A 244036-nucleotide genomic window follows, 5' to 3' on the forward strand; every position below is an offset into this window, starting at 1 on the left:
TCTGTACCAGTTTGCCTTACAAAAGGTGCTATCTGTATCTGTAATGTTCACCTTGTCACCTTGCTTTGGGAATAAATTGCTTTATGAGAATGATTGCTTTGTGCAATAACATAGGGAACCATGGAAAACAGGACTGGAGAGGTCCTTTTGTCCAAGGAAAGATTAAACACATCTGTCTCAGTCCTGTGCTCTTCTGAAATGATCTTAAGAACCTGTGGTAATGGAGACCCTGCAGACTTCCCAGGCTGCCTGTTCCAGTGCATCATTATCCTTCCCCATAGATAGTGTCTCCTAACATGTAACCTATATTTCCCCTGCAGTAGTTTAAGCCCATTACAGATTTTTGTATGGAACCCTCCCACGTACGTACTTAACACACTATTTATGCTTTTTTTGCTAGAGCATAATGTATGTCTTAACAGCTTGATTGTTCTTAAGTCTGGTTCTCCCTTTCGTCCCTGGAAGATGTCATTAAACATCTGTAAATGCATCGTGCAGCCAGCGTGAAGTAGCCTTTGAGCCCCAGCAGAGTTAAATATGCAATGAGTTGTTTCACCAGTCAGACAAAAATGAAAGCTAAAGCAGATTCCGCTTCCATGTACCAGCCATGGCAGAGAGAGCTGTCATCTGAGTCTTCGTGCTCCAAAGGCAGTTGGTTGAAATGCTGATGGATGAACTTAAAATGTACATACATCAATCGTTACTAAGGTTAAGAGCTCAGGAAAACAAAACACCAGAAAATTTCTGAAAGAAAAAAAAGATTTCTCCTACCCTAAGGAAAGAAGGAAAGAAGGGAAAGAAAGAGGAAGAAAGAGAGTGAGAAAAAGAGAAAGAAAGAAAGGAGAGGAAAAAAGAGAATGAAAGAAGAGAAAGAAAAAAGAAAGAAAGAGAAATAGAAGGAGAGAAAGAAAGAAGAGCGAAAGAAGAGAGAGAGAGGAAGGGAAGGCAAGGCAAAGCAAGGGACAGTTTTTCTTGTTTTCTTTTGGATTTCAGCACTCAGGAAGAGCATCAGCCTGGCAGCATGGAGCCTGGCTTGCTCGTTTGCAAACTGAAACCCTCAAGTTTGGTGGTGCCAAATTTCATGGCCCAGAGCGGGGCTGGGGCATCCAGGCAGGGAGGTAGCGAAGAGTATCGCTGTGTCTCAGACCCAGCTTGAGACATTCTGGGTAGCAGTTCTGGCAGATGAGGAGGTTTGAACACAACATCAGTCTCTGCATTTCACAAAAATCAGGCGCGTGCTTGTGGACAAGGCCTGAAGTGAAGATGGGATTAGTCACATGTCTGTGCTGCAGAGAGTCACCTGCAGCTCCCTCTACGGTCAATGGGGAGAGAAACGAGCCCTTCCAGGAGAAACAACACAGTCCTTGTTTCACAGGCCATCTGCTTCTAGGCTAAAGATGGCATAAACCACAGGCAGATGTTTAAGAAAAAACCCTTTTCAGCATTGCGTGCTGCAGCGGGTGCCTTCTCCCTTGTGTAATGGCACAACCACACTGATGCGGCTTCCCACTCCTATAACCAGGTCAGACAGCCAACACACATGCACAAGAGATTGTCCTAAATTGGATGCTCAGCTCCTTCCAGCAGAAAAAAGAAAAAAAAGGTGCTTTTCTAGCTATATGCAAAACATCTGGTACCCTGGAGCCCTTTCTTAACAGCCTCTCCTCTTCGCCTCCCTCAAAAACTAATATTGTGGGAACCTAGCTTTTATTTGACAAATAAAGTCCCATCAGTGAGATCTTTCACAGGTGACTCCTCTTAACCTCATCTCTGTAAAACCTGAAGGCTGCCAACCCAAGGGGAATAATTCATAGCACTACTTTTCATGGAAACAAAGTAGTTTTACACAAAGTTTTTCCGAAGTGGAAGCACAGCTTCATAAAAAGTCCTTACAAAGGTCCTTCTTTCTCTGATATGTTCCCTGGTGTGAAATTTGATACCACAGGGGCTGAGACAGCAGAAGGAGTTGCTCTGTGTTCACTCCTTTTTCCTTCCTGCTCTCTCCTAGCCCCCTCTCCTATTTGACAGAGATGTTTGGTTGCTCAGATTTCCCAGGCCAGGTCCATCTAGGCCACCAAACTCTGCTCAAGGAGTCCAGCTCACACAAGGTGGCTGAGGCCAGACAGGGTTCTTACCCCTGTAGAAAGCCCTCATAGAATCATAGAATCAGTAAGGTTGGAAGGGACCTCTGGAGATCATCTAGTGAGACCCCCTCCAAATAATATGTTCAGTTTAAGTCTCTGCAATTCAAGCTGCAACAGGTACAAAGGAGGGTGAACAGAGAAATTTCTTTAGCCTTCTGTAACTAATGCACGCTGAAACATCTAGAGACACCCAGAAGGCTACATCCAGAAGTGTTTTCTTCTGAAGGAAAAAAATCAAACTGGTTCCGATTTGGAAGGTGAAAAACGTATGGTAGTTAGTTTAATGGCACGTGGAATTAATAATTTACTCCAGCGATTTAGGACGTGAAGCCTTTACGCACCAGGACTGCAGTAAGGAGTGAAAGGGGGCTGTGCAAGCCATGTGTGACGCACTGGGGCCCCTGGACAGTGCTCTGCCGGGATCAGAAATGGAGATGATTTACAGCTGCTTCGAGCTGGAATACCACAAAGCCTTGAGGGAGGGGGAAACCTTGCTAGCTCCGATCACTCATCTCCTGTCTCTCCTGTTAGTCTCTAATTTTAAAACTCAGCTTCTTTTAAGAGCCATCATTATCTTTTCAGTCTTGAAATCTTTCAGTTTCTCTGGAGAAACAAATTAGGAGAAACTTTTCAAGGCTCAGAAGGAAATAATGGGTTTACTCTGACAGCTTCCTTCTAGGAGATGAACCCGTAAAGGATTTCCAAGAATGGACTCAACCCAGTGGCGTGTGCTTTGTATTCAGCAGCGTTCCTGGGGATTTTACGCACCTGTCAGCTAATTGCAGCTTCCTTTGTAAAACCAAAATGACAAACCCAAGTCATTTGCTTTTATTGTCATTTCTAATAGCAAAGTGCTTGACGCCTCTGTGAAAGGAAATAGCAGCTTCACTCTGCTCTTCGGGATTCGGCAGAGGCTGCACTCTTCAAGGCCTAAGCAGAGTAGGTTTCCTTTGAGTCATCCTGGTGTCAGATGGTTCAATGTATTATTAAAATCCAATTTAAACTTCCTAATCTCATAGGTACCAGCCGGCCAAACTATGTTTTTCCAGTGACGTACAGCCCTGCAGTGGAACTAGGATGGACTTGTTACAGGATCCTGTCATCGGGGCATCTATCTAATTAGAAGTTTATGATGTTGTTTATGTTTTTACCTAGTTGGAACACTGTTGGCCATTTCAGTCCTAGCACGTTTAAGTGCTTTCCGGGTTTCTATTACAATGCAGGAACATTCCTGCAATTTTAGACTAATTCTTGCAAAGCTAAAGTCACCCTCAGCTGAGCTACAGAAACAGAATTGGGCTGAGACCTTAATATTCAGCTCTTGTTCTTCTGCACTAATCACAAAGCCATGAGAAAACAAACAGAGAAGCAACGTTCCCAAGGCCTTTGCAGACTTTTCAGTTAGAGGCCGAAAATGAGTTTTGGAATAGTATGTTCAACAAAGATTGTCTGTCAGGAAACAGTTCTTAATTTTTTTCATGCGTATGTATTTTTCACTGGTGTTTTCTATGCTCCATTACAACTTCCTGCTGCTTTGTTACTGAGGATTTCAGAAGATGGGGTAACTCTTGAGTTGGCAGGGTAACAAGGACTAGAAAATTATATAGAGTGTGGTTTGGACAGAATTTAGCCCAGTGACATAATGGCTATGTTACAATACATTCTGAAAAAAAGTGGTCTCCAGAGAACCTACTGGTCACGATATCCTCCCCGGAGAACTGTCCTGAGGCTGTGCCAGGGGCAACTGGGATGAGACACATGCGGCCGCAACATGATGGTGGGGGAGCAAGCCACATACGTGACTCCTGTCCCATGTGCTAGAGCTCATACGCTGAGCTCAGCAGCAGTGTCCACCAGGGACGGATGAGTTGCTCTTCTTTGTGTGCAGAAAGAGACCCAAGCACTTCTTAAACCTAATACCACGTGGAGAGATTAATTGCAAACAAACCGCGACAGTAACGGGCTCGTTGACATGCAAGGAGAGCCCAAGAGGAACAGAGTGACCCCGACCACACTAAAATATCCCTCGCTCCTACCCTCTGGGGCTTCAGTTTCTGCTGCTGATAAAGTTGGCACTGCCCAGCCCCACGTGGCAGGGAAAAGTCCCCTCTTACGTGGCACTTGTCAACAGCTCCTCGCCTCACCCACAGTGATCCTTAGGAGGTGTCACCCAATTTGCCACCCCCTCGTGTCAGCACCTCCAGCTGCAGCATGCCCAGGAAGTGTCATAAGAGTGTTGTGAGATAGCAGGATGACGGCAGGAAAGTCCTCACGTTGCTACAAATTTGGGCAGGAAGGAGAAAATGGGGACAGGGGGCTATGAAGCTAGGAACGGGAGGCAAACTAAGACAAAATTCCCAGCAGGGCTTCCTGGAAGAGCCATATGGACAGGTGAGAGGGGGTTTACAGCACCTCCTCTACCCCTCGGCCCCCCAGAATAAGTCAAGCAAGGCATCAGCTGTTTCTATTTTAGGAGCAACCAGGCAGGCTGGCAACTACAAAATGAAAATGAGGGGAGGGAAGAAGTTGTCTAGCAAAATTAGCCACACATTTTCCTGCTCGCCTTCCAGGGAGCACACCCCCTCCCAGCAAATCAGAGGCTGCGCAGCATAAATTACTCCTGTCTAAATTTCAGCCTGTGCTGTTGTTCCTGCCAAGTGTTTACTTCTGAATGCCATATTTTTTCAGGCACGGATGACATTGGATGACACGTGTCATCACAGTACGTGTCCTTGAAAAATATGTACTGTGAAATCGCACTGACGTTTTCCAGGATGTGCTGCACTCATGTACGCGGAAAGCCGTCTGAAGGTTTTGGTCAAGAGACTACTCATCAGTTCCATTAGTTGGATTAAAAACTGGTGACGCTTTCTGTTACCAAATGTCACTGAGGTCACAGAACATTGCTGAATTGTGCATGCATTTGACTTGTACAGATAGGACCTCTTGGCACCTTTTCCCTCAGATAATCCTGCATCATTGCTTCCCCCACGAATGAGAAATAACTTCTCACTACAACACGTAAAGCCATACGCCACCTCCCAGCACCTGGCCTGCAGCTCTTTGAAAAGTTGGACGACCTTTGGTTATTTTCAGCTTGCTGAAAGCCCAGATCCACGCAACATGGTTGACTGAACCCAATCATTCGATTACTGTGCAAGTCTAGTTTGGTTGTGCCAAGTAATAATATTTTACAACTGCGGAGGTAGCAGCCCTGCTCTGCCATAGAAACAAAGATCTCCAAGTTGGGCAAGCTCACCTAGCTCTTAATCCCTCTTGGCCTTTATCCACTTGTAGGTCTCATAAAGCACACATTAAAATAAACAGTACATTTAAAGAGAAGACTTTGTACCCCTAAATGCAGAGAAATATTTTAGGTTACTATCTTAAGCCTTGGAGGCTCAAGGTTAGAAACATTTTCTTTTCATTGTTCTGACTCCATATGGCCAAAGTCAACAACAGGCTGATGTAAATGTTTGATATACGACAGCCCAGCATGATCTCATCGTTGGAAGGTCAGGGATTCAGCACATAAAACCGTCAGATATGATTAACATTAGGCAGTATATCTATGTGGAGATGTACAGATCTGTCACTGGGACTGCAGAGGGAAAGCAGGAGTCGAATGAAGGTCAGACAGAGCATCGTGTCTCTCAGGGCAGTCAACACCAGCGACATCTTCGCCCATGTGGTGCTACAGGTAGAGGGAAGCCACTTGTCCCAAAACGTCTTTCACTGCCGTCGGCGTAGGCTCGCCCAGCACACCTGTCTGCTCCAGCAGCACATGATGGGTACATCTGTGCTGGGGAATTGGTTTCTGCTGCCTTCGGCTATTTTTACACAGTGACTGTGAAGGCTTCCAAAACGAGACTCATTGCCACAATTAAGCTGAATGCATTTAATAGCAAACTATATCACAAATTGCAGAGTGAAACCACTTCATATTTCCATGGGGCTTGCTAGAAAAATAGCTTCAATTAATGAGGCACATTGTAGGCTTGTTTGTATTCAGCCAACTGCGTTAGAGCAACCAATTATCTCTGTGAGATGATGAGGCCAAATTCACCCTATAATTTTTCATTTAGCCTCATTTCACTGCTTGGCCTGTTTCACTGAGCTGAGAAGCTCTTCACTAAATGAAAGCTCTCTGGGGACTCCCCTGTCCTCCCTCCCAGACTTCAAAGAACTTCACATACGTTGCACAAAGTTAACAACATACAGTGCATGGCCACCACCTGGAAGTCCCAGCTTCCAGCTTCAGAGATAACAGGTAGTGGCTTTGCTGCCCTTCTGACCTCATTTGGCTCTTCCTGGTCTCATTAACCAGAACCTAAGCAGAGCAGGTATCCTGGAGCCAGCTTGCAACAGAAAATTCACACATTTCACAAGTGTGCGCCAACCCCAAAAGAAATTGAGGTCTTGGTTTGATGAGGAAGACAGTGCTCCGCTTTCCCACCTGCCTCGCAGGGAAGCAGCATCTCCAGCAGTCCCACATCAGCTGTTCAAAAAGTCCCAGCGCTGTAACTGAAGCCAGATAATGCTCCGGAGCTGCACCACGAGAAGCGATGGAGGCTGCATTTCATTGCTAAGCTTGCGGTTTTGCTCGCAGCTACAAGCAGCATTCCCAGCAAAGCAGGCGCTAGCAAATCTTGGTGTGTTCGTCATTCAGCCGCATGAGAGGGTCTCTGGGCCGTGGAGGCAAAAGGGTATAAATGAGTTTGGGGGTAACTCAGACACTGTCATGATGTTTCAGAAGAAGCCGGATGTCTCCCCCAAGCATTCATTGCTCTGGGCACTCAGGGATTTCAGTGTAAGCCACAATGGGGTAGGGATCAAAGACAGGCAGAATAGCCATATGATACAGTCCTGAGTTAGGACAAATGACCCCATCGCTTATATAGTGTCTTCATGGTGCCACATAAGCAATATCAACCTTGTATCCTATGTCGAGTTTTTCTTTTCCCTTCCCTAAACTGCCAAAAAGAGCTTCCCAGGAAAACCAGCACTGACTTCTGGTGCATAACCTGGCCTCAGCCACAAGCAAAAGGACATAGAAGAGATTCATTTCCACAGTAAGGATGCACAGACCCTGTATAAATGTGTTTATAGCCTCCCACAAATATCCTGAAGAGCAAAAGGTAATATAAAACCATGAAGCGAGAAAAAAAGAAAGAGCAGCAGTGTGTCTGTGGAGTTCCACTTGTTGCTCAGATGCCTTTTATTTTTGGTGTCTGTCCCAGCAGTTTCCAAGAAATCTCCACCTCTCCTATTCCTTTGCAGAGGTATAGCATTACACTTGAACCCTTAAAGCGTGAACATCTGAGGATGCAGAGAGGCCACAAGGTCAAGCCTATATTTATTTTTAATATGAGCTGTGAGCGGGGCCAAGTCAACGAAGCTGGCTGCACATTCCTGAAAAAATAAAAGAGTCTCCAAAGGCCCAGGGGACTAACACAAAGTACCAGCCTAGGCTTGCTGGGCTGTGCCTACCTCGGTCACAAGGCAGGTTTACACCATGCAGAAAAGCCCAGCGTGGAGAGAGGTGTGCTTGCTCTCAGCGGGCACGTGCGCCCCTTGCCCGAGCAAGGACGTGCCGTGGGAGCACGTCCCAGAGGGGCAGAGCTGCCCCGTGCTGAACTCGAGCTCGGTGCCGAGCCTTTGCTGTTTCACCGTCTTAGTGGGAAGCCACTCGTTTTATTATACTAATAAAAGCACGTCAGGTAACAGTTTTTCTTTTAAGTATGTCTTAAAGACATTTTAATGTGGGGAGAGAAACCACCTCTTAGCTCCTTGAGTTCCAGTGCTCCCGTTCATCTCTCACCTGGTGTCCTAATCCTTTCCAGTGGTAACTAGCTGGGACGCTGCAAACGGAGGATTATACCTTCTGGTGAGGCAGAGCTCCTTATGAGCTTGCTGCTTAATGATGATAGATCCTGTTTTCATGCAAAAATTGCACACGCATAGGGAGGTTTGCACTATTTAAGATGGAGCAGCAAGCCTGCATACAGACGGGTTGCTCTCCTAGCACGGGAAAAGTAAGAATACTAATTACTGTACTTCCTGTGCTGAGCACATCATCCGATGTTGAGCAGGAGAAAACGATCTGTGCAGCGTTATTTGATCTTGCAGGTGTACTTTTTAAAAATACCATTTAGCAGGGGATCAAAGATTATTGCCAGAGGCGTTTTCTTATAGACAAGCGACCAACACTAGACTGGGTTCGAGGTTGAGGCAATCTGAGGTTGTCAGTCCAGCATCCAGATTTTGCCATTTGAATTTGTCTGACTTCACATTAAAAATTTCAAAAATAAAGTGCACTTACATTTTTAATGGCCGTCCTGCTGACACACAGCCTTTCCCTGTGGGATAATCAGTGCTTGAGGAGGAAAAAAACAGGTAAGAAGATAATTCTCAGTGTAATAAACTAATTGATTTTATATGCACAAGATAAAAAAAAGGAAGTCCTCATTGTATGGTGCTTATTATTTGAATACTGGACAAAATGTCATTTCTAAAAATAAAGTCAGCCTACCATGGGAAGCCTAATAATTTCTAGCATGATAATTGATAAATCAGACCTTTATGTAATGTTCCTCCTCATAGAAAATTCCATCTTTGGAGAAAAATCCGTTATTTCAAAGAAACTCAACGTGAGCACTGAAGAGCTGACACCTCTGGCTGGAAAGAGAAGTTGCTTTTCACTGAAAATGCAAGGTCTTACCACTAAACCACCCTGGATCATATGGCAATCAAAGTAACAGCTTTTGGGGAGTTTAAGCTGCTCAAGGACCTAAAACACTGCTACAGTGATTGCCCTTTCTTGCAGCATTTAGCATCAAAATGTGTAATGTATTTAAAAACACCATCTTGGAGGAATTCTCAAACAACTGTGTGTTTTCTGTCGCTGCACCTCAGGAGGAGAAGAATACGCAGCTCCGACACCAGAGGAAGCAATTCTTTGGATCTGTTTTCTAACGGAGCCCGCGCAGAAACGGCAGCTGCGGCTGCCCGTCCGCAGTCGCTTGAGGCAGCCTCGGTCGTCGTTCCCCTCTTGAATTTCCTCTTCTCCAGAAAGGAATCCAGGCAGCTGTTTAAGAAGCTTTAAAAAATGTTGTCAAGAATTAAAAAAAAAATAATAAAAAAAAAAGAATGTGTGTGTGCGCACATCGTCAGGTTGTGGCCCGTCTCCAGCTGGCTGATGGTGCTGACTTTCTTCTTTGTCTCCAAGCTGTGCAAGAAACATAAAAAAAAGAAAAAGAAAAAAGAAAACTCAAAACCTAAATAACATATTAGTTGCCTAATTCCACTTTTTCCACGTATTCGAGTACTCTTGCAGCCCCAGAGATATTCAGCTGGGTAACGATAAATAAAAGAGAGGGAAATGGCCCACAAGGCAGCCTGCAAAGACACAGTGCGCACTGTGGAAAAGGTGAGAGAGAGAAGCTGGAGCGAGCTTGCAGATGGTAAATAACACTCAGCTGCTTCACATCTACAGCTTTTTTTTTTTTTTTTTTTTTTTTAATGCTTTTCATTTCAGGCAGAATTAAGTGTTCTCTGAAATTTTCCATGAGCATCCTAGAGCAAGATGCAATACAAACAAGCATTTCTAGGAAAACTATAAGAAGATCGGTACATGTTGCCTTGGATGCGGAGGGAAATTTCCTTTCCTTCACACTCCTCTGACCCTGCAGTTTGGTAGCAGAGCGCGCAGGTAGGTCGCTGTTCAGGGGAGCACCAGAGCTGCTCCAGGTCCTGTGCAAGAGGCCTTATCTCTGAAGACCTTGCCACAAAGGACAGTGTTAATTGTGCCTGGGAGGAGCAATCAGTCAAAGTGATTTAATCAGCTTCTTTGCTGGAGGGAGCTGGAGTGCATCTAGGCTCTCAGCTTCAGCTAGCTGCCTACGTGTTTTCACTGTCTGGACACAATTCTGGGCAACAGGCTCTAGGTGACCCTGCTTGAGCAAGGGTGTTAGACTAGACGATCTCCAGAGGTCCCTTCCAACTTCAACCACTCCATGATTCTGTGTTTTAGGCCCCGTGGCTTTATGCCTTTGACCTCCCCAGACCTGCTCCTTTTTTCCTGGTGTCTTTCTTTTATATGTGCACAGTTTCTTTTAACTTTGATGTTCATCTGCAAACTTTCAGTTCTTGGTAAACGTCTGTATTTGTACTGTTTCTAGCGACCGTTGGATGGTCGTTCTGAAGGCAGGGTCTGCTATTTAGCAAGTCTTCTCTTAAGAAAACAAGTTGTAAGAAAGTCAAAGAAATGGTTTTTGTTCTGCTTCATTACTTATCTGAATTCTGGTTAATACTTAAAAGAAATCAATCTTGAATCACTCAGAATTAATCTCACTATTCAGATCTTCACAAGTCAGTGTAAACAACTGTATCTTGCCCTTGACCTCTTACTCTGCAAATTCCTCAGAAATAAGTTGCAGTCATTTGAGGTTTTAGCTCTATATTCCACCAGAACACATACAAAAACACACTCCGTTTTAGTATCTGCATTGCAAAATGCACAAGCAACCAACATGATTATGTAGAAACTTCAGACAAATATCTTTTAATGACACTTTAATGACATCTTCTAAAGATGTTTCATCTTGCAGTTATTCATTCTCATGGTGCTCTCCTCAAATATTACTCATTTTCTGTCACTGAGTTGCAAGTAATCATCTGTCTTCTTCGAGAAAAAAATGATCAAAGACAAGCAAGTAAAATCCTGTCTCTGGTCTTTCTACAGAGAGAGATCTAGTTAAGAAAATTAGTTTTGAAGGAGCCTACTGTCCAGCTGTACTTTCTGCCTTGCTGGGTTTTTAGGAGCTCTCATTGAGGAAAATCTGCATAAATTCAAAGGACTCTCCTGATCTTTTTATTTGTTCTGGTCTAAGTTCTTGCTCTTGTGGAAGACCAAATGCAGAGCAATACTAGCTAAACTACTCAGTCTTTCCTGAGACATATCACTAGCATACCCAGCTTTAGAGTCCACGAACGTGGCACAATGTCCATGTTTTTTCATTAGCCTCAGCCAGGGGAAGCGAAGATCTGAGCTCTCTGTCCATATCAAGAGACCAAGAGCTGAGGCAGAGTTGCTCCCATGTGCTGTGTCCCCAGCCATCAACTTTCTATCAGTGCAAAAATTAATGTGTTTCTTTTCCCATCAGTGGGAAAAATCAAAGCCCTCATGCAATTTCCATCAACAATTACTTGATCACCCTGTTTTGGTGGAGCTCTGATGATTGCAGCACAGCATCAGTCAGGGGGCTGATGAGAAGCTGAAAGGGTTCGACCTATTGTTTAAAAACAGAGTACAACAGCTAAGAAAAGAGGTGAATAAAAGCATGTCAGACGTGCATGCTCTGTGGGGCTTTTTTATTCCTGTCCTAAAATCTCGTCACTTTGAACAAGCTACGTTAATAGAAACGGCAAATTAAATGCTAAGTTAGGCCCGCCTCGGACCATTGCTGCAGCTGTTAATCTGCGTTTTGAAGGCATCGGCTCGCTGGGCAGTAGGAACACGGTTAGCTGGCTGCTCTCGTGGCCGGGGGTGCAATGTAAGCACCAGACTTGGAACACAATCTGCCAGTGTCCCTACGCCAGATCCCATAACCTACTTCCTAGGCCTGCTGCCAGTGTTGTGCTATGAGTCACGAAGAGAAACAAACACAAGGAATGTCAAATTAAATAGGACACAACGCTTTCGCTGCATTTAAAAGCAGAGCAATTGTGCTGCAGCATACAAACCTCCCTGGACTCCTCTTAGACTGATTCTCATCTTAGTAATAAGAAACATCCCTTTAATTAGTTCCACCTAATGAAATTCATAAAACAAGGAGTGGGAGTTTTGCTCCTGGGTAGAAACTAAAAACTTTTCTCCACTCAATCTGCCCATTTTCTGCAGCGGTCATTAGCAAATTTTATCAAATCTCTGTGTTAAACAGTAACAACTATTGTTTGCCTAGAACACAAGTCCATTTATGAGCTGCAATACGACACATCTTGGAAATCACAGACTGAAAAGCACTTGTTGAAAAAAAATAGGACTGGCAAGAAAAAGTAGTTTCAAATTGTCAAGAATAAACAATAGAGAAACTTCTACCTGATCTTCTAAGTTGCAGTGATCAGAGATGTTCATTTTTCTTTCTGGGCCTGGGCAAAATAATTTATGAAAGTTTTTCCATCTTTCCCTATAGTTAAGGACATCAGTTACATCACTAGTGGAGAGCTCGGGGTTGTTCATAGTCCTTGCATCAGGGACACATACAAGAATTCAAGGAAGCATCAAGATGTGCATTTGCTCCTATGGAAATATTGACCCGTAAGGGTCTGTTTAAATCCATTTTAGTTATGTGTCTCTAAAGACAAAGCAATATCCATGGCAACAAACAATTTCACTGCAGAAGAGAGAACAAATCCAGAACCAAGTGTGTAATCATCCTGTTTGTAGATGACTAAAAGCCCAAAAGCACGGAGCCTGGAAGCTCGGATGCAGCACCTGTGCTCTGCACTACAGCAGAGCCTGGGAGCACAATGCTGTTTTGCAAATGCGCGTTGTCAAAGGCAAGGAGAGAAATCAAAGTCTTGCCTACTATTTTAATTTCCAAACCCTTTTGCAGAGACAGGGTTCACAGTGCATTTACGGTTGCCCTTCACAAAGCTAGCAGAGGCGGCTGGGAAGGAGGGACCGGATCCCAAGCTGCATTTGGGAACAGCAGAAGCACAAACCACCACAAAGACAAACCGTTAAGACAATCTGGACTACAGCACCCTCAGCACATCTGCACGTTCCCTCAAAGCAGCTGCTGACCAATGTGTTCATCCTGTTATTCCGCAGCGGGGCCTATAATTGCATAGCCTGATTTACAGGCTCGGTCAGAGCTGCTCTTATGGGAAGCTCCATCGCTGGCTGTGGCTGTGGCGCTAATAGGAGAAGGAGGGAGGAAGATCGCATACTGCAGCCTTGCTGCTGTTGCATGGACGTGTGCCACCCTGGGACACGTTAACACAGGGGAAGGAGGAAGCCACAGCTCCCCTGGTGTCTTTCCCTAACACCTTGCTGCTGATAAAGTCATCTCTGATGTGGGCTGTGAACTGTAACGTCCTAGTTTAGTACTCAGGTCAGTTTTTCAGAGCTTTCAGCAATAGCTCAACCCAGTCCTGCTCTCAGGGCCTGCTAGAGAAAGGTACTGATATGCATCACATCTAATTGTGGTCCCACTGAAGCTAAAGGATGGTTTTGCAAGTGAGCTTGGTGAATTTAAACCCAGGAATCTCTTACCACGACTTGCATCCTCTTCCCCTCCAAGTCTGGGCACCTACTAGGATCTGCTCTACTCTCCAACCTCCGTGTTCTTGTTTCTGTATCAACAAGATTAAAAGCTCCCAACAGCATGGCTCCAGTCTTCCAGGACCACTTGCTGAGCAAATGGGATCCTCCTAGCTTCAAAAACACCCCAGCACTTGTTTCTAGCCTTGGAGATCTGCACAGGGTGGCTACAGGGCTACCAGGCAGGCAGATGCTGCTAAGGGGGAAACATAGGAGACTCCCAAGGCTGAATTTTTTAATCTATGTTCTGATGCAATGAGCTGCCTAAATGCTATACAGCCAGTGGCAAATGATGTGACTGATGACAACTGATGTCAATATGGCCCTGTGGCTCCCTCTTGCCAGCAGTGGCACTGCTGGAGCACACTTCGGCTTGATTTTTGAGAACCCACAGATGCCAAGCTGGAAGGTCTTCACTCCATCGGGCAAAAGAAGGGAGTCTTCAGCTCTAAAAGCCCAAGTGGCTCTGTCAGGAATTCAACATCAAGGAAATCAGATGTGATGCATCCATCCCTGAGATGCATCCAGGGTGAGCACACATCCCACAAAGAACTCTAAGAGCGTGAGAGGTTTGCTTTGCCATGGAGAAAGGCCAGGAAACAGGTTTCTTTCTTGGATTTGGCTTTTTACATCGGGGCTTCCTGTCCCAACGAGGAATAGGTTCTACTTCTGGAGGCAAACACTTATCCATGCAGGAGAGCAAATTACTTAAAGATTAATACTCAGTTAAGCATCTCTGGTTGCAAATGGCCAAACTTCTGGTTTGCTCAAATTGAGCAGTGATTTTAGAGATTAGAGTCACTCATCTGGGTGAAAAAAACAGAGACACTCCTTCCTTGACCTGTGCACCACAACTCCCCATCCCTTCCTTATCTCTTGTCTTCCTCATCCCACCATGACCTATTTGAGAAAACCCCACCTCCATTACTGCAGGACTTTCTATTTTAGCAGCACTACAGCGTGGCCTCTCGCTATGCAGCGGCAGTGATATATTACCCACCCAGGTACTGACCGTGCATCAGCTTATCTGCCAAGGTCTACTCCAATGACCCTTTGTCCCTGTTAGCCTGCTGAATTTATACTTCTTCTCTGACGTAGTGCTACATACTGAAGCCAATGCTGACGTTTTTACTACTGATGCAGTTAAAAACATTAAAAAATGTTATGAGAAAAAACTATCTCGCTTTCCTAAAATCAGGTGGAAAGCAACTAAGGTTATCCCTAGTCTGGAAAGTATCGGTTGATCAAAATGGCTTTGGAAGCAACATTTTTAATACAGAATTGAAAGAACTGGAAGAAAAAGTCAGTGCAGTCTCAGGGGGATGCTGGCCTGAATTTAAAGAGGCCTTCAAGTGATTGGAGATCCACTACAAAAGTCAGAATGAAAATCTCTACTTGAGTGATTCTCAGTGAAAAGCCACAATGATAAGCTAGCTTTTTATTGTGGTTAACACTTTCGATGCTTACTGCTGGAGTTACATTATATATATATTTATATATATATAACGTATGTTTAGATACTGTCATTAGCTACTGGTAAAAACAGCGTCTTCTGAGTGAGTCCAGAAACCAACGGCTGATTGCTTGTTTGTCTCTTTGGTCTTTTCTCCCAGGAAAGCATGGGTATTTATAAGTCAGCACCCTCTTATTTGCTTGCCTTTAATAGGGGAATACGTTCCCAAAGCCATGGGTCAGAACTTGGCTGGTAAGGGAAATAATTGGACCTCCTCCCCCTCCTCTCCCACATCTTGCGCTGAAAACCCTCCCTTCCTAGCGGTGACCAAGTTCCCGCTGAAGTAGCCCAGTTTTCAGCAATTCCAGCTCTCAGGGGAGTGAGCAAAGGAGGCTGGAGAAGCCTTTTCTGCTATCACTCGGTTGGGCAGATGCCAGCCAAGAAGTGGTTTTGCTGGATCGCTGCTCCTCTCTGGTTACATTCCCCCACCATCCTTGACCTTGAGCAGAAATCCTAGGCCTGTAAACTTAAATAAGCCATTAGATGAGTCACCCTCAAGCTCAGTGCTGGGATGTGGTCAGCGGAAGAAGGGAGACGCAGGACTGCCCAGTGAGGAGGGCAGAATAAGCAGTGTATCAATGTAGGCACCATGTGCACGTGATTCTCTGATCCCAGTTTTCTCACAGCTGCAAGTCAAGTACTGGACATGGACATAGCACAGTAACCTATTGAACCAGATCTCATTAGCTAACTACAGACCAATCTAGCAGACCACTAAAAATTAAACTAAATCTAGGCAAACATCAAAAAATGGCCATTCTTAAAGATATGAGCCTAATTCATCAGACAGCAGAAATTCATGCAGGACGTTTTCTAGATGACATGGCTGTATCTCCATTGAACTGGAACTCTTGAACCAGAGTTCTCCAGGACCACAGAGGGGAGTGCTTCTACTCTACCACCAAAATACTCTCCAGCATGCTTGGCTCTCTGCCACCCTGCGGCACGCGTGAGCTCACACAGCATTTCAGGGATGCACTACTCATCCCAGCCTCCTGGGGCTCACTCCTGCTTTCAGGTCTGGCTTCATAGGTCAGAAGACACTGCAGGTGTTACTGCCCCTGAGACCAGGGGCACGAAAGCCCTCCACATGGGCTGGCCTGGTGGGCTCTCTGCACCTGAGCCAGCAACAGATGTGGACTCAAGTGCTCTGTGGTTTCATCTCTCACTGAACTGCTGGATAAACAGGGTGCAAGAAGCACCATGCAGTCCAGGTCAGCAGGATACCTAAACAACTCTCCTGGCAGACTGCAACCCCGGGGACAGTTTTGAAACACTGTGTAACCATCCCTGGGACCTCCTAGACCAACCCCACAAAGCCACTGTTGTTGCACCTGCCTTTGGCTCATACCTGAGCAGCAAGGACACAAAGTGAACAGTGCTGGGAATTGTATGCCATCAAGCGGCAGGAAAATACGCTTTAATGGAGAGTTGGGTATTGCAGAGTGGTTTGAGCACAGGGCTTGGAAATAAGAGCTACAGACCAAGGCACCGAGAAGAAGCACATTTGTAGACGCAAAGCCCCTTGGCTATGCCTGCAGGCTGCCGAGCAAGGTATTTCCAGTGCAATCCAAGTGACTGATGGGAGGAGCCCAAGACACCGCTAGGCACCAGTACAAGAGCAGCACCAGTAAAAGAAACTCAGGGACGTCAGGCCACAGATTAGGGAGATTGTGATCCCCCAGGACCATCCCTCGGGAGGGCACATGGGCACTGAGAGGGCGCTTCTCCGGCCATAGCGTGGTGATGGTGACAGCTGCAGCAGGCGGCCTGTTTTGTGCCGAGCTAAATCTGCACCCCTCTTAATCTATCCAAAAAGAGATGGGGGAAACGGGGATATTGAAAGACTTTCTCCCTTTTTCATTTCTCCAGCTCCAAATGAAGTTTCCATCGTATAATACTGAACCTTTGCAGTGGTCCCCTGAAGCTAAATTAGTTTGTGCAATGACTTTGAGATCTAAAGTAGTCTTCTGATACGAAAATACAACATTATATGCAGCACGTTCCTTTGATAAGGACTGAATTATTCCAGGCAACTTCAAAGCCATCAGAGAACTTTTGTTTGTTGACATTTGTGTGTGCAGCACGTTGAGTGAATTTTCCCTGCCTTTCCTAGTCACTATGCAACAGTCAATTAAAAAGCATTGCTCGCTTTGTAGCCTTTGCTACAGAACGAGGTTTATTGCCCTATTTATCACCACTGAACTGCCGTCGGCTGAATTATTTATAGCGCTGAAAAAGATGAATTAAGTGGTAAATTCAAACTGGGTCACACAAACATCTTCCTGGCCTTGCGACTCAGACGTGTGAGCGGGCAAAAGTCCTGGCCTTGTTAGGTTAACTAGACGGAGCACAACATACACTCGCACTGAAATCTGTAGCTGCTTGTACTCAGTGCGCACCACCCTTTCCTCCCTCCCTTCCTTCTGTGTCAGGTGTGTAGGAGGTAGGTACCAGCACCCTACATCATCTTCCACAGGTGACTTGTCTCTGCATTTTAATTTGTGCATATTAACATATTTCAATTAATGAGATCACTGGAACATCCTCATCAAGAAATTCCAACTGAAGAACATTTCTAGCACAGCAGATGTGCTACATGTCATGTTAGTATGGCAGCGGATCTGTTTGACATGGGTTGGACATGGAAATGTTGGAAATTTCTAGCTGCTTGAGCAGCGCTGGGTTTGGCAGGAAGAGACCAAGCTGCCAGTGGGCCGAGCACTCATTGCACTAATTTTGTAATCAATGTTTCTGGCATTTCTGTTTCTCAACTAACATCAGCCCAATGACAAGGCTGTCCACGCCAAGTGGAGGCCACCAGCCTCGTGCCACCAGGTGGAGCAGGTCTCCAGGACCACGGGCACAAGGACAAGTCTGAAACCACGCAGGGTTTTGGGACCTTTGGGTGCTGGGGCCCAAGGGGAGATGCCAAAATTGTGATCAGCACCAGCTGGTGTGCCCTGGGGCTGGGGCACGTCGCAGTGACAGGGAGGCATGGGCCGAGTTGTCCAGTCAGGCACCTTCCCGAAGAGCAAAGTTTCCTGCTAAGGGCAAGGGTTCGCCCTCATGTCAAGCATGCAAAAAGCACCAAAATACAGAAAACTCACAGACCCACCGCGGCACCCAGCCCCTCTCTCCGAGAGGTCCAGCTCCTCGCCCCGGGACATCCTCAAGGGCTTCTGGTCAAACGGGAGCCAGGGAGCCGCTGTGTACCAAAACCCAGCTGGGGATTAACGCTCTCTCCCTGGCTTGCAAAGATGCAATGTTAACCAGGGGTGTCGAATAAGAGCATTAAATAACTTCAGGGTCAGCGTGCACTTGGGGCGTTCGTCACTCCCACTTCACCGCTATTGCTGAAACTGGAAATTTAAAGTAAAGCCTCCTGACATAAAAGGTGATGAATGACCCGTTTGTAATGCCAAAAAACATTTTATTTTAATTAAACCTGTAAGTACTGGAGATTTACATTATTGTACCCATATCTATGTTCAAATGTAATGCAAAGGCATTTTTAAAATTGCGTTTAAAAATAAATAGATGCACAGACTGGAACGGTGTTCCCTCCATGCCGCGTTCGCTCCTTAGGAAGCGCCAGGCGTGTCGATTCTGGTCGCCTTCAGGTTTGCTTGGAGGGTGTCGCAGCCTCCGATACCAGCTCAGCACTGCCATGCACGGGTGGACGTCTCCAGTTGACAAACATCGGGTTCTCAGGAACGCCTGTTGCAAACCGAAATGGAAAACACGTGTGGCTCGCTGCAAAACCAAAAGGCATTAAAAAAGACTCTTTCAGCCACACGCTATTGATATTTTCTCTCCACACTACAAGGGCAGATGATTTTCATTATCTTTTGTGAGTTGATTTGTTGCAACAGTGTTGCCTAATAGCACAAAAGACATGCATCAAAAATTGGATTAATAGGCAAGTTGGGATGCAGCCTCTGCTTTTGGAGGGCTACAATAACTCTGCAATCGCCTTTACGCCAACATTGCCTGGTACAGTACTGACATCTTGCCCAGGAAGCCAAAACCTTTTGGCTAAGAGACCAAAAGAAAACGAGGAAAAGGGTTCATAATTAAGTACAGCAGGATGGAGAGTTTTAGCGACACCGTACTCACCGAGAAACGTGGTTTCAGTAATCCCACTGCTATTTCAAATTCAGGTCGAGTGTACTTAATAGCTCTGGGGAAGCAAAGCGCGCGTGGACCAGATTCGGCAACCCTGGTGCGGGAGGAGGAAGCGGGCGGCTTCAACTAGGAGGCCGACGAGCGAAATCTCTGGCTCCGGAGGCGACAACGTGAGTGCCCGTCCCTCTCCCCAAGAGCCACCCCGAGCAGCACGCTGCCGGGACGCGCTCGCTCATCTCCCCAGCCTGAACAACGCAGCGGCAACACGAGGTGCCCTCTGCTCGCAAGGGTGGTGGGTCAGCACACGCAAATACCAACCACGCTGTTTTTTTTTTTTTTTTTTTCCTATCCTGTCCAAAACTGAGGTTGTATTTCCACCATTTAGGCAGATCTTATGCAGCCACAAGCCCAGATGTATACGCACAGTGATCCCTGTACTTCACTCCTGGCCTGAGCAACGCAGAACCGACTGCTCACAAATACCCTGTTTGCCCACCTAACAGCACGCATGTCCAAAAACACTACTTCTGTATTGTTTTTTTTTTTTTTTTTTTTTTTGTAACAGAGCCAGACACAAGTTGCATCAGAGTCTGGGAACGCTGGTTTAGCCTAGTCCGTACCTTCCTATAACATATAGAAAACAAGTCTGCTGTTTTCATCTGACTACGTATTGCATTTATTCCAATTTATTGTCTCCTTTTCATCAAGAAATGCATAGCTCAGTTTCTTCATGGTGATGTTGGTTAACCCAAAGGAAATTTTAGGATGAAATCCACTCCCCTCTCAGCAAAACCACCACCTACTCCTGTTACCACTAAGAGGTTTCAGCATGTTAGATGCTGCTCCTCAATGTTAGCTTTAGTTTACTGGGCTCATGTTTCCTTTATGCAAGAGCCCATATGCAGTCTATAAAAATATACATATACAATAAAGAAAAGATGGAAAAGTTATATTATGCCAAGAAAGCTATCTTATTAGACAAGAGCCACTGCCTGAAGGGTGTATTTAGAAGTTAGAGGACAACTTAAGAGTAGAGTCACACAACATGAGCCAGAGTAATGAAAAAGAGGAAGAGTGGGAGTTTCTTCTAGGTATTCCAGACTGCATCAATAAATAAACACCAAGAGTGAAACAACTCTTTTTCACCTCACCAAGTAATAGTAATACTTTACACTTGCATAGCATTTTTCATTCATCTGTCTCAAATTACATCGCAAGGAGAGTTAAAAGTGTTACATTCAGCTTCTCTGTAAACCGATGCACAGAGCTGAAGCCCAAGGTGATACAAAAGCAGGCCCTTGAAACAAATCTAGATCATTGACTCAGAGTTTGGGTGCTGGCATCTTCCCTTTCAACATTTCACTTCTAACTTTAATCCTTTAGCTCTGTGTGGGCTATCCAAAGGGTCTGCCTACTCTGTCCTTTCAGTAGGAGCAGAATTCCAGTTGTCTACATAAAGAAATCATATCAAAGAAATCATATCTGGAGAACGGTTGAGGCTTGAAGACACCTCTGGAGACCAGCTGCTCCATCCCCCTGCTACAGCTATAGCAGGTTACCCAGGGCCATGTCCACTTGCATGTTGAAGATCTCTAGGGAATGGAGACTCCGCAACCTCTCTGGGCAACCTGTGCCAGTGCTCAAGTCATCCTCACAGTAAAAAGCTTTTTTTCTATGTTGGAGTTTCCTGTGTTTTGGTTTGTGCCCATTGACTCTCAGCCTGTCACTGCACACCACTGAGAAGAGTCTGGCTCTGGCTCTGCTTCAGGTATTTGTATATACTTGTAAGATCTCTCCTCAGCCTTCCCTTATCCAGGTTGAGGAGTTCCAGCTCTCTCTACCTCTCCTCATACGAGAGATGTTCCTTAATCATCTTCATGACCCTTCACTGGACTCACTCCAGTAGCTCCATGAGTTTCTTATCCTGGGGAGCCAAGGACTGGACACAGAATTTCAGATGAGGCCATGCTAGGCCTGAGTAGAGGGGGAAGATCACCTCCTTCAACCTACTGGCAATGCTCTGCCTAATGCAGCCCAGGATACTTACTGCTGGCCACCTCTGCCACAAGGGTGCATTGCTGGCTTGTTTGACCACTCATCCTCCAGAACCTCAGGGCCATTTCTGCAAAGTTTTCTCCAGGCAGTCAGCCCCCAGCCTGCACTTGTACATGGAGGCATTACTCAGCCAGTGAATTTCCCCTTTATTGAATTCCATGAAAGCCCCATAGACCCAGTTTATCAGACAGTATTGAAAGCCTTGCTAAAGTCAAACTAAACATCCACCGAGCTAGTTATCTCATCCTAGGCCTTTCGGTTCAAAGATGATTTTCTCCTCATAAATGCTATAGATGCCTGATCATCTTCTTGTTCTTCATATGTTTGGAAATGTTTTCCAAACATATTTGTTCCATCATTTCCCAGGGATTAAGCCTGTATCTTTCCAAATCCTGCTTCTTGCACTTTTTTTTTTTTTTAAATCCACAGGAACCTTCCCCCAAAGCCACATGCCTTTAAAGATAACCAGAGTGGCTTCACGCTGGCATAAATCAGCCCATGGTAAGCCGGACTGTTACTTTCAGATCGTCTGGGGAATGCAATAGTCCAAGCTGAATTTCTATTTTAGACAGAATGATCTGTCAGAATAGTTTGCATTTGTTCCTCAAAAATTTTTTAAATCATTTAAGATCTGCATTTTTCTCCCTCAAACATATACATATATATAAAATTATTCTTATACCTAGATAGTGACTGTACAGCTCCATTTGGATTAGCGGTCATACAAATAAATGAAGCACAGAAATAAACCCAGTTGTAAAGAGTGGACATAGGGGATCAGAGCAGTGATAGCAAAATCAGCACCTTCCTTCTAAACAAGGTCAAATCAACACATCTGTGTCTCTGATGTGCTCAGTGTAAAGATTGAGACATCAAAGTTTAAAAATCAGATGCTCACTAACCAAGTGGTCTTTAAGGAAATGCTCACTGATTAGAAAATATAAAACACTTGCTCCAGCATGGCTGAATGTTATGGTTGAGGATGAAGAAACAAAAGTGACTTTGTTCACAGTGAAGTACGGATGTCTAAGTTGCATCACCAGTTTAAAAAAAAAAAAAAGTGTAGGTTAAAAAGGTATGAAATCAGATTTTCTCCTCAACTGTTCTGGCTCAGTGAGATAGATTTAAAACAAAACAAAAAAGAGCCTAAGAATACTGAATTTAAACTAGACACCCACAATTACATTTTCAGTAGCTATGTTATCAAAGAAGAAAGGTAAAAATAAAATTTCAGAAGCATGAAGGTTGCCACTGACATTTTTATCTAAAGTGAGTCACAAAGCCTGAGAAATAGGGCATTTTAATAGTCTTGTAAACATTTTTTTTAAAAAAACCACACACAATAAATCAAGATGACAGTTCCTGCAGCATATCAAAAACATTAAGTTCCTTCTTACACAGCCAAGGAGGCATCTTTATATAAAGAAGGAGCAAACAAAACCCACCTCTCAATTTAGATTAAAATGCACACGTCGTAGGGAGAGGAGAAGCCTGTAGGCATTTGACAGTATCAACGAAAGGTTATAATGGCAGCCACGTTCCTAGCCAAAGGCTGGATTAGAAGTACTAAGAAAGCACATTCTGCAATATCAGGAAGGAAGATGCAATGCCTGAGCATGGTTTAGAAGAATAGAAAAAAGTGGGGGAGAAGAAGAGATAGAGAACTTTAAAGCGTAACTTGCAGTCTTGGTCAACAAGTTAATGTAACAGCACCATGTCTTCGTGTATCTGCTACGCGTGCCTCAGGAATAGTTCACCCCTAAAACTTCCACTGCAATTTTGCATTATGCAGTACAAGCCCTAGCAAGTCATTCAAATGTTGATCGATGACATGCTGGCCTTGTCTACATCTTCCCCACAAGAAACCTGTATCTTCAAATCTATGTGAGAAAGACTTTCAAAAGATCTCCTTCTGACATAGCATTTTTTTTTTTTTTTTTGGGGGGGGGGGGGGGTATGTGAAAGTTAGTATTCTTAAATCCAGAATGGCAAGAATATAATGAATTCAGATTAAAGTTTTGCTAGCACAGGGCCAGGGCCTGCGGCCAAAGAAAGGTCTGCCATCAACTCACTAGGGACAGAGGCACATTAAATGTAACTTCAAAGGAAAAACAAATCCATTTCTGTTCACTGCACATGTGCAGTTGCTGCCCTTATGTTCAACAGCATTGGCGCCAACCCACTCAGAAATCAGGTTCTGCCCAAGTGCCAAATATCCCTGATCAGGATTCTTTTGCTGATATTTTCATTGCAGTAAAACTGTAAAAGCCATACACAAGTTAGTAAGAACAAGATGGCTTGCAGGACCATCACGGTAGGAATGAATCATCTGCCTTGGAAGAATAAATGTTTATGATCACTACTTCAATCTATTCTACACATGTATTCTTACGACACACAACTTTTACAAGGGTGTTTATATTTATATAATTCCATAAATTTAGACAGTGCATTACAAACACAATGTGCAGTTATAACTATAAATAGCAGAGTAGTGGGACAATTTCCAGTTATTCCTTGTTTTCTGCACTCCACAAGTGAGATGCATCATCACATAAATGGCACAAGTTAAAGAACAAATACGGTAAATACAGTTATTAGGCAACTAAAAACCCCATGTGAGTCTTTATTTTAGGCAGTGGTATGGACAGCTAGACTTCTATCAAAGAAGAAAACAAACAAAAAAAATCAATCCCTGAGAAGGCAATTTAATTCCAACATTTAACCATGACTAAAAGAGGAACTGTGGAGAATTACTCTTCAGTGGAGATTTTGACTATAGATTACTTTCATGACATGTTTTCAGTGTCAGTGTGACAAACTCACACCTGCACGTTACAAGAAGGATTCTGACAAACAAATGCACAATGTAATCAAAAGACAACTTGTTTCTAAACCTTGGCTGATGCTTTTTCAGTGTTCAAAAACAACTCACTCATGTGCAACCATACAGAAGAATGAATGAATGCACAATTCTAGGAAGAAAAGCACTAGATGCGGTACGATCAAAAGAACGTACCAAAGACGACATTTTTCCAGAAGGCCAAATCTAATTCCAATGCATATTAAAAAAAAAAAAAAAAAGAAAGGGACAAACAAGTAACTAAATTTAGAAAATTTGGTAAATTGAATCTATTATTCTCAATAGTAAGTTTGCTTCAAGAGTTAAATCTGTCAGGCAAAGCCTATGACAGCAGTTAAGGCCTATGTTTGCCTGAAGTCAAAAAAAAAAAAAAAAAAAAAAAAAAAAAAAAAAAAGTTTAGCGCTGACACAGGTAGGTGGTAGCTATTGACTCTATACATACTCCATCCTTTTTTTTTTTTTTTAATTTCTTATATCACTTCACATCCTTACTATCTTTCCATTTCTTCACTTTATTAACAGATTAAAGATGAGTTCAGGGAAGTGCAATATGTTTAGAGTCAGGTCAGTTATTTCTTCCATTTCGTTTCTTTGTTTTATACTTCAGATCAGTAACAGCTGAAACAAAATGACACCAAATTATCTTTTCAAAACTACATTCACATACTTCCAGAAACTCAAGATAATTCTAGACACTCTAGGTTAATGACTTCAGATGGGGGAGAACCATTTTACCTGAACACTACTTTGCTCTGGCAATGGATTTAAATTCTGACTTGTTTCCTGTTAAGAAGGCGAGGGGCTCGAAGTTCTGAAAGCTCAAAAGCAGGGATCAGAAGATATTCTAGTGAAGACTGTTCTGTGCCACTGCCGTATTTCATTCATGGGGGAAAAGCAATTACTCAACACAGATGCTGTTTTTACAAGGAAAAGGTCACCTCACACAGGAGAGATTAGAAAAGTGATTTTAACAGTTCAATATACATTTTTTTTAATTATTATTTGGTTATACTAATGTCTTTGAAAAAAAGTCAGTCCAGTAAAAAAGCTAAGCCTTTGCTGTACTTTCTACAACATTTTCTACAGTGCTTCTTCACACTGAGTTGGTGGCATTTCCCATGTCTCCTCATCTGCCGAGTGAGGTACCTGTGACGTCTGATCTATGGGTGCTTTCTCACTCTGAGCTGTTAATAATGCATTTTGTTCTCCTCCTGTTAACTGGAGGTCAGAGCTACAAGAGCAATTAGATTCATTGAGCTTGTCCGTCAAAAACTCCGCTGTAGTTTTAGAGGCCTGACCAGCCTCTGTTTCAGCTGCTGGTTCTGTCTTTAAATGAAGTCCAAACACATCATTTCGGACGATGTATCGAACACACTGCAAAATGATATTCCTTTCGTGTCGGATGTCCTGGGCTAGTAACTGGAAGGGAAGAAGACAAAGTGATACACATTCTCCTCCACTGACCCACAGTGGATGCAAGTCAAGCAACATGTACTGCTTTACTTGGCAATTTTAAACAACTTCAAATACATAAAGAGATACACATCTCTCTCTCAAGGCCTGGAAACAGAGATGAGACTGCCTTACCAGACAAAGTACATGAAAGCCATGTATTTCTACACTCAGTGCTCTGCCACCAATTTGGTAGTTGTTTCAGAAAAGTCAACACACACATTTCAGAGGAGCACTACACAGCCTGTTGGACTACAACTTAACAGTACAGCTAGAGAGATCTAAAGGCTCACTGGTCCCTTCTCTTGAGCCAGCTCTTGTGCTGATCAGGCACCTTTCTGTATCAGTTGAACTCATTAATTAGTAGAAAATGAACCTAACAGAAACGACTATTTTGGGGGGGGGGGGAGGGGGATGGGGGGGGCAGTGAAAGCTGAGCTGAGTCAACAGGCTCAACATAGCACAAAAAAGTGAGATCAGATATCCAGAAAGCATGAGGCAGGGTGAGACCTGCCTCTCAGGCAGCAGCAAGGTGCTGAAGTGCAGTTTGATGGTCAAACACCACCTTCACAACGGTGCTCTGCAGACGCAGCCAGCAGAGCCTCAAGGGGCTGCGGTTGAGTACAGTACTCGCACGTGACTGTCCTGCTGCACCAATGGAAAACACTCGCATGCCCAACATGCACATGTTTAAGGATCACTCTTTCAGCCCCATTAATGCACTAAGGCAGGTTGAACAAGCTGACAAATCTGATGGTTTCTTTGGGACTAAGCCACCATTCCCAGTTTGCTCAGGTGGCCAAAGTCAGTGAATATATCTAAATACTAGGAACTTCCTCCCCAATTATTTCCCAGTGTAGACTCAGCTTATCAGGATAATAATGAACACCTGAAATAAAGAATGCATTCTGGGCCATGATCCTGGGCCATCAGGATGCAAGTCCATTAGCACCATACAGACTTATGAGGTTACCGTACCTGTAATTTAATACTCCATTTATTAAAAACACTTATGAGCCAAAGGTACTTTCATCAGAATTTGGCTTTAAGTATCAATAACTGTTTTGGGATATAATCCAAAGAAAGTCTTCTAATAGCTCACTCAATGCTAGAGACCTCCTTCATTTCCTTTAGCCTCACTGAAGTTCATTTTAGTATTAGGAAAAATAGAAAATACACAAAACAACCAGAAACTGAAGGACATTGTCACTGAGAATATCAGTAGAACTAACACTCTGAAAGAGCTATGGATTTAAAGCAAGTAGCTAAATCTATGGCTAAAAGATCTCTTGCACATAATCAAGCAAGCATCTTGGCTAGATTTGGCCTACAATGCCACGGAGAAGCTTTTTTGCTGTTTTAAGTTTAAACAACGAATCTAGCCAGCCACTGATGTGTGCATATTTCTATTTAGACCAGTTACTAAGGCATGTTACAGACAGTTGGCCTAAAAAATGCAAACATTTTGCCTTCAATATTTACCTGTACTGGCAGCTAAAACAGCCTTCAGAAACCTCTAACTGAGCTAACAGATGCCCATTAGGGTGGAGAAGAGGCAGTGTAATGATGTTCTCTTGGTAGGAGTTGGGGAAGCTGCTGAATTCCCAAATGGCCTCACAAAGGCACAGATGGGATTCCTAGCAAAAAGTTTGTCATACATCTGCCATGGTTTATTTGGAACGGAAAAGTAACACCTCTGTATTCTATTTTTTCATACAGTGACAGATATCTGCAGAGCAATGCTACGCAAGGCTCATCATCCTGTCAGCACATGGCACAGCTAAACACACATTATGTGGATGGCCCTGATAAATGCAATTTTAGTAGTGCCCAAGATCACTGCCCAATGAATGTCAAAGATCTCTGCAGCTATTCTGCTACCTCCTACCTTTCTTTTAAGTCTCATTTCACTATAAAATATATTTTATAGTGGAAGTAGGCTTTAATATATTTTTATATCTATATATATATAGATATATATATACACTGACACACACACATACATATACATATATATATATATATATATATAAAATAAAATTAAAGCCTACTTTACTTTCTGGAGAAGTTCTCAGCAGTGATCCACTGTAAAACTTCAACCCTGTTTCTTCAACATTTTCATACAGTGTTTCTGACAGTAGAAGCCCATCTGTGAATCTCAGGCACTCCTATGTGATTCACAGCCACAGTACATGTCCTTTAACAACGGTTTTGAACAGTAAAGGGGGGGGGGGGGAAGGGGGCAAAAATGCAATTTTGAAAAAAGCCTATATTGCCAAGCTACAATTTAGGCTTCTAACATTCTTTTGGCATCTATGCCGCTTCTCTCAGCATGTGGGACTTCATATGACTTTTTTCAGAGTCCTCACAGCTTTGATCACCAACAGCTTTAAAGAGCAAGAGATAGAGATGACTGGAGGCTTAGGGAGCTGTACAAAGGGCAAACACTTCCTTTTCAGTCACTAGCAGCTTTAATTCTTGGCAGTAAAGATAGTATGTGCTAAAAGGACTATCAATGGATTTCTCCCACATCTGCAGCTTGGGATGTGGCCTGCCAGGACCATTCAGGTATCTCTTGCCTAAGCGCCCTCCACTGTTTCCAAGCACTGATATCAGCAGCACCCGCCTTTCCCCCACACTCTGCCTGCAGTAAATTGTGCTGGCTAGTTACAGAAGCGCAAGGGTAGCCTACCTCATCCGACCTCCTAGCTCATGTTGCTTTTGGGTATTAAATGCAACAAAATCTTAAAGCTCTGTCTATACCAAAGAAAGTCACCAAGCTCCCAGATAGGAGGCTTAAAACTGTTACTCAGAACAGAATCACACCACCTTGGATTCTACAACCCTATAAACCTTGTTACTCTTCTGAGACACCAGTACTGTTACTTCTGCAGGCTACTCTAAACATGGCTACAGGGAAGAGACCCACACGTGTCGTTGCAACTCAACAGCACTCTACAGTTTAAGTCATCAATATGACACCCTTATCCAGAATGCCTCTGACTGCATCTGAAACAAAACTGTGCACTCCTCAATTAGGAGGAGGCAGCTAAAAAGCAAAGCTATGGGCAAAGGGAGGAAGATCAGAATAGCGCACACAAACACACAAGCTACAGGATATTATCACAGAAAGAGTAGAGGGAGGAATAAAGGTTTGTCCTTTGTGCAGCTCACTTTAGGCACATAATTAAGTTGCCATCTTTGCTCAAAGTCAGTCATTACCTGAATGCACACCAAGGTATTTCTATTTGTCTATTTAAATAACTGTATTTGCTGAGCAAAACACTCACTTAACTATTTTAAGACAGGGCTTTTGCTAACAGACCACTGTAACTTTCTGTTGAGAACCATTCATAAATACTGCTACTTTTGCAGAGTACGTATTATTTTAGCAGTAAAATCATTACCATTTCCAGCAGAGTTGGACGCCGCTTTGGTAGGAGAGGTAATGGTTTCTTCCCACGTTTATCAGGGCCTCTGGGGGGACCTGCATTCGAATTTGAGCTTCTTAATGTTGTATTTGTAGATTCTGCAGGTTCTTGATTCAGATTTGGATTTTGAGGAATACTTGTAGTTTGAGACTTATTTTGGAGCACAGCCTGGTTTTCTTCAGGTTTTGCTACGATCTTGACAGGGACTTCTTAAAAGAAAAAGAACACATTTTCAGCTCTCAAATTTAAAGGCCTCTTTAAGACGCTTATATCTCCACTCACTAAGTTCATTAGTACTATTCTTACTCACCTGCCCATCTTTATGGCCAAGGCTTTTTGGAGGAAGGGAGGGCTTTGGATTTTTTTGTTTCGTATTAAATATAAAAAAATAGTCTCTGAATATTCACAGAAAGGAAAGCAAGATGTTTCAAATCAGCTATATAGGGGAGTGGGGGAAAGCATCAAGAGTTGAACAGACTCTAAGTCTCTGCCTGTGATCCCTTTGAAAGTGTGCTGCTTCCTGTTCAAAGTATCTTCATGCAAATTTGACTAAAGAGAAAAGAAGCATCCTGTAGTTAGGGCATGGGATGCCCAAGCTCAATTCCCTTCCCTGCCAGATGCTGTCTAATTTTTAAGCCATCTAGGGAGATGAGGCACAGTGACTGTCTATGAAACAAGGCACAGCTGAGTTCTTTACCTTATACTGATACTGCAGAGATCGCCCTAAAGCAAAATTTGAGGCAAGCATAAATACTACAGAAATGGGATGCAGAAGAGACTCTCCTCTGCAAGCTACAGTATACACTTGGAAAAGCACCAAATCCAAGCACGACAGAGTTCAGGTTTTACTGCAACATCCAGCAGCCTTCTATGGAAAAAGCCCTTAAGGACATGGAAATTAGTTCACAGGGTGAGCATAACAGCATTTTCCTGGCACTCCTCAAATATGATCTGAAGTGAGACTGAAGACAGGCTGCTTTTTTTCCAACCGCTTGACTCCAAAAGGCTTGGGAAGTTCAATGATACACACCCTAAGCAAATAAATTTTATCTCCACCCTTCAACTCAGGTCACAGTGGTGGGAAAAGGCAAAACAACAAAGGGGGGAAAAAAACCCACCCAATCTTTCAGGAAACCTTGTTCTGGACTTTCTAACATATGCTGTAGGGCTAGAAAAAGACCAGGAATTAGATGCAGCACAGTTCAAGTGGACAAGGCCACTCCAGTGCAGTACACTGGCTGACTGTACAAATGCTGTATTCTGGGAGCTTCTTCAAGATCAGCAGTTATCATTGTATTTGGAAAAAAGCAATGGCTTAACAGTTTAGTGCTCAAAACTGGGGGGTCAAAATGGAGAAACAGACCAGGAACAAAATAATGTAATATCCTTTTAATCATCCTAGTCTCTTTCTGCATGACTTATACCAGTACTAGCACACATTGCCACTGCAAGCAAACTGGAGAGTATTTTTGAGATACTGCCCCTGAACCAACACTACATTAACATCTTTGCTTAGTGTAAGCCTCAGCTCATATGCTGTATTTTTTTTCTGCAACACCTATGATTTCTCACTACAGTACTTACAATTTCTTGAGAAAAGACTTTTACAGGTTGACCGAAATTGTGATAACCCACAGAATGAAGGAGTTAGGGGCATGCACATCAGGTGCTGCCACTGGGCTACTGCATTCATAAATGCTGCCTTTATAAATATATAGGGCCTGGACAAAGGAATGGGAGAGGGCAGAAAGCCAAATGTGAAGCCTTCCAACTCCCCCTCCTTCAGAGGGAAAGATTATTTCTAACCATGTTTTATCTGCATTTGCAGTTCACAGCACTGGGGTGAAGGAAGAGAGAAGGGGAAAAAAAAAAAAAAAAAAAGACAAATTTCACCGAGCTCCTTCGCACCTTCCGGCTCACTCTCAGACGCGCTGCCATAGTTGGCCGACAACGAACTCAGGGCCGAGGTGACCTGCTTGGGAACAACAGTTGTTCCCAGCTTCCCATCTTCAGCAGCTGCTTCATCCTTGTCGGATTCTGCACGGAAAGAAAAAAGCGAGAGAGATTTTTCCCAAGCACTCCCGCACATTAACAGCCATTTTTGCTATTAAGTCTTCATTTGAGTAAGACGTAGGACTGGTGCTAGGCACCACCGCTCAGCGTCGTGGATGCACACACTTGCCTACCCTCCACATTCAGCAGCGAAACTGTTTAAGCGCTGGCTGCAGTTCTGCAGGGGAAGCTACAGGAGCAAAAAAAGTTTGATTTCTCTGAACAAAGCTTGGGCTTTGGGGGCCTATCTCACATAGAGAATTTAATTATAGGTTTAATCATCAACCGCGAGTAAAGAAAAAGCAAGGATTTCATAATATGTTTTGAAGTCTTCCTGGATTTAATCCAGTGGGGGTGACTTCAAAAGCCAATAATGTAAGAAGGAGAATTTCCTCATTTAAAGTGAGGATTAAGGACAAAAATTTTTGGATGATTAAAAATCCTTCTAAAGGACACTCAGCCTATAAGTTAGGCAATCAGTTTTCAGCAGTATTTCAGATAGTTGAACACCTAAATTCCTACAGAGTATGATGGATATGCATGAGTAAATGAGATGTTACAGTCTAAAACTGCCCTTTAGAAAGAATACCAGAAAGATAAGACAGAAGGCAAACAAACCAAACACACCTAATTTGAGGATATTAGGAAAACAGAAAGAACCTACCAGAAAAAGCTTCTCAGAAATAAACTTACAAAATTATGATAATTTTAATTCAATTCACTGTTCACTATCTTATAAATAGTTATATCAATAGAGTTTATATTGCTGTCAGCATGTAGAAACAAAAATATGCTTACCAGAAGAATTAAAGCAGTAATATTTTAAAGTTACACAAAGAAAGCATCAAGATCAAGTTCAATAACATATCAAAAACTGGTATTAAAAGAGAAAAAAATGCTGACATTTTAAATAATTCACTTGTGTAAGTGAATCAGTTTAGTTTTCACATTCTCAGTACTGTTCTATTTCAAAACAGAAAAGGATAGTTAATAGTCTTTAAAAATAAATCTATTGTGGAAATACTTTATTTCTCTTTTGACTTTAGCAAAAATTTCTTTATTTTACAAGTTAGTAACTTAAGTTGGTGCTAATTCTTTAGGCTATTGTGCAATATTTATGGCAGAACAAGTAATGCTGCACACAAGCTTTTTGGCAGCACTTCCAAAACCCTGACTAGCCAGGAAAAGTTTCAGTATCTAAATTTAAAACAACTGATGCTATTTTTCTCCTCTCTCATTACACTCTGCTGCCAGACTCCTCATAATCCCTAAAACGCAGGTAGGCAGCTGCCCTCGTTACTGCTATCGTATCCCCTTCGCTTGCCAGCAAAAGGGTGGCGTAAATTTTACCTGCGTTTCTTCCTACGGCAGCTACCTCAGTCCAAGGATGAGCACCACCGATGAACGCAAGCATTTCTATACAGTGCCTCGAATACAAAATTCCATTTTTTAATACCAACCCCTACTCTGTTTCCTAAAATCCTAAAATGATGGCACTATTTCCCTATGGCTCAAATCACTCCCCTGCCCAATTAAGCATGCTGAACGAAAAAAAAAAATCATTCCTTATCTCTGGAGACAACAGGTAGAATAAGATTATTTTAGCAAAAACTTAACCTTAATAAAGATAGAATTGAGCTGTGCTCTGTTAGAAGGCCCCCAAAACTTCAGTTTTTTAGTTCAGTATTGACTTAGTTTAGTAACACACTTTAAAATATATATAGATAAGAGAATTACTCAACACAGATGTTTTTCAAATCCAAGACATGCCTATATCCTGTCTTCTAACTGTCTCTCCTCCTTAGAGGAAAGATTTCTTGATGATAGAGCATAGGAGTCAGTGTTCCCTAGTTCATACAGGGGAATCAAACACGTAAGAGGTATCCACCAGATTTTTCTCATTGTATTCATATCATGATCAACTTGGCTCACAAGTAAATTTAAGTGCCTAATTGTTGACAGTGTCTAAAGCGTTCTTCTAAAGCAAAATTATCTCCCTCTTCAATGACTTTATATTTTAGTTTCTTTTCAAATCACATCAGCCAAGCCTACTGGTCTTAGCTCTTCCTAACAACATATATGTACACACATCAGTAGGACACACACATACAGGAGAAAGATCCCTCACTCTGAATGACTACGAGATACTGTTTCCTCTCTAACAGGTCAAGCCTTCTAGGGCAGAAGCTCCTTGAAATGCAAGAGTTGCCCCTCTCCTTTTTTTCTTTAGACAAAGCACTGAGCCAGTTTTCACAATAATCAGTGTCTTCTCTTACAAGACCATGTCCTAAATCAAGATACATCTACATAGCAATTTCTATTTAAAAGGAAGCTCTAAAAGCAAGTTTTAGACACAGGGATGTTCGACTACATTCAAAGTTACAAGTTTATGACCCTGATGAGCCTGGAACTACTCTAGCCACAGCACAGCAATCCCAATGATAAAGAGGGGACAGCAGGCTCCTAAGCATTTTTCTCCAAACACACTGTTAAGACTTCCATCAATTTTCTACTAACAGAATTTTCCATTATAAACACATCCAATTAGCCTACTTCCAATCAAGGACATAGTTTACAAGCTTCAGTAAGTACCCAGCTCTCCCTAGAAGTTGCTAGCAAATAGCTTGTTCTAGTAGAACTACTTTAAAATAAAACTTCTCCAAGCGCCTTTATCTTACCAACATCACTGTTTGCCAGTAGACTGAGAGGGTCCATGTCCTTCATGCACGCCTGAGACTCCAAAGCTGGTTGTTTTTCATCATCTCTTTCACACGCATGGTTTTCTGGTCCATTAGCTACATTTTGGTTTTTTTGTGATGGCACATTATCACCTCCACCATTTTTCTTAAACTTCTTCCAGAACTGGCGTTTTTGCTTTTTCTTTTGTCTTCCTTGCTGCCCAGACCTCTCTTCATCTTCTGGAGCTTTCCACATTCCCTTCATCTTGCTGTAGAAGAGAAACGTAAAATTTACAGAAATGACAACCTACCATTCAACTGAAATAACCAAAAGGCTCAGGCCCACAATCAAGGTACAGCAGTGTAATGTGCTGCCAGAAGTTACTCCAGCTCAGCTAACACGTGGTACCAGACCACATGTGCAGTCACAGAATCTCTCATTGACAGGGTAATGGGACAAAACTGAAACCTAAGGGAAAAGTTTGAAGTTCACAGGTTTTAATCACAAAACAAGGGTATGAGGGCTAAGCAATTTCATTTATCATCATCTAAAGTGTGAGGACCTAGCATTTTCATTGTACATGATAAAGCTAACATTCCTATCACTTAAGCAAGGAGGGGATACAAAACAGGAGAGCATATGTGGAGTTAAAAGGGAAGCATCTCTTATTAGCATAGTTCCATTTCTGCGATCTTCTTTTTCCAGTTACAGCTCAGCGAAGGATCCTGTTGCATTAAATCCACCCGGCCGCCTGACACAGCCAAGTGCAATGATTACCTATCCTTGACTCCAGCTAACAAATGCCTTTTCATCTTTTTCACTTTGATGCAGAAGGAGAAAGAAAAAAAGAAACTTATATCAAGAAAATATTAAAAAAAAATCCTCACAACTCCTAAATTACAGAAAAAGCACAGCATGCTAGTTCTATCAATATTTCAGATTATTCTATCCACACAGAAAGTGGTTAAGGAAGGTACCTAAACAGCCTAACAAACTGTCCTCCAAAATCCATGGCTACAGGAGTAGAGTGTATTAGATTAGTCAGAAACACAAATGTAAGTGGCAACTTCATCTTCCTGAAAATATTTCTTTACAAGCAACAGAAACTTTGTTCAGCAAAACAAGGCTGCAAACAATCATCAGCACATTTTAACCATAAAAGACATGCAAAAATCTCACAGTCCTGTTTCGCTCAGTACTTTCTCTCCAGCAGTCTCACCTACAGCATGGCAGAGGTCCTGTAATCCCTAGGCAAGGCTGTAACACCACACTTGGGCAAGAGCTTCCTGAAACCTCTCCCTGCTTCTAGAGTCTGCATCTGCAAGCACAGTTCCAAAGGCAGATTTCTAACCTGGTACCTTGCAACAGCCAGGAGTATACATATGGAAACAAAAGAGTAAAGAGCACAAAAAAGGGCAGTCACATTTCTAGTTTATTTTTCCAGTTTTCAGCGACTATCTCTAGTCAGATATGGTCTAAAATACTAACAGTTTTGCACCCCATGTTATAGGATGCTGTATAAACTTACAGTATCCTGGAAGTCTTGCAGCAAGATGCTGACATTATGTGAAAAAGGACCTCCTTTGGTTTGTTTTCGTTCTGATGCTTGAAGTTGTCATTTGATAACCCAGACTATCCGGGGTTACAAGAAATAGCAAACGATTATTATATTCACCTCTTCCCCCTGTGCAATTTTCTAGACCTCTGTTGGAGAACCCTTCCAAACCACCCCTTTGCTTGTACAGAAGCCTTCCCATTACTAAAGTTCCTCTCTTCCAAAACTTCGCAGTTTTATTAAATCCTTCTTGTAAAGAACCACATATAGGATACAAAATGGCTTTACAGCCATTTAGTGACAAAGCATATTCTGTTTCACTCTCCAGTCCTTTCATAATAGTTTCTAACACTGATTACTCAGCTCTCACAGACCCATCTACTGTAGTTCTCCTGTGGTGCAAGACACAAATCACCACATTCCTGGGTGCAAGTCTCATTCACATTAGTTGACTAGCGTTTTCCTGCATAACTCACCTCTGTCCAAGACAAAGGACTTTACTATTGTGAATTTGTACAGTATCTTGCACAAAAGGGCTCTAAATTCAGCATATTGCTGTACAGTCTACGAAATATTGAGCAAGTACAGACTCAAAAGACATGCTGTCCTTGACCATGGGATAAAAATCAACATTCTGATTTCCCTGTGAACACATTTCCCACTGAACACACAAAAAGAAACTCCAAGGTCATGAAGACATCCCAACAAATGCCAGCCTGTCTTCTGCCTTCCTCTGCTGAAAGATGTATTCTTCACATCCTGTTCAAAGGGAGTAAAGGGCTATGTGCTATTAATCAGCTGTTGCAAGACACCGCACAGATTGCCAAAGTGGTCCTCTGTATCTCTAATCTCATATGCAGGGATGCCGAGAATTAATAGCTGTAAAGCACTTCAGAGAACCACAAATGGAAAGTGCTGGAGAAGTGTTAAGTATCTAATCCTTTCTAAATCTTACTGAGCTATTTGCTTTAATAGTACAGCTTGCTGAGAACAAGCTGTATGCTATTTTTGCCTCATGCATCAGTAATTTTGCCAGATAAGCACCAATTCCAGAATCTGTATTGATGATATACAAAGCACAAATGACAGCTTTTGGACAGCATATCAGATCTGTAGCAGTAGTAGTTCAGAAAGGAGGAGGGGAAAAAGAAAAAAGGGAAGAAAAAAGGAGAAAAGTTTCTAAACTCAGAGTTAAAAGTCACCAAGTGAAAGCAAACAACCAGTAACTTTGAGGTGGTTTTTCCAAACAGTTTTCCAGCTGTAAAGTTACTGATACGTGTAATAGATAAGTCAGGAACTGCTGACTGACATATACTGCGTCTGACTCAGTTCACTAGCAGAACCACAAAAGAAAAAAGAAAAAAAAAGAAAAAAGAAAAACACCACACTGTGGACATCAAAGAGTTTGTTACCATAACAAGCATAACTCATTTTTGTTTATGAGACTCTCCAGACACAATTCCTTATATTCAGGATGAAGTTACTAAGTTTCAATGCCCTTGATTTGATTCCTTGCATTCAAAGTTCTTCTGGACTTTATATTCTTTAGACAAGGAAAATTTACTTCAGTCTTTTGTAAGCCCTTCCTAGAGGCCTTCAAAAGTTAAAGGCAACCAGTTGGAGGGGGTGAGTAGAAGTCTTGAATTCAGAAACATACTCTGCACCAAGGCAATTTACACCATCATTATTTAAAAAGTTATGCTAGCCTGGCATAAACCCTATCCTACATTGGTGCAAGTCGCTTATCTTTAAGGATTTACCACAGTGAAAGGCTTTTCTTTCTCTTCTCCCTTTCTTAATGTAGACAAAGTCCAACTTCCCCTCTACACAACAGCAAATAAGATTTAACAAGATTTAACCAAATTCAGTCTACTCTTGCCTTCCAGTTCAGCTTTTCTATTTGAAGAGATGATATTCTTGGGACAAGGATCATTATACCAATATTTGAAAAAAAGTGGTGCTACGGTAAAGCTAATGAAGAAGCAGTGGCAGAAAGAGAAAAGAGCAGAGATGACACTGGAAAAATGATTTATGTTATGAGAGATAGAACACATAAAAATCAAAGAAGGGTAAGTATAAGGCCCAGAACAAAGGTAACAAATAAAGATAGATGATGGACAGTAGAAGAAAGAAGCAACAGTGGCGCTAATTCAGCTACAAAAATGAAAATAAAGTCACATCTTCCTTCCCCTGCTGATCAATGCTTTGATTTATCATCTGAAGAAGGGAGAAAGAAGCCAAATCCAGTCATAAAGTCTCTCTTGGCCACTTTCAGGTATTAGAGGATTAGACCATGTAGATTCATTATGTCGTGTGAATTCTAGCTCCACTATTTCTTACTCAGAGCCCAAGGTTATGGTGTTCTAATGAATATATTTTTTAAAAAAATAAATAAAAAAACACACCAGAGTACAGAATTCAGTGAGAACATCAAGTTTCTAATAATTATTGTTTAATTTGATGAAAACATACTATGAAGCACTGCAAACAAAAGAACATTACATCTGCAATATGGCAATGACCTGTACTCTGTCAAAGGACAGCTAGCATGTACAGTGAAAGCAGTAAGTGTTCAGAGACCACAGTGAAGGAGTGTACTTCTGAACTCACTAGGAGCAAAGTGGAAAAGCTTGCCTCAAAATGCTTACCCAAACTGTGGAGTAGTCAGCACTTCTCCTCTTTCTTCCTTTTCCTTCTGCATCACCTTCTTCTTTTCAATGTTTGCCAAAGTAGGAAAATTTCTAGAAGAAAACAAATGCACCTGCTCTTAGAAGGTTTACTGTACATCTCGGTTAATTCAACCTCTACCAAAGTAGCATCACACACGTGATATTTTTAAAGAGCTTCCTGGAAGTGTAACAAACTGTTTCCTTCTTAAAAAGGCATTGGTGAGGAAAAGAAATCAGAACATATTTATGCTTACTTACATGGATGTCAATTAAAAAAGAAAAAAAAGGGGGGGGTGGAAAACACCAAAAGAGGTGTTATTAGATTCACCTAACAATCAAACATGTTGTAGGCAAAGTTTTCTCATGCCTATGGACCCCCTGTTAGTCCATATGCATAACAGCACATTATTTAGTATTGCAATTTTATTTTCGTGATGCTTCACCTGGAGTATATGAAAGGTCTCAAAAGGTACTACCTACCTTTAGCAAATCAGTTGAGTTAATACCAAAAAAAAAAAAATTTATAAGAACAGCTTCTGGAGGATTCCGCTACAGAAAAGTGCACAAATTTCCTCTTGAGCAATATTTAGTATTGTGCTTGCACACTGACCTCTATCTCACCAACATTACTATACTTTTTTTTCCCCTGGCTTCAAGAAAAATTGCTAAGTCATGCACATCGAAACAAATCTACTGTTATAATCATCTCACAAACCATCCCTCTCTTTCATTCCCCACCTCCCTCCTCGTTCTTCCCTGCAGACGAACATCACACTGGTTCCAACACGTAAGGCCTGCTGTAAATTACTGCCAAAGCCCTAAAATGGTTATGCTGGCTGCTTTGTAAACACTAATTAGCTAAATTCCAGTGCTTTTATATCAAAGTGGTAAATGAGAAACACACTAAGCAACTTCTTATGGACAGTAACATGAGGTATAAATATTTTAAGTCTAGTAAAACGGAGTAATAAGAAACACAAAACAGCTAGTCACTACATAAAGTTATCAAAAAGAACACCCATCTGTCTTTAAATATTTAATCTTATCACATGCATCCTCCTCATTTTACAAGAAGGTCAAGCTTCAGACCAACATATGACAGCTTCAACCACATACCAAGAGAGAAAGATGAGAAGCATTTTCTAAAAGACACACCTTAGTACATTAAGCCCCCTTAAAGAAGACAAGTTCTGTAAACGTGACCTGTCAAAATCTATTTTCATTGGATTTCTCCCAGAAATCCAGACGTACAGCTTTCAAGAGAGCATGAGGATGTGATGTTTTATCTCAGCACTTCCTCATTAGCTACATTTCTTCATCCATGTCGTAACACTTCCAGCCGACAGTAAGCATGCAGTGAATTATGTAATTTGAAGAGCTTCACATTCACAAAGACCCTTGTGCTTGGCAGCTCCCCGTACTTTTAGGATAAAGTGCTTTCCTTCACATAAGTAATGTCCACAGGAGGAGAGAGCCATAAATAAATAAATAGTTATGGTCAAAACAACCCCAAGATTGTCTTAATCACTTTTTTTTCCCCTCTCTTTACAAGACATAAAGGAAGACCCTTAATCCTGGAGCAAACAAGTCTTCAAAATGCTTCCATAGTTACGCTGATTAAGGACACATTCAGACACGTTCTCACAACATGATTTGAGAAATGACTGCCTCCCACTCTCATTCCTGAGTTACCACTCCCTCCACGGAGCCACAGCAATGGACTCCATGAATGCTTTTAGTTCAGTTCAGTGCCAACACAGGCAGGTTTCTCTTAAATCACCCATTCAGTTGACACAGGCGATAACTAACAGCTATAGGGAGCTCATGTGTTAAACTTGAGTATGCCTGCACATGACAGCACCTGCATGAATTGCATTTATTTCTCCAAGTTCCCTTAACATAAACGTTAAATAGCATTTTACTTGCTGCTTCTACCTCTTTCAAGGAATGTATCTGTTTTGAAAGCATTGAGCATTTTGCTTCAGTCACAATGAAGCAGTGGCTGCTGGTTTATTTTTCAGTCTAAGGATTTTCTAGCCAGCAAGATCTAGACTTTCAAGTCTTCAGGTCATCAGTCTCTGTAGACCATGGATGGTAGACCATGTCCCACCTGCCCAGGCGCTCTGCTGTGTGATGAGTCACCCTGGCTCCCAGGGTGACTGGGACAAGTCAACCCCAGTAGCCTCAGTAGCCTTCTGGACACATAGAGTAGAGTATGGACCAAAGTTGTCCACCCACCTCAGCGTCCCAGCATCAGGGCAACTGCACATCTCATGACACAGCACAGGAAGTACATGGACTTGTTTGAAAGTTGTATTTGGTTTAAGAAGCACAGGTTGGTTGTCTCTAGCTTATACTGGTAAATTCAGGAAAACCTTAAGAAAAAATAAGAAAAAAAAATAATAAAAGAACCCAACAATAACATCAGTTCAGCTTTCTGTATCTTCTACACTAGTTAAGTTTCATTGCTTGAACTCTTCTGCAAGAGACTGTCTATACAAAAAAAAAATCCCACTATCTATCAATATTTGACTGGTGCATAGCCACTGAAATCAGGGTGGTTCCTTCCAAGTCAGGTAATAGGTTGAGCTTATGCTGTATTCCTGTATGGGTGCACAAATAGTGCAGTAACAAACCTTGCTGACAAACACAGAGCTTCACCAACATCTAATAGAAAAGAGAGTGTTTCTACAGCACTCTAGACAACGAAATTCTGGGTCCAGAGCAATACAAGTTTATCAGCTTCATAGGAACAGCACTGTGACCAAATTGCTTCTTGAGCTAAGCTTCACTATGTACGCACAACCAACAGCAAGGCGAACATGGATGGCCCTCAGGGGACAGGGATGACCCAGACGACTGAAAGATAGTGTTGTGAGACTCCTAGGCATTTTATTGCTAATTCATTATAGCACTATAAAACAGCAATTCACAGTAAACCTAGCTATTCTATCTGTGTCTACATCAATCTACAAATACAATCAAGCCACTTTGTTTTGTCTTCTCCACTTTTACTAAGTGTTTAGAAATTATTTTCCTTTATTACATAGATTACTACTATGAACATACCGTGAAGGAGGAAATCAAGCTACTCTAGAGTTATTATTCAACTACAGGACTACAAATCAGCAAAAAGTAGTTTTGTTGACAGCATTGGCCTTTGTTCATTACATACATACTCAGCACATGAAACACTCCAAAAGTAATGTAGCAGACAGTCCTTAACTGTACCAGAAAACAATAGATTAAAAGAAAGAGGGAGGTGGGAAGCAAGCATCACATAAGATCAAGAAAATCCTCTAACGTTACATCAAGACTGACGCAAAACTAAGTTTGAGGATTTAGCTTCACATGGGAACAGCCTTGCTGCATTCCTTCTAAACCTTTGCTCAAGAACAGTTGGTGTACACTGGCTAGCAGGGTCCAAATTTCATTTGGAAAGAATGGAAGACAGCAATAACACATTGTGACACATTACGGAAATGCATCAGTACATCCACTCTAAATAACTCCCTTTGAGCTTGTGTATAAGAAATGCTGAGAATATACAAAGCAAAGCAATTTTAATCACTAAAGTTGATGTCAAAGTTCACAACCATCAGCCCACAAAACATACAAAAGTCCTAAGATTTTGTGGAACTTCACTTCTATCACTCTACTTAACTCTAAATTGCCTAGCTTTGCACACATAGTAGGCCATAAACCATTAAAAAGTCTTTTAGGTAAACAGAGACACAAAGGCTGCAGTGATGAACACGACATTGTATGGAGTCTGAATGACAACAAAACTTTAAGCAAAGATACTCACCTGTTACCTGCTTTCCCCTTTCCCTTCCTTTTCCTTCTAAAAAAGCAATGCTGCAGTTTAACAGATTTCTTGTAATAGATTTTAGCGGGATACACAATTGAGCAACAGAGCAGCTAATTAAAAAAAAATCGCAACCTGATATGTAAGTAATTATTTGTTCTGGCAGAAGGAACAAGCAAGGCAAAAGTGTTAAGGGTGCAGCATGGAAATAAACACATTAAATCACTGTGACCTGATTAGAAACATATCCCTCATGACCTAAAAAAGATTCATTCTTAGCTCCAACTGGACCTTCTAGAAAGGAGAGAGGCTTTTCCTGTCACTATAAACCCACACTGCCTAATAGTTCAGACTCCCTCTGGTGTTCTCTTCCTCTTTACAATGCAAAGTTTACTGTGAGTCAGCAGCAGACCTTCAGCACTAAACAGTTTATTTGCTGAAGACCCAATTTTTGCTTCATAAAAGCTTCAAAAAGTTCTGTTGTTGTTTTTTTTTTCTTAAGAGGATGTTAGTACAGCTCCTTCACTGTACCGAGAGTAACGCAATACTCACATAGGCATTCTCCTTCCATCCATGATAGCCACATAAGATGCCCGCAGAGCAACAGAAGTAATAAATTAAGTCACAGCATGGCTCCATCTAGTGGGCTTGGTTTAGAAGATCCTAACTCCATATTGCCTCCCCTTTTTTTTGTAGTGACTACAAGATTTCATTTCCACTTATTTCACCATGTCACAGGAAGCAAAAATTTTCAGCAATACTATACTTCAGGCAAATTACATTAACCTGCAAAAAAGTGGTATCTAGCAATTTTTTCCCCCCAAAACTCAAGCTAAGAAAAAGGATCCAGAATCATCCTTACAATTCATTGTACACGTTTTGCTTTGACTCAGAGCATCACTTCTCCCATCCCAAGTAAATAGTACCCCAAAACATGACTGTACATTCATGTTTCCCTAACACTTTAGCATGCAGTATAGCATATATTTACACACACAGCCCTAAGCATCTTTCAGCACTTAAACCTTAGCATCAGTCTAGACAGGAACAACTCCACAAACATCCCAAAATAGAAATCTCTGTATACAAAACTGAAAGTGAGTGGTGAAAACACTGCATGCAAATACTTCACATACTTGTCTTCGCAAGACAGAAAAATCTAAGAACATGTTTTTTACTAACACTCTAAACACTTTGCATTGTAAGTAATTTGTAAACACCAGTGTTGAAAAAAGTCGGTATCATCTATATTGGAAGTAAGTAAAAATAAATCTTCATTTCTAACATCTTTTATTTAAAAGAAATTGTTGTAACTAAAACTAAACTGAGCATGTAATCACACAAATCACAAGCAATTTTTGTTCACTACAACATTTTAAACGTAGGACAAAGCTAAAAGAAGAAAAAGTTCTTTTGTATCAACAAAAGCTGAGCTTTTTGGTTTTTTAAATGAACTTACAAAATACCTTCAGCTGTAAAAAAGAACAACAGATATAACAGTAACATGGACTGCTCTGATGTGCTGACAATGTGAAAAGTTTCCTTTGCACAAAAACATTAAATACTTTGCTTACAGGGATTCGCTCCTTCCCATTAGAAGAGGAGGAATTTTGCTTCTGAATACAGTAGAAAGTGAATGGAGGTAATATGATGTTCCCTTCCTTTTGCCTACCCCCACACCCCACACCACTCCATTACAAAGCTACTACACAATAGTGCGTCAAGGGAAGTCAAGTTCAAAATCAGAAAGCATTAGCATTGCTTTCTGACATATATGCACACCAGGTTCACCAGTAAGACTTCACTGAAGATAACTGGTTTTACATTCAGTAACAAAGGTGACTGGTATACTGGGAAAGTATCCAAGTGGTTTTGCAATTAAAATTTATGTCAGTTTTCACTCTGCATAAAGGACTCGCTCTCATGTGGACAAAAGCCTTAGACTGACCACTCACAAGACTGGAATCCAAGTCAGGAGCACAAGTGAGGGAAATCTACAGTATCTTTCTTTCATCTGCTGAAAAAAAGAGCAGATTTTTATCCTGTTTACCTCTGGAAAAGTCAACAGGATTAGGTCTAAGGAGGAACAGTGCTAATTTTTAAATACTCCAATGCTGATAAACAGATGGAAGTTAAACATCACAGAAGGAGAATTACTACTTCCAAACAAACTTTACCTCGCACCCCAGATACATGAGTTAGACTATTTGAGAAACAGTCACTCAGATTCAGTTCTCATTCAGTAGAAGGGTGTCACTTAACGCAGAAAATTTTTTTAAACTAAGAAACTTCCTTGTGGCCTCTACTGAGGCAACTAAAACTATGGGAATTTGCATACAGTGGGAAGTATTACAGTCACTATACAAGACTATAGTCAGCATAACATTTTCAGATGTTCTTAGCTCTTTTACTTCTGACTTAAAGCATCTCAGTGATCAGGCTACAAGGAATGACTACATCATATGACCTGGGGTATCTAAATCAAAGATTTCACCTCCTACTATAAACACCCAATTAACCTAGCACCTAGCATACTCATCACATTAGTTAAGCATATGCTGCTACTGCCTTTCAAGTGCCACCCAATTACCATGTAGGGAAAATACAGTTAAGAAATTCACAGGCTGCAAGTCCTACTTACTTTTTTCTTTCTTCTCTCCATCTAGCAATCTCTTCTGGAGTATCTAACTTTATTTTTTTAGCCCCAGGACCATGCACCTAAAGAAAAAGCATTTCATATACATTAAAATAAGTAAAATTCACCTACTACATTTACATAACACTGCTTGCCCAATACTGCTGAGATTAGGAATAGCAATGAGAAAAGTGAAACTATTAAAAAACATAGTAGTCAATGTATTATCATTTACATGATTTTGTTGCACACACTTTCAGCTCTTAGAGTGAGGTGGTTCTTTTTCATTACAGAAGAATGAAGAAAGTTTTTAAATGTGTAAGAAAAAGAGACCAATCTAAAGATTGCAGAGACTCATATTTTGGGCTCAGCTGAGATACACTGGAAGAATGTAGGTATCTGAACTAGCTTCTCATGTGCATTGAAATTGCAACCTTCTTCTGTGCACTGTAAGACAAAGGTAAAGGGGTGACATATTACAAATTAACATATTTTTCTATTAAGTTATACAAACTACAATATGCATTCAAGTACCTTAGTAACGCTTTGTAAGAGAGCAATTAAAAATACTACTGAGCGCTCCCCTACGCACAGCATTCAGAAGACATGATAACATTTCTTGTAGTTCATGAATCACTTTGACAGGTCTCTCATTCAGTGAGTGACTAAAGCTAAATACGTATCAAGTATGAAATTAAAAATCAAACTGTAAATAAAAAAGATAGATCAACTAACCTGTGTATGTTGTGAAACATGTTCATCATACTTCTCCTGGTTTTTATAGCCACGGTCACAGGTATCACAATAATGAGAGAAAACTGGCTCTTTTTTCTTTTTGTTCTGCTAAATAAAGGGAAAAAAAGATAGATCAATTAACCTGTGTATGTTGTGAAACATGTTCATCATACTTCTCCTGGTTTTTATAGTCACGGTCACAGGTATCACAATAATGAGAGAAAACTGGCTCTTTTTTCTTTTTGTTCTGCTAAGTAAAGGAAAAAAAAAGACATTTATACTTGCAAGATAGCAGTTACAAAATTACAAGGCATCTCTAGGCTTAGTTGTGAAACATTATCAAAATGCCCATGAAAATAAAATTTTTGAAGCACCTTTTAATTTATGAAGTTAAAGATAACCTAAGGTGTCATGAAAATAAAATTCAAATCATTCAGCTCCCAAACAAATCACACAATACTTGATTCTTTCTGCTACCATCTATCGACTATTGCTGCCGCGAACCCACACCAAGCAGGTACAGATTGGTACAGGTAGGAGAGCTAGGGCCAGATCCCTGAGTCTCCTCTCCATCAGTCTGTGCCTGTTGTTACATTACCCACAACTGCTGCAGAAATCCCAGTCCCCCCAGTATCCCCATGCAGGTGATCTGACTGTCTGGCATTAGAAACTTAATGAATCTATTTGGACATCTGGGCACCAGCAAGACAGAAGTCTTTCTAAAGTCAGCCTGTTTTAACGTGGGGCATAACCACGTCATTCCTCCGTGGGCTCAGGTTGTACAGTCAGACTGTTGCACGCTTTCTCTCACGACAGCAGCGACAAGAGAAGCGCACGCACCTCCGCGGCGCCACTCGGGCACGAGTCCCGCGGGACAGACGCGCTCCGTACCTTTTGCTTGTGATTTCCACCTGGGGAGCGTTTATAAAACCCCGGCGCTGGCTCGCCTTGCCATTCCTGCGGGAAACTGCCATTGCCACCTTCAGCAGAGCGCGTCGCCAAAACAGAAAGAGCCAGTTACGCGCACGGCGGGCAAAACACGCCTCCCGAGCCGGGGCTGCAGGGCCCGCAGCCACCGCGGCGCCGCGCACGGCGGAGCCCCCAGGACTAGGGGCGCGGGCAGCCCCCCTTACCGGCGGGCGGGCCCCGCGGGCGCTCCCCGTACGCCGGCGGGTACCAGGCGCCGGGCGGCGCGTAGCTCTCCGGCGGCGCCCAGAAGCCGGGCTCCCAGGCGGGCGGCGGGCAGAAGACGGGCGGGCGGAGCCCCGGCGGCGGCGGGTACCAGGGGAAGGGGTTCATGTCGGGCCCGACGGCGCCGCCCGGGTGCATCCGCCGCGCCGCGCTCCCTCCGGCGGCCGCCGACACGTGCCGACAACGCTGGCGGCCACCACCAAATGCGTCGCTTCCGGGGCCGGCCGGCAGCACGACGTAAAACCCGCCCCGCCGCCGTTCGCGCTGCGTCATCGGGACGCGCCGGAAGAGGCGAGAGAGGAGCGGCTCGGAACGGGGCGCCCGGCGCGCATGCGCGCTGCCCGCCGCCCGGCCATGGCGCGCGAGCTCATCGGCCCCGCGCTGCCGCCGGGCTTCCCGCGCCGCGGCGAGGCGGACCCGGATGAGGACTTCAGCGAGGGTGAGGGCGCGCGGCTGCGGCGGCGCGCGGGGCTAACGCCCCCGCTAACGGCTCTCCGCGCCGGCCCCGCCCCCGCCAACGGCTGTTCGCGGCCGTGCGGCCGCCGCCGCCTAACGGACAGCGGGGCCATCCCTCGGGGAGGGCGAGGGGAGAGGGGGACGCAATCCCCGGCGGCGCCGCTGTGGCGAGAGAGCGGGTGGTGCGGCGGAAAGCTTCGCCGCGGGCTCGGGAGCGGTTTGTGGCCGCCGGAGAGGACGGTGTGACAGCTGCGGCACGGCCGCAGTGAGCTGTTCAAAGCTGTTTACGGCACCGCTGTGACTCCTAGAGGAAGCTAACCTGTGCGGCTGGTTCTTACAGTGACTCCTTTAGGAAAGAATTCGTGTGACTGGATAGTGCAGATGTGAAACCGATTCAAGTCTGTTTTAAAAAGTAGTTGAGCCAATTCGTTTTTCATTTTTACTTTTCAATTCCCAGATGTGCTTTTTGCTGATGTGTTCTACAGTAGCTTCAGGTTGTAAAGTTAGTGGGGAGCAAAAAGGGTACTGGCCATTAGATTTTGCAGCATCTTTTCCTCTATCAAGCTAAAATATTTCCTGAAAATTCAGTCAGCCTTTTTCAGGACATAGGACTGTTCACTTGTGATCAGAAGCAGTGAGTTTGTGGTGCCTGATGTGCTGAGGTTTCTAATGTTAAGAGCAGTTACATAGGAAGTAATTTTCTATCCCACCTGAGACCAGCCACGCTATTCTGCTGTGGAGCTGTTTCTCTCACTGACACTCCTTATTTTCTGTATCTACACAATATCTATAGCGGTAGTAGTTTGAGCCTGAAGAGTGTCTATCCTCGATTGGAGCTCTGACCACTGTTGTGTATGCTCGGTTTCTGGCTATGTTTCAGGGGTCATTTCGTTATTCAGAACACAGCAGCGTTGGTGGGTAAAGCTTCACTGTTTTCATCTGCTCTTCTCAATTTCCAATCCAGTAGAGGGAGCAATGGGAGGAGAGAGCCAAGCTGCTTGCCCTAACTGATACCATAGCGGCACCGGGCTCCAGGTGCTCACTGCTTGTCTGTAGCTTGGATGTGTGCTGAACACGACTGTCGGACGACACGATTATTAGAGCTGATGCAGTCTTTCCCACTCGTGACATATTTGTGCTGATCATCTATTTCCCATCTCTTAACGAACATACTGATACGTGTTACAAATTGTATTTGAGTCTGTTTAACAAAATAATTCAAAACTGTCATTTGGACGTGGCTTTGTGGTGTTTTGGCAATATCTGATCTAAGACATTAAGCCTATTTAGTCCATGTTTTGTCCTGTGAACGTTAGTGTCATAGTTGTGCTGGCACAGCTGCTTGAGTGTTTCTTTGTGAAGTGAGCAAAGGAACTGATTTGCCTTAAAAAAATTAAACAACTAAAAACAGAAAAAGTTGTGTAACTATTAAGTTTGACCAGTTCCTGGATCCCACTTGCAGTATGTCTCCATAAATAGTTGTATCTGTTCAACACAGGAGGCAGATTGCTGCAGTGCAGAGAGGGAAGAAGAGGTGTGGGTGCTTGGATGTGACACACTTTGTTATGTAGAAGCACAGCTTCTGATGAAGTCCTGCAAATGGAGGTTTTGAGCAGCCAAATCACCTGGCAAGGCTGCCATGTAACTAAGCATCTTCTGTACAGTGTGATGCTTAGTGGGTCTTGAGACAGAGCTGGCCTAAAGCATGTTCAATAAATATTGCCTCTTGTGTTCTAAGAGATACTTGATCTTTTGACTCTTTTAACCAGAGCTAAGAAGTATTTTCCTGAGTTTTTTTTCTTACAGTCTCACTGATATTCGAGCTGCTCTTTGTTTGTGTCTAAAACCATGTCTGTTTTAGGCTTCTATCTTAGTATTCATCTCCCAACAACAAAGTGGAACTTTGGGCATGTTCTGAGTACTGCATCAAAAAGTTTTCTTTCATTACTATAAATCTGAGACTAAAGATAGCCATTTGTTAATGTCATCTATCTTTGACATGACATCACCATATTAGATGTATGAAATGAAAGAAAATGTGTGTGTTAATCTGCTCTTAACCTAACACTTTTGTCATCTTTATATGAGTGAGATATGGTTGTAATTTTTAGCATGTAATTTCTTGCATTTTTCTTATTTTAAAAAAATGAAGATATAGTAGTTTCAGCTTGTGGCATCGCGTTGTTGTTTGCATGTGGTGGTTCGAGCTGTGAATCTTAGGCAGAGTTAGAATCTGGGTTGGTTCATCTTGTGCATCTCAGCAACTAAGGATAGTGGAATAACTAAGGGAAAAGGCCAGTTGCTGTCCTGCCCGTAGATCAGCACTAGAGGGAGCTCAAACAGACCCTGTCAGGGACTATCAACATCCATTGCTAGCATGAGAAAACTGATGGTACTCAACCCCTGGGATCTTTTTCAGGACCTGGAGGGAAGCGAATGTTAATGGGACAGTCTCGAAAGCCTCTTCAGTTTGTCGTTGTCCTGTCTGAGGGATGCAGTCATCACCTCATTCTTCATCTCATGATGATTCTTTGAAGCTGGCCTAAATCAATGCTGCCAACAAGAGTCATACTCGCTTTGACCTATTCATTCCTGCCTCCATACTGTCCTCTCTCTTGTACAAGCATAAGAGAAATGCCAGGAAATAGCTACAAATAATGAGAGGAGGTCAGGAAGGCAGAAGGCAGTTTTGTCTCTCAGTGGTGAGAGCAAGTTTGTTAAAGCAGAAATGCATGTGTGTGATATGTCTGAGCTGATCTGAGCTGCTGCTGAAGGTAAAAGCCTTGTTTCTAATTTTTTGCTCTGTCCTTGAGAGATTTCCAGTGCCTGTCTGGTGGCATGACAAGTTGCTTGAACTCAGTAAATACAACAGAAATTAACCTAGCAAAAAAAAAAAAAAAAAAATCTCCACTGGCTTGTGAATTTTAAGTTGGATAGGTACCAGAGCCAGCTCAATGAAGAAGCAAGTTGGAGCAATTGTAATAGCAGCCCCTTCTAGCAGCTGTTGAAACATTCACTTTAGTCTGACCTGTAATGTGTGTTGGCTCTGTTTCCTTTATATCTCCATCCCCAGGGTTTTCCTCTCGCATTTTCTTATCCCATTCTCCTGCCCAGAGGTTGCTCTAAGTTCTAGTTATTTCTTCATTTTCCTCTTAACTCTGTCATTGTTGCTTCTGTGCCTCTTCCTCACTCCTTGGTTTTATTTTCCTGGCACTTTGAGCCCTTCTCACTTCCCCCTTTGATCTGTATCTTTACACTCTCCTGTGGCTTCCAGGGAATTTCATTCACAGACTTTTCATTAAATCTCAGTCTCTCTCCTTACTGTTCGCTTTCTTTGTTCCCTCCATCTGTGCTCAGCAGTTCCCATCCCTTCCCCTCCCATTCCTTTTTTGCAAATCTGTATCTCCATCCTTGCTCTTGCTGATTATTAGACTCAGTCAGTCTCCATTTCCACGTTTATTTTCAATCCCCGTTCTCTTTAAGTGGCTAGCTCTCAGTCTCTACTCCATTTCTTTCATGGTGTCCAAATGACCATTCCCCAATCCTCAGGCTCTAAATGCCAGTTTCCTTGCTGAAACAGTCCCTGTCTGTCTTTTGTTTCTGGCTGTCCTGCTTAGGCTGTAATTCCATGAACAAACAGTTCTTTCAGGGGAGTGCTGGTTTTTTGCAGTATTATTTTTATGCCTGCTAAGTTCACTGATCCAATTTATTGCACAGTCAACACAAACAATTGTACCAGCATAATGGAGGGAGTAGTATAGAAGAATCATGAGATAGAAAACGTGTACACTGGCTTTGATGCTAGAGAAAGTGTCTGTGGGACCAGCTTCCTTTCTTAAATACTTTATCTTTTTAGCTTACATAGCCACTCCCAATTTCTCTATTCCTTTGCAGTATCAGATCCATCAGACTGCATTTCAGGTTGCTTCTTTCACCCCAAATCCTTTTCTCTTATCCTCTCTCCATTCAGGGCAAATGAAGTTCCTCTTTTACGTATCAGAGTACCAGTGAGTGAGAGAAAGCGGTTGATTTAAAAATGAATAAATAACTTTATGTGTAATAGTGTTTTTTCAGACCAAAATGAGAGGCTTCTTAATAGTAGCCTGTACTTCTGTTTATCATTCATCTGTTGATTCCCTCTCATCTTGAACTTACTGTTACAGATTTTTTTTTTCCTTTTTTCCTTCCTTGGTACGGAATTGGATTTGCATGTCCTGGTTAAAGTCATTGCCATTAAAACAGAACCAAAATAAGTGGCAGATCTGCCTGTGATGCTGCACAATTTACCTAGTTCTGTGTCTTGCATTAAAGACAGATCAAAGCTTCATAAAGCTCATTTGAAGGTCTCAATTTCTGACTAGCCTTTGTCAGCTAAAAATGGAACCTTAATCTAAATTTAGTTTATTTTGCACTGTCAAAAAGGTTGCAATTCTTTAACTGGAGATGTAATTTTCATTGATGCGATTTTATTGCACCTCATCTTTTCATCTAACCCTTGACTATTCATAAGTTAGCAATGCTGTTTCCCCACCAAACATCTTTCTGCCCTGTCACTCTTGGAATCAGTGTTTGAAGTCTTAAAAGGAGGTGTGGCATCTGTCTAGCAGAAAGTTAAATTACTAGTACAATCAAATTAATCTATGGGTAAGTTATTCATGCTTTGTATGACCTCTACCTGCTCTAACCTGGATCTGGGAAGGCTTCTTAGCTTGAGATCATTGCAAGACTTTCCTTACTCCAGCTGGCTCTGTGCTGCGCTGATGAGGGTATCTGTATCAAGTTTCTTGTTTGGGGGGCAGTCATTATTAGTTCCAGTGCCAGATGAATATGGCTAAACTACTTCTGGACTCAATATACATGGTCCTATATCCTACAGTGTGAGTTGTACCATAACTGTGCTTGCTAATGAAGGCAACGCCAGCGACAGCTCACACTCATTAGCAGTGTTAGTCTCTGAATTTCTCCTTTGCTAGGATATCCCATCATTCCAGAGAGGGAAAGGTTGATTGCATATGAGGAGAGCTCCATCCACCACCTAGGTCTTCTGACAGCAGTGATTCTTTGAAGTCTGAATGCCTAAATCATCCCTTATTCAGTAGAGTACTTAAGTCTGTGCCTGCTATTCATGCTTAGCTGAACTGGGAATAACCCTAATTGGTAAATCATTCCTAGAGCAGGATGGCAATTAGGTTACAGTAATCTGTGGCCTCCTATTCTGTGTATGTATAAGTGATGTGATTCTTCTGTAATAAGCTCCAAATGCTTAATTAATGTAATTGTTTCTTTTTAATATACCAGTTTAGACCACATACATTTTAAGTCCGTTGTTAGACAAGTAGACCTTTCTATTTCTGCACCAAAAGATAACTAATATACAAAAGGTAACTGATGTGATAATTTATTAGTAATGTACTACAGTATTGTACAGAGGTTGTTCATTGCAGTATGGTGCTGAATAAAATCATTTAATAACTGGGAGTTTGTTGAGATATTTTCTCTAAATGCTATACATTCTAATGATTGAATTAGCAGTAGGTTTATGTTTTGGGAAAAACAAGATGGATAATATTCATTTGAAACGTTTAATAAAGTGTCTCAAATAATTCTTGGTGTTCAGTTGCAGGACCAGCGCTGCCTCCAGGCTATAAAAGCAGCTGTAGCTCAGAAGCATCTGAGAGTGATGATGACTCAGAGTCTCTTCCTCTACCCAGAGAGGCAGATAAAGATTCTGAGGAGTCAGAAGGAGTTCCAACACCCAAGTTAGTATGTTTTTAGGTCTTTCATGTATGTACATCAGTTCCAATTTCTTCCTAATTTTATGAAGTGTATTCCTATAAAATATGAGAAAGAGACAATATCATACAAATAAAAAGGCAAACCTCGTACCTGAGTAAGACATGATGATGTGTTCCCCCATGCTCTTCTAGGCCAAGAATGCTACGTTGATCTGTGTGACTCCTTAAGGTGGAATTAGTTTATGTAGGACGATCCAATTTGTGTATGTTTATCTTTCAGTTTAGTGCTCCAATTAGAGTAAAAAGAATCCTTAATATTTTGATTGTGTATACTGAGGACAGACACCATTTATAATACATATAATTATTTGTTACTTGAATTTGGCCCTATGTATGGCATACTACTTTGCACTGAGGTCATAAGAACTGTTCATGGGCATGAGTTTATATGTTTGGTTAAGTCAATTGTGGTGAAAGAATTGAGCTGTCTGGCAAGTAACAGGAGTCTTTACATATCCTAATTTAGTGGAATTGATAACTCACAATTGCTGCGCTAAGAACTTCTGCGTGTTTGTATCAGGTCTTACATAAGGATCTTGAAGGACACTATGCTGTCTTAATGAATGTTGGAGTACATATTAATGACTTTTCTCCTGTTCTCTTATCCACCAATTTTTCAGTCTTAGTAAAACTGATTAGGAAAACTAGTCAAAATGCAGGCAGTGTACAAAAGTGTAGAAAGTGTGCTGAATATGAAATTTGTGAATAGAAAATGGTTCTCAATATTATACTACTCTTCTTTCTACAGCAAAAGCACTCTTAATATTTTTTTTAAATGTCAAAGTGTTTTTGGAGTGAGGTTTATGCTACCAAATTTTTAATTGCTCCAAATTATTTTGGATCCTTTTTCACTGTTTCCTTGGAAACAGCAAGATATTTAGTACCTAAGACTGTCTGAAATCATTTTATGTTTTTTTTCTTTCCTTTTTAAAATGTAGATAATTGCCTTGTGTGTCAAAATAATTATTAACCGAAATCTTTGTGTGTGCAGAAAGCCAAAAAGAATTCAGGAAGATGATAATGATGATGATGATGGATTTTTTGGACCTGCTCTTCCTCCTGGTTTCAAAAAACAGGATGATTCTCCAGAGAGGTAATTAAAATGGAGGAATACTCAGGATTCTTTCCTTAAAACACAGTTATTTTAGATAAAATATTTTGTGGCACTATTACAGAACAGTTCAATTGTGCACTTGAGATTTAGGTGATTAGAATTCCTTCCTGCACGTTTTGAGAACAAGAGCAGCACTCCCTTGAAACAGAACACAAATACCTCCTTATACTGTTTAGAAGGTTGGAGAATAAAAGAAAAAATGATGTGAATTGTCTGCTTTATATTTTGAATGTCAAACTTTTTCAGTTTCTTAAGATATCTCAAAAAAAGTGCAAGAAAAATGAACTATGTGCAAGGACCCATATCTGTGTAGTTCATTCTGGCTAGGGAGGGAGTAGGGCATTTAGCTTTTGTGTGACATAGTACAATGAATGGAGAGTGTTGGAGTTGTTGCTTCACTAATGCACTGAGGATTATTGTTTACGTGTCTACAGGTAAAAAACTAATCTTTGTCCTGTAGATTTTTAGAAAGCAAGTTGTCATGTCTAAACAAGTAAGTGTTATTTATAGCCCCTATCAGAAAGCTTTCCATTTGATTGCACACAATTATAAAATACATATAGAAGAAAACTCATTATGAATTCAATTCATAATTTAAACCATGTCTGTCAGCCTCCTAGTCTTTGCATCAATCTTTACATGTGCATGTGTAAGATGAAATGGTAATCCATACTGAAATCACTACTTCCAAGGGAAGGCTCATTAATGAAAGGTAATTGAGTCTCTTGATCTCTGTTCCCTTCCTCAGTACAATAGGAAGCTGATAGATAAAATAAATCAGTACCAACCTGTCAGTTATGTGTTGTCAGTTCTAGGAAGGTGAGTCAATTTGTTGTTAAGCTGTGCTCAGTATTTTCCCTAAATATGGGAAATCACTTTATAATCTCTAATAAAGCAACATAAATAAGTGTTCGCTGCTTTTGGTATTAGATGAGGGAGCCTTCTTACCTTCTTGATTTTGACATGAATACTGCTGTGATAAATTGTGAATTCAAAGTGTGCAAAGGGAAAGAAGAAGAGAAAAGGTAACTTGTAGTCCTAAGGTTAGAGAGATGAGCAATAATACATACCAGTGCTCTTGCATCGTGAAATCTTAGTCTTTTGAACGTTCATCCAACTCCTATGTAGCAGTTTATTTCCAAAATGTTGGATAACTTGCACTTAAATTCAGAGGGCAATAGGCTGTCTGGTGTTGTGTGCGGGTATGAGGGATTCAAGCAATAAAAAGTTCCTGATAGTTCCTTTGTCTTAGCTCATCGTACAACTGTGCCTGGCACGCACTGAAAAAGCGGATTGCACAGAGCTGTTTTGCACACAGCCCATATCCCTGAATAGGTGGGAAAGGTGCAATGTGTGGGAAGAGCCTTGTCTATCTTCCACCCCCGTACACCTGGCAGTCTAGTTACACTGACACACTGAGGAGCATAAGCTGTGCAGGGCGTAGACACAATGTCTCCCCCACTGCATAGCCCGTATCATTGAGCTTGCCAGCTGACAATCTAGCCATAAATAATTGAAACAAATGTAAGGCTGTTTGTTTCAGTGTATGGACATAATGTTTGTGAGCTCTGTGTGACATACTTGTTCTCTTAGAAAAGCTTTTGTTTTCAGTTGCATCCTTTCCAGGCTTGTCAAAGCAAATATTCATAATTAAGAGCAGCTCACGTGGCAATTTGCAGCTTTTTAAAAATTGTTTAAATCATTCCAGCATAAAATGTCTAGGTGAACAGATTTCGTTCAACTTCAGAAAGAATATTGCTTTTTAGCAAAGTTAGGCAGAAGTGGAGTATTCATAAGTTTTCCATCAAGGTAAAGAACAAACATTACCTTAAAATCCTGAAGTTAAACATCAGAAGAATGCTGAAATGCACATCCTGTATTAGTGAAGACTTACAGTCCAACAACAAGAAAGCTTTCTTTGCCCTATTTGAAATCTAGTATGCATTAAATGAAAGCTTAATTGCTGAAAGTTTTTTTTTTTTTTTTTTTTTTTTTTTTCCCCTAAGTGTATATAGACTCATAGAATCAGTAAGGTTGGAAGGGACCTCTGGAGATCATCTAGTCCAACCTCCCTGCTCAGCAGGGTCACCTACAGCATGTTAGACAGGGTTGCATCCAGGCGGGCTTTGAAGATCTCCAGAGAAGGAGACTCCACAGCCTCTCTGGGCAACCTGCCCCAGTGCTCCGTCACTCTCACAGGGAAGAAATTCCCCCTCACCTTCAGGCGGAACTTCCTGTGCTTCAATTTCTGCCCATTGCCTCTTGTCCTGTCACACGGGGCAACTATATATGCGGATACTGAAGCTTGCCAACAGCAGCAAAATGCATTTAGCAGCATTTCAGTTAGATTCACTTTGTCTGGTCACAGAGCCTTCGGACATCCAAGAAACTGTCAAGAACCATGTTAGCTGTGCACTGCTGAGGAAAGACCTGAGCAACAGGGTTATTCATGTGGAGGAAAAGCACAGAAACAAAGAATGTGGGAAGGATGAGTATAGGAGCCATTTTCCTGTTGCTTCGAAGAGCCTTTGAGCTGTGACAGAAGTAAGGCAGGGTATTTAATACCCGCTCTTTTTCACAAGTTAAACAGATATAGCCCACAGTGTAGATGTTCTGATAGGTTTCAGCAGAAAGCTCTATTTATAGTTTACTTTAAATCTCTCTGCCCACAAAATAAAGGTGCATATGTAGTAAAATAAAGGATTCTTTTTACTGTATCTGTATGGGTTTACATTCAAACTCTTTATATTGGGAATCTAAAATGTGGTTTTAACAAGAAAGTAGTTGGAAAGGAAAGGACAGTAAAGGCTGTTTCTCTCTGCCAGCAGCTAGGTGGAGGTGAAGTTTCAGATATATCCCAGACTTCTTGCCTGGGTTTGAAACCTCCCCAGTACCCATCTTCTGCCCTTAGCTCACATGTATTGCTTGTGCCTGTCTGTGGTTAGCTGAATTCTCTCTACCAGAGTCTTTCTGGCAAGACTTCCTTCTTTTTTGTTTCCCCTCTTTAAATCCTGACAAACACATCACTACTGCAGGGCTGTGCTGATTAGATTATACTGGATTTAATAGAAGAACATAATTAGAATAATTCAATTAATGTTGTGTTACATTTGATTGCCCAAAAGCTCAGAGACTAGCGATCATAATAAATAAAGTCTCTGCTACGCTCTAAGGATGCTGTCACTTGGATATTCTTCAGGTGATGACTTTTTCAGGTATGTATTAGCTTTTATTAGCCTTTAATGAATATGATGGACTGTTAAAAGAGGCTCTTATATACGAGAGTTTTTTCAATACTGTAAATGCAATTCAATGTACATTTAAACTGTCTTTACCACTGAAAAGAAATCCTTGCCTTTTTCTGTCCCTGGAACCAAATGATTTGTGTTATTCCTTGCAGAGTTGCTGTGTAAACCAAATCAGTAAAGTTACCTGGGATATCAAAACCTGCCTCTTTCCTCTTCTATCTTCCCTGTACTAAGGAAAAACAAACATTTTAAATCAGAGCAGTTCACTGATTTTGTTTACTGAAGGGCATTGAAACTGTGGTGCAGGGCAAGAATAGCAAAATCAGCTTTATTGTTAAACAGAGCAAGGTGTATTTGACCTTACACCTTTCCTTGCTTTTGAATCTGATAAATAAAGCTCAAGAAGAAATAAGTTGGTTTTTTTGATCACATGCACCAGTTTTACCAGTTTCTTGCTTCCCAGCTATCGACAGAGATTCTCCTTGAAAATGGGATAGATTGTTCTTATGAATTCAGTGATTTCTATGATGTGCACATAGGGAGTACACTTGGCACAGGGATAGAAGGAAATCACACTTCTCATATTTAAAAAAAAAAAAAAAAAAGTTAATCTGTTTACTTATTGTTCCTACCAAGCAAGAAAAGGCTGTGATTTAATGTACTGTCCATGTTGGTTATTTTACGTCTTTTCTTTCACTTAAAACTTTTTTTTTTTTTCCCTTGAGGCCCATTATAGGTCCTGCATTACCACCTGGCTTTAGGAAACCTTCAGGGAACACTGGGAATAACAAATATTCCATAGGACCTTCTGTTTCATCAGAATCCTGTACCCAGGTTTGTAGAAACAGACTTCTCTTGTTTTAGAACAAACTATCTGAAATGCTTAAGCAAGGAGAAGCTTGAAAAAGTCTACTAGACATACTTTTTAGCATGGCAGTCTAATTTTAGACCAGAAAGTGTCTGGCTCATTTTTACCTGAGTCAAATACTGAATCATAAATAAATTAAAAAAAAAAAAAGAAGGCTGATCTGTCTTTTTTTGAATTTGCTGTTAAATGGATATTGCAGGCTATACACACGAGAACTAGGCATCTCAAATTGCAGAGTACTTCTCCTTGATGTTTTTCCAGTCTTCCTTTTGGTCTGACATGTTCTTCCAAAGTGAACGTCTTGGAAAAGTTCAAAATTTTAAAAGTTTTAAAGCAGTAATGCGGCCTGTTAGAATGAATATTTAGCCATAATTTCAGCTCTTACCCCCTTTAGTTGAGGGGGTGAGGAGGACTGAGTATATAACAAAACTTCACCTTTGTGACATGTTTGTTAGTGCAGGTGTTAAACACATTTATTCAAAAGAATCCGGTAAGGAATGATGCTGCAGAGTCACTGTTTGATGTTCTCAAGCAAGATGAGGCCTTTACCTTGGGTAAGGTACAGTAGGATCGGGGACAGTGGCACTCAGACACCTTTCAGTTTGTGTTGTCTGATTGTTCTGATCAGGTTATGGAAATACTAGGTAGAAGTCCGATAATCTAATCCCTAGCTACAAAATAATTCTTGTACTACTGAAGAACGTTCGGGAGTAAAGTGCATGACTAAAATACTGCTGGAAGCATGGGGAAGATTCAGCCCCCTACATGGGCATATAGTAGCATTCTGAGGGATATGAGTCATCTGCAGATAGGGCAGAGCATCTGAGAGAAACTTGCATCCTTCCAGAGCAGCAGCGTGTCTAAGCCAGGCAAGATACCCTGGACATCCAAAATGACACTATATACCAACTTTAGGCAGCTGAATCACTCTCAGGATATGATAAACTAAATACTAATTCCTTGTGAAAATTACTATTTGTTTCCATAGTTATTCTGTTCATTTCTAAAATATTTACTACTACTGCATTTTTTTTTTTTTTAGTTTAACTCTCAGGTACTGTAAGACATGCTAAGAAGAGATGAGACAAAGACTGCTGTGGAACTTCACTTTTTTGATTAGTACTTGCAATGTATATCATTCTCCTGACTCCTACAGCAAATGTTGTCATAATCTGTCATCAAGAATGATTGTCTGGCATTTTTAAGATGCTCGTCATGTTATAACTTGAAATGACAATCAAGCTATTTATCATAATGATAAGTGTCTTGAGGCAGGAATGTCAAAACTGGGCTGTTTATATATTTTACAAACAAGATCCGTATAGAAAGAAGATTCTTTTTTTTTATCTCAAACATCAACTTTGCTACATGGAACTTAGCTTATTTTATTGTTTTTTTTTTTCTCTCTCCTCTTAATAATATCCTGTCTCTTTTACCTTTGAATCTGATATAATAATTTGTTGGGGGTTACTTACTTTGTTCTAGTATTATTCAATTATTCTGTATTTCAGTACATCTTTAGAGGCAGCTTATTCCTCATTGACTCTTCACTTTATTTTGATTTCTCCTTCAAACAGAGGGGCATTATTTTCTGCTGTTTGTTTAATTGCATCTTGCTTGAGGCAGGTGGTAATGGAGTGAATTGAACTTAACACTAATGAGAAAGGCAATGAGACATGCTTCTTAAAAAAAAATCTGTGCTGGGTTTTAATTGGTCTTTCATCATCAACTGCTATACAATTTATTGTGAAAGCCTTATATCTTTGCATTTTTTATTTGTTTGTATGTGGAGAGAGGGAATTGTTTTATTAGGCTGATTTCTCAAGTTAATTCTTCCTGTTCACCACTTATTCATTCAAAATAAAATTAAAAGAATTTTAAAAAGGGAGAGAAGACAACATCATTCTCTAGAAGTTAAGGCAAGGAGTTTAATGAAAGTTTGAATTTGTAAAGGTTTCTGAGCAAAAAGATGAGAGAGATTCTTACTTACTTGTATGCTCACATTATTAGTGTTTATAAATGGCCGTTAATTCATTAAGGGGGATGCAGTTGTTAAATTTGTTAAGCCTCTTCTTATACCTCGTGGTCCACAGCCATACCTAGCTGCCTCTCTTTCTACCTCCACATTTGCTTCTCTGCTGTTCTTACCTCTGCCTATGCCTAAAAGCAGATGTTGTCAACTGCCTTGGCTAGATTGCAACAATCATTAAGGCATACCAGTTTCTGTAGCAGGCAGCACACAAAAGAATGAAGTGACTAATATCACAGCCACTATCTTCTGACTTCCTTAGCCACAATCCCTCTACAGTGGTGGGATGTTAGCTCTGAGCAGCCATAAATGTTAAGGATTGAACTCAGTGTTGCAAGGTACCTTTACTGCTCTCTTCCTTTCCCTTGTCCTCCATTTTCATGCTTCCATTAGGTGGATTCGTACTTTGTTCTCTAATCCTCTACTGTAGGCCCTGGATCACCTCTGCCTCAGCTGCCTTATTTCACACAGAAGGTTCACAGTTTTGTTTTTGCATTGAACAGCACTCTTGTTCTCTCTGGTAATGTCACATCTGGTGTTAGGATGTCCACCTTACAGCTGAAGGTCAGCATAACAGAAACAAATCTCCCCTTTACCCTCCCTTTGCTTGAAACATCTTTGCCACCACATCATATTCCCAAGCAATGCTCTGATGAGTGCTTCCTGATTCTGCAACTTTGTTATCATCCTACTCCCATTGCTTTACCTCCCACATTCAGGCTGTAGGCTTTTCGTTTTTGTAGATGTCGGGCTCCCTTGCTTCCAAGGCATTGCTCAGTGTCCCCTTTTTTGCATTCTGTCCATTTCTTCCACACTCTGTATCTTTATTCTGCTTAACCCAGAGAGACCTGTGAGCCTTCTGCACAATACCCTGTATCCAGAAAGAGTCATCTTATGTTTAGTCCCTTTCAAACTTATTTTTTTCAGAAGTTCTCTGAAAAACATAACTGTTTAGAAAGCAATGTCAAAAGGGACTGAAGAAGTGAATGACAAAACCAAGAGATTAGTCTAGCAGCTACTATACCCAGGGATATCATTCCGTATGTGCCACCTGTACTCTGGTTTGCTTATTAGTCTTCGTAGTGTCCATACGGAATCTGAGCTCTGTTGACAGGAGTTCTTCTTGCTATGTGATATCACGAGACTTATTAATGGAGATGCATCCAAATGTTACTAGTGATGGTGAAGCCCAAATTACCAAAGTTGTATGTTTGTGTGTTTCTGATTACCTACTGCCACTGAGGCTACAGCAACACACGCAGAGCGGCCTAAAGTAGCAACACCCTGTTGTGCACTGTTTCTGTGTTTACTAGCATTCCTGCCTTGGGGACAAGAGATGATACTTTTGGAAATGCAGGGGCTGAATACCCATGCTGAATTGCTATAATAGGTCTAATATGGGGTTGTAACCTATGCTTTCATTTCATAATTAGCACATGCTTTGCATAAGATTTATATGGTCTTCTAGACAAAATCATTCTAATTCTATGAAGCTGAAATGTTTCTTGAGTGTCTTAACACTACGGTTGAGAGAAATATTTTATTTTTGGAAGGTAACAGATAGTAGTGAAGAGGAAGATGATCTTATAGGCCCAATGCCTGCAAAAGGACCAGTGGAGTCTGATGTAACTAAAGAATTTGAACGCAGAGCTCAGAGAATGAAGGAAAAACTTACTTCAGCAGACAATGTAAGTTGGATATTTTTCTCTTTCAATATATTTTGATATTTTGTGTTTTTCCTTGCCTGACAGTTTTTCTGTGTGAATCCAGCTGCAGTTTTACTGCAGTTTTTCTAAGTGATTGTGGTTGTTGTTAAGACAAAGAAAAATACATAATTTTTGCTGGAAGTTAATAGATTCAGGTAGCAAGTTTGGATTTTTGTTTTTTGTTTTTTCTTATTTTTTCATTCATTCTCCATTTGTAAAGGATGAAGCCAAGCAAGTTACCAGGGAATCATGGATGACAGAGCTTCCACCTGAACTGAAAAGCTTTGGGTTTGGCCCAAGAACATTCAAGAGAAGAGCCGATGAAAAATCAGGCGATAGATCCATTTGGACAGATACTCCAGCTGACAGAGAGAGAAAAGCCAAAGTAAGCATTCATTCATTCGTGTATACATACAGGCAGTATATATGTTGTTACTGTTATGTGAAAACAAACTAAAGATCCACTGAGCTGTGAAACAGCTTTTTTCAGGTCTCTTTAGATTACCAAAACTCATGAATTCAGACTAAAGGAGAGGAAACAACCATTTTAACTAGCATTACTATTCTTTTATCTTTTCTCTCTTTCTCTCTTCTTTCTCTCTTTTGTAGCAGCCAGTTTTTCTTTATCAGCTCACTGAATTTCAAATTACAGTGTGTCCAGTCTCTTCTCTTATCAAGCAGAGCAAAAAATACTGGGTGGCTTCTACCCTTCATATTTAATTAAAGTAACTATCAATTTCCTTGCTATTTACTTCTGACATTCTGATTACTATAACATGTAATTTGCTTCCACTCATCAGGAAAGAGAAGAGGCAAAAAAGTCGGCCAGTAAGAATAATGAAGAAGTTGTATTGTCTGAGAGAGACAAGAGACTTGTTGAGCAGGTGACTTCATACAATGTAAGTATAATAGCAGAATGCATCCTCTTCATGAATTTCCTTTAATTCTTCAGTCTTCACTCTCTTCTTTCTGATTCCCATTTCTAGCACTGTTGGTTTCCATGGTGATACCACTATATTCTTTCCTTTTAGGGCCCAAACCTACTGCTGTTTAGTCATTAGAACATTTCCCATTGACTTCAACAAGAGCGGGATTGGGTCCTTAAGCTGATGTTGAACAGCAGTTCCAACTAGGGTGTTAGAATTGTTTTTTGTATGGATAGCTTTTTGTATGCAATTTTCTATAGCAGTTTAAGTTGCTGTTTTGCTTAAATCATCCTCACATCAGGATATTGCCGCTGCAAATAGACAAACTTGGTTCATACGTTAGCTTGCTTCACTGAATTACCAGCATCCCAAAAAACCAGTAGTAAAGGTTTAATTTTTAGAGTGAAATATAGATTAGCCAGGAAGAAGCTTAATGGACTAAGCAGAGCAATTCTGTAACTAATTGCCTCATTATAATAGCATTATTACATGAAGTTTTTTTCAGTCTCCACAGAGACAATTAATTTTCACAGACAGATGTTGATCACAAAAAAAAAAAAAAAAAAAAAAAAAAAAAAAATCAGAACTCCACATCAAATTCCCTCTTGCCTTTCTATCTGTCCACGCCATCCTCCAGTGTGTGTGGTCTGTTGCCTGCCTTACAGCTGCTCCTTCCTGTTCTCCTCTAATTTATGGTTTGAAGTCTTGCAGAAGACAGTCAGGTCTCCTGAGGGTATAATTAACTTTGAAAATCGCAGTCTTGGCTTATATTACAAGATTGGAATTTATCTGGCACTTTTAATGATTTATTTGTAGTTCATTAAATCATACATCTCTCTTGATTTACAGGATTTGCAAATCCAGAGCTTTTAGTATGCCACCTTAAATTTCCTCCTTATTTTCAGTTTGTACTGCCATTTTGGATGTAGTAGAATATATTTATTCTCTTCTGCTGCCAGAATAAAATACACACACACACACACACACACACACACAACAAAAACACACAGATAAATATATATATACACATGTCTATATATGCCTTTATCCTTTTTAAGGTTAACAGACTTCTATCTCAAAATTACAGAGGGCATTTTGTTTAGGAACAGAGGTTCTTGGCTTGTTTCATATTGGCTTTTTTCTGTTTTCTTCTTTTATAATAATTTTTTTGTGTCTCTTGTTTCCTTTTCCTTTCTCTGTTAACTTTTATTGAGGACATTTTCATAGAAAAGAGCTTTAGTTCCTAAAATGGTTTCTTGCTGTTAATTCCTGCAGTGCTAGTGGCAAATTTTATGCTATGGTGCAATTCTTTCTGCATCAATGCAGTTACAACAGGAAGAAGTGTTACCCATTTTCTGTTTTCCATAGGAATCATTTTTTTTAATGTCATATATGGATTATTATTGCCATGTCTGATGAAATAAGTAGTTGAACAGGGAGTGATGGGAAATGAACCTTTCAGAATAAAGGTCCTGTGTTCCTAGATAAGACAAGATGGAGCTGCTCATCTTTTCTTTCTGATGAGAGAATTGGTTCGGACTGGCCTTTTAGCTGGTTTGCAATTGTTTGAAAGTTGGAGCAATTTACTATACAGAGATACAGAAATATGCTTCATCTGAGTAAAGGAAGGGCCACGTAATCCTGTGCCTATATGAAGTCGGTGCAAATTTTACATTGTTTTTATGCTATTTTTATCATTTACGTGCTCTTTAATAAACACAACCAAGCCCTTTGCTTGGCAAAATGCTTCAATTTGTGCTTTAGTTCACACCTGTGACCTTGTCTTGTGGACTAGCAAAAGGTAAATACCAGAAAATTAAGAGAGTAAATTAAAGACACAACTCTGTGTGAAAATAAGATCGAAAGGGTATCTCGTTTATTCCTGCCCCTGACAGAGACCAAAACCGGCTGCTTAGGGAATGTGCATAAGAAACTGGGCCTGAATTTTGAGATCTTTGTCCTGACATGTTGTCTTAGCTTATGTTTCTGCCAATCATGATGGAGTATCTTCATATTTCTTTCATATCATTTTTATTGCTACTGTATGTGAAGATTTCAAAATCATATGATATCTTTAACATCAATGGAATTGGATTATCAATGCCTTAATCTATGCAGACAAGATTACCTGTGCTTTTCAGAACTATTTTGCACTGTATATGCAAAATTAAATTTACTGTTCTCTTTTTCAATTACTAAGCTTTCTGGAATTCTTAACCTTCCTAATTCTTGGCTTATTTGATTTTGTGGGGTTTTCTATGTATTGCTGACATTTTACAATATCTTTTTTCTCTCCTTCTTCCCGTTTTCCAAGGAGTCAAAGAGGTCAGAATCTCTCATGGACATACATCATAAAAAGCTAAAAAGCAAAGCATCTGAAGAAAAGAACAAACCTCAAGAAAGAAGGCCATTTGACCGAGACCAGGATCTCAAAGTCAATCGATTTGATGAAGCACAAAAGAAAGCCCTAATAAGAAAATCTAGAGATTTGAACACTAAATTTGAGCATAGTAAAGGCAATATGTTTTTATAATATAAAAGCTTGAAGCTTTTTTGAAGTGAAGTCAATTGAATTTCAAATACTTATTTTTTTAAGTATGTTTCTGTAAATATTTGTATGCAAAATAAATATCCTATTGTTTTAGAACTATTTTTCCTTTTCTGTAAATATTCGGAAATAACATCTCTATTAAAAACAAAATGAAAAAAGAATGTACTGATTAAAAATGCAAATAATGTAAACTTGCTACTTTAAAACAGTCGTTTTTTGTTATCATAAAATTAATTTAAATAAGTATTTTTAAGGAGCTTTACAACCAATCTTGCAGTAGGGCTGTCAGTTTCCTCCTTTCACCTACCACACTTAAGATCTGTTTGCTGTCTGAATATATTCTACTACATTTATAACCTGAAGGCCATGAAAGATTTGCCATTAGGCTTGTGGGCAGGGCACTGCTTGACTGGAGGTTCTGCTGGGGAGTATAAACTAAAATGACACCTTTCACTTCCAACAATTGCTTGTATTTCTGGAGATGGTCTGTGTCTGCACGAATAAGGGGTTTGTATATGTGCAGAATTATTTCTGTGCTATAGCAGGGAGAGGCAGTGTTAGCAGAAGAGGTAGTAAAACCCCAAGATTTTCAGATTTAATTATAAAACTGGTCTACATGAAGAGGAAATCTAATCTTGAGTTTTCAATTTTCATCAGCAAACCCATTTAATTTAAGAAAATGCAATGTGAAAATCAAACGATAGTAAATCTTACTTTGTCAGTTACTTTGCAGAGCAGAATGGCTCTTTTGTCTCAAAAAGGAAATAAATTTGCTATTTAAAAATCTACATCGATGCTTATAATTCTTCAGCTCTTTTATGTGTCCATGTGTAGCACCTAAAGTGAGAGTTGTATTAAGACTTGGGCTTTGATCAGTTGTCTTCTCTCAAGTAACATTTCAGATCCTTTTAGAGGTTATTGGAAAGGATTGAAATATAGTCCACCCATGTACATAGTTTTGTACAACAGACCCTAGCAGCGTGTTTGAAAGTGTCACACACTTTTACATAGTAAATACCATCTGCTTCGCTGTAATTTGGGAAAAAACCTACTGTGACAGACTTTGTATTCATTTATATGAACAGAGCAATGAAACAAGTCACATAAGACAATGCTTTTAGTCATTAGATTATTTTACCGCATATGTGCGTGAGCCCAAGAAACAGTATCCACGTGCTGAAAAGTCCTGGGGAATTTTCAATGTCACAAGTGAGTGCATACGTACAATGTATTAAACATATAGATACAGACACGATAATTTTCAATAACCAATTTGTTTGGTAGTTTGAAAAAGCAGCAGCCTCGAGTGGGAATAAGGGCCTGATTTTGTCTGTGTTTTTTGTTTTTTTTTTGTTTTTTTTGGTTTTTTTTTGGGGGGGGGGTGATTTTTGGTTTTTAGATCACTCAGTTTTGAATTTCTGAAGCTTTTTATTTCAAGGGGAGAAGAGGGTTTGAACACGGGCCTTTTATTTTCCACTTCTCAAACCAACCTCTGTTAGTGGCTCTCATGCTTTTCTTTCTTCAACAGTATCTCAGTTGTTACTTTCAGAGTTGTCTCCTTCCCCTTTTTGATCAAAAACAGTTCTTCTGCAGCTGGGGGTTAAATAATATCTTAGTGGCAGTTATGCTGTTTCTTAAGTGGAAAGGCAACATTATAAATGTTTTAAATATATTTAAATATATTAAATATATTTAACTGTGATTATTCTTTTTAGGTAAATAAAGCAATGACAGAATGAGCATCCTACTTAAACCGTGGTTCACAAAAAATGATCCTCATGCCCAGTTTTGGAAACTCTACTGCCTTGACATACCTTGATTTATTATCAGGTGTTGCCTTACACCTAAAGAACTAATCTCTCAAACACATCGAGAAGCCTTTACTCACCAGACAAACTTTAAAGGGAATATTTGCACAAATTAAGGCTGCCTGCAGTAAGGTTTTCTTGGTTTCTTGGTTTCCATTTTTGTCCTTCAGTCCCTTCTCCTCCAAATTTAGGACCAGTCATCAGATGTCGCTGGCTGCCAAATCTTGCCATCAGGCAAGCTGAGATGCTCTCGCTGTTGGCGTCCTCCCCTTTCTGGCCCCATCCTGGTCTTCCTCCCTCCGCCGCCCTGCCCGAAGGCCAGGTATTGGCGTGGAGGGTCTCCCCGCTCCGGGAGCTCCGACAGGCGCCTCATGCCAACGCCGCTTCGCATAATTTTACAGTCGCCGCACCGTGGTACGCGGGACAGGCAGTGTGAAGCAGTAAAGCCCTGATGCACGTTGGGAACACAATTTCTCCGATCAGCTTAATCCTTTTTTTGCCCTGAAGCAGCATCTTGAGGACTTGATGAAGTATGTGGTGCAAACTTCACTTAGGGGGAAACTGGAATTGCTGAGAGTTCAAAATAAACTTTTCATTACTTTGTGTAAATGGAGTAAACTTTCGAGATGCATTAATACACACATTAATCTCCTCTTACCCATGCCAAGTCATTGCCTAGAACAGTCATTAAAATAAACTGTAATGCAGTAAATTACAAGCTCTGTAAGCTTTTGTGTTGAAAGAGCAGCTTGTCCAAATAGGACAAACTGCAACGCATTTCTGCAGAAATGTTAGTGGGGGATTTTCAGAATCTCATTTTGAGAAACAGAGTTTATTTCACAGAAAATTCTCACTATAATTGCTAGGTAACATTTCTGGTAAGCAGCTCCCCGCAAAATTAATGGATTTGATTGCTATTCTGTGCTGCCAGCCTCTGTAGTGGCATATTAACTTACGGCACATCAGGAAACTCTGTTTTATAACAAAATGTTGGGGAGATTCTCCTGCATGCAAAAAGCATATCAGCCCAAACATTAAAGAGCTTGTTTTGGGGGTTGATGACACAGGGATGATTTATTAATATATTTGTTAAAAATAATTCCTGTTCGAGACTAAGCTCCCCTTCTTCTGAAACGTTCAGTTAAGTGTGGAAGGCAGTTTTGCAGTGAAGCCAATAAAAAGCAGGCCATTGTGGGGTGGGCAAATGATAAATTAGGATATTTAAGAGATTTTTTGAGGGATATTATGTGTTAATGACACAACAGAAAAAAAAAAAAAACTATTAAATTTGCTGTGTTACCAAGGAACAATGAAGGGCAGTAAAGACATTTCATGAAAACTTACTGATTTCTTTGAATCCATCTTCAAGACAAAGTATTGAACTCCTATGATGTTTGATCCAGGAAAAAAAGACTTTGGCAGAGCAGTACTGTTACCTGAGGAAAAAATCTCTGCTTTTCTGATGTAAACATTTACTTATGGGGAGTTATTCTGGGTTTATGCTATTACAATAGTGGATGTGCTGTGCATTGAGGCTCTGATGGTGTCAGGTCACTAACCCAAAAACGATATTGTCAAAATAGCCTTCTTTTTCATTTGTATGTTTGTGTTTGGTAGGAAAGGTTCGGGGGGGAGTTTCCATGCAAAAGACTTTTTTGAAATGATCTAGAGGGTTTCAGAAGTCCAGGGAAAGTTGTGCCCTGGGACTTGTTTTGTTTTTTAAATGTAAACCTCCTTATCTCTGGACAGCACATGATCGATTGTATGTTGATTTAAGAGTAATTTAGCAGTAAAAATAAAAATTTGTCCAAACTTACAGTACAAACATCCTTAACTTCAGCCGCCTCACAGACATACCTTGTTAGTGTCTAATTGCATGACTGTGTAATTCTGCAATAGGACACACACGTGGTTTTCTGTCATTTTGAATTGCATGCATTTTTTTGTATACTAAATTGCCAGTCTGAGCAACAGGGCTTAAAAACTGATGTATAAATAAATGCAAATCCTTATTCAGAAGAACAGCCAAAGGTTTTCCTTTGTGTCACCTTTCTTCAGCATTGCTGTGTGCAGGGGCATGCTGTGTCTGCAAAAGTAGATACCTACAGAAAGCAGTTGGGAAAATAAAAAAAAAAAGTCACGCAGTATCTTTCAGCCAGTAACATCAGTTTTTCTCATGTGCTCATTAATGAGGGTAGTGTCTTGCTATCAGAAGTCACTGAAGAATGAAAGTATTGGCCCCAGTCATTTTATTCCTGCGAAACCCATCTTCTAATGCTTCCGGCTCTGTCGGCCAAATGGAAGCAGTAACTATGCAAAATCATTTGTATAGATGTGGAATTTCCATTCTTTTCAATTTTGGAGGCGTAGGTATTGCCCATGCAGAGCTTATCTTCTCGCAGCAGCACTCGGGCTTCCCGGTCCTCCTGCCATAGCCGGCACGGCGATTGCCAAAGACCCTTTCTGCAGCACCGCCACCCCCGCTCCATTCCTTGTGCTTCTGGCTGGCTGTTTGCTCACATTGGTCTTTAAAGCAGTAATAAATCCCATTAATCTTCATAATCAGGCCAGCTTTGAACCAGTGTAGCAAAGCAAGCCTTTTTTTTTTTTTTTTTTTTTTTTTTAAGAAGAAATCTTAAGGGCTCTATGACAAGGCAGCCCAGACTGTTGTCACTCCGGGAGACACACAGCGGGAGCAGCTGCAGCTGTACCTTCTTCCAAATAAGCGATCCAGACATAAATATTCAAAAGCAATTCTCATAAGTAGGCTTAAAAATAAATAAATAAATAATAAGTGGCTGGCCCAGACTGCTTAAAATTGCTATTGATTCCTTCACTTGAGGATTTTGACAGCTTTCTGAGCTTTGGGCAAACCACATGTTCTCTTTCTCTCTTTCCTCTCCTGGTTTCTTGCTCTAGGATCCTCCCTCCCGACACATAGCCTGGGTATTCATGCACGTTTTCAGAGAGAGTTTCTCCAATGCAGCAATCTCCACGGGCCCTGGAAGTGGTGCCGCGGCCGTCCCCGCTGGTCAGCCCGGTGGCTGGGCTCTGAGATGCAGCGAGCTGCAGCTTTCACAGCTTCCCGCTGCCGGAGGACGCCAGCCCACTGCACGGGGCCGCAGGGATTTGTCTTCACCTGGTGCATCCTTGAAGACGTTGCTGTTGTTGTCCCGGGCATCGGGCGTTTTTGGAGGGCAGACATCCAGCCCCAGCAGGGCTCAGGGAGCCATGTCCAGCTGTGGGGACCTGGGAGTCCCCAGGTGGGTTTTACCACTGCTGGGCTGCAGCATCAAAGTGCTCACTAAAGCACGGTGCCATGGCCTTGAGAGTGAAGTAGGAGTAGTCGTGTGGCCAATATCCAATGGACCATGCAGGTTGGCGTCAAGCAGTTTTTTTCTTGTTATTTTATTTTCTTATTATTTTGCAAGCCTTGGAATTACCTAAATGAAATGGCTGGATTTGCAAAATGGCTATTAGGAGATGCTAAAGACAAAACCATGTGATTTGTTGGACCATAAACTCTGCCTTCAAATACTATTGGGAGAGAAAATGTTACTGGCACTCTGTTTCTTGTCCACACAGGTTAAAGACAAACCAAAAAATTACATTATTAAAACTGTAATGGCTCCACAGGTGATTAGGACATGGGATCTGGACACATCTCTACATGGCTTTCACTCCTGTCACTGCTGACATGGACTTTAATGTTTCCCAGAGGTCACCTCCCAGAAGAGGCAAATAGTCAAAAAGAGTTGAGAGGCCCAAGCGTGATGGAGCAAACAGGCCAAGATGTCATCGACCGTGTGATGGAAAGGAGATTTGTTTAAGGTGGTTAAGATTTGTTTGCAAAGGGAGATGGGCTCCCAGGCGCCTGAGAGCAACTGGATTTAACTAATCCTGTAATTTGCGATCTGCGAAGCTTTAACCCGTAGGCACCTGAAAGCTTCCTCAAGTGAGGAGGAGGAGGAGGAGGTGTTTTTTGACTTTAAGGTGGAGCATGGTCCTGGGAAGAAGGCAGCCGCAGGGATCACAGTGTGGCAGGGACGGACAGGGATGGACAGGGATGGTGGCGGACGGGAGAAGGAGCAAACACTCCGAGCTGCAACTGCCACCGGCGTTTGCAATTCCAGGGGCCTTTCGCCATCACCACTTTGGTGGTGAATATGCCGAGTTGAGGGCTGCTGCTGAGAGTGAGTTTCTTTCCAGCCCCTGGAAACCGGTGGTCACTCGTGTGGATCTCAATCATGTTCCTGGTCCTCAGGATGGCTGAGCACATCCGAGCTCAGCACAGCCTTACGGAAACAAAGCTGTAGCCTTACAAGTGGTGTTTTTCTGAGCATTTATTTCCAATTAAAAGGTATACACTTGGAAATTGAAGTGTTTTTCACTGAGAAAAGGAACTAATGCATTCCAAAATGTGTTGGCAAAAAATACCTTAAAAAAGCTCTTGTACCTTGCTTGCTCTCTTACGGCCACAAAACGTTTGTGAGGGCTCAACTCGTCTCCTCACGAACCACGACGTGCCACCGCTGGCTGTTGCACCAGGCCTTCATTTAAGCTAATGAGGCTGTTGCAGAACGTAAAAACCATGACTGAAATTTTCCTGATTCCCAGCTTGTAAATGAAACACCAGCCTTTGGGACTGAACTCATCTATACTGCACAGATTTTTTTTTTTTTTTTTCTTGTTCGTTAGGTCTAAATACAGCAGAAGAAAATCCAAAGTCATCATCCCGCTGTCCCACAGTTAACATCCCTGACAGCCCACTGGACTGTCTGCTCTTGAGCCTGGTCCAAATCCCATGTGCTAAAATCCCCATTTGGTTCACTCCTTTTGTGAATATTGCCTCCCATTGCAGGTAGAAATGCTGGGAAAAAAAACAAGCCTTTTTGTGTCTATGTTTAAAATCTGCCCTTTTGTTTTCGCCATTTTTATAGTAGTGCAATCTCTATATTTTTGGCAAAACCTGTGTTCCCACGTGGCGTTCCAGAGCCCAGAGGAAAACAAGCAAAAGATCTTTGAAAAGAAAACTGCCCATCTTTAGAGCTACGCTTAATTTGAAGATTTGCAGCATTTCTGCAGAACTTCAGACCTCTTCCACTGCGCTGACGATCTGCTTCTGCCAAGGCGGCTCAGTCCCCCTGTCTGCCTTCAGACGCACAGCGTGCCCCACGGCTGCCCCCGGACCGTGGCTCTCCCCCCAGCCCGCAGGCTGCTGCCCCGACCTCTCGTCCCACCACCGCCGCGTCCAGCCTGAAGCTGGCTGCTGTTCACACACGCCCGCCAGGACAGTCAGCACACCCACCCTGCAGAAACTAGAAAGAGGTTTTCATGACAATATAGTCTAGATTGCAGCAATCAAGTGCTCAGGCAACTGTACTGACTAGCCTCTTTTAGCTCCTTTTCCCTCTATTTGCCCTGCTTCTTCTCAATCATCCCTACCTTCTCAACTTCAACTTCATCTCAACTTCATCTCTACCTTCAGTCCTCCCCCTAACATCCCATATTAAGTCTCACACATGCCCCCAAGCCCTTATAAACATCCCATAATGAGCTGTACACCATCCCAAAATGCTTCCCCCCCCCCCGCATCTCATAATGGGACCTACACCCATCATACGGTGATGGACAATGTCTTTAATATCTTTGGAGTCTAGCTTAATAATGTCTGCTGGACTCTCAGAAAAAAATTTAAAAACATCTAAAACCAAAAAAATCTAAAGCTCCTCCAAAAGGAACCCTCCTACCTCATCTTTTTAAAAAGAGGTCATAGGATATACCCTTTCACGCATCCCCATCACAGGAAATACTTTATATCTGGGGAAGACATTTACAGCTGGGCTCTGTAAACAGTTCCAGTAAAGGAGAGGGCCGATGTCATATTTTATAACCCCCAAAGCTTTCCCATTTTAAAACCCCACAGCCTTCAGGGCTACCAATCATTTTACGGAATCATTGGATCATTTTACAAAAATAAGACCTGAATGATGCTAAAAGGAAAAAGTTCAGGGAAAACATCAGTCTGCTGCTGAATGAGGGGAACAACCTTGTGAAAAGGCTTGTAAAAGTCTGCAGAACTCAATTATATTTTTCCCTTTGTCTTCACAGGTAAAACCTACTCCCTAAGTCGCGTGTGCACCAGTCTGGTCTGGAGTTCCCAAAGCAGGCAAGCAGCAAACTAGGGACTGCTTGGAGATGCTGGACATCCTCATGCCCACGGAGCCAGGTAGGCTCCACTGGAGTCCACCAAAAGAGTTGACCGATGTGACTGTGAGGCTGATGGCTATCATAAGCAAAAAACCATGGCAAACGGGGGAGGTCCTTGACGACTGGGAGAAGGCTACCTTCATGCACATCTTTAAGGGAGAAAAGAAGACTTGTGGGAACTACAGGACAAGCAGCCACAGCTCAGTCTCAGGAGAAATCGTGGAGAGCATCCTCTTGGAAACTCTTTCTAAATATATAAGGGACAAGAAGATCAGCAGAACTGCTCAGTTTAGGTTCAGTAAGGATAAATAATGCCTGACAAACCTGCCATAATGAAATAACTGGCTCTGCGGGTGTAGGGAGAGCAGGGGATATAACACACCTAGACTTCACTAAGGGTTTAGACACCAGCTCATACATCATTCTCACTGGAGGCTGGGGGCATGCGTGGGCTGAAAGAATGGGCTGTCGGATGGGGTCAGAGCCAACCAGAGCACCTGCCTCAGAGGCATCACAGCAGACATCCAGCTGATGATGAGTCAACAAAGCGCTCTCACCATGACCAAGGCAATCTACAAGCCAGGCTGCACTGAGGACTGCAGCCAGCAGGTCAAGGAACTTACCAGCCCTGGCTACTTGGCAATGGTATGGTGGCACCTTTCCTTGGTTTCTCCTGAAGTTCAAGAGGGGTCAGTAAGAGCGGCCAAGTAAGACGAGCCAGGAGCTGAGGATGACAGAAAGACAGATTTCAGTGACAAGGTGTGCAGCCCCAAAATATCTGATCAGGAGGAAAAGAAAAGGTCTGGTGATGAGAAAATAGTCAGAAAAGAGTATGAATTACACAAAAAGTCCATGGAGATGAGACAGATGAAGGTCAAGGCAGGGAGCTGAGAGCCTCACTATGTACTGAATTAATCCAGAGACCTCAGCTTAGAGAATTACTCCATCTGGGCAATGGCCTCAGGGCTGTGCCTCAAATTCAGCCTCCTAGTAGGTAAGGATTATGGTAAGGATTTAGAGAAAGGGAAAGCCTGAAGCAGGAGGGTGCCTGGGCAGTGAAAGGGGCTACTGGGAAAGAGTGGGCTGCACTGAGACCTGTGCTGCAGGGACTTTTTCATCCAGGCAATGGGCAGGGGCCTTGCCCAGAGTTCAGACCACCCTTAGGGTTAGGGTCAGTGTTGGGAGAAAGAGAGAGCCTGGAGCTGGAGCTTGTATGATATGTGATGTGATGTGATAAAAGGCCCATCCCCATGAACATGAGGGAGCACAGAGGAACATTTACAGATGGAGGGCCACCAACAACCTAATCAGAGAAATGAGCCCTTGACTCAGCTCCTCCTAGGGCTGTCTTGAAAAAGCCCTTTGAAACCCATGGAGATGAGCCAATGGTGAGGCTCTCTGACCTGCTCTGTGGACCAAAGGGGTTACTGCCTAGGTGGTATGGGACACACTGTGGGATGTGTCACATTATGTTGCATTATGGGAAGAGTAGCCTCTTCCAAGCTCCACTCACTGTCCCCTTTCCAGCCCCACCCCCACTCCAGCCCCATGCTTTCTCTTTCTCTCAACCCTCACCATGACCCTAACCCCAGCTAACCCTAACCCTCATGGTCAGCTGAGCTATCTTACTAAGTAAGGACACCTAGCCTGTGTCCTGATGAAAAGGTTTCTCAGCACAGTCCCTTTTGCAGCCAATGCTTTCCTTCAGCAGCTCCTTTCCATCCCCACTGGTATTTCTGCTGAAGGTTTTCTCTCTCTCTCAGCCCTTCCCTAACCTCAGCCCTAACCACACTGACAGGCTGAGCTTTAGGCAAGGTTGCCTGTAATCTGGCTTCCAACAGATGTTTAGAAAGGCAGATGGCTCCAGCAGGTACTCACCAATTTGGTGAGGTGCCTTGGGTGCAGGAGCTGTGAGAAATGTTTGAGGATGCTGGACTTTTTCAGTTTGGCAAGGAGTAGTTTAGTGGGGAATCTAACTGCAGTTTACAAGTACCTGGAGATGAGTCACTATGATCTCACCAAACTCCTCTCAGTAATGAGAAATCATTCAGCAGGGGGCAACAGCCACAAGTTGTCACATGGGAGTTCATTAGGACACAGGGAGAAGTTCTTCACTGGTAGAGTAGTGCAGCACTGCAGGTCACCTAGCAAGGCTGGAGAACCTACATCCTCAGAGATTTTCTTGCCTTGGAAAAACAACTAGCAATCGAGCTGATCTGATGTGGGAGATAATCCCTCTCGAAGCAGGAGCTTGGACCAGAGACCTCCTGAGGTCTCTTCAAAGTAGCGTTTTTATGAATCTACATTTATTCTGGTCTGACCCCGTTTCAGTGATGATGGACATGTGGAAGAGTGACAAATTTCCTGTCCTTTCTCTTTGGGGAGTTAGAACACGTTCGGAATAAACGAGAGCCCTCCGCACATCGAGTGCTTGCGTGGACTTTGCCGAACATGAAGGAGCTGAATTTCCTAGTAATATCTGTAATGACTCTGTAAATCCCTAGGATAAGGACTACTTTACCTTAGGTGAAGAATGCGTAAGGAGTACGAGTGGCTTTCACAGTAGACCCACCACCCTTTTGTTCAGAGGGACCTCAGGAGAAGCAGACCAGTGTTGTACGTTTATGTGAGGGTAACAGCATTGCTGCTGAACTCATGGCTTACTCCCAGATCTGAAAACAAGTGTCCTCACTGTTTTTTTACAGCTTCACTGGCAATGAACTTCCACTAAACCTGCTGCCCAGGGAGCAGGGAGGGCCAAGGTTTCGGTTATATATTGCACTATAAAAACTGAGCCGGGTGTTTTGTGGGAAAGCCTCAGCCCTGCCCTCGTAGGGTAGTGATGTAAAATCTGTCGTTGTTCGTATTAGCTACCACCGGAAAACCGACCACCTAAATGTCACAGACCTCCAAACAGGCCTCCACTACGCTGCCACATTTATCAGGCCAGTCAAACCATTTCACCAATTTTTTATGCTTCATTTTCCTTTCCCAGTTACTGCTTTTCCAGTCTTGCTTGGGGGATAACGTTCTACGATTCCTTTGAGTAGAGAGAGCTCAGTAACCATTTTGCCCACATAATCTTTTGCCTGTCACACCGCTCTCTGAGTCTGTCTCACCAGTCCAGCAGGGAGATGCTACTGGCCAGCCAAAACCCAGGCCTGCCTCTAGCTTGAGCTCATGTTATAATCCTGTGGGAAGACCTTGTGGTGCTGGAAATCCACCCTCTGTGTGGAAGAGCTGGCAAGTCTTGGAAAGGGTCACATAACTTCCCTGAAAGGCCCTTGTTAGTTAGGTGACACCCCTGACACAGAGAGGATCTGCAGACTTATGGCATACATCAAGGTCGTGCTGCATACTCTGGAAGGACTCACATCCCATGTATATGTCTCTTCAAAGCTCTGCTTCCTGTACCTCCTCTTCTGAATGAAACCCTCCAACAAAGGTTTTCTGGGAATAGGATTGCCTGCAGATACGTGAAAGCAGTTGAGTATGGGAGCTCCTCGACACCACTCATCATTTGGAAGGAGACCTCTAAAACATGATATAATTTTGAGTCCAATATGAATTTCGGAGTGGGATCTCCAATATCCCAGTAGAGGCTAATGTTGGAAAAGGAGTCCTGTCTGCTAGTAAGAGACTACTTTTGTAGGATAGGACAAAGGACAGTGTTTCCCCTCCTGGCTCTTTGATACTCCACCCCCGCCATTACTATGGTTTTGTATTGTATTTCTTGGCATCTTTGTCTTCTGCCTACCTTTCACCACCTCTTGCTGCACTGTGCATGGGCAAGTTGTGGATGGCACACTGGTCTTCCAGGTCTTCCAGATAGACATAGTTTAGAAGAGGGACGTAACAGGACCGAATGAACCAGCCATACACTACCACATCTTAGCATGAGCTGTGCCATCAACCCTTCCCTGATGCTTCCCCCTGCAGCACTGAGCAGGCTTGCTGGCTGAATATCTCGCCCAGTAATGAGGCACAATGACTGGGCTGTGTTCACCAAGGGAACTGGGGACCGAGTCCACTTCATCTCAGACACACTGACTTGACCATGTTAAATGCAGGAGGCCTGGAGTGCATTTATGTTGAAGCAATGGAAGACTAATGATCCTTTCCATTGCTTTGGGGTTTTCTTCTTCTTGTACCTCTTCTATTAGGGCGATGAAGGTTCTCCTTTATCTAGAGAAAAGTCTGCACTGCATGAAGCTTGTCAAATCAATCTCTCACCACTCATTCCTGGTGCATTTTCGTCCTCAGAGTGTTCCAGGGACCCCAGAGAATCAAGATTGCAAATTAAAACAATCAATCCACATCTGGGCAGAAAAGGCATGATGAGAAATAGCAATTTAAGGGAAAGAACACTGCCTGACTCCTGATGTGTGTGAAGCACACTCAGCTCGGAGGACACTGTCTAGTTACTAGTAAGGATTTGTTGCAGTATCCAAGGTAACTTATATCATCTGTGATCCAGGTGAGGCTCAGCCTTTAAGAGCTCATAAGCAGCATACAAATAATAGGTCTGAGATGGAAAGCGAAATGCACACTAAGTGCCCTGTGTGGCCACATTTGCTCTAATAATGGCAGCACTCCTTCCACACACACCCCAGACTTTGCCCACCTAGGCAGAGCGCCAAGAATGAGAACGTGCCTGCTTTCAGCCATGGTGAATGGACCTTCATGATTCAGTTATTAGCAGAGGTAAGTCAGGTAAGTCAGAATTACCCTAGGTAATGCCCAGATGGAGTCATGACTCTAGACCCCTGGCAGACACATGTAGAAGGACTCCATTAACACATACTGTATAATATTACACTGCCTGGTACAGTTCAGTTCAGCTTTACACTTCCTTAAGTTTACATCTGAGGATGTACACCGATCCATAGCCCTGGTACTGGAGACATCAAAGTGTGGAGGAGCCAGCTGAGTGCTCAGTTGCCTATTGCCTCAAGGACTTCACGGGGTATTCTGGGGAAACGAGGGAGCCAAGGCCTCCGAAACTTTGTATGGTGCCAATGGCACGGTCTCCTTGGCAACCGTCGGAGAATTCGGTTGCTATAAAATGAAAACTAGATAGCTATTCATGCACTGGATCACACGAGCCAGATGCTGTTCATCTCTGCACTGTCTGTAACAAAAGTCATTGGGGTTTTAACTGACACTTCAAAATCAGTATGAAAGAGGAAAACAGGAGAGACAAGAGGATACACTCCCGGTCACTTACCAAATTCAATACTTTAATTCTTTGATGTTTACATTATTTTAAAAGGCTTCCATAAAAAGGAAAAAAAAAAAAAAAAGTATTTCCAAGGATAGAGAAATCAAGGCCAATGCAAAAAGCTTCAGAGAGTTCTTCTTGTCATTATTACGCTGTATACAGGCAAGAAGCTTATTAGGAAAATGTGAACTTCTAACAAAGCTCCTGAACACACATCCGAGCCTTTGGCACTTCTGTTGGCCCTAATCAATCATCGTCTCCTCAATACCTTTATTTAACCCAGGCCTTGGCTGCAGAAGGTAGGAGGGTAACACGGGGGCCAGACTGACTTTTTCGGACATGAGTCAGTATGACTATCACCACCACCTGTGACAAGGAGTACAGCACCGATGGCTACGGGTTGTGCTCTCACGGATGTCCATGGACAAGGCTCTTGGGGAGACTGGAGGAGGATAGCTTCACACAGCACTGACAGCCAAAGCCAGGTCTGGCAGGATCTGTGCGTGGGCAGGAGTCAGAAGGGGAACAGGCTATGACATCTGCTGCAAATGTTGTCTAAAACCTGGTCATTGAGATGTCCTCCTTTTCATGTGTTCATAGCTTTTCTAAAATACCTTGTCAGCTGGTGTTACCTATCCCAGGGGTTATCTCTGATCTACCCACAAGACTACTTATTATTTTTCTTTTTCATGTATTTCAGAGAACAAACTCAGGTAGCACTGCCAATATTAAAGAATTCCCAGGCTCTATTAAAGAATTCAGCGGCTCCAGGGCCACTGAGCAAGGCCCTGGAAAACTGAGGGTAGAAGGAGCTGCCTTGCCATAGTTTTCTTGGTCGTCCTCCTTAGCACTGGGAGGAGGGTGCAGCTCAAGGAGATTTTCATCTTCTGGAACATAGACCTTGAGCTTCCTCCTTTAAGGTCTCCTGGTCTCCTTCCTTTTAAAATCTTCTGACTCCTTTTCCCAAAGCAGAAACACTGACCATTACAGATTTATAATCTCCTTTCTGGCTTTTAGCACACAGGAAAGACAGAGACCTCCACCAGCATCTGTATTGCAACATCGAGTGAGACTAGACAAGATGCAGGCAGCATCACCCTGTTTTGACTGCTGCATATCCCTAAATTAGAAGCTGAGCAATTTTGGCTGCAAAGTAATGTAAAAACTCTTTACAGGGAGGAATTCTCAGTTTAGCAGCTAAGTGGAGATAGTGAAGGTCTGCCAAATGTTAAGGAGTTTGAAATACAGTAGCATAACTTTGCAGTTATGATGATAGAAGAAAAGCAAGCATTTTTCTCAGCCTACCAAGAGATACACTCTCCAACTCTGTATAAATCAACTGGCATTAAGTGCTTCCAACAGGACATGTATCTCACAGTGTAGTTATTTCATCTCTTGATCTCTAAGCCCTGATTCTCAAAGAAAACCTAGAAAATCTCCCATAAATGAGTCTAGGAATTAAATCTCATCACTCTCCTGATTACTAAAGTTTTAGAGCCTGTTACAATCCTCCTCTTTTCCCCATACACACTAATCTCTCCGTGCTCTATTACGCTACTATTATTCTACAAATTACCTGTCTCTCTTTTCCCCTTCAGACATAAGCACCAACATCCTCTTTATATTCCATAGGTACCAACTGTCATTGCCATCAGATGGTCTAACTCAGACACAGATCTAATTAAACCCAGAACACTTGTTCCCAATACGCAGGCAGGTCTGAAGTTCACTGTGTCTGTTCCAAACCTGAGGAATGTGTGTGCTCAAAACCTTATCTGTTTCTTCAGTTATATTATCTGACTTAATAAAAGCTACTAAAAATCTGTATCTTTAGACTTTTGGCTATAACAATACTGCTTCTCCAAAACACTGCACAGGAGAGGCAGCATACACCTTGGGTCTGCTTTATAAAATGTAGAGCTGCAATGCTGTGACCTGTTTTCACTGTACATGTTACACTTTGTTTAGTACAATATGATTTTCTTTAAGCAATAGTTTAAAATCAAGATCCATCTTTGACTAGCAATGTTGATGCCTGGCTACAATTCCTGGTCCAGTTCAGCCTCCTCCTTCTTTCTTCAGCCACTGCCTCTGGAGAAATGCCTCTTTGCCTTCTTCTTCAGAGGGCTCCTCTCCTGAAGAGTAGCAGCAGCATCTCTCTTGCCTCATCGGTGCCATTTCCAGCCTCTTATCCTGATCAAAAAGCAATAACCAGAAAGTGCAGTGGAGGAGGAGGACTTGCAGTCCTTCTGCAACTCCAGGAGTTACAGAAATTATGGCTGCCAGGTCTAGAGGGAAGGGGCCACATGGCAATCCACGTTCATCTTCCACAGTTAACTCCTACCAAACCAGCTTAAAACAAAAGTACAAACAGCAAAGTCCTGCAGACTCAGCAGCACTGCTCTTCTCCCCATAGCTCCTTCTCTTGGAGGGATTTTGTGTCATGGTCCCTTCTGAGGGATTTGTCTAGAGGAGAGAAGAGGCAAATGGCAGTGTTTGGGTAAGTAAAAGCCACCAGATCAGCCAAGCCAAGGCTGCAACCACAGGCCAGTAGATGCAGGGTAAGGCAGAAGGGAAGCAGGATGAGACAGGTTTCCCCAGGCCACATGCATCATGTTCCCTTGTGTTACCTTGAACTGGTAACAGACCATCCTACCCTGTATTTCTAGTTAAATCCCCTGAGTCAGTTCTCAGCTCTGGTTATCAAAGCTGTCTTTTCACTGTGCCTCAGTTTCCCAAGTATAAATAAGGAGGTAACCATCTTCCTCAGTCCCAGGAAGATGAGGTTCAGGATGAGCCAGTCGAGGCCCATTACCACCCCATCCATCCTATACTTATCCATCATCTGCTTATGCCTGCCCCTGAAGATGTCCAGTCTTCCTAGATGTGGGGCTGAGCCTCTTTCAGGGGTTTCTACAGCATCTGATTGTCAACTTATTACATGAGCAGATATGCAGTTTCCAGTGAATTCCATTAGGATACACCAGGACACCTACACAATATCCTTATCATGCAGCTCAATGGTTGCAGAAGACCTGAGACTCTTGTCCTTGAAGTCAGACATCCTCACTGGGGACTTTAGAGGTTAAAAGTTATTCAAAGTATGCAGAACTGCCACAGAAGAGCTCGTGAAGAATTAGTATTTCTGACTGAAGATAGTATGCAGAAAAGAGGAGGTGGGAATATACCCAACATGGGATAAAATCTACATTGCAGTACCCCTGTTCAGGAGGTGCTGCCTCTGCATGAGGCAGGGCTGTCTGGGAGACTGGGGTGCTCTGGGGACAGCACAACTCGCAGAGCCCATCAAGCACCCCAGGGGTCCTGTCTCATGGCCAAGACGCTTTTTAATGCATTACATTCAAAACTGCAGGATAAAGCATGTGACGACACCTGTTGAAGGACCTATACGCATTTATCCCATTCAGAGGACCAGCATGGGAGATAAACCTTGACTTTGTGTAAGTGTAAAATAAAACATGGAACTTTTCTCGCAGTTAGAGTAGTTTTGGCACCTCTCCCACTGGTTGCTTCCTAAGTCATCTAATAAGGGCTGAGTTCACACTGCTAGTGCTCTCTCACTGGATCTCTTTTAGGATCTGTTTCCTCAGCTAGACTTCTGCTTTACACATAATCGTGGTAATATATTATTTTGGAGACTTCTGTCCCACTCTCAAATGTGGTTGAAATCAGCTGATGGTTTCAAAAGCTGGGGAGGGGACAACTGTCAAGGAGACATACACCTACACAGACAGCATGATCACGGAAGCCTCCTTCCTTTAGGAAAACAAGCTAAATGCTGTGTAATCATGACATTCAAGGCTCTATCATAATGCAGAAACATAGATATACAGAAATAATGTTCTGTGGGCAGCCTAAATTTTGGGCTCTTTTAACCTTTGGCTGCGTGGTTTGATTTTTTTCAGGGAAGTCTTTTAATAAGCAATACAGCACTTTGTGGGATGGAACATTACACTTCATGGAGTGTGTGTTTAGGTGAGGCAAGTAGACTCATGAACACATGCACCAGCGTGCATGAGCCGTGGATCAGCCATGCAAAAGCCATCTGTATCTTTGTCCCCGTGTAACACCCCCTTGGACCTCCAGCCTTGCACAGACAGGCTGACTGAACCTGGCAGCTCCACTTGTGTGCACAGAGTTGACTCACTCGAGTAGAGGCTGTAGGATCTGCCCCTAGTTTTGGAGCCGCTTTCTTCATACCAAATACTAGCTGTTCAAACAACACTCATGTTTCTATTTTGGGGTGACTGTTTACAAGTACGAACTAACAACTGTGAAAGAATGGGAATCTGCTACCAGCCAGCACTCTCTCTGCACTCCAGAAAACAGCTTACACAAGTTACGTTTCTAGAGAAGGTCAGAATGGGCAATTGCTGTAACTACCAAGAAATAATGTTATTAACTGCCAGAAATTTTACATTTCGTAAGAGAAAGGTGAATATCTGGCACTTTTCCAGAAGGTTAGAGGAGTAATTATTAGGGCTGAGCTTTATCTTTGACGGGTTGTCAATGATTTCTTAGACTGAGCAAGTATCACAATGTTTTCAAAACACCATGAAATTTTCTAGTGAGAAGCTGCACAGTTTTGGGCACTTAACTGAAGCACCTCTGAATGGCTGTCAGAAATAATTTGCACTGTCTTTCAGCAGAGGCAATGGATGGTTTAATATCCAGGCCTTTTGTTAGGCACAGACATCTCAGATAGGCACACATCTGGCCCAGAGGAAATTACTACTCATTTTTTCCTGCATTTGCCACTCTTCATGTGAATTTGCCTGCTACTCAAACAGCCACTTCAAAGTCCCTCATCAAAACCATAATTGTGGTTCAATCAATAATATTTTACAAGAGGAAAAATGTGATGACCCAGAAGTGCTCAAAATGGAGATCAGGTCAAACAAACAACACATTGAGATGAGAGGACACTTAGCATGACCTACCTTGATTTTCAAAAGCTGAGGTTTAGTGCGCAATGATCATGATGATTTCATATTGTCCATGTTTCTAATATAGCGGGAGATTTCTCTCTGTAATAGATTTCATTTGGCTAGAAAGCCCACGATGGGCTGACAAGCACAAGGGACTCCCTCTGTCCGGGTTTCCTTCAGCAGCAGCATAGTTTTGTGTGACTGAGAGCTCAGGACAAAAAGGCAAGGAGAAAAGGTCCTAGAAATTTAATCTTGGCTCTGTCACTAGCCTCTCCACATGCTAATAAAGTTCTTGTATCTTCTTTTCAATTTGAACCCTCCTCTATGTGTTGAAAAGTTATACAACTTTGATGTAATGCTGCTATTTAAGATTTCATGCGTGAGACTCATGACCATTTCGTGACTGCAGGGTTGCAAAGGATGGAGTGGATGGATGCCACTGGCATGCTCTGCTGGACACCATGCACTTATGGAATACCATTTCTGGAGAGCTTGAGGAAACACCAGACTCTCAGCAGGATCAAGGCAATAGAAACAATGAAGCATTTGCACATTTGCACCTTCCATTGCCTTTTGGATGCAAGCCATGTCCTTTAGTACCTACTTGTGAATGTTTTTGCCTGTAATACCCTTCCACTGCTTCAGGTTCGTTCTGTAGTGTGGAACTAAAGCTTCTGATGTGACACACCAGATGTCCTTGTGCTCATTTAGCTACCCATCCTCATTTTTGAATCCACTGGGTGATTCTCAACCTACTTTGACAGTGAAGGTACTCGTGCAGATTATTAGTTTCCCAATGCCTTTGAAAAAAGCAACCTCAATAGAATCTTGCAGTAAGAGAAAAGAATCACAGGACTCAGCAAAAGGCTGCACAGGATTCTCAATCTGTAGGATGGGGAAGAAGTTTTTCTAAGCCAAAGGAAAACCATAAAGTCAGTCAACCAAGAGACACAAACTGATAAGAAATCTGACTTGGTTACTCCTAGTACTCCTAGGATGATGCCTTCTCTCACCATTCAGAAAATCCTCCCAAGAATAAAGAGAGTTCAGGTAATTTAACCATCTTGTTCTTAGAGAGATGCTACTTCCTAGAATAACATGCCACCAACCAAGGATAAAAGCAATGCCTGGTTTCAGGTCACCACTGTCCAAACTCTGATCAGAAGCGGTAGGGCTTCAGCTGTAGCTGGGGCATTGGGAGTGCTTGTAATGCACAGCAGGGCAGAGCAGGGATGGTGAGATTACCAAAAAGCTTAGCTGGGCCGGTTGCATCCTCTGGTGTTTATTTGTGAGACAGCTGAGCCTGAGTCAGCAACAACAGCAAATCTTTAATGGTAAATCAGTTCACTAACAAGTGTTAGAGGCAGAGATTTTGCAGGCAGGAGAGAGGCACAGTGACTTGTATCAGGGTGTTCCTAAGAGGATTACATTTCATTTGTTCTTTAAGAAATAACCAGGTAATGTGTGGGCATGGACCAGATCTGCAGGGCAAAGCCAGGCAGGCAGAGGCAGATAGAGGCAGGCATCTATCCTGAAGAGCAGTACAGAAAGGTGTACGTGTAAGAAATACCATTAGGAATGTAATGTGCAAGCCCTGAAAAGGCTGTAACAAACAGGAAGGTTATTTAAGTGACTGCATATCAAAAAATAGTGCAATGAAGATACGATGTGACAAAATCAGGGCCAAGAGCTTGACTGCACTGAGTGGCAGCAAGAGCCGCCGTAAGACCAAGATAAGAGGGTGATGGGGTAAAGGTCCTGGTAGCCTCAGGGCAGCGTGAAGTAACAGGTCAAGGTTTGCAAAGCTAAATAAAAAGTTGGAGCCACCGAAGGGATCCTCATTGCTTAGTGCAGTAGCTGGTAACTGTGTTTCCACTTTTCTAAGAAAGAATTAACATTTAGCTTTAGCAGTAACATTTCTGCTCTTCTTCCTTAAGCATATATGATACAAAGATGAAGATCCTGCTCATGGTGGCTCTCCAAAAAGGACAAGTGTATGTGAAACCGTCTGAGAACTTCTGCAGAAGTTCACAGAAGCACCCTGCAAGCTCTAAGTGCCTGTTTGAGGGCTGCTGTGGCCAAATAGCGTGGTCTCCAGGAGAAATTATTCTAAATAAAGAGGCTGGGTTTTCTGGCAATAAGCAGACTATGAAGAAATAGTCTCTGATGACAAACAATCCCCAAATCACCATGTTTCTTTTCTCCAATCCCTGAGTTCAGAGACTTTTGCCAGAAGAATAAAGTGCCCCAAGGCCAGGAGGTGAGATGGAGTCCCTGCCCCTTTCACTGCCCTTTGGCACCCATCTTCTCGCTGGATCTTCTCATCTTTGCTTTTCTCTTTGCTTCCTTTCCATTTATTTTGTTCCTACTGCCTAAAATGCCATTTCTGCTCTCCTTTCATGTTTAATTCATAATAATTAACTAGAAGGCAAAATCTCAGACCTTATCTAAGCTCATTTAGCAATAAAGAAAGAAAGAAAGAAAGAAAGAATAAAATGTAATTTGACTGTAGATCTGTAACATTTTTATGGTTTCAGCCTTAAATTTATTTCAGTAGGAAAGAATTCTTTCTGGTAAAGAGAGTACATTTCACATCATTGGTTAGTAATATCATCACTAGCTTATGGAATATGGGGTTGAACCATTTTGAAATAATAATATTACATTGTCAGCACTGTTTTAGAAAAATACCCCCAGCCAGCACCAGGGAGGAAAGAGGACTGAAAGAAAAGGTCATCGGGCCACCAGACGATGCAGTTAGCAGCAGTAATGAGGCAGGCACTTCTGACGTTTCGAATGGGTTATCTCATTCAGAGCATGTTAGAGGAGGTGCTAGGTCCACCCTACAACCAGGCTCGAGGGTGGGATACGAGGCCAGGCACAGGCACGGGTGGTTTGTTTCCCTGAAAGATAGCACTTCCATAGGTTACATTGCGGCATACCGGAGTGGCTGGTCCTGAAGAAGCAGCACCCACAAACGAGGTGTTCTTATTGCAGTCGTACATAGAGCCTAAAGACGGCTCTGCCTGTGCTGTCAACCACGGGCAGCTGCAAAAGGCTGTCAGCCGGCTCTGTACGCTGATGCATAGGTGATGCAACCCCTGCACAACAGCTTGGCTGGTTTCCCAACGGAAGCTTCATGTTCTTCTTTACTAACCTTCAAAATTTATTCTTCTGATCACTACCACTGTTCTAGCACACACCACATCCATTCCCGTCCTAGGGTCACTGAACCACCCCTCTGGCAAAATACAAGTCCTTTACAAGATAATTTATATGTCAATAACATACCTTGGTAACAACATGTTATCAATACCTACATAATTACGGCAATATTACTGGCAATGTTACGGAATTTGTTTAATTATAACCCAAGGAAAATAAACCCATTGTGAAAAGATTTTTTCTCTTTTCTTGGTAGCTGAATAGAAAGTGTCTCATGCTTCACCAAGCTCCTACTGGAAAGTCCAGGAGCTAAGTGACTGACCTCAGGTATTGCCGACCTCTTATGTTGAGGTAGTATGTCACTAGAGAAAATGCAAGGATCAGACAAAATGTAAAGGGGTCAAGGACTGGAAAATAGGTAGGACTCAGTTCTATATAGCACCTTCCACTCAGCTACAATGAAAAGACCCTTTAGAAAGCAACACGCTGCACAGAGCTCATGTTACCTTTGTTCTATTATTTGGTTCATAATGTCACACGCTTAAAACCCCTTGAGAGATGCTGCTAAAAAATGCTACTTAATAACTTTTTATGTCAGAGAGAGGCAAAAGGGACCTTGACTTGAAGTGGTAATGGCAATTTTATAGTCACTGTTTAAGAAACAATTTTAAATTAGCTTCAGATAGAGCATCTCTCTCAAATTCTCTGACAGGTATTTTCTTCTTGTATTTATTTGCAGCTACATTTTCAATTTGTTCTTTTATTCCCTTTTCCTTCCTTACTACAAAGAGAATTCAAACAAGCAAGAGGCCAAGCTGCCTGCAGTCAAATTCACCGTACATTAGAAACGCAAAGGAAGACCTGGTAGGGATGAAACTGTAAGCACAGCTGCAGCTCCACTCACCTGAACCCTGGCAGATGTAAATATATGTGGTTATAAACACAAACAGAGTGAAAAAAAAAGGATTCAGAATGAAAATCGCCTCCTGAGCAGAAATGTTTTTTGAAGTATGCTTCAGACAGAAGTGTAATGCTTAAGTTTCTATACTGCCTGATACCATTGATATCAAGCTATGGGTGTGATGCTCTTCCACGGTCTGACACAGAACAGCTTGGGGCGAACACGGCTGTTACTAACGTATTGTTCAAAGGCAATCAGAAAACCCAGCGGCAGCAACACGCATCTCGGCAGCCTCCGAAGACCTTCGTTGCCAAAGGAAATGGATGTGCAGTTCAATAGCGCAAGTTCTGTTTTGGGAATCAGTTACTTAGTTTTTGCTTTTCCTCATTCCAGTGTACATGATCACGCTCTGCCCAGATGATGTTTTACCCCTTCCCATATTACCTCTTCTCTTTTCCCAGGTTACACAGATCTGTTAAAACTGCTGAAAAGAGAATAACAGATCACGGCTGAAGTTGGAAAAGGGACTGCCCTGGCTGTTCAGACATTAATGGTCGTTCTGAGTTTTTATTCTTGTGGACTTTTTAAGCATCGGATTCTTTGCTGGCTGCAAAATCAGATATCCAGGTTACAGAGGGCCTGTAGCTGGTCAGCAGAGCTGTGTTACACTGTGTGGTGGGACAAGGGTACGTCACGATCTGGGGGCCCATGGCTTCTTTTGGGATGAGAGGTGGGTAAACACCACGGCACCCCATTAAAAGGGGGCACAATCCACTTATGCTAAGCTACACCCCTGCACTGGTGCTGCGGTACTGCCCAAACCAAGGGGTGGGAGCTGAAAACACTGGCACCTGTAGGACGAGGAGCTCTGCTTCTGTCTGACTCCATTTTTCGCTTCTTCCAAAATGAGCACTCTGTTCACTCCAACTTGTTAATGAGGAGTTTGGCTGACAGGAATGAATGAAGTCAGAGCATTAGCAGTTGGTGCAATAGCCTCTTTTCTGGCAAAAGGCTCCAGAGTGAAAGGCAGCTTCTGCCAGCTCCGCCTTTGTGTCTGGAGGCAGAGTTCAGCCACAGATCCAAATCCAGACGCTTCCACCCTTTGGAGACTCAGCATAGGTCCTGTGTGCATGGCTGAGCTCTCAATGCACCAGGATGTCAGAAGCACTCAGCTTCTCCAGTAGATGGTGAAGCAAGACGACACGGGCAGGGGTTTTGCCGTATCCACAGGGGACGGAAGCTGATATCATGCTCTGGTGCCTCACTTTGTCTTGACGAAATGCCTTCTGGAAACGTGGGGACAATCAAATGTGGAAATATCCCAAACCTAGCAGCAGTCACTGGCACATGGCACAGTCTCCCACCAGATGTCAAGCATGACCACCGAGGAGGTGGTGGTCCTGCAATGTCCTTGGCATCAGCAGGCAGAAATCCAGTAAGAGCCCACCAGCTGTCCCAAGAGCAGGTGAGAAGTCAGGGTTTTAGAAGGAGTGAGAAATCTCCAAAACATGTTCTTTTAGCTGCTTGAATCTGAGCAAACCCTTTGGTCTTAGATACTTCCTTCTGGGCTGAAAGCTCAGTGAGCTGCAAATGGCCACAGCAAGGAGGTAGTCACCCCCGACGTTTAGGGCTGCCCAACTCTTTGGCCAGCCTGATCTAGCCAGTCCCAAGCTCTTGTACCTGTGCTGCTCCACAGCCACTCAAGGATTGGGAAGACACAGGGGTTCATTGGCTGTGCCCCAAATCACTTTGCAGCCCATGGTCATTCTCATGGACTGAGACTGGTCTCATGGACTGAGCTCTGCTCGACTTGCTTCATTGTCTTCTGCCTCATGTTCCCCTGTCACTGGGCCAACAGCCAGCCTCTTGCCACATCCCCTCCTGCTCATCAGCTGACATAGTTGTGCTAGTTTGGCCTCATGTCTGGAGCATGAGGTCTCAGAGCAAGAAGGCAGCTGCAGCCATTCAAGTGGGAACAGTCTTCCCAGCACTCAACATAATTCCACAAGACAGTAGCCAGGAGCTGTGGTCCCTCTCCTCCTTGCACAGTCCTTTGTGCTAGAAACATGCCTTGCCACCTCATCCACCACGGGGAAAGGAAGCTCAGAGGGTCTGCAGGCTCGCTGGCAGCACAGTGGTGAAATGGAGCCAGGGAGGGCTGTGGCTCCATTTTCTGTCTCTCAAAGGAAGGATCTTCCGCTCTGCTGTCATGCACCCAGAGCGCCGAAGTGTTGTTGTCCTTGTTAAAATTCCAAGCATGCACTCTGCCTTGTTTATAAGCTGAAATACAAGTTGAGACCTACCTGCTTAATATAATTCAATGCTTACAGTTTTGTGTTATTATAGCCAATGTGTTTGATCAGGCATATGAAAACTGCTTGTCATCTGCTGTTTGACCTGATGTGGAAGGTTTGGGGACATCTGCATAAAGAACTTCGTGGATCTCTGTGTTGTGCGAGCTCATAGCACACTAATTACCATATGTTCTGTTTTATTTCCTTTTGTGCACAGCCTATCTTGCTTCCCCAGGGAGGGTCCTGCACCAAGAAAAATATAGAAAAACGTAATTTTCACCAAGACCTCCCATATTTATAAACTGTCATCATCCCATGACTTCTTCATGTCAGACGGAGAACAAGAACTATGTTGAAGCATTTTGCAACTAAAATCACGAGGGGGGAGCTGGCTTCAGCTCCTGGCCTTCCTGGAGCTCAAGAGCCAGATTGCGCTCGGTGTCTCTTGCCCACACCTGATGCAGTCAGTCCCTGCAGCTGGTGCAGAGGTTGTGCCAACCCAAGGGGCTTGGCTGAAGCTGGCAATGGGGACATGGAGCTCTTGAGTGAAGAGCAGCTGAAGGAGACCGAGCCCAGTATCTCCTCTTGGTCGACATACCCCTTGCTTGCCGCGTTTCTTGTGGTGCTGGCCAAGAACATCTCCGTCACCAGCTTTTCTGCTGTCCTGCTCTTTCCTACAGGGAATGTAGACTGCTGCTGGCCAGAAAGCAACCTCCTTTGGCCAAAAATTCTGCTTATTGAAATCCGGTTTCACTGGGAGGGAGAAGCTGCCTGTAAGCCAGGGAGCAGGTGTGCTGCATGAGGTACTGCTGCACTGGGATGGTCCCATCCTCCGGACAAACTCGGCAGCGCTTGCCTGTGCATCCAGGTTTTCTCCTGCCTGCAGGGGCCAGCAAGTTGGGGAGTGGCAGCAGCACAGGCGAGTGCCATCCCCAGCAGGCACCCACAGAGCAGCCACCAAGTGCCCCCTGCCTGGGAGCTTAAGATAACACCTGAGTGTCACAGCAAAAATCAAGTTTCCTCCACAAAAGACATGGCCTGGCAGTTAGAGCATCTCTTGTACCTTTCCCATCAGGTCTTTTTTTCTTCCCTCCATCCTACTCCTGAGAAGCATTTTGACCTAAAATTGTCTGCTGGTGTCCTTGTTGGACAGCTCAAGTGGAACCAGCACCAGCTCCAGGGAGCATCTGCCCTGCTCTGGGCTTCCAGGGAAGTGTGGGTGCAGAAGTGCAAACCTCCCATCGACCTCAATGGGGCCGCATCAGGCTTTTCGTGCCTATGTTTTATTCTAATGTGGTGCTTTTAATTCAGCGCTGGCAGTCTGCAGCTATTAGTTCCTCAAACTGATCATGAGAAACCATCCACAGCTGCCGACTACGCCTCAGCCTCTTGGTCTCCCCTATTTGGGCGAATAAGGGAGAGGGGAAGGTCCTGCAACCTCACCGTCCACGTCCTCAAACTTCACCCCCGTTTCCATGCAAACAAGAACAAACTTGGTGCCTAGCGCACAGTTCCACCCGGATCCGCGGTCACGGCGCTAAGTGTCTCGGTGGCAAACATAAGGTGCAGATTTTAAATGAGGAATTAATGAAAACTCGCCTTCCCTTCTCATTTTCCCCTTAAACCTAGTTTCCATGGGAACGGGTCTGTCGAGGCTGCCCGGAGGGAGCAGCGGAGAAGGAAATCTCCGCTCCGCCTCGCCGCTCTCTGCTCCGGTTTGCCAGCTGAGCCGCCGAAATTGCCAGGCTTTTAAAAGATGTTTTCCCCATCGCGATTTACGCCTGGAATAAGCCCGACAATTTCTTGTAGAGCAACTTCTCTAACAAGCCACCAGCTGGTTTGTTATGTTGCCTTCGTGTGCAATTGTGCCCCCAGCAAGCTGCATCCCCCTTCTTTAATTGCCCGTCTCGTGGTGAGAAGCAAAGTGCATCCGAACAGTGTGTTACTGAAAACGTCCCTTGTGTTGGAAACATTCATCCCACCCTTTTTTTTTTATTTTATTTTTTAAGTGGTGGTGAGTGTGCCCTGGGCATGCAGACCGAGCTAAAACTGAGAGCACAGAGGTAACTGTCTCATTAATTCACCATTTCTCCCAGAGACAAATTGCACCAGGCGCAATCCTGCCACGTGCCGAGCGCCTCCTTTCAGCACATAGGCTGGGGTTGAGGGTGCAACACTTCGAATTACACTGGAGGACTGTCCCAGCTGCAGAGAGTCAGGCAGAATTTAGCTGCATCCAGTTTGCCAGAAGTGGTCAGTGGGGCAAATTCTTCGTGGGTAGACCAACGTGCCCCTGGCTTTTCTCTTGGAGGGAACTTAGTGGCTTGCTCTGGAAGACAGCCTGGGAACAGATGTGTGTAGCATGGACAACCAGCAAAATATGACCCAAAAGCAAACTGGGAAGTGAAGGTATTTGACAGTGTAGCTACATCCTTTCCTCCAGGTGAACAAATCCCAAGTACATGAGCACTGCAACGGTTGGGGATCAGGCACCCCAAGAATTGTGGCTTTTTTTCCCCCTCCTTTTCCTGCTGTTGAGATGCATCTGTTTCCATTTTTATCAGTATTTGAATTGCAAGCTACATCCACTCTCCCAAGATGTGCAGACACATACAATTCTCATGTTTTTTTTTTTTTAAAAAAAAAAAAAGTTTAAAAGTCTAATCAATCCTAATCAGAAAGCTTCAATGCTATCCAGTTTTTACTTTGGGCATGCAAAAAGCTTTGCCCTCTTGGATTACCTAGAGCTTGCCTATAATTAGAAAGCAAGACTATAATGAGACTGTTTTCTGCAAGTCACACACGAGATACCTTGCCTATCGTACCGTGACTATTCTCTACCTGATGCTGGTGCAGTCTCAGGCTGAGTACGACCATCATTACCTGAGCACCACGCTCCAAGAAAGACGTGAACTGCAACAAGGGAAATCAGTCCAGAGCTCTGGAAAGCTTCCCTAAGGGACAGGATCACAACGCAGGGTAGAAAGGCAAAGCAGTCCTCCGTCAACAACCGCTCTCCCTGTGCGGGGAGTACAGTAGCTCTTCACCCAGCTTCGTAGCTTCGTCTGGACAGGTTTCCCCCGGATCGCTTCTGCAAACATCGCAGGAGCTAACACCCGAAGACCGGCCAGAGCGGAGGAGCTCAGCGCCCGCCGCTTCTCCTCGGTCCACGTTGCCCTCTCGCAGAAGGGAATTAGACTAGCCTGACGCTTTGCTCTTTGCTGATGCATTTCAACCGCTTCTCATCTCTTTTCTTCTAGGTGCTTTCAAACAATTTGTCTCATTGTTTGCTCTAGTATTTTTCCAGACACTGAAGCCAAGAGTGCAGGTCTGTGGCCACCCCTTTCCCCCCTGTTTTGGAGCCCCTGGCTGCACTCGCCCATACACCTCCCCAGGTGATTGCAATTGCTATTGATGGCAGATTTCATGAGCCGGGACCATGTTTGGTGGGACAGGACAAGCTGAAACCACTTAGTTTATCTCAGGTCATTAGCTTATTTTTTACAATTACTGCAGCTGCTCCTGGGGTTGCCATCCCCATTCCACATAACCTGATGCAAAATGTTACTAAGCACTTCAGCTATGTTGGGGCAAAAGCATGTTCTAGCAGTTTTATTCCTCAGCTGACCAGAGCCATGGGCTTCCTCTGTCACATTTGTACCACAAATGCAGGGAGAGAATCATTTTTCTTCACACTGACAAAATCGCTTATTGCCCCTCGTTTATCAGGCTTCCTTTAGGGCCGTGGCCTTTCCCGTTTTGCCCCCTTGCACTGCATTTTCACACGCGGCCCCGAGCCTAGGCGCTGCCTGCCAGCGCAGCACCCTGCCCCCGCCACCACCCCGGGGCCTCGAACCCGCGGCACCAGCACGAGCGGAGCCGCAGTCCCGCCCCCTCTGCCGGCGCCACGCCGGGCGCAGGAAGTTGGTCCGCCGCGGGCCACCGTCCCCCCGCGGTGCGGTTGCCATTTCCGTCCGGGTGGGTACGGCGGCCCGCGGCGCGGGAGCAGGAAGGCGCCCGGCGGCGGGTTCCGCGCGCGCGCAGCTGTTTTCCTTCCCCTTCCTGCCCGGCGCCGCTCCCGTCGGCGGCGGCGACTGCCTGGCCCGGCCCGGCCCGGCCCGGCCCGGCCGCCGCCATGAGCGAGAAGGGCGAGCTGGACCTGACCGGCGCCAAGCAGAACACCGGCATGTGGCTGGTGAAGGTGAGGGGCCGCCGCGGCGCCCGGCCCCGGCCCCGCGCGGCCTGCGGCGGCCGCACCCCCCCCCCCCCCCCCCCGTCCCGGGCCGGGCCGGGCGGGAGCGCCTCGAGGGGCCCCGGGGAGCGGCGGGGGCAGCGGGGGGAGCGGGAGCGGGAGCGGCGCGCCGGGGCTCGCCTCCTCGCCTCGCCTCGCCTCGCCGCGGGCGCTCGCTGGGGCGGGAGCCTCGCCGCCCCGCGGGCGCGCAGGTAGGTCCAGCAGAACAACGGAAAACAGGTTTGCTTGGGAGCTGCCCTGCAGCGGGCGTTTTGTTAAGGAGAAGAGGTAAGGTACCATAACTCCCGTTTTCCTCCAGATCTATGAAACTGAGAACTCCCAAGTTTATGGCTCAGCTAAGAAAAAAACAATAAAAAAGAACCCAAGCCAAAACCCAGAGGGACCCCCCCGTGTCCTCCTTACCTTTGTCTTGTCGCTACCACTCACCTAGAGAAGCGCCGTTACAGCAAAGCCGGTGCGCCCGTGTAAAGCTCGTTGAGTCAAAACCAGGCACTGTGCAGGAACAGGGCCGTTGCGCTGTGTGCTGGTGCTAACTAGGCCTCCTAGGTACACGTGTACCTATGTACTGGCCTCCTTCTCTGGAAGGTCTCTCTGTCGAATCACTTGATTTAGTTCAGTGTCAACAGGAACACGTTGACTCAGGGGAGACGAGGCTCACCGGCAGCTGTGGGAGCGTGTGCACTGGCCCCCTTCTAGTCCTGGCTAGGATTAGCATCCTAGCGGTAGTGTCCTTCTCTTCTGCCTTTGGGGACTTCTCGAGCAGGCTCAGAGCAGCGTGAAAGGGAACCAGTGGAGATGAGGAAGTACTAAAAGATTGGTTCTGGGTAGTGGGGAGGATGTGACAGCATCTGACTTCAACCACCAAAACATCGTATTGTGGCTGTTAAAAAAAAAAAAAAAAAAAAAAAAGAAAGTGGTGGGAAATTTCAGAAATTCTGCAAGTCTGATAGTGGGTAGGTCAGAGCATCTGGCTTCTACTTTAATGCTGATACCTGAATGTCTGCTTTCGCAAAACCCTATGGAAAACTTCAGTGCTGTGATTGCAGTAAATTATCCAGAACAGTAAAAACAAAAGCTGAGAGCAGAAAGCTGCCAAAGTATGTTGTGATACAAAGTGACTGGCTGATGAAATGGCAGATGAAATTCAAAGCTGAAAAATATAAAATGGTGTGCATAGAGAAAAAATATTTGAATTTTACTTGCACAGTGCTTAGGTTTTCAGCTGCTTGTCATCATTCAGAAAGGAGAACTTGGGTTTACAGCAGATGAAGATAGCTCTGTGAGAGTATCATGTGAGTGGCAGTCAAATATGTAGACTTTAAATACATATTTGATATAGAGATAATGATATAGAAAAATATAGAGAAAAATACTTTTTATATAGAGTATTCAAAGAAAATAGAGAAAAAAAGAGAAAATACTGTTTTGTCCTCATATAGCCTGTCTCTTGAATACTGTGTACAGTTTGGTCTCATCCTCTGCATCTTGTAAAATATATGGTGGAACTGGAGAAGGTGCAGAGGAGGGCAATGAGAATGATCAGAGGCACGAGAAATGGTATCTGTGCAGGCACCTCCTAAATATGCTGATGCAGGCTGGAAAGATGATTGATGTAGAAATCTGACAGGGATCTATAAAGTCATGACTATCAGGGAGTAGGTGAATGGGGAAGAGTCAGTTTTAACACAAGAATTAGGGATGTGTCAAATTAGAAATGCATGAGGTGGATGTTTAAAGCAAACATTTTTGCACAATACATAGTTAAGTTCTAGAACTTGTTGCAAGAGGGTGTTGTGAATGTCAGAACTTGGCAGAGGCTCAAAAAGCCATTAGACCAGTTTATACAAGAAAAGGATATTGAGATACTAAAAATGAAGATGCTCCCATTCTTCGGGAAGTGCTGGATTCAGAAACTGCATAAATTGAACAAGCATACTGGGGAAATACCTGTTCTTGTCTTGTTTTCCTGCTCTTCCCTAAGTGCCTTCTGGTGGCCATGTTGGAGAAAGGATACAGAACTTGACTATCCATTAGTCTGACATGGGTTTGTGTTTTTTTAAATGAGCCAGGAGTTTTCAGGCATATCTGTGCTTACAGATGATACTGCTCTGTGAGCACAGGATGCTGCCTGGTTTAATGAGAAAACTGGACTAGCAAGAACTCTTCAATACTTGGAAGAACAATCAGTGCCTAATACTCTTTTAATATAAATGTTCATGCATGTGGTCTAATTTTAAAATTTGATTGTCTTCTGGCATACTTAAGAAAAAAAATTGGAAGTTGCCAACATTGATAGACCATAGCAAGGTGCATGCAAGTTTTTGTCCTTTGGATTCCTCTGGATCTAAACTTGGAAGCAATGGGTACTTTTTATTGTAACTAGGATAACTAGGCTGAATTTATCCTTATTTTGAGGGAGAGAGCAATAAGCTCTACTCCCCCCCACCCCCCCAAAAAAACCCACTTATTTAATTTCCATTTAGCATGTATTATGCTAACACAGGAAGTATTCCAGAGAGGCTGCTTAATTGGCAATAAAAAGCATAATTAGAGGTTTCTCCTTATGTGATTAAACTGCATGTTTTTTGAAAAGAGTTTTCTTACCTGCGTATCCCAGAATAAAGACCACTTGTCTTGAAAATTTTAAGTAGCCTTTTACTATAGCATTCATTATGTGCTTTCCACAAGTCAGTCTTTTGGTAAGTGTGTAGCTCTCAAAATCCTAACAGTCTTTGAAAGCTCTTTTTGCTCTCTAAAAGCAGGTCACTCTTGTTTTCTGTTATGTTATTTCAAGGACTGTTAAGATTTTGAAAACCAGTTGTTCTCTGTAAATTACACTCATCATACTAAATTGAACAGAAAGTGGTTAATAAAGATGTCTGCAGTGTGCAAGACATTACTTACCTTTCCTGTGATTGCTTAAGCCATTAGTGTGGAGCTACAGGTTTTAGCCTGTAGTTTGAGGACTACAGTCTGATTTTAATTCAAGCAATGATGTGTAGATTGAAATAATCCTTTCATAGCGGTCCATCGTAGCCCTTTTTCTTTTCCTTTTCTACATAACCATTGACTCCGGATAGGCAAGCAGAAAGATGATTAATTGCATTCTTTGGGACTGTTTCCCCTGCAGTTGAAAGAAGTATGATTGATCCTGATCCGAATGAATTTCTTGTCTGATTACATTATATAGCAAGTTAATGATTTTAACAGCATGAGGGTCCTTGGTTCCTTTTTCAGTGATACTGAATATATATGTACCTTAATACACGGCAGTGTAAATTATGCCCAGATTAGGTGTGAGCGTGTGATAATATTTCTACTAAGTGAGCCAGAGCACATGTCACAGCATTTATTTTGGCTTTATGTAAGCTTTGGGAAGAAAATATATCTGATGTGGCATGAAATCTGTAGAAAGATAACATTTGAAAAACTGAAAAAAACATAAATCAGTAGATTGTGCCAACTAATTGGTTTCTGTCATTCATCTGAGACATTTTTGACCCAGTGTTAAGAGTTTATGGAAACTTGGGCTGATACTTATTTTGGCTGAGCAATTGGAGGACATCTGGATTTTCTAGCTTTATGAGGACACTGTGAGACTAAAGGAAAGTGCTAAGCACCAGTACAAAAATGTCATCTGATTTTTATGAAGAACAGAAAAATGTGAGGTTATTATTAAATTCATTTGTGTTACAGAACTTACTAGGTTATTATTTTCAACACATTTTCTGTGATCAACTCACAGCCTCCTCAGCTGTGAATTAAAACTTAGTTTACATTTTATTTTAATCCAGACAAAAATCAGATTACAGAGTTCCCCTTGATGCTTGAAACAGAAGAATTTTCTGCTGCCTGCACATTGTGTGATAGAACTTAATGTTTCTTTCTGTCTCTAACTGGCTGTGTCTCACAACCTTCATTGCCTGTAGGTTTTTCTAAGTGGGCACAGCTGCATTTTCAGCAGCTGTGAACTGTGTGGGCCAGAATGAACTTTAGTGGGCCAGTATGGTGAATGAAAGCTATTGCCCCAAATTAGAAATTCTTATTTTGTCCTGGTGTGTCATGAGCGTATATAGAAGAAAGATACAGATTCTGTATCTAAATACTGTTTTAGTGCATGGCATTGGAGCAGTAAAATGATTTTCCTTTTTCATTTGCTGTTGTGCTAGACACTGAGACTGCTTTACTTCTCTGAGATAATGTTCTCGTAGTGACTGCTACTTTTTCATTAGAAAGGAACATTTTATAGAAAGAAATAAACTTCTATTAGACTACTTTCAGCTATTTCCTTTTGAAAAAATTCTGATTTCTGTGTCACTTGAATATCTTACAGTTTAGTTCTGCATAGTCAGATGTGTGATTGTCCTTATTGTCTCAGGTCTGTATTCCATTTCTCGAAGTGACAGTACCTCTGTATCTAATGGCATGTGTGTAGGGGGAAATTGCTGCAGTCTCACATTTGTTGTATTAATGTGTCATGTTCAACCTCTATAAAAAGCCATCATACCAAAAGACAGTCATAGTTGCTGAACTGTAGGGGGAAAAATATGCTATGTGATCTGCAAAACATTGCACTGTGAGTTTGTAACTAGCTCAGTTGACTTTTTGCAAGTAAAGACAGATGTGGATAGAAGAACCGATAGCACTCAGCAGGAGAAGAAGCCAGGGGCTGAAAGCACTGATGCAAGGATTAGGTTGGGAATGCATCACTGGGGCAAGGTGGTGGCAAGCACTAACTCAGACCATCTTTCAAAATATTGTGGAACTGTGCCTTCATGAAAGCGCTGAGATTATAGATGGTTGTCAGCTAAACAGAGGTATTATAGTGTGTTGAGATTGGTGATTAACCCTTTGATCTCATAGAATAAATTTAATTTGCCTTCTTTAAACTCATCTGGTCTCGAAGAGGACCTGGGTAGCTCTGACAAGCACCAGACATATTATCTGGAACCGTTATCTGCAGAATAATGATGCGCTGTTGCAGAAACATGCAGGCCGGCATGCTGGGATGCATTTGGGAGTCTGAGGAGTGTGGGTGTATGGCACACCACTTGCAACAAGGCATTGAAGCTGGCAGGAAAAGCACCTGGTTTTGGAGTCTAGTTTATCTGACAGTAATTATCTGGTACTCTTTTGGCCGGAGGGTCAAGAGAATGACCGTAGTTTCAGCTAATGCTACCTTGACAGGAGAAGAAGGAAAATGCTTCTGCTTGGAAAACCCGCTTTCTGTTTGTTGGTTAGTTATTTGAGCACTGAGAGGTACCTTTACTGTCCATCAGGAGCCCTGGCCACTTGAGGCTGCAGATGCCAAAACCCTTGTGTTTGAAGGATTCTGGGTATAGATCAGACAAACGCTTTCTGTGGCTTCATAACAACTCTCAGTCAGTAACAGTGCAGAAGCTTTTATTCCTTGGATGAAAGCTTTTATTTCTAGGAGGTTAAGCAGGGCTACTTAACCATCTCCCACTCCTGGTTTGTTCCTGCTTGTTCCTGTCCCTACACTGCCCTTTCCTTTGTGCTGGATCAAGTGTTTGTGCAACCGTTTGGGGAACTGGGCTGGGAAGCTGATTTGGCTCTTCCACTTACAAATATAAAGTCAGCCCAGCCAAAACATGGAAGTCCCTCTCACCTCCCTGCCAGATCAGTTTACTCTTTCAATATATCACACAGCTGCACAATCACAGAATCAGTAAGGCTGGAGGGGACCTCTGGAGATCATCTAGTCCAACCTCCCTGCTCAGCAGGGTCACCTAGAGCATGGTAGACAGGGTTGCATCCAGGCGGGCCTTGAAGATCTCCAGACAAGGAGACTCCACAACCTCTCTGGGCAACCTGTGCCAGTGCTCCGTCACTCTCACAGGGAAGAAATTCCCCCTCACGCTCAGGCGGAACTTCCTGTGCTTCAATTTCTGCCCATTGCCTCTTGTCCTGTCAACGGGACAGCTGAAAAGAGTTTGTCCCCGTCCCCTTGACACTCTCCCTTCAGGTACTTGTCCACACTGATAAGATCCCCCCTCAGGCTTCTCTTCCCCAGGCTGAAGAGGCCCAGTGAAAAACTTGTTCCAGCAAAATTGGAGTGATGAGAACAAGTGATAGGAGGCAAGTTTGCCTAAGCTCGTTCTGCTGCTGAAGAAACGCAAATCCTGATAGGAGCAAGGCGACAGTTTGCTGTTTAACGTGTCTAAGGTTCCCAAATTGTAAACCTCCCTTTGCAGCAGCTTTCAGTCTATGTGGGCCATAATCATCTCATAGATCTGTTTTTTTCCACCCAGAAAGATGAGAGTTTATAACTAATGTTTAAAAGTATAATTTTACTTGATAAAATTGTTGGTACTTCTTAGAAGTGCAATGTCCATCTTCTTTGTAGTTCGTATTTAGCTAATATTTGAGATTCAACATACATAGGATTTTTTTCCTTCATTTGGGACAAAAATACAGTACGGTACTTATTTTTATACTACATTTTTCTCTTTTTCCCTTCCTAATAGAATATATTGTCTACTATATTTAGATTGTGCTATAGTCTGAAGTGAAGCAGTAAGTGTGAAAGCATTTAAAATATATACACACGTTACATAGAATTTTTAAATCTGATTTTCTTGAAATGTGTCTTCTTTTTTAGGTCCCCAAATATTTGTCACAACAGTGGAATAAAGCTTCAGGAAGAGGTGAAGTGGGGAAACTAAGGATTGCCAAGTAAGCCTTTTTTATACCTTTGCTGACTGCAATTCTTAGACTGTTGACATTGTGCATAGAGGAAGTTACCTGCAGTAAAGTAGATGATGCTGCATCTCCTAGATTATGTAATCCTGTTTCTTGCAAACACTGTGTGCATATTTCTGTGTAAACTGAAAGATACCTTCTTCTCTAGTGATTATCAATGTATACATAATAAACAGATCAATATATAAAATTTTACTGGGGAACAGCTGTATCCCAGAATGTGATGTTTGATTTCATAGACCCAAGAAATATGCACATCTAACTGGAGAATCTCCTTTAGTTTATTTATGTACTACTTTGCTGCTTCTATTCTCATCTGCTGACTTTTCCCATTTGTTCTTGGGCATCAGCATCAAGAGAAATTGAGCAGCTCAGGAGTGAAGATGAGTAACAAAACTAGAATTTGAATTGACTTTGTTATCAGGGAAGCTAAACTTGTGGAAACAGATTATGGAAACTAAAACAATAAATATTTTCTTTTGCAGAAATCAAGGAAGAACAGAAGTAAGTAATTACTAAATACAAAGGCTGTGAATGTGTTGTATTTTGAATTCTAAAAATTGTTTAGAACATGCTGGTTTCTAATGTCAGATTTTGTTGTTATTGTTGTTACACCTGTAAAGAAGTAGTATACCAGGGAGTCAAGAAGACAGAATTCTGTTTGTAGATCTGCCCACAGGTTTACTGTGAGACTTTCATCAAGCCTTTTTGTCTCCCTGTGTTTGTTTACCCTTTAGTAGGCAGCAGTTGTAGTAACAACCTTCTCTCTAAACATTTTGAAATGTTTTAGTGCAAAAGGCTGTATTAAAGCTGAGGATGATAATGCTAAAACAGAAGCTGGAAATGGAGGGGTGCAATTTCAGAAAATAGTCCATGTTATGTTTGGAATTTATTGATCCTATTAAATGTAAAGCATTAAGCAATTGAAGGTGTTTCTGCATGCAAAGATAACTACTTTTGTTAGCAGCTCAGTGAATACTAGTAACTTCATGTGTCTTTTACAGGAGATAAGGGAAGTTGCATTAGTTAGGATTGCCTAAAATACCAAGTAGGTCTGTCCGTTTGAACTGGGAGAAACTCTGGAGGAAAAAAAAGTGCAGGGAAGCAAGTTGCATTAGCCATTTGAGAACCTGACCAAACTGCTGTTATAGTAAGCCAAGAAACTTCCACTGGAGATTTGGAAGTTTGATTGGACTTTTCCAGGCTGGAACATGGTCCAATCTTCCTAATTTTGTGAGCTCCACAGCAGTATCTTGATGTAGATGAGAACCAAAAAGTGCATTTTGCAGACTTGTAGAGCCAAGTGGTGAGGAACCCAATGAAAACAGATGGCTTTCCAGGGGTGCTATTGCTTTGTGGTGGGACGAGCCTAAACAGGATATATAGGAAAAACAGTGCAATTGGTGCTGTGCTCCAAGTTCAGGATTCTTGCTTAGTCCTATGGCTAAGGACTTTGGTTACCCAACAGTCCCAGTACCTCCTCAACTCTTCAGTTGAGCATATGATGTAACCATGCCAAAGGAACTATATCTGAACTGCTTATGGGCTGCACGCAATTCAGGAGTCCCAGACTGATCATGCTTGTTGTGGTACATTGGCACTTTCTTAGGAACTGAACTGGCTCTGTGAAACACTTCAAAGCACTCATATTGAATGCTGTCTGAGAACCTGTTATGACTGACTTTTTCATAAATAAAACAAAATCATTCTCTGATTTCAAGAGGAAGCAATGTAGAATTAAAAAAATGAGTAAATTGCATTAAGTACATAAAATTTTGCATACTACATTTCAACAAGAGATCGATGTAGTAAGATTCTTTTCCTGCCCTTTATAATCTAAAACAGAAATGTGCTGTACTACTTGTTTTTTTCTCATTCTGTTTCCCCTAATTCTTAAAAGCTGTATAATTTAGTCTGTTTGGTAACACTGTGGTAATTGTGACTGTTAGGTGTCATTTACTTTGAATGAAGAACTTGCAAGCATCAATGATATTGGAGGAAAACCTGCTTCAGTCAGTGCACCAAGGGAACATCCATTTCTTTTGCAAAGTGTGGGAGGACAGACCTTAACAGTATTCACAGAAAGTTCAGTAGGTAAGTTAGAATTAGAGTTATTTATTACAATTTCAGTGTATATAATTTCAATGAACTGGATACTGTAAAGGCTGGAAGACTTTCAGAAGTAAGATTTTATCTTTGTTTTGTGGTTATCTGGATACATATTACTCTTTTATTGTGACTGCTTCTTTCCTTCATCTGACTGAGCAACTGATTTAAGTTCTGCAGATAGGATTATCTTGTAGATTTCAATTATGGGTCTGCTGAAGAGAACACAGAAGGTGTATGGAGTGCAATACACTGGCTATTCTCCATTTTAAGGGTATTCAGTGGAAAAAATCTTGTGTTTGTGTGTGTGATCCATAAAGACAAAAGAATTGGATGAAATAATACATATATATTTTTTCTTGAATTGGTCTTTGCTATCAATTTAGTTACATAAAGAATAATTCTCCTATCCATTTGAAAAGATCCATTTTAGCAAAAAGCACATCTGTTCACCAGAGTTTCTTCTGCAAAGTGAAACTGCAGTTTAAGCTTAATAAGGTTGTGACACTGAACAGTGCAACAGCAGGGTCGTCATCATTTTTCTCACTGAATTCTCGTTGTTTGGCCTGCCTTAAGTATAGCTCAGTAGCTGTACATGATGAGTGAGTAGCGTATTCAAGATCATGTGTCCCACAATGCGTATTACACTTAGGACAGGTAGTGTTATCCTGTAGAATACACACAGCAGACTGCCTTGCATATACCTCCACTGTGCTGTACGGTTTTGTACTGAAACTGCATAGCCTTGCTTTCCATGTTAGAGAGGAGGAAAGTAAGATAGCTGCAGAGCTTAGCAGAAGATAGCTCAATTCCAGGCACTGAGGTTTTGCTATCCCCAGGAGACAAATAAATCTTCTTTCATATTTGTGCCTTCTCTGGGGCAGAATGCCCTACAGTTTAACCTGTTGTCAGAAGTTTCTTAAAACCAGGTGCTTATAAACATATGTAGTAGTACTGGTTAAGGGCAACTATTCAAAATGACAAAGCAGAAAACACTTTATCTTCAATCCAGAACTGCAACAGCTCATCTAAAATGCTTGTGTCCTGGTTCTCCTATGTCAAGAAGCTGCTAATCTGTTAAGTTGTACAGCATTTTAGTAAATTTAATGATAAAAAGGGGCATTTTATGGTGTCAGAATTTAGCTGTTTCTTTTCAGATATAATGTTACCTAGTTTTGAAATCAGTAATGGCAGAAGTGCTTTTGAAGGGAAAGACAAACCCTTGAGTGCCTTTACTTATGCTTTCTATTCATATATAGGGTGTGTGCATTTAAATTGATTTTTTTTAAATGATTGCATATTACTGTTTTATCCAATATGGAATTTTTCCTGGGGAGAAGCACACCATGTATCCCATTGAAGCCTTCTGATCTACAGGCTGGCAAATAATTACTGGGATGGCAGTGTGATGTGTTATCAAATCAGTATGAGAGCATTATAGCTAACTATTTTTTCAAGAAGTTGTAAGCATTTCATTGGTACCTCATCCTTTCTCATTTCTTTATGCCTTGGCCTCAGAATACTTGAAAGAACTGTGAAGTGCTTGAAAGAATTCAGGTGTGAAGATGTTCTTGGAATACATATTTAGTGATTTTGCATATTTGCTATCCCATGGGACTTTGCTTTCCAAGACATTTTTTTAAACAAAATTTTACTTCAAAAACCTCTAATAGTAACTTAAGCTGCAGTGAGTGAAGATACATAACTTAAATGTAGAGTAGTTGTCATTAGTTAGAATGAAAGTCATTACAATGGGATAGCTAGAAGATGCCTATTTATTTCTGTTTAACCATCTATAACTCGTGTGTCCTGAGACCACTAGCTACTTAAAAGTTGTACTGTTTTCATTTAAACAATTAAAACATTTGATTTTTCTTAACAACTACAAAATGTTATGCAGGGACTGTGAATCTATGGAGCAGAAGTTATAATAATCAGGAGCAAAGAATAGCTGCTGAAATTGGAAGTGTTTGGAGTAAAGCACTGAGTAATCATGGCCCTTGTCAGAATTGTTTTTGCTTGAGATTAGCAAGCATGACATGCAGTCAGTGAGTTTTCATGAAACTTGCATAAATGCAAAATGGCTAAAACATGTTGCTGTTGTATTAGAGCTGGCTTTGGCAATACAAGCAAAAATAAATTTTTAATGTACTTTTCTTGCATGACTTTGTAAAAACGAATGGGACAAATGTATCCTAAATCTCAGCCTGATTTCTTACAGAAACTGTGTTCATATGGCAATGCTCTTGTGTCTGAAGGTGTATCTCCAATATATTTTGAGCTCTGTAGCAATTTCAGCAAATTTCACAGTGAATTCGAATTAGTGTGAAAACAAATGTCTGAAGAGTAAAGCCCTACTCAAAAGAAAGGCTGCTGTATAAGCTCAAACCTTATTTGATGCCAGAGTCCACATGGAAAAGAACCGTTACAATTGGATCAACCATGGGAAAAGACTCGATCAAAGCTTACACTTCTTTAAACATCCATAGTAAGAAACAGTCACAGGACATCAAAATTCATTTATTCATATGTTCTTATGTCCACAGATTTTTTTTTTCAAATTACAGTCAACATATTTTTGTGAAATGTGTTGACGATCTTACGCCTTTTTCTTTTGCGAAATGCACCGTATAACAGAACTAATACTCTGATTCTGAAAGTGAGCAAAAGATTAAGTTGGTACAGAATTGCAAATGGTATTTCTGATGTTACATCTAGAAGGACCACTTGGGAAATAATGTGAATGAAATATAGAAAAACAAGTGTTTCATATGCTGTTGCTTCCAGTCAATATTTTGGGAACTGAACTTACCTAAAATGAAACAAATTGTATAAAATGACTCCATTTCTTTTATATAAACATTTTTTCCTTGCTTTCTTCTGAAGCACATTCAAGGACCAAAGATCTTTTCTGTCTACTATCTTCTAATCCTGGGATCCTTATATTGTAGTAACCACCTTCTTGATTTAGAAAATATATGAGAGATGACAGAGCTTACTCTGAAGTCTTCTGTAATCAGGGAAGATGCTGCAGTGAGTTTACATATTCAGCACTTTATGTCAGATTCTCGGGCTACTTAGACCAAGCAAAAAAGATCAGACTTGAGGAATAATTTAACATTTTCTACATGGTATAATTTCTGGACTGCTAAATAGATTTCATTTGTTTTCCTAACTCAGTTGGCTCCTAGTATCTGTTGTAGTTAGAAACTACTTTAATTCTTCATATGGGGCTGTCTTCTGAGTCTAAGTCTGCCTTGGAGTCAATCTGTACAAAGGTAGTGAGGTGCTTGGATGCTTTTGAAGATGATAATAGAGGCCTTCATGTGTAATAGGTAGTGGTTGGGGAGGAGGACTTCTCTACGCAAATGCAGATATTTGTACTGTAAACCTGTGCAACTCAGGTAGTCCTGTATTAGTTAATGGACAGAAATAAGCACTTCTGAGGTGCCATTTATGTCCAAAGTCTAATGAGTTGCAGTTTCTTGGTCTTCTGCAGTACATACACTAGATCTGAGCTGATAGATAAAGTGGATCCCATCCCAGATACCATTAAAAATCTGGTCTATTCTTGTTTTCATACACTCTGCTTTCTGTATTGACTCACTCTGGGGTTCTGTACCATTCACTTTTTTCCCCCTATTCCTGCATTTTGAAATGGCTCTAATGAATAATACGGAGTAGTATTATGCGCTCCAAAAATACTAGGTGCAAAATACCACATTCGATTGCTGACTGGACAACCGGAAGAAATTATGACATGGAAAGAGTTTGGTCCAGGTCACGAACAGATACCCACTTCTCAGAAATGTTATCTCAGCTGATTGATCTCATGCAGCTGTGTTTTCTCTCCCTGTTTCCTCTGCAAGTATGGCTGCATGTGTTAGACATTTGTGTAGCCTCACATTGCTGGGAAAATCATGAAGACCTGCAGCAGATTTCCTGAGGATCAGTTTAACAGAGCTATGGGGGAGCGTGGATCTTTCGAAGATCACAGAGGGATCCAAGGCACAGTTGTCTCTTGCTGTCAAGGTCTTGCTGTCTGGGCTGATTTTTAGTATTATTTTTGCATTAAATATGAACTACATTCTGTTCCATAAACATCACCATATGTACATCAACAGTTGCTATGCAACAATGCTATTTGTGCTTCCAGTCATTTTATCTTATCTTTGTCATCAGCTATCACAGTTGTAATTTTTTGGGCGGGAGGAAAGGAGAGCATTTTGCATATATTTTGATGTACTGTTTTGAACAAAATGAATTTTTCTTATGCGTGCATAGCTGAAAACCTAAGAACTCTTCAGGGAAAATTTTGGACTTGATAGGGGATGTTTGACCACCCCTTCCCCTCCCCAGGCTTCCTACTGGCAGGCACCCTGGCATAAGAAAGTGGCGTTATTTGACAGTTTCTCTCCGGATTGAGGAAGTGCGAATGTGCTTTTGTTAAATATTTAGCAGTAAACTTTTCTTATTGTGGTTATAAATTAATTTACTTAGTGCTGTAATTGCCTCTTGCATCATTTTTATGCCAGCAGGTAGTTTAGTATTGCTGGATCTTAATATGAACAAATAAAATTAGCTATGTTAAAAATGATAAAAATTCCTTACTGAGCTAGTTTTGGGAATATTGCTTGATAAATATACTACTAATGTGACTTGGGAAAACACAGATCTTGGCAGGCAGTTAAAACCTTAACTGTAAGGAATAGATGGATAGGAAGATTTTACACTGTAGGCACAAATCAAGTGTAAGATACTTCTCTAAAGTTGGATAAGATGACTAATTTTAATGGAATTTTGAATTTATCTTCACAACTCCTCCTTCATGAATGGGGTTGCCTTAATGCCTGTTTTAGTGACTTTATACTTGTTCTATCTTACTGATACATGAGTAAAAAATATTTTGGCAATTCCATTATGTGACAGAATGTCTCCCAGAGCTGTTTCTTTTCAAGAGGCGTTCATGCGTGGATTGTTTCATTGTTCCAAGAGTCGCAGAAGATTCCTGTCTTCTAATACTACATTTTTGTCCATTTTTCTGAGTCTTCCTCCTCTTCTTTCAGAATCTCAGTTCATGGAATACAATGTTTCTTGTAATTCCATTCTATATATGATGTAGATAATTCTGCTAGTATTCCTTAAAATATCTCCTTTATTCCCACTCCCCTCAAATAGTCTCTCCTTGTTTTTTTTAATACAATTTTAGAATGTGAAAGGAACATTTTGGGATTTGTGGATGAATCATACCCTTTGTATAAGTTATAATGCATTATTGTATTCTGGCCAAAAGGAATAGTCAGAATTTGCATTTTGAGTTTATCATCAGCAGCTTCTGTCTTTGAAGTATCAATCAACTGTTTAAAAAAATGCAGAGGAGAGATTTCACTAATAAATCTCGGAAAAATGTTTCTTTCTTCCATTAGAGCGGTTACTGCTATAATTGCATTTAATTATTTCCAGTAAAGTACTTAGCATTCAGAATCTTAATATCGTTCCATGTTACTTCCAGTCTCATCAAATGATGTGTGATATCTCAATTTACTCATCAAACTGTTATTTAGGGACTAAGTGCCCTTATCATTCTGCCATCTTAGTTTTGCCTGCTGAGGGAGTTTGGATATAAGCCTTTCTGTTTTTCCAGTATTCTCTGTCTGTATGAGGCTGTCACCTAACCACACGTTCTAGTCTTCAGAATTCTTTGAGGTCCTTCTCCCTGCCCTTTGCAGCAGCCTGGCTGTGGAGCATTCTTTTCCTGCTAGCAGCAGGAGAGGAAAACCTATTGGCAGCCTCATGATCAAGAAAAACAGAAGCAACAGCAGCCTTTCAGTTCTCTGATGTTTATGCAAATTTCAAACTATTTGTGAAGATAAAGAAGATGCAACTCATTACTGGAAAAGCGGAATATGTGGCTCAAAGTAGTCTGATTACAGACAGCATTTTAGTGGGTCAAGCTGTCATATCTATTATTATAACATACAGTCCATTAAAAAACAATTACATCATCTTTCTTCTTCACTTCTAAAAAATGGACAGGTTATTTATTTACCTGCTTCATATGAGTGCTGTGTGATTAACAAATTACTGTGAAATGGTTTCAGCTGGCTGTCAGGGGTAAGCTCTTAATTTTTTTCATTTTTATTGTTAACAATTATAGCCTCTTAATTCTTGTATGAATTTAAATAGATTATCTTGAGAGTATAATGTGCAAAATGTATGGAGTATTAGAATAGACTCACTGTGATCAGAATGGAATTGGCTTTATGTCTACTGTAGGGACTTTAAATTTCTTTGGGTTTTTTTTCAGTCTCACTGATACATGAGTAAGAATGTCAAGTCCTGTTGATGTATGGCTGGGAATCTTTCGTGTTGTGGAGGAGGCTGAGCAGCTATAATCTGCATGGATAAGTGCATGAAGTAAATGGAGTACTGTGATACTTCACTTACTTTCTTCATAGCAGCAGTATTAAGGAGAATTTGAAGACGGAGATGTGACCTAAACGTAATAAAAATAAATTACCTAATGGTGAGAAGAAAAAAACACTTCTTTGCAAGGCTTGAATTTTATTTTTTTATACTGCTGGGGGCAGATTCTATCGCTACGTACAGACGAATACACTCACCCCGTTTGTAGACATCATACCCGTATATTGTTATTTGTATCAAAGATGCTTTTAAGGATTTTTCAGTGTGATGTCTCTTTATGCAATAGTTTTGGCTAGGTTTCAAACATTTGCTTGGGATATAGTCTGTAACAAGAGTTTTTTTTGAAAATGGAGTTAAAAAGAAAGAGCTTTAAAATCCAACTTGGTCCAATTAGGGACTGCTACCTTAGTATGTTTCTTCATTAAGTCCTGCTTGCTTCTTGTGTGTCTAGTGAATTTTTCTGTAAGTTACATCTGAGTTAGGGTATTGTTTGGGTTCTAGCTTACACTGTAAATGTGCCAAGGACACAAGAAGAATGCGAATGAGAATCTTTCTCATACAACCAGATTATCTTGCAAGTGTATTTGAACGTTGCCAGGGATCTTCACTCGCTTTGTGAATGCTTATGGGTGGGGAAAAGCTGTGTATAATTGTGTTTTCTCAGTGAATAAACACATACCTTCAGCTGCTAAGAGTAACAACAGCAAGCATCCAAGAAAGAGGGATCTTTGAGATACTGCTTTTTCCATTTACATTAGTCCTCCGACTGTCAGTCTTCACTGAGAATATAATGTTTTCAACCTTGGAAGCTAGCAAGAACCAGTGGCTAAGGAAAAGGTTTTGTAAAATATGTCATGATTTCAATTCTGTTAGTACCCAGCCTATAAAGAGCAGAAATGATCAGACTAACTGAACTACTCCCTGAGTTGCAGCAATAATTCACTCTTGGCTGTAAGTAAATAATCTATAATGATAGCTGTGATATGCCTGAATTGAAAGCTAAGGACAAATATGCTTTCAAAACGGTGGAATTTATTACAGATAAGTGAAAATGCTCTTTTTATTCTCCACCTTAGAAGATATGTAAAAATAAGGAGCAGTCAAATTTCAGGTTGACAAATTTATGTAGGGAAATCCTTCATAAGGTTGTTTATTTATTTATTTATTTATTTTTACATATTTAGGACTCAGTTCACAAAAGTGCATCCACTAGCTTTCATCTCTTAAAAGGCTGGATTGGAATCTAATAGAGAAAACTGTTTTCTACTTCTGATTTTGCCATTAAACTGAGTGGTAGTCTTTTGGAAAATCACTTGACATCTTGTGTCTTTTTCTTTCCTTCCTTCTTGCATATTCGGATTCTCTGTTCTGGTGAACAGGTTGCATTGCCAACTGCATATTTTTTGGTACCTAGCAAGTTGAGAGCAGTAACATGTGAGGGCCAAAGCTCAGAAAGTGAAAAGATTGGGAAAAAAAATCCTTGTGTGAGCTAGTAAGCTGCAAAAAAGCTGCAGAAGAGATTGCTTGAGTTAAAATTCACCTCATGCTAATTATAAGCATTCTTTTGCAGAATCCTGATTTTTTTTTGATATACAAAATAATGTTCATTTAACTATAGAGACCAGTGAGATAAACGGATGCTGTTCATTGCTTAAGCATAATCGTAATATTGATTCTGTATAAATACGTAAGTTCATTCACGCAGCTCTTAATCGAAGATGTAATGGAGCCCTTCCATTTAAGACGTGTTGTGAGTTTGAGTACTAAAGGAGATTTTTGTTACTCCTTGTGACAGATTATTTTTCAAAAAGTAAATTTATAGACATTAAATGAACCCAGTAATTGTGATTTTATCATAATTTATTCTTCTTTGTTTTGCAAACCACTTCTTAGATTTAATTCCAAATAAACAACACAGAAATGTTATGTTTCCTTTTTTGTTCATTTGTTTTCTTCCAGAAAGCCAACCAGAAGAAAAATCAGAAAGCAGCGGTGCTGGTGAGTGTGGGACACTTTCTTTGAAATACTTAAGAAACAATTTATGACTGCAGTTTTTCTTTTCTTTTTTTTTTTTTTAATCTACCAATTTCTTGGAGTATTTCTAGGGTAGAGTATCATAAAATTGAAAAATGACTTAATAAACTGATTGTCTGCTTCAGCCAAAGGATTAAATTATTCATATGTTTTATTTAAATGAAAAAAAATTAATGATGAGGGAGACCTTTAAAAATGTAATTTTTTAGAATCTCTTTTTAGCTTTTGGGTTGGTATTTCTGATCTCTTTAGGTTCCATATCTTTTGCATCTCATAATTTTACTTCTTTCGTCTTGACTGGAAAGTTTGTGACAGATTTCTAAAGCTTTTGATATTTCATTTTGGTTACATGTACTAAGCAATCAGAAAAATAGTGTTCTGGTATGGTATTTTATTCAGTTTTCCTAATCCTTATGAAAGATTAATAGATTCTTTGGAGTCAAAGAAGAGGAAGAATTGTTGGTTTAATGACATTACTTGCCAGTTACATGTTAGTCAGCCCAGCAATATCTGTACTGTTTCCAAGAGGCTGCTGAAACTGTAATTGCTATGGTAGGAGTATTTTATACTGATCAAAGAAGCAAATGAAAATTACTTTCAGATGGTTAGTACTTTTTTCTGAAATCAACAACATGCTTATATTAGATGGACTTGGGAATCTAAAGACTATATTTTGAGGTCTGAGCTAATGTACCCAGGACTTCCTTTACGATAAGGGAAGAGAGTTCCAGAAAGTATTTGGCTTATTCTGAGACAGGTATGTGCGAGTGCAATTCCCCGGTAGTTCAAGTAGAGCTCTCTTGAGGCTGCGTGGTCCAAGCCTGTTCCATTCCCTTCTGCTAAATTCTTTGGGCTTACATGGATGATATTCCCATGTGTGTATGTAACAGCACGAGAATTGTACAGTGTCAGGTAGTGTTTAATAAAAGTTACCTTTTTGCTTTTATTAAAGAGATATTTTCAAAAATGTCGTTCAGGTACTAGAGCAAATAAGTAATAGTATTAGCAAGAGCCTGAGAACTTGGGCAACTAGACAGAGCTAATGCAAAATACACAGACAAATCTCCAAATCTCAGTCTTGTTAGCAGAAGGATTACCTGTGATGCATGCGGATTAGGGATAGCTGGTACTGGGCTGGCAATCATAAGTAGCAGTGGAAGAGACAGTAGATGGACTGGAAGGAGTCCCACACCCCCACCTTTCTCAGAAGTAATCCCTAAACACAATCCTAACACAAGTGGGTTTTGGAAATGATTTATGGAATGTAATTTTTCAGACACTTTATGGAGATGTCTGGTTTTTTTCCTAGTATTTGACTTTTATTTGAGTTGCACTTTCAGCTTCAAAGATTGTCAAAATCATATTCTTATTTTGTATGTGAATAGGAGTAGGATTTTTTGGGAGGAGGAGATGTATTCTTTTTAATATTGAGATGCCTTTTGTTACAGCAGCTTATAGTGCAAAGATTTATGAGTAGTGGTAGAGATTAGTTAAAGTCTGTAGGCTTACACTGAATCTAAGGTGTGTTTTATAGTTTGAAATGTTTTTCAGTTACTTGTTAAAATCTCTTCATACTGATTATATTTAAATTTTGATGTGACTTTAAGGTAATAAAGGGCTAGTTTCTAGAGATTAATATTTTATATCCCTACAAAACAGATTTACTACTGTGAGATGTTACAGGTAAAGCAGATCTTGATAACTTAACTCCTGGAATGAGTCAAATTATAATGTTTATGGCACATCAATCTTTAATTGTAGGAGTTGTCGCTTATTTTTTGTTTGGCTTTTATTTTTTGAAATGATTGAATTGTCTGCTTTTCAGTCTTCCTGTCTCTTTCTTATCCTGGTTAAATCATGCAAGATGACCACATGTTTACTTATTAATCAGAACAGCAGAATGTAGAAAAAGAAGGGCATTGTCTTGATTCTTGTCTGTATTTTTGCTTCAGTCAGAAGAATGAGCATTTAAAGGAAGATTTAATAGCATTTAAGGAAGAATCTTAGTGATCAATTCCACTTCTTTTTCTCTCAAAGCCGTCACGGAACTTGAGTGACTTTTTCTAAACTATCTTTTGTGTAAGTCAGCTTGAGTGTCCCATTTCACTGTTTATGTACTTTATATTGGCCTACAATAACTGTTTTTGAGGCAAAAATGAGCCGTTTATATATCTGTATAAAATTTTAGCATAGCAAGATTCTAATGACTACTTTTAGGTATTATTGTAATAAAAATACGTGAAGCTTATTTGTAGTTAGTAAATAAAGAAAGGGAGTGAGTGAGACAGGTACAATATTAAAAGATTACAGATAACCTTCAGAAATTCTTGTATTTATTTACTTAAGAAGTTCCCCAGTCTTTTTAGATTAAGAGGGTTCTGTTGAATCTTCCAAATTTCTTCTAAGTCACGAATCATAAGTACTATGATATTTTTAATCACATTTATTGTAGGTTCAGTTGTGAACCACTTACCAAAAGGCAGGAAGTTACCAACATTATCACCCAGTTTGATACTACATGGTGTGAGGGTATATGATACTGAGTCAGACCAAGGATCTGTCTCTCTCCAGAGGTGGCCAATAGCAGTTGCTTCGGGAAGAGTAAAAGAGCAAAGCAAGCAGTGATACCTCCCCCAGATGCTTCTTTCAGCCTTTAATGATTTGCAGCTCCAGAGGTGGTGTCATTTTATTTAAATGACCCTCATGGATATTTCTTTTCTGAAATATTCCTCTTGGCTTCTGAACACATGTAGACTTCTCTTATCCATCAAATCTTGTATGATGCTAAGGTTACCGTCAAAATGATCAGGAATTAAGAAATATCTGAAACAAGTTTACCTAAACTAAATGTAATTTTCTTTTTCATATACTGTTTGATAGCTGCAAACAGAAATCCTGTTTGATGAGTGCGTGTGATAAACAGTGCTTAGGGCTTCAACCAGTATTGTGTAGTACCTGAAAGCTGCTTGGTGTTCAGTGTAAAAGGAGTGTAGTGAGTTAGGCAGTCAGCTAAAGGAGAATGAAACAAGGAGAAATGTCTCTACTTGCTCTTACATTATGTTGAGCAAGTAATATAAACACACGTATGTGCATGTGGCTCCTGTTTGTATGTGTCTTCTTTTGCATGTCCAGTGACAAGTTGTGCCTGGATACCTGTAAATGCTGTCAGTGATGACCGAAGCCGTGAAAACCAAGTAATTAAAGATCTGCTCTGTAGCAGTCAGTATAAAGCGAGTGTCTGAGAGGTCTAAAATGTTACTTCTGGTTCTGCTATTAGGTTTTGTGTAGCATTGGGCAGGCCTTCCACTTGTCTTAACTTCTGTGTTGATGGGGAAAAATGTTTTTACGCAGCTAATGAGAACTGTTTAGTTTATGTGTTACAGCGTGAGGCAGTATAAAAAACATCTGACAACTAAAACAACTGATTCCTAGCTGAGAGCATGCTATCTCTGATTATAATAGCACCTCAGATAAACATAAATTCAATGAAAGGCTTTGCAATAAGTAGGGTCTCATGGGATGAGTAGATTTTCCTCCTCCCAGCAAAATAAAAATGTCCAGAAGTTGCTACCCTGAGCCTCTGTAGTCTGTTAAGAATGATGCTGTTGAAGAAACACGTCTAATGTAAGTAGGGATGTTGATGTACTGTCCTTGTGGAAATGCAATAAATTAAAGTTCCTTGGACAGTAATTGATTATAATGTTGCCTAGGCCTTGCAATTTTGAAAGTATAATATTTCTTTCATAAATCTGTGTGTGTGTATATCAGCTCCGTGTGTAAACTACAGATTCGTATTTTTCTTCAGAAATGTGTACATCAGGGAGTGTTATGTTCCCATACTCATCGGTATATCTGGACCTGCAGCAAACCAAGTGCACTGCCATTGAATCCAAATTTCAGGTATTAAAATCTGGCATAAGTTCAGAGCAAATAGCGTCCATCAGAATTTAACATGCTTTTGGGGAAGATGTTGACAGGTTTAGGGAATAGAATGACTAACAAGTAATATTAATGCTTCCTAGTGAGAGGAGAGGCACATTGAGGCCATTTCCTATTTAACTTTGGATAAAGAGATGTCACAGCCAATACAGTGTGAACCTGGTACTAAAATTTTGCCAGTTGCAAATATACGTTTGACTGTGAACACAAATATGTAACATCTGAACCTCTGTAGCTCACACTTACCTCATTATTTGATATTGCAATAAAGATAATTGTTTAAAAATATTCAGAAGTTGATTATATGATTTGGAATACTTGAAATTCAGTGTAAGACATTTCCTTAAACACTGAACAGTGTAAGGTAAATTTTGTAATTTCTTTGACAAATGCGCAAAGTTCTTGCATTGTGTCACAGACCTGCATGAAACTACCCTTAGGCTCACATTTGTTTTCTTCCATGTAAGTGGTTAATATATGAATTGTACTTCAAAAGCAAAACTAACAGTGAAGGGGGCAAATGATCAAGAGGAGTAAAGTAGTAATCCCCAATTTAAATATTAGCTCAAACTTCAGTGTTGAAAATAATTTAGATATGGAATGTGTTATTTTCCAGCTGTAGAAACAGTTTTTGTGATGGAAATTTAACTGCTTTCTATTGGCAGAAAATTACAATGAAAATGTACATAATGAACTTTTCGGTAGTTTTCTGGGAATGGTAGTCAGTAATGAAGCTCCCTTTGCAGCTCTTAAAATACACACAGATGCAACCATTCCTACTTTAAGGAATATATAGTCAAAGTCTGTTACACTGAGTGTACTAACCTTTGTGGCCAACCAAGGAAGCTGCACTGATAGAACAGCAAAAAGAACATGGATTTAATATAGATCACTAATTGGAAGTAATTTTAAAAAAATTACATAAGCTTTGTCCTTAGTGGACAACTATTTATTGTAGTATAGTATGAATATTCTAATACTTATCTGTTTGACTGAGCAGCGCTGGTGTATTTAGCTCTTTCTTTCGGTAGCAATTAAGATTTATCTCGAATGTTATCCAGTTTAAAAAATAAATTGAAAAAGTCATATATCTTTTGAAGTTTTTCAGAGCTTTCACTAGAGACCTGCAATTTTGTTACGTGATCTCTATCCTGGGAACAGAACCTGGTATAAAATGGTAGCAGTTAATGCCATAAGCCTTTTCCATCCTTCAGCCATGCCAGTATACAGCTTGTCAAAGTGATGCACTAGGCTTAAGTATGCTTTTGGCTTGTATCAGAGTTCTTGGCCTTCCCTTATGTCTCTCAGGGAAATTTCAGGACCATACCTGGGATTGCGGATCCTTACTCCACAATTTGTTTTGTCTTCTTTGAGGGTTTTTACAGGTTAATGCATTTCAACCAGCTACCAGGACTATCACATTAGGTGGATTCCATCATCAGCCTTTTCAGATATGTACAGGACTAAATTAGTCTTGAATGGTGGATCAAAGGGGACAGAGAGAGATCAGGTGCTTACTGTCTTGGCTGGCGTAAGACCAGTGTGCAGCAGATGTAAAGCTAGCAGGGGACATTTTCAAAGCACAGGCATGGAAGTAGTTCTGCGCACAAAATGCATTTAAGCTGTGGAACATCTTGCCAGAAGATGTGGAGGATGTTACAGGTTTACATAACTTCAGAGGAGACCAGAGAGACATGTGAAAGAAAAGCCAGTGAAGGTTACTGAAATGGAAAGCACATCTCATGCAGAGGATTCCAAGCTACAAATGGCTGGTGGCTGAATACATACTCAATAGGAGAATGGTATGTGCTTGCTCTGTGCTTAGGTTTCTCCATGGGTATCCACTTTTGGCCTCTGTGGTGGAAATAAGATAATGGGCAAGACAGATCTTCAGTCTGATCCAGTACTGTTATGCTCATGGTTTTTGGTTTTGTTTTGATTTTTTTTTGGGGGGAGGAATGGGGATTGGGGGGATTTCCTCATTAGGTAGCGCGTTTGTACTGTTGTTACACAGCTTGCATCATAGATAATTGACATTTCTTCTTTTTAACCATTTTATAGACCTTTTCCCTCCAATATTACCGTCATTTCATCTAGTTCTGTGATGACATATTTTCCTCCCAAGCCTCTGCTTGTATCTTTAAGTAATAGGCTAGTAATAAACTTTTTCCTTAACAAGCCTTTCCTTTCTTTGGCTAGTCACCACAAACTGCTTATGCCACTTCATAGTGAGGAAAAGAAAAATTAGCCTAACTTAATAGCCTTAACCACTTAGAAAGAAATGTAGCATCACTTAGTAGCATCACCTGGTAACCTTAGCCACTTACAAAAAATGAGCAGGTTCTACGTGAACATAATTTCTGAGGGAGGCAGAAGTGAAGGCTAAGGAAAGAGCAGCCTTTCTAAGGTTGTGTGTAGTCATTTGCTAACTGCAGATGCGAGAGCACTGAAGCCTGCAGCGTGGTAGGATGTGAGATTTCTGCATGTTAAGAGTCCCAGAGCAGTCTAGCAGAGCTCACTTGTTGCTCTTCCTGAGCCAGAAGGCTTTTCCAGCCCCAGCATCTTGCAAACATCTCTGATGCTAGGCGAGTAGGAACAGTGTACAACAGAGCTACAGTGTCTTACTGATGTAGGTTGTGTTTGGGATTTCTGCACTGTGCCTTATTGGCAAGGCCTGTAATCATCTGTGCTTGGCAGAAGAATTTTATAGAGTTTATTTATTACAATATGAGACAGCATAAAATAGCCTACATGTTAGATTTGTGCACTGTTGGGAAAGAACATTATTTGTTGTATGTTTTAAAAAAATGTGTTAGCAATATCACAAGACTTGGCAATGCTGCAGGCCTTAGATAAAGTTAGTACTGATAAGAATAGTACCCGGGGAATGCCTTTCTCTCTGTCTTGCTGTTTTTTATCAGCTTGGCTTTTAGGACCTTTAATTTGTTTCTTACAAGATTACCCAATTTCAGCATTGAGAAAATGTACTGCCTTATTCCTAATACATGCCAAAGGCTTTATTTAAGTACTAGAGAGGCAATAAATGACTAGGTTTGGTGTTACAGTTGCTTACTCTGTTTACATTTTTTTGATGCTTCGCCTGTTCATTGCTAGTTTGTTTGCTTAATTTTTTCTTCCTAATTGAGAGAGTCTGTACCCACCTCTGACCTGTTCTTTTTTTTCTTCATCTGTTCACCATGGTACAAACCCAAAACCTCTTTTGAGATAACAAACAGCTTTCTATGTAGCTGCAGCCATGGATCTGTAGCTCAAAATTTTGTAGTAACAAATAAAAAAAAAATGAATCTTATCATCGTTCTGATTTATACTGAAAAAAAAAAAAAGAAAATTGCTTTTCTGAAATTTGTCATATGAAAAGTCAGTGGAGGATATCTTTCTGAGGAGCTTTGAGATAATTAGCCCAGTCACTTGCATGGTAGAGCCTTGGTGTTGTACTGTGTGGGCATCTGTACCTCCTCCATAAACCCGGAGGCCTCAAGGTGACAGCCCCTGTCACGGAGTCCCTCTACCCTCCTCCTTGTCTCCTCATGCTCAGGTACTGTAACCTTTTTCCCTGTCCTCTCTGCTCTGGGGTCTCTAGCATTTTCCCTAAGGTCTCAGGCCCGCTGTTCTACTGAGCCCCTGGACCCTCACCTTCCTGGGGCAGGAGCTTTGCTGCAGGCACAGGACTTTGTGGAGCGGATCAAAGGAAGAAAAGAAGTATCTGGGGAAAAGCTTAGCTGTCTGGTTGTAGAAATAACTGAAATAATGCTTGGAGTGGAAGAAGTGGAGCCCCCCTTTAATATCAAAAAAGCTCATCAGTTTCATGAACTCTCAGTAAACCCAGGTTACATCCCCAAAAGTCACCACACCAGAAAACAAGTAATACTGGATTGATTTTTTAACAGTCATCCTTTAATTGCTTGGTTTTAAAACCTTAACATGTTCAAGTTGAATGTCATCGTGTTCTAATAATGTTTTAAATGAGTGGCTGTTATTTACTGCTATAATTATTGTACCAGTTTTGTGAGCATTTTGGTTTCTGAAGCAGCAGAGTAATATTCTTTTCTGAAGCTTAAAATGAGCAAACGTGGTGTTAAATGATAATGGCAGTGATGTTAAACTGTTTCCAGCGCAGATAGAAACAGCTTTTCGGGAGACTATTGCTTTAGCTGTGTGTGGTACTCCTACAGCACACATTTTTAGGGAAAAGAAATCTACCATCTAGTTCTACAGGATGTGATGCAGTTTCTTTTAGAAGGCAAGTGCATTTGCCTTTTCAGACTGCTTGCTCGTCCAGGCTCCTCACCTGCTCAGGGGTCGTCATACCTATCCCTTTAGCTTCTTTAGTTCTTGCCTCACTTCTCATTTTGTGGCATTTTAAATGCTGATTTATAGAGGCAGTGTTTTAAGACAGTGTTCCATGTGATATACCAATGCATCGTACTTACAGAAAGTCGATATCAAAAGTAATTCTAAAACCATAACATTAATTTATTGATCTCAGATTTCTGTTGCCTTATCAATTGCTTTGTTTCAACCTAGTAAATTACACAAGCCCGTATCTTCGTATGAAAGTAATCTTTTTAATAATTAGTCACTTTCTGGACAATATAAGCATTTTTGCCTTGCTTTGTAAAATAAGAGACTAAATTGAGGGTAGGTAATAGTTATCTAGCAAAGCTGAAATGTTCCCAGGCAAAAAGAGAACATATTTTGTCACAGACCCAGGTTGATCTCTCCACTGCTGATGTTGCTGCTGCAACAGAATTAGGGCAGTCTGACCCTTTTACTCAAAAACAAATTCTCGCACGAGGCACTGCCGTTATTAAATTGTAATGTTTGTTGTCTACCCTCATTCTGCTCATACTATTGGAGAGAAAAGGAGCTCCCATTAAGCTGCTCCCATTTTATTGAATGTAAACTCTGTCTAGCTTTTAACTCAGAGGTAAAAGTAACAATACTAGTGATTGGTACGAATAATGTTGTATTTTTTTTTTCTTCTGGGGCATAAATAAATCTCAGCTACCTGAAGAAAGATGTAACTAGCTGACACTTATCCAAATGCAAAAATACAATTGAAAATAAGACACAAGTGCATTAAAAAGTCAATAGTTCAATTATGATGCTGTGAAATGCTGGTGACTGGGCAAGCAGGCATTGATGGTACAGAGATAAGGCTTTAATTCAACCTTGTTGCACTGTCTGTGTATCTTATAGCCTCAAGGCTGGCTCTAGAAACCACACCTGGCTCTAGAAGTCCCTGGGCAGTGAGTGGTTAGAGACTGAGAAGAATGCTTTGGGGAGCATCGTACGTGTTTGTCTTGTTCTTACACTCTTTCTTAGGCACTTGCTTTTGGCCACTGTCTTTACTGATTTCTCTTCTTCAGGGGTGAGGTTGATGCCCAATCCTATCAATGCCCCGCAGCCCTCCCTATGAAGAGGGGGAAGAGGGATAAGAGAAGAGAAGAATCCAAAAGTGTGTGATGCTTGGGGGGAAAGCAACATAAGGGGAGGGATATGAGGGTCAAAGGATTAAAGATGGAGCTTCTGCCCAGAGATGTGAAGGACCAGGGGATACCTGACCTGCGGTCTGAGCTATTGCAGCCACCGTTACTTTTTGCTCCTGGGTAGAAACAAGCCAAAGAGGTGATAACTGTGACAGCGTACTGCCAAGTGTCATAAAACAGCAGCCATTGGCTTCGTCTCCACTAATGGAAATAATGGGCGTACAAGTGTGGGAGGAAGCAGTACAACAGGTATTTCGATCAATTTGGAATCAGTATATATCGTTTCTAACAAGCAGTCATTCAGGGAATTCATGACACACAGGGATGTTCTTTTTCCACAGTGTGATGAGTTAGTCGTGCCTTCAGCTCACTGTCTCTTCTGAAACGTCTGCTTGATTGCACTCTTTCTCACGCTGGTGGAGCTGGTGGTCCTAGTGCGAGGGAGCAAGTTAAGTCTTAGCATGGGGAGCACGAGGAAGGTGACTTTTTACTCTTTCCTGAGCAATTGAAGATCATTAGAGAAATTATGAAAATTATAGTTCCTCTCTGTTACTTGTAGGGCTATTCTGTGATCTAGCTTCTGATGAGAGAAAGAGGAATAGGAATACCTTGCATGTATATCTACTCAAAGTAAATTTAGAACAGCATTAGTATTTCTAACTTATACACTTGATTCTACAGCTTTGCCTTTGTCAGAGTGGTATTAGGTATGCAGTTTCCAACTTTGAAGGCAGAAAGGGTAACTGCTATGTAACTTCCTACCTTTCCCAGCACAGTCTACAGTGTTGGAGCAAAAGAATCCACTTAAGTAACTGTGGACATACGCAAAATACATTTGTTGGTGAGCATTTGCAGACTGAAATTCAGTTTGGAAGTTCTGCATGGTCATTTTGTTTATATACAAAAAGAAGCCCCCCCCCCACCTTGGTTTGGAAAATTGTTCAAGTTTATAACTAGTTTGAAGCATCTGATTGATATGGTAAGATTCAACATATGTGCAGGGTTTTTCTGATGTAAATAGGAGAGAGAGTGATCATCTTATCCCCCATCTGCCTTCTGTTTCTGCTGTGCAAATCAAACAGCTGAGTTTCATGAGCACACAAGTGCTCATGAAAATGGGAAAGACAGACAAGATTGAAGGTAGTATTACAGTAGATGACTTAACATTTATGCCATTGATGTCAGCTTAATTGACACAGAAATAGACAGCTTTGCAGTGAAAAATGTTTAATGTAATGAATCATTGAATTTTAAAAATGAAAAATACAATAGAAGAGGAATTTCTTTTTACTTATGATCAGATATATGTATTTTTCACTACAGAAAAAATAGAGTTCAACTGCTCCTTTTTTTCAGAGATTAAGAGGGGAGTAGCCTGGCTGATAAAGGCTTTCCAATGAATTTTTTAAGAATAGCTATAGAATATTCTTACAAGATATTTCAGACGGTATAGATTTTACCTGAGATTACCAGTGTGTAAATATCTCTATTGCAAAAACATTTTCTGTAACAAATGCAGAACCACCAAGTTTTCTATTGCTTTTCCATGAGTGAAGCCATTCTCCGATGAAAATCTGGTACGGTTTTTTGATATTAAACTGCTAACGGTTCCTTGTTTTTTTGCCTCTTAAGAGTCCAACTGAAAGGTAAGCAACCACAGTTTATTTTTATTAATTGTTTGAAATTGAAAGTAATTTTTCTTTCTTTTTCTTTTTAACTGTGCAGACATGTTATATCTCAGTCAAGTGTTCATTGTAACTGAAGGTTATAACCAAAAGTATTTAAGAGAAAATGGATGATTTGACATCTTAGCAGCAACAGCCTCCTCCAGACTTTGTGCTTTGATAGCTTTTGTATTTGACAGCACTGAGAGCATGCGTCTTTAAAGCTTGTAGATCAGTTACAGAGCTTTTTTAGATTGTCTAGTCAGTATTAGTGGTTTGTGTAGAGGAGTAAGTTCACAAAACTTGTTCTATGTGGCGGTATTTCTAGTTTTTAGAAAATGAGCAGAGTTTGAGTTTTTCAGGTGAGCTTCCACGTTTACTTTTCACAGAAGTCCTAGAGATTGTTGTATGTACAAGATTAATGGTTAATGAGGATTTTTAAAGATACCAATTTGAAAATAATTTATTTTGCGGGGAAAAAAGCCACATACAATACATAGTGTAGACTTCTAGCTGGGATGGTATAGAAATGTGAACGATGTAGGTAGATAAAGAATTATGTTTTGCTATATTTATTTTCATTATTAGATATTTAATGCATTTGAACAAACTCAGAAAAGTTTTGGGGGACACAAGCTTTCTTCAGCTTGTATACCTGAAATTTACAGTGATCTGTTTTTTAAATAATTTAACAGGGAGAAGTTCCATTTAAAGCTACATCTCTTATGGTCCTTCAGGCCCTATCTTGGAGACAGGATAGAAAAGTTCATGGTTTCTGGTCAATGTGTTCTTCATTCTGAAGTGGCAATCTAGAGAGATTGGATTTTCCCATCTAATAAAGTCATACTGCAATATTTTTCAGTCACTGCTACCTGATCTGGAGATCTAGAGTCTGTCTCTATTACAAAATCATCTCTGGCAAGGGACTCACTTAATAGCAGTCCCTGCGTGTTACAAGTACAGCTTCACGTTGAAGGATTAGTGGTCGTTGTGTTTATATTCCCAGTAACTGCTGAAAATGGATTTGTTCTTTCTAAAAGAATAAAGTTCTTGTCTTGTTCCAAGACAAAACTGTTCTCAGCCTGTTTTGTGTTAGCTCTTTTCCTCAGTTGTCACTTCTAGCCTGGGTAGTACTGCGTTTTGTTCTGACAGTCTTAATATTTTTTCTATTGAAAGTTAACATTCTGGGAAAGTAAAGAAACTGCTTCATTGGTGCTTTTCTTTCTTTAACAGCATTTTCTTGAATTTTGGGTTCATTTGAGTTGTAAACGAAGTTTGGGTCCAGTAATGAACAAAACTTGAACTTAGAAAGAGCTGGTGAAGCTGCATTTTGCCTTACATGATGGTTTTTCTGTCCACCTATGCTGAATGGCTGGTTTGTAATGTTTGTAGTTGTTCCACAGAAGATGTTAGTACTTCATTAAAGATATAAATGAAAGGACTAGATAAATAGGGGAGATGGGCAGGAAGAAGATATTTATTCTATTACTAATATTGATGCATCTTGGTGCATCATCTGTTGGTGATCTATTCAAAACTAATAGCACTACTTGCTTTTAAAGTAAGCTGTTGTGCAAAGCAAGAGCTGTGTTAATTGCCTGTCTTTATGAACAGCAATGATTAGTTGGAAATGATGACTTTGGCATTGTAGGATGTCATTGCTGGAAACCTGTTACGTGAAACTTTATGCCTAATGTTGTTGCTAGCCATTTATATGTATATATGTATATATGTATGTGTATGTGTGTGTGTATATATATATATATATATATATAAATACATATACGTATAAAAGAAAAACTAGAAAATTTAACATTCTGTGCAGATTCAACTCATTTCCATTAATGGAACTAATTTCCCCCTCCAGCATTATTCTGTATTTAGAAATTGTTAGTAATTTAGTAATATAGCTATAGATTGGTTTCAAGTTATGTGAGTTGATAAATCATTTGTTTAACTTTAAAATCAAGTTGATTAATTTCGAGCCCTCTTGCAGTCTCATGATGTTGCAAATTCAGTACAATAGATTAGCATAAACACTAAAGAACATTCAAAATCATTTATTCCAGTTAAAATCCATTCTGAATTTGTTATGAGCAAAACATATTTTAAGCTTGCATATTATTTGAAAATACTCTGACTGCTGTTCAGCAGAGCAATTAAGTGTATGCATGTTAGTCATACAAGTACACAAAAATTCAGCTAGACTCTCTGGTTGAAAGGCAGCATGAAGAAAACACATATTACAAATAGCATAAAGCATTCAATCTGTGTTTACAGTGTTTAGCAAATCGGTTTTATTAAATTTAGGCGTAAAATCTTCATTCAGCTTAAGTAGCCCAGAGATGGAAGTCATTATGAGATTTACATACCATTAGCTCACATTAATTGGTTAGCAGCAGAGCTCTGTGGTCCAAGGCTAGTTAGATACGTTGTTTGTGATGCCGGGACGCTGTAGTTGAAGGAGGTTCGGTGGCTGCGTGCTCGTTTCCTTTGCCTTTGTAATTACTTGATAAAATGAAGTGCGTCGCTGTGAACAATTGACCCTTTCGAACAATCCAGGCTGGTCAGCAGTCTAAATCCACATTTTAAAGCCGTCATTATAGCCTCAAACTTAAGAGTTTCCAGGGTGCAGACAAAGGTGTTGTCCTCCTTCAGTACAAGTCGTGTACCATTTTCTGACTTTATGAAGTATTTGAATTGGATAATATTTGAAGATACTGAAAACTCCTCTGGAAATCCATCCAGCCTGCTTTTGGATACCAGAACAATTCTAGATTTTATTTTTGCTATGAAATCTGGAGCGTTACAAAAGATCCTAAGACCTTGTGAACGGTCGTGGCTGTCAGTGATTTCCAGGAAAGTAGTCTCTCTGGATGCTAGCTGTTCCTTCTCCCACCTTGATTTCACGGCATCTGATAGTACTTTAAGCTGAAAAAAATCCGCTTCTTGTGCCAAAAGTTGATTTTCTCGAAACCCTTCTGGTAAAAGAAGTTCTCCATTTCGTAGGAAGTTCAGGATGTGTCTGAAAAGAAGTCCATCTCTGTCGATGAAATAATGACCTTCTGCATCAAACGGGCACATTATTTTTCCATTTATCACACCTTCAAGAAAAGAATCTGGATACTTGGTTAGTGTTTGTTTCTGTGTGATATACAGATAGCCACCAACATTCAGAGTAATCAGAGACGTTTTGCAGTCCTTGCCTTGATCAGAGCCTTCAGAGTTGCTGTGTTTTTCTTCGTATTCCTTTTCCCTTCTGTTTATTTTTCGCTCCATTGTCAACGCCAGGAGAAAAAGCCAGCTGTCTTGCTGCGTTCCCTTTGGCTTGAGAAGGGGTTTTTTTGTTTTCCTTTTTTTTTTTTTTTTTTGAAAGGTACCGTTATTCAGCTCTGGCACGGTGTTGGAATGGAAATGCTGCTGGCATTGCACGGGCTGTCAGCTCGGTTTTGCAGTAGGTGGCGTATCAGCTATGTATGCAGGGAGATATCAGGAATATGACTGTAAAGGAGAATTTGCATTTAACTGTATAAGGGAAGAACAGCATGAAACTGTCTCTCTCTTTCAAGTCTAGGAAGTTTGCATCGTTTCTGAGTTCTTCACAGAAATGAACAATACTGTTTTAAATGACGTCACATTTTTAATACTTTACAATGTATTTATAGTGTCAACTAGTCAGTCATGTTTCATATTTATGGTGTTAAATAGATAGCTTTATTTATGTTTTAAGGATTTTATTTTTCACAAAGCATCTTTTCAGATTTTTTTTTTTGTACTGATTGTAGCACTTGATTTGTAGAGCAGGGCAAAAGCTGCTCTTTTGTATACGATAAGGTATCATTTATAGAACATGTGTGCAGTGGTATGATGCTTTCATAGAAGATACATTAAAAATGATGCTGAAGAGGACCTGTTGGTCCACCTATTTAAGGTGGACACCTTATTACCTTATTATTTGGGGCAAAAGCTTCCATTTTCAACTGAAAGAAGTCTCCTCAATGCAAATATTGCAGCTGAACAGGGGGGAATGGGAAGCTAGAAAGGGGGAGAAGGGCTTGTCTTTTTCTATACCATAGATAAAAACTATTTAGAGCAGAGAGCTCTTTGCTGTTTATATTGGTGTTGCTTTTTAAGTCATCAAAGCTATCTAGCATGTTATTTTATTTTTGGTAATAACAGCTCTGCTGCCCTGTGGCACAAAGGGTTAGTGTGCCTACAGATACCTCTGAACAGCACATAACATTATAGCTTAGCAACACTTCAGTACGGGGAGGAGGGGGAATATCGGCAGAGAAGGTTTGAATCAAATGGCTGGCTTCTTCCTCGCCGTGCAACTGTGATTTGAGGTTCATTGCCTTAAAAAAAAAAAAAAAAAAAAAAAAAAAGAAAGAAAAAAAAAAAGAAAAAGAAAAAAAAAAGAAAAGAAAAGAAAAAAAAATCTCGTTTTTCCCGTTTAAACGCTTGCAGCTTAGGGCAGCAAAGGGGAAGCTCTCCCCCCACGGATCCATGCATTTCCATAGGGCCAGGGGTGCGGAGGACAGAGAACCCAGCATGCGTTCCCAAGCCGGTCAGGGTGAGTGCTTACCTGCAGCTGGACCTCGAAAGGACGCTCCATTTTTTTTCCAAGATGTAGTTTTCACATTACAGGTAGATGCCTCTTGCTTTGGCCGGTTAGCAGTAAAAGGTCAGATCATTCTTCTGTAAATTCTTTTGCTCTGCCTCTCAAGATTTAATTCAGACAGCTCCCACAATCTGTAAGACTAATTGTTATCAATACTACAGATTCATCACTGTAATATTTTATAACTTGCTAACTAAATCTATTGGAAATAAATGCACTTTTCTTTTGACTTGCTATTATCTGTGCCAAGCACTGATACACTAATTTAGGCAGTTGTATGTGATATATTAAGCAGATATTATTCATTAGATTCAATTTATCAGAAATTAGTCATAGTTGAAGTTTTAACTCTTTGATGCCATCACTGTATTTAGCATCACTTCAGTCAAAGAGGTTTCAGGAATATGACTGTATCATTTTCTAACTGTAAAACATTTAGACCTTTTCAAAATTAACTCCTTTCACAATTATTGAGTATATGATCAAGAAAATTAAAGAGCTGAAGAGATTTAAGTGTGACTGATTTTTTTTTACTATTGCAGGAGACTTGTGTTCAAATTCAGTTTTTTGTCAAGTGGTAGAAAATTCAGTTAATATTTTTAGATTGTATATAGCTACAGTGCTGAAGCTGAACTATGTTACTGGCTGTTAAACACTGAGAGAATAGTTTCTGCGGTGCTTTCATCTTGTTCAGTGAACTTGAAGTTTTTTGAAGATGAATTGGGAAAGTTCAGGCAAATACAGGTAGGGATTTCCGAGGAAAGCTGGGATTTGTAAAGGATACGAAATTTTTCACGGCAAGCTAAACTATCCTTGTTTTAAGAGATAGCATTTATAGAACAGTATCTACTCACTTAGTTTTACATGCTCAGAATTGTCTGAATATTCTAACACCTGCAGTTGAAATTTTCTACTTTTATGAACAAGTGTTTTTTGAAAGATCATGCAAAATCATTTTGATAAAGGTATGTATGTATCTCTTGAGCCTAGTGACTTGACCAGTCTTGTGTCCTGGAAGTAGAAGTACAGCGCTACAAAGGAAAGCAAATCCTCTAAGGAGACAAAGGGCAAGGAATCTGTCCCTCGTCCTGTCTTACTTATTTACTGTTGGATGATGTTGCTCCTCCATCATGCTCCTGAAACCCCTGCTCTGGTAGCAGTAGCTCCTGAAGCTTGACCATGCCATGGAGCTGAGGACTGGAGCCCATCACAAAAAAGTCAGTACTTTACCAAGGGCTCAGCTTGCTTCTACATCTGAACAGCATCAGCTTCATTGAGAGTCTGTTTTCAGTGAAAATTACATGGGATATAGAAAACAGCTGGTTTTATGTATTACAGTGTGAAAGGATATGAGGGGAAATCTACAGCTAAAAGAGGTAGATAATTTCTGAAGTGTATTAGGAAGCTATGCTAATGAATTGTTTGGGTTATCTAAGTAGTTTGGTAGTCATTTAATGTCATAACACACAAAATTGGCCAGGTGATTGGACAATTAAACCATCTAGTAGTTACTGGTTTGCAGTAGTAGTAGTAGAGACATTCTCATTTCAGTAATAGCTCAAGGATTTTGATTAACATTGAAGGCAAGCTCAACATCTTAACTAAAATCAAAGATTTTTGAATCAGCAAGTCTGAACAATTCTCATTCAAGAATTTTAAAAGAGCTATCCAGTAAGCTCTATCAACAGTTACTGTTGATTTTTTCAATAATTTTTAAGCACTACAGAAGTTCTGCAAGACTGAAAAAGCAAATTTTGTGCCAGTATTTAAAAGATAAAGTGCATGAACCAAGTGTTTAAAAATGAAAAATGATAGTATATACAAAACAATAAAAAATCTGACTTGGGGGTCAATCATTTAAAAATTAAGGAAGAGTTATATAATAATAATAATCAATGCTGGTGTAGGGAAAATGGACTGTCTCAATTTAAAATGAGTTTTTTTTATGTTGTAAGTTTGATCATCAAAGGAGGTAGTGCTTTTTTCTGTTAAATCTGTGAACAGGCTTCATTTGTCATTTTGAATTAGACTGTATATTATAGTTTCCCTTTCATTTAACTCTACAGAAAAGCTATCTCCTGGATCTCACACTAATAAATGTAAGCAGAGAATTTTCACTGAAATGCTGCTGTGATTTGGTTCTTTGTTATATATTTATTTATGGCTGGTGATTTATTTCAGTCTGGCCAATGAAGAAGAATGTGGTTACTGAGAGTTTGAAGATGATACAGAGTAAGGGTATAGTAAATAAGGAAGGAGATGGTGCAACGGGGATGCTGCCATCCAGCCCTGAAGTGCAGGAGCATGAGCAGCAGCACAGCAGGGCGAGGGAAAGGGAGAACTACTGGGGCTCCTGACTGGGACACTGAGAGGCAACTGCTGATCCTCTACCCGCCAGGGAGCTGAAGCTCACTGCCTGACACAAATCCTTTCCTGTCTTCCTACTGCCTGGGGATGATGGCCTCTGAGGTGGGTCTCGATCTCCTCCTTTCTGTGCATCTCTGCCCATCAGCTCTCAAGTTGAACAGGAGCTAAAAAACTGTGGGTTCTGCCCAACACTCTATAAAGCCTGCCCATGAGACCTGCAGTTTGGGAGAGATGTTAATAAATTGGACCGATAAGGATGCTTAAGAAGCTGGAAAACACACGCCTAATGGAAGAATCCAGAAAATGTGATTTATTAGGCTTATAAAGGGGAGGGAGTACCTAAATGCCTGAACGGGCAGAAAGCTTTTATAGCAAGCACTCCAGCTTAGCAGCCAAAGATCTAACAAGACCCAGTGGCTGTAAATTGGAGCCAGGTGCAGTCAGACTGGAAAATTAACACGTTAAAATCTAGACAATTCCCTCTCTCTCTTTCTCTTTTTCTTTCTCTAAAAAAACTCAATCAGTAATGTTTGCTGCACAATCCCAGTAAATTTCTCCAGTGCCTGTTTATTAAGTTAGTCTTCAGCATTTTAACCACCTTCTTTTTATTTGATGGGGTTTGTTGTCAGAAGCTGAAGCTGGAATCAGCAAGAGCACATAACACATCACTTGCCTGTCACTAAGAGAGTCAACAGTTGAAATTCCTTGACAGGCTGGCATTAGGGTGTTCAAGCAGGGATTTAGGGGTGAGCGTGCATCTGGCAGCTAGCAATGCAGTTATGGATTGTGTAGACCATCCTGTCTAAAGGTGCATTCACAGTGTACTTGTATCTTCCCCTCACGTAAGGACCATTCAGAATGTGAAAAACTTTGGGAAATGTCTCTGTTTTCTCCTGTAATCGTTGGACTTGTCTACTTTTCCCAACTCTAGCCTATTCATCTGTGTAGTTCTGTCTGATTTATTTTGGGTAGGTATTTTAGTGAGGAATTGCTGCTTTCATGTTTTATTCATCCTTTGGATTCCAGATTAATATGACTGTGGAAGTACCATGTGTCCAGATAGACATGTAACATTTGGGATGTCTTCATTGGAGCTCTGGCCCAGCAACAGGTGAAAAGTAATCTAGGTTTCTGAAGTTAATGAACAGATGCATGGTATTTTGGTGAATGAAGACTAATTAGGCTGTGAAGGCAATAAAAACTTTGTTCTCCCTCTACAGTCTTGCATTTGGAGGTTTAGTGCATCTTTACCAGAGAATATTTATTCTGATAGACTCTCTGGATATGTTGCAATCCCCAAGATGGCCCAGGAAAAGTGAGACATGAACTTTGGCTTCTGGATAGTGGATAAATTTTCTGGACAGTGTATCAGACCAGTTAGCTGTAACATTGTGATCTCAGAGACTGTTGACAGCCTTGTATACCGAAGCAGTTGATGAAATAATGGAATATTAAACCCAAGAAGCCTAGACCACTGGTAATTAAAAGAGGATATTACTAAAGGTGTGAAATAAATCATAAGATATTACTAAGGATAAGTAATTTTAAATGAAAAGCTGAAACAACTTATAATTAATTTCATAAAAGATTGATGTGGCTGATACCTAGTTCACTGATGCTGATTCTTAAAATTTAGGAGTAGTTTCAGAATTCTGTAGTTCACAGGAGTGACATGGCAGCATTCAGAAAGTAGTAGAAGGGATGACTTATCTAAGTACAGACTAGTTAGCCTTACACCTGTACTATACAAACTAATGGAAAAATTGTCATGGAGTTCAAGCAGTAGAAAAGCAAAGAACAGAAATACAATGAGTACTAGCAAGTGTGGCTTCATGTAAAGGTTTTCTGGTCAAATAAACCTCATTTCATTTATTTTTGAGATTATGAGCTTGATAAAGTAGCAACATGGTTGCAGTCTGTTAGCATTTCATACTGCACATAATTTAGTAGCTTGTGATATTCTGATTTTTGTTAAAGAAAAAAATCAGCAAGCACTGAATGAGATGAAGAACTGGCTGACAGTTATCAGAAAGTAATTATCAGTAGGAAGTCATTCTCATATAGCAGTTTGAAGGGCTTCCTCCAGGATCAGCAAGAGGGCCAGCAGTAAGATGGAATCACTGCTCATAAAATGTGTCATGATTGACATAAATGCTGGTTAGACAGTGAATAACTATGACAGGACTGTTATAGTGTGACCTGAATCACTTAGTTCCCAGGATCTGCTTAAATAAAAAGCATTTTCATCAAGCTAAAGGCAATTGTATACCTAGGAAGAGGGTATGCAAAGCACATCTGTAGAATGTAAGACTTGGAAAAGTCTCAGAATAGATGTGTTAAGGACATAATAGACAGTCAGCTTCATCAAGCCACTGAGCTTGACTTTAGAGAGGAATTGATCATAACCCAGTTTTAGCCATCTAAACACGAAACACAGTCAGTGGAGGAAAAAACCCCTACCGGCACAGGGCAATTCACTGAATCCTGAAGGAGGTGGGACCAATTGTCTTCTGAAAGTCTCACTTCCTCTGTTGAACTTGGAGGGTTTGCTGAACGACCTTGAGATGGATAAAGTGAGCCGAGATAAATTCCAAACTAGATGTAAAAACTCTTCTCATATTGTTTTATCTTTGTATGGTTATTTTATCCTGTTATTTTTCTTAGAATGGTTATTGTATCTTTCTATATAGTATGATAAGACCAGTATAGGAGTATTACATCTACTTCATGGAGTCTGTGTTCTTAAAATATCATTGAAAGATTGAACAAGGTGCAGATAAGAACCACAAAACTGATTTAAGTGCGGTATAAAATGCCTTATGGTGAGATAATGCATGAGCTTGAACTATTTCATTTGTTGTAAAGAAGGTTGATAAGTGACCTAATTGCAATGTATAGGTGCTTTCACATGGAGAAAATAAAAGGTACTAAAAGGCTTTTTAGAAAGTATAGAAGGATGAATTAACTGCTGGAAGCTGAAGACAAATTCATGTTAGAAATCAAGCACTGATGGTAGTAGCACCATAGTCACACCTAAATTATTAGGCTCTTTACAGAAAAGGATAAAATTTAATTTTCTATGATACACAGGAGTTCAGGTAAGTAGACTAAGTTCTCTCATCTGACTTTAAACCATTATGAATCTGTAAAAGCAGAGGTATTTTCATAAAATTTTGCTTTGATGTGTTCAAAACTCGGAGAAGAAAAGTCTGTTGTTCTTCTTCCCATAAAGGATTTAATTAATTGCTAAATCAAAACAAGGAAGTGTAAACGAAATCATTTGAAATACTTGATGTCAAAATAATTGTTCTTTGTATTATTTTAAGAGAGCCATCTTTGAAATACTATTGCATCTGTAAATCTGTCTGCAAGGCACTGGAAGAATCAGGGGCACCTGTGGAAGGAGTGCCTGGTGTTACGTGACTCAGTTCTCCTAAGCATTTCTATTATCTTCCACGACAGCTGACAGTGACAGTGGCAATGTTATACCCTACACCAGAAGCAAGATGAGATGCTTTTGGAGGAACATTTTAAGTAGTGAGAGTTAATCAGTTTGCCGAAGTGTTCCACGTGGCTGTTCCAGGCGTGTGTATTCTGTGCACACTGCACTGCCTGTGCCTGAAAGAGAGAGTTAAATTGACTCCGCTCATTCGCTAGGTATTAGACCATCCTAGAAGAAAAGCAGGTGCCTAGCCAAGGTCACTTTTGCTTGCTTTCTTTGTAAAGTCGCTTTCAGTTTTTAGCCTTTTCCTCCTTTACAGCAGCGGCTGCTACTATTTGTCCTGCTCTGGCCGTCACTGCTGCTTTATGCAAAAAGATGTTGACATCAGATTGCAAAGCAGCTCTTACAGAGGTGGATGTACAGAGAACAGTGTTAACTAAAACTTTCTTACACAGGTCAACTTCTAGATCACTAGCTGCAGGATTTTTTTTTCTCCCGATGTTAGCATATATATTATTATTTTATTGCGCTATGCTCATTTGATGAAGAATATTTTTTATTGTTACAGAAATGAAAATAGGTTACCATTTTTCTGACCAAATTCAGACAGGGTAAAAATTTGCTCTCATTTTATCTTCCACTAATTGTGGATACTTTGATTAGGATCCTTTTGTAGATTATTTTTTCAGAGACACTGGCTGTAATCAAGGCACATTTCTACAAAACAGTTCCTAGGTATTGGTCAGTGCAACACTAACAAAGGAGGCCTACATGGCTGCTAGCTTTTTATGAAAAATTTGGTCTTTGTAATTAATTTATAACGTGTAAAACATCTGATGGCAAAACAAGGATGTATGTGGGATACCAGCTGTGTAAGTGTATTTATTCGGCTTCTTTTTTCTTCAATGTCTAAATACTGATTTGAGAATTTATGTTTACTAAACTCTGCATTAGTGAAAAATAATTCAAATGCTGACTACAGTGGTGAATTTTATTTTAATGGGCATTTTTGCTTTGTTTTCCATTCTAGACAAACTTTCCCTGGAAGGAATAGTGGTACAACGTGCTGAATGCAGACCTGCAGCTAGCGAAAATTATATGAAACTGAAAAGGTAGGACAATTATATTACAAATAAGTATGTGATATCTTATTCTGATACTTTTATTATTACCTTACTAGAGAGAGATGACTTTTCTCCCCAGTATCATGGTATTATGTAAGTTTTATATAGGATTGGATCTGTTCATCCTTTTGGGGTACATTTAGCAGACGGAGGGAATGAAGGTTGGAGTGAGAATTGTCCATCCCCTTGGTACTGACTGGTGGGATGATTTCCATCATATACATAACTTACCGGAGCATGCATTGTATTTGTGCATATCAAAATGTATATCTGTGTATTTGAATATGATTAAAGCAGAATTTACTAAGAGCTTAAAGGTTTACGTTGGCCTTGTTAGGACAAGCTTCATGTACAGATTGCCCAAATTGAATTTCATGAATTTCACTAAATACTCAAAGTAATGTTGTAGCATTCTAGATAAAGAACATCTCAGAAAAGATATCTAAAATGACCGAAATAGGAAAGAGTTTAGAGAGAAGTCAGAGACCTGAATGGGAAGATCACTAGAAAAGGTAGTGAGTGAAATTGTCAGAAGTGACATGGAAACCACAAGATATAAATTAAAGTGACAGAGAGTGAAAGAGGACTGGACTGTGTTGCCCAGAGAGGTTGTGGAGTCTCCTTCTGTGGAGATACTCAAAGCCTGCCTGGATGCAACCCTGTCTACCATGCTGTAGGTGACCCTGCTTGAGCAGGGAGGTTGGACTAGATGATCTCCAGAGGTCCCTTCCAACCTCAACCACTCTGATTCTGTGAAACAGAATTGTTCAGTGACTTTGGACAATTTCATCTAATACAAACAGAATTCACCATGCAGGCTGGTGGTGTCCCCCAGGGCTCAGTACTGGGTCCCATCCTGTTCAACTTCTTCATCAGTGACCTGGATGAGGGGATAGAGTGTCTCCTCAGCAACTTTGTTGATGATCCCAAGCTGGGAGGAGTGGCTGACACACCAGAGGGCTGTGCTGCCATTCAGAGAGACCTGGACATGCTGGAGAGCTGGGCAGAGAGGAACCTCCTGAGGTTCAACAACGGCAAGTGCAGGGTCCTGCACCTAGGGAGGAATAACCCTAGGCAGCAGTACAAGCTGGGGGCTGACCCTGTGGAGAGCAGCTCTGCTGAGAAGGACCTGGGAGTGCTGGTGGATGACAAGTTGACCATGAGCCAGCAATGTGCCCTTGTGGCCAGGAAGGCCAATGGTCTCCTGGGGTGATTAGGAAGAGTGTTGGCAGCAGATGGAGGGAGGTGATCCTGCCCCTCTCCTCAGCCCTGGTGAGGCCTCATCTCGAGTGCTGTGTCCAGTCCTGGGCTCCCCAGTGCAAGAGAGACATGGAGCTACTGGAGAGAGTCCAGCGTAGGGCTACAAAGATGATCAGAGGGCTGGAGCACCTGCCCTGTGAGGAACGGCTGCGAGAGCTGGGCCTCTTCAGCCTGGGGAAGAGAAGCCTGAGGGGGGATCTTATCAATGTGTACAAGTCCCTGAAGGGAGGGTGTCAGGGGGACGGGGCCAAACTCTTTTCAGCTGTCCCGTGTGACAGGACAAGAGGCAATGGGCAGAAGTTGAAGCACAGGAAGTTCTGCCTGAGCGTGAGGGGGAATTTCTTCCCTGTGAGAGTGACGGAGCACTGGCACAGGTTGCCCAGAGAGGTTGTGGAGTCTCCTTCTCTGGAGATCTTCAAGGCCCGCCTGGATGCAACCCTGGTTGGACTAGATGATCTCCAGAGGTCCCTTCCAACCTTACCAATCCTGTGATACTGTATAGGTAATTAATTTGGTGATGCTCTCTATTAATGAGTTTTGGAATTTAATTGTGCATTATGTTAAATACATTTTTATGTGTTATAAGCATGCTTGTTTTAATTAAATCACTCTCATATTATGACTTTGTTGTAAATAGAGAAATACAAGGCAGGAAATTTCAGAAAGAGAATCGTCAGGCTCGCTGCCTTAGTTTTAGGATTACTAGAAAAATGCAGAAAAGGCAAAGTGATTTTTCACAATTTCTGATGTTTTCTGTGCATCATATGCCACATTTGTGCTATCTGATATTTTACGAACCTACTTTGTTATTAACTGCTCTAATATTTTCTTACTGTGTTTATTCAGTTTTCAAACTTTGTTATAGCTGTTTGCAAATCAGAACCATGTATTTGCCTGCGTACAATGAACTTATTTCTGTCTATGTTTCATAATTGCTATCGTAACTTTTGTCATCAGTGTGAAATGGAATATGATCCAAATGCGGTGTTACCAGAACAGGAGTCATTTCAATCTGACAAATTTAAATATGTGTGAATAGAGTCTGTGAAGTGTGTTTAGTTCATAATTGTTTTAATCACAAGTTGCCTGATCTGAGTGTTATTTTGGATTTGGTACGCAGAGTTCCAGTAACTGATCAGATGAGCTGCCTGTGGTTGGGCCACAGCAGGAGGCAAAACCCAAAGTGACGGCTTTAATGAAATACTGCCCGAACTTTAAATTTGTCAGCATCCTTTCTGTCATGCCTGCGTGCATGAAGCCCCCCTTGAACTTCCATTTTGTCATGTTGAGCTCCTGTAGGAGCCCGCAAGGATAGGAACATGAAAGCAGGTTTTGTGTTAGGAAGCACTGGGAAGCTGAAAACTGACAGTAATTTTTTTTTATTTTTCATTCTTTTAGAAATAGTGACAGGCTGTGTGTGCTTAGACTTTTAACTTTTCATGTTGTTAGAGATTTTTTTTTGTCTTTCACCATCAAGTAAAAAAAAAAAAAATCTCATCTAGGGGAAATCAGCATGAGATTTAGCAGATCTAGCAGTCACAGCCTCCGAAGAATTTGGTCTAAGCCCAAATAACGTTTCTGGTATTTGAGTAGCGGAACTGAACTTCTCTGTTCACTCCCTTTACGCTCACCCACCCTCAACATGCTGCAGTGCCTGTTGGTGCTTAAAAATAAGCAAGAGCAGTGGAAATAAACTGCATAAGTTACAGAGTTATGTTATGTAAAACCTTTTTTGTTCACGTTTTTATTTACTATTGTGCTTAACATGAGAGAAACTCTCCAAAGGTGGAATTGATAATATTGATAAAACAGCAAATCTGTTGTGTAGGTTTTAAGTGCTACAATAGTAAATTGAGTTCAGGAAGGAAATAAAATTTAATAACAAATGCAGTTGCTTCAAACTCTGTAGATCTAAAAAATAAACTTAAGCTGCACATTCCAGTAACTGTACTCATTTTTTTTCTGGAAGTTCGCTGTAACTAAAAGGAATTATATACTTTCCTGGTGTTAAATGCAGATACGGATTCCTTGTAGCTGCCTCTGTACCTGGCCCAAGGAAATGGACTGATGGATATGTTGTTTGGCATAGCATTTGATTTTCCTGCTGCATTGTAGTGTTTCAGTGAGCGGACAAAGTGATGGTCTCATCGTGGGGGCTGCCAGCAGTTAGGTGGGAGATAAGTATGATATGTGGGCTTAAGGATGGCTAATGAAGGCACAGAATTAGATGAGCTGTGTCTATGGGTTGTGTCTAAGTGTTGTCAAATGTAGCAGATTATAGTTGTTTTTTTGCCAAGGAACAGGCTTAACGTTACAGGGCAGGTGTAGACAGCTTATGTTCAGAGCAATGCAAAGGCAAGGCACAAACGTAACTGGTCAGAAAAGCAGAATAAAATTGTGACAAAGTATCTTCATCCAGTATTTACCATTTCGGAATTTTTGTTGTTGGCAGGGTTTCTTTTCACTTTGCTGAACTTGAAATCCTAGAAGGGGAACAAATACCATGAAACACCTGCAGTCCTGCACTAGTAAATTTTCACATCATTGAATTTCCTAGATTTTTTTTTAAAATTAAAAAGATTTGTTCTTTGTAGCATTTTAATGATTGGTCACACATTTATAGTAACTACTAGTGATACTACTGCATCTAGTTGAAAAATAGGATGCAATTTCCAGGCACCTCTCCCAGTTTCTGTCCACTTGGTTATTGTGGGAGTGGGTCTCATGGTGCTACTTAAAAATATTTTGACTGTATGGTCGGAAAAAGGATGGAGTCCTGGATTGTGGACAGTTTTCGTATGTGATGGTCGCAGAAAATACCTTCCCTATGCTACTCTGGCTAGTCAGTACTTCCCTTCTTGCCCCATCCTGTAGCACGAGAAGAGGTTGTGTATCACAGATTGGGTCACACGTGTGGTTTGTTATACAGCCCACACTGTGTTAGGCAGCGGTCTTGTGCCTCCACCGTGTGGGTTACCTAGGTGGGCTGCCTTCCCCTTGCTTCCTTCAAGCTGCCAGAGGCAGGTCCACCCTGGCGGACCCTCCCAAACTAGATCATTTTCTCCCTCTCACTGTGGTTGGCTTTCTACCACAAGGAGGCAAGATCTATCCCTTAATTTTCTGTTTCCGAGGTTTAAGAGACTTTCATTCCATTACCTTCATCTCCTGGTCCCCATGCTTAATCCTGTTGGAGTTAAGGGCTGACCCCGAAGCAAAGGTCATCTGAGGTTAGTTTGCACTGGGTAGGAGGGGGCACAGGGAAAGAGGACTCTTTCAAGATCCAAGATCCCATCAAGCTCTAGGTCACTTGAGATGAGAAAAGGTATTGGTACTTCTGAAGGTTTTTTATTTTGCACAAAAGAGAGAAGGTGGGGGGCTGGCCTGGACCTCATCTCTGATTCCCTCTGCCTGGTTACTGGTTTCCGTGCCTGGGCAGATTCTCTCACCTCCATCCCTCTCTATAGCAAAACCTTTTCCTCCACCATTCCTTTTTAGTCCTCCTTTCTCCATTCTTTTTACTTCTGTTTCCCCCTTTCCTCATAGGCAATATTTATTTGGGTAGTCTTTTTTTTCAAAAATAATTTGAGCACACTGAGTATCATATGTGCTCAAACTACAATTCATTTGGAGGAAAAGTTTGTGGGGGGAAAAAAAAGAAAAGAAAAAAAAAGAAAAGAAAAGAAGAATCCCTGGAAGAGACTTCTGCAGAGCTCTGACTCAAACTGGTAGTTGCTACAGCAATTGCTTTAGGATTGCTCAGACTGATAGAGAAGTGGGCAGCTGGCTGCCAGGCTAAAAGTTCTGGGTGGTCTTGAAGGCACGTGCAAAGTCTGCTTGTTCAAGTACTTGTTGGATGCAGTGTTGGAAGCTTCCCCCAAAATAGCAGATGCCATGTAAAAACTCAGATAAAATGAGATCCCTCGTTTTGTTCACAATTTCCCCTGAAATGCTGATAGCCTTTAGAAATGGACTTTGGAAGACTTTGCCTCAAATAAATGTAATCTGAATTACTGAGCTCTCCCGTTCACTATACCAGCTTAAAAAAAAAAGAAGTTCCAGGATTTCTTAAGGCCAGGAAGAGCTGACTTTTAAGACATTTGTAAGATATTTGTAATCTTTACCAGAATGAGGCTGATGCTCCACTGTAATTCTCCTAAATAACTTCAAAGTACATCTTGAAGTATCATTAGTGAAAGTGGCATTTGCCAACATAACAGCTCATAACAAGGGACAGGAATTTTGTGTGTGTTCTTGCTTTTTACGTCTGAATTTTCTACGGAGAATGTGGTAAAAGCCCTTAGAAAAAGCAAGTGGAGTAAACAAGCATGACAGACTTTTAAGAGAAATGGGAAATAAGCTGTTCTAGGATAATTAATGAAGTTCCACATTTTAAAAAGGCACGTTTCTTTATAATTGTATTAATTAGGCCAGTAAAAGCCCTGGCATTCAATGTTTAGGCCAAGAACGTGAAGCTTAAGTAATGTAGACTGGTTGCTCATCTTCTCTAAAATACTCTGAGAGTATTGACTGACTGACACTTTGGTATATTGGTGAAAATGAACATTATGCTGTTTTTTTCCAGATGCTCCCTACCAGCAAAAGAAAATGAGTAATTTGACCAGCATGCCACTTCTTATATATTTTTGTAGATATGCTCAGTTGGCTATGAATTCTCTTCCAAAATAAATATGTATGAATAAATTCATGCATTTTCCACAAAACGCTTCACAAATGCTATTCAGCTCTTTTGAAGTGGGAGGCAGTTTTTATGTTCAGCTGAGATTGCATCTGCTGTCCGTCAGTGCAGCCATGATTTTCAGATATTGCAGATCAATTTCTTTGTCTTGAAGTAAATTTCAGCATAATATAAAAAGCCATTTGGTAGGATTTAAGTAACTAGGTTACTAGTTTTTAAGTAACTTGTCAGTAAGTACAAAAAATATTTTCCTTGTGTTGAAAGTATTTCCTATTTTTTCCAGAGAATAATGTGTAATTTGCAGAAAAGTATTTAACAGCCATGTTCATAAGGATTAAACTCTAATGTTGAGAGATATATTCTATCTCTCCCTTAAGTTCCCAGACATCCATCAGTTTTTACAAATAAAGCAAATACCATTCTACTTGTGAACAATTGAACTGCAAAGTAGTAAGGGCGTAAGTGTTTGAGTTTCTTGTTCTTTTTTTCACATTTTTGGAACAGAGTTAAGGCAGAGAAGCAAGTACAAAAAATATGTTTAAAGTAAGATAAATTCAGTAGCACAGATGAGTGTTATTGCTTCTGTTGATTTGCTACTTATTGCTTTGTGATTTTAGCTTCTTTTCTCTGTCTTTTGTCTCTCTCATTTTGTCTGTCTTCTCTTACTGTTCTTACAAGTTCTGAGACTGTTTTCTCATAGGTCTGTATATTGTCATCCTTCTTTGTGCAATAAAGTGAAAAGGTTCTAATTTTGATCACTGCTTCTGGCCATTATAATAATGCTAATAAAGAAGGGATGACCTACTGTTTGTAATCCAGCAGATAATTTATTGTGTATTTTTCAACTGCAGTTGAACTCTAAGATTACTGTCTCTTTTTGTTCCCATGTTGCCTTTAGCTATAAGTAGGCAAGTGTATATAGGCTACTTTAAGGGAGGGAAAAAACAAAGCATGAAACATTTCCATTGTTTTACAGTATACTTCCTAGCATATGGATCACATTAATTATGAAAAACTGGCATTCCTGGTTTTTGCATGTATAAATTGTTGGCTCTGAGTTCCCTTGCTCTTCGAAATGCATGGAGACGCAGCATGAGAAAAGTATGCTTCCCAGCTGAATAACCTACCCTTGTTTTGTTTTACCGTAAAATGGCCTTGTTATGGTATGGCATGAAATTTGCTGCCTTTGTCTTTTAAATTTCCAGGTGAGAGGCACACCTACATTTTGCTGGAATTGGAATCCTGTGATAAGAGAAAATGTGTTTATAGAACTGGAATTTGTTTCTCCCAGAATCATCCTAGTCCTTCTCTGGCTTGCTATTCTGGAGTATAAATAGCGCAAAAATGATTTTCTCTTCTGTGAGGCTGTTGTGCTTCTTAATGGTGGGCATACCAAATGTTTTTTTGTGCATTTTGGAAAGGCACATTGTTTCCAGGTGCCCAGCATGAAAACTATTCTAAAGCAGAGTAGAGATGCTTAGGGATGTATATTTAGTATATGTATATGAAATAGTGGAGTTCAGGATATGGCAGGAAAGAACTAGGGCAACAAGCAGGATTGCAACCCTGGACTTCAGGCGAGCGGACTTCGGGCTCTTCAGAGGCTTGCTGGAGGAATCTCATGGGTTAAGACCCTAGAAGGAAGGGGGGGGGTCCAGGAGAGCTGGCTAGTATTCAAACATCACTTCCTCCAAGCTCAAGAGCGGTGCATCCATATGAGTAAGAAGTGCGGCAAAAGGGGCAGGAGACCTGCATCGTGAGCAAGGAGCTCTTGGCCAAGTTCAGACAGAAGAAGAAAATACACAGAATGTGGAAGAGGGGACAGGCTACTGGGGAGAATTACAGGAATGCAGTCAGAGCATGTAGAGATGCTGCAAGGAAGGCTAAGGCCCAGTTCAAATTGAGTCTGGCAAGGGATGTCAAGGACAACAGGAAGGGCTTATTCAAATACATCAGCAGCAAGAGGAGGACTAGGGAAAATGTGGGCCCGCTTCTGAATGGGGCGGGGGCCCTGGTGACAAGGAATATGGAGAAGGCAGAATTACTGAATGCCTTCTTTGCTTCAGTCTTCACTGCTAAGGGCAGCCCCCAGGAATCCCGTAGCCAGGACGTGAGGGAGAAAGTCTGGAGAAGGGAAGACTTCCCTTTGGCTGAGGAGGATAGGATTAGAGACCTTCTGGGTAGGCTAGACATCCACAAATCCATGGGCCCAGATGGGATGCACCCATGGATCCTGAGGAAACTGGCAGATGTTATTGCCAGGCTGCTCTCCATCATCTTTGAAAAGTCTTGGAGACCTGGAAAGGTGCCTGAGGCCTGGAAGAAAGCCGATATCACTCCAGTCTTCAAGAGGGGTAAGAAGGAGGACCCAGGCAACTCTAGGCCAGTCAGCCTCACCTCCATCCCTGGAAAGGTGATGGAACAGCTCAATCTGGATGTCATCTCCAGACATATGGAGGACAAGAAGGTGATCAGGAGTAGCCAGCATGGATTCACCAAGGGGAAATCCTGCTTAACCAATCTGATAGCCTTCTAGGATGGAATGACTGGCTGGGTAGATGGGGGAAGAACAGTGGACGTTGTCTGCCTTGGCTTCAGCAAGGCTTTTGACACTGTCTCCCATAACATCCTCCTAGAGAAGCTCAGGAAGTGTAGGTTAGATGAGTGGACAGTGAAGTGGATTGAGAACTGGCTGAAAGGCAGAGCTCAAAGGGTCATCATCAGTGGTATGGAGTCCAGTTGGAGGCCTGTGGCTAGTGGCATCCCCCAGGGCTCAGTACTGGGTCCCATCCTGTTCTACTTCTTCATCAGTGACCTGGGTGAGGGGACAGAGTGCCTCCTCAGCAACTTTGCTGTTGATCCCAAGCTGGGAGGAGTGGCTGATACACCTGAGGGCTGTGCTGCCATTCAGAGAGACCTGGACAGGCTGGAGAGTTGGGTGGAGAGGAACCTCCTGAGGTTCAACAACGGCAAGTGCAGGGTCCTGCACCTAGGAAGGAATAACCCTAGGCAGCAGTACAAGCTGGGGGCTGACCTTGTGGAGAGCAGCTCTGCTGAGAAGGACCTGGGAGTGCTGGTGGATGACAAGTTGACCATGAGCCAGCAATGTGCCCTTGTGGCCAGGAAGGCCAATGGTCTCCTGGGGTGCATTAGGAAGAGTGTTGGCAGCAGGTGGAGGGAGGTGACCCTGCCCCTCTCCTCAGCCCTGGTGAGGCCTCATCTCGAGTGCTGTGTCCAGTCCTGGGCTCCCCAGTGCAAGAGAGACATGGAGCTACTGGAGAGAGTCCAGCGTAGGGCTGCGAAGATGATCAGAGGGCTGGAGCACCTGCCCTGTGAGGAACGGCTGCGAGAGCTGGGCCTCTTCAGCCTGGGGAAGAGAAGACTGAAGGGGGGATCTTATCAGTGTGTACAAGTACCTGAAGGGAGGGTGTCAAGGGGATGGGGACAAACTCTTTTCAGTTGTCCCGTGTGACAGGACAAGAGGCAATGGGCAGAAATTGAAGCACAGGAAGTTCTGCCTGACCGTGAGGGGGAATTTCTTCCCTGTGAGAGTGACGGAGCACTGGCACAGGTTGCCCAGAGAGGTTGTGGAGTCTCCTTCTCTGGAGATCTTCAAGGCCCGTCTGGATGCAACCCTGTCTACCATGCTGTAGGTGACCCTGCTGAACAGGGAGGTTGGTCTAGATGATCTCCAGAGGTCCCTTCCAACCTTACTGATTATATAATTCTATGATTAAGAAGGCTTTATGGCAAGTATTATGTGGATATATCCTTCCTGGGCAAGGAAATCAACAGTTGTTTTCCAAGTGTTTTCCTGTTGTTGGCCAGCTTCTTTAGAACAGATTTCAATATACACTATTCCTCTTCTTCTGGTTACAGTGCTCCCTTTCCTCTGCTGTGAGAGGTGTTGCATTTATAAATGTATCTAGTTTGCTATTATACTAATTAGCGTAAGAAACATCCATTTCCTTTTTATCTGCTTTATCTCCTACCTTATCTGAAGGTAGGAGGCTAAAAATAGGCAGTCTGTAATTTTTTCAGGCTCCAGTCATAGCCTTTTCTCTCTCTCTCTGCCTTTTCTCTCTCTCTCTTCCCCCCCCCCCAAAAAAAAAATAAAAACGAAGGAAAAAAAGCCTTACTCATGGGAGCCCTCAGCACCAGAAGTTCTAGATACCTGTATTTTCAATAATCCTAAATGCTGACAGCACAGATTCCTTCTCTTGAAACCAAAGTCCTTGGAGCTGTACACTACTGGTGATCTGGTACCTTTCTGGTACCAGGCCTACCATGCAAAGATATGTCTTCTGGTAAAGTGCTTTCCAGATCTAAACCCAGCACTTATTTAGTGTTCTTGGGGGTTATCACTTAGGGACACCCTTCCTGTTCCCAGGACTTCAGCAGCAGCATTTGAGGAGCATAATTCCTTCTTTTCATCTTATATTGAAAAGTTTGGAAGTCACGTTATAATTCCCTTGGATGGAAAGCTGTGGAGGAGAATGCAAGTTTGACTGTTATGACTTATGCCTTGTTATTAGCCATCATAACCCTCTGTACCTTTTGTTTCTCATCATGCCTGACCCTGTCAGGGAAGGTGGAAGTGCTAGTTTAGTATATACAAGATCATTTCTACATCAGCGATATGGTTTGGATGTAGATCTTCATTTTCCCTATTAGAGAAGAGCTCATGGATCTCTTTTTCTCTAGCCACCATGCCAGATGCTGTAGTCATGCTGAATACTGAGTGTGTTCTGCATGCTGCAAAGCTGCTTTGGCAACCACCAGACCGACTAGCTCAAATTTACACAATATGTAGAATGTCAGCACCACAGCACATCATCTATTTTTAAGCAACTTTGTTCACGTACTACGGATGGTATTTGCAGTTTGTGAGAGATCAGCAGACTAGTAGCATCCAACAGTTATCCTGCTGCCAAGTAGCTCCAAAAATTGTATGATATCACTGACTATTAAAAGTTATGCCTGTGCAGAATCAAAGAATCACCAGGTGGCAAGCTCTGTTGGTGATGTATTGATTTCCTGGATTATTAAAATATTTCTGAAATTCTTGATGCTCGAAGGAGACCTTAAAATTGTCTGAAGAGTAACAAGGTGCATATATTTTCCTCTATATAGCACTTGGGCTACAGCCAAATTCAGAACAAGTTCATAGATGACAGGCCATCCTTCCTCTGTTTCTGAGGGTTTTCTTGTAAAGGGATATCTATCAGTGCTTGTCAAACTGAGGTTCCCTTCGAGCAGTGAATGATTTAATTTCTGAAGACATGGGCAGAATCCCAGGGGTGTAACTTAACTCCTAGAAATCCGTCAAGCCGGCTGTACCATTTGGGGAAGCTAATAGGGATAGCTGCTGTGCACTTCACCAGCTCTGTAGCAGGAAAAGATCCCAGCTTTAGAAATCAATCACAGCCTTGTGCTTTGTAGGAAAGTCTTTCATTCTCTAGATATGTTGCGTATTCATACAAGATATTGAAGCACTGCAGCCGTCAGTTAGCACTCAGCCACAATCCTAAACATTTTCTGAAAGAGAGAATGTTGCGAGCTACCTGCCAGTGCTGGTGTCTGTTATTTTTTTTATTTATTTATTTTTTAATATATAACTTGGGAGTTAAAACCAAATGAACATTATAAAATGAAATGGACTAGTAAGTCACTTGTTTGTGTGTGTGTGTAAATCTATGTGCATATATATATTCATATATATGTAAAAGCCTTCCAATTTCAGTCTCTTGAATTATCTGGACAGTGAAAATTGAGGCTGTCAGTATTGGAGGCCAGCAAATTGTACTCGAGTTGCAAGTACTGTGAATGAATTTTAAAATCCTAGGGGTTTTCTCTACATTGCAAAATCTAGTGCAAATCATTTTAATACTGTTTTTTATAAAAGCTCTTCTTCAGAATGTTACTTTTCACAGTTTGAAGGGAGCAAAAATGAATAGAAAGGATTACTGTCTAAAATACGTTTCTTACATACATTCATATACATGCACAAATTTAACAGTTCTATAAAAATGATGGTTTTCAATCTTTTTGTATTTTTCAAGCCTGCTTTTAAATATAGACACATCTGCTTTTTGCCTTAAGTGAAATTTATACTGCTGTTTTATTGTTGTTACCATTACACAATCGATGTGGCTGTGAGAGAATGATCTGGTTTCTCTTTTAAATTATATTTTTTCAATAAAATGCAACTTAAATGCCAGTATTAGCGATGTGCACATCATTAAATATTCCTTTCTTTTGAGAGTACATTGAATTTGAAATTTGCAAGTTACTTTGTCCTTTTTAATGAAATACTTTTCTTAAATGAACCTTGGAGACAGTAATAATACAGTTCCTGGCATTTCTGGTTAGAATCTATTACAATATTTCTGCCAAGCTGTTTCTTCCTTTGTTTGCAATTAGTGGTTTTGGCTGGGATTTAATCATTGTCAGTTCAGTATTTGTTACACTTCATGGAAAATTTTTTAGTATACAATAGGTGAGTACCGTCAGTGGGACCTAACCTGTAGGCATCTGTCCAGGTACGAAGCCTATTACATATCTGACTGTAACTGTGAGGGTTTTTTTCATAATACAATGCCCACAGGAAACCATTGTGGATCTGCTATGCTCTATCCACCACCGAGGTTGGCATCCTAAGTTTTTTCTGCACAAGCTATCCTTACGCCTTGAATGCAGTGATGTACCCTGTAGGGAAGCGTGAGGGCTTTGTGTACCCGCTACTACTTAGTTCCTTCCTTTCCTGTTGTCTGTGACCACAAGCTCAAACTGAGCAGCTGTCTGCTGACTACTCTGTAGTCTTTAAGATTTAGGATTAATATTACTTTAGTTAATAATTTTGTTTGAATTCATTCTTGTATTATATGGTTGATTTTTGTATTATAGGTGTGTGTGTGTGTGTTATAGAACTGATAAGTGGATGTAAGGGAGGACTAGGTTCTTGAAAGATACTGAGAAATCAATTTTTTGCCTAAGATAGTGAATTGAACTCCTGCCCATTAAATGAAGGCAGAAATGCTGAAGGAATTCTACAAAACTGTGTTGCTTTGGAGGAGGCTGTTTTAGATGAGTGCTCCATTTTTACCAATGTCTCAAGAAAAGCCTGAGATGCTCAACTATAACATTAAATGGACAGTGCAGATAGTTGAGAATTGTGAACTCCTTCACGTTTCAGGTATTTGCAGGCCACGTGTGGTGTTACCTGGATGTCTGCAGCTTACAAGAGATGCCACCTCTTGACCTCCACAAAACATTTCCAAAAGCCTGACTAGGTGCTTGGTAGTGCTAAAGACAGACTTGGGAGATGTCTGGTGAGCTGCAGGTCAGGCACTTCAGAATGCATACCTTTATTTTTCTTTTACTTCTCACGTCTACTAGATAAAAAGCCTAGTTACAGCAGTCCTGCAGTCTATATTGGTTTTCCTCCTAGAGCCTTCATTCGAGAACTTCTAATCAGCCAACTATACTGAGATTCATATCCACAAGTACATAGAGGGGGAAGTTTCTTGTGCTGTAGAAGGCAGAGAACTAGATAATTTGTCCACATTGATTCTGGGACCCGCCCTCCTCTCCAGCTTTGGCAGAGTGCATTTGTGTTAGGATTGTGTATTGACTAAGCATGTGAGAGGCTAACAGGCCATCTCTGTTCTTTTGTGCCCTAAGATGTGCAACTTGAGAGCATCCAGAGTTTGGATGCAAGCCCAATGTGGAGTGCTGTCAACAGTAACCTCACTGCTTGTTTATAAAATACACACATTTCCAGTGAGATCTCTGTAGACAAAGTAGGAAAAAAGCATCTACTGCAGAGTAAGTATTTTTTTTAATGGATATTGTAGGTTTTATCTAGAAAAATTGAAATGTATGCCTTGAATAGGAATGTCACAGCTACACAGAAACATTTAAGGGTTTCTGCAATGCAATGCAGGATTGTACATTAAACCCAGTGGGTAGCACGTGTTCCTAAAAACTCTCTCCCACGATACATCGTAACAGGTCAGCTACTTTGTCAAAACTGTTTTTCATTATTTTCTTCCTGGAATGCACTCTCTTTGACGAGATGTTTTAACTTAGCTGTCTAAAGCCATTTCCAATTTGGGCATCTCTAGACAATTTAGAAACCACTATGTATACCAACCTGAACTTAAATTTACAAGGTAAAGGCGGGTAGTATTAAAACCTTCAGCAGGAGACTGAACCAAAACTTGCCCTTGCTCTCTCACTGTTGATGTCTCCTCCATTTCCCACTTTTCCTTTCTCTCTCTCTTATCCATCCTGGTTTTCTCATTCAGACTTCGACTGTGCCAAATGCTCCTAATGTTGTCAAGCAATGCAGAAGTCTTGCTGATAGGAGTTCAGGGTGGCCCTGTCTCACTTAGATGGAAATGCTAGAGAGTTTATCCAGAGATTTTCTTCACTAGCAGATTTAAAATATAAAGAAGTGTAATACTCTGCTTAACACAAATGAAGTATTAATGACAACTTAGATTTTACAAATAATTTATTGTAGAGATATCAAAATTCCCATTTTTTTTAATGCGTTAGTTTAACCATCCTGGCAAATGTTTCACAGAGTTCATTCTTCTGCGGCAGGTACAAAAAGACTGGCCCGAAGTTGACAGGTACAGCACTATCTTTCTGGTCATACTCTCTCAAAGAGTACCCGAGAGAGGTGTGAATAGACTCCTTCTCTAGTTATGGCTGACGTTGGTACCAATGAAGCATCTACACTGGCTTTTTGAGTACTTCATTATTTTTACCAAGACACCCAGCTTTTTTTTTTTTTTTTTTTTTTTTTAACTGCTAGTGTCAGAATTAGGAGGAACTGTACCCTGCAACGTGTAATACAAGTTTGAATTACAGTCCTGCTGTTCCCTCAGATTGTGTGTATGTGCTAGAGTACTGACAGAGATCTTGCCAAGGAGGAAGATAAAAGAAGTAGTAACGAATTGGGAAAAGAAACAGCTCACCAATGAGCTTTCCTCTGCTCCTTCTGCTCTTGGATTGTATTCAATTCTGACTCTTTCTACAGATCTCCCATTAATAGTCGTAGAGAAGTTTAGGATTTTACAGGATTCATTTTTATAGATAGTGTACGGCTCTGACGTTATGATTGCAACCGACACAGTAGACACAAGTGGACTTCTCTCTTTCTGCAGAACCAATTGCAACTATGATCACTCAGGTTAGAGAAGGTGCAGACATGACAGTTCATATATGAAGAATCTAAATGTGAAAAATAGACTAGTACAAGATCTTAACTTCTCCCATGAATCCAGACACTTACTAATCTTTAGACCATTACAACCACAGCAGTGCAATTGCTTTAAATTTAAAAGCAGAGGAAAATGAAAAATAAGTTGTGAAATCATTTTGGTAAAAATTGTTTGGTTGGGAATAGAAACAAGTGGACACATACTGAGGATACTGTACTTGCCAAGCAAAGTTCTTATGTCCTGCTGAAAGAAGGAAAAGAAAGAATCCTCCTTCTCCAGCAGTGTTAACTATAGCTCTGCCTCTGATGTTAAAAAAAAAGCCCTAGGTTTCAAACTTGTTACAAGGCTGAACATTATTGTAGCTCTCTCCATTTCACTGACTGCAAAACAGACAGAACAAGTGGGAACACAAAATATTCCTGGCCAGATTTTTCTATATTAAAAAAAAAAAAAAAAAAAAAGGAAGAAGAAGAAGAAGAAGAAGAAGAGGAAAATCCCAGCTTTCTGGAGTATGTTTTGAATTGAGAAGTCATCTTGAAAGAGAAATTTCAGTGCAAGTGTAGGCGGGAGTATAAAAATGTGCAATAAAAATAGCAGACAACATGGAAATCAACACTGATATGTGGACACATACCTGGAGATGTTATCTGATATTATCTAAGTGATAACTATATAGTAGATCTGTACTTATGTATTTTTTTAAAAAAAAAAAAAAAAACTTAAATAATTTTCCAATAATACTTCAAATAATTGCTTCATTTTGAATTCTAATTTCAGCTCAGACAGTATCTCCTGTTATGGCCTTTTGATACTCCTTAGTCAGAAAAGTCAGGATCATTTAATTACATTGCAATTGGTGGTTCCTGTTGAAAAGGGATTTTTCCACAAAGTCGTTGAGAAGTAGGTGCTCTTACTCAGAAGTAAAACTCGAGGAGTAAGTCTTACGTATTAAAGGCTTGAATCTATAATAGGATGAAAATGCTTAATGCAAAAAGAAATAGCCATATTGCAACAATGACCTTTTAGTTGACAAGCGGTTAATAGATCAAAATGATGTTTTTTAAAACAAGTAGGTGTTTATGTAGGCTCTCTGAAAGTACAACTATGGATACAGTGAACTAAGAATTTTCATACGCACTATTTTTGGTATGAAAAGTCAAAAAAGCTATTTTTAGGTTAGCAAAATGTGTAACTTCATGACACTAGAGAAGACTAAGTTGTTGTATAGTATAAAATAAACTGCCCTGCAAATGGGTATGGTAAATCAATTGGGAAGATCATCAGTACTTTAAATCAGCACTATTTAAGGGTTTTTTTTTTACTGTACCTAATGTCTTCAGAAGAACACATTTCAGAAGTTGTCTTAAGTGTCAGTTGGTCTGTTATTGTCAGCATGATGCAGTAGCAGCATCTGTCTATGGGAATGCAATTTATGATAAAATACAACTAATTAAATCCCTGGAGGACTTATATTCACACATCCTGTGAAACTGAATCATTCAAATATATTCTTTTAAATTGTTCAGAATGAAAGCATCTGCCTTCACTTTTAACTATGTACAAGAAGCAAAATTTATGCTTAAAATCTTTTCCCCTATTTTTCTACACAAAATCAAAGGCAATATAAAATACACATTATTATTGTAGTATAGACCAGGAAAGATATTCTGTTTAGCTCGAGGAGAGAAATCTACAGCATAGCTACGTGTGTAGTAGAGTAGGAGTGATGGTGTAGGTTTTATTAACTCACACTAAACCACACAATCTGAATGGTAGATTATTAAAACTGGGGAGGTTTTTGCTATTTCTTTTTCTTCTTTTTTTCAAACTCTTTTTAGCTCTTTTGTGTCATAATAGATAAATATCCAATGTAATATCCCTTTGTTCTCGGTGGGAAGATGCTTCCCACAAAATAAAGTAGCTTGTAGCACCTTAGCAATGACAAGTCTAGCAAAATAGTTCTTTCAGATGTAAGCCATTCTGTTACAAACATAAAAACATACCTTTTCCCTTTCTCCATCCTAAAGCACTTGAGTGCTTTGCAGTTGCATGGTGTGACACAGAAAGAATTATTGATTAATAAATCTTTGTATTGTTCTCAAAAAAAAGAACTTTGGATGTCCTGTGGATATTAGTTTGCATTCCGCTCAGAAGGATATTTATTATATGGGAGTAGCTAGGGTTAATTTTGTTGTTTCATTAGTTATATGTAAATGAAATGTTAGGCTAGGAAGTGATATGCAGTATGCATTTGCTGATTCTTTTTTTCTGAGCAAGCCCAGGAACCTACGTGTGTGAAAAATGAGCTGTGTCTTTATGTATTTGGGAAAGTATTTTAGTTACTGTGTAGCCTGAGCCTATATAATCAAATACGTCAGAACATAGATTTTAGTATTAGAATTTTGTATTTCATTAATTTGGTCTTGAAATCTAAGAAATTGTTGTCTATTATACAATACTTCACACTTAAAAATATACATAGTATAACTAGAAGAGTGGTTTCACATACTTTAATTACTTAAGTATATAATTTATGAAAATATAGATTCTGGCAAAATGGAGGACAAGATAAAAGTATGAGGAAATAGATTATATTGTTAACTTCTGTGTATATACTGGAAAATAAGATTTATTAAGCAAAGTATGATTTGTGCAGGCTGCTTGGACTAAGCAAGGCTGCAGTTGTTCATCTAAACTGATGAGACAAAAGTAGATGAATTACCAACTGATCTATTGATACTGCATCGCGACATAGATTTCAAACTTCAAATAGATAAAAATTAAAGAGAAAACTGTAAAACAGTGTGTAGGGAATCACAAGTACAATGTTGCCAGCTTCCCAATAGGGAATCCAGGATGGTATGTTTTAGATATCGATATGCACAATAAATGTAATATATGTTTCACTTCTAATTTTATTTTCTGAAAGGGTCGGTAAATTCAAATGAGTTTATACACTTTAATGATTTCTTGGTCCCTGAACATCTTGGTAATGAGGACGGAACAAGGCACTTGCAAACGATGTTTTTCTTATGTAGATGAATACAACCAAATTAAACATATTTGATTGGTGATGTGTTGCAGTGTGTACGTGGGCAGTTGTATGAGTGGCCCTGTATAAATATTACGGAAGTAAACATGAATAATGAAAACAAGGTAGTGCATAATTTTGCATGAAGTGACTTGGAGTTAGTAGATTATGGGTAAATGAATTTCAGAAACTAATGACTGAAGCAGAAGTGTCCTGTATATAATCCAGAAACAATTATAAATAAATTTGTCCAAATGCTTCATACACAATCATTTTTTAATAAAAGAATAAATAGTACAAATCAAAGATTTAGGAAACCTAGTAAATGCAAAATAGAAATAATACATAGTAGGTGTGCATGAAAGATCACTAGAAAGCAAGCGCTCAAGCTCTTACTAAGTTCAGAAAGATCCATGTCCTTCCTAGAAGCAAGGAAGCAACCAGCTTTGATGTTTATATAGGATTTTTGATGTATTTGTGTGTCTATGTAAAAGGGCAAAAATTAAGTGACATTTTGAATTAGCTCCTGTGTCATGACATGTTACATCAACCAAACAGTTATTAGGAGGTTTTAGGGCCTGATCCTTAAAACCTAACAAATCAAGTAGGAAGACTCTTATCGACTGCCACAGCTGTTAAATGTAACCTTCAATCATGATGCAGAATCTTGTGTCTTACCTGTATTTTATGGTCATATAATACTTCTCACTGACCTGCCCTCTACTATACAAGCAAATAAGATATAGCTGTTGGGGGGCTTTATTTTTTATTTTTTTCCCTCTGAAATAAACTGCAAGCGTGAGGCCACCCATTCTGAACACCGCATCCAGGATGATTAAGAGTTTCTCTGTAGCCCCAAGTGCTCTTTAGATAACCTGTCTTCTCAGGATGGCTTGACAGTTACGTCTTTTCCTTTCATTAATCACCTTCAACACAAGCAAGTGCTCTGGACTCAGTTGATGTCTGAATACAATAAATAGAACCAGCCCTTGTATTCAGTTTTCAATGTCAAGTCGGAGTCCTCTGTAATCAGAACTTAGGCTAAACACAGTCATCTGCTGAGAGCCTTCAACTTTTTCTTTTGGGATAACTGTGGGTCTGGTGGTCTGAGGTTACAGATGCCTCAGAGATCAGGATTAGGGTTAGGAGATTGAGAAACTCTGAAGCCTAGTATGGAGTGAGGCTACAAAGGGCATGCCAAAGGTGATGCAAAGGTGCAGCAAAAAGGCAGCCGGGACAACTTTTTGTGTGGACCATGAATATGTCTGGTGGTCTGATGTACAGCCTCGCTGGAGAATAGGGCTAGGGTTAGGGTTAGGGTTAGGAGATGGAGGAAGTGTGGAGCCTAATGTGGAGTGGGGGTAGAAAGGGCATGCGAAAGGTGATGCACAGGTGCCACAAGGAGGCAGCCAGGAGAGCTTTTTCATTTAGGTCCTGAGTGTGTCTTGTAGTTTGAGGTTCTCCCAGCTGAAGAACAGGGCTAGGGTTAGGGTTAGGAGATGGAGGAAGTGTGGAGCCTAATGTGGAGTGGGGGTAGAAAGGGCATGCGAAAGGTGATGCACAGGGACAGCAAGGAGGCAGCCAGGACAACTTTTTGGTCTGGGCCATGGGTTTGTCTTCTGGTTTGTGTTTTGGCCAAACTGGATAAGAGGGCTAGGGCTAGGGTTAGGGTTAGGAGATGGAGGAAGTGTGGAGCCTAATGTGGAGTGGGGGTTATAAAGGCCATGCGAAAGGTGATGCAGAGGTGCCTCAAGGAGGCAGCCAGGACAACTTTTTGGTCTGGGCCATGAATATGTCTGGTAGTCTGACATGCAGCCTCACTGGAGAATAGGGCTAGGGTTAGGGGTTAGGGTTAGGAGACGGAGGAAGTGTGGAGCCTAATGTGGAGTGGGGGTAGAAAGGGCATGCGAAAAGTGATGCACAGGAGCTGCAAGGAGGCAGCCAGGACAACTTTTTCATTTTGGTCCTGTGTGTGTCTTGTAGCTTGAGGTTCTCCAAGCTGAAGAATAGGACTAGGGTTAGGGTTAGGAGATGGAGGAAGTGTGGAGCCTAATGTGGAGTGGGGGTAGAAAGGGCATGCGAAAGGTGATGCAGAGGTGCCGCAAGGAGGCAGCCAGGACAACTTTTTGTGTGGACCATGAATATGTCTGGTCATCTGATGTACAGCCTCGCTGGAGACTAGGGCTAGGGTTAGGGTTAGGAGATGGAGGAAGTGTGGAGCCTAATGTGGAGTGGGCGTAGAAAGGGCATGCGAAAGGTGATGCAGAGGTGCCGCAAGGAGGCAGCCAGGACAACTTTTAAATTTGGGTCCTCTGTGTGTCTTGTAGCTTGAGGTTCCCCAAGCTGAAGAACAGGGCTAGGGTTAGGGTTAGGAGATGGAGGAAATGTGGAGCCTAATGTGGAGTGAGTGTAGAAAGGGCACGCGAAAGGTGATGCAGAAGTGCCTCAAGGAGGCAGCCAGGACAATTTTTTGGTCTGGGCCATGAGTTTGTCTTCTGGTTCGTGTTTTGGCCAAACTGGATAAGAGGGCTAGGGTTAGGGTTAGGGTTAGGAGATGGAGGAAGTGTGGAGCCTAATGTGGAGTGGGGGTAGAAAGGGCATGCGAAAGGTGATGCAGAGGTGCCGCAAGGAGGCAGCCAGGACAACTTTTTGGTCTGGGCCATGAGTTTGTCTTTTGGTTTGTGTTTTGGCCAAACTGAATAAGAGGGCTAGGGCTAGGGCTGGGGTTAGACTTAGGAGATGGAGGAAGTGTGGAGCCTAATGTGGAGTGGGGGTAGAAAGGGCATGCGAAACGTGATGCACAGGTGCCGCAAGGAGGCAGCCAGGACAACTTTTTGGTCTGGGCCATGAGTTTGTCTTTTGGTTTGTGTTTTGGCCAAAGTGAATAAGAGGGCTAGGGTTAGCGTTAGGGTTAGGGTTAGGAGATGGAGGAAGTGTGGAGCCTAATGTGGAGTGGGGGTAGAAAGGGCATGCGAAAGGTGATGCAGAGGTGCCGCAAGGAGGCAGCCAGGACAACCTTTTTGTCTGGGCCATGAGTTTGTCTTCTGGTTTGTGTTTTGGCCAAACTGAATAAGAGGGCTAGGGTTAGCGTTAGGGTTAGGGTTAGGAGATGGAGGAAGTGTGAAGCCTAATGTGGAGTGGGGGTAGAAAGGGCATGCGAAAGGTGATGCAGAGGTGCCGCAAGGAGGCAGCCAGGAGAACTTTGTCATTTAGGTCCTGTGTGTGTCTTGTAGCTTAAGGTTCTCCAAGCTGAAGAACAGGGCTAGGGTTATGGTTAGGGTTGGGGTTAGGAGATGGAGGAAGTGTGGAGCCTAATGTGGAGTGGGGGTAGAAAGGGCATGCGAAAGGTGATGCAGAGGTGCCTCAAGGAGGCAGCCAGGACACCTTTTTGGTCTGGGCCATGAATTTGTCCGGTGGTCTGAAGTACAGCCTCGCTGGAGACTAGGGCTAGGGTTAGGGTTAGGGTTAGGAGATGGAGGAAGTGCGGAGCCTAGTGTGGAGTGGGGGTAGAAAGGGCATGCAAAAGGTGATGCACAGGAGCCGCAAGGAAGCAGCCGGGACAACTTTTTCCTTTAGGTCCTCTGTGTGTCTTGTAGCTTGAGGTTCTCCAAGCTGAAGAACAGGGCTAGGGTTATGGTTGGGGTTAGGGTTGGGGTTAGGAGATGGAGGAAGTGTGGAGCCTAATGTGGAGTGGGGGTAGAAAGGGCATGCGAAAGGTGATGCAAAGGTGCCGCAAGGAGGCAGCCAGGACAACTTTTTGGTCTGGGCCATGAATATGTCTGGTGGTCTGAGGTGCAGCCTCACTGGTGAATCGGGCTAGGGTTAGGGTTAGGGTTAGGGTTAGGGTTAGGCTTCTGTTTAGGCTTACGCTTAGGCTTGGGGTTAGGAGACCACCGGACATATTCATGGCTCAAAGGAAAAAAGTATCTTATTTTGCAACTTACAGCACCTTTGCATCACCTTTCCCATGCGCTTTCTACCCCCACTCCACATTAGGCTCCAGACTTTCTCCATCTCCGAACCTTGATCCTAACCCTGACCCTAACCCTTTAATCCAGCGACGCTGCACGTCAGACCACCAGACATAAATAACTTGTCTTTTCAGGATGCTTTTACAGTTATAGCTTTTCCTTTCGTTTAGCACTTTCAACACAAGCAAGTGCCCTGGACTTAGTTACTGTCTGAGTAAAATAAATTAAACCTTCCCTTGTCTGCAGTTTTCAGTGTGAATTGGGAGTCCTCTTTAATAGGAATATAGGCTCAAAGCAGGGATCTGTTGTGATCTCTCACAGACCAGACAATTATCACACACTCCGTAATTGCCTGCTGTAAAGAGAAATCAGTAGTTCCCAGAGTATCGGTGTCTTTCCTGTTAATTTGAAAAAAAAAGAGAGAGGGAGGAAAGGGAGTGTTTGATTTTGCTTAGAATGCTTCCTAATTTAAAGGGAAAGAAATGAAAGGTTGTAGGTTTTAAAAGATGTAGAAGTAGTTCCAGTTCAAGGCAATATTAGTAAGGAAGGGAAATTAAAGTCAGATTTTGATGGTTTAGCTATCCAAAAGCAGGTGACATGAGAAGCATCTTGTTCATGCATAGTTTCTGGCTGTAGTAGATAGGAGCCTTTCAGAAATGGCTCTGTTGAAGTAAATGACTCAAAGAAAACAGCTAGTAGCAGGCCCAAGGGGAATGCCAGTGTATATATTTTTTTAAAGAAGCAAGATTATAAGGAAGAAATAAATTTGCCTCCATCAGCAATTTCTGTTCCTCATTGGAATAGCTCCAGGATGCTGTGTTTTGACTTCTGGATGGAGTTTAGAGGGCAGTAGCAGCTTCACTGTCTCAATCCTACAGATGGATCTGTTTCTGCTAAGAATCCCTAATATAGGAGCCAAATTCTCTCTGCTTTCCCTAGTTGCGTATATGAAGTACAGAAAATTAATAATTTAGGACTGCATTGTTTGCCCTCTCTCTCCATTTCTGGATACCCTTTTTCCTCCATATTCTGCCTTTACCCCTATTAGCAGAAAATCTCCTTTTTTAGTGGAATAGTGTCTTCTCGATTGTTTAAAAAAAACTCACTAAAAACCTCCCAATTTTCTGTAACAATTTTCTGTCTATATTTTTCTTGTTTATTTTCTCTAGCTTTAGGAAATGAGCCTATCTGAAGCTACAAGTGTGTCTGTATTGATCAGGTCATATCCTGTCTAAATATAGTAACTTTTAAACATCTTTTTACTTCTATTTCATTCTTTTCTATCATTTCATATCCAGCCTTATTGTGGATGTCTGTCTTGAGCAAGTAGTTTAAATTCTCTGTAGTTTCTTTTTCCAGCAGCAATAAATGTTGCTTTTTTTTTTTTTATCTATTTCTACCTATGTTTGGTTTACCTGCTCAGCCTGCAGTTTATTCAGAAGAGGTACCTGTCTGTTCACACATCTGAGGCATGGCCCAGTGGGGGTCGTTAATGCTCTGTGAGATGTTTCTGATCCAAGGATCATGAAGGGCATTGCATTTTAGAGAGTTAATTTTATGCCATACTTTCAAGTGGGGAAACAGATGTAGGGAAGAGCTGACCAGCTCGGCTTTGGGGACTGAAATGGTGATGTTCCTCTGCATAGCCAGAATGTCTATGAATTTCTATTTTATTTTCAACTTCATGCAAAAGCTAATTTGCAGTTTTTTCCATCTGTATGGGTCATACATGATTTTTCTTCTCTCGTAAAGTCTCCCTTTTAAGTTTTCTTCTCTTTATTTCCAACAATAGGATTACAATATATGCCTTTGCATCCCTATATTGGATCCCATCCTTCTGTTAAGAGGTACCTTTGCAGAGAAGCTAATTAAACTTACTACCTATTTGGAATGACCTTAAATCCTTTTTTTTTCTAACCTACTATAGCGATTCATGATATCTGATTTACTGTCCCAGTAATTAACATTTCTCAGGACTGTCATTTCAGCGGAATGAGAAGAAATCCCAACAATGTCTTGGGAATTTCCTCCCACTGGGTTGCCAGTTTTCTTTAGCTGGAACTAAACAAACACGTAGCATATCCCCGTATTCATTTTTCTCTTAGAGACTTCAATGTAGCAATGCTGCAGTTTCAAAGGTAGGCGGACTTCTGTGTGATCCGGAGTGCTCGTCCTTGCACTGGCCAAGGGAAGGAGGGGTGCACAGTCTCTCCTGTTTTCCTGGCAAATCCATCATGTTTTATGCTGGTCCTGTGACTAGATGTAACATGTTACAGGCCTGGATTTAAGAATGACTCTGCTGCACCAGAGTGAAAGCCCATCTCACCAATGTCACCAAGTTTACTGATAAAGGGGAACTTGGAGAAAACTGTTAGAACAGGGCAGCTGCTTCTGGATGCTTCCTCAGTATAATCTGAGGTTTGTACCTCAATCAAAGTTGGGTGACTTAGTGTTTTAAGAGCCCTTAATACAATTTTCTTTCAGGAATTTATCCTTTTGAATCCATATGTGTTTTTAGCATCTGTAACATCCTGCAGCAAGGGGCTCCATGGTTTATTAACAAGTTGTGTGAAGAACTCCTTTCCTGTTTTTGCTTTGAATTGCTGTATCTTCTAGTTTTATTTAACACCTGCTAGTTCTGATCTTCACACAGCACAGTTGTTTCCCGTTTATTCTCTTTGTGGATCAAATGAGTTTTTAGATCTAAGTCATCTCCTCATCCCATGTTTGTCTCTTCTAGATACCTAGTCTGCTTTGTTTTCCCTTGTAATATAACTCGTTCCATACCTTTGATCATTCTTGCTGCCTTCCTTTAAACCCTTTTTATTTCTAAAATATTGTATTTGGGAAGGGGGAGCCAGTGATGTACTGATCATTCAGGTGCACAGTGAATTTATAGTGGAGCGCAACAGTGTTTTGTTCTTGTTTCTTACGCTGTGCTTATGAAGATGACTGCCACCTCTCTGGGAAGGATCATTTAATTAACTGTAGTATCTTACTGGCTTTAGACTACAGCGTCCTCACTAGTGAGAATGAACGGAATAACAATGTTGAACTCTCACCTTAGCCTCTCAAGCATTTAGTTCAGATTCATTTTTCAAAGCTTGCAAATCAGGTGAGCTCCTAACCGACGTGTCAGCCTGGCTCCTTGGCTGCCTGTAAGATGGGTTTCTCTGCTGGAGTTATCAGGATTTCTGAATTTATCTGGCCAGCTGCCCTGGCAGTCGGTAACTGGGGGAGCCGCCAGGCCCTGGGATTTCAGGGCAGCTCCCGCAGCTGGAGCGCCGGGGACAAGCCACGCCGGAAAGGCTGGCAGGCGCTGGCTGCAGGCTAGGATGCATTTTCTCATTTTTGTCACTACGGCAAACCACTGAAATAGCAGTTGTGAGATGACAGGAGTTGCATTAATTTGAGTCAGCAGCTGCTGAGGATACTGGGAAAGCATATTTTGTTTTGGGAGCATCATGTTTGGGTTTCCAAAACAAAATTTTGAAGGATTTCTGTTCCATGAAAACTTTAAATGTTGGCTTACCTCCTGATTCAGGGTTCTTTTTTTTCCCCTGAAAATGCAATAAAAATTTGGATTTCTCGCAAGCTCTAGTTAACACCTCAGTTGGGAGATTTTTTTTCTCTTTTTTCTGCATGTTATCAATAACAAACTTATCACATCTTTGCTTTTTGCATTTGTTCTTCTCTCATTGTCACAGTATCTGGTAGTACCTCTGGCTTTCTTTTGCTCAGTTTTGTTTCATTACTTCATTACACGGCCTTCCCATAACCTGACAGCTTTTTTTTTTCTACGCACTTGAAAACCACAAATGGTAATGCTCTTCAGGCATTTTAAGCTAGACCTGGCCTAAGCTAAGTAGCTAAGCTGTACCTATTTCTCTCGTAGTCTTCTGATTATGGCATAAATATGTAGATATGGAAAATATACATTCTTTAATGTGCATTAGTCAAAGCAGATGGTACAATCTGTTCATCGACGGAATTCAGTTTCTAAAACTGATTTAATCTGATTTGCAGCAAATACCACTCCAGTACCCGTCTGTCATGGAACATGTGCAGTGGGAAAAGTCCCATTCCAGATTGTTGGTATTTCACTATAGAAAGGTGTTTATTTCTTGTGTTAGGCTGGCTATCGCGTACCAGACTATCCTATTGTAAAGGCATGTTGTTTAAATCCACAAAACTATGTTCTTTGTGTTTTAGTGTTTGCTTATTGCTTTTTCTTTTTTCCTTTTTTTTTTCTATTTAAAACTGTGCACTGCCAGTCCTTTTTGCAAACCTAGTTTTCATGCAGCCATTGACCAAATTTACACTTGAGAAGAAACAATGGTAAATTACTTCACTAATTTGGGAAATGGAGAGGAATTTCAAATTGATTAGAACAGAACTTCTCTTAAATTGGCATTTTTCCTGTTGTAAAAAAGTAGTTTTCTGGGTTTTTTTCAGAATGGAGGGCTTTCCTAAAATAGTCAAGACCATAACCAGCAAGAGCTGTTTGTGTCCTGTTTTTGCTGAGCCAAATGCAGAAAAGAATACAATATATGGTGTCTGTCTCCTCTAATTCAGTCCGATTCTGCAACCCCTAAAACAGAAGCTACTTAGGATGAAATGATGAATTGCCATAGAAGTCTTCAGTCTCTGTATAGCTTAAGAAACATGCTAGCGGAGACAGCTTTCTTCTCTCTACTTACGAGGGAACAAAATGCTTTCAGCCCTAGATGTTGCAAGCAATAAAGATGGAAAGCAATAGATAATTTATATTCCATTTCCTTCTGCACTGAAGGATGTGAGAATCTCCAAAGTCTTGTGGAGTTAATAAAATTGTGTGCTGGAGTAGAGCAAGTACTCTGAAAAATATTGCAGAAAATATCATGAAACAAATGTGTTGATTTGGAAGAAACCTGTTAGGCTTCTTACATTTCTTAGCGATTGCTGTGCTATTCTCAGCATTTCAGAATGAAGTATTTATTTACTACCTCTGTTTGTTTCTCTTAAGCAATTCCTTTTCCCAGTTCTTTTCTCCAGAGAGCCCTTACCTCCTGAGGGCTAAGGGGCAGGATTTAAAAATTCATCTTCTCCTAGGCAGTTTAAACCCTGTCCAGCAACTCCAAAGCTGGCAAATGTTGCAACTTTCACAAAAGATGGTTTGTTTTCCCCATTCTCCTTAAGATGCTCTTAACTTTATTTTTTGTACAAAACCACTAATGAATGCACAAGAAGAACATACTGGAGGGTGGTAGAAATATGGAAAAAGACAGGGAGTTTATAGGAAATGTATGAGCTGGGAAAATAAAGATCGTTTTGTTCATGAGTCGTAAGTATATGTGACAGAAAATGATTGCTCCAGCAAGCATACAGTGTATGCCATTTGCAAGAGCACGCGTAATCAGCAATTCATATCTTTGTGAGCTGGCCGGTGTTTACTACTACAACAGTAAATACAGACAGTAGTTAGTGTATTGTTCAATACACAAGATTTGCCACAGCAATGTTTTTTAAAGATTTGCAACTCTCAGAATCTCTAATTCCAAGACTCTCTTCATACATTTATAAATTTATTAGAGTTTCTCTTGTTTGTCTTGTAAAAGTTGCTCTTTTACACTGGTATTTGATACATATGCACGTATTAAATTAAAACTTGTAGAAGTTTTTGGAAAATTTTAATTTTATTCTAATTTTTCTCAAAAATAAGTTCTGCAGTATATTATATTTCATGTTCAGATAACTGAATGTCAGATTTGTCCTGAAGCTTCTTTGAAGCCTTGTTTCTATGGAGGACTTGCTTAACAGAATGACATGGGCATGGAGACAGCTTTCACACAGATCTTATGGCGAACCCAATTACACAGCTTCCTAATAGGGAAGTTAGACAACATTTGTGCTTCAGCCATTAACTGGTTTTGGAATTTGTCATGTCAGATGAATCTCTAATCATTTTTTTGGGGGGGGAGGATTATTTAATAATGGAATAAATAGTGCTTCACAAAGCCTGGATGAGTTTTAGCCTGTCTGCAAGTTGCAGACACTCTTCTGGAAATCTCTAATTAAGAGGAGACTGCTAATGTAGCAGGACTCAGAGGTGCATGGGGCTGAGTTTATTTTTTAACAAATAAGCTCTCCTGGGAACATTCAGAGCATATTCTGAGCTACCAAAGTTGTGGTTTTGTTTTCTAAAGCAAAGGCCTGGTTAGTTTTAAAAAGACATTTTTAAAATTCAAGAAGAAATCTTATACTTCTGGGCTCGGTTGCTTCAAAATGTAGCCACCTCTTCGCTCTGCCTTCTGGTCATCAGCGTGTGTTTAACTGAAGAACGTATTGGAAAGGTTTCTTTTCTTTTTTTTGACATCTGCGAGGAAGAATTGTTTGTTCAAGATTGTAGCGAAGCTTGAAGCGAAGTCCTGAGTCACCGCATACAAATCCTGAAGCTGTTGTCAAAATACTGAGCGAGGGCTCGTATCAGCGGCTAATGACCGTACGCCTGTGACTAGCACCTTAAGCCCCGGAGGTGATGCACCAAAGCGAAGCCAACTTTTAAAGAAAATGAGCACAGAGCTAAGTTTTTCCCCTTGCAGCAGCTGTTCGGAGAGCAGGCCTGGGTGAGGGTGCCTGGAGCCGGTGGCATCGCCTGCGGGCCGCGGGGACGCAGCCCTTGGGCTCGGGAGCAGGCGCCGTTCCCTGCCTCTGGCCGCTCTCCGCTCGTGGCAGCACGGTCCCCTCCGGACCCGCGGCTCGTCAGGGTCGCGGCGGCGAATTTCAGGCTGCGGTGCGCGGCCGTGTGTTGTGCTGGGGGAGGGCTGCGCTGGGAAACCTCTTGTTTTGCAAAATAAGAGGAGATAAAATACGGGTAAACTACTTGAACAAACACTGCACAGCTGTTGAGCGCTGCACAGTTGGCAAAGGGAATAGAGCTGGCTGAAAGAACGATGATCAAACATAGAAGAAAAAAAGAAAAAGGTGTTTTCTGCTTGGACAGATGCATCCTTCCGCCGGCTCTGCGACTCGCTCTGCTCCGCTTCTTCGTTTCCTCAGCTAGCGGGAGAAACGGCTAAGCTGTCCAGCTGGAGGATAAGCACGACTGCTCTCTCACACGGACTAGGGAGAGGGACGGGCTGCCTTGCCTTTGCGTGTCTGCTCTGGTGTTTACAGCGTGGGATTTCTGACGCTGCTGAGCCTACACGGCTTTTCTCTCTAACCTGACGCTAATTTGGTTTGTATGAAGTAGGAATTCGGAGTTCGCTCAACAGCGAGCCGGTTCTCTTAGCTTGCCGGCGAGAGTGTCGGGTGGGTTAGGTCAGCGGTTTAGCGCGAGCGTGTGGCTAAGCTGCCGAGCGGTGGCTGGAGCGCCCGAGAGGAGCTTTTGAGCTAGAGCGACAGTACGCGGTCAGTGGCACGTTAACACATGTGCCTGCGCAGTGCTGCGTGGAAGCAGTCGCGTTTCCACGGCCTTCGCGGCAGCCTCTGCTGGTTGCTTCCACGCTGATTGTAATGGAAGGAGGTGGAGGTCCTCAGAAGGGCCTGCCGCTCCCCGGTATTTCGGGTCTCCAGGCTGAGGAGCGAGGAAGCTGAGGAAAACCTTGAGAGTCTGAGCCAGCGAGGTTTTCCGGGGAGGTATTCCAAGTGTTTCCCAGATTGCCACAATCTGTTAAATTGTTTACAGTAAATTTCAACTGGAAGAGCCGCAAGGGAGGCAGCTGCTGTTGCTGTTTGCAGAGCTACCAGGGGTGCCGGGAGGTAGCTGCAAAGTGGAGACGTAGAGTTGGCAGCGCGTAGCCAGAGGCACGGTGCCGGCAGCTCTAACTCCCTAACGAGGTTTTGAGAGAGAGTCGGTACCGCTTGAAGAGGAAGGGAGGTTCAGCTTGAGACACTGAGGAGAGCTAGCAAAAATCCTGCGGATTTAATTTCCATTTTGGGACGTGTCGCCAGCAGCCTGCCTCTTTCTTTCCAGCTTGTCTTTAGCCATGTGAGCGATTTCATCAAAAGAACTGCAGAGCGAATTGGCTGAGCTTGTAAGTCATCCGCCTTTTTACCAAGACTTCAGGGCCTAGGCTTTTCGGTGTTTGGTGAAGATGAGGCTTTCCTGTCAAGGACACTTCTTCCAAAAGTTCTGCTTTCTTGTTACCCATAGTAAAATGTTACGTAATTTCTAGATCTGCAGGCACTGACAGGAAATTTTTGCTTTTTGTTGGCTAGACTTACCAGTCCCTCTTATTTGCACCCTTGTTTTCAAAGTAACAGCAAGCACCGCAGATTACTTGTGGCAAGAAAATACAGATTTTATGACTTTGAGACTGAAATTTTTTGTTTTCATTTTAGAAGTATTTAGTGGTTGAGGATTTAAAATTCCTCTTCTAAAATCTAAGTCGTTTGAAATATATCTAACAAGCAGAAAGGTGAATTTGGTAAAAAGCGATCTGGAGACTAAGGAAAATGGAAGCAGGAAAGGAGACTACATCTTTGAAAACTGAAGTGAGAGGGAGGTTGTATCTTTAAAAAAGTACAGTAAGAAAGGCATGGTCTTACCATGATTCTTCATTTCTGTTTTCTTGAAACATGACAGGATATTTTTCTATAAATGACATCATAGCACAATAAAATTGAAATTCTGAGCTTGAAGTATTGCTGAATACTCTTCAGTCAGTGCTACATAGGAGGAAAATTTAGATTATCATTTGATGACTGTAATAGTCATTTCTGTCCTTAAAATATGTAAATACTGAAGTAACTTCATTTTTAAAGATCTATTCTGTCTTGTTTTTTATGTTAGGAAGACAGATTTTTTTCTTCCCTCTTATCTAGTCAGGCATAATATTGGAACTAATTGGTTTACGTTATCAAAGAAACTATTCAAGTTGAAGTTTTTCTTAAACAGGAAATGATTTATAGCTCAGTCCCGCAGGCTGCTGAGAACAGGCACACTCACTTCACCCCGGGCAGACTGGTGGGAGAGTGGACACAGCAGAGTAACCGAGACGGACCTAAAATACAGGACCTTGTCCAGTGACCCCAGAGAAAGTCTCCTTGGCTCACCTTAGCTGGGAAGGCCAACATCACGTAGCACAGAGCCACGGCGAAGAGCAGCCCTTTCATGTTTGCTGGAGACAAGTCCTCACCGTGGTTGCCCATCAACCTCGTAGAAGAAAAGAGCAAGAGCTGCTCAGATCACAGGCTTTCATCTAAGCTTACTTCAGCTGTGTGCCCACTCTTCCCAGCCATCTGCGCTGAGCTGTAGCACCCTACTAAAACATTTGTTTGACAGTCCCTGAAGTCTGGCTGAGACCAGGATGCCAGACTGGGTCATGTTCAGGAAGGTGTTCAGATTGGGTCAGGTGCAGGTAACACGGTGCTCGGCTTTAAAGATGGCTTGTGCCACTTTCCCGTTCGAGTCGTTGTCAACCTGTTGTGGGCACATGCGTAACTTGTTGCCTAGATCAAAACTCTAGTGCTCTGCACCGGCACGGTTTAACCCTTTCTATCAGGGACTCAACCCACACTGTCTTTCCTTAGCGGTCTGAATTTTGTCAGCAGCATTTCAGCATTGGTCAAAACCATGTATTATGTGTTTTATTTCTTGGTTAATTGATTGGTACTGTTTTGTTTGCTGAAGCTTTAAAATAAACTTCCCTTTTAGTGAGAGAGATCTGCTAACATACAGCTGTAAAGCAAGAAACAGTCTTCAGCTAGCAGTAGAGGAGATAAGATTTGGTATTTCTTACTCTCCTGCCTTAAAAATGCACTTCTTAAAACTGTCTTTGCGTTATTTGATATCGTTTGTACATTTTCAAGAAGTCTTAACTCTTCACCATAGCAATTCAGTCAATTAATTCCTTCTCTAGCTTATCTTTTAAATTATCTAGTAGCATAAAAGAGGAAAAAGTGCTACTGTATAATTGTTTCCTGAAGGATCTTTTCCTTTCTTTTTATAGGAACAGCCAAAATATGGGTGCATGTGTATGTACATAGTTAAAATGGTATGTGATTCTTTCTAAAGGAATGTATCTGTTTTTAATCCAAGAGAGTAATCTTCATGTTAAAATTAACGGACTGTACTACTTCTGTCCTACTTAGGTGGCTAATGACTCATTTTTCCTAGATCTCAAGTCTTTACCCTCTGTAGTATTAGTAATAGTCTTGTGAGTTACCTGATGCTTCCAGGCAGGGAAGCTATTTCACTGTGTATTCATTCCTAGCCATGTTTAAGATACAGACATCTGCGTGTGTTGTACAGATTGCTGTAAAGAACATGTAGGATGATTCAGAGGTAAAGGTCTCCGTTTAGTTAGATGGATCCTTCCTACATGGAAACCTTAACTGAACATAAATCCAAAGGCAACTAGGACTTTTCAACCTTCTGTTTACCCTTCCTATTTTTTTTCAGAATATGTCAGCCCAAATCCTTATCTCATGTGCCTGCTTAAGGTAGCTTGCATGCACCAGACAATACAAAAGTACTTTCAGATCTTTTTTAAACCGAGTTTTAGAATTTTTTTGTCATGCAAATGAGCCATAAATGTAACTACTCATGTATAGTTACAACTGTATCCCGCAATTTTACCTACTTAGAAACTAAGATGAGCTGCTCTGTATACCAGTACTGTATATAATAGAGCTTGTGTTAATGCACCTGCACCCTGGTTAGGGTCTCGGAGAAGATTGTTCCTTCTCGCTCTGTTTTTGAATTTGATCTCTTCACTTGTGTTAGGATTTGTGTCGGATTGAAAACTGGACAGAACAGAGGTATTTGTGGTGAGCATATTAATAATAATAATAAAAAAAATTGAGAGTACAGTAGAAGCCAATGAAGAAGTTTTTGTTTCCCTTCAGGCACTAGGTGATTGAATATGATGACTGCAGTATGAAAAGGACTGCAAAATCCTGACATTTACAACAACTGCAGAACTGAAAAAAATTCTCTGTTCTTCCGATATATGCAAGCTGTAATAAGAAAATGTTAGTTTCTTTGCAATAAGTTTGACTGATTGTGATTGGCCTTTCCATAGAGGCACGGCATGGTGACTGTGGAAGGAGCTTTTCATCCTGCTCAGGAACTATGCTAGATTGACCCAAATCGCCCCTAGAAGAGCAAGGAAGGTACAGAGTTACCACGTGGCTGCCTTGCTTCACAAAAGGGAATGGTCCCGCTGCATAAAAGATCTCCCTGAAATACATTTCATTTTCAAGCTCACCCTTGAGTAACAAACCTCCACCAGTATCCCCAGTATGGGTCAGTCACTGCCTGAGCCTGAGTCCATTAGCATCAGATCGCTTCTATAGAACTGTCCATTAGACATGTGTGAACTTAACATATCCAGATTGAACATATCCATGATGCCAAGCAGATACTGTGATTTTCTTCATGTTAACTGCGCTAGGGCATCACTTTAGTGAATAACACCAGGGAATGTTATCATTCAACTGTGTCACTCCTAGAATGCTTCAGTCAGTGTTATTTTTGCGTTAGTTATCTTCACATTCTCCACCCAAAAGGATTTAAACCCTTTTAGTAGTTTGCAACACTAAACCCGGAGAGAAAAATGGGATAGTAGTGGTTTTATTCAATTACTCCCATTTTATCAAACTGGAAAATAAAATGCATCAGAAATTGTTCCTTGCTTTTGAATTGTCATTCATTTCATCTCTTGTATTATATCAGAGAAAAATGGATAAAATTAGAGTTTCAGTTATGACTATGGTGCTTGTCTCTATATTGGATCTGAACATACCATATACTCAAATGATTCATTGCTCAGCCTTCAACACACACAAGATGCCAACTTCAAAGAAAAAAAAACTAATAGGTTTCCTGAACTCAAAGTAATTGCAGCACTTTTCTTGAAATACCAAGATTTCAGGACTTAAATTAGTTACAGATCATATTCTATAGTAGTAATCTGAGACATTTGGTTGTTTAATGCTGGCAAATGCATTTCACACCATTTCCATTCAACCTGTGTCTGCCTACCTCTATTCCTTATAACTGGAAGTGCATTCACTTGCTTCGCCTTTGTGTGTGTACTGGCGTAACGTTCAGTGTCAGAAGGACGCTGTTAGTCATCCGTTAAGTGGGCTGCAATTAATCCCCTTCCATTTAACATGAGATAATCGGACTTTTCTTCTGCAGCAAAAAAAACTTGCTTAATTTGCACGTTGCTAGTTTTAACATTTCATAACATAGATGAAGTACTTTGTACTTCAGCAACAGTTGCCCTGATTATTATTAGTTAATCTGCATTTTCTCATTGGAAGTCGTTCTTGTAATTTCCTATGCAGTTTGTGGTTGGGCTGTTTCACAGAGTTGCTTTAGTGGGATGTGGCCAGCAGGTACCGAGTTCTCTTAGTTATCCCTGAAATACGAAAAATTGAGAAGTTTCAGCATTTCTTGGGAGTGTTCATCTCGATCATCGCCTCATTTGTTATGTAATTTATGCTCTTGCTCATCAAAAAAGTTAGAAAAGAAGCAAGGTGTGGTGGTCCAAATAAACATGAGAGGTGTGAAGCTATATCATTACATATATTACTTAATTTAATAGCTTGTTTTGGAAGTGATTTTGCAGGAAAAGGAAGTTGAATAGGCCTCTCTCATGTCTCGGCGGCAGCTTAGCAAAATATAAAGGCAAAGAAAAAGGTTTTGTTGTTCTCTCCAGGTATCCTGAAACATCATGTAATGCAGCCTGTGTGTGGTTCAAGTGCAAAACTATTGAGTAGGGGACTGAAAGAGCGTTATTCCTTGGCGTTCAGTCCTCTGGCACAGTGCTGGGAACTTCTCTGAGGAGTCAGTAAAAACTCTGCAGACCTTGAGAGTTTTTGTTTCTACCCCTGCAAAGCTCTGGGCTGCAGACCTGCTCTTTTCAGGTGAGATGTGTCTTTGAAGTATGATGGTGCACAGAGAGAGAGGCAGATCAACCTTTGCTTTTTTGCATCAAGAAGGCTGAGTCCTTATATTTATATAAGGACTTTATATATAAAGGGGCCCCTATATAAATAAAACGAAGCACAAAAAGGTAGTAAAGCTTTACAGTTCTGTCTTTATGACAGTTTCTTCAGAAGGGTCAAGAATTCAAGCCTAGCAACATTTCTGATTAATACCTGCTTCCAGTCTTTGAAACTCTTGTTTTGTGATAGATTAATCAGAGGAAATCATCTAGTCTCAAGCTCTTGGTTTTATTTTTCGTTGCTGGAAGATTAGTTTCTTTAAAAGCCAGTGCGCATCTCTTCATAGGAATGTACATGTTGCCTTCATCTGTCTCTTCTTATGAGTCTGCTGCATATTGACAAGTACTGTACAATTATTTCTAACCCACTCCAATTTTTCCCCCTTTTCAACTGTAATCACAATGACAAATCAGGGTTGCAGTATAAACTATATTTTGCTGGGGAGTGACTGTGGTGGATTTGATGCCATGCTGCTTATTTGCTGTATTTCAGGGCAGAAGAGCTATATTTGATCTTGGGGGTGGAAGAGAAAACTACAGTGTGCAAGCTGGTGGCTGCTTCATGTTGTTAATTTATTAGCAGTTTTGGAGAAAGTCTGCATTCTGTTAATATTTTTCAGGCCCGATATTAGCATGAACTATAGTGCTAGCTGTTTCAACAAGAGTTCATGTGGAGAATTTAAATCCTTGGAGACTTCTATATAGTTCTGATCCATAACTAAGGCTTTTAACCGTCACACTCATACAAATCCTTATAAAGAGTAATAGAGTAAAAAGCCACTGCTCCTTTAAATCAGTGTCAGCAGTGACTCAGAATGTCTATTGATTTTTTTCTTTTTTATTCCTGCCAACAGTTTCAATTAAGTTTCAGCAGAGCCACTCTGAGAAGAAAAACTGTTAAAATCTTTATTTTTAATATATAAGCTTCATGGTATTTTGGTGTAATATTGCTTTTTAAAGTAATTATATCTGTGTCATTTTAAAGCATCAGTCTAACGTGCTGATGCAATGCCAAGTGCGTGGCTTTTATTGTAAATTTTGGAGTGTGTAACTAGTATAATATGTTAATATATATTTTGTTAGCTTTTTTAAACAGCAGCTATACAAGTTTAAAAAATCAGTTATATTGCCCCGACATACCACTTTTGGAATATGAGAGAATTACGGTAGATTTTTGAGAAACTCCACACCATATTTACAATGCAAATAGTGTCGGTAGCAACAAATAAGCAGGGTAAAGTGATACAGGCTGTTCATTTTTTTTACCCTGTAATGCGCTAAGGAAATTTCATGCACACAGTAAAAATTTGCTGATTTGGGGGTACGGACCACCTTTGCCGTGCCCTTTACTTGTTTGTATTTGCGCATTCTGGGGAGCCCAACCGTAGAGGCTGCTGCAAACACGGTTACGTGACCGTTAGTCAGCAGGGAGATCCCGTGGAAGGAAAGCAGTCTCAGGGGCTGTCAGTCTCCCGGTGGATCTGGCAACTTCAGAAAATTTAAATGAGAAGGGCAGCCATTAGGGAGAAGAGGAGCAAGGTGCACGTGTAGAATAAATGCATATTAATGGCAAGTTTTGCCTCCCGAGCCACTGTGCCTCCCATTTAGATTTCCATATTGTCGTGTGGCAACTGCTGTAATTGCTTGCATTAAAAAGTAATGCCAGAGATGTGATGTATTTTTAGTTCTTTCTATGGCAATTTATCAATTAGGAACAGGAAGAAAAGTTACTACTGTACTGTTAGCCAGTTTTCTAAAGACTGAGGTCTATAGATCATAGTTTGGAAACCTTTGGCACAGGTTTTTTTCTTTGCTTTCGATGTTGTGTTCTGGAGAACTTCACTATCATCAGCCTTGAAGATCTCTTTTAAATGTATTAATTCTCCTACACATTTTGTTGGCTACCATTCTGGAAATTAGCAGCTTATAGGTTACAATAAAAAAAAATGGATGTGTGTCATATATAGCAAGTCTTGTTGAGTAAAAAAATATTAAGAAATAAATTGCTGGTGTTCTTTTATACAAAAAAAAAGATTAATTTATGGAAATTACACTGAAGTGGGCAACGAGATTTCCTGCATTTTGATTTTAAAATGCCAGAACAGGGAGAGACCTTTAACATTCAGTGGTCCAAATTTCATGACAGGCTCTAGGTTAAAGAGATCTCTATTTTGTACCTCTTCAAATTTCTAATTTATTAAGATGGTGGAGAGGCTCTGCCATAACATTAGAAAGCTCTTCCTTCTGAGACTAGTCTGAGGTGTTAATCTTTATTTTTAGTATTCTGGCTGTGGTCTCCACGGGATGAGCGGTCATGAGGCCTCGTTAGTTCACGTCATAAGAGAAACTTAAAGCCTTACCTAGAAGCTGTTAATGAATAGGTGTTATATAAAAAAAATCTTTACAAATAAATAAATAGGGCTTGTAGCTTAGCACTTGGAGGTAGTGCTCGTGGTGTCGTTGTGCTCCCTGAGAATGTGCAGCAGCCCATCTGCTGTCCTCCACTGTCCCAAGGGTACCTTACCTGGTCGGGAACAGGCAGGAGGGAAAAACAGAAGAGAAAGGAATGGGAGCAATCAGAGGAAAAGGAGACTACCAGAAGGTCTGAAGAAGGTTATTTTGGTGGTCTAGTGACAGATCACGTATCCAGTTTTCCTTTGCTTTCAGAGCATGGTGGATTTAGATGTCTAATCCATCTCCAGGAGCCCCCATTTCATGACTAAGAGTAATATCGGCAACAAGGTTGAGCAGGAAATGTGCGCCAGCTTCCGTTACTGAACGGAGAATGGTGAGAGAGAAGTGAGGTGAAAGACAGATACAGTTGGGAAGAAGGAGGACTCAAAAACTCCTCAGGACAAAACAGTAGGAAAAAGGGGGAAGAACTGTAAGAGGAGATGATAAAAAAAATAAAAATTTAAAAAAAAAGAGGCTTTCATAAAAATAAATAAATACAAAGATGTTATTGAGACCAAAAGAGAAAAAGATTAAGCAATGAAGAAGTGGGGGAAAACACAGACTTGGAAAGAAGATATTGATTTAGCTTTCCTGTAATGCCCGGTGCTTCCTTCTTTGCAAAACTTAAGCATTCAGGAGACCTTTGGTAACAAAATCAATAAAATCTGTAAAATTATTTAATTAGATTGAAGACCAAAAGATAAACCCTCATGATAAAAACTTTTACCTTTATTTGCTCGAGCAGTGGTAAAAAGAGCTCACTGCTCATTTACCCAGAGATCGATTTCCCTTCAAGCTGAGAAAAAACAGGCTACATTGAGACAGAAGAAGGCATTGACGTACCTTCTCCTGATTTAGAAATTTCAAATACAGGGCAGTGATTGTTTACGCGTCGTTAAAAGTATAAAACAAATTGCAACTTTTAAAATATTCAAGAGGAAGCAGATATATACCTATGTACAAGAAAAAACTGCTGGCAACTATTGTTCAGAGATGCTAGCTTTGAAGGGTTGATTTTATTTCCAGTTTCTATAGCTGGTGAATTTACTTCTGAATTTAACATTTATTTCAGTTGTGATTTATTTAGGTTGTTCAATTTAAATACAGGTTTTTGGATATGTTACGTTTTTACTGAAATAAAGAGATCAGTGCGGTCTAACATTTCCACTCTTTTTAATGCCTGATTTATCACAGATTTGTGTTTTACATTAGTAGTAAACATGTCATTACTATTTGCATTAACGTCATACTTATTTTTCTTTTCAAAGCAGCAAACATTACTACATTTATTACTGTAAAAGTTTTACATTGTGTCTCATGAAATTTGATTCTTCTGCCTATAAAATATACCTTTGAAAACAAAATTACTTCACTGATGATAACAATTTAGCTGTATCTAAATATTAATGGGATGTGTCATGAAGACCTTCTCTCCAAAGGGATGTTGCTCTCCTGCTGCTTTCTCAAGCCTGATTTCTTGTGCCTGCATTTCAAATAGTAATTCCTCAGTGCTAAAACCAAAGTAAGCAGAGCGCTCTGTCTGAACCGTCATAAGTAACCTCCAAACTACACAGGCAGAAACTTGGCTAAATTTGTTCAACCTCAGACCTTCTCATAGTCTTTCCAAAGTAGGACTGTGCGTCACCTTTAGCTGTTCTGTTGAGACTTGATTGCACATTGTTTTGAACCTGGATGGAGTTCTCTGCATTCATGTTTTTTTTAAAAATATGCTCTTCAAACAGGTATTTGGATGCTGTTGCTGAATTATAATGCCAAAGGAAAGGTTAGGGATTTTTTTTTCTTTTTTTAACCTTAAAGTACATCAGACAGTCATGAAGTCTGATGTTCCCTGTTGTCTGAAAGTCTATAAAGGTAAATTAAGAGTTTTTTCAGCCTTCAGCTGAGCAATCTAGGAGATCTTTTTTTTTTTTTTTCTTTTAATTTGGATTGGTTTTGGTCTTCATTTAAGAACAAGGGCTTCTGTTCCACCTGGGTATCAGGCTTTGGGGATAAAATTTGTATTCTAAAGCAGTTTTTGGATAAGTTTTCTCTTCCCTTCAAATTGCTATTTTTCAGTATTTCAATATTTGCTGTAACATACAGTGTCCTAATAATCCATGGTGTTTTCAAGCAGAAATAGAGTAGGAAAATTAATTCAGAGAAGTGCATTTGTTTTGCCGTATTATTTGTTTGCTGCTGACCTTTGATAAGGGCTGGTTTGTACTTGCAGACTTCTAGATTTCATTTTGTTTGTGTGCTTGTTTGAAACTTTTATTAATTTTCTTTTATTTCTGTTTTGAAGACTACAGATAGAAGAATCTTCTAAACCTGTCAGGCTATCACAGCAGCTGGACAAAGCTGTAACTACCAATTATAAACCTGTGGCTAATCATCAATATAACGTAAGTAACTTTTAATGTACTCACTTTTCCTCTTAGCCAGTACAAGTCTCTTGGGACTCCCAGAATCTCTGTAGACCTTCTGTCCAGACCTTCTGCAGTCTTTCTGCTCGCTAGCAGGCTGCTATCACTGGAAATGTTCCATGATATCTGTTTCTTTTTCCCCCCGTAGTTTGTTTTCTGGGTATCTTCTTTCTCTCTCAAGACCAACATCACTGAGGTCTGCCAATTCTAACTCTCTTGTGTTACCTGATGGTGGGCAGATCTCTCTTACACCAGCCTTTTTTGATTCCTTTATTACATTCTTCCTCTGGTCATTTTTGGAAATGTAATTTTAAAGTTTTAGAATGAAAGGCAGTTTTAGCTTTGGGCTGGGAGATGTGGAAGCATTCCTTTGGGCCAAATAAAGTATCATGTGGAGGTGAGAAATGACTAGAAAAATATCTTTAGTTTCCAGTCCTCTGCAGGAACTGACCTAAGTAGAAAAGAATAACAACTGATACATCTTTTTTACAGTTTCATACCTTCACAGTACATTTTATCTTTATTAGCTTTGCCAATAATACACCCACACTTGTGTTCCAGATCAGTTGATGTACATACAAACTGTAATGTCCTTTTTCTTAAAGATCCTGAGTAATTTATATGTATGCATATATAATCACTGTTACTGTTTGAATGTGAGAAGTGTTAAGTCATACTAAAAATGAGTCACCATGTTAGTCACTTAAACTTTTACACTTTTTGTTAAGATTTTATTTACATAAAACAAATGACAATATACTCTGTGATATTTAAGCATTATTCCAAAAGGCAGTCTCTTTTCACAGAACCAAAAAAAAATCATTTCCCTCTCATAGGACTGTTTGGAGTAGTTACTGTTCAAAGTCTTTAGCTATACATGGATGATCATACCAATATAACTATTTCAATTAAGGGAATGACATTTAATCAAAATAGTCACACCAGTATATCCTGCAATTTTATATGAATATATGGATGCTTTATGGTGCTACTGCTATTTTCCTTCTTTAATTCTAGAATAAGCTGTAGTGATTTACAAAGTCTCTTTCTACTGGGAAGCTCTGACATTTCATTGACACTAGCAGTATAACTGTACCCTAAAGGCAATCTGTGAATCTTTACTCTAGTTGCAAACTGCTGTCTTGTTAGCATCATAAAAATTTGAGTCTTGTCTAAGATTCAGGGGATAACTGTGTAACAAGATTCCTTAAAAAATTATGATGCTTATGCATGCTAGTGATATGTTTTTAGCAGTTGCATAGCTGTCCGTTTAATGGAAGTCTATGGGCAATATGTTTACTCTTAAATCTGGCTAACTGCATTTCGATGGGAGAAGTCTAGTGGGACATGCTTGTGCTTGAATCATCTTAGCTTTCCCATGACCCTGAAGACCCAGGCAGAACAGATTCCTACAACATCTTTCTTCTCCTTATGTCTTTTGTTAAAGTTCAAGGTAGATGGCTCGAAGGGCAGGAGATTGGGAGAACAAGTCCACAAGCTTCTTATTTTTCTGATGTTTTGAAGCTGCAGCTGCTCTCTTGAAATGCACTGCATGGCTTCTGATTATATGAAAGCTCCATCGGGAGCAAGACTTGTCACAAGACAAAAGCAAAAAGATACAAATTACCACACAGGCTGACTATGTTCAGTCATCTTCCAAGGAGTTTCTGAGGAAGGAATCAGTACCTGCTAACCTAAAAAGAGGTAAAATTTCCTGAAGGAAGAATTGATAGAATATTAAATGGAGTTTAAATGTGGCTGCTCCATGTGCTCCTAAATGATAAAAAGATACAAAAGGAAGGAAAGGAATTAGGCATGTAGGTGGGAAATAGCAATAGCTTGTTTGGATGCCAATTTTGCCATTAGTAATGAAAGGCAAAGTGAATATTTTCTCTTCAGAGATTATATTAAAACTGCCTATTTATTAGCAGAAGTTACAATCTCATTATCATATATACCATAATTATAATTTAGCTTCTTTTCTTCTCTGAGAAAGGGACCTTCATTTTCTGCATATCTGTAAATGATATGCATATCTACAGGGTTGCAATGTTAATGTTCTTGCAGCTGGAATCTTCGTATTACTTAATTATGTTTCACGCTGCAGCAGAAAGTTCTCTGGGCCCAACTGGGCTATCCCTCCATCACTTTCAGATCACGTCTTTCAGCAAATAAACAGAATATCTGGGTTATTATACAGGCAGTGATCATACTTTTTTTTTTAATCTTATTAGTGTAGAACAGAGTATTTATGACCTTACAGGGAACAAAATAATTGATTTTATCCAACCATTTCCAGCTACTTCTACCATAATAAGAATTACAAAAACCTGATGTTTGGAGGAATGTGTAATCAAATTATGGACGTCTACTGTTATTTTCAATTTCCCTGAAATCTCCAGAAGACATATACCAAACCCTGCAGAAATTTTTGCCTGTAGAGCTCATGAGGGCCTGATTAACCTCTAGAATATTGTAGTGTTGTTTGCTGTTGTAAAGATGCGTTTGTAAAGGTAACGCTCATTTTAAATGCCTAACATGTTAATACAGTTTTGTGAAGGTTGAGCCTGATTGTCAGATTTTAACATGTAGATTGCTTTCTGCTGTTCTGAAGTACACACAGAGCAAGAGATACTTGATAGGGTCTTCTCAATTTTGTACAGTACCAGAAACCAGGATGATGGCACTGTGTGAAAAATCTGGGAAGAAGGCCTTGGGGTAATGGGAGTTGCATTGTAACCAATATGCATAGTTCTTACAGCAGTCTCAAGTCAAGAATGGTTCTGGTTACTCTTTCAGAGGTTTCTTCTTTATGTTCTCACATGTTCTCATTTTCTCTGATTGCAGAGGTTAGTACCAGTGCTCCAGGTAGTAGGAAAAATTTTGTTTCTTTTTCTTCAGTTTAGCACCAGGTATCATGGATTTATTGTACACAGATACAGATTGACACTGAGATAGATAGGTGCGAACCATTTCCTTTTTGAGATGGTCTTCAGAATAATAAACCACCTTAATTTCATGTTCTTGTAAACAGAAGTTGAAAACAACACTTTTTGAAAGTAAATTACACTTACTCAGTAAACATGAGCAGTGAGTGGAGGAGAATAAAAAAAAAAAAAAAAAAAAAAAAGTGGCTTCTGTAGTAAGTTCTCCTTATGTAAATTCTTCTTTTTCTTGCTAGCTGGAAGCCCTGTTCCATGCCATTTACTATTACTTTTACTTTGCGGATATTTTCTACAGATTTCTGTTCAATTGATGGGTTGCCTTCACTTAACCAGTTTCCTCTTTCACTGCTCTTTCTGGTCTGCTGCTGTATACATACACCTTAAGAAGTTCTATAGCCTGAGAGCCTTTGCGTCTTCCTTGATATTGTGTAGCTCTGTCCATGAGAACAGAAGTTGCAGGTGATTGTGTCACACTATGAAAAGTTGTTCAGAAAAATTTCAGCCTGGCAAAGGCTTACTTGAAGATGCAGATTTGTTTTCTTACCTTGCTCAGTCTTTAGAATATTATGTTGATAGTGGTGGTCCTCATGTTCTTACTGATGAATTTCAGAGTAAGGTCAATAGCTTTTTTCAGGCACTGGCTTAAAAAAAGAAAAGAAGGTTTTACATTCCCAGTTCCAATTTCAAGGAATTTTGAAAAAAAAAAAAAAAAAAAAAAAAAAAAGGCATTTTTATACTTCTTTCAAACATCTTCAGATGAAATCTCTTGGTTTCACTTGTCATGCCTTCTTTATCACCTTTCTATTAACTGTCAAAGAAGTGTAATACATAGTTTCTGAATTAATGATACCTTCAGAAAGGCAATTTTGGCAGTTTTTCAGCAAGCTTAGCAACATACTGTTAAGGTAAACAAAGAGAAATTGATTTTTGTATGAAGTCTTGCAGGGATAAACTAGCAACTTCTACTCTTGACAGCTTGTTCTAAAATGGTCCTTCCTTGAAATCAAATCATATTTTAATGCTTTTTAAATTTAAAACTACACTATTTAAAATAAATGTAAATCAGTTTACAGTGTACATGCATTCTGTAACATGACTCTCTTGAAGTATTTTGAGCCTACTGCATAAAACAGCTTGCTTGCAAAGAAAATAGAAAACAAGAAAATGAAAGGGTTCATTGTAACGGTAAGAACAGTGAATTCACAAGACAAAAGAAGAAAGCAGCAACAGATACCATGCTTTTTTTAAAAGAGCATTTCACAATGCTCTCTGTTTTTAGACAACAGTGGGAGCTGTTGCTGAAGTTGGAGGCAAATAGTAGTGTTGCTAATTAAAATATTGGCAACTGGGACACCAATTGCAGATTACTTGTTTTTGACAAAGAGAGGGTTTGATCATCAGTTTTATGTGAGTTGTTTTTATATATTAATGAATTATGAATTTTAGAATATTCACATTGCAGGCATATACGGAATGCAAACACTTCTCTTCAATTTATTTTAAATAATCTAGAGAATACAAAACAGAAAGTCCTACTGGGAAGAGTTCATTGAACTGCTAAAATAACAGAGAAAGAAGAATGCTGAGTGTGAGGGTTTACTAGAAAATAAAGACTAGGCTTCAGCTAAAAATACCACTTTATTTTTTTTTCCAGCAGACTCCTGTTCAGATCATTAGGATTTGATACCCAATCATGAAACAGTCTTATCAGAGACTTAGTATCAGTAAAAATAATTTTGAGAATTTCCGTATCATTGCTTTGTTCCTTTGTGTAGGAAGTATCAATATTATAACATTATTTTTTTTTCTCCAAGTTGCTATCTAAGCAGAGTTGTTGCTGTTTCATGTTTGAAGAGGTACAAATAATACCTTGGATCTTTTTAATTGTTCTTTGAGATTCTCTTGATAGTCACTGTAACTTTTCTTCATTACTTCCATATTACTTACTCTTTATTCCCATAACTGTGCCAAATACAGAATGAAAAGCCTCAATACTTACCTCCTGTTCTTGCTCCTTAAAAACAAAACTAAAAGCCAGAAAGGGTAAGATTGGTTTCTTCCTTCATTTCAGCTTAACCTTCCACCTGAGAAGGTTGCAGTTGGTTTCTGTTTCTGTTTTTATTCTTCTTGTTCATTTTGGTTTTGATGTTTGGAGAAGTAGAAAATTGCAGAAAGGTTGGTAAGAACAGACATAATAGCTGCACTTGTGGCAGAGTCGTGCAGCCTGTAACTTGCCATCTTCGGCTTTCACTCCACATATTTCAACTTTTGAGTCAGAGAAAAGATACCAACCTCAGAGAAAGATGCAGAGATCTTAACACTGAAGAGTAACCTCAAGTGTTTACAGGAAGCCAGAGCTCTGTCCAGCATTGCAAATGGAGATGATGTTGTCTTTCCAGTTATCTTCTGGAAGTGTCAGATGCCTTTCTGACAACAAATTAAGGCCAGATAATCCATCTCCTCCTCTTTTAAAACACTAACACATGCATACATTTAAAATATCATTATCAAGCTAATGTCCCCAGCCCCAGTGTCCCATAACCACTGTTTTGAGTGTAATAGGTGCCTATGGTGAAGTCGGTACGGTGCTGTTTGGTGGTGTTAGCCAGGACAGAGATTCATAGCTTCACTGGAAAATTCTGTGGATCCGTAAGTCAAAGAAGATTGAAAACTCGGGCTCAAGAAAGCCCATTGCAATTGATTGTGGTGGCTAACCTGAGAAAACTCTGCTTCCAAGAAAACAGAGTGTTAATGTCTTGATTTTTGAACAGGATCCCATAATTTGCAGCTCTTACCTTCCTTGCTATGTGCAAGGAAATATGCAAACAATGGTCAAATGCTTTCTGCAAAGTGAGGCCTTTCTAAGTGTGAATGGAAGGTTTCTCTAGCAATTGTTATGTTAATTAATCCTATCTAAGTGTGAATGGAAGGTTTCTCTAGCAATTGTTATGTTAATTAATCCTACGGGGTAGTAATTCAGGTCTCTGACTGTGAAGTACCAAAAGAAAAGACTTCCAAAATATACAGTGGAAGGGAATTCTAATCATAATAGGTGCTTTCCAATGATAACATGAAATACAAATTTTAGATTGTAAGCTGAGATAGATGTGACAAATTCATGTATTTTTTTAAGAGCAAAGGGACAATTATCATAGCAACATGAATTTAAAATGCATGTCTTGAAGTCTGCATACTTTGTGGTCCTCAGGATGCACCCGTGTCCTTGCAGCTAGTCCCTGCACCTTTGTATTGAGTTAGAGCATGACAGTGGTAGATGCGTAATTAGTAGATGCTTGCTCTTGAGGAATGCTTTCTTTGGTAGGAAAAAAGTAAGTAAGTGTTCAGCATATACCTTCTTAGGAAATTCTCATTTGAAGCAGGTGTAAATTAAATGCATTTTTAATACTGCAAACTTTGGCTGGTGTCAGATCAGTTGAAAATGAAATGCAAATAACTTTTGGCAATCAAACAGTAGATTGGGTATACTGCTTATGTAGCAGGTAGCAGAAGAAGCAGGCACTTAGCCTCTCATGCATCTTACATTTCATCCTACATTTCATGCAATAAAGAGCCTGTCTCCTCCTCCTTCCCAGTCTTTGAATTGTTTTCTTTTGGTGCTTTATACAGAAATCCTTGTTATTGTACCAGGATGTGGGTAGCACTGCATTTTGCAGACTCAACAGTGTTTCCTCCCTGTTCAAACATAGCCTGTAGGTCACAGCAGACTTTCAGATGATTTCAGATTTTCCTTTCTTCTTCAGTACCTGCACGACTATGCAAATGTACCCAGTTGAGAACTAGGTGACTGCTTTGCTGGTGAAGTTGCAAGGCAGGTAGCCCTGAGTATATGCTGCTTGGTAAAGAATTCAACATAGAGTCAGGAAAATGTATTGTGCTCTTTATCTGTGTAGTGATTTTCTATTGTAATAATGGATACTGATGATATTTGGGATTTGTAGTTTTGGCTGAGTAGACTTGTTCAGATATTTTTTTAACATCATTGTAGTTATACTGCATGTGTTTACAACTTGATACAGTCTGCTTGTATTACACTTACTTAGAGTAAATCGTAAGACTATCTTGGTAGAGAAAAAGAAATGGAATCCACATCAGGGCTTCTGAAGCTCACAATAAAAATGTTTTCAAGGTCAACAGAGAGTCCTAATGATTTGTCTGCTGGACTTGGAAAAGAGGAAATATTTCAACATACTATTACTTATAGCAAAGCCGGTGTCCTGGATTTATGCTTCTACTCCGGTTTCTGTGGAGTAGTAGTTCTGCTGTAGATCCTGGCACCCAAGATGATGTTATGTAAAGTTGTGTTACTTGATGTTGAAGTTTGCTATTGTTAAAAAACTGTTACTGTTTTAAAGATTTTTTTTTAATTACAGAAGCTAAAGATTTAAAGAATCATTACAGTTTAAGAAATCACAAAAATATATTACTGGATGAAAATCAGTTGTGTGGGTTTGTGCAGAGAGGATGTGTCCTTTTTTTTACACTGTCGTAAAGTTGGAAAGGCAGAAAAGCATTTGGATACAGAAACCCATCTTCAGATTGTGAGCAGAAGCAACAAACTTCAAGCTACGGGTTGAGAATAATTTTTCTCGATCCATTTAATGGCAAAAAACAGTTTCCTAATTTGAAAGAGGAGGCTGGCTGGCCAGAGGCTTATGAGCAAGGGTAATAGTCTTTAGCCTCTTTGGGACAGATAGCAAGAGACAATCTGTTATCACTCAGAGCGTAGGAGGGAGGTAGCTGGAGATGAGCTATGGGAGGAATTAAATCGTACCATGAAACTAATGTCTCTGTGAGAAATAAGATTTTTAGTATCCTGTAGAATCATGAGTTTTCCTTTCTAGGCTTCTTCTCTGAAGGCTTTCCTTGAGGATCAGTTTTGAGACATCAGAGGCAGAATGATCCTTTTACAGAAGTATTATCCCAGTGACAACCAGGCCATTACTGATTTTGTGAATATTGTGTTGTGCTACTTTCGATCCATGTATGTAGCTCCCCTGAAAGCATTTGGTGATTACATGAAATATATTAAATTCTGGGACACATGGGTCAGTTCCAAGGAGTTTGATAGTTCCGTTATTGAGGGATTTGTTGAGGTTGTTGGAAAGATGTATTGGCAAATTTTGCATTTGTTACTCTGTCATGCTTGGATTTTGTTTGTTGTGTGCTGTCTGTGAAAATCTTGCTTCTGATGATGGATTTGGTAGAATGCAAGAGGTGTTGGGGGCTCATGGTGACAAAAGTTTTGCAAAAATCTCTTTAAGATACTGTCATCTTTTGCAGATTGTAGTAGTTTAATATTTTTCATATATATTCTAGAGTAGGGTGGAAGGTGCCAATGAGGTGCCTGTATTTGCTTGAAGTTTTCTTCTTGGACTATAGTAAATTTGTCTGTGATACTCAGGTTTCTCCTGGAGAGATACCACCCGTTTGCCAGGAGTGTGTCTTTACGTGGTAGGGATTGTGTTTATATTGATGGTGATTGTCTCAATGTTCTCTCTGGATCAACTGAGGTGGTATCTACGGGTGTACTGGGTGTACACTACAGGCGTTTGCATGTGCTTCACATGGTTTTTGTGGTGATTGTGGATATAGCTGTGTCAGTCTGTGGATTTTCTTGAATATGGTAATTTGTAAGTTGTTGAGTTTAATATTTGTGATGATACTTCAAGAATTGGTATCGAAGAGGTGGAGTGAAAATACCAGCTCAGTTCAGATTCCTGTGCTGTTGTTAGTTCTCTCTTTAGATTTGAGCACATTTTACAGGCTCTGTTTCTGATATTTTACAGATTAAAGCACAGATATTTACTTACCTGAAAAGGTTATTGTGCTGAAGACAAAATGTTTCGTTTAGGTTCATAAAAGTGCATTTAAGTGCTCAAAAGAAGATTTTCAGATGAAAAGCACTGAGTCATTGAAGAGTGTTTCGTTAAATAGGGTTTTTTTAATATCTTAATGTTCAGCACTGAGAATTATCCAATGTTACGTATGAATGTCTATAAAATGTGTTTTGTATCCAATTGATAGATTGAATATGAAAAGAAAAAGAAAGAAGATGGAAAACGGGCTCGAGCTGATAAACAGCAAGTGTTGGACATGCTTTTTTCAGCCTTTGAGAAACATCAGTATTACAACATTAAAGACCTGGTGGACATAACCAAACAGCCAGTGGTACGTACTAGTAGTCTTGTAATGTAAATATTTTCAGTAGTTACTGTTGTGTATATTTTCTGTGTATAACAAATAGTTTAATATCTACCACATGCCTTTGAAACAGATCTTTAAATGTTATAACAAATGAAATCATCACATTTTACGATTCACTTTTGGAGAACTATGTAGGATACCAAGCATTGCAGCGAGCTTGCTGTCCCTTGGCAGAATGGAGTCAAGTAACTTAAAAGGTCTTTTTCTTGTTTGGGTTCTGTTTAATATTAGAAATCACATTTTCTAATGCTCTGATGTCTCCTATGCTACTCCTGTCCTTACTGAAATAATAACTTGATTCTGTTGCTGTCATCAACCAGGTACTTAAGTAAGTAGTGGGTCGGAGCTTCATCCAGTCTCTGACCTATACCTTGGTGTAGCATGAGGGGTTATTCTTGTCTGTGGGTCTAGAAAATTGTGGTGGTGTCTCAGATTTCAGAGAATTAGTATTAAATGCATACATTATCCATGCCAGGAGCTCAGGCATCATGCCAAGATTCCCAAAATCAATAGATTTCCTTTACAAATGGAAGGATTTTTAGAGTGGAAGTTTTGGGATCTGATGTTTGGGCTTTATGTTGTTTTGTTTTTAAACACTATTCTCATACATGAACTGGAAAAAGCATGAACACGTATGCTCACATTATGGTTATGTTATCCTGCAATATTTACCAGGCCCTTTATCTATGAACCTTAATTTCCAAGTTCTTTCCCTTCTTCCCCCTTCATTTGAGCAGACCAGGTGCAGCAGGGGGAGGCAGTGACACGTAAAGCGAGTGACTGTTGCTCGCCGACCACATGCAGCTGCAACAGCTGTAATTCTTGAGCAGAGATAGGATGGCAGGTCAGGAAACCTTATTGCCAATGTCTTTATCTCCCTCTGCTTGCTTTATCACAAATGAGCACCTGTAGGAGATAAAGTTCTAACATAGAAAAATTCTGAGTTTGTAGAATCAGTGGGAATTTTTTTGTATAAATAGTTTATTTTGTAGGACTAGCAGAGCCTGGGTTCCAAAGATTTACATTCCATAAACCTTACCCACCGTCATCTCCAAGCTCTCTTCCCATGCTAACCGCACATTGTGATTATCGGTCAGCTGGCTTCTGTTGAACAGCATTTATAACAGCTAGTTTTGCTTGTTTTGTTCTGTGGTTTTGGTATCCTTGATACTTTAGATTTTTCCACTGCTGACTTTGATACCTATCCACAGCACAGCTGTGGTTTTCAGAAAACTTAAAGGAACTTATGTTTGAGTTTAAATTAACCAAGAGTTTCAAACTCTAGAGGGGAGGCAGATGAAGGAACAGTGACAGCTGGATTATAGAAATTCTGATTTCTTTGGAAATGACAGGAAAAAGTGGAAACACTTAACAGTTTTTGCCCAAATTCATATTAAGGATGAAGTGGATATATATCAGAGGACTGGAGTAATATAAAATACACAATTCATTCAGTTGAGAAGCTACACAAAGTTGTTACCCAGTTCAGATACTTGTAGGTCTACTTTGCTATAGCACTGTAGCTTAAACTGTCAAATAATGTGTTCATTTCTTTTATTTAATTCATTTGTCTAATGAGTCAGCTCCTTATCTGTGTGGTAGGAAAGACTTGTAGGACATGGAAGCTGAGGAAGGAATAGGAGGAACATGTGGCGAGAATGGCAAGAAAATTGTGGGTTTTTTTGTTTGTTTGTTTGTTTGTTTGTTTTTTAGAGAGGATAGGTGTTACAGTCACTATCCTGATCACTCTGAATGTAAGTAGGTGCAGATTTAGCCCATCTAACATAACTGAAGGACACCAGCTAGAAATACTGTCACCCTCAACTCCCACTTTAGCCATCAGAGGGAAAAAATGATCTTTTCCTCTTGTGTTTGTGATCTTGGATATACTTGTCTTTATGTCTTGACTCAAACGAGCCTGGAGAAACTGTGCTTCTGACACAAGTTTCTTCTGACACAAGTTCGGCAAAATCTTTGCCTTAGTCACTGCCTTAAGGATCGGATGGTGTAGGGTAATTTTGTCTTATGTGTTTACGAAATGTATCACATGAATACTTTCATTACATTTATGATAAATTTCTGTACCAATCTATATACTCGCTGCTGTTTTCATGATGTGCCCCTGAATACCTGTATTTTGCCCTTAGCATAGTGGATCTATTTTATGTACTTTCTTCTTAGCAAAACTAACCATTATTTTCTATGTACACCATAGTAATTCAGACACGTTAAGAGGAAATTGTAAACTAATTTGACCCAACATCATGTTTTATTTGGGCAACGTCTTCACATCTCTGTTTCTTATTTGAGTCTCTACAGTCATGGCTAAAAATCCCAAAGTTTCACGGTCAGCAGCTGGAAGGGCTTTGTACCTGCCCCAGTCCTTACACTTACGCTTACACCCTTACTAGATGACAGCCCATATGCTCTTATTTCTCTGAGGGCTCCTGAGATTGATCAAACTGTTAAATCCTTTCCCCCTGAGTGGACTGTGCAGTCTCAAGTCTCAAACTGTGCGTGAGAGTACTGACTCCTTGCTAATTCCCAGATGGATTTTTGCCATAGGTGTTTATGCCCTTCTAGCTTCCTCATAACCAGATATTCGGAGAAGATAAATGAACTAAATCCTCTTCCTGACGTCTGTCTTTGTTCACTTGACAGCCAATATGGTGGTAAATTTAAAATTATCTTTCAGTACATCATCTACCACTCATCTAAACCTACTGTAATTTCCCAACTGGGTTCCCTTTAGAAGCTTCTCTAGGGAACTGCTAATGGAATTCATTTCCATTTAAAAAAAGTATTAGCCGTAGTTCCCTGCAGTGTAGCCGGTTTTCACTCAGTGTACAGGTTTTCCTGAGGCTGCAGGCTTTAACCTCTGGCGTGAAACTTTTTTTTTTTTTTTTCTGAAAATAAAGTATCTGCTCCTGATGCCCCCTGTGACATTATTGTTCATAGAGCTGCCATACCTCATAAAAAAAAATGTAAAATGCCAACAGGTTGAATAGGCATGTTTTCCCCATGCTGTAAAGGGTTGGCTGTTAATTAATCTCTGCTGAAGTGTTCACTGCTTTATTTTCTGTCACAGTGTCTAAGATTTTCTGGGTATGTAATTTCTCCTCTGAATTTCTACGTGTTGAGGTTATTTTCAGAGTTGAGAAAAAAAATTTACTGCTGCTGTCCTTTCAGCTCACATTGTAATGAAGTTCTAGATGCTTACACCACTGGCTAATAATATTTAAAGTGCACTTTCTAAAGGAATCAAAATCTTGGTTAGTGAAGTAACAAATAAATGAGGACATTTTTCTTGCGTAATGGTAAAGGTGAATAGTAAATGGGATCCTTGCTACAGAATAAATTAAAGGCTACGCAGGAAGGTACTGCCATCTTTTTTTTTTTTTTTTTTTTTTTTTTTTTTTTTTGAGAACCTGGAATCACAAAGTAAGTCTGCTCTGAATACAAACGACTGCCATGTTAGGAAAAACTGGGTTTTGTATGTTTCTAACAACAACAACAAAATACTATTGTGGTAGTAGGCAAATCTGTTGTCACCTACCCAGAGGTAAATGCTGAACGCTCCATAGAAATCATTGCAGTAATTCTAGATCTGGACTGAGAACAGAATATGTTTTTATGTGAGCAATCAAATATTAATCAAGAATGGTTCTCAGGGCTTAGAAGAGCAAGTGTAGAGCAAACGTAGGGTTATCCCTGATTTACACTTGTCTAAAAGCTCCGGCAGTTCAGCATTACCTAGTGGCGCGGGATGGCTTTTCAGGTTCAGAGCCCGAGCTGCCCTCCACCAAACCGGGGGGTCTCATTCCCTCCCTGGGGCAGGGGTGGCAAACGCAAGCGCGTTCCCGGCCGCGGGAGCTGCAGCCCACAGTCCCGTGAGCCTCCTCGGCCTGCGCTCGCCAGGGGCAGAGACGCCACGTCGCTCTCCGGGGTGGGTCGGCTGGTTCGGTTTTGTCCTTCTGTCGAATTTGCACGCGTGGAGGTCCGGGTCTGAGAGCTGGACCCGGTTAAAAGTCGCCTTCTCTTACCGGCGTGGATGGTTTGGAGGCCTGAGCAAGCAGCTCGAGGCGAGAGCTGCGCGGTGGGAAATGCCACCCCGAGGCGCTGCCGCCGCGTAGCAGCGGTGCTGCTGGCAGCTGCTCACCCTGCTCACCCAAAGGGTTTTGCTCAGCTTGAATCCTTCGGATCGCCGCACTTTGGGACCCGGCTCCCAAGATGTCGTTTAAGCCACCCAGCCCCGTAGCTGCATGTGGATCTGCTTAATGTGACTCGGCTGCTTTTGGTATTCTGGGTTTGGATTTTTTGTTTCGGACTTCTCGTTGATCTGTGCTTGTGGTCCAGAGCAGCATTTAAGCTGGAATCTGAATATGTTTCCTCCTGCACCCTGACGTGCCATGACGCGCCGGTCCGTGGCACTGTGGAGAGCTGCCTCACCTGCGCGCACGGGGTTGCAGACGAAGCCGTGCACGTGCAGCCTGTGCACGTCCTCGTGCGCAGCCTTCCCGCCTGCCTTCCTCAGCTCCTTGCAAGCGTGCTCTGCAGTAGCCTCCGCGCTGTGCAAAGCTGCCGGCGCGCTGAGCGCTGTTTTAGCAAGCGCATTTGTCTTAGCTCGCAGCCTGGCCTGTCTGATGTCGCGTACGACAGCAGCTCTGCGTTGCATCAGATTCGGTAAGGTGTATTAGAAGATATGTACTGATCTCTTGCTGCCATCTGCTGGGGCTCATGCCAAAGGCATGAAGAGTCCTCCCTGCGGTACGACTCGAAGGCCCCGCTCCCGTGCCCTGCTCCACCGCACCGCCACTTCAACTGAAGAACCGAGAGAAGAGCCTAAAAATAAGCAGGCTGCATGTGCTGTCTGCTGTCCTGATTTTTCGTACTCGAAAGACAAAGCCGTCTTTTAAATAGCCCTCACTGACGTGGGGTAGATTTTGGGGAGTTGTCTAGACACAAGTCTAGATGTTGTATCAATACTAGAGTGACTAGAGTAGCTATCAGTTTCTTTAAAAAATATATTTTTTTTACTGGCTGAAACCATACTCCAGTATAATTTTAATTATTTCCTGACTTTTCTATTTGGCAAAGAATGGGAAGAGTGTAAAGAAGAGATCGGGCGATCAGCCCCTTTTCTTTTTATGCTATGTCATCAACAAATAACTGCTTTTTTATGAGTTGGGCTAAGTTGGTAGTATCATTTAATATAATTGTAGATACAGAAAATACAAAGGTTCCAGTAATGCTTCCAAAAAGGATTAAACTGCCCAAACTAAAGCAATTGTAAATTCAGTGTGGAGATTCTCAAACTGTGGTCTGTGGTTGCCATGGCAATCCTCTGAAGACCGTACTGATTAATATTTAAACAAACAAACAGGCAAATGGTTCTTTAAAAAAATTAAACAGATTACTGGTGTTTATTATAAAGAGTGACATTTGTGGGCTGTCTTGTGTCAAAAGTTATACTACTGGTTATCGTAGCCTTTTTTTTTCTTCTTTCTCTTAACTGGCCTTGATATATGAATATATTAGAAAATTCTCTGGCTACTACTCAATGTTCCTCTAAAAACAAGGCAATAATAAAAAGCTTAAAGCATTGCAAACTGGCCTGAAAACCATCAGGCTGGGATCAGAATAAGACGGTGAGTTTCGGCATGCAGAAAGTCCAGAATCTGCTGGCCCCTCTCCTGAAAGCTGAGAGGTGCTAGCTCAAGCCATGAAATTCCAGCAGGACGAGGAAGGTCTTTGGGATAACGCTGAGATTTTACAAAAATTGAAAAGTGACAGTGTTAAAACTGGCTATATGCATGTCCCACTGAAGGTCACTGGAAACCGTTAAAAATGAAGATGTGCGTAGGCAAAATAATACAACACGAGATGAGAAAAGCCAAGATCCTTTTAAGGACCTGAAAAATAGGATTTTATAATCTCTGGCTTAGAAGGGATAGTGTTGGTTTTAACTGCATATCCGCCTGAGCACTGCGAGCCCGCGGCGTGTCCGGGGAGGCCTGTGGTGGCTGAGACAGCTTATGGCCACCTCCGGCAGCTCCACGCGCGTAAAATCGCCCTCGGCACGGTTAACTGTCAGAGGAGCGAACAGAAAACACGTCAGCACCCACGCTCCCTCGTAGTATGGTAAGAAGCAAAACAGTACGCAGATTTTTAGACGAACCGCATCCAACGCTTTGGGTTTGTTGGACGTACCTCAGCTTTTTGATTTTTCAAGAGCCCCGATTTTAGGGCAGTGCTGTAGAGTCCTTACCTGTAGGTGTGCTGTGATGACCTGCCCCGAATCACCCTCGCAAGGAGGTTAAGGGCTTTTCTTGGTGACCCTTGGAGCATCTCTTGCTCCAGGACGTGTCTTTCAGTGCCCTGGCAGGACTGTGCCCTTGGCCAGCGCAGAAGCTCTTGGCTCTGGGATTTCCCCTCTTAGCCCCCAGCTCCACTGTTCTCCTTTAACCTCTGTCGTCATCTGGGGGTTTAAAATCTGTCATGTGTTCATATGCTCTAGGTGACCCTGCTGAGCGGGGAGGTTGGACTAGATGATCTCCAGAGGTCCCTTCCAACCTCACTGATTCTGTGATTTAAAATGTAGAGAGTAATTATCGCACAACTAATCACGTAGCATGTCGGAAGTCAGTGCGATTCAACCGTATAAAGAAACGTGTTATTGCTGTCTGTCAGGTTATTTCATTGCCATTTTTACTAGCAAAGTAAATGTGATTTGGCAGATCTTGTGGCATCAGGTTATAAGAAAGATCCATGGTAATTACCTGTCTTTATAATTTGCAATTTTGTTTCCTTTCAGATATACTTGAAAGAAATTTTAAGAGAAATAGGCATCTACAACGTTAAGGGGACCCACAAAAACACATGGGAGCTGAAGCCAGAATACAGACATTATCAAGGAGAAGATAAGAGCGATTAACAAAATTGTTTCTGAAGCAAAAGAAAACTATAGATTAGAGTGATTGCACTGAGGGAACTGTTGTGGGTTTACAGACAGGACTGAGCGCAGCTCAAGTCTACAAGATAAATTTAAATTAAAACAACTGATACTTTGTAATTTTCCTTAGCTTAATTTTTTTTTCAAATGAATATTTCTTGTAAGTTTCTATAAGTGTTTGTCTTTGGACAAAAAAATATTTATAGAATAAACAGCTATTAGATTTATCTTTATTAGAGATCTTCTGAGTTCTGAATTTACTTTTTTATTAAAAGCTTCTTTGTGGTTTTTCTAAGCCTTGATAACTTTGAAGGAAAACATGGCCTAGAGGAAGCCATAACTTTGTGGTTTTGCATTCCAGTAGCACCAAGTTCGTACACTCGCTCCTGCTGTGACTTTTAAGGGCTCAGCGTGGAAGGCTGCAGAGAGGCGCGGGCATTATGCTCCTTTGCAGCTCGGGCTTTAGGAAAAATAGCCACAGCCGCGGTGCTCACCGCAGTCCTCAGACTTCATGGGAACAAATGAACACACACCCTCACACGAGAAAAAAACCCAATAGCAAAGACCGCTTGACATGCAGGTCAGTGAGGAGGAAGACAATTTCTTCCACGTGATTACTGAGGGAAAAAATGAATATCTGCCTATTAGGTATATCAAGGAACAGGTTACTCTTTTGTCTGTTTTTTAAAATGTTACCGATGTTTCATGTTTAAGTGTATCAATAAAAGCGGTATTCTAATTTGTACCAAGTAATGTTCTGTTATTGACTGAAAATATGATATGATTTAGATATTAGGTATGAAACTCTTTTTAAAACTTCGATTTTATCCTGGCTTTGCCATTGGGTTTCCATGTGTTTTGCGGAAGATGATGGCTTAATGTATCCATGTCTCTGTTTCCCCATTTTTGAAATGCACGTTACAAGGGTCATGTATTCGGCATCCTTTGGGGGAGGAGCGGGGGATGAGATGGAATAGGATGACTTCATTATATTTCCTAAAGTTTTGGCTAAAAAACAAGCAAGGAAAACAGAGTAAGGAAAGCCCCATTACTCCAGTAAACCAGTAACAAAACAAAAAGTGAGATATTTTTATAGCATGAATGTCACGTTCTCTCATGTACCTGAGATGTGTGTATCAGTATGCACACAGTAATAAAATAATTGGTGTATTTTCAAGGCAAACATTCCAATTTGGGTACACTTTAAAGTGATAAAAGTGTAGGAGGGGAACTGAATGCCTTAGAAGGCTGGTAAAACAGCTCGGACCCCTTTGTGCCTAAATCACACCTTTTCGTTTCGCTCAGCTCGTTTTTTTGGAATTGCTCGTGGAAGCATCTGTGTACCCATGTGCTTCCAGCTGGTTCCCAGCTTTCTAGGACGTGAGCTGTCAAGCCCATAGTAGATGGACCACAGAGTCTTCCTGACAAGCAGACCGTGTGCCATGGCTTTGCATGTGCTTTCGTAACTACTACCATTTACTCCTGTCTCCTCAGATTCTGCTAGCAGTATCCAGTAACTGCTGCGAGAGATATTTGAGGATGCTGAAAGGAACCCAGGAAGTTGGCGTCCTTTTTTAGCTACGGTACATTATGTGCTCCCCAGCCAGAGCCAGAGCCTGCACGCGTCGCTGTCCTTGCCGCGCTGTTCGAGCCCTCCGGAGACTTGCGTTCGCGAGCAGCGTAGGCTGAAAACACTTCCTTGTTGTGAGTTGGGCTCTGCTGCTGCGTTGGTACCATGTTTGAGCAGCTAAGACGCCTAGAAATTCTGGATTGGATTCTCTCTCATCTTGCTCCTCAGGTGGCCAGATAAATCAGGGGACTGCTGTGCGATTCTTCTTTAGCAATGCCGTAATTCATGGTCACAGGTAAAAACCATTGCACCATTTCAGAGGGAAAAACATTAACTAGCTTAAAGTTAGTAGGATTAACCTAGTAGGAAAGATTTTTTTGGATATACTTTATAGTTTTATGTATTTTCACTGCTTTACAACTTGTCTTCAGTTAAGAGGAGCATAATTAGTCAAAATACCATGAAATGCCATAAGCATCTAAGTAAAAGTAAGTATTTCATTGACCTGAGGAGTGCCTTTGGACAGGGTAAATAGGCTTTCCTTAATATTAAGGAAATGTTAAGGAAAGGGTATAGAGCACATCATTGGTTTTTATTTTACATTAAATTTTGTTGACAGTAAAAAAATACAGAGAGTGCTAGAAGTAAACTAGCAATGGAGTTTTCAACCAACAAGAAACAAAAAGATTGAGGAACGTCAAGGCACCTTGTTTTACTTGCAGGCTTCTCTGCAAGTAACCAGGTTTTCAAGGTAAAAAGAGAAACAAGACAACGAGGAAACTCTGTATCAAAAAACAACCCTAAAACGTTAGGCTGGCATGAACTAGAAGGAATGTCCAGTGCAGAGTCTGGAAGCCAGGCAGCTCATTAAACACTCTTTTTTCCTGCTTCCAGCATGATTTTGAAGGCTTTCTAGCTTGTTAGTGTGCAACCGGAATTTTAGTCCTGAGAGAGGCACAAAATCCAAAAAATCCAAGCCGCTGTGTCTTGCAGCACACGTTGCCCTAGAGGCGGACGAAGCGGGGTGGACGCACTGCTTTTGGCCCCGAATTCTCCCTTCTGCTGTAACTCGAGGCACTGGGGAATCGGCCCAACTTCAGGCGAGGCTGCGATAAATACGTAGCGTTCGGCGTAACTCCCTCTGGATCCAGCACGTAAAATAACCAGCAAAAACCTCTAGTTCTGCTCCGCCTGCTCTGCAAGGGGACCTGCTGCGCGGGCTGTTAACAGGATGGCCATCTGCTGAGCGGGAGGGTGGGGAGGCTGGTGGGCGTTCGCTTCGGCGTCCTCGCCGCCCGCCGTTTGGCTGATTTAACCCGTGAGCTCGCAGCGGTGATGAAGACGGATTCCCTGCTGGCCCGTCCCTGCGGCGCAGCCCGGGAGCGGGCAGGCCGCGGAGGCAATGATGTCCCGCTTTGATGCCGGCGCTGGCTCAGCCAGCGGCCTCTCCCCGGGGTGGGGGGAATGGGGCTAATTATGGCTTTAATACAGGAATTTGCTGCTGAGGAAGGATTTTGCACCAAATACAGCTTTGCTCTTGTAAATGCCCGGTCTGGGGAGGCAAAGCTGGGTTCCTGGGCCTGGTCGGGCATCTCAACCTCGGTCTCCTTCGAGCTCCTCAGGGCCTGCCCTCCTCTGCGGGGGTGCTGGGACTGAGCTCTGCCCATCTCCCTGGTGGGAATTGTTTTTGTTTGTATCTAAAACTTTGCTTGAGGCAGTCCTGATTCCAGCCCTTCAAGCCAAGGCTGTATGAACCGAACCGGCTACCAGGCCGTGGGGTAGGCCACGGGATACCAGCCCTTCTCCAGGGGCGTTGATTATTCATGTGAAGACGACGAACTCCAGCAGGAACTCTTGGACGAGGGCCTCCCCAGAAGGTCTCGGCCGACGGTGCGCCAGCACCCGCTGCAGCGGTGGTGGCCGAAGGCTCAGGCCTCATGTCTGGCTCAAGTGGGCCAAAGATTTCTGCCTCCACCTCTTACCACTGAGTGGGTTACGGCTGTGCTGAGGAGAGGAGACGGGCTCCTCTGTGACTGCTTGTTAACTAAGAATTGCAAAAATGTTTGCATTCATCCTGTTTTCAAGCAGGGAATTTGTACATTCCTTAGGGCAGGAACGACTGGATACCCATAAGACACAAGGGTGGATAAATGCAGATGATACTCAGCATGATTTCAACCAACCACACTTAGATCTTGCATGGTGAGCAAGCTGAGCACCCTCAGCTGACCTTGGAGCCACCCTGCTCTCCATCACAGTTCAGCAAACCCCAGCACAAGCTTGGTGCTGATCATATTGGTCCTAAAATCCAAATACGTCTTTCGGGTGAGCCCGGCCTGCTGAGAACGTAATCATGTTCTGATTTTGAACATGTCGGATAGGGACTTTGCAGTTGGCTCTGCTTTTGCAGCTGGTGTGTCTGCAATTGGAGGCAAATAACTAAGAGCGAGGGGAAATTGCAGTATTTGGCTTTCAGTCACCGGTGGGAAGGGAACCGCCATGCCTTCTCACCTGTAACCATTTACAGTTTTACCTGTGAAGCCAAAGCACGTTCTTCAGCACGGGAAGTGGCCAAACCTGGGAGTAAGGCAGGCAGCGGCGAGCCGCGTGCGCCCGCTGCGGGGAAGTGTCATAGAAGCAGGCAACACCTTGAGGCAAATGGCTGAGACCTTTTTTTTGGCCGAGATGGCCATGGAGGTGACTTCTGCAAGTGCAAATCCGCAGGAGGTGGACGGGAAACCAAGAGCGCTGGGGCAGGGACCACGATGCTGCAAGTTTCCACTCCCGACAAGGGATTTGGAGCCATTTTTATGACAAAAATGTCCACACTTGGCTAGATTTGTTCTTTATTTTTTTTTTCCTGGTTTTCTTTCTCTCCTACTGCGAGATTTATCTCTGAGCTAAACTAACGCGGGGTTAGTTAACGCTGCCCTCCTGCAGCGGCCGAGCGGCGGCGCGGAGATTTATTTGCTGACCGGTGCAGGATTAAACGTCCCGGTTCACAGTCGCAGCCGCGTCCCGGGGGAGCCGGCTGCAGAGCGGACGCGCCCGGGGAGGTTAGCGGGAGCGCGGGGAGGCCTCTTCCCCGCTCTAAAAAAGCGATCCAGAGCAACGCGAGGGAGCGGCGGCGGCTCGATGCAGATGATATTACTGCTGTTTAATGAAAGCAACCGCCCGAGACAGCAACCGGTAAAAACCCTGCCAGAACCGCGAGGCGCCGTCCTCGGCCACCGCAAGAGGGGCACTGGGGCGGGGGGGCATCTCACTTAAAAGCTTGCAGCGACTCGGCAGCCTGATTGCCCCTTGCTTTCCGTTACGGGGCAGAGCAGCTGGTGAGAAGGGGCCCGCGAACTAAGCGAGTGCTTCCTCTCTCCAGCCTTTAAAGCGACCGTTTCTTAACGGAGGTGCAGCGGGAGAGGCAGCATAAAGCCCTCACCACCTGGCCCGGTTAAAGCAGCCCTCTGCAAGGGGCCCGAGAACTGGCTCTCGGTGGCCTTGTCTGGACTTGCCTCCTGCTGCCTTTCAGCCGCTTCCGGAAGGGGGGGGGAGCTTCCACCCGCATTGCACAGAAGGTTACACCAAAATAGCATCGCAGCCAGAAGTACAGCTGGCTCAACACCCTTTCTTGTGCAAGCTAAAGGAAACACGTATGTAAATTAAGTTCTCACAGAACTGAAATAGGGCGTGTTTAAAACAGATGGTAACCTCGGAGATAACTGTTCTGGGCACACTCTGCTCCCACCTCCACAGACGCTATCTATCTCCCTCCTCCCAGCCTCCTGCCTATCTTACCCCTGCAGCAGCCTACCTGTGCCTCAACACCCTGGCAAGGGCAAAAGCCTGACACAAGCCAGACAAGATGCTAAAAATCCACCAAAGTTCCAGGCTTGAGGCCTCATACATCAACAGCTAGTGAGTTAGTCATGCCTTCCCCTTTTAGACAGCTATATCTCCTACAGCACTACCACTGTAGTGGGAAATAATAATTCATGATGTCCAGTCTAAGGCAATGCCTCCTAAACAAGCCCAGTTTTGCTCTGAGCAAATAGGCATAACCTTATTGTCAAGCACCAGCAGCAACATAAACACTCCTTTTCCTAATTTGGGCTGTAGGAAAGCAGTTGTATTCCTTCATTCAATCCAACCTGCCACAGGACCAGACAGGTAGAAAGCGCAAGGAACTCATTACTGTTGCATCTCCATTAAGAACCAGAAAAGCAATGGACATTTGCTCCAGGTCTGTCAAACAGATGCACTGCCAAGTGGGGAAAACAGCAGGAGTAGCAAATTATAAGTATTCAGGTAAATCTTAAATCTAGCCACACTCCTTCTATATAGCTAATAATCCCAGGCAAGTTCTATGTTTTTCAGCCATTTCTCTCCCTGAAGAGAGGGCAAGGAGAAAAGCCTCAATCCTGTAACTTGAGTGAGACCTATTTAATCCACTCCTAAATAGCTGCCAAATACAGAGTACCACAGCCAGGCTACATAATGTAAGCGATTGAAAATCTAGTAATTCCCCTCAACAGGTTCCCACTATCTGTGCTCAGAGGCAGGGAGTGTTGGTATCAGACTCTTGCTCCAAGGTTAAGGTAGGATGATTGATGAAGTCATACTGTAACTGAGGACAGAAATATCCTTGTCTGATAAAGAAGCTCAGCCAGCACTCAGCTTGAATAGCACACATTCCATTCTGGTTTTTATTAATTTTGGTATCTCTTCCAGAGAGAGAAGTCTCTTTACACTCGTGAGATGAAGAAGGTCCACTTCATTATGATGACATTTCTTGGAGCTTTGCCTTATTCACCTCAGCCTGCTCTTGCACTCCAATGCCATAGGTAGAAACTGCGTGAAGTCTATCTGGAGACAGTCAAGTTGCAGTGACCTAGGATCAGGCTATACTATTGACAGTATCAAATCCTTGGACAGATCTCGCTGCAACCTGTCCTGTAAAGTCACCTTAAGAAACACACTAGACCAAGAGGCATCACCTAGAATGGGTTTAAATGAGTTTTATTTTAGACAACCTACATGACATGTTTGGTTTTGTTTTCTTTTTAAAACAATGCCTCCACTCCAAATCAGGGTCAAAATAAGTGAATAAAGCTCAAGATGACATCAGTCCAGTTGTTAGACATTGCCGAGTCCTGGTGTTGTACTGATGAAGAAGAAACAGCAGCCAACTATGAAGACGGGTGATCCAAAAAAAATCATACTGTTTGATTCGTTACTGTAACAAGAGCAGCAGTTGTTAGTTGGAGATTGTCACAATCACAGTAAGCATCTGTAAATTATTTGTGTGTTCCCTAATTCAATCTGAGCTGCCACACAGTCAGGCAGGCAGAAAGCGCAAGGAAGTTATTTTTGCATCTCAGTGCAAACCAGAGAGCAACAGGAAAATTGCTCATGGTCTATCAGAGGATGCTGAGCACTTCTATGACCATGTAGAACAACTAACATCAGCCTTTGATCAAGCCAAATAGAATGCTCATTTGCATCCTTCTTGCTCGACACACCAAGTTTCAGATTTCCTTTTGAGTAAGAACGTGTCCTGAACAGGTATTAAAGCTTATGACATAGGTGCTGTCTGACAGTTGTATCAAGGAGCTGTAGCATTTTTTCCACAGGAATGGCCTGCTGCTGATCTTTTAACCCATCCAAGTTATCTTAATTACACATCTAAAAGCTCTGCCTAAGTATGAGACATACAGAAGCTTCTGCTCAGAGGAAACGCTTCCAGGTTACTGCCTGTTCTAGAGATCATGATAGACATCACACTTAAGTCAGGCTGCAGGAGCTGGTATGTCTATTTTTGCCAATAAAATTATGTTCCTCTAGTGGCTTATTGTGTCAAACTAGAAGTTGGTTCATCTTTAGATGACTTGCATACCAAAAAGCTTATAACAGGCTTTACAGATAATTTTAGCTGGCTATAAACAGGCTTCAAAAGTCTGCAGTAACTGGGCAAGGCAAGGTTGGTGATCCCACACTGCTAGTCACCAGTGAATCATACAGCTCAAAATAAGGCAAAATATTCAAGCATAAGATCTGAATACTGTTTCATTGCAACCACATTCAAATCCAGAATAATTAAGAGAAAGCAGACCACAAGAACTGCCTGAGCTCAGACAGCTGGAGCTTCCAGATAAAATAAGGTTAAGTACTCAGTCAAGTATCACTGTGCTCTCAAATTCAGGGCAATATTTAAACAGACGGTTCTTGCATAACAAAATAAGGCTATCATCAGATTAAGTGAAAGAGGATGGAACACCATCATTTAAGGAGCTCCATAATTAACCCACACAAGAGGGATCCAAAGTAGAAGCACTCCATTCCAAAGGACATTGTCTTTATAAAAAGAGCTTAAAACCATTACCAATTACACACCTCTCACCAAGGCAACTCTTCTTGCATTTCTTAGATATCAACTCCCTATGAATTACTGCAGTGAAAGATACATCCCCCTTTAATAGGACTCTGTAGCAGAGGAGGGAAGTTTCAGCCACTTAGCATACATACAGCAGCAATTAGGCTGTACTTACATAAACTAAGTTTTTAAAACAGGTAACTACTTTAAATTAACAGGAACACAGTAGAACAATTGATGAGTTGAAAAAGCTAATCATGTAGTTAAGCACATTCACTTGATTTAGGTCAGTACTTACACATTTCTCTATTTCTAAGCCATCCTTAAAGAAAATCATATATGGGGTCACACCATCCTCACGGAAATCCAGGAGAGCCACCATACCGTCTGGATTCATGTTCTCACCTACAAAGAACTTCAAAGAAACATGTTATTGAGACATTCAATGAGTTATTACAGCAAACAGTGTCCATCATGCCCAGAAGCTACTACATCTGAGTTCAGTTTGAGAGCCTTCCTGACCAGCTACAAGAATTTTGCTGTCTGCAACCTGTAGCCTCAACTCCATTTCAGCACAAAATAACATTGCCACATTGCTGTAAACAGCAGAATAAGACAGAAGGGGCCTAAGTGATCCACCTGTCAAGCTTTTAACTCCACACTTCCTAAATGCTGGTAACTACAAGTGGAAGCCATGTTGAAACTAACTGCAGACTCACAAACCTCTAAGCCATTCAGTATTTCTCCTTGCTATCTCTCAGGGCTCTGATACTCTAGAAAGGGGTACATTAGGTGTCCTTACAACAGGACCCCTCAAAGTCAACAAGCTAGCTCAGCAACTAATCTAATTTCAATTCGTATCATTGCAATATAGCTGTAAGTAAGTGTAAGTTTCTTTACCTGGTAGTTTTTGAAGTTAGCAAGGATGTGTTTGATTTGTTCTGCAGCACCTGTCATGAAAGGCTTTACTCTCTCTGGCTTATGTTCCTCAAGTCTGGCTTTGATTCTAGGAAAAGAGTAAGAATTTTACTTAAAAACATCTTATAGCCTGTTAACTTCACTATGCAGCATCCCTTCATGCCAGAAACAGTCACTACCAGAGAAACTGTTCAGTTTGGCTATGCTTCCTCCACCCCTCCAAGAGGGGCCAAGATTTTAAACTTTGCCTTGCTAGAGAATTAGCAGATCAGCCTCTGCCACTTGCACAGGCTTATTTCACACTTAGATTAGTGCTGTACAGGCGTTAACAAGCTATTTCCACAGCAGCAAGCATCAGGGCAGCAGGGATGGTATCTTCACATCACTGAATGAAAGATGAGCACCAGAAATTCTACTTTGAATTAGCCAAAGATCCATTCACATGTATTATCCTACACATTTGAAACATCAAGTTAGGCAAGTTTCTGAAAGCTTCCATTGCCACCCCATCTTTCCCCACACAAGGGTTTGGCATGAAGAAATCAGAAAGACAACAGCCAGGTTACAAATAATATCCAAAGCACATGCCCAAGTCCTGTATGGTATTTCAGCCAAGATAAACTTAGATATCCCAGTATCAATTCTTTACTGCTCTGGTTTTGCCAAGTATTAAGACATTCCTGAAGTTCATGGCCAGTTTGGCACCTGCCTCAGAATTAACAGCATTGGTGAACTTTACTCCTAGTAGATGTTGTTAAAAATCAAATCTTGATGGCCTAAAAATTTTGTAACCTGATTTAAGGGGGGGGGGGGGGAGAGAAACCTAGTGGCACTTACGCTTTCATGTAGTCCTTGATATACTTCTTGTATGATTCTTTTGTAAAGCTGGTTTCCTGAAGGTGGTGGTTTATTACTATATCAACACCAGTTATGACCGTGGCTTCTGTTCCATCTCCCTCAGGACCTTCAGCAGAGGCATTGCCACCAATTAGAGAGTCATCAATTTGACCCTCTGTCCTGGTGACCATCTAGATTTAGAGACATCAAAAAACTTAAAGGCTCTGCACAAACCTCCACGAGACTGCTCTTAACACATCTACGACCTGGCAGCAGGGCACGACCTCAGAGCCACGGCTAAGCGAGAGGAACCTGACCACAACCCCACCACCTCCACCACCAACCTCCCCGAGCACCGACCTCCCAACAGCTCGCTGCTCGCCAAAGCGCCCTCGGCGCCGCCCGCCCTGCCCCGGGCCTCCCCCGCCGGCCACTCACCTTCCCCTCCACTTCCAGGCACAGCCCGTTCGCCACCTCCCGGATCTTGTAGATGTCCGAGAACATCTCGTCCTCTGCGGGGACAACACAGCCCGGCGCCGCCGCGTCAGCCGCCGCCCGCCCGCTCCCGCGGCCCGCTCCGGCCCCCGCGCTCCAGGCCCGGGTCTTCCGGCCTCCGGCACGCCCGGCTCCGCTCCAGGCCGCGGCGCTCCGCTCCGGGCGCTCCCCCTCCCCCCGCGCCGCAGCTCCCTGCATTCCGCCCTCCCCCCCCCGCGGCAGCCCCCACTGCACATGCGCGGCAGCGCCGGGCCCCGGCGGCCGGGCCCGGGCCGCGGCCGGCTGCTCTCCCTGCCCGCGCCGCCCTCTCCCCCCGGCAAACCGTGCCCCCGCCCTTACGGCTGATGCAGTCCCGGTAGATGATCATGGCGGCGGCGCTGGGCGGCGGGGGCGGCGGCGGCGCTGGTCTCTGCGCAGCGACCCGAGAGCGGGCGGGAGCGAGGCGGAAAGGGCCGAGTCAGCGCCTCGCGGAGCTCATATAGCGGGCACGTCCCCGCCGCGTCATCAGCCGCGGCGCGCCTCCGCGCGCCCCGCGCTGTGACGTCGCGCGCACGCACATCCTCCCCGCGGCGGGCGCGCGCGCGCGCGCGCGGCAGCGCCCCCGCGCGGCGGCGGCGGCCGTTGGGGGCGGCCGTTGGGCGCGGCCGTTGGGCGGGGCGGTGAACGGAGCCTCCCGGGCTGCCGCCGGCGGTAGCCGGGCGCCTTGCGGCGTGGAGGAGAGGGGTGCGCACGGCTTGCCGGCTCGGAGGCGGGAAGGGCGCCGGGGAGTGTCAGTTCCATCCTGGCACTGAAGAAGACTCTCTGCACTCGCCCCTCCAAGTGCTGTCACGCAGAGGCAGCTGGAGAACAAAGAAATTCCCTTTCAGAGCAGCCAGCTTATTTTAAGTGCCAGCCCTACAATTAGAGTCACTTAAGTAGCCAGCACCTTTTGGCACATGGGAAGTTTGCTGCTAGCGTAAGTCACTTTCCTGCACGTGTAAGTAGAACCATCCCTAAAGGATAGTTCTTGTATCTGTGTGCTGGGGAGAGAGGGGAAATTGCAACCAGTCCTCTAAGGAACCCAGCAAATTGTCAGACTGCATCATTTCTTTTGCATAAATTTGTAAGCTACCAACATAAACACTGCAAAATACAGCTTCAGCACTTAAAGGTGCTGAAGTTCAGGACAAAATGTCTAAAACTGGGCATAGCGAGGTGAAGGTGGTTTATCAGTGTAGTAGGGTTCTGCGTGCTTTGACTTGCAGATCTGTGCAGCAGCAGTAGTCTTTTTCTTCTTGCTGATCTTTCATTGATCTGTGGCGTGAATCTCATTCATACCCATGACCCGAGTGTGCCGTTCAAGGAGAAATGCTTTGAGCCTTTCCCAGACATTTTTAGGAAGTGCTGGTCTGTGTCTCCCACAGCAGCCAGGGGTGTTTTCATGCCACCGTGTCATCAGCTGTGTTCACACTATTAACAGCTTGATAATGCGTGTATCAGGCTGTCCTGACCCGTTCCCAGCTGTTGCCTTCTCACCTGCAGAGTATCTCACCATGATCTCCATCATGTGTAATGAGTATTACAATGCTGGCTGTGCTCCCCCTCTCCCGATGCGCTAGGACACACAATAGCTCCTGATACCTTGTAGTTATGGGCATTATGTGTATTCATCTTGCTGAGACTTGTGCCTTCCCCAAGCAAACTGTATCTTTTAATGGACAAAGAATTAAGAAGCTGCAAGACTCCTCCTTTATTGCTCTTCAGACAAAATGAGCAGGGTATAGCTCAGAGGCACCATTCCTATGCCTGCTGAAGGATTGATTGGAGCTGGAAAGAAAATCAGGTATGTTTCTCTTATTTTTCCAGTGATTAGGGAGAGGCCCAGCAATCAGGAGCTGAGATGAAAGCAGAAGGATAGTAAAGAAAATAATATCCTAGGTGGCTTTTTTTTCCTTCCCCACATATTTTTCTGCAACAACTTGAACAACTTGTTACAGTTAGGATTAAATATAGTCCTTCCTTGAACCCTGATTCTTGGAAAGGATTAATAAAATACCTTCAAAAGATGTTGTGGGACGTAAAATGCATAATGAATGCTAAAAATCATGGAGCTGATAGTGATAGTGGGACATAGGATACAGTTCCCTGTCCCTCACCCCTCCACAGGCAGTAAATTACTCATTGCTTTCTCTGTGTATGCCAGAGGAGCTAGTGTTTTATCTCCTCCTCCCTGGCTACCCCCTCCTTTGCTCCATAGATACCAATGACCTTCTTTTTCTCAGACTGTCTAGCTGGTTACATAATCTAGTTGTATTTGTTAACATAGTTCTCTAAGAGGTTTCACTTTTAAGACTGTTGCTGCTATTTCAGACTTGAAGAAGTTCCTTCTGCCCAAATGCATATCTGTTGTTTTTTCCCCAGTATCAGCTGGCCTAATAAAGGATATTCTGTCTTCTTACAAACCTTGCAACCATGGGGAAAGAGGAATTTACATCTTTAGCAGTGGGTTGAGTGGCAGGGGAACATTTAGCTCATTCTCTGTAGTGTAATATGCAGCTGAAAACATCCTGTTTATAGATTTTCTTCATTTGGTTTTATTTTGAAGAGGTTGTTCTAGAAAAAATAATATTTCTGGTAATATTGAAACTTCTTAAAAATTCATTATTTGTCTCCATTCACTGGAATCAGGGCAGAAACCCTTAGCCACTACTGGTAAGATGGATGGCCCTTTAAGTTGCTTTGCCTTTTGGTTTTTTCTGTATTCACAATTGCAGCTGCAAAATGGGAGATACTGTTTTAAAATATGTTAGTTAAATAGGTCAAGGCTCCTGTTGAAACAATAATTTGATTTGGAGTTAAGCTAAATCAATAACAAATTTAAAAAGCTTTAAATGAAATTAAGAATGTTGACATGAGAAGTTTTTGCATCCCTTTAACTGAGCTGCTTTTAAAGCTCATTTAAACTCAGACAACCCTGAATAAATCCCAGGACTAATCTTGGATATATTTTAATTGGTGCAGGCTTTGCAAGAAGCACTTCTCTGAGATACTGTTGCTGAGACTTCCCTGTGATGCTGTATTAACAAATAAGCTGTATGGCATGTACTGATTACCTTGTGATGGACTAGATTAGAAAATGCTTTAATTTTTTTTTCCCAGAAAAGAGCATAATTTGAAGAAAAATGCAACTGCTTTTTGTGCAGGCAGCCCCTTCAAGCATCTCTTGAATTGAGCCAGAGTTAATACATTCCAACACAGTGGTTCCTCTGCAGCAGAGGACATTTTAGATGCCAGCTGACATTTAAATGTTGTGACAGGTTTTCTTGAAAGCACACTTCATCCTTGCAGATTTGTGAATCTCCATGGACTGATGGGAGTCTTGTGTTTTTCTAGATGGAGGTTTTTATATCGTTCCAGCAGGATTTTCTAGGCATGAGCCTAGAATTCACATTTTCACAAGAAACCTTTCTCAAGAAGATGCATCTCAGCTAGTCATGGATTATTGCAGTGTTCAGTTCCATCAAATACAAGTATCTCATGTTCTCAACTAATTATTTGTGCCTTGCATTAAAATGGTGGATGACAGCTGGTAGTTTGCCATTCTTTCACTAAGTAAACAGTGTATTTTCTGCCCATCATTGCAACTCTCATTGAACTGCATGAGAAAGGGGGAGATCCTGCCTACAGGTGAGTCTCCTGTCAGGTCCAGGAAATGGCTGAGATATGAGGAAGCAGGAAGAGAAACAAGGCTGGACAGTGAGGTAAGGCACAGGAGCAGTGTCTCCCCCTAACCTTCAAGGAGACTTTGAAAGTCACATAGTAATTAAAGTACTTGATGACATTCTTTGGATGCAAGGGAGAGGCAGCGTTCCACTGGTTGGTTGTGTTAGACTTGGGTCAGCAGTAACAGGGTGTTCTCAGCTCCCCAGGAGCTGGGACTTCACAGCACCTTTTTAGGTCAGCTGATCGTTATGAGCTCTCATGCCTTGCTTTGCAACTGGCTTCCAGTTTGCACCAGATCAGCCTCTCTGCTGCTCCCTGATCCATGGGAGAAGGCAAGGCATGGTCTTTGGCCAGCTGCCCCTCATACACAGTGGAGTTACAGTGGGGCCCTGCCAGGCCTTGCCTCACACCTGCCCCCCACAAGCCCACCCAGTCTCTGGGGCTCCCTGAGGGCAGCTAGGCTTATTCCCCCCAAGGCTACCTGGCTTTCAGGATTCCCCAAGGACAGCTTGAGCATCCTCCCCTTACCCCCAAGCCTGCCCAGCCTCTTCCCCTGCCTGCCTGGGGCTACCAGACCCTCCCCTCCCCCAACCTCACCTGGATACAAATCCCTCCAGCCATGTCTCTCTCCCAGTTCCCTGTCCCTGCACTGTCTCTGTGTTCCCTGAAGTAGCCCCATGAGAGCCAACAGCAATTCAGTCCCTCTACAGCAAGTCCCTTTTCAGCCCAGGCCCCTGTAAGGTATGAGGACACACCTTGCTGGGAGGGGAGGCTGTTTTCAGGGCCTTAATGGTTTTGACCAGCCTCACTAGGGACTCCCCTCCTACCCTGCTGGTAGGCCCCCCTTCGGCTCAGGTCTTATCACCCAGTCCCTGCCCAAGCTGTGTTGTAGATGTGCCTCTAAATTACATGATAAGCTTTCCTCCCTACCTACAAAGGAGCGCAGAGGAACAATACCAGGAAGACAAAACAAATAATGTCCTTAGCTAGCTGCTCCCAGGCCCATCGCTGGAGACCTCCACCTGCCTCTTCCCAGGGCTGTCCCAGGAGAGTGTCAGCGCCAGGGGCCGGGTGGGGGGACCCCTGTTACCATGAGTCAATGGGAGAGGCTCTTTGGACAACCCTGCCCACTGAGGGAGTTACTGCCCACAGGTGTGGGACTTGCTGTGGGATGCAAGCAAAGAGCATTTGGGGACTGCACCAGACTTACTATGGGATGTTTTGGGGAAAGGGAGAAGTCAAGGTGGTTTGGTGAGGAACAAGCATGGAAAAATAAAAGGATAAAGGGATAAAAGGAGCTGGTCATGTGTAAAAAGGTTGCTAGTCAGTACGTTTGTCTGGCCAGGCCCCGTGCCAGGTCAGTGCAGCTGGTCCTGTCTTTTCATCAAACTCCCTTTCTAGCTATTCTCCCGAGCGAGGGGCTCTTTCATGTTTGCCGGAGTGTGTGTGGAGGCCTAAGTGCCAGCAGCTGGAGTCAGACCACAGGCCACAGGGGCTGTGTGTCTGGGGTGCCAGCGACTGGGGCAAGTGAGGGTGCATACATCAGCTGTGATCACCAGCAAATATCAAGCTGGACTAGCCAGCAAATAGGCTAAATGTCTGGGGAGCCAGACATGTTTGTGTGTCTGTGAGACAGCTGGAGAAGCTGGCTACCAGAAGGACTAGAGGGTCCAGGCCAACTGCTTGAGAGACCTGTTTGTATGTGTGTTTCTGTACAGGAGGCAAGTGGGGAGCATGAGAATCCAGGGCCGCTGCATGTCTGGAGGGATGCTCAGGGCATGTGTCTGTGTGTGCGTTGATGTGTGCAAGGAGGTCTGAGTGCCAGCAACTGGAGTGGGGACACAGGGGCTCATGAGCTCAGGTACCAGCAGCTGGGGAGACCTGGGATCCAAGAGCCAGTTGCTGGATAGACTGCTTGTCTAAGGCCACCTGCTGAAGGGATCCACATTGTACATATGTATGTATTTCCCATTAACAGACCTTCATCATGATCAGCCAGAGCGGGGAACAGGGTGAGGCTGTTGGTGCTGTTTGTGTTTATGTGAGTGCTGAGTATATCTATGTCACTCTGTGTGACTAGCCGTGTGTTTATGTATCTATGTGTTGTAGATGTGTGTGTGCCTATGGGGAATGCGTGCTCAGCCCCTCTGCTGGTTAGACATAGGTGCACAGAGCTGTAGCAGCACCACCGCTACCAGGCTGCTGGATTTGGTGGCCCCTAATAGTGCCTTTTTAAAATTCCAGCAGAGTCACTGCAGTGCCCCTCTCCGGCCACAGGCCCCACTGATCTGGACCCCCACCAGCAAGCCAGCTGTCTGGTGCAGCCTCATCCTGATCCCATCACCACAGACACGTTTGGTCATCATGGGGCTATGTTTGACCCTAGTTACCCTCACCAGGCCCAATCCAGACCCTGATCCATGGGCTGACTTCCTGGCCTGGCCTTGGCCCCTTCTGGCCTTGGCCTGTTCCTGTCCCCACGGAGATGCCTGATGCCCTGGTCTTGGGGCTGACCCTGGCCCTGGCTATCCTGGCCTGTTGTGCTCCCTCACTGGTCAACGGGAGCTGATGCCAGAGAACCAGGCTATGAATTTGACTCCTTGAGGTGTTTACAGCATTTATAATTCTTCCTGTTGTGGCTGGATTCCTGAAAATCCTCTGCTGCTTCTGTTGTTTTACACCCACTGCTTTTACTTCTCTGAGGACAGCTGGCTGCACTTCTTCAAACAGACACTGCATAGCAAAAAACCCTATTTTTATCTGTGATATTAAATGCACTAGTTAGCTTACCTAGAACCTGCCAGTGGGGATATGTGAGGGTCTCACACTGGCCAGCACTGCAACTATTGCTTTTCAGGAAAAACAGGACTGAAATTGCTAAGATAAGAACTGTAAAACAAGGATGCTGCCTGAAGGTGCAGTGACATTTGATCCTGCCCTGCGATGGACTGTCTCTATATTCCAGCCCTATTCTACTTGACCAGTGATTCTTAGTTGGACCATGTCCTGTCATTTACACCTGTCTAAATTGGATGTGCAATTAAGATAAAAATAATATCCTCTTATTCCTAACTGGAATGACAAGAGTGTTTGGAAAAGGGCCATTATCAGGGCAGAATGTGTTCACTGTCCTGTGTGGCAGAACGCATGTATATGGAATTCAGATGTGCACACAGAGGGAAGTAGTCAGGTTCTGCAGTGCCCAAAGTTTTAATCCTGTACAATCCTCTATTTTTACTCCTATTTGAATACAGCGTTATACAGTCCCTTGAGTCAAATTAAAGATGCACTGCAGAAAGGGCTCCTTCCATGCGAAACCTAAGGCAAAGACAAGTAGTGGTTTAACGACGTGTGCTTGCAGTGATCAGACTGCCTATGCTTAATCCGTGTCCCTGAGTCGCTCTGGTTGCTCTTACAGCACAGTGCAAGAGCTATGAATTCATCCATGACACCAAAAGCAATACATGCCTGACTGGTTCAATTGCTTTTAAAAAAAGGAGGGTGGAATTCATCCTATTTAATATCCACAGTAGAGATGACTCATCATTAGATTCCTTTGCAGTCACTGGAAATAAATGGGCTGCCCAGGCACCCTGCACACCCTTCCATGAGCCAGTGTAGCTCACTAATCCAACAGGAATAGATCCTTTCCCCTCACTCCCTGTGTTAGCTTCCTGCAGAGTTACTGAGCTGAATCAGCTCACAGAGGGATCCAGTGAATGCCAGAGATAGCACAAAGTAAATAGCAAGAATATGTGGCAGGAGATGGGCAGAAGGAGAGAATTTGGGGCAACAGGACCTGGTTTTGGCAGTAATGTCTGTAAAATGAGCTCAATGCACTTTTTGAAACTATAGATATTGTATAGATATTAAGTGAATTGAATCCCACATGGCAGGGAGCAACACGGGCTGCTCTGCAGGGGAAGGGCAGCCAGGAGCCGAAGGTGACAGTGAGGCAGGCAGGGTAGCGTCCTCACCAACAAGGTCTCCACGCAAGGTGAGCAGAAGTCCAGGAACGGTGGCCAGGGTCAGCCGAGAGCCCAGTGACCGCCACACAGGCCCACAGTGACAAGGCTGGTCCGAGGTCAAGCCGAGAAGTTCAGTCAACCAGTCAGGGTTGGGATCAGCAAGGTACAGGGACAGGCACAGGCATTGCTGCAGCGACACTCAGGCTGGGGAAGGGCCGGAGCGTAAATCTGGCTCCCAAGCATGAAGGGAAGAGGTCTAGCGAGGCTGCTCGTGCTTTGCCTCACACCTCTGCTGTTTTTCCTGCAGCCTGAGCCAAGGTTAGGCTGCTATCTACAGAAACTCCTCTAAATGTGAGTAGCTTTCTTCTAAGGCCAAATAAAACCCCTGCCTACTTTTCTGCCTGAAAACGCTGGGCTGAGGAACCCCATGGAGAGGACTCAAAAAAGATTTTTTTTCCCACTAGATTTCTGTGTTTGCCCTCCAGACACATCACTTCCTGCTTATGTAGGTGCCTGTGATACATGGCGATACCCTGCTAGGTGGTGAGACGGGAGCTGGTGGATGGCAGCCAGGGTGCTGCTCAAGCTGCCACTGGTAGCAGGCCAGAGCTTTTTCCACTGGTGTCATTCCTGTGTTACCTGAAATGCCCCAGAACCAGTGCAAGGAAAGTTTGATCATACACTGGTAACTGATACAACCTTTCTGGGCTCCTGGCCAGTCCAAGGCTGCACAAAAAAACCGTTCTCCTCAGATAATTAGCATTCCCATGTGAACAGCTTGCATCTACTGAGTTTTTAACCATTAAAGTGGCTAATCCTGCCATGTTAAACTCACTAGGCTGTCATTTTTTCAGAATGGCATTTGCTTCACAAGAGTTTTGAAGTCTGAAATTGAGTCCTGCGGTTTTAATCCATTGCTGCATGCTTTCTAGCTTGTCATTACAAGATGTGAGCTCTAGGAGGTTTTGTCAATAGAAAAGATAATCTCTGGAGCACATGGCATGTGACAGAGTCATTCGTAAAATTATGGTAGTGGGTTTGCCAACAGATGCAGGCAGTAAATAAAGAATCCCCTCAGCTTTGCTTATAAAGCAAACCTTGCTGGAGACACTCCAGGCGAATATCAGGAATAAAGGTATCATTATAAGTGAATAGATGGATCAAGTTTTTGGTCTCCCAGCTGTGCGAAACATCATTTAAAATATTGTGGAGGAAGTAGCAACAGGACTAAGAGATATCATTTTGGAAAACAGCTTCCTAAGCTGCAGTCTGGTGACTGAAGTTCATAATACTTGCCAGTCACCAATACAAACCTGTTCTTTTCAAGGCCAGATTCCAAATCAGATATTATTTATTATTTTCTAGAAAGGATTCTGTGAAAATTAAAAATGGACCTGAGTGACAAAGGATGTTTCTGAGGGTTAAGATATATCACCCAGTTTCTGAGTGATTTTGGATTGCTTTGTTTTATATTGTTTTAGAACGGTACAATGTTATTGTAGGATGCATTTTGAAATGGGGAAGGATTGTAGGAGAAGCTCTTTGCAAATTGTTTCTCACTGAAGTGCTCAGAGAAAAGAAGCTTTTTTTTTTATTTGGTGAAAGGGCTGAAAAACTTAGAGATATAAATATTAGAGTTAGAAAAGACCTTGAGAGGTCAATCAGCCAGTCTTCATGCCTTATGAGGATTAGTTAGGCATGCACCGCTCTGGGGAGATATTTGTCTACCTTGTTCTTCAAACCCCTGACGATGGAGATTCCCCACATCCTCTGCAGAACAAATATTTACTGGAACAGGGGCTGAAGCCTAGGTGCTCCCATCCCCCTGTGAGTGCTGTAGATATAAGCTAGATCATAACCTATGGTAAAGTAGATTTCCATGGTTTCTGTCTCATGCTTAGATTCTTATCCCTCAGCTTGCCTTGTTCTACTTCACTGCCTGTCAGCATACAGGAATTATGGAAACATCAAAAAATTATGAGGTGACAGATTCAGAACAAACAAAAGGAGGTTCCTTTTCACACAATGTGTGCAGTTATGCTGTGGAACGATGCCAAAAGTTTAGATGATTGTAATAGCAATTATAAAGAATCATAGAAAAAATGCAGAAAGGGCTATTAAACACTTACGGTTCAGGAAAAAGCCTTTCAGCCAAGGACTGCTGGAGGTCAGAGAATACAGTAGTGAAATATTCCTAAATGCTGCCCTAATCCCCCCCCCCCCCCCCCAGCGCCTTTATGCATTCACTGTAGAGCATTGTGTGAAGCAGGAGACTGAATTAGGTGAGCATTTGGTCTGGTCCAGTATGGCTGTTCCCTGCACAATAGGGCATGGACCCTACAGACACTACTGAATTATGGTCTACAAGAACCCAAGCAGATGCTACTACTACAAAATAAGCAGCAAAGAGCAGCTCCTGTAGTATAGGGGTCGCACATGAGCCTGACAAAATATACCTCCTTCTTCAGAGATCTGTAGGACTTGAGGCGTAATGGATTTTGAAGCATTCTCCTGTATCCTGGAATCCTCTTTACTAGTTTATCAATCAAGTGCAGAGTCAGGGAGGAATCTGAATTTCTGAGAAGGCAGAGGGAGTAAGAAGGCTGTGAGGTGGCAGAGAAATCTCTGGCTGTTGTCCTGAAATAACCCTTGGAAAGCTGTGGTGCTCTACTGAGGTGAGGGAGGACCTCTCTGCCTGTTCTGCCTCACCAGCTCCCAGCTATGCTAATCTCATTAGCTGCTGCCCTGAGGATTTTTCCCGGCCTAATTTTGCTGTCTCATAGTTCTGACCTGGTTTTGACATTTGAAAGAGCAAGCAAGCCCTTACATGTATCAGGTATGTTTGCTGCCATCGGCTTCCTTGCTGACCAAGTGCCCACTCAAGGCAGCATTGGATATCCCTGGGTAAGCGAAGGATTATAGAGATGCTTTATAGCAAGGTCAGGCTGCTTTGTATGAGCCATGCCAAGAAATCACATCACCCTTCACAGACTTTTTGGGCAGCCACAGGCCCCTCTATCTGTGTTATTTCTGAGTTGTACATTCTAGTCCTATATTCCTCTACCTGTAGCTCATCAGGCATTAGATGACAGCAAAATTCCAGTCAGGGACATCCACACATACACACACAATTCCACTTGCAAACCTTTAGATGCCTGTAAGCAAGCAAAGCATATCACACACCCAAAATTGAGCATATTTTTCTACTGTAAATGAAAATCATTGTCGTGATGCTGTACATGGCGGCTGATATCTTTTGTTATTTTTTTTTCCTGAAAGGTTATACTGTCCTTCAATTTTAAAGAGCTCAACAAGTGTTGACGGGAACACAGCATGCACCTGGGAGGCAACAAAGAAATTCCTGTGTGCCAAAACTGGCATTTACAGCCAATCTTCCCTGTGACTGCAGTCAGCGTATAACCCTTCTGTTTCAGATTCCCCATGCATGAAATGAGCCTAGTAATGTTTATCCACCTACTGTGAGGGTTGATAGAACAAATCATTACTATTCTGTGGGGATGGGAGGGCAGGAAGAAACCCCATTGAAATAATGAATATATACAGGAGCAAGAGAACATGGAGAAAAGAAAGGCTTGGGGGCATATGCTCTTATAACACAAAGCAAATGATTCTCTACTGAGAATAGCATGAATATGAAAACCATGCAACAGATGCAGTATGCTGAGCATCAAATGTATGTAAATTATTCTGTTTGTCTTTTGGTGCATTTCCTCATCATTCATCAATGGTTTTGTGCTTAACATCTGGGAGAGAATTTAAGGAGTTGTTTTTTGTTACAGTGGGTGTTGTAGACACACGATGAGAGCCGGGAGGGAGTTTGGTGTGCCAGTGCTACCTGGAGTGATGTTTGGCCCCTGGAGAGCAGAACAGAAATTGGCCTCTGCTTTCAAACTCGTGAAAGACTCTTCTGCGGTAGAGCAAATGGAAGAAGGTGAGCCACTTAAGAGAAATGCCAGGAAAATGCAGACAGTTTTTCTTTCTTCTGTTGCTCTGAGTTTAGTATCTACTCCTTTAGTTTTCTCTGCTGGCAGTCAGTGCTATTTAAGGACTTGGCTTTTATCCAAAGCCTGCACTTGCATGGTTCATGTAAGACTAGTGCTGGAGAAAGAAAAGATTCTCTGTTGCTTCATTGAACAGTCCTTCTGCAACTAAACACCAAAGGCCTCATTTCAGTTTTTTGCATACAGTCCTGGCTTACAGGGAAGCTATTTCCCTGAGGGTCAGTTTTTCTAGAGAAACAGCCTTGCGGGTACAAGGTGTCTGTACTAACTGGAGTTTCACGTAGACAGACAGATGCTCAAAGGCAGTGATTTTTAAATGCAATTAATTTTTGAGGCTTTCACATGAAAAGCCCAGACACAAAGGCTTTCCGGTTGTTGTGGCCCACTTAAAATTAAGGGCCATAGAAATTACTGTTCATCATTTCCTTGATTCCTGCTGATATTCTCCATTCCGCAAATAGCCGTTACAGTTGGTAGCTATACTGACCACATATGCTTCTTCATTCATCGCTTCTATTTTGATTTAATATAATTGTGATAAATAATTAATACATTTTTCCACAGTTGGGAAACAAAGATATAGAGAAGAAAGATTGAGGTTATTCAACAAGGATAATGAGAGCCTGAGATACTACCATGATAAAAAATGTCAGTGATGCCAATACAAGAGTTTGATTTTCTCAGAGTTGTAAGGTTTGTTTTCAGAGCGTGGCATTTGGCCCTGCATGCCATGTTTCAGAATGTTAACACTGAAAGAGGAGTACGAAAAAGTGCTGAGTTTTGCATTGACAACCTGGAAGTCCCATGTCCCAGCCCTACTGGAGCAATGTTGCTTTCTGTAATATTCAGTACTGAGTTTATAAATCTGTATTTAAGAATCTAGGTAATTTATTCCCGATTCTGAGATGTAGCAGAAGCATCTTGTGATGTTCAGGTCTTAATCTTCACACTCAACTTGAGCTTCAATATTTTGTTTTCAGTCCCTTTATTCATAAATTGGGTCTATAGGCAGTAAGTGTGACCACACAAAAGTACTGGGAGGACACATTACTAAGAGCAGTGACGTGCAGTATATGGGATAAGACCTTTCTAAAGCATTGAGGAAGCGGGCTATGTACTACACAGCATGTAAGAATTGTACTCCCCCTCCCCTGAGCCCAGTTGTACAGATGTGAACAAACAGCAGGCACTGCTCCAGCCTCTTTTCACTGTCAGTGCAGTTTCAGTCCTGTCAGATAGAACCACATTTTTTCTGGGACTTTACTGCAGCCAGACTCTAACCTGAATAAGTAAAGACGAGCAGCTTGGATACTTGCACCTCTGTTTAACACCCATGCCTACGTTTTACTTACCTGCTGTAAGCAGACTGACCCATTCTTTGAGCACATATAACAGTATTTGTAAAAATAGATGTTTAGCATGGAAAGGTTATGTAATATGATTTCTTTTGTTCTTCTTGCTGAATTTTGAAGTTCTTAATTTGCTCTGTTATGCCATCAATATAGAGGTCATACTAACTTAAGAAACTGCAACTAGGAATAGCCATGGATTTACGAGGCGGTAAAAAGAGGAGAGAGGCAGAGTTCTATGCTGTTCCCACAATACTTCAACAATATTGTTATCCATGGTCTAGCTCACAGAATTAAAAAAAAATATATTAATGCACACACAATGTTAACTGATGTTAGCTTATATGTAATTTTGTTACATGAAAAAAAATGAAAGCTGCAGACTGCATGTATTACATACATGGACTTATATTTATAATTCACAGAGAATATACTGGTGATCGGCTTACTTTAAGCTTTTAATACAAATGTAGAGTAGAAATCTGAGAGGTAAGGAATGGAGAATATCTGTGTTGCTTTTGTCTAATGAATGATATAGAAGTAATATTGACTGTAGCTGTTATTTAATCATGCAGCTTGAAAGATGAGGTTTACAATGCAATTTTTTATTTTGCATGCTCTAGTAAGTGACATCAGGGCTTTATTTTGACTTAATTCTTATGTTAATGGAGTAAAATAGGAAGAAATCAACCTAACTAATGAAGACTTGCAAAATTTGGGGTACAATTTTCTGTCTTCTCCTGCTTGTTTTTCAATGCTTGCTCTGCCACAAAGAGCATTTGAGCTGAATGTCTGGAATGTGTTAAGGCACAGTAAGTTTGTATTCCATAGACAAGGTTTATGTTTCAAAGTATTTAGGGTTCCTGCACAGCTGATGTAAAATACAACACTGTATTACTGAAAATCATGATATATTTGCTATAGGCCCTTGTGCATTCTCTACAAACATTAAAAAATAGATTTAATTTGCATTCTTTTTCATATTTTTGTGATCACACTGTTATTTTGTAGGGGTTGTATTTTTTTTTTCTCTTTATATTGCTTGCAATAACTTGCACCTGAAGCCATTAATGTAATTATAGAGGTGTTAAGCAGAAAGCAAAAGGCTTTCTTTTTAATATACCAGCAGAGAGTAACCCTCAGTAAGGTCATGCTGTTTGAGCTGGCTCCCATCTCTAGTCAGGAGAGGTCTCTGGAAGCCAGCTTTGGAATGTGGAACAAAGTTGGTCTGTCATGTGCTACTCTGGGAAAAGTTCAGACGTTCAAACTTGAGCTCAAAACATGGGGAGAGAGAGATGAGATCCAATTCTGAGAAGGGAGATTTATTATGTACTTTTACCTATCCCACAGATGCCCTCTGAAGCCTGAATCTTTCAAAGTTCATGTTTGGAAGCACCTCTTCAAGTATGAAGTAAGGTTTGGAGTGGGGTGGAGAGTATCTGTATGTGAATATCTGGTTTTCAATAATGGCAAACATTTCAGTAGATACTTGAGAATGTTTTAAAATGGAAACACACTGGAACTAAGATGGCCCAATGCATTAGTTCTAATGAAACCTGCCAGTGTCTGTCATCAAAACTGCAAAGCAGTTACTGCTATGTCCAGCTGTCTTTGACTCCTCGCCTCAGTGGCCACGGTCAACTAGAATCGACTGAATAAAGCCTACATGAGCTCAGAGCAAAACTTGAACTACATTTCTAATTTTAGAGTGCAATACTTTGTGTTAACACCGTGTCTCTAGGCTTAATGTACTGTAGGAAGGATCAGCTGCTCTATAAATTCAGCTCAATCTTTTGCTCTGCATGTGAAGCATTTTAACATTATGGTTTCTAGTCATAATGTTCACCCCCTTTGAAGATACGAGGTTAGACCCTCGGTTTGGCAGGAATAGTTGTTAGTGTCCTGACAAAAATCAGGGGAGGGCATTATTTTGACATTGATTTTTCATTCAAGACATGAGTTTTTTCATATTTTCTCCACTAAAAACTTATGTCCTGGAAACTTTACAAAGTGATAATTAACCTTCCGCCCCTGCCCTCCAAATTAAACAAAACTCTGGCTTTCCAAACAATCTCATGGTACACTCCCCACATGGTTTAAGAGATCAGCTAAAGCTTGGAGGCAAAACTAGGTCCATTTAATAAGCCTAGCATTCGTTAACATTTACATTGTCAGTTGTTTCAGTGCAATTGAAGTAAATAAAATGGGGAAAGGAGAGAAGAAGTATATTCTGAATGAACATGAGACTGCTGACCATTTTGCTGACCATTGCCACTGGTCAGCAAATGACAAATGCCTCCAAACCTGTTATATGTGCTCCAGGGTTGTTAAAACCCTTGGGAGAAAGACAATCAGACAGGAGAAAAAATGTTGTGGCCTGTCAAATCAATTGTTTTCCAGAGAACTGATATGTTTTGGAGAGGATTTAGACAATTTAAGTAGTAGAGGCTGTTCAGTTGAACGTTCTGGGTAAAACAATTTTGACCAAGAATGTTATTTATAAAAATTGTCCCATTGTTTCTAATGCAAAACAGCAAAATAAAAATCTATGGCACAGAAGCACAGAATAGCTTTGATCATAAGAATCTTGATTCTGATTTATGCTGTTAAGAGACGTGCTACACTTGTGACAGCATGCTGAGTATTCAGTTCCTAATGCTGTCTTCTTGCAACATGCAAGGGAAGCTTGGAGGTATAACTACTGTTGCAGTTCTGTCTTGTATCACTTTTTGTACGGGATCACAGCACAATGCAGAAGTGCTGCAGAGGCCACAGTGGCTTAGGTAAATTCTTAGAACCATTCTGGGCAGGTATCCAGTGCAAATGTCTGGATAAGCTTATAATGCTTTTCATATACAACTAATCTGTCACTTGATATCCTCTGAAGTTAGGGATGTTAGCATTTAGCTGACACATAACTATGTGTTAGCATGGTTGGATGAGACGGCAGCTCAGCTCGGGAGCTGTATCTTTCTGTAGTGATGCAGGCAGTGGTTAAACTAAGATCTTCTTTGCTGATTAGAGACTTGCTGAGCTAATTGGATAAACTCTATTCAGATAAATCAGTTTGAGCTGCAGTCTACGCCCTGCCGTGACTTTTGCTTACCATTTAAGTCTATGTGCTATCTGCAGATAGTATATAGAGAGTAAAATCAGTCATCTATATTGTACACCTCACTGCTGTCTTTGCTAATGCACCTCTTCACTTCTTTCAAATACTATACACATACTGACTAAAGGCTATCTTCTAGGGTTCCCTTGCTTCTAGAACTGCTTCCACGATCCAGGGCATTAGAAATACACAGCATAGAATCATAGAATCAGTAAGGTTGGAAGGGACCTCTGGAGATCATCTAGTCCAACCCCCCTGCTAAGCAAGGTCACTTAGAGCATGGTAGACAGGGTTGCATCCAGGTGGGCCTTGAAGATCTCCAGACAAGGAGACTCCACAACCTCTCTGGGCAACCTGTGCCAGTGCTCCGTCGCTCTCACAGCGAAGAAATTCCCCCTCACGCTCAGGCGGAACTTCCTGTGCTTCGATTTCTGCCCATTGCCTCTTGTCCTGTCACATGGGGCAACTGAAAAGAGTTTGTCCCTGTCCCCTTGACACCCTCCCTTCAGGTACTTGTACACATTGATAAGATCCCCCCTCAGTCTTCTCCTCCCCAGGCTGAAGAGGCCCAGCTCTCGCAGCCGTTCCTCATAGGGCAGGTGCTCCAGCCCTCTGATCATCTTCGTAGCCCTACACTGGACTCTCTCCAGTAGCTCCATCTTCTTTATAAACTCTGAAATTCAGAGTTACTATGAAGTCTGCAGTGAAAATCCACATCCACAAAAGTGCTGTTGCCTACGTATTACTGAGAAGTAGATGAAAAATGTTTTGTAGCCTGTATACCAAATTTTCATACACATATAATATGTGTATTACAGAAGCTTTTCTGGATAGGGACTGTGTGCTGTAATTTAAGACATAAAAATAATAAAAACAGTGGATCTAGAAGGTCTTCGGGAACCACACAAAATCAGGATGTATGAGAACTGCAAGAGCTGGGCTAGTTTTCCATAAAATTTACAGGTATTACACCCCTCTTCCCCAAATTTAACTCCATCTGGGAAACATATAACCTACTGCAAAGGTCTGCTCTCCAAGTGGGGCTGATGGATGGCCACCCTGGGCGTCCTAAGCTGTGAAAGCATGATGCTGCCACCTTCCCAGGTACTCAAGACTTCTTCCAAGAATTTCAGCTCAGCCTCCAACCACTTTTCCATGCAGCATTTTGACTGCATGGAAGTGGCAAGTGAGGTAGCTCTCCCCAGTAGTGCTTTCCTCTACAACAGGCCACCTAAATGCCCTAATACTCATGTCACAAGTATTACAGACCCAACAGCCCATCTGTTTTCAAAAGAACGCTTATTCTTTTCACTTGTGAAAACCCTCTTTTAATTTCAGCCAGTCTAAGACCAAACACAATTTATATATGTCTGTTCTTGTGACTTTTGTCTCAGCCTTCATTTGCATTGTCTTCTCTTGTTTGTCTACATCTCTCTCAGCTGACTTTTTGTCTCTCTTCACCCTGTCTTCTTCCTGGCTTTGCATTTGAAATGAAAAGTAGTGAAATTTATAGGCTGCTTCTTTGATCATACAGGACTGGATTCCCCATGGATTTAGATCTTAAGCAAGGCCAATCCATCTGCTGCATGGATTAGTCAGTCTCTTAACTGTGTTTTCAGCTGTACTGAAGAAGTCCATCTCAAGCTTTTAGAAAATCTTTTACATTTGGTCCAGCCAAAAGTCTACAGGTTAGATTTGGGCTGCACAGTGGCTCTGCCTGGTTTGCCACCTCTGTTCTCACCTTGAAAAAGACTGGAAAAGGTTGTTAGGGCAGTGTGTGAAGTCTAGCAGTGAATGCAGCCTCCTGTCTATGCTGCAAGCCTATTGGGAGGTCAGAGATATCAGGACATAGCTGTAAATACAGTATGCACACTGCAACATCCAAGTGTTTTTGCTATGCCAGGCATAGCAAAATGCGGCTATGTCCCATGAGGTGTTGAGACAATCTAATAGTTTTATGCTTCCAAAAAGGGTGAACCCACTCCAGGTCACACCCCTCTGCTGCTTCTGTTACATTGGCTCTGGTGCCAGTGTAACGCCAATTCAGTTCACTCAGATGGTAAAGGCCTACGTTTTTGATGGGTATATTCTGCAAACTTAGTGACTTGAATCTGCTTCCTAGTTAGAGAAGAGCTATCACTGGTATGAGCAAAGGACCAGAACCATGTCTGGGAACAGATGTAGGAAGGGAAAGATCTATCTTTCTTTTTGGCAATGAACAGTTACATCAGTGCTGCCATGTTGCAGAATACTCTCATTGTAGCTGTGAGACACTTCACAACAAACTGATGCTGTCACCTAAGCCACAAGTGAATGTGAAAGCTGGCATCCACTGGACACCTTGCAGAGAAGGACAGCTATGGGGAATGGAGGGAAATGTCTGACTGCACATTAGCTCTCCTGTTTCCACAGATGCCACCTAGTGCTGCAGTCTACACCCCTTTGGCCCCTGAAAGACCACCACTTCCACACCACAGCAGGCTCTAGAGCTGCAAGTGCAGATGTGAGTCCTACCTGTGGATGCTGCCCTGCAAGAGTCTGACATCAGCAAGGAATCCCAGTGCACACTAGAGATCCTGTAAGTTTTGTCCTAGATGCACTTTTGATGACAAATGACTACTGTAAGGACAAAATCCTACAGCTGTTTTCTCCTGCTCTCCAGCAAGGTTAATGACAATCAGCTTATCTTGGCTAAAAAGTGTTAGTTTTGGGACACTGGTGTCTTCATGCTGTGAATCAGTATGCTTGTGAAGCAATAAAATATTTCTCTAAAAAGTGTTGTACCTTTTCAAAACCTTTTTATTTCCAGAAGATCCTGCTACTGCTTAAATGTGGCATTTTACATTATTTTGTAAAGTACATTTCTAAATTTAAAAAGAAGGAAACAATATTCAAGCACTGATAGGAAAACCGGGTTTACCTAAGCCAAGCTGTGGTAAACAGAAGAAAAGCTAGATCATTTTGGTAATGATTTAATACAAAATATGCTATAAATACTCTGACAAAATTACCAAAAGTTGGAAATAAGAGAATAGTGAGACTCTTTCGTATGCTTTAAGTTTAAAAAGTAACAGCACTGAAAGTTTGAAAATTTCCTACTGTTTTTTTTTTTTATTTGTTTGTTTTGATCAGCTTAAATCCTGCATTATGAAGGACATTGTTTGAGGTCACCTGACTGTCATTGTCTTGTATAAGTAGCATTTCTGCTATTGCAAAATTACTCCAACTGCAATGCTGCTTTCACAGGACTGTCAAGCACAAATGTGTATTTCACCCAGCAGATGCTTCCTATTATCCCAGAGTGTTGAGTACTGCCAAGTAAGGAATTTGAGGTATACTTGAAGTGATAGAAAACACAACAGGTACCATATGACTGCTTTATGGAGCAATACTGACTTCTCTGTCCTTCATTCAACATTGTATTCAATTGTGGGAAAGGTTAGATCAGTGTCATGTATTATGTACTACCTGGCTTTTAGTAGGGCATAGAAACATGTTTGCTTTTCTCTGTTTTTTTTCTGTTATCTGTTAGCATTCAAACTGGCATTGTTTCTTCCAGATGCTACTCGTTTAGCCACAGTGCCATGTTGGACGAAAGGTTCTGTGAAGCAATTGTGACTGATCTTTATTTGACAAACAGTCAGAGGTCAATGGCCTGCTTTTCAGATTGTCTGTTGCTGCTGGAAAGTATTGTGAATAAGTCTTCTGCAGTGCCTTCCTATTTAAGAATCTCTAACAGCTTTTCATTTGCTCATTCAAATAACCTCTGAAATCCAACACTGTGACATATATAGTGTTAGAGCCCAAAGCACATCTCCCTTCTAGGAGTTTTGCTGGCTAAGTTAAGGAGTTTAGTAGGCTGCATCCAAGATCAGCCTCTTAACTGATAGGAGGTGTTTTGAAGAAAACTGGAGGGCCTGCCCCTCCTTGTCCTTGGGAACTGTTTTAAGCTGAGGCTGTACTGCTGGCCCCGACCTGTGCTACATCTCAGCTGTGCAGTGGCTACATGTATGCCTGGCTTCAGACCTCCACGTGTCTGGCACTGACTTGGAGCTGCCAGCTTGGCTTGGCCTTGGACCTTGCTCATCACTACAGACTTACTGGGTGATCAGTGGGCTGTATCTGACTCTGACCCTTTTTTCTGGCCCTGATCCTGACCACATCTTGGCTCCTTGTCAGGTATGTCACTGCTCGCACCTGCCTTGGTGTGGTGCTCCGGTCTTGGCTCACATTCCTTTGTGGAAGCAAACCAGCCTTTGCTTTCCTCTGACACACAGAAATTATTATCTCTGTAGAGAGCCTCAGAAATGAAGGGAAATCAGTTTCCTAAGGACCTGTTGGAAGATTGCAACACTTTAAGAAAATTTTGTCTGGATTACAGGTTTGCATTTGCTAGAATTGCCTTGCTGGGAACTCATGCTGTATGACTCCACCTTCCACTGAAAGCCCAGAACTATTCTTAGTTCTTTCACCTAAATACTACCTACATTTCACCTCTAAACATTACAAGCAATGTTCATTCACCATGCTCATTCCATAGCCACAGAACTAGGATATTATTAAGACTTTGCCAATGCAAATGCCCAAATAAGATGTTCAAAAATACTTATTAACAAAAAGCCTAGGGCATAGCATTTACTGTTATTTCTGCTTACACTTTCCTTTTTCCTTGAACTTTTGCCCAGCAGAGTCCATTACTAAGTTAGAAACTATGAGACAATATTGGCATTTTATGCCTTCATGACACGTGCTAGAAGCCAGAGCAGGAAATGTCACTGAATTACAGGAAAAAAAAAAGTCCTTGAGAGTCTTTCCCTATGCTAGGGCAGGATCATCCAATCTGCCACTCCTGAAAAAAAGCTGCCTTGACTGTTTTCAAAACCTGTGATTCCAAAGGCTCTAGAAGCATCCCAGTCAGTCTCTTCTAGCAGTTCACTGTCCATATCATTAGGAAGTCTGTTCTAATGTCTAATTAAGTTGTGGGGAACAGATTATTCCTTTCCTTTGTGTGACTACATTTCATATGCTTGAAGATGGTTACCTTCAGTCTTCTCTTCTTTGAAATAAACAAGTCTCCTTCCCTCACCAATCATATTTTGTGGCTCTCTCCTCATTCTTCTAATTCCTCTCTGCAACCCTTCCAGCTGGTCTCCACACCTCCTGAAATGCAGCACCTGGAACTGGACCTGGTGCTCCACCTGAGACTGCCTGTGGCAAACACAACAGAAAGATTATTTAACATGTCTTATATTTTTATACATGCCAATAGCATGTTGAGTGTTTTGGTTTGTTTTCCCAACAGTGTCAACTGCTGCATGACTGAGCATCAGATTAAATCCTTTTCTGTGTACTGCTCTCTAACTACTTGTCCCTATTCTGTATCTGCACCTTCCTTTCTTATCTAAGTGTTAACTTATACTTCTAACTGATTTTCCCATGCATGTTAGCTTTCTAGCTGCTCTCTGGAAGTAAAATATATCTAACCCTCCAGCATTCGTGGTGGAAGAAGACAGCTATATTTGCTATGATGAAATGATTGTTGGATATCCTATTGCCTTACGGGAAGAATCTCACTATGTTTAAAACATACAGAATCAAGAGCATAGAGTGAGGTGAGGGAAGTGGACAATCTCTGTAAACATAAAAGGGAAGTACCTGCAGGACTCAGTGTGCAAACACTTGTGTTTCATCATCTGCGTTTATTCCTAGGTAATAATCATCCAGGCAGGCCTTGAAGATCTCCAGACAAGGAGACTCCACAACCTCTCTGGGCAACCTGTGCCAGTGCTCCGTCACTCTCACAGCGAAGAAATTCCCCCTCACGCTCAGGCGGAACTTCCTGTGCTTCAATTTCTGCCCATTGCCTCTTGTCCTGTCACACGGGGCAACTGAAAAGAGTTTGGCCCTGTCCCCTTGACACCCTCCCTTCAGGTACTTGCACACATTGATAAGATCCACCCTCAGTCTTCTCTTCCTCAGGCTGAAGAGGCCCAGCTCTTGCAGCCGTTCCTCATAGGACAGGTGCTCCAGCCCTCTGATCATCCTCGTAGCCCTAAGCTGGACTCTCTCCAGTAGCTCCATGTCTCTCTTGCACTGGGGAACCCAGAACTGGACACAGTACTAGCAATGAGGCCTCACCAGGGCTGAAGAGAGGGGCAGGATCACCTCCCTCCACCTGCTGCCAACACTCTTCCTAATGCACCTCAGGAGACCATTGGCCTTCCTGGCCACAAGGGCACATTGCTGGCTCATGGTCAATTTGTCATCCACCAGCACTCCCAGGTCCTCCTCCGGCAGAGCTGCTCTCCACAAGGTCAGCCCCCAGCTTGTACTGGTGCCTAGGGTTATTCCTCCCTAGGTGCAGGACCCTGCACTTGTCCTTGTTGAACCTCAGGAGGTTCCTCTCCACCCAACTCTCCAGCCTGTCCAGGTCTCTCTGAAGGGCAGCACAGCCCTCAGGTGTATCAGCCACTCCTCCCAGCTTGGGATCATCAGCAAAGTTGCTGAAGGGGCACTCTGCCCCCTCATCCAGGTCACTAATGAAGAAGTAGAACAGGATGGGACCCAGTACTGAGCCCTGGGGGATGCCACTAGCCACAGGCCTCCAACTAGACTCCACGCCACTGATGACGACCCTCTGAGCTCTGCCTTTCAGCCAGTTCTCAATCCACTTCACTGTCTTCCCGTCTAACCCACACTTCCTGAGCTTCTCTAGGAGGCTGTTATGGGAGACAGTGTCAAAAACCTTGCTGAAGCCAAGGCAGACAACATCCACTGTTCTCCCCTCATCTACCCAGCCAGTCATTCCATCCTAGAAGGCTATCAGATTGGTTAAGCAGGATTTCCCCTTGGTGAATCCATGCTGGCTACTCCTGATCACCTTCTTATCCTCCATATGTTTGGAGATGACATCCAGAATGAGCTGTTCCATCACCTTTCCAGGGATGGAGGTGAGGCTGACTGGCCTAGAGTTGCCTGGGTCCTCCTTCTTGCCCTTTTTGAAGACTGGAATGACATTGGCTTTCTTCCAGTCCTCAGGCACCTGTCCAGTTCTCCAGGACCTTTCAAAGATGATGGAGAGCGGCCTGGCAACAACATCTGCCAGCTCCCTCAGTACCCATGGGTGGATCCCATCTGGGCCCATGGATTTGTGGATGTCTAGCCTTCCCAGGTCTCTAATCCTTTCCTCCTCAACCAAAGGAAAGTCTTCTCTTCTCCAGACTTTCTCCCTCATGTCCAGGCTACAGGATTCCTGAGGGCTGCCCTTTGCAGTGAAGACTGAAGCAAAGAAGGCATTCAGTAATTCTTCCTTCTCCGTAGAAGACTTAACCAAGCCTTGTGAGGATCCAGTATGAGACAAGAAGAGCTGACAACCCATGGACAATATTTTTTATGTGCTTGTCTGTACCAGAGAACTGATTATCTAAGATTTTGAACTCTTGGCAGATGGATAGTAAATACTCGGATGCCAAAGTCTACTGACAATCTGGAGTAGTTCAGGAAATCAGCTCCAAAAATATAAAGGCTTTTTGGTAAATACTGGCTGGTCAGAACAAGAGACAGAAAATGCAAACACAGAAGATGAGAAAACCATGCCAGGGCAAGGAGTGGTTGACTTTCACGTGCCAGATTTGTTTCCGCTATGCAGCCTATGTGAGATGAACAAAGCAGATGAATTTATCTGACTCACAATTTACAGAAGTTTCCAAGGGACAAACTCTGGTGGGACGAGTAGGTGACAAAATGACAAGCCAGACTGAACAATGGGTGTAACTGTTTGGATCACTTCACTAACCATTCATCTAAGCAGTAGGACACTAAACAAAACTGTCTTCACCACTGCAAAGAGCAGAAGAGAAATGATTTTCCATTGTAGGCAGTAGTGGAAAGATATTGAAGCAAGAATCAAGGTACAAAAAGCAGAGCTCTTGAGTGGAATTGTTTCTAGATTGCCTTTCTCGTTTAAAAAAAGAAACACAAAAAATGTGGGCAAAAACTCAGGAGCAGTAAGATTAGAGGCCTGAGAACTGTGCAATCAAACCTTAGCCTTGCACACCTCAGCAGAAAAGCTCTGGCTTTTGGGCAAAACTGCCGTAGGACCAGTAGTACACATGGGTCACACAGAGACATGTGAAAAGATGCTGAGTACCAAAGTCAACTACTAAGTGGTTAGTAGCGATATGGCTCTGATGTCAGACTCTAGGACAGCTTGCCACGAAGAGTTTATTGGCTGTTGATAAAGTACTAAGTATGTCATAACATGAACAGAGTTGGAAATGCAGGGAACGGGGTTATTCAGAGGACACATTCTAGAGTCACTGAAAGTATCAGAAGTTGGCCTGAATTCCTTTTTCGTCGGAAGCACATGGTTGAGGACCAGTGGATACTTAAGAAATGTGATTGGATGCGAGCTACAACATGTGAGGAGGAACTGGTTTGCATCTGAGCTGATAAAAAACAACAGAAGGAGCTAGCTAAATGCTAGGGACAACTTCAGGTCAAACTGGAGTTGAGTCCTTCTTAAAAGGAGAAAATTGGGAAGTCAGACAGAAATTTGGTAAGTCTGAAAACAGAAGTGGCAGTCCTGCAAAATCATTCAGAGTTAGAATCAGTCCAAATGATGTTTGTACAAAAAGAAGAAAGGAGCATTCAAAATTGACTTCAAATAAGATCCACTCTGCTGTAGATAAAAAAAAAAAAAGGAAAAAAAGGAAAGTGAAGCTGCTAAGAAGTTTAAAAGGGGGGTCTGAACATGAGTACCAATTCTGAGGGCTAAGTTTGTATCGGTATTGTGTGAGACCCTTCTGCAAAGACAACTTTGAAACACTGCAGTTGGAGTAAAAGCTCTGTGGGACTGTGTCATAACAATTTAAAGTTTACAGTTTCCGAGAGAATAGGTCTCTAATGGACTTTGCTGGTAATAGAGGACTATTTCCACTGTATGAAGCATTTACAGCCCTCGAACCCAAACTTTAGACTGACACTTTTATTCACAGTAAGAAATTGTTGTGAGGCCATAGCAAGCTTCTTAGTGAGAGCTAAATGGGCATTACCCCCTTCCTCCACAAGCTGACAAGCTTAAACAAAGTTTCTCTGCTGCAAGCCTTGTCTGAAGGTTAGCAGGGAGAGCAGTACCTAAGGACGACTTTCCTTTTCGGGGGTAAGGCATCCCTCTCTACTTGCAAAGTAGCTGACTGACAGCAGCAGCAGGGCTTTACTATCCAGGTAGATCCCACCAGTATGTCTTCCCTTCAGTCAGGAAAGGAAAATACTGAGGGCTGGTGGAGCGGAGAGCAAGCTATTTCAGCCATTTCACAGGGAGTCCTGGGCTCTGAACCAAGGGATCAGTGGGTTCTGGTACTCTTCCAGGCTTAAGGAATGGGTCACTGCTGCCTATCACAAGGTTAGGCCTACCCCTTTAAATAGCCTTCACATTCCTCCTCTGACAGGGCTGTATTACTGTGGCCACAGCTGATGTTTTGTAAAATGCATTGGGATCCTTCGGGAAGGGAACTGGATGTATAATATTAAGCAGTGCAACTTACAGATAAGATATTTTGCATATACTTTCAGTGGTGGTAATGCAAAGAAGCTTACTTAGAATTGCATAGAGCCCCATGCTACAAATCATCTGTGGAACTGTTTAATTAAAAATACCCACCAGGGTATTTCTAACAGCAAAGGAGCTGTATATTTAAACCTGCACTCCCTCTTTCTGTTCCTCTGCAGAACATACCGCTGTGCTTCCGACACTGCTTAACCCAGAAAATGGTGCAGTTATCACCCGGCAGCACAGATGGCCATACGACTGTAAACCGAGGAACAGCATCAATTTATTGTAGTTAATGATAAGCAGAAAGCCTGAGGGGTGAGCGACCTGTTCATTAACTCAGCAGTACTGAAATACCTTACGTGCCTGTTCCAGTCACCTGGAACGGTATTGTCAAACAAACTCGTGGAAAATACCTCCCTGCCTTTCCAGTCAGAGTTGCTCAAGGGCAGCAGCGCAGGGAGGAACTTCTGACTAGTAGAGTGGGGCGACTTTTTTTCCCCCAAGTTTGGTGGCTTATGGTGGCTCAGAGCTTGCTCTGGCCGCTCTAAAGGACTGGCCAGGAGGATTTTGCTTGTAAAGGTGGCTTGCTGAGTTTTCTGCCGGTCCCAAGTCCCTCCTTCCCCTTACTGCGCAGAGGAAGAAACGTTTTTCACTTCCAAAGACCTTTTTGCACCCCTCGACTCGGCCCTCCTCTACGGCACCCAGAACCGAACCAAACCGACCCTCCCCACCGCGGCTCCGCGGCCCCGCCAACCCGCCCCGCTCCCGCCAGCCCTCCCCACTTCGCGAGCCCTCCTGCTCCCCGCCGCCCGCCCACAGAGCGAGGCGGGGCTCCGCGCGCCCCAGCGGCTGTCAGGATGGGGCGGGGCTCCGCGCGCCCCAACGGCTGCGAGGTGGGGCGGGGCTCCGCGCGCCCCAACGGCTGTCAGGATGGGGCGGGGCTCCGCGCGCCCCAACGGCTGCGAGGTGGGGCGGGGCTCCGCGCGCCCCAACGGCTGTCAGGATGGGGCGGGGCTCCGCGCGCCCCAACGGCTGCGAGGCCGGGGGCGGGGCTCCGCGCGCCCCAGCGGCTGTCAGGATGGGGCGGGGCTCCGCGCGCCCCAACGGCTGCGAGGCCGGGGGCGGGGCTCCGCGCGCCCCAACGGCTGTCAGGATGGGGCGGGGCTTCTCGCGCCCCAACGGCTGCGAGGCCGGGGGCGGGGCTCCGCGCGCCCCAGCGGCTGTCAGGATGGGGCGGGGCTCCGCGCGCCCCAACGGCTGCGAGGTGGGGCGGGGCGGCGGTTGGGTTGAAGCGCCGCGGAGGCGGAGGCGGTGGAAGGAGCGGGGCTTTATAAGCCGCGGGGAAGAGCCGCGCTGCTGGCTCTGCGTGGCGGCAGTTGCCCCGGGAGGTGACGGGCGAGCCTCGCCGGTGAGTGTGGAAGTGGTCGCTGTCGTCTCTTCAGCGCGTGGGGGAGGGGCAGGGTGGGGAGGAGGAGTGGAGTGTGTGTGGGGGGGCGGAGGGTTGAGTCGAGATTCCCCTCCTGTTTTTGCCCGGCCAGCGAGGCGGCAGGGACCGGCGAGGCGCACGTGGCCTTTCGACCACGTGCGCCTCGCCGGTCCCTGCCGCCTCGCTGGCCGGGCGAAGGTATTTCTCCGCCCCTCGTGTATCAGATTAGCTTTCATGATCCCGCTTTGGCGCGAGAGGGGGGACCGGTCAGGTGTGCTTTGCTTGGCACCCTCCGGAGTTTCCCAGTTCTCCCGGGCAGCGACGCAGAGCTTCGCTCGCTTCTTTATTTTGCTCTCCTGATGCTCTTGTCCTCGTACCGAAGCTGGAGGAAGGTAGGCTCTTTTTCTTTCTTTTTTCTTCTTTTCTTTTTTTTTTTTTTTTTTGGTTGTTGCCGAGTGGAAGTTAATCCGCACGCTGGATGTTGCCTGCCTTCCTAGATGCTGTTGCTGTGTCTGGCTAGAGGTGTTCACGGACTGGCAGTGCTTCTTAGGGGATGTCTTTGGTTGCGGGGAGTTGCATTGACTTCCATCCTTTAAAGAAAGTTGCTATTTTGCTAGGGTTTAATACAGTGGCTACTAGTCTTAGCCTTGACTGCATCATATTTGAGGAAGTCTAAGTGCTATGCATTTGGGAAGTGTGGTCTGTGCACTCAGAAAGTAGTCTTTAATCATATTCGTGTAGACATGCTTATATTACAGGTGCTAATTCTTTAGGAGTAGTATGTCATCTAACATAAATCTTCTGTAGCATTCAGGAGTCAAATCTGTTAAAAAAAGTTAAAACTATGAATTGAGATGTCTTCTGTGGTGCATAATGTGAGTGATATTACAAGCCTTAAAGTTAACCAGTGAAGAACTTGGTGTTAGACTTCTGAAGTCTGTTCTCTAACAGAGAACTGTTTTCAGTAATGTGTTCTCTTACAAAATCTGGGCCTTTGATTTTATCATACTGCCAAGTAAAAGCAAGCAAAATAGTACTGTTTTTTGCATGTAGTGTATGGAGAACTCTTTGTATTAATCTTACCCAGTGTCCTGTACTGATTAGTATTGCTTTTCTACCTTACTGGGTCCCCTTAGTCATTACCAAAAAAATAGTCTTCCCTGAAGCTATTTCTTTTTTTTTTTTTTTAATCTTAATAAAATTGAGGACATCAGTTTAATCTATAATGATGGCTAGACTCCATTAAAGATAAAACTCAAGCATCTAAATACGAAGTTCTTCTAAGGAGATGCTTACTATTTTTCTTACCAGTATAGGGAATAAATTCTGGGTAAAAGATAAAAAAGTCAAGAAGTTAGACAGTTGAGTTGAAGGAGCAAAGTTGCTTGTTCTTTTTTGAGCTAAGTCTTACCACTGTGTTTTTTTTCTTCCTGTAAGTATGGAAGGGGTGGAAGATAGAGGTAAATGGAAAGATTCGAAGTTGCTGATTTGACCAAAATGACAGGCAAAGAGACCAGCGTTGTAAGCCCTACGGAGGCACAAGCTTTGACAGCAAACATACAAGGTTTAATCTTGGGATATGTCAAGGGAAAAGTGCTCTCTAAAAGTATCTGTATCTGAGTATCCTATGTGTATCCAAGATTCATTCCGTTAGTACTAGTAAATATATCTAAATAGAAAAATTTATTTACAGAGCTTGCACGCTTCAGCATTGTGCTAGTGCACCAGAATTACAGGGCAAAACTGAGTAGTGTTCACTGCTTAGGGTGAATGAAATATAAACAATAGTGCAGGTATCTTTTAAAGTTTTGTATTAATCATGTTGTATTTGTGAAAGATACAATTTTTACTTTCAACATAGTTACATTTTTTAACTGGTATTTTTAATCTGGATAATAAGATCTATTTAAAGCAAAGGAGCATGTGTGTCGCTGCTGATAGGGAAAACTAACCTGGCTCTGCCTCTGTTAATCATGAGTCTGTCATAAATCATGGAGCACAGAGGAATATAAGGTACTTGGAATTGGAAGTGGCCTCCGTCCTTCCTGTGCAGTGTCATACACATGATGCGGCTCTGCTGCTTTCATATTCAAAAGCTGGCACAGTCCTTGCCAGTGGTTCCTGATTGCTGCTCTGCTTCTGGCTCTATAGTGAGTGCATTTGCTTGCACTTTATTTTGTTCTGTACATCAGTGATGTTCTCTTCAGAAGCCTGAAGAGTAAGCTGAATTTCTGTTGACTTGTTTGAGTATTTGAAGTGTGCTATGAGTTCCTATAGCCTTTTTCAAGTGTCAGAAGACTGAAGACTAGGCATTTTTTTCATAAAATAAAGATGACAGAAGAAAAGTAGGTCTACAGTAACTATTCATCAGGCATGCTTAGCATGTGCATGTTTTGTTAGCTTTGTTTGGACATTATTATTGGCATCAAAGAAGGTTCAATTTTAGAATTAGTGCCAAATAACTAGTGAACACATCTGGGACTTTTTTCAGCTGATACAGCTATATAAACAAAGTAACAGGGAGTAGAAAATGCAGGCAAAGTACAGTGTTAAATACAACTATTGCATGAGACTCATGTATGAAAGATTGTAGAATCCAAAGATTTTAGGAGGATATTATTTAAAAAAAAAAAAGTAGAGTGTTTGAGTAAGGAAAAAGATAACCTGTGAAGAGGCCTGCTGGATTTGGGAAGGACAAACTTGAATAAGCTGGACTAGTCTGGTTTGTAATTCTTATCTTTTCTAAGATTATCATTGGATTACTCTAGCTTCTTGCCAAGCATATATCATTGAATACTTACCATTTGCAGTTACTTCTTTGTCAAAGTCACTTAACTTCCAAGTCAAAACAACTTTCTTTTACAGTAAAAAGCCTTATGCATTTCTATACAGTAGTTTCATGTAACATTAGTGAGAATGAATACCTTAATGGGAGCAGAATATACTGTGTTCCCATATTTTCTGGACATGTTAATCTTGATATCGGAATGAAAGGACAGAATTTCAGCAATATTAGTCTTAAAATTCCACTTGATTCCAGAATGTAATCAAAATTTGTTTGGACAGAATTATCAGAATTTATTCATTGCAGTGCTCCTTAAGATGTCTGAAAGATGAACTATTTTCATCTTTCACTATGAGGATAATGATTGCTCTAAAACAACTGATTGAACCAAACAACTGATTGTCTCTCTGAACAAATCAGCTAACTGGTTCATTGATTTGAATCCAGATGCCTTTCTTCAGTATTATCTTTGTTCTGGTTGTCGAAGATACTAAATGGTTTGTTCCCCTTAGCCTGTTTGGAAAGTTCATCTTAAATGCATAAAGCATGAAGTTGTGTTAAAACTTAGCATGTGCACCCCACCTAGTGCTGTAATTGACAAATGTTGCAGATGCACATGTGCTTATATAAACTAGCTTTATCCATAGAAGCTTTAAATCATTGTTATCTTTCACAGAAAGAAGAATCAATAATGTCAGCCTTGAACTGGAAGCCATTTATCTACGGAGGTTTAGCATCAATCACTGCAGAGTGTGGTAAGCACTTTTTAACTGTTTACATGATTTTCTTGACACAGAGGGTCCCTTCTAAAACAGGCTTGGTTCTGTCAGGTCTATCAGTGATGCTGTATTGTATAGTTGGCTTTAGAGTGAAACATAAGAGTTTTTCCTCCACTGTGAATTGAAAAGTTGCTCAGAACCTTGTTACAATGTTGAAGTGCTTTTCTGTAGACTTGTATCTGTCTTGTTTTTATACAGACTTTGTCCTTTGGCTTCTATCCCTTGTTCAGTGTTTTGATCTGTTTATAGACAATGCTCCTAAGTCTACCTACCCTTTCTTTTCTAGGGTAGATAAGCTCTTAACTAGTAAAATTGTTCTTTTTAGCTTTTTTGAGTAGCTCTGTTTCAGGTTTACATTCTTTTTTTTTCTTGAATGTCAGTGGCTGATTTGACTTGAATGCTTAGATTTATTTAGTATATTACATAGAATAATTACTATACTGAAATGATATATTTGACATCTAAGTGTCTAAAGACAAACCTAAAATACTAACATCCTTTTAAATCTTACCAGATAGTTATGTGAAAATAAAGGAACTATTTTGCTACTTAAAAAATAGTTTTATTTTCATAATTAGCCTGGTATCTTATGTCAGAATTGCAAATAGAGTCTGTCTGATGTTTTGTCTTCTACCTCGTCTCTTCTCATGAATCTTGTTCAAACTTGAGTTGAGATTTTGATCTGGTAGTGGCCAACAGTGCAAAATCTTTCCAAGGAAAGATGAGCAATCCATAGAAGCTGTGCTTTTCTAATCAGGTAAACCTGGTTAGAAGGTTAAAGGAGGAAACTTATTCAGATTCTGCATAGTGTTTAGGTGAGTACTAAATGTTGAGGTAGTCCTTTACTAAAGAAGCAGCTGTGGTGGAGTATTCTAATGCTTTATAGACTTTTAATCATGGGAAAACAGACTGTGACAATGGTCTGGAAAAGCAATAATTGAAATGGGTAGTGCTGCTGTTGCTTTCTTAGACCTTAGGTGAGCATCCATATAGCTTGTTCTATAGCATCTATTTCTTTCCTTTTAATTAAACTTTCTCCAAAGACACTAGAAGAATACAAACTTGTACAACTTTTGTGGCTGACTGTGATTGGGGTGTCCCATTTGTTATGTTTTTTTGTGTTTGCAGGCAATATGGTGTTGACTGGTTATAATAGCTTTTCTGAATACAAAACAAATGGATAGGAAGCAGGTAGGGCTCTGATCTTGGTTTAGTTCATTCTATGTCATCTTGTTTTTCTGTTTTCAACAGAAAGCCTTAATAGACATGATACACTTCCCTGATTAGGGAATTTTATATCTTTTGATATATAATAGATGCTACAGTGACTCGTATGATGTTCTTTGTCATCTTTGATTAGGAAAGAATTTAATTGACTTAATAGACTTTCTCCTCAATTTTATTTTTTAAGGTACTTTCCCAATTGATCTGACCAAAACACGTCTACAGGTTCAAGGTCAAGTTAATGATGCCAAATATAAAGAGATCCGCTACCGTGGAATGGTGCATGCACTAGTGAGAATATGCAAAGAAGAAGGATTGAAAGCTTTGTACTCTGGGTAAAATAATCTAATTGACTTACAGTAGTAGTTTCTGAACAATCTATTGAAAATGAGCATAAGCCGTAGTATTTAAACTCTTTAGTTTCAGTTTGAAAAGGTATTTGGAGAAATCTAATGTTCTCATCAAAGAATTAAGAAACAAAGCTCAAGCTTAGAATACTTCCATCTTTGCACTCTGTATCAGTATTTCTGCTCAGAGTTATTTTAAAATAAAATATAGCTAAGTGTAAAGTTATTCTATGCAGTATTGCTACAGTCATTGTAACTTTCATTTAGGAAAAAAGTGAATGTGGATTAAACCAAATTTTCCTCTATTTTTTGTGTGAATAAGTGTGTGCTTGTCTTCCAAAAAAAGACTGGCAGGGGAGGGTAAGTAGTTTGCAGTTATTTCAGATAAGTTTGCCTGCTATTTTATAGACCACATGTTGAGGCATGGTCTAAAATAATCCCTCCACTGTTTGTTCATGTTCTTGTTATCTTTATATATATAGCCTTGTTTTGTCTACAGGGAATTTAAATTAAAAAGTAAATGAACAAACCTTTCAGTGGTAGATATCTTGTGGTCAGTTTCCCCCACGCTGAAAAATGTTTATTAATCATTCAGTCTTTGACAATTTTTAATAAATTCAGTTACTGCCTGTTTTACAGGATTGCACCTGCAATGCTACGCCAAGCTTCATATGGAACCATAAAAATAGGCACTTACCAAAGTTTAAAAAGAATGTTTGTTGAGCATCCAGAAGGTGAGATTTTTGTCTTAAACTAGTCTTCTTGAAGGACAACAAAATGAGCCAGCAAGGGAAACTTCTGTCAGAGCAGATTAAGACTTCTGTGGTCAGCTGTTCCCCCTAGTTATAGGAAGGGAGGTATCATTCTGCTGTGATGCCTTTTATGTTTCCTAAATCTGTAGCTAAACTGTTTTTTCTCTGTTGATGGAATAGATGAAACTCTGACAATAAATATTCTATGTGGTGTTCTTTCGGGAGTAATTTCATCATCTATTGCCAACCCTACAGATGTCTTAAAGGTAATTATGCTTTACGTAGTTTGACTTTAGTATAGTTTCTTTTGTTGTCTTGAAGAAATGCAGAATCTGGCTACTCATGTGTGATTCTGTTTTGTAACAGCATTTATTCTTGTCTCTTAAACTACCTTCTCAAAAACATAGTCATGTCCTGAATTTTTGGATCCTCCTTCTGTTCCACACTAGTTATTTAAAGTTTGTCCTTGGAAACTGATGGCTGGAGAGGTAGTTGGAGCCATGTGCTATTTCTTTCTCTATTTGGAAAAAAAGAATAGATAAAAATTGCTCTTATTGTAACTTTCATGTTATAATGTGTGTGTGGAAGACCTACTGCATGTTTTAATCTGGGATTTTAATTTTCTTGAAATACTGTTGCTGTAGAATGATTGTAGTGCTTAAAGTATGCAAAGGACAGTTCAGAGGTAAGAATTCTGGTGATTGGTTTTTGATTTAAATGATTCTTGAGAAAATACCATATGTCAAGTTCTCTTTGTTTCTGCTAGAGGCTTTGTAGTCCAGTGCCCCTGGAAATAGCGCTCCAGCTAGTTATCAGTCATTTGAACTGAGTCTGAAACCATTGCTTCTTTAGAATCTACTAGTTTAATGATTCTTGGGGACCTTCTTTTCCAGTTAACAAAAAGTTATTGGTATTTAACTTAGAAAATCAACAAGCAACTTTAACATGCAAATTAATGCCTTTAACATGCAAATTAATCATAAATTCATTTGTTTCAAGCATGGCTTCAACTAGTTATTTCTCAGCTATATCCATATACTGACTGTCTTGTCACCAAATGTATATATTTAGCATTTAAAGGGTAGTTTCCCAAGGACATTGTCAGAAATCCAAAAGACCAAAGAAATTGGTTCTTACTAGCTGAAAACTTAATCTTTTTAACCTTTCATTTTAAAATGTCCCTGTGACAACATTATAAAGGACATTCTGCAGAAAGCATCTGTCAGCCTAATATAAATGGAGATGAGTATAGAAATAGGGATGACTTAATGCAACTAACTACACCACATACATGTTCCAGATTAGCAGCTTCAGGCAGCAGATAGCTAAGGCACTTAAAAAGATTGCATCATGGTTATGATAATACCAGCTACCAATTTGTTTTCAAGGAGAAAACTGACTTAAGTTGGTAATTTACAATGATGGTAAAACTGTGCTAAACTATTACTGATCTTATATTTGAAAGTGTTTATTTTTTTATTTTCATCTTCAAATAAATCTCAGATCAGAATGCAAGCCCAAGGTAGTACGATACGAGGAGGCATGATGGGAAACTTTATACAGATCTACCAGAAGGAAGGCACTAGAGGATTATGGAAGGCAAGTTTTTTGAATTATTTACCTGAAGTATTATTCTGTATTTTCTTAATTCTTGCTCAACTGAACTTCATGTATTTTTGCAGTATTTTCAACCAAAATATGGAGGGGAGCAATAGCAAAGATGCTTGTAGTTTGTCATGACTATTTTGCCACTGGTGTTACAGCACATTATGACAAAGGGTTATTGTTTTGAAGTACTGTTTCCACCTTTTAAAAAGGGGGCAAACAAACATGGAGGTTTAAGTTAGGGTAATGATCATAGAATCACAGAATCAGTAAGGTTGGAAGGGACCTCTGGAGATCATCTAGTCCAACCTCCCTGCTCAGCAGGGTCACCTACAGCATGGTAGACAGGGTTGCCTCCAGGCGGGCCTTGAAGATCTCCAGAGAAGGAGACTCCACAACCTCTCTGGGCAACCTGTGCCAGTGCTCCGTCACTCTCACAGCGAAGAAATTCTCCCTCACGCTCAGGTGGAACTTCCTGTGCTTCGATTTCTGCCCATTGCCTCTTGTCCTGTCACACGGGGCAACTGAAAAGAGTTTGTCCCTGTCCCCTTGACACTCTCCCTTCAGGTACTTGTCCACACTGATAAGATTCCCCCCTCAGTCTTCTCCTCAGGCTGAATAGGTCCAGCTCTCGCAGCCGTTCCTCGTAGGGAAGGTGCTCCAGCCCTCTGATCATCCTCATAGCCCTATGCTGGACTCTCTCCAGTAGCTCCATGTCTCTCTTGCACTGGGGAGCCCGAAACTGCACACAGCACTCGAGATGAGGCCTCCCCAGGGCTGAGTAGAGGGGCAGGATCACCTCCCTCCACCTGCTGCCAACACTCTGCCCAATGCACCCCAGGAGACCATTGGCCTTCCTGGCCACAAGGGCACATTGCTGGCTCATGGTCAATTTGTCATCCACCAGCACTCCCAGGTCCTCCTCCGGCAGAGCTGCTCTCCACAAGGTCAGCCCCCAGCTTGTACTGGTGCCTAGGGTTATTCCTCCCTAGGTGCAGGACCCTGCACTTGTCCTTGTTGAACCTCAGGAGGTTCCTCTCCACCCAACTCTCCAGCCTGTCCAGGTCTCTCTGAAGGGCAGCACAGCCCTCAGGTGTATCAGCCACTCCTCCCAGCTTGGGATCATCAGCAAAGTTGCTGAAGGGGCACTCTGTCCCCTCACCCAGGTCATCGATGAAGAAGTAGAACAGAATGGGACCCAGTACTGAGCCCTGGGGGATGCCACTAGCCTCCAACTAGACTCCACGCCACTGATGACAACCCTCTGAGCTCTGCCTTTCAGCCAGTTCTCAATCCACTTCACTGTCTTCCTGTCTAACCCACACTTCCTGAGCTTCTCTAGGAGGCTGTTATGGGAGACAGTGTCAAAAGCCTTGCTGAAGCCAAGGCAGACAACGTCCACTGTTCTCCCCTCATCTACCCAGTGAGCCAGTGTCATTCCATCCTAGAAGGCTATCAGATTGGTTAAGCAGGATTTCCCCTTGGTGAATCCATGCTGGCTACTCCTGATCACCTTCTTATCCTCCATGTGTCTGGAGATGACATCCAGGATGAGCTGTTCCTCACCTTTCCAGGGATGGAGGTGAGGCTGACTGGCCTGTAGTTGCCTGGGTCCTCCTTCAAGAGGACCTCTCTAGGACTAATTCAAGAATTGCATGTAAAATATCTCAATTTGTATGCTCTGTTCTTTTTAAAAAGTACTAAAGAACACTTGGAAGTAAAGGTAATAACAAACATCCCCCCTCAGGAGTTCTTGTACTCAATCTTATAGGTTTTTAGGCCAATTAAACTCTTGTCATACAGTCACTGACTGTAATAATAGAATGCTGTTCTGAAACAACTGAAAATATTTTTCTATTAGTGTATTTTTCTCTGAAGAGTTTAGTGACCTCCATTCTGTTTTTCCTTTCATCTTCCTTCCTTGTTCAGGTTTTCCTTTAGTAGTAAGGGGAGCTAGCTGAGATCTTAATTTATCTTAATTTATCATTGATACAAGGAAACTTATGTGGCTCCATCTGTCTGCTGAGCTTCTAAAGAAACTGAAATTGCTATTCAATGTGCAAAAGAGCTTTACCTATCTGAATTTTTCATGAGTACATGTGTCTAAGACCTACACCCAATTAAGATTGTTTTTGAATTTATAGCATTCTTTAATGTGTAACACAGTTGCTTTGTATTAATAGAAAAAAAAAAACTAATGACAGTGCACCAAGGCTACTTTAACCTTCAGCTATACTCTTTTTCCCAGGGAGTATCCCTGACAGCGCAGAGAGCAGCTATTGTTGTTGGAGTGGAGCTGCCAGTATATGACCTTACCAAGAAGCACATAATCATGTCTGGATTTATGGGAGACACAATTTATACACACTTTCTGTAAGTTTGTAAAACTGCCTATGCTTACTCAGTTGGGTAACTCAAAATTCATTATAGGAAACAAATCTTCTAATTTTGAACTCTTCAGAAGATAGAATTGGACTGCTGTTTTATCTTTTGTTTTAGCCATCCAGATGTAAATATACTTCTGATGTATTTTGTAATGCAGAAGCATCTTAAATTGTAGCATGTAACAGGGAAGGTAATTTTTTTGAAAAATCCAAAATGGAATTTTGTTTTGTAAATAGTCTGAAACATTAAGTTTCTGAAATTGAGATTAGAGGAAAATTCCATTCAAATGTTTGCTTTTCTCAGATGCATAACCATCTGTTCAAATATGCAGCACCATATACAAGGTGTGTATACTAAGACTTCTGAATGATCCTTTGTAGTAAATGAATGGTAGTTCTAGCATCTTGATACAACTTTAAAAGCATTAAAAGCACTCATTATTATGATACTTGTTTGTAGGAATTTTTGTGCATCTTTAAATGTGGTAGGTCAGGCTTCATTAATGCTTTTTCTCATTAGCTCAAGCTTTACTTGTGGGTTAGCTGGAGCCATTGCATCTAACCCAGTTGATGTTGTAAGGACACGCATGATGAATCAAAGCCAACAAAATGGGACATACTCAAGGTACAAGGGTACTTTGGATTGTTTGCTACAAGTAAGTACAGTTTGCCTACCAATGTAAGTAGAAGCTTATACCTTCAGGCAAGAATTTTGATGTGGAACTTTGAATTGTTCTAAAAATATCTAGAAATTAATCCACACAACTCCTAAAAATGTTTTTTAAAATCTAACTTAACCTCAAAGTGCTATATTTCCAATCAAGCATTTAATTAAAAAAAAAAAAAAAAACTACTGTCCTGATAGAATTGCATGAGGGTGGTTGGTACAGTATATGCACTGCAGATGCATTTTATTTTCTTACAGTACTTGCATCAGAAGACTTGAATCTTAGTACAGTATTTTACTTTTAAACATAGAACACTGATAAACAATTATTTCATACTTAATTCTTGAACAACATTTTCTGGGGTATATGTTGCATTCTGTTGCACTCTAGATTATGGAAAGCCTAGTATAGACAAGGTGATGTCAAGGAAGAAAGATAATCCTGCATATAGAGAAGAGTGTATAGGAAGCTGTTGGTGTCCTAGGTGTTGACTGGACAAAGCAGAGAAGAGCAAGAGATCTAGGATTTGCTGATGGGCAGAGAAGATTGTTAAAACTGTACTGCTAGTTGATGGGAAAGTTAGAAACAGGTTTTTTGTGAAGAAGTCAGACTGGAGTTAAAATCCTCCTTACGAAGCTTCCCTCTAGGAACAAAGGAGACTGGAGAACATAACAGACTTCAAACCCTTTTTAAGGGTAAATTTTGTTCAGCTTCTCTTCCTATTGCAAGTTGGAGCTTCAGTTAGTAGTTAGTTTCTATTCCCTCTACCAGCATCAGGTAGGACTCTTTTTTTTTTTTTTTTTTTTTTAAGGAAAAAAATTGCAGCTTTAGTGGTTAGTGGGTTGAACTACACGAAAGTTCTGAATGCTGAGAGTCACTATTCTGCAAAATATCTAAAGGCTATTTCATAAATTTACCATTATATTTACTTGCTTGGTAATAGCATTTCTTCTGTGCAGCACCATAGGGTGCTACCATTCTAAACTGCTAGTCAAGTGGATGAGCAGCAAGAAGGGGCTGGATGCATGTCTCCTTTCTCCGTGATGCTGCGGTAAATTCCTACAGTAATCTGAGCCAAGTTAAGGGAAGCTTGACTCTGGAAACTAAATCTGCAGTTACTTATTGCTTACACACAAGTTTTTACTAACTTCTAAAATAGTCTCAGGAAGACTGAGAGTAGAATTGCCCTGGCGGTCCCCATTTGTCCTTTTTTTTTTTTTTTTTTCCCTTTGATTTAAAGCAAGAGGTGGAATAAATATACATAAACTGTGGTACTTCTTTGAATGTCAGTGTGAAATAGCGGACTGACTTAAACAGGAAGAGGTGTTGGAGTAAATATTTTCTAACTTGCCCAGGTTGACCATACCATCCACAAAATAAGTTGAAAAAACATCCTACAAGGGATGCCTCATATTAACAGCAGTCTTGCATAGAGCTGCATGCAAGGTTTTTAATAGAGAAGTCAAAGGACGTGATTTGGACAAATTCAGATTAGGTTTTAAATGTGAGGCTGTCTTTCTGGGGTACACTAATGCTGCAAGGATTATTAATAACAGAGAAACACTTCTTTGAACAGACAACACTTACATTCAGATTAGAGGTACTAATGCTTCCTTCAGTGATAGATTCCTTCCTGCTGTGATACTGCCTAGACTAGTGCAGAACTCTGCAAGTGCTTATTTGTTCCTGCTTTTTCCAGACATGGAAGAATGAAGGCTTTTTTGCTTTGTATAAAGGATTTTGGCCAAACTGGTTGAGACTTGGTCCTTGGAATATTATTGTATCCTTTTCAAAGGTCTGAAAACTCCTAATTAGCCATACAACAGCAAGTATTAATAGATGGTTGAACATAATGTTTTATGTAGAAATTGCTATGTCACTATAAGTGTTCTTTTTTTATGAATGGAATGTTAGTTCATTTCCTCAGTCAACTGCTTCCAGTCAGATTCCATGTATCTAATGCATTACACACGGTGAACCTTGGAGTATTATCTCCTTGTAAAACAATTCTCAATTTCCTACCAGAGTAGTTACAAGTGGGTGTTTTTTTCCAGAACAGGTAAAACTGTTGGCAGTTGGCCATAAAAATCTTCCTGTATTTCAGCCTGTCTCCACAACTTCATTAATCTGTTTCACAGGGCTCTAGGCATTTGACTGATGAGTGAGTGAGTAGTAGTAATGTTCTTCCTGTAAGCAAACCTGTTTTGGCTATTGAAGAGGAGTGACATAATCTAAATGCTTGCATAATGTGGCCTCCTCAATTCTCTTTAAAATCATTAGGAACAGGAATTCTGCAGAGTATCACGTAATAAAAACAGCCAACCAACCACATCATATACAAGGGAACTAACAGCAGAATGAAGTTTCACTCACAAGTCATTGTCCTTTAGTGAATGTAATGACCACTTTGCACTGAGTGATAAACAGGAAACTTCCTTAATTAACTTCTCCAGTTCTTTCTGACATATGAACAGCTGAAGAAATTAGACTTCTGATGTGTTGAACTGTTATGAATTCTGCTCATGTGCTATTTGAATTTAGAGTAACTTAAATTGCTCTTGAGCACCTTCTCTTAGTGCCGGAGACGCTGGCAAAAGGAAAAGTTCAACACAAGATTGCTGTGAATTAGGACTACCTAGAAGTGACTTCAAGGCAAACACTAGCTCCTGTAACAATGATCACATAATTTGTTGGATGATGTGCACTTTCAGGACTGAACCAAACTCGCTGGAATACTTTGTCAACTATGTAAGTGCTCTTGAATGTGAAATCTGTATTGGAACTTGAAAGTATTCTTACTGTTGCTTTTTTTTAGGTTCTTTTTCTTTTTTTTTTTAAAGGAAAGAACTATCTTTGAAGGTAAATGGGTAGTACCAAGGAACTGGGCTTGTCTTTTGAATGTGTAGTATTTGTGGCTGCAAAAAGTTATTTAGAAGCTTCAGAGATATAAACTGACAGTGTAACAAGACATCTGTGCTTTTCAGTTTAGCAAAATACCTGCTGCAGAAAAATCTGCTTCTGGTTTTAGAGCTTAACTGTGTTCTAAGTCTAAGATGTCAACATAATTTGCTGGAAGTAATCCTACTTTGTTTGAAAGTGTGGTGGTACAGTTGTCAGTTTTCTATAGTTGAAGGAAAGTTGCTTTTTCAAATGCATCATTTTTTTGTTTTCAGCATAAAGGGTTCTTGGACATTTCTATCTAAATTTTTATTTAGAAATGAAGTTCAGACAAGTCCATACTCATCTACCTGTCTTGCAGAGAAACTTTCCATGCTTCTTCCATTGTTGGGAAGAACTACTGGTAACAGCCTATTGTGTGTCTTCTGAAAGATGCAAGTTTTGCACTGAGCAGCTCAGGCTGATTAATGGAAGTGCCTAGGTAAAAAGATCAAAACTTCTGGAAAAAGTCTAATACAGAGGCTACTTTGCTTAAAAAAAAACACTCCTAAGCACTTTCTAGCATTCTAGCAAATGGGCCCAAGTTGCTGTTACATACAAGTTAAAGTCTTTGTGAAGATTACAACTCCCTTAGAATGTTACCTTTTGATTTAAATGTATATATCAAAACTTCAGTGCCATTAGCTGAACAGTTATCAGGGTTTTGATGTTGTTGAATGCTAAGCAAGGGAGTATGTGACATGCAAGTTGTAGAATGTTCCTTCTGTGTTTATAGAAGGTAACAAAACGGGGTGCATGGATTTCCATTTTTGTGGCAATGTAGCATACTCAGATCTTTTAAAGCATGTTGCATAATTGTACATTCCACTTAATCTTACTGCAATTTCAAAATTAATATTGTCACTAAATTGCTAATTTTGAGTTCACAAAGTGAATATTTTTAAATGCACAAGGCACTTTCTTTCCTAAGGCACAGAAATGTTTTCTATGTATATGGGTATGCTCATGTGCACTTAGTTTTTCCTTACAGCTGTTCCTACGCTTTAATAGGAATATTTGTAAATATTTTTGTACAAGATGTAAACCAAGTGTATTTTTTTGCATTTAAGCCTATTAAAGGTTTTAAAACTATGTAATGAATCACTCTGAATAATTGTTTTCAGATTCTATGTTTCAAATCCAGGGGGTACTTGAAATACTTCAATCTTAAAGGAAAACCATTACTAGCATTAAACTATGATGTAATTGGATATTTAGCCAACTTGGACTAAAGTTCCTGTAGTTAAAAGCTTATGTTCCTGTAACTTGTTGAATAACATGCATTAACTGTATGCTTTCAATGTTTTCATCTCTTAAACTATGAGATAATTGTCCACTCAGTGGAGACTTCTTGGTCCTCAGCAAATCCAATAATTGGTTTTATGTAATGCAAAATGTTTATTGCTCAAGCAACCAGCTAGACTAACTGCTAATATTACATCTGTAACCTTTGTGGATTTCTAGTACTCATATTTAAAGGAGTCTGGCCATACTGTTTTGTTCAGGATCTTAACTATGGATTTGAGCCTGTGCTCAAAGCCAAACTGCTACTGTCCTGACTGTTTGCAGGTAATGGGGCGTTGAAGTCAGTTGTATGGAAAGTTGTAGGCTGGGTGGAGGGAGGAAGAGAAGGTGACAAGCTCATGCTGAAGTATGACCATGTGTGATTGTTAGAGAAATACTGTGAGAAAAACCTTGCAAATAGTTAACAAGACTCAAGGACAAGGGGGAGAGAAAAACAGTACTGCAAAGGATAACCAGCTCTGGCTAAATAACCTTGATGAAACCACAGCGCTTTGAAGATTGCGAGGGGTAGGTAAGACAAAAACAGCAGAATAACCCAGAAGTGACCTTACGTTCATTAAGGCTTATTAACATATTAAACTTCACACCCCTAAATGAATAATGAGATGGAAAGGACGTGATAATGATGTTACTGCCTCTTCTTAGCTTCCTATGCTAATTAACAAGAATGTGAAAGCGCAAGTGCAGAGTGATTACCTGAGGTAATGAAATTGTAACCAATAGGAAGATTTGTATCAAATACTCCCTGAAAAGTGTGTATAAATCAAGAAGGAGAGGGGGAGAAGGTGTACTGGCTTTGTGGATTTACCACCTAGCACCCATCTCTGTGCAGAAATGAAAAACAAGTATCTCGACCCTGTGTGTCTATTGGTTGCTTGCACACCGGGTAACAGAACCCAGATTTTGGGACAATGTGATCAGTGTACGTGTGGATCAAGGGGAGGCAGGAGAAGAGGAAGGCTGAACAACCTACTGCTTAACCAGCAAACCTGGCTCTTCCTGATCTAATATAAAGCGAATACATATATGGATGGAGGTATGTGGTTCTTGGGCTCATAATTATTATGGTTAATGGCCACAGCAAGAATAAAGGCTCTCCCCTTTGACAAAGTATTAGTGATAGCAACAACTCTGTGACAAAATTCTGCCAGTTCAGAACAACTGTACAATAACATCCTGCTTCTGTTGCCCTTTCGAAAGTTGAGGATGGAGATGCAAGATGGGCTGTGAAATGAACTGCAAAGTGCCAGAGGCTCCAAAATAGGGAACTGAAGGATTCAAGACTTCAGGTGTAGGTGACTGCTGCAGAGACTGTCTCAAGCTATTTCTTCAAGCTCTTTTTCAATTTCAGAGATGCCTTAATTAGGATTTAATTGCATGTGTAATGAAAAAAGACTTCATTTTAAAACAAAAACAAAGAGGCTGTTTTCTTAGTAACAAATACATTGTGCAGCAGGCTCAGCCATGGTGAGTAAGCAGCTCTAGCCACTAGGTAATGCTGTGGAAAACAGAGTAGGAACCAGTTCTAGAAACATGGTTTGCAGTGAAGATGTTATCAAAATTGGAGGAAGGTGTGAGGCATTCTCTCACCTTTGTGTTACTTGGTGCTTTCCGACCCTTTGCGAGGGTGTGTCAGTAAAGCTCCTGCCACAGAAAAGCGAGTTACCTGTTGGTTTGGCTCCCTGACCTGGCTCACTTCAAGGCTGGCTGTGTGCCAATGCTGACAAAAGGCAAGGGAAGGAAGAGGGGGAGAGATAACAGCTCCTGGCACCAGGAAGCAACTGTTAAGTCAGCTTGAACGGTGGTGTCCAACTACACCTTGTGCACATCCGTAGTTACGTGCCACTGCACAGAATTCTCCTATTTCAGGAAGTTTATTTGCTTTAGCTTAAATGAGATCAAGTCGACTGCCGGGGGTTTGCATGTAGGCGGAAGGTCTGACACCTTGGGGAGAGGGGGGCAGGGGGATCCGGCCTGTTCCCGGTTGCTGGCAAGCTGCCCCGTTAAAGCTGCCGGGCACGGCAGGGCCTGAGCAGCACGTGCAGCTGCTGAGTGCTGGGGCGGCTCCGCCCCGAGTGCACCCCCGGGCTCTCCTGCGGTAGCTCCTGGGGCGGCCGG

General features: G+C 41.6%; 6 protein-coding genes, 1 long non-coding RNA gene and 2 other non-coding genes across 9 annotated transcripts; 4 read left to right on the forward strand and 5 right to left on the reverse strand.

The window, feature by feature from the left end:
- Nucleotides 1-24404: 24404 nt before the first annotated feature.
- NUFIP1 (nuclear FMR1 interacting protein 1) lies at nt 24405-46389 on the reverse strand. Its single transcript, XM_062581645.1, has 10 exons — nt 46179-46389; nt 45937-46025; nt 45046-45150; nt 44683-44757; nt 44317-44393; nt 37847-37939; nt 33643-33911; nt 30821-30949; nt 28889-29121; nt 24405-25448 (listed from the first exon to the last, which is right to left on the reverse strand). Exons 1-10 carry the CDS (start codon nt 46372-46374, stop codon nt 25110-25112), a joined length of 1605 nt encoding a protein of 534 aa, XP_062437629.1. The 5' UTR covers nt 46375-46389; the 3' UTR covers nt 24405-25109.
- Nucleotides 46390-46523: 134 nt separating this feature from the next.
- GPALPP1 (GPALPP motifs containing 1) lies at nt 46524-65717 on the forward strand. Its single transcript, XM_062576309.1, has 8 exons — nt 46524-46675; nt 52310-52451; nt 53479-53580; nt 57575-57683; nt 61300-61434; nt 61673-61837; nt 62253-62351; nt 64693-65717. The coding sequence occupies exons 1-8, from the start codon at nt 46567-46569 to the stop codon at nt 64909-64911; spliced, it is 1080 nt and encodes a 359-aa protein (XP_062432293.1). The 5' UTR covers nt 46524-46566; the 3' UTR covers nt 64912-65717.
- A 27765-nt stretch (nt 65718-93482) lies between these two features.
- GTF2F2 (general transcription factor IIF subunit 2) lies at nt 93483-190558 on the forward strand. Its single transcript, XM_062576331.1, has 9 exons — nt 93483-93678; nt 100352-100425; nt 100938-100956; nt 102402-102546; nt 110944-110982; nt 133592-133673; nt 173571-173670; nt 182682-182825; nt 189676-190558. The coding sequence occupies exons 1-9, from the start codon at nt 93613-93615 to the stop codon at nt 189793-189795; spliced, it is 789 nt and encodes a 262-aa protein (XP_062432315.1). The 5' UTR covers nt 93483-93612; the 3' UTR covers nt 189796-190558.
- On the reverse strand, nt 124637-125410 carry KCTD4 (potassium channel tetramerization domain containing 4). The gene has a single exon (XM_062576319.1). The coding sequence runs from the start codon at nt 125408-125410 to the stop codon at nt 124637-124639; it is 774 nt and encodes a 257-aa protein (XP_062432303.1).
- A 4944-nt stretch (nt 190559-195502) lies between the features above and the next one.
- LOC134135778 (small nucleolar RNA SNORA31) lies at nt 195503-195639 on the reverse strand. Its single transcript, XR_009957365.1, has one exon. It is a non-coding gene; the product is annotated as a small nucleolar RNA SNORA31 (small nucleolar RNA).
- Nucleotides 195640-196380: 741 nt separating this feature from the next.
- Nucleotides 196381-200458, reverse strand: TPT1 (tumor protein, translationally-controlled 1). The gene is made up of 6 exons (XM_062566993.1): nt 200340-200458; nt 199944-200017; nt 199506-199696; nt 198651-198756; nt 198049-198165; nt 196381-196613 (listed from the first exon to the last, which is right to left on the reverse strand). The coding sequence occupies exons 1-6, from the start codon at nt 200365-200367 to the stop codon at nt 196611-196613; spliced, it is 519 nt and encodes a 172-aa protein (XP_062422977.1). The 5' UTR covers nt 200368-200458; the 3' UTR covers nt 196381-196610.
- Nucleotides 196679-196810, reverse strand: LOC134135777 (small nucleolar RNA SNORA31). The gene has a single exon (XR_009957364.1). It is a non-coding gene; the product is annotated as a small nucleolar RNA SNORA31 (small nucleolar RNA).
- A 1039-nt stretch (nt 200459-201497) lies between the features above and the next one.
- Nucleotides 201498-218902, forward strand: LOC134140769 (uncharacterized). The gene is made up of 4 exons (XR_009958495.1): nt 201498-201822; nt 211471-211622; nt 214392-214452; nt 218566-218902. It is a non-coding gene; the product is annotated as an uncharacterized LOC134140769 (long non-coding RNA).
- An 8458-nt stretch (nt 218903-227360) lies between these two features.
- On the forward strand, nt 227361-241705 carry SLC25A30 (solute carrier family 25 member 30). Its single transcript, XM_062566991.1, has 10 exons — nt 227361-227524; nt 230594-230672; nt 232108-232255; nt 232907-233001; nt 233200-233285; nt 234523-234618; nt 236873-236997; nt 237529-237664; nt 239376-239456; nt 240130-241705. The coding sequence occupies exons 1-10, from the start codon at nt 227492-227494 to the stop codon at nt 240169-240171; spliced, it is 921 nt and encodes a 306-aa protein (XP_062422975.1). The 5' UTR covers nt 227361-227491; the 3' UTR covers nt 240172-241705.
- The last annotated feature ends 2331 nt before the right edge of the window (nt 241706-244036 follow it).

Source organism: Rhea pennata, chromosome 1 (genome assembly GCF_028389875.1).
Source record: "Rhea pennata isolate bPtePen1 chromosome 1, bPtePen1.pri, whole genome shotgun sequence".
Taxonomy (NCBI): domain Eukaryota; kingdom Metazoa; phylum Chordata; class Aves; order Rheiformes; family Rheidae; genus Rhea; species Rhea pennata.

Excerpts from the sequence above, each read along its gene's own strand:
- NUFIP1 (XM_062581645.1), bottom strand. The coding sequence starts at position 46,374 with ATGCACCCGGGCGGCGCCGTCGGGCCCGACATGAACCCCTTCCCCTGG. Across the intron at positions 46,026-46,178 it reads CCCGCGGGGCCCGCCCGCCG|GTGGCAATGGCAGTTTCCCG; the intron begins GTAAGGGGGGCT and ends GCTCTGCTGAAG. Across the intron at positions 29,122-30,820 it reads GTCTGAGAGTGAGCCGGAAG|AAGTCCCTGTCAAGATCGTA; the intron begins GTGCGAAGGAGC and ends TTTTCTTTTAAG.
- GPALPP1 (XM_062576309.1), top strand. The coding sequence starts at position 46,567 with ATGCGCGCTGCCCGCCGCCCGGCCATGGCGCGCGAGCTCATCGGCCCC. Across the intron at positions 61,435-61,672 it reads AACTTACTTCAGCAGACAAT|GATGAAGCCAAGCAAGTTAC; the intron begins GTAAGTTGGATA and ends CCATTTGTAAAG. Across the intron at positions 61,838-62,252 it reads ACAGAGAGAGAAAAGCCAAA|GAAAGAGAAGAGGCAAAAAA; the intron begins GTAAGCATTCAT and ends TCCACTCATCAG.
- GTF2F2 (XM_062576331.1), top strand. The coding sequence starts at position 93,613 with ATGAGCGAGAAGGGCGAGCTGGACCTGACCGGCGCCAAGCAGAACACC. Across the intron at positions 110,983-133,591 it reads ATCAGAAAGCAGCGGTGCTG|ACAAACTTTCCCTGGAAGGA; the intron begins GTGAGTGTGGGA and ends TTTCCATTCTAG. Across the intron at positions 173,671-182,681 it reads TGGCTAATCATCAATATAAC|ATTGAATATGAAAAGAAAAA; the intron begins GTAAGTAACTTT and ends TCCAATTGATAG.
- KCTD4 (XM_062576319.1), bottom strand. The coding sequence starts at position 125,410 with ATGGAGCGAAAAATAAACAGAAGGGAAAAGGAATACGAAGAAAAACAC.
- TPT1 (XM_062566993.1), bottom strand. The coding sequence starts at position 200,367 with ATGATCATCTACCGGGACTGCATCAGCC. Across the intron at positions 200,018-200,339 it reads CTACCGGGACTGCATCAGCC|AGGACGAGATGTTCTCGGAC; the intron begins GTAAGGGCGGGG and ends TTGTCCCCGCAG. Across the intron at positions 198,757-199,505 it reads ATCAAGGACTACATGAAAGC|AATCAAAGCCAGACTTGAGG; the intron begins GTAAGTGCCACT and ends CTCTTTTCCTAG.
- SLC25A30 (XM_062566991.1), top strand. The coding sequence starts at position 227,492 with ATGCTCTTGTCCTCGTACCGAAGCTGGAGGAAG. Across the intron at positions 233,002-233,199 it reads GTTTGTTGAGCATCCAGAAG|ATGAAACTCTGACAATAAAT; the intron begins GTGAGATTTTTG and ends TTGATGGAATAG. Across the intron at positions 234,619-236,872 it reads GCACTAGAGGATTATGGAAG|GGAGTATCCCTGACAGCGCA; the intron begins GCAAGTTTTTTG and ends TCTTTTTCCCAG.